At 47.7% G+C, this 288358-nt stretch overlaps 4 protein-coding genes across 6 annotated transcripts; 1 reads left to right on the forward strand and 3 right to left on the reverse strand.

The window, feature by feature from the left end:
- Window positions 1-16635: 16635 nt before the first annotated feature.
- Window positions 16636-70311, reverse strand: CDK7 (cyclin dependent kinase 7). The gene is made up of 12 exons (XM_075342436.1): window positions 70148-70311; window positions 67148-67207; window positions 64934-64967; window positions 60963-61030; window positions 48124-48192; window positions 27863-27973; window positions 27359-27477; window positions 25775-25874; window positions 25597-25683; window positions 24203-24352; window positions 23104-23251; window positions 16636-17269 (listed from the first exon to the last, which is right to left on the reverse strand). The coding sequence occupies exons 1-12, from the start codon at window positions 70229-70231 to the stop codon at window positions 17241-17243; spliced, it is 1059 nt and encodes a 352-aa protein (XP_075198551.1). The 5' UTR covers window positions 70232-70311; the 3' UTR covers window positions 16636-17240.
- Window positions 70312-82496: 12185 nt separating this feature from the next.
- On the reverse strand, window positions 82497-105561 carry KGD4 (alpha-ketoglutarate dehydrogenase subunit 4). 2 transcript variants are annotated; one of them, XM_075325852.1, is made up of 4 exons: window positions 105467-105561; window positions 103660-103723; window positions 86441-86649; window positions 82497-82751 (listed from the first exon to the last, which is right to left on the reverse strand). In XM_075325852.1, exons 1-4 carry the CDS (start codon window positions 105503-105505, stop codon window positions 82734-82736), a joined length of 330 nt encoding a protein of 109 aa, XP_075181967.1. In that variant the 5' UTR covers window positions 105506-105561; the 3' UTR covers window positions 82497-82733. The 2 variants fall into 2 exon arrangements, with proteins under 2 accessions (XP_075181967.1, XP_075181959.1); XM_075325844.1 differs by lacking the exon at window positions 105467-105561 and adding an exon at window positions 103965-104036.
- Window positions 105562-112571: 7010 nt separating this feature from the next.
- Window positions 112572-171626, reverse strand: CENPH (centromere protein H). Its single transcript, XM_075325862.1, has 9 exons — window positions 171333-171626; window positions 168622-168677; window positions 155407-155467; window positions 153201-153272; window positions 128524-128580; window positions 128210-128273; window positions 127148-127199; window positions 126726-126886; window positions 112572-112796 (listed from the first exon to the last, which is right to left on the reverse strand). Exons 1-9 carry the CDS (start codon window positions 171488-171490, stop codon window positions 112704-112706), a joined length of 774 nt encoding a protein of 257 aa, XP_075181977.1. The 5' UTR covers window positions 171491-171626; the 3' UTR covers window positions 112572-112703.
- Window positions 171612-231362, forward strand: LOC142254680 (uncharacterized). Of its 2 annotated transcripts, XM_075325875.1 has the most exons (6): window positions 171612-171721; window positions 174205-174307; window positions 210538-210689; window positions 219091-219259; window positions 227503-227638; window positions 230741-231362. In XM_075325875.1, exons 2-6 carry the CDS (start codon window positions 174301-174303, stop codon window positions 231021-231023), a joined length of 747 nt encoding a protein of 248 aa, XP_075181990.1. In that variant the 5' UTR covers window positions 171612-171721; window positions 174205-174300; the 3' UTR covers window positions 231024-231362. The 2 variants fall into 2 exon arrangements, 1 of the variants encoding a protein (XP_075181990.1); XR_012727302.1 differs by lacking the exons at window positions 210538-210689; window positions 219091-219259; window positions 227503-227638; window positions 230741-231362 and adding an exon at window positions 189067-189865.
- Window positions 231363-288358: the final 56996 nt, after the last annotated feature.

The raw sequence follows: 288358 nt of genomic DNA on the forward strand, positions 1-288358 counted from the left end.
TCTGGTCACCGGAGCCCCCTCCGGGTCTCCAGAGCCACCCCCCCTCCCCCGCATTCATTCTGCTCTTTCTGCCGCATGTGACACGTCACATGCGGCAGAAAGGTGTCCCCAGGTCCCCCCAGGTCACCCCCCATCACCCCCCCCCCAGCCCCCCAGCCCCCGAGCCCCCGGTCATACGTTACCTGTCTGGTGATCCGTCCCGCGATCACGCCGCCTCCTTCTTGAATGCTGACGGCGCATGCGCAGACAGCGGCTGTCAGCTGGATTACTCCCCCGGTCCACAGTGGAGCAGCCTGTGCATCAGCGACGTCAGTCTTGCAGGGACGCTGACGTCGCTGATGCACAGGCTGCTCCACTGTGGACCGGGGGAGAGTGAGTGCAGTAATCAGCAGTCTCTCCATGTGAGGAGTGTGGTCCTCACATGGAGAGACTGCTGTTCCAGAAAATGGGGGGTACGTTCTGTGAGCGTGCCCCTCATATTCTGGAATGAGGTTACTGCAGGTCACTCTGCCCTAAGTTGGACCGGGGCAGTGTGAGTGCAGTATTCTCAGATTACTGCACCCACACTGCTCATGGAGAGCTTGCTCTTCCAGAAAATGGGGGATACGTTCCCTGAACGTGCCCCCCATATTCTAGAAGATCCAGAGTCGGCGTGGGACCTCACGGATTACAGCGGATTACAGCGACCGTAATTTCTTTATTTTCAATAAATTGGGGAAAGAGGAATGTTTCGGGGAGTTTTTTTTTCAAATAAATTTTTTTTTGTCTTTTTTTTTTTGTCTATTACTTGACTGGGTTAGTGATGTCGGGTATCTGTTTAGATGCCGTGACATCACTAACCCCAGGGCTTGATGCCAGGTGACATTACAGCTGGTATCAACCCCATATATTACCCCGTCTGCCACCGCACCAGGGCGCGGGATGAGCTGGGGCGAAGCGCCAGGATTGGCGCATCTAATGGATGCGCCACTTCTGGGGCGGCTGCGGCCTGCTATTTTTAGGCTGGGAAGAGTCCAATAACCATGGCTCTTCCCACCCTGAGAATACCAGACCCCAGCTGTCCGCTTCACCTTGGCTGGTGATCTAATTTGGGGGGGACCCCACGTTTTTTTTTTTTTAAAAAAAACGCCTGGGGAGCCCTCCAAATTGATCACCAGACAAGGTGAAGCTGTCAGCTGTGGTTTGCAGGCTACAGCTGTCTGCTTTACCCTAGCTGGCTATCAAAAATGGGGGGGACCCCACGTCGTTTATTTTAATTATTATTTTTTTGGGGGGCTAAATACAAGGCTAGGCACCCTTTAGTGCCACATGAAAGGCACTAAAGGGCGCCAGCTTAGAATATGCAGGGGGTGGGACGTTATATATGTTTGACATGTATCCATTCATCCATTGTAGCATTTTAGGCTGTGCGCCCACAATCGGGATTTGCAGCGTTTTGGGCGCAGAGTGTTTTCCCTGCGTCCATAACGCTGCATTGTGCAGTAGAAGCACAGTGGAAGGATTTTTAGAAATCCCATGCCCAATGTGCTTGCCCAATGTGCTTCTTTTCTCCGCCACATAAACTGACCTGTGGCGCAGCTTCCCGAGCCTCAGCATGTCAATTTATGCTGCGGAGATGAGTGTTCTCTGCAGGTAGCATAGAGCTCCACAGCGGCCTGAACCCAAATCGTGGGCATGGGCAGCTGCGTTCTCCCGTGCACAACACTCACATCTCTGCAGGAGGCTGACACTGTGTACTAGACGCCGTGTCGCTGGCTCATGGCCACATAGCCTAAAAGTGAGACATTGGTTGCTACAGCAACATTTTTGTGAAGTACCTGTGGATTCAAAATGCTTATTATACTCCTGAATAAAATCCAGTTTCCAAAATGGGGTCACTTGTGGGGGTTTCTAATGTATAGGTACCCAAGGGGCCCTGCAAATGTGACATGGTGCCCGCAATTTATTTCAACTTTTCCAGAATTCAAATGGTGCTGCTTCCATTCCAAGCCCTCCCATTTATCCAAACAGAGGTTTTTGGCCACATGTGGGGTATCCCTGTGCTCATAAGACATTGGATAACAACCTGTTGGGTCCACGGTTTGTTGTTGTCTCTTGACAAAGTGAGAAATTTGATGCTGAAGCAACATTTTTGTGAAAAAAATGAAAATTTTCAATATGGCAACCTAAGCTTATCAAATTCTGTGAAGTATTCGTGGATTCATACTGCTCACTATACACCTAGATAAAAGCCTTGAGGTGTCTTGTTTCCAGAATGGAGTCACTTGTGGGGGACCTCCACTGTTTAGGCACCTCAGGGGCTCTCCAAATGCAACCTGGCGTCCGCTATTGATTCCAGCCAATTTTGCAGTCAAATGGCACTCCTTCCCTTCCGAGCCCTGCCATGCGCCCAAACAGTTGATTTCCACCACATATAAGGTATCGCCAAACTCAGGAGAAATTGCACAATAAATGTTATGCTGAATTTTTTCCTTTTAATCTTGTAAAAAAAAAAGCTACCTGGTTGAAATAACAATTTTGTGGTAAATTTTTTTTTTTTTTTTTTCATGGCTCAACGTTATAAAATTCTGTGAAGCACCTGGGGGTTCAGGGTACTCACCAAACATCTAGATAAATTCCTTGAGGGGCCTAGTTTCCAAAATGGGGTCACTTGTGTGGGGTTTCTGCTGTTTAGGTACCTTAGGGGTCCTCCAAATGTGACATGGTGCCCGCAATCTTTTTCAGCCAAATTTCCTTTCCAAAATTCAAATATTGCTCCTTTCGTTCCAAGCCCTCCCATTTGTCCAAACAAAGGTTTCAGACCACATGTGAGGTATCACCGCGCTCATAAAAAAGTGGGTAACAAACCTTGAGGTCAAATTTTTGGAATTACCTCTTGAAAAAGTGAGAAAATTGATGCTAAAGCAACATTTTTGAGAAAATTATTAAAATTTTCAATATGACAACGTAACGTTAAGAAAATCTGTGAAGTACCTGTGGATCTAAAATGCTCACTATACCCCTAGATAGAAGCCTTGAGGGGTCTAGTTTCCAAAATGGTGTCACTTGTGAGGGGTTTCTTCTGTTTAGGTACCTTAGCGGACCTGTAAATGCAACATGGTGCTCGCAATCTATTTCAGCCAAATTTGCTTTCCAAAATTCAAATATTGCTCCTTCTGTTCCGAGCCCTCCCATTTGTCCAAACAGAGGTTTCTGACCACATGTGGGGTATCGGCGCACTCATAAGAAAGTGGGGAACAAGTTTTGGGGTCCATTTTGTTGTGTTAGTTCTTCTAAAAGTGAATAAATTTGGGTTAGAGCAACATTTTTAGGTAAAATTTAATTTTTGCTTTTTTTCATTCTACATTGCTTTTGTTCATGTGAAGCACCTGAAGGGTTAATAAACTTCTTGAATGTGGTTTTGAGTACTTTGGGGGGTGCAGTTTTTATAATGGTGTCACTTTTGGGTATTTTCTGTCATCTAGGCCTATTGAAGTCACATCAAATGTGATGTGGTCCCTAAAAAAATGGTTTTGTAAATTTTGATGTAAAAATGAGAAATCGCTGATAAACTTTGAACCCCTCTAACTTCCTAACAAAAAAAAATTTTGTTTCCAAAATTGTGCTGATGTAAAGTAGACATGTGGGAAATGTTATTTATTAACTATTTTGTGTCACAGAAATCTCTGGTTTAACGGTATAAAAATTCAAAAGTTGAAAATTGCTAAATTTTCAAAATTTTTGCCAATATTCAATTTTTTTCTTCAATAAACGCAAAAAATATTGTCCTAAATTTGGTACTAACATGAAGTCCAATATGTGACGAAAAAACAATCTCAGAATCACCGGGATCCGTTGAAGCGTTCCAGAGTTATAACCTCATGAAGTGACACTGGTCAGAATTGCAAAATTTGGTCTGGTCATTAAGGTGAAAATTAGCTCCGTCACTAAGGGGTTAAACCTCATAGGAGGAAGCAGTAAACTGTTTGTGTTATACATCCACTTGGACCCTCCACCTGGTGGACCTGGTTCGGAGTGTCTTCCCCTAGCCTTTACTGACTGGACCCTGTGGGGCTGGACCGTCTAGAGGCGAAGATTTGGGCCTTTTGAGAAATAAGCCCGGGAGACCCATGTGATTTTCTTGTTTTTTACAATTACTAGAATCTTGTCCCTGATCTGAACACTTTGCTCACCTACCGGGAATGCTGATTGGGGTCAATGCCTAGAATAATAGCCTGTTATGATGTTTACTTTTCTTTAGATGATAAAGTTTTAGCGGGAGCATATAGTTAGTGCGCTTTATAATGATATATCATATTGTATTAGAGGCGGGGGGTAAGGAACGGACTCGCTGCCGTTCTTGGCTTCCTCTAACCCCCCTTAGTGCAAATGGCAATCCATTGCCATGGAAATTTTGCACCACTTAATACTAGGGTTCCTTACCCACCTTTTAGGTCCTTTGACCTAAACCTTGCTCTTTCTTTTCTCTGTCTTTCTTTCTTCTCTATCCTTCCCTCTCACCTGACTGGACCAGCCCCCAGATACCACATCATGCTTCCAGCTGACCTGCATTATGGATAGTGTCACGTTTTGCTCCTTCAACGTTAAAGGTTTGAATGTCCCTGAAAAAAGAAAACAGATAGCATATTCCTGTCATAAGCAACGGGTGGCCATCTTGATGCTTCAGGAAACTCACTTTAGGTCAGATGCAATTCCTAAGTGTTCCTCGGCTTACTACCCGATTTGGCACCATAGCTCGAATCCTGATGCTAAGTCTAAGGGGGTTTCCGTGGCATTTCATAGGTCCTTCATACCAGAGGTGTTAGACTTCTGTATCGACCCCAAGGGAAGATATATTTTCTTAAAGCTTTCTTGGAAAACCAATATCTTTGTTATTGCTAACATGTACTTTCCTAACCAGGGGCAGGACAGATTCTGTGCAGATGAGAGGAAAATTCTGGAAGATTTTGCGGACTCCTCTCCGGTGATATTAGGAGGCGATTTTAATCTACCAATGAACCCGGCCCTCGATGTGTCCTCGGGTAAGTCGTCCTATCCGGCCTCAGTCATACAAAGGGTCAAAAAGCACATGCATGGTCTGAGATTGGTGGACATATGGAGGATTCTTCATCCGGACACCAAAGATTACAGCTTCTATTCCTCGGTCCATTCTGTCTATAGCAGAATTGACTCCTTCCACATTTCTCATGCCCTCCTAGACATGACAGTAGAAGCGACCATAGGTAATATAATATGGTCAGACCACGCTCCCATTTACTTATCGATTCAGTTAGGGCCTCGTGTCAAATCAAATTTCACCTGGCGACTGAATGAAAACCTATTACAGGATCAGTTATGCAAAGCGGACCTTACCCAGTCAATTCATAACTTTATTAGAGATCATGAATGTGATACCACTTCTCCTGCAATCCAGTGGGAATCACTGAAATGTGTATGAAGGGGCATTTTGATCTCACATGGTACCCGCCTGAAAAGAAGGGAATTTTGTTTACTTACCGTAAATTCCTTTTCTTCTAGCTCCAATTGGGAGACCCAGACAATTGTTTAGCTATGCCTCCGGAGGCCACACAAAGTATTACACTAAAAGTGTAAAGCCCCTCCCCTTCTGCCTATACACCCCCCGTGCTCACGGGCTCCTCAGTTTTGGTGCAAAAGCAAGAAGGAGGAAAAAATTATAATTGGTTTAAAGTAAATTCAATCCGAAGGAATATCGGAGAACTGAAACCATTCAACATGAACAACATGTGTACACAAAAAACAGGGGCGGGTGCTGGGTCTCCCAATTGGAGCTAGAAGAAAAGGAATTTACGGTAAGTAAACAAAATTCCCTTCTTTGTCGCTCCATTGGGAGACCCAGACAATTGGGACGTCCAAAAGCAGTCCCTGGGTGGGTAAATAATACCTCATAATAGAGCCGCAACCGGCTCCGTCCTACAGGTGGGCAACCGCCGCCTGAATGACTCGCCTACCTAGGCTGGCATCTGCCGAAGCATAGGTATGCACCTGATAGTGTTTCGTGAAAGTGTGCAGGCTCGACCAGGTAGCCGCCTGACACACCTGCTGAGCCGTAGCCTGGTGCCGCAAAGCCCAGGACGCTCCCACGGCCCTGGTAGAATGGGCCTTCAGCCCTGAGGGAACCGGAAGCCCGGAGGAACGATAAGCCTCGAGAATTGGTTCCTTGATCCACCGAGCCAGGGTTGATTTGGAAGCTTGTGTCCCTTTACGCTGGCCAGCGACAAGGACAAAGAGTGCATCCGAGCGGCGCAGGGGCGCCGTACGAGAAATGTAGAATCTGAGTGCTCTCACCAGATCTAACAAGTGCAAATCCTTTTCACATTGGTGAACTGGATGAGGACAAAAAGAGGGTAAGGAGATATCCTGATTGAGATGAAAGGGGGATACCACCTTAGGGAGAAAGTCCGGAACCGGACGCAGAACCACCTTGTCCTGGTGAAACACCAGGAAGGGGGCTTTGCATGACAGCGCTGCTAGCTCAGACACTCTCCGAAGCGAAGTGACTGCTACTAGGAAAACCACCTTCTGCGAAAGGCGTGAGAGAGAAATATCCCTCATTGGCTCGAACGGTGGTTTCTGAAGAACCATCAGTACCCTGTTCAGATCCCAGGGTTCTAACGGACGCTTGTAAGGAGGTACGATGTGACAAACCCCCTGCAGGAACGTGCGTACCTGTGGAAGTCTGGCTAGGCGCTTCTGAAAAAAGACAGAGAGCGCAGAGACTTGTCCCTTAAGGGAGCCTAGTGACAAACCCTTTTCTAATCCGGATTGAAGGAAGGACAGAAAAGTGGGCAAGGTAAACGGCCAGGGAAAAACACCCTGAGCAGAGCACCACGACAGGAATATTTTCCACGTCCTGTGGTAGATCTTGGCGGACGTTGATTTCCTAGCCTGTCTCATGGTGGCAATGACCTCTTGAGATAATCCTGAAGACGCTAGGATCCAGGACTCAATGGCCATACAGTCAGGTTCAGGGCCGCAGAATTCAGATGGAAAAACGGCCCTTGAGACAGCAAGTCTGGTCGGTCTGGTAGTGCCCACGGTTGGCCGACCGTGAGATGCCACAGATCCGGGTACCACGACCTCCTCGGCCAGTCTGGAGCGACGAGGATGGCGCGGCGGCAGTCGGCCCTGATCTTGCGTAACACTCTGGGCAACAGTGCCAGAGGAGGGAACACATAAGGGAGTTGAAACTGCGACCAATCCTGAACTAAGGCGTCTGCCGCCAGAGCTCTGTGATCTTGAGACCGTGCCATGAACGTCGGGACCTTGTTGTTGTGCCGGGACGCCATTAGGTCGACGTCCGGCATGCCCCAGCGGCGACAGATCTCCTGAAACACGTCCGGGTGAAGGGACCATTCCCCTGCGTCCATGCCCTGGCGACTGAGAAAGTCTGCTTCCCAGTTTTCTACGCCCGGGATGTGAACTGCGGATATGGTGGAGGCTGTGGCTTCCACCCACAGCAGAATCCGCCGAACTTCCTGGAAGGCTTGCCGACTGCGTGTCCCGCCTTGGTGGTTGATGTATGCCACCGCTGTGGAGTTGTCCGACTGAATTCGGATCTGTTTGCCTTCCAGCCACGGCTGAAACGCCTTTAGGGCAAGATACACTGCCCTTATCTCCAGAATATTGATCTGAAGGGAAGACTCTGTCTGAGTCCAAGTCCCCTGAGCCCTGTGGTGGAGAAAGACCGCTCCCCACCCTGACAGGCTCGCGTCCGTCGTGACCACAGCCCAGGATGGGGGCAGGAAGGATTTCCCCTTCGACAGAGAAGTGGGAAGAAGCCACCACTGAAGGGAAGCTTTGGCTGCCCGAGAAAGGGAGACGTTCCTGTCGAGGGACGTCGACTTCCTGTCCCATTTGCGGAGAATGTCCCATTGAAGTGGGCGCAGATGAAACTGCGCAAAAGGAACTGCCTCCATTGCTGCCACCATCTTCCCTAGGAAGTGCATGAGGCGCCTCAGGGGGTGTGACTGACCATGAAGGAGAGACTGCACCCCTGGCTGTAGTGAACGCTGTTTGTTCAGCGGAAGCTTCACTATCGCTGAGAGAGTATGAAACTCCATGCCAAGATATGTCAGTGATTGGGCCGGTGTCAGATTTGACTTTGGAAAATTGATGATCCACCCGAAACTCTGGAGAGTTTCCAGAGCAATGTTCAGGCTGTGTTGGCATGCCCCTTGAGAGGGTGCCTTGACAAGGAGATCGTCTAAGTAGGGGATCACCGAGTCTAACTGAGAGTGTAGGATTGCCACCACTGTTGCCATGACCTTGGTGAAGACCCGTGGGGCTGTCGCCAGGCCAAAAGGTAGTGCTACGAACTGAAGGTGTTCGTCCCCTATGGTGAAGCGCAGGAAGCGCTGATGCTCTGGCGCAATCGGTACGTGGAGATAAGCATCTTTGATGTCTATTGATGCCAGGAAATCTCCTTGGGACATTGAGGCGATGACGGAGCGGAGCGATTCCATCCGGAACCGCCTGGTTTTCACATGCTTGTTGAGCAGCTTTAGGTCCAGAACGGGACAGAAGGATCCGTCCTTTTTTGGCACCACGAACAAGTTGGAGTAAAAACCGTGACCCCGTTGCTGAAGAGGAACCGGGATCACCACTCCTTCCGCCTTCAGGGTGCCCACCGCCTGCGTAAGAGCCTCGGCTCTGTCGGGGGGTGGAGATGTTCTGAAGAAACGAGTCGGAGGACGAGAGTTGAACTCTATCCTGTAACCGTGAGATAGAATGTCTCTCACTCATCGGTCTTTTACTTGTGGCAGCCAGGCGTCGCAAAAGCGGGAGAGCCTGCCACCGACCGAGGATGCGGTTTGAGGAGGCCGAAAGTCATGAGGAGGCCGCTTTGGGAGCGGTGCCTCCGGCGGTCTTTTTAGGACGTGACTTAGACCGCCATGCATCGGAGTTCCTCTGATCTTTCTGAGGCCTTTTGGACGAGGAAAATTGAGATCTGCCCGCGGTCCGAAAGGACCGAAACCTCGATTGTACTTTCCGTGGTTGAGGTCCGTTTGGTTTGGACTGGGGTAAGGATGAATCCTTTCCCTTGGATTGTTTAATGATTTCATCCAATCGCTCACCAAACAAGCGGTCGCCAGCCAATGGCAAACCGGTTAAGAACTTTTTGGAAGCAGAGTCTGCCTTCCATTCACGTAGCCACATGGCCCTGCGGAGTACCACCGAGTTGGCAGATGCCACCGCCGTACGGCTCGCAGAGTCCAGGATAGCATTAATGGCGTAGGACGCAAACGCCGACGCCTGATTGGTTAAGGACACCACTTGCGGGACAGATGTACGTGTTACTGCATGAATCTGCGCCTGACAAGCTGAGATAGCTTGGAGTGCCCATAAGGCAGCGAATGCTGGAGCAAAAGACGCGCCTATAGCTTCATAGATGGATTTCAACCATAGTTCCATCAGTCTGTCAGTGGCATCTTTGAGTGAAGCCCCATCTTCCACTGCAACTATGGATCTAGCCGCCAGTCTGGAGATTGGAGGATCCACCTTAGGACACTGAGTCCAGCCCTTGACAACCTCGGGGGGGAAGGGATAACGTGTGTCCTTAAGGCGCTTGGAAAAACGCTTGTCTGGACAGTCTCGGTTTTTCTGGATTGCGTCTCTGAAGTCAGAGTGATCCAGAAACATATTTAATGTACGCTTTGGAAACCTGAAACGGAATTTCTCCTGAGAAGCAGACTCCTCAATTGGAGGAGCTGGGGGAGAAATATCCAACACCTGATTGATGGTCGCTATAAGGTCATTCACTACTGCGTCACCTTCAGGTGTATCTAGGTTGAGAGCGGCTTCAGGATCAGAATCCTGATCTGATACCTCCGCTTCATCCTCCAGAGAGTCCCCCTGCTGGGACCCTGAACAGTGTGATGAAGTGGAGGGAATTTCCCAGCGACCCCGCTTGGGCGGCCTGGGACTGCAGTCCGTGTCAGAGACCTCACCCTGGGACCTATGGTTTACCCCCGGGGCACTTTGCCGTTCCAATTGAGGGGGACCAGGGGTCAAGGATTGGATAGAGCCCGGGGCCTGAATCACCGGTCTGGACTGCAAAGCTTCCAGTATTTAGCAGACCATTTATCCATAGTCTCAGACAGTTTGTCAGCAAAGGCTGCAAACTCCGTCCCTGTCACCTGGACAGTGGTAGCAGGTGGATCCACCTGGGCCACCTGTAGCAGAGGCTCCGGCTGAGTAAGTGCTACAGGGGCCGAGCATTGCACACAATGAGGGTCAGTGGAACCTGCCGGTAGTACAGCTGTACATGAGGTACAGGTTGCAAAATACGCCTGTGCTGTGGCACCCTTGCTTTTTGCAGATGACATGTTGTCTCCTCTGAGAACAACCAGGAGGGTATATAGCCAAGAATCAACAGAGCGACCGTACAGTGCAATGTATAGCCTATAAGCCTATATATATATATATATACACTTCGGTACTCAGTGGGGCCAGCACCACAGGTGCTGCTTACCGACCGCTCAGAGCGGTTGTGTGGTCACCAAATTCCCTGCCTGGGTCTCCCTGTTGTCTCTCCTCTCCAGCGTCTGAATCGCTGACAGGAATGGCTGCCGGCGTTCTGTGAGGAGGAGGAGACCGTGGGCGTGCCCAAGAAAAGTGCGGGAACCCAGTGCCCCACTGTACTGAGTGAGGAGGGAGGAGGATACTAATGTATGCTCCAACCCTCCGCTGACGATCCGTGCAGCGTCCCGCCCCTCCCCTGACTGGCAGGCCTGTGGGCGGGAATAAACGACACTAGGCCGCAGAAGCCGGGGACTAAAGTTATAAGCGAGGCCGGCAATAAGCGCGGCCGCGCGTAGTCCCCCGGCGCACTAACACCTCCAGCAGTGCTGGAAAGTGTCTGGCACAAGCGCCCCATGTCCGGCGCACTAACACACCCAGCCGAGCTGGAAAGTGTCTGGCCCAAGCGCTCCATGTCCGGCGCACTAACACACCCAGCAGTGCTGGAAAGTGACTGGCACAAGCGCCCCATGTCCGGCGCACTAACACACCCAGCCGAGCTGGAAAGTGTCTGGCACAAGCGCTCCATGTCCGGCGCACTAACACACCCAGCAGAGCTGGAAAGTGTCTGGCACAAGCGCTCCATGTCTGGCGCACTAACACACCCAGCAGAGCTGGAAAGTGTCTGGCACAAGCGCTCCATGCCCGGCGCACTAACACACCCAGCAGTGCTGTAATGTGTATGGCACCAACGCTCCATGCACGGTCCCCACGGGGACACAGAGTACCTCATAGTAGCAGGGCCTTGTCCCTGACGATACCCAGCTCCTATCCAGCAGATTCCCAGGGGCTGCGGAGGGAGCACGGTCCCAGTGCCTGGAGACCGATCCAGGTCCCACTTCACCCAGAGCCCATTAAGGGATGGGGAAGGAAAACAGCATGTGGCTCCTGCCTGTGTACCCGCAATGGGTACCTCAACCTTAACAACACCGCCGACAAAGTGGGGTGAGAAGGGAGCATGCTGGGGGCCCTGTTATGGGCCCTCTTTTCTTCCATCCGACCTAGTCAGCAGCTGCTGCTGACCAAGCTGTGGAGCTATGCGTGGATGTCTGCCTCCTTCGCACAAAGCATAAAAACTGAGGAGCCCGTGAGCACGGGGGGTGTATAGGCAGAAGGGGAGGGGCTTTACACTTTTAGTGTAATACTTTGTGTGGCCTCCGGAGGCATAGCTAAACAATTGTCTGGGTCTCCCAATGGAGCGACAAAGAAAAGAAAGAGCCATTGAAATAACGCAGATATCTAACCAGATTGCCTCACTAGAAAGCAAACACAAACGGGACTCATCTCCTACAACCTACGCACAACTCTCTACAACCAGACATAAATTACTAGAGGTATTAGACCAGAAATCCAGGGGCTTAAGAGAACGTCTCAAAAGCCGCTTTTATCAACTGGGAAATAGAAGTGGGAAGCTTCTTGCAAGGGCCCTCCATCCCCGCTCCATGAATACTTACATCCCTTTCATAAAATACCCAGGAAGTGATGGTCATGTGCATAGCAACCAGGACATTTTAGCAGGCTTCCGCACATACTACAAGGCGCTTTATGATATTAGGGGACAATCGGGACACATAGCGACATATGGGACTCAAGATGATGTTAAAGCTTACCTGAAATCCCATAATCTCCCTTCCATCTCAAATGATACCTTACTGGAGCTGGAAGAGGACTTCTCCCTGGAGGAGGTCAATGTGGTAGTCTCAGATTTGAAGTCAGGGAAAAGCCCAGGTCCAGACGGGTTCTCAGCGGGTTTCTATAAACAATTTTCAGAACTTCTAAATCCTCTGTTCTTATCGGTCTGTAGATATATATCTGCAGGGGGTGCGTTCCCTCCCCAGGCGTTGATGGCCCACATCACAGTTATACCAAAACCAGGGAAGGACGCATCTCTTTGCTGCAACTATAGACCGATCTCGCTCATAAATCTAGATATCAAGCTTTATTCTAAAATGATATCAAATAGGTTACGAGACCTTCTTCCCAGACTGGTAAATCCAGACCAGGTGGGTTTCGTGCCCAGAAGAGAAGCCAGGGACAACACCCTGAGGACCATCTCCCTGATTGACGGCGCAAGACGTCACAGGATCCCCATGTGCATCCTGTCGGTAGATGCAGAGAAGGCGTTTGACAGGGTGCACTGGGGTTTCATGTTTCAGGTCCTTAAAAACATAGGGTTGGGAGAGCACATGATGAACAGAGTTACAGCACTCTACTCTTCGCCCACAGCACAAATCAAAATAAATGGCTCCCTCTCAGATTCCTTTACAATATGTAATGGAACAAGACAAGGGTGCCCCCTTTCCCCATTATTATATATTCTGACCATGGAACATCTGGCGGTGGCATTGAGGAGCAATATATCAATTAAAGGGGTTACATTTCACAAACAGGACCATAAATTAGCTTTATTCGCAGATGATCTGCTCCTGTACGTTACCTCTCCACTCATTAGTCTACCCAACATAATGGCTGAATTGCGGAGGTTCGGATCTCTGAGTAATTTTAAAATAAATTCTCATAAATCCGAAATACTGAATATATCTCTTCCTCCAATGCTGGTGACTCAGCTCAAAGCCTCTCTCCCCTTCAAATGGCAGGTGGATTCATTGACATACCTAGGAATTAAACTGACGGCAGATCCCCTTGACCTCTTTAAATCAAATCACCGCCACATTTCCAGGAAGTTAGAACTAGACCTCAATACCTGGAACAAACTCCAGCTTTCATGGTTTGGGAGGATAAATGCGATCAAAATGGACCTGTTACCGAAGCTGCTTTATTACTTCCAAACCATCCCCTTAGTATTGCCGGCCTCTTTTTTCTCACGTCTGAAATCTAGCATAACCAAATTTGCCTGGGCACATAAACGCCCACGTATTTCCCACAAAATATTGAGTAGATCAAGGGATATGGGAGGAACTGGACTCCCTAATCTCCTTTTGTATAGCTACGCCTCTTTAGGGACGTGCGTTCTGGATCTATTTAACTCAGGTGAAACGAAAAGATGGGTGGAAGCCGAAAGTGCGCAATCTGATGTTGATCCGAAGGTAGTTATTTGGACCAGAGCACCACCCAGCTCCAGCTCTATCACAGTACCCTTTATCACAAAGCAATTGCGGAATTTTATGTCCCGAGGTAATAAATATCTTGACTTGTCCTCCATTCCAGGCCCATTGACACCGGTCCATAGTAATTCAGATTTTCAGGCGGGTTTCCATAGATCAACATTCCTCCATAAAAGGAAGAGTGACCATCCTATTATTCGTGACTTTATCTCAGACACAGGTATTACACCCCTAGATAATTACTCTTCAGATATCAACAAATCTCAAGATATGTGGTTCTTCTTCGAACAGCTGAAAAGTTTTATAGTGTCTATGGCTAGGAGGGTAGACATCTATAGGGCACTCACACCCTTTGAGGCCCTTTGCCTAGAGAAGGATCCTCCAGGCCATACCATTTCGACCTTGTATGACTTGTTTCTCAGATGCAGAGGTGCGAGGGACGGCTTGCCTGGGTACTTTGGGAAATGGGAGAGAGAGTGGGGGAGGTCATTCTCGGCTGAGGAGCGGACCAAAATCCTTCTCTTTATTGGTAAAACTTCGCTGAATGTGATATCACAGGAAAGGTGCTACAAGATCCTATCTAGGTGGTATAGGTGTCCTGTGAGTATCCATGCTGCCTTTCCATCAGCCTCTGATGTGTGCTGGAGATGCCAAAAGGAGAGGGGAACCCTCACTCATATCTGGTGGTCATGTCCCCCGGTGAGATCATTCTGGGAGAGCATTTTCCAGTTACTCAATAAACTCTCCTTGAGGCAGATCCAGCTCACAAAAGAGTTAGCTCTCCTGTCCCTCGGGAATGTTTCTGCTTCAGGGTTTAGGAAAGGTTTATTAAGACATTTTTTAACAGCTGCCAGAAACCTAATTCCAAGATATTGGAAGCAAACTAGAATCCCATCACGGGATGAATTCATAGCAGAGTGCAACGAGATCTTCAGGATGGAGACCTTGATAGGTCAGACACTCGGCAACAAGGACAAAGTTGATGCTACGTGGGCCCCGTGGATCATGTTCAGGGACTCACCGGATATGGGTCTATGGATTGACGGGGGGGCAGGTATGTAGGTAATTTTCCATTCTCTTATTTCTGTACCTAGAAGGTTAGCCTTGAAAATGTGGTTTTGATGTAGGAGGGCGCGTCCACTCGGGTGGGAACTCTTTGTACCCTTCCCCTTTCATCTTATTTTCCCACGTTTCTGTTGTCTTTACTGTCTCTAAATTCTTCTTCCACCTCCTCTTCTTTATCTCTTTTTTTTCAACTTGTTCTTCCTATTTCAAACACATACGAATTGTACTTGTTATTTTTGGTCGCCAGTGGCACAGGTGTAGTCAAAGAACTGTTGTGTTTTTAGCAGCTAGCTTGGATATATACCCTCAGCCTGCACGCTGTGCAATTGTTTGATTATCTTCTTCTATTCTAATAAACTTTGATTTGAACAAAAGTAATAATAAAAATTTTTTTACACCACACACTTAATTTTCTCAGCGGTGCATAGATCTTCTCGCCCAGGACTCGCACTTCCAAGAACTATGGCCGCTAACGTTCAAGTACAGATGGCTCAGTGCGCATGTGTAAAGAGGCATTTAAATGATAGCCGATGGGTAAACGTTTACCGATCAGAAGTCGTATTGTGTCGCCCATCTGCCGTTGTAAACAGACCCTTACATTGTAGGTCAGCCGCACTACAAAATACCCAAACAGCAATACACTGTTGTCACAGCATGTCATGACTTATTAGTAAACTGGTGATCAAGTTTACACACAGTAACAGGAGGGGATAAATACATTTCCCAGTCTACCAGATACACAGTAGTGATCTTGTCACCTAAGGCTACTTTCACACTTCAGTCGTTTCAAATCCGTCGTTTTTTAGCTGTCAACGGACGCAACGGATGTGTTTTTTTCACAGGATAACATTCACAGGAATCCTGTCAAATAACGGATCTATCGCGTCCGTTACATCCGTTGTGTCCGTTTTACGATGGATCCATCATGATCCGTTTGTTTTTGGGACAGCCCAATGGGAGTGCTAGACATTTTGGTGACCTATCACTGTGTTTTCATAGCCATCTGTGACAGTTTTCAGAGAAAGGGGCAGAATAAATGTTGTTATAGCTAAAATTGTGTGTGGAATTATTCATATCACGCCTATCTGGAGCCTTGCAATGTGATTGTGTACATACTGGGCATGCTCAGTAGCAAATAACAGAATCCAGCACTGGATTCCATCGTGCGACAGATTACGGTGGAATCCTGCACCATCGACAACCATTATACCTCTTGACGGATTGTGACGGAATCCTGCGCAGTGCGATTTTTTTCCCACGCTCCAAAAAACGTTACAATGTCGGTTCCTTCCGCCCAAGACAAAACAATCACTGATCTCGGGGAGACCAGCCAGAGAAAACACTGCCGGCAGAAAGCGAAGGCGCTCAAGACAGTGAAATCCTAAGTACATTGCCCCCTGGGAAATATACAAATCAAAAAAGTCCGTGGAGCCTCTGTTAGGAGTCTCAACACAGAAACCAGCCAGATATCCCTCCGGGAAGGACCCAGCCAAGGGGTGGCTCTTTTTAGGAGACCACCATAACAAGTGGCCCTTTTGGTCAATATCCAACTTTTTGACAAGTTTAAAGATATAACAAGGGAAATACCAAGGCCAGGTATCCATCCACAGACAGCTGTTTCGGGGTATTGCCCCCTTCCCGGAGGGATATCTGGCTGGTTTCTCTGTTGAGACTCCTAACAGAGGCCCCACGGACTTCTTTGGTTCATTCCGCCCGACAGTCAGTCAGTCAGTCATTCCACGATTGATCCATCGCATGGTGGATATGCAACGCAATGCCATCAGTCACAATCCATCGTTAATACGAGTCTATGGAGGGGGAAAAAATCTGAATCCAGCAAAATATTTAGGATACCGTATGTTCTCAAGGCAACAGATTGTGACTGATGCAAAAAGACTGAAGTGTGAAAGTAGCCTAATATAAAACAAAATTTTACACTTCTGTGAAATAATTCGAGCAGGAAACCCAGCATTTGTACATTTAATCTACACAAAAAAAACATCTGAGATCAGTTACTGTTGGGGTAAATAAAGCAACGAGCGTCACGCTCTTCTGTAAGGAGGTGAGGAGGATCTTTCCTTTTGTAGACAGTTGGCACCGGATTGTCAGGATGAAGTAACGGACTATCCTCCTCCTTTGTACAGGTCACACTTTAGATTGCAATCTGAGAGTGAAGTAATACCCGAGGAATGGAGAAGATGACCTGTTTTTTGTGTGTATTTTCTATTTAGTTTCTTTACACTAGGACTTCTGCTGCATTTCCAGGGTTATAGGTCTTACCAAAGGGAAGATTTATTAATAGATTATTACAGTAAACCACATCTCTAATAACCAGATTCATAACTTGGGGAAAACAAATTAAATATATAAATATAATTATTGGGGGGGTTGAGTAGAGATGTTCATACAGGGCAGCTAAAGTTAAAATATATATATATTGTTACCATAAACAGTAGGAAAAACTATTATACATTATATTACAGAGTCGATGTTCACGTCCCGTATAGGTCGTCATGTCCAAAGATGATGTTTGTAATAGCAGCATTTATTTTCGGTATTATCGGTACGTCTTCAAAAGTTCAACTTTTTCACAATGTCCTCTGAAAGAAGAAGGGGTTGGGGGGGGGGGGGGGGGAGAAAATGGTCAACACAATAGAAATATCAAATCATGAAATTAAAAAAGGCATGAAAAAAAATAGAATCAGAATATAATACACAGAAGCCACATGGTATACTTTTTGTCAGTGGGTGACATATGCCAGTGTACACGCTTAGTGTATGTAAACTTCTGGGTGTCAACCATATGCCACTATCTAAAAAGACACATCTGCATGTTTTTCTCACTATATGACATGAAATCAGAATAAACCTTTGCCATTTTAGGTCAATTAGAAACCAAAATTATTTATATTTGCCAAATGCCAGAATAATGAGAGTGACAATGTTTTAAGGCATTTTTATTACTTTCTGAAAAGTCAAAAGTTCAAACACTAAGAGTACTATGCCTTTAAGCAATATGGGACAGCCCATATGATGATGTCATGTCTTTGGAAACTTCTGATAGGTTGATTGGCAACATCTGAGCTAATTAGAGACACACCTGTGGATGTATTTTTGTGCACACCTGAAACACACTGCTTCTTTGTGTAGCATCATGGGAAAGTCAAAAGAAATCAGCCAAGATCTCAGGAAGAGAATTGTGGACTTGCACAAGTCTGGTTCATCCTTGGGTGCAATTTCCAGATACCTGAAAATGCCTTGTTCATCTGTACAAACAAGATGGGAATGTCCAGCCATCATACCACTCAGGAAGGAGACCGTTTCTGTGTACCAGAGATGAACGTGCTTTGGTCAGACATGTGGATATCAACCAAAGACAAAACGCAAAAGACCTTGTGAAGATGTTGGTGGAAGCTGGTAAGGTTGTCATTATCCACAGTGAAACTAGTACTGTATCAACATGGGCTGAAAAACCACGATCAGGAAAAAGCCATTACTCCAAAAGAAACATAAAAAAGCCAGATTAATGTTTGCCAATGCACACAGGAACAAAACCATCAATTATTGGAGCCATCCTGTGGTGATGAAACTAAAATGGAACTGTTTGGCCATAATAACCATCGTTATGTTTGGAGGAAAAAGGGGAGAAGCTAAAAAGGTCAAGAACACCATTCCTACTGTGAAACACGGGGGTGGCAGCATCATGGTGTGGGGTTGTTTTGCAGTAGGAGGGACTGGTGCACTTCACATAATAGATGGCATCATAAGGAAAAAAGTGGAAATACTGGGAAAAAAAAAAAAAAAATTCCTCAAGACATCAGCCATGAACTTAGTTTGAGCGGAAATGAGTCTTCCAAATGGACAATGACCTGAAGCATACTGCCAAACTGGTTACAAAGTGGCTTAAGGATAACATTGATGGCTACTCCATAACATTAACTAAGCCTTAATCTCAATCCTACTGAAAATTTATGGGCAAAGCTGAAAAGGCCGGTGCAAGCAAGGCGACCAACAGACATGGCTCAGTTACACCAGTTCTGTAAGGGAGAATAGGCCCAAATTCCTACCAACTATTATGAGAATCATATGGAAGGATATTGAAAACATTTAACCCAAGTCATACAAAGTAAAAGCAAATGGTACCAAATACAAATGAAATGGACGTAAACTTTTGCAGAAAGTAATAAAATTGCCTTAAAACATTCTCTCTCATTATTCTGGGATTTGGCAAATATAAATAATTTTGGTTCCTAATTGACCTAAAACGGGAAAGGTTTATTCTGATTTCATGTCAGACAGTGAGAAAAACATGCAGATGTGTCTTTATAGATGGTGTATGTAAACTTCAGGTTTCAACGGTATATTGATTTCTTGCACCCTGATTAACAGGATCGACGTAAAAAAAAAAATTAAAAAAAAAAAAAAAAAGGTAATAGATTGCTAGAAATGCAGAATGCTTTATTTTTATTGTGGTTTTAGAGGAAACAAATAAAAAAAAGAAAAAACGAAAAAAAGGACAAAAATGTCTTGTGCTGCTGTTGATTGCAGTTTTTGCCATCTGACCTTAACCTTACAGGAGAAGAAGTTTAGTGGTAAATGTCATTATCACATTCTGGATTGAACAGTCACATAGCAGTAAGTATAATTCTACTGTATTATATGTGTAATATTCTGTACTTTCAGAACAAAGGAAAACAAAAACACAACACAATGCTCAACATAAGTGGTAATACACTGTGTGTAATCAGATGCTGTATCATTCACATTACAATTCAGAATCAAATGCTGGATAGAGATATTTTCTGGAACATTGGGTGCATTAGCAAAAATTTATTTCACAGTACAGAAAAATGATTGAGAATGAGTTTGTAGATGATAATTATACATTTAGCCTGAGCAGTAAGTAACTAAGCAGAGTCAGAGAAGTCAGATATTAAAATTTTTATTTAAAACCACCACACACCACTTTGCTCCCTTTTCTACCACTTTTTATTCTTATCACTTATGTGTCACCTTTTATGCCTGAATGCATCCATACCAGTCTTGAGGGTCATGCTGGAGTCAGAGGCATCTTATGCATTAAAAAGGTGTACGCTTCTTCATGAAATCCGGCGGGTCAAAGTGCTGTGATCCTTACCAGAAATCTCACTAAGATTTATGGCGTATAATACACCACAGCTCGTCATGAAATACAAGAGAAGGCGTCACCACTCCCTGTCTCTCCCGGCTTCGCTAGCGGGGTTGGTGAAAAGTAGTTTGATAAACAAAAGTCGCAACACTTACTCCCAGGTTTCTGCTACAAAAGCTTTGATGAATCAGCGTCCAAGACCTTCTTGGTCAAAAGGGAACCTGTCCGGTGCAAAATGCATCCAGAACCAAGAGCAGTTCTGTGTACATAATGATAATCCCTGCCTAACTGTCCCTGTCTACACTAGCATAAAGAGATCTCTAAAGATCCTTTATGATATGCTAATGAGTGCAGGGACTAATCACAAGGTAATTAGTTCCTGCGCTCATTCTGCCCTCTTAGCATGTAAGCACACCCATAGGGCCATGCCAACATGCTATTAAATGCCCACTGCCCAACGACCTCATTGGCAGTGGCACACGTACCAGTGTCCATTGCACTGCTTCAGAATGCTGGGCATAGGGTCAGTGCGCATGATTAGAAGTCACTGGCACTTCCAGTCACGTGCACTACACAAGCTTGAAGCCAGGACGCATACACCCGGCTTCATAGCAAGCATGTCCAGGGATCATCACACTGAGCCAAAATACAGTGTCTGCCTCAGTGGCAGCAGAGAGGTGAGCGCGATCATGCCCCTGTATTCATTAGCATGTTACCACGCCCACAGGGGTGTGGTTACATGCTTAGGGGGCCGACTAGCCAAGGGAAGTAACGCCCTAGCGACTAGTCGCTGGCCTCATTAACATATGATAAAAGATTGTTAGAAATACTTTTTCTAAAGATCTCTTTATCTATGCTACTAGATACAGAGACAGTTAGGCAGGGATTAAAAATATACACTCAGAACTGCTCGTAGCTCTGAGTGCATATTGCACCTGACAGGTTACCTTTAAGATTTTCTAGTTATGGAGTTATGGACCTGGGCTTGGGCAGTGTACACACTTTAGTATACGTTTTTGCATTTATTATATAAAATATCCAATAATATGCAAGCTTTAGGCAAGTGTAGAAAAAAATGCTGCAAAGTAAAAATGTTTTAGAAAATATTAATGGGTGACCACACCAAATATTTGTTTGATTAAGATTTCCCTTTTTTTATTCACTTGGTATTTTGTTAAGTGATAAATAGGGCTGAGCAGATCCAGACTCTAAAAGTCCAGATCCGCGCGGTTTCAAAGATGCCCGGATGCACGATCCAGATCCGGCACTGGGAAAATTGATTGAAAAAAATAAAAAAAACACAAGAGTTAAGTGAGTTTCTTACTTACGGAGACTTGGTGTCATAGCGGCAAACTGCTTCTGGTTCGCGCATTCAATTCCTGTACTGCGCAGCTTTTCGTGCTTTCCCCGCCCACCAGCCGTCCTGTCATCTGTGATTAGTTGCAGTCAGACGCACCCCCAGCCTGTGACAGCGTCTGCCTGCAGACATTGCTCATCGCGCTCAGTTATAAGCTACACTCACAGCCGGCGGTCATTCTCTATGGCTGCTAGCTGTGAGATGTAGCAGAGCTGGATGAGTCGTCGTGGGACCTTTTGTGGATTACGCCAGACCTGCAGGGTCTTGAGGGTTAATAAAGTGGTGAAGGAGGGTGTGTGTTTTTATTTTTTTTTTCAAATAAAGGATTTTTCTCTGTGGTTGTGTTTATTTACTGTCACTTATAGATTGATGCAGGTGTCTCAGACTCCTATGCCATCACTAATCTACGGCGTAGTAGCAGATGTGTGCTGTTATTACCCCGATTGCCACTGCACCAGGGCAATCGAGAAGAGCCAGTAAAGCACCAAAATTGTCACATCTAATAGATGCAGCAATACGGGGCGGTTGCGAGCTGAGAATACTAGCCCCGAGCCGGCTTTATCTTGGCTGGGGATCAAAATTAGGGGGGGACCGCATGTCTTTTTTTAATTTAAAATAAAAAAACCCAAAAAAAACGAAAAAACAAAAACACATGTGGTTTTTCTTAGACCGAAGCCACACTTGCGAGGGACTCACACTAGTCTGACATCGCATAACCCACACAGCCGCACACTCTTCTGACAGGAGTGTGCATGTATTTCTAGGTGTTCTCATGTTCAGAGAGTGCAGGCCATGCCAGGTGATGGGATGCCAGACTTGTACGAGTTTGACATCACATCACTGGCAGAGCTGCACACTCTTCTGACAGGAGCGGGCCGCATGTGTTTCTCTCTACATGCACACTCACCATACTGAGCCGCAGACACTTGCACTGCTTTCCCGGCCCCACCGGCCGTCCTGGCGCCTGTAATTGGTTGCAGTAAGCTGACGCGCTGCCACTCAGGGTGGGGGCGCGTCTAAGTGCAACAAATTACACGCGCCTGTGGGCGTGGAAAACAGTGAATATTGAATTGTCAGCTCCGGAAGGAGTTTGCCACCATGACACAGCCTGGGTGAGTATATACCGCGCGCGCTCCTATCCCTTCCACCAACGTTTTTAATCTCCGGATTCTGGTCCCCATTGGTTTATATGGGCACCGGATTCCGGATCTATTAGCAGTACTATTTTTTTTTTTAAGCAATTATTTTCACACATACCTAAATTGTTTGCTCAGTAATATGTATAAACTGACACCTTTTTCTACTTTTATTATTGGACTGTAAAGGGTGCATTTCATAAGATTATGGATTCAAAGGGGCTAGCCCTCTTTTGGACAGTATTTTTCGGTTTATATGACGCACCGGATTATAAGACGCAACCCAAATTTAAAGGGAAAAAAAAAAAATTGAGGTCCGTCTTACAATTTGGACTTGTCTTACCGGGTGCGGGTGGCAGCAGTGGTGGTGAAGTGTTACAGGAGGCAGGGGCGGTGGTGGAGTAGGGTGATGCTGCAGAGGGTGTCCCAGATGCTTGCTGCAGGCAACTTCCAGAGAAACTGTCAGCAGTGCAGGCTTCGAAGAAATGGTGCCCAGAGTCGGCACGTGCACAGATGGAGCTCTCAGTCCAAGATCTCATCTGCGCATGCGCCACCTCCGGGTGCCATTTTCCTTAAGTCCACTGCCGCGAGATCAATGGGCTTGAGCCGGAGCACGTGCAGATGAGATCTTCAGCCGAGAGCTCTATCTACACATGCACCAACTCCGGGCACCATTATTTGAAGTCCACACCGCTGACATTTTCAGGACGACGCCTACGGCACACAGCCATATCACGGTGTGGGCTGTGGTTGGTACCCACACTACTCTTTTCTAAGTTTAGAAAACAAAACCTGTAGCAGTCAGTGACCTACTTTGTTCTGAGCCTTCCACCCGTTTCCTTTTTATGCCTAAGGTAAGGTTTTGCTGTTCTTTCAGTGCTTCCACAGAACAGTTGGGCCTTGGTAATAGGTGTCCAGGGGTTGGTGCCGGTCTGTTGCTAAAATACTTTTTCCGCAATGCCTAAAGCAATGGAGAAAAAAAAACAAAATAAAAAATAAATGATATTACCAAACTAATAGTGGTCAAGATATATATCAGCAAAGCTAAATTGAGAAAACACCAATAAACAACCCCCCCCAAAAAAAAAAACACAAAACAAAAAACTCGAGAGTTATTGACCCCCCATTCTTACGGTCTACTGGTAGACTTTATAGCAAGTGCTGATGAGAGTAGATATCGCACTTCCACCTTTTCCTTGCTGAAATGTAGTTATTTGGGGAATCCAGTCAAGGACCCAAACACATTAGATAAAAACTAACCAGACATGGATTTTGGCGTAATGGGGACCTCCCAAATAGATCTTGTTGGAAACAAAGATCAGTCAGTTGGCATTAAATCGCCTGCTGTTCGGTGGATACACGCGCCGTACTAATCCTCCAGAATGTGTTCCTCTGCCATATTTTATGTTCCAGTTGCATTGTGTGGAGTGAATGATTTCATAAAGGACAACTTTTTCTCAATCTGAGCGTTTGCCCCCCATTAAATCAAAATTACTCCCCTCCAGCCACAGCTCTGACTTCCTCTTGATGTTCGATTCGTCTGAAGGCAAAGAGGAGGAAGCCGGTGGTGATAGTGTTGTATGATGCAACAAGCTCGTGTGAGCCCCGGAGAGCGTGTGCCGATACTGGCAGAATAAGTGATTTTGTTTTCATGGGGGCAAACACTCAGATTGATAAAAAGTTGTCCTTTATGAAATCGCTTGAAAAGGGATTGTCCAAGAAGTGGACAACCCCTTTTAAACCTAGAACACGCAACCATAGAAATCTACCATACAAAACAAGTAACCTAGCAGGCCTGCGAGGCCCCAGGTATGTGTTCTAATGGTTAATCTAGGAACTATGCACAAACCTCAATTTCTTAAAAACATAAATAAAAAAAAAAAAAAAAAAAAAAAAGAAGGGAGCAACGTACTTGTGAAGCCGTGAATCTTGAACAAGGACTGAAAGTGAATAAACCCTGTAGAAGCTCAAGGAGATCGTCCCCTGCTGCGCTGAATATGAGTTGGAGCGGGGTCCCAGGAAAGCTTTTAAATGTCACGTAATCTGGTAAACTGGACATTCCCTGAAAGGCAAAGACAAATGGCACTCATCAGCAATATTATCTTATTATAAATTGCAATCTACCTACCACCATCCCTGGACTGATTAGAGGTCGAGCTCCACTCATGCTCTATGAGACTGCTGGAGATCGCCAAGTGCGGCACTCCGCTTTCTCCAGCAGTAAAATAGACAAGGAGTGAAGCGAGTGCACACGTTTGTCCTATGTGCCATCCAATTGGGGCTCTGTTGAAACTCAACTCAAATCAAACTCCCAAAGACCAGCAGGTCATCACTTATAGCATACATAGGTGATAGTTTGCCAACCTGGTACAAAGTCTTTAAAAGGAGCACAGGCACTCTGTACTATTGTACGGCACTGCATTATAGACAATGCTTCATGGGAAGGTTTTCATTTTTTTTGACAGATTCTGTAGCCATCTAGCTTTAAAAAGGAAGAATATCTAACATTTTGCTCATAACGTAAAGAGCATCATTAGGGTTTGTGCCCACGATCAGGACTCACTGGGTCCTGACCTGCAGGGCCGCGAGCCTCCGCCGCAGGAGACTGCAGCTGCTCGCACCCAAGATCAGGGTTCAGTGCGCTGCGGTCTCTCTCGCTCGTGTTCTCCCTACAGAGGACGCATGCAAATCTGCAGCAAACAATTGACATGCTGCGATCTGGAAAGACGCACAACAGGTCAGTGTTTGCTGTGGAAAAAACAAGCACAGCGGGCACAGGATTTCTAGAAATCCAACCACTATGCTTGTACTGTACAACGCAGCGTTTTGGTAGCAGTTGCAAACACTGATCGTGGGCACGCACCATAGGATGACATTACCCGGCGAGTTTAGCAAAGACACCTGTCTGACGACCAAAGTTTGCAAGGTGTCGCTGCTACATCACAGCACCATACAAGTGAACAGAGTGGCACTGTGACCCTAAGTGCGCTGCATCCACAACTAGCAAGTCATTCAACAGTGGCAGATTTTTTACAATTTGCTTGTTGCAGTACCCCTGGGTGGAGGGGGTGCTTGCAATGAGACCCCATTCACTAGTATTTCACTGCAATGTAGCAGCAACACCTACTGAACTTTGATTGTTAGGTGTTGCAGCCAAACTCACCGTGCAGCCCCAGTCGCAGGAGGAACATGGAACATTTGAAAGTGCGCAAGGCTCAACAACTTATACAACCATCATACAAGGTCTGCATTTGTTGGCCATCTGTAACTCCGAGCACATCCAGTCCAGATATTCATGATACTCACAGGCCACTGCTCCTCTGTTGGGGTGCCCAAAGTCTCAAATATTCTTGTAAGTTGATCGAGATCTGAATCCCCAGGTAGAAATGGGACCTATATTAAATAGGTACTTAGTTATAAAATGACAAAAAGCAACCTTTCCATTTTTGGTCTCATTAACATCAACCCAAATTCTATAACTTACCCTTAGCAAGAGTTCTGCTAGAATACAACCCACTGCCCACATGTCCACGCCCACGCCATACATCCTAGCGCCAAAGAGTAACTCAGGTGACCGGTACCACCTAGGAAGAAAGAGGACACTCAGATATTTCAGCAGGCTTAAGTTAATGAATTTTGCACATAGGAAAGCCTTTAACTGGCCAGGATCCACATCACTCTCTTAAAAAGGTGGTTGTCCCATGTTCTCAAAAATATTTCCAGAATCCGCCCTTTCCTCAATTCTCAATCTACAAAAATGCCAGTGCATGCCCTCATAATCTCCCGCCTCGATTACTGCAACATCCTCCTCTGCGGCCTCTCTGCTAACACTCGCCTCGCTCCAGTACATCCTTAATTCTGCTGCCCAACTGATCCACCTCTCTCCTCAATACCACCCCACTTCTCTCTGCAAATCCCTCCATTGGCTCCCAATCTTCCACCGTATCCAATTCAAACTACTAACACTGACTTACAAAACTGTCCGTAATCTGTCTCCTCCATATATCTCTGAACTAATCTCCCACTACACTCCAAAACGCCACCTCCGGTCCTCCCAAGATCTCCTCCTTTCCTCCTCTCTCATTCGCTCCTCATGCAACCGACTCCAAGCTTTCTCCCGAGCAGCCCCAGTCTTCTGGAACTCGCTGCCTCAACACATCAGACTTTCTTCTACACTTGCAAGCTTCAAACGGAACTTGAAAACTCATCTCTTCAGAAATGCCTATAATCTACAATGACCTCACCGCCCCACCACCGTGCAGAGCTGCCGCCCCACCACCGTGCAGAGCTGCCGCCCCACCACCGTGCAGAGCTGCCGCCCCACCACCATGCAGAGCTGCCGCCCAACTTACACCCCACCTGTCTCTTTCCCAAAATCCTATAGAATGTAAGCCTGCAAGGGCAGGGCCCTCTTCCCTCTGTACTAGTCTGAGTATTGTAAATTGTATATGTATTCTGTATGTTACCCCTTCTCATGTACAGTATTATGGAATCAATGGTGCTCTATAAATAACAACAACAACAAAGTGCTATTAAAAACATGAACGTTTGCAATTTAGCTATTGTCTCAAATGCAAGAGTTTTTAATTTTACTGATTATTGCCTAGGTTAATGGCCCCCTGCAGTCTTGGCGTGGTTACCTAGGCAGAGAGTGTGGGGTAGGAGCAGCCGCCATGCTTTTCAGTCTGCTTGCATGGCTCTGACTCTGGCTGTATTGCGGGAATCGAGCAGCCTCCGTGTGTCACCCAGGCTGAAGTGGCAAAAACTGCCTCTTGCCAGCAACCTGGAAGAGGCAAGAAGTTCGGGCAACGCCGATGGTCTGAACCTTGATTCCTCAGGGGCGCACTGCACTTGCCCCTTCCTTTTGCGAAGCAGGAAGAATGAAGATTTATATAGGGACAACACCTCTGAAGCTCCGCTGCTGTTGACCTTCGCCTATGTTCACACAATCTTTTTGCAAAAGATTTGAGGAATTTTAAGTTTTGGAGTGTTTCAGCTCCTTAAACTCTGTGTTCACCAAGTCTCATCGTGCTCCAGTCTTGTAAAATAATACAACCACGTCACATACCTCGTTACCACTTGATGAGTGTAAATTCTGTTGGGACTCCCAAATGATTTAGCCAGACCAAAATCAGCCAGTTTAAGGACCCCGTTCTCATCTAGCAGCAAATTATTTGGCTTTAAATCCTGCAAAAGACAAATTGGATGTCACAAATATGATACTGTCCCTGTCTGGTATCACACGTAACGCACATCACCGACATGATTCACCATGATAAGATCTGAAGCCCATCTCCACCTCACATAAGACGGCCATGGCCACATTACAGTGGTAACACTGTGCACTATATTCTACACTCCTTTTGAATCCACGCCTTGTTTTGGCTCAAAAAAAAATAAAAAAATACACCCAAAAATTTTTTATGAAAAGGGATTCCAACCTAAAAGTAAAGCCTTGCCTTTTGTGGCCTTCACATGCATATTAGTGGAACTGCATTTTGGTCCCCGCATCATCAGCTCCAGTGGGCTTACAGCAGGATCGCACAGGTCGCAGTCATACAGAATCGCTCACCCTATGCAGGATCCACAGATGGTGCAAGTACTCCAGTCCTTGCAGAGTCATCAGCATGTAGGATTTAATATGTGCCGGCGTTAAGACCAAGCTCGTATCCCTTATAATTGCCTGGAGAGAGAATGACACCTTAGGATATATTACATCTGGTAATTACAAAAAAGGGAATTTTGTTTACTTACCGTAAATTCCTTTTCTTCTAGCTCCTATTGAGAGACCCAGACAATTGGGTGTATAGCTTCTGCCTCCGGAGGCCACACAAAGTATTACACTTTTAAAAAAAGTGTAACCCATCCCCCCTGCCTATACACCCTCCCGTGGATCACGGGCTCCTCAGTTTTGGTGCAAAAGCAGGAAGGAGAAAACTTATAAATTGGTCTAGGACAAATTCAATCCGAAGGATGTTCGGAGAACTGAAGACCATGAACCATAAGAACAAATCAACATCAACAACATGTGTACACAAAAGAACAACCAGCCCGAAGGGCACAGGGGTGGGTGCTGGGTCTCCCAATAGGAGCTAGAAGAAAAGGAATTTACGGTAAACAAAATTCGCTTTTTCTTTGTCGCTCCATTGGGAGACCCAGACAATTGGGACGTCCAAGAGCAGTCCCTGGGTGGGTAAAAGAATACCTCAATAAAAAGGAGCCGAAAACGGCCCCCTCTTACAGGTGGGCAACCGCCGCCTGGAGGACTCGCTTACCTAGACTGGCGTCTGCCGAAGCATAGGCATGCACTTGATAGTGCTTCGTGAAAGTGTGCAGACTAGACCACGTAGCTGCCTGACACACCTGCTGAGCCGTCGCCCGGTGCCGCAAAGCACAGGACGCACCTACGGCTCTGGTAGAATGGGCTTTCAACCCTGAAGGAAATGGAAGCCCAGAAGAACGGTAGGCCTCGAGAATCTATTCCTTGATCCACCGAGCCAAGGTTGACTTGGAGGCCTGAGAGCCCTTACGCTGGCCAGCGACAAGGACAGAGCGCGTCTGAACGGCGCAGGGGCGCCGTGCGAGACACGTAGAACCGGAGTGCTCTCACTAGATCCAAAGAGTGCAAATCCTTTTCACACTGGTGAATTGGATTAGGGCAAAAGGAAGGCAAGGAGATATCCTGATTTAGATGAAAAGGGGATACCACCTTAGGGAGAAATTCCGGGACAGGACGCAGAACCACCTTATCCTGGTGAAAAACCAGGAAGGGGGCTTTGGATGACAGCGCTGCAAGCTCAGACACTCTCCGAAGTGATGTGACCGCCACCAGGAAGGCCACCTTCTGAGAAAGACGGGAGAGAGAGACATCCCGCAGCGGCTCAAAAGGCGGCTTTTGAAGAGCCATCAGAACCCTGTTAAGATCCCAAGGTTCCAACGGACGTTTGTAAAGTGGGACCATGTGGCAAACCCCCTGCAGGAACGTGCGGACCTGCGGAAGCCTGGCTAGACGCTTTTGAAAAAACACGGAGAGCGCCGACACTTGGCCCTTGAGAGAGCCGAGGGACAAACCCTTGTCCATTCCAGATTGTAGGAATGAAAGAAATGTGGGTAAAGCAAACGGCCATGGAGGAAAACCGTTATCAGAGCACCAGGATAAGAAGATTTGCCAAGACCTGTAATAGATCTTGGCGGACGTTGGCTTCCTGGCTTGTCTCATGGTGGCAATGACATCCTGAGATAACCCTGAAGACGCTAGGAGCCAGGACTCAATGGCCACACAGTCAGGTTGAGGGCCACAGAATTCAGATGGAAAAACGGCCCTTGTGACAGCAAGTCTGGGCGGTCTGGAAGTGCCCACGGTTGACCCACCATGAGATGCCACAGATCCGGATACCACGACCGCCTCGGCCAGTCTGGAGCGACGAGAATGGCGCGACGGCAGTCGGACCGGATCTTGCGTAGTACCCTGGGCAGCATTGCCAGAGGTGGAAACACGTATGGCAGTCGAAACTGCGACCAATCCTGGACCAAGGCGTCCGCTGCCAGAGCTCTGTGATCCTGAGACCGAGCCATGAAGGCCGGGACCTTGTTGTGTCGTGACGCCATGAGATCGACGTCCGGCGTTCCCCAGCGGCGACAGATCTCTCGAAACATGTCTGGGTGAAGAGACCATTCCCCCGCGTCCATGCCCTGACGACTGAGAAAATCTGCTTCCCAGTTTTCCACGCCCGGGATGTGAACTGCGGAGATGGTGGAGCCTGTGACTTCCACCCACTGCAGAATCCGCCCGACTTCCTGGAAGGCTTGACGACTGCGAGTGCCGCCTTGGTGGTTGATGTAGGCGACGGCAGTGGCGTTGTCCGACTGGATTCGGATCTGCCTGCCCTCCAGCCACCGATGGAAAGCCAATAGGGCTAGATATACTGCCCTTATCTCCAGAATATTGATCTGAAGGGACGATTCTATTGGAGTCCAGGTTCCTTGAGCCCTGTGGTGGAGAAAAACCGCTCCCCAACCTGACAGGCTCGCGTCAGTGGTGACCACGGCCCAGGTTGGGGGAAGGAAGGATTTTCCCCGAGACAGAGATGTGGGTAGGAGCCACCAGTGAAGTGATGTTTTGGTTGCAAGTGAAAGAGAGATGTTCTTTTCGAGGGAAGCCGAACTCTTGTCCCATTTGCGAAGAATGTCCCATTGGAGTGGCCGTAGATGGAATTGCGCGAACGGCACTGCCTCCATAGCTGCAACCATCTTCCCCAGGAAGTGCATGAGGCGCCTTAAGGGGTGTGACTGACTCCGAAGAAGTGACTGCACCCCCACCTGCAGAGAAAGCTGTTTGTCCCGCGGTAGCTTGACTAACGCTGGAAGGGTATGAAACTCCATCCCGAGGTAAGTCAGTGATTGGGTCGGCGTCAACTTGGATTTCGGGAAATTGATGATCCACCCGAACTGCTGGAGAGTCGCCAGAGTGACGGTAAGACTTCGTTGACACGCCACCCGAGAAGGGGCCCTGACTAGGAGATCGTCCAAGTATGGGATCACCGAGTGGCCCTGAGAGTGCAGGACCGCCACGACGGATGCCATGACTTTGGTGAAGACCCGTGGGGCTGTCGCCAGGCCGAAGGGCAATGCGACGAACTGGAGGTGTTCGTCCCCGATGGCGAAACGCAGGAAACGTTGATGTTCGGGTGCGATCGGCACATGGAGATAAGCATCCTTGATGTCGATCGATGCTAGGAAGTCTCCTTGTGACATCGAGGCGATGACCGAGCGGAGAGATTCCATCCGAAACAGTCTGGTTCTCACATGTCTGTTGAGCAGCTTGAGGTCCAGAACGGGACGGAATGACCCGTCCTTTTTTCGCACTACGAACAAGTTGGAGTAAAATCCGCGACCACGTTCCTGAAGGGGAACGGGAATCACAACTCCTTCCATCTTTAGAGCGTCCACCGCCTGAAAAAGTGCGTCGGCCTGTGCGGGGGGTGGGGAGGTTCTGAAAAAACGAGCCGTAGGTCGAGAGCTGAACTCTAGCCTGTAACCATGAGACAATGTCTCTCACCCATCGGTCTTGAACGTGTGGCCACCAGGCGTCGCCAAAGCGGGAGAGCCTGCCACCGACCGAGGATGTGGCTAGATGAGGCCGAGAGTCATGAGGAGGCCGTCTTGGAGGCAGTGCCTCCTGCGGCCTTTTGGGGGCGTGACTTGGACCACCACGCATAAGAGTTCCTCTGGCCTTTCTCCGGCCGGTTGGACGAAGAGGATTGGGGCTTGGCCGAGGGACAAAAGGACCGAAACCTGGATTGGATTTTTCTCTGCTGAGGTTTCTTAGGTTTGGACTGGGGTAAGGAGGAGTCCTTTCCCGAGGATTCCTTAATAATCTCATCCAACCGTTCGCCAAACAAACGTTCGCCAGAAAAAGGCAAACCAGTTAAGAACCTTTTGGAAGCAGAGTCTGCTTTCCATTCGCGCAGCCACATGGCCCTGCGGACTTCCACGGAGTTAGAGGATGCCACAGCCGTACGGCTAGCAGAGTCCAGGACGGCGTTCGACGAAAATGCTGATGCCTGAGAGGTCAAGGAAGACACATGTGGAGCAGAATTCCGCGTGACAGCAGTGATCTCAGTCAGACATGCAGAGATTGCTTGGAGAGCCCACACAGCCGCAAAGGCCGGGGCAAAAGACGCGCCCGTGGCCTCATAAATAGACTTCACCAAGAGCTCTGTCTGTCAGTGGCATCCTTCAGGGATGAGCCATCGGCAACAGACACAACGGACCTAGCAGCCAATCTAGAGACTGGAGGATCAACCTTGGGTGAGTGTGCCCAGCCCTTAACGACTTCAGGTGGAAAGGGATAACGCGTGTCAGAGTGCCTTTTAGCAAAACGCTTGTCCAGGACCGCTCTGGGCTTCTGGACAGCGTCCCTGAAGTTAGAGTGATCAAAGAACGTATTGCGCGTACGTTTGGGGAATCTAAATTGGTGTTTCTCCTGCTGAGAAGCCGACTCCTCTACAGGTGGAGGCGGGGGAGAGAGATCCAACACCTGGTTGATGGACGAAATAAGATCATTTACTAAGGCGTCCCCCTCAGGGGTATCAAGGTTGAGGGCGAAGTCAGGGTCAGAGCCCTGAGCTCCCACGTCCGCCTCGTCATCCTGAGAGTCCTCAAGCTGAGATCCAGAGCAGCGTGAGGAGGCTGGGGAAGAGTCCCAGCGAGGCCGCTTAGCCGGTCTGGGACTGCGATCCGGGCAGGAGTCCTCCGCCTGGGACCTAGGGGCTATCCTGGGAGCGCGCTGCGGCGCGGACCGAGAAGGCCCTGGAGGAGACAAACTAACAGGGGCCAGGGCCTGTGAAGAGCCCGGTCTGGACTGCAATGCTTCAAGGAGCTTAGATGACCATTTGTCCATAGACTGTGCAATGGATTGAGAAAGTGAGAGTTTCTCCGCGAAAGAGTCCAATGACGGTGCCTCTGTCCCTGCAGCCTGCTCAGGAGGAGCTACATGAGCCGAGGGGCCCACAAGTGCCCTAGGCTCTGGCTGAGCAAGAGTCGAGCATTGATCACAGTGAGGGTAGGTGGATCCTGCAGGCGACATAGCCCCACAAGAGGTACAGGCCGCGAAAAAAATCTGTGCCTTTGTAGCTTTGCTCCTTGTGGACGACATGCTGTAAGTAATAAGTGTCCCTTAGGAGAGCGACCACTGAGGGTATATGGGAATATATCTATCTATATATATATATATATATATATATATATATATATATAGATATATATATATATAGATATATATATATATAGAGGAGTGGAGCCATGAGCGGCGCCGGCAAAGACGGGAATCTGGAGGCCCTATAGTGGTCAATGAGAGGGGAGGGGAGACATGCAAAAATTCTCCAGCCCTCTGTCGGTAATCCCGCCCTTACCCCTGACAAGCAGGCCCGGGGGCGGGATTTTTCGCGACTAGGCCGCGATGAAGCCGGGGACTAAATTTAAGGCCGTGCCCGACAAGCAGGCACGGCCGGCAGGGAAGTCCGATGAAAAAACAACGGACGGCGCTACTGGGGAGAAAGGCGACCTCTCTCCCCGTACCGTCCCCCCGATGGGGACACAGTACCTTGAAGGTGCAGGGCCCGGTCCCTGGGGATGAAACCGCTCCGGTCCAGCAGGTTCCACCAGGGGCTGCGGATGGAGCACGGTCTCAGCAGGTGAATGACCGGTGAGGCTCCCACTTCTCCCAGAGCCGCATAAGGGATGGTGAAGGAGACGGCATGTGGCTCCAGCCTTTGTACCCGCAATGGGTACCTCAACCTTAACAACACCGCCGACATAGTGGGGTGAGAAGGGAGCATGCCGGGGACCCCATAGGGGGACCTCTTTTCTTCCATCCGTCATACTATGTATGAGAAATCTTTTTTTTTTTTTTTCTATGAGTGGATGTGTGCCTCCTTCCACACAAAGCATAAAACTGAGGAGCCCGTGATCCACGGGAGGGTGTATAGGCAGAGGGGAGGGGTTACCCTTTTTTAAAAGTGTAATACTTTGTGTGGCCTCCGGAGGCAGAAGCTATACACCCAATTGTCTGGGTCTCCCAATGGAGCGACAAAGATACTGGATGGCATTTTCCACAGTGACCTGTACTACTGTGAAAATAGCTTTAAAAAGATTTCCAGTCTGAGAGTTATTACCCACCATCCAGAAGTTAAATCTCTGCTGGCCCCACTATTTGGAGGCACATCAAGCTCCAGAATGGATGACTGTTCCTCCCCATTCTCCGCTAGATGCAAGACCAGAGCTAGGGGAACCCAGTGCAGCAGTGGGTTGTGCTTGCACCGCGCTGCTCTTTAAAGGGGGCTTTACACGCTACGATATCGTTAATGTTTTATCGTCGGGGTCACATTGTGAGTGATAGCACATCCGGCGTCATTAACGATATCGCAGTGTGTGACACTGACCAGCGACCTTAAGCGACCTCAAAAATGGTGAAAATCGTTCACCACGGAGAGGTCGTCCCAAAACCAAAAATCGGCAATGATTGATTATCGATGTTGTTCGTCGCTCCTGCGGCAGCACACATCGCTGTGTGCGACACCGCAGGAGCGAGGAACCTCACCTTACCTGCGGCCGGCCGCAATGAGGAAGGAAGGAGGTGGGCGGGATGTTACGTCCCGCTCATCTCCGCCCCTCCGCTTTGATTGGCCGGCCGCTTAGTGACGTCACGGTGATGCCGAACATCCCTCCCCCTTGAGGGAGGGGTTGTTCGGCAGTCACAGCGACGACGCCGACCAGGTAACTGCGTGTGACGCTGCCGTAGCGATAATGTTCGCTGCGGCAGTGATCACACAATATCGCATGCACGACGGGGGCGGGTGCTTTTGCGTACGAGATCGCTAGCAATTGCTAGCAATATTGTAGCGTGTAAAGCCCGCTTAAGTCTATGGCATTGACAAACAGTCATGTACCACCGACTCTAAATAGAGCAGCAGGGAGCATCCAATTAGTGGGACCCACAAATCTACAAGTCACAGAAGAAGGGAATTTTGTTACTTACCGTAAATTCCTTTTCTTCTAGCTCCAATTGGGAGACCCAGACGATTGGGTGTATAGCTACTGCCTCCGGAGGCCACACAAAGCATTACACTAAAAAGTGTAAGGCCCCTCCCCTTCTGGCTATACACCCCCCGTGGGATCACGGGCTGCTCAGTTTTAGTGCTAAAGCAAGAAGGAGGAAAGCCAATAACTGGTTTAAACAAATTCAATCCGAAGTAACATCGGAGAACTGAAACCGTTCAACATGAACAACATGTGTACCCGAAAAAAACAAAAATCCCGAAGGAAACAGGGCGGGTGCTGGGTCTCCCAATTGGAGCTAGAAGAAAAGGAATTTACGGTAAGTAACAAAATTCCCTTCTTCTTCGGCGCTCCATTGGGAGACCCAGACGATTGGGACGTCCAAAAGCAGTCCCTGGGTGGGTAAATTAATACCTCAAGTTAGAGCTGCAAAACAGCCCTCCCCTACGAGGAGGCAACCGCCGCCTGCAGGACTCTTCTACCTAGGCTGGCGTCCGCCGAAGCGTAGGTATGCACCTGATAATGTTTGGTGAAAGTGTGCAGACTCGACCAGGTAGCTGCCTGGCACACCTGTTGAGCCGTAGCCTGGTGTCGTAATGCCCAGGACGCACCCACGGCTCTGGTAGAATGGGCCTTCAGCCCTGATGGAACCGGAAGCCCAGCAGAACGGTAGGCTTCAAGAATTGGTTCCTTGATCCATCGAGCCAGGGTGGATTTGGAAGCCTGCGATCCTTTGCGCTTACCAGCGACAAGGACAAAGAGTGCATCCGAGCGGCGCAGGGGCGCCGTGCGGGAAATGTAGATTCTGAGTGCTCTCACGAGATCCAACAAATGCAAATCCTTTTCATACCGATGAACTGGATGAGGACAAAAGGAAGGTAAGGAGATATCCTGATTGAGATGAAAAGAGGATACCACCTTAGGGAGAAACTCCTGAATCGGGCGCAGCACTACCTTGTCCTGGTGAAAAACCAGGAAGGGAGCTTTGGATGACAGCGCTGCCAGCTCGGATACCCTCCGAAGAGACGTGACCGCTACCAGAAAGGCCACTTTCTGTGAGGTCGAGAAAGTGAAACATCCCTCAGAGGCTCGAAGGGCGGCTTCTGGAGAGCAACTAGTACCCTGTTCAGATCCCATGGATCTAACGGCCGTTTGTACGGAGGGACGATGTGACAAACCCCCTGCAGGAACGTGCGTACCTGAGGAAGTCGTGCTAGACGCTTTTGAAAAAATACCGATAGCGCTGAGACTTGCCCTTTAAGGGAGCCGAGCGATAAGCCTTTTTCCAAACCAGATTGCAGGAAGGAAAGAAAAGTAGGCAATGCAAATGGCCAGGGGGACACTCCCTGTGCCGAGCACCAGGATAAGAAAATCTTCCACGTTCTGTGGTAGATCTTAGCAGACGTGGGCTTCCTAGCCTGTCTCATGGTGGCCACGACCCCTTGAGATAATCCTGAAGATGCTAGTATCCAGGACTCAATGGCCACACAGTCAGGTTCAGGGCCGTAGAATTCAGATGGAAAAACGGCCCTTGTGACAGTAAGTCTGGCCGGTCTGGTAGCGCCCACGGTTGGCCGACCGTGTGATGCCACAGATCCGGATACCACGACCTCCTCGGCCAGTCTGGGGCGACGAGCAGGACGCGGCGGCAATCGGACCTGATCTTGCGTAGCACTCTGGGCAAGAGTGCCAGAGGGGGAAACACATAGGGCAGCTGGAACTGCGACCAATCTTGCACTAAGGCGTCTGCCGCCAGAGCTCTGTGATCGCGAGACCGTGCCATGAAAGTTGGGACCTTGTTGTTGTGCCGGGACGCCATTAGGTCGACGTCCGGCCTTCCCCAGCGGCGACAGATTTCCTGAAACACGTCCGGGTGAAGGGACCATTCCCCTGCGTCCATACCCTGGCGACTGAGGAAGGCCGCTTCCCAGTTTTCTACGCCGGGGATGTGAACTGCGGATATGGTGGAGGCCGTGGCTTCCACCCACATCAGAATCCGCCGGACTTCCTGGAAGGCTTGCCGACTGCGTGTCCCGCCTTGGTGGTTGATGTATGCCACCGCTGTGGAGTTGTCCGACTGAATTCGGATCTGCTTTCCTTCCAGCCACTGCTGGAAGGCTTGTAGGGCAAGATACACTGCCCTGATTTCCAGAACATTGATCTGAAGGGTGGACTCCTGCTGAGTCCACGTACCCTGAGCCCTGTGGTGGAGAAAAACTGCTCCCCACCCTGACAGACTCGCGTCTGTCGTGACCACCGCCCAGGATGGGGGTAGGAAGGACCTTCCTTGTGATAATGAGGTGGGAAGAAGCCACCATTGAAGAGAGTCCTTGGCCGTCTGGGAAAGGGAGACTTTCCTGTCTAAGGACGTCGACTTCCCGTCCCATTGGCGGAGAATGTCCCATTGAAGTGGGCGCAGATGAAACTGCGCAAACGGGACCGCCTCCATTGCTGCCACTATCTTCCCCAGGAAGTGCATGAGGCGTCTTAAGGGGTGCGACTGGCCTTGAAGGAGAGAGTGCACCCCTGTCTGTAGTGAACTCCAAGTAAGGGATCACCGAGTGTCCCTGAGAATGCAAGACTGCTACCACTGCTGCCATGACCTTGGTGAAAACCCGTGGGGCTGTCGCCAGACCAAATGGCAGGGCTACGAACTGAAGGTGTTCGTCTCCTATAACGAAGCGTAGAAAACGCTGGTGCTCTGGAGCAATCGGCACGTGGAGATAAGCATCCTTGATGTCTATTGATGCTAGGAAATCTCCTTGAGACATCGAGGCAATGACGGAGCGGAGAGATTCCATCCTGAACCGCCTGGTTTTCACGTGCTTGTTGAGCAGTTTTAGGTCCAGAACAGGACGGAAAGAGCCGTCCTTTTTTGGCACCACAAACAGATTGGAGTAAAAACCTTGACCTCGTTCCTGAAGAGGAACAGGGATCACCACTCCTTCTGCCCTTAGAGAGCACACCGCCTGCAGAAGAGCATCGGCTCGGTCGGGATGTGGGGAAGTTCTGAAGAACCGAGGCGGAGGACGAGAACTGAACTCTATCCGGTACCCGTGAGACAAAATGTCTGTTACCCACCGGTCTTTGACCTGTGGCAGCCAAATGCCGCAAAAGCGGGAGAGCCTGCCACCGACCGAGGATGCGGAGAGAGGAGGCCGAAAGTCATGAGGCAGCCGGCTTGGAAGCGGTTCCTCCGGCTGCTTTCTTTGGGCGTGAGTGAGTCCGCCAGGAATCTGAGCTCCTCTGCTCCTTCTGAGTCCTTTTGGACGAGGAGAATTGGGCCCTGCCCGAACCTCGAAAGGACCGAAACCTCGACTGTCCCCTCCACTGTTGAGGTTTGCTTGATCTGGGCTGGGGTAAGGAAGAGTCCTTACCCTTGGACTGTTTAATGATTTCCGCCAATTGCTCACCAAACAGTCTGTCTTGAGATAATGGCAAACTGGTTAAGCATTTTTTGGAAGCAGAATCTGCTTTCCATTCCTTTAACCATAAGGCTCTGCGTAAAACCACAGAGTTGGCGGACGCCATTGATGTACGGCTGGTAGAGTCCAAGACCGCATTGATAGCGTAAGTCGCAAACGCAGACATTTGCGAGGTCAAGGACGCCACTTGCGGCACTGATGGACGTATGACAGAGTCCACCTGCGCCAGACCAGCTGAAATAGCTTGGAGTGCCCACACGGCTGCGAATGCTGGAGCAAACGACGCGCCGATAGCTTCATAGACAGATTTCAACCAAAGGTCCATCTGTCTGTCATTGGCATCTTTAAGTGAAGCCCCATCTTCCACTGCAACTATGGATCTAGCCGCAAGCCTGGAGATTGGGGGGTCCACCTTTGGACACTGGGTCCAGCGTTTGATCACGTCAGGGGGAAAGGGATAACGTGTATCCTTAAGACGTTTGGAGAAACGCTTATCTGGATAAGCATGGTGTTTCTGGACTGCTTCTCTGAAGTCAGCGTGGTCCAGAAAAGAGCTCAATTTACGTTTGGGATACCTGAAATGGAATTTCTCCTGCTGTGCTGCTGCCTCCTCCGCTGGAGGAGAAATATCCAGCAGTTTATTGATGGCCGCTATAAGATCATTCACCATGGCGTCACCATCAGGGGTATCCAGGTTGAGAGCAGTCTCAGGATTAGACTCCTGATCACCTAGCTCTGTCTCATCATACAGAGAATCCTCTCGCTGAGACCCTGACCAGCGTGATGACGCCGAGGGTCTCTCCCAGCGAGCTCGCTTAGGCTGCCTGGGACTGTCGTCCGAGTCAGAGCCTTCAACCTGTGATGCCTGGGACCCCCCTTGGAGCACGGATTAGTTCCAACTGAGGGGGACCGGGGAACATTGAATCAGCAGTGCCCATGGTCTGAGTGACCGGCCTGGACTGCAAAGTTTCTAGAATTTTTGTCATAGTCACAGACATCTTATCAGCAAAAACTGCAAACTCTGTCCCCGTCACCGGGGCAGGGTTCACAGGCGTCTCTGCCTGGGCCACTACTAGCATAGACTCCGGCTGACGAAGTGGCACAGGGACCGAACATTGCACACAATGGGGGTCAGTGGAACCTGCCGGTAGATCAGCCCCACATGCGGTACAGGCAGCATATAAAGCCTGTGCCTTGGCACCCTTGCTTTTTGCGGATGACATGCTGTTGTCTCCTCAGAGCAATATAGGGGTATAAGCCAAGAAGCGACCGTACAGTGCAATATATAGGTACAGACAAAAGTACACAAAACAACACTGTGGCACTAGTGGGGTCAGCACCTAGGTGCTGCTTACCGCCCGCTTAACAGCGGGTGTGTGGTCGCCAGAATCCCCTGTCTGGGTCTCCCAGGGCTATGTCCGTTCTCCAGCTCAGACTGCGTGCAGGAATGGCTGCCGGCGTCCTGTGAAGAGGGGCGGGCCGTGGGCGTGCTGCAGACAAAGAGCGGGAAACTGGCGTCCCACTGTGCCCAGTGAGAGGGCTGGAGTATGTAAATAAGACTCCAGCCCTCGGCGCTGACTATTGTACAGCGTCTCTCCCCTTCCCTGACTGACAGGGCTGGGGGCGGGAACGAAACGTAACTAGGCCGCAGAAGCCGGGGACTAGATTTATAAGCGCTGCCGTCGTAAAAGCACGGTCGGCGCGAAGTCCCCGGCGCACCACAAGTCGCAGCCACGCCGCAGTCTCCGTGGCGGCCGGCGCGGTAGTTCCCCACACATAAACTCACTCAGCTAAGCTGCAGTGAGTATAACCCAAGCGCGCAGCGCTACTGTCCCCGGCGCACTAGAACACCCAGCAACGCTGGAGTGTGTCTGTGTCTGTCTGTACGGGGACACAGAGTACCTGAATGTTGCAGGGCCTTGTCCCTGACGGTACCCAGCTCCGTATCCAGCAGGATCTCCGGGTCTGTGGATGGAGCCCGGCCTCAGAGTCTGGAGGCCGGTAAGATCCCACTTCACCAGAGCCCTCAGGGGGATGGGGAAGGAAAAACAGCATGTGGGCTCCAGCCTCCGTACCCGCAATGGGTACCTCAACCTTAACAAACACCGCCAACAAGAGTGGGGTGAGAAGGGAGCATGCTGGGGGCCCTTTGCATGGGCCCTCTTTTCTTCCATCCGATATAGTCAGCAGCTACTGCTGACTAAACAGTGGAGCTATGCGTGGATGTCTGACCTCCTTCGCACAAAGCTTGAAAACTGAGCAGCCCGTGATCCCACGGGGGGTGTATAGCCAGAAGGGGAGGGGCCTTACACTTTTTAGTGTAATGCTTTGTGTGGCCTCCGGAGGCAGTAGCTATACACCCAATCGTTTGGGTCTCCCAATGGAGCGCCGAAGAAAGGATAACTTGCTAGCACTGGAAAACCCTAACAAAGGTGAGTTCAGAGAGATCCGAGTGTATTACATAGGATGAAAAAAAAAAAAAAAAAAAAAAAAAAAAGACCATGGTCCATCTAGTTCAGCCTTCCTCCACCAGTTATACATTTTAATTCATGCTGCCCTGATCTGATGTCCAGTCTGGGTCTGTGACAGCTGGTCTTCACTTCTGTGCCCATATCTAGTGCTTCTTAGGTCCTAAGTCAACATGGGGCATAGTAAGCTGCCAAAAATTCTGGTGATTGGGGGAAAAAAAAAAATAATAAAAAAAAAAAAAAATGGCTGCCACTGGAGGGCTTGACGCCAGACCACAGCAACATAAATTGCATAGCTCATCTTTACAATACATTCTTGGACCAATCCATTTGTGTGTGACCAATGGGACCTCCAACTATGGTACACCGGCTCGGGTATGTTACATAGGTTGAAAAGAAGGGAATTTTGTTTACTTACCGTAAATTCCTTTTCTTCTAGCTCCTATTGGGAGACCCAGACAATTGGGTGTATAGCTTCTGCCTCCGGAGGCCACACAAAGTATTACACTTAAAGGTGTAAAGCCCCTCCCCTTCTGCCTATACACCCCCCGTGCCTCACGGGCACCTCAGTTTTGGTGCAAAAGCAGGAAGGAGGAAACATATAAATTGGTCTAAGGTAAATTCAATCCGAAGGATGTTCAGAGAACTGAAAACCATGAACCCAGAACAGTTCAACATGAACAACATGTGTACACAAAAGAACAACAGCCCGAAGGGAACAGGGGCGGGTGCTGGGTCTCCCAATAGGAGCGAGAAGAAAAGGAATTTACGGTAAGTAAACAAAATTCCCTTCTTTGTCGCTCCATTGGGAGACCCAGACAATTGGGACGTCCAAAAGCAGTCCCTGGGTGGGTAAAAGAATACCTCGGTAATAGAGCCGTAACACGGCCCCTTCCTACAGGTGGGCAACCGCCTCCTGAAGGACTCGCCTACCTAGGCTGGCATCTGCCGAAGCGTAGGTATGCACCTGATAGTGTTTCGTGAAAATGTGCAGACTCGACCAGGTAGCCGCCTGACACACCTGCTGAGCCGTAGCCTGGTGCCGCAATGCCCAGGACGCACCCACGGCTCTGGTAGAATGGGCTTTCAGCTCTGACGGAACCGGAAGCCCAGAAGAACGGTAGGCTTCAAGAATTGGTTCCTTGATCCACCGAGCCAAGGTTGACTTGGAAGCCTGCGACCCTTTACGCTGGCCAGCGACAAGGACAAAGAGCGCATCCGAGCGGTGCAGGGGCGCCGTACGGGAAATGTAGAGTCTGAGTGCTCTCACAAGATCTAACAAGTGCAAATCCTTTTCACATTGGTGAACTGGATGAGGGCAAAAAGAAGGTAAGGAGATATCCTGATTGAGATGAAAATGGGATACCACCTTAGGGAGAAAATCCGGAACCGGACGCAGAACCACCTTGTCCTGGTGAAACACCAGGGAGGGGGCCTTGCATGACAGTGCAGCTAGCTCAGACACTCTCCGAGGTGACGTGACTGCCACTAGGAAGACCACCTTCTGCGAGAGACGTGATAGAGAAATATCTCTCATTAGCTCGAAAGGTGGTTTCTGAAGAGCCGTTAGCACCCTGTTCAGATCCCAGGGTTCTAGCGGACGCTTGTAAGGAGGGACTATGTGGCAAACCCCCTGCAGGAACGTGCGTACCTGCGGGAGCCTGGCTAGACGCTTTTGAAAAAACACAGAGAGCGCCGATACTTGTCCCTTAAGAGAGCAGAGAGACAAACCCTTTTCCATTCCGGATTGAAGGAAGGACAGAAAAGTGGGCAAGGCAAATGGCCAGGGAGAAAACCCCCGATCAGAGCACCAGGATAAGAAGATCCTCCACGTCCTGTGGTAGATCTTGGCTGACGTTGGTTTCCTGGCCTGTCTCATAGTGGCAATGACCTCTTGAGATAACCCTGAAGCCGCTAGGATCCAGGACTCAATGGCCACACAGTCACGTTGAGGGCCGCAGAATTCAGATGGAAAAATGGCCCTTGAGACAGCAAGTCTGGTCGGTCTGGTAGTGCCCACGGTTGGCCCACCGTGAGATGCCACAGATCCGGGTACCACGACCTCCTCGGCCAGTCTGGAGCGACGAGGATGGCGCGGCGGCAGTCGGACCTGATCTTGCGTAACACTCTGGGCAGCATTGCCAGAGGAGGAAACACATAAGGTAGTCGAAACTGCGACCAATCCTGAACTAATGCGTCCGCCGCCAGAGCTCTGTGATCTTGAGACCGTGCCATGAATGCCGGGACTTTGTTGTTGTGCCGAGACGCCATGAGATCGACGTCCGGCGTTCCCCAGCGGCAACAGATCTCTTGAAACACGTCCGGGTGAAGAGACCATTCCCCTGCGTCCATGCCCTGGCGACTGAGAAAGTCTGCTTCCCAGTTTTCTACGCCCGGGATGTGAACTGCGGAGATGGTGGAGGCTGTGGCTTCCACCCACAGCAGAATCCGCCGAACTTCCTGGAAGGCTTGCCGACTGCGTGTGCCGCCTTGGTGATGGATATATGCCACCGCCGTGGCGTTGTCCGACTGAATTCGGATCTGCCTGCCTTCCAGCCACGGCTGGAACGCCTTTAGGGCTAGATACACTGCCCTTATCTCCAGAACATTGATCTGAAGAGAGGACTCTGGCTGAGTCCAGGTACCCTGGGCCCTGTGGTGGAGAAAGACCGCTCCCCACCCTGACAGACTCGCGTCCGTCGTGACCACAGCCCAGGATGGGGGCAGGAATGATTTCCCCTTCGACAGAGAAGTGGGAAGAAGCCACCACTGAAGAGAGGCCTTGGCTGCCCGCGAGAGGGAGACGTTCCTGTCGAGGGACATCGACTTTCTGTCCCATTTGCGGAGAATGTCCCATTGAAGTGGACGCAGATGAAACTGCGCAAAAGGAACTGCCTCCATTGCTGCCACCATCTTCCCTAGGAAGTGCATGAGGCGCCTCAAGGGGTGCGACTGGGCTCGAAGGAGAGATTGCACCCCTGTTTGTAGTGAACGCTGTTTGTCCAGCGGAAGCTTCACTATCGCTGAGAGAGTATGAAACTCCATGCCGAGATATGTCAGTGATTGGGCCGGTGACAATTTTGACTTTGGGAAATTGATGATCCACCCGAATCTCTGGAGAGTCTCCAGAGCAATGTTCAGGCTGTGTTGGCATGCCGCCCGAGAGGGGACCTTGACAAGCAGATCGTCTAAGTAAGGGATCACCGAGTGTCCCTGAGAGTGTAGGACTGCTACCACTGTTGCCATGACCTTGGTGAAGACCCGTGGGGCTGTCGCCAGGCCGAAAGGCAGTGCCACGAACTGAAGGTGTTCGTCCTCGATGGCGAAGCGCAGGAAGCGCTGATGCTCTGGTGCAATCGGCACGTGGAGATAAGCATCCCTGATGTCGATTGATGCTAGGAAGTCTCCTTGGGACATTGAGGCGATGACGGAGCGGAGAGATTCCATCCGGAACCGCCTGGTTTTCACGTGTCTGTTGAGCAGTTTTAGGTCCAGAACGGGACGGAAAGATCAGTCCTTTTTTGGCACCACAAACAAGTTGGAGTAAAAACCGTGACCCCATTGCTGAAGGGGGACAGGGATCACCACTCCTTCTGCCTTCAGAGTGCTCACCGCCTGAAGAAGAGCATCGGCTCGCTCGGGGGGCGGAGATGTTCTGAAGAAACGAGTCGGGGGACGAGAGCTGAACTCTATCCTGTAACCGTGAGACAGAATGTCTCTCACCCATCGGTCTTGGACATGTGGCAACCAGGCGTCGCAAAAGCGGGAGAGCCTGCCACCGACCGAGGATGCGGTTTGGTGAGGCCGAAAGTCATGAGGAGGCCGCTTTAGGAGCGGTTCCTCCGGCGGTCTTCTTAGGACGTGACTTAGACCGCCATGAATCGGAGTTCCTCTGACCCTTCTGTGGCCTGTTGGACGAGGAGAATTGAGATCTGGCTGAGGGCCGAAAGGACCGAAACCTCGATTGTACCTTCCTTTGTGGAGGTCTGTTTGGTTTGGACTGGGGTAAGGATGAGTCCTTTCCCTTGGATTGTTTAATGATTTCATCCAGTCGCTCGCCAAACAGGCGGTCGCCAGAAAATGGCAACCCGGTTAAGAACTTTTTGGAAGCAGCGTCTGCCTTCCATTCACGTAGCCACATGGCCCTGCGGACTGCCACCGAATTGGCGGATGCTACCGCCGTACGGCTCGCAGAGTCCAGGACAGCATTCATGGCGTAGGACGCAAACGCCGACGCCTGAGAGGTTAAGGACACTACTTGCGGAGTAGAGGCACGTGTGACTGCATTAATCTCAGACTGACAAGCTGAGATAGCTTGGAGTGCCCATACGGCTGCGAATGCCGGAGCAAAGGACGCGCCAATAGCTTCATAGATGGATTTCATCAGGAGCTCTATCTGCCTGTCAGTGGCATCCTTGAGTGATGCACCATCTGCCACTGCAACTATGGATCTAGCCGCCAGTCTAGAGCCTGGAGGATCCACCTTGGGACACTGAGCCCAACCCTTGACTACGTCAGGGGGGAAGGGATAACGAGTGTCATTAAGGCGCTTAGTAAAGCGCTTATCTGGAAAAGCTCGGTGTTTCTGGACTGTATCCCTGAAGTCGGAGTGATCAAGAAACCCACTCCGTGGACGTTTGGGGAACCTAAAATGGAATTTCTCCTGTTGAGAAGCTGACTCCTCAATCGGAGGAGCTGGAGGAGAAAGATCCAACACCTGATTGATGGACGCTATAAGGTCGTTTACTATGGCGTCCCCTTCAGGTGTATCAAGGTTGAGAGCGGTGTCAGGATCAGAGCCCTGATCTGCCCCCTCCGCTTCATCCTCCAGAGAGTCCTCATGCTGAGACCCTGAGCAGTGTGATGAAGTCGAGGGAATTTCCCAGCGAGCCCGCTTAGTCGGTCTGGGACTGCGGTCCGTGTCAGAGTCCTCACCGTGGGACCTATGAGTCGCCCCAGGAGCACTTTGCTGCTCCAACCGAGGGGGGCCTGGGGTCAATGATTCAACTGTGCCCGGGGCCAGTGTTACCGGTCTGGACTGCAAAGCTTCTAGTATTTTAGCAGACCATTTATCCATAGACTCAGACAGTTTGTCAGCGAATACTGCAAACTCTGTCCCTGTCACCTGGACAGTGGCAGCAGGTGGTTCCACCTGGGCCGGGGGTTCCACCAGTGGCAGAGGCTCCGGCTGAGTGAGTGTCACAGGGGCCGAACATTGCACACAATGAGGGTAGGTGGAACCTGCAGGTAGCATCCGCACATGAGGTACAGGTTGCAAAGTAAGCCTGTGCCTTGGCACCCTTGCTTTTTGCGGACGACATGCTGTTGTCTCCCCTTAGAGCAATCAGTGAGGGTATATAGCCAAAAGCAAATAGTGCAGCCGTATAGAGTAAATGTATACAAAATAAGTATATAAATATACACTTCGGCACCCAGGGGGCCAGCACCTAGTAACAGGTGCGGCTTACCGACCGCCTGCAGCGGTTGTGTGACCACCAGATTCCCTGCCCGGGCCTCCCAGAGCTGTGGAGCTCGGTGTTGTCTCCCCTCTGAAATTCTCCAGCGTCTGAAGTGCTGACAGGAATGGCTGCCAGCGTTCTGAGAGGAGGAGGGAGCCGTGGGCGTGCCTCAGAAAGTGCGGGAATCTGGTGCCCCACGGTGCTCAGTGAGGGGGGAGGAGGATACAAAGTATGCTCCAGCCCTCAGCGCTGACGTCCAGTGCAGCGTCCCGCCCTTACCCCTGACTGGCAGGCCCGGGGGCGGGAGTATGCGGTACTAGGCCGCAAAAGCCGGGGACTAAAGTAATAAGCGCGGCCGGCAAACAAGCGCGGTCAGCGCGGTAGTCCCGGCGCACTAACACACCCAGCAGCTGCTGCAGCGTCCATAACACAGGCGCTCTATGCGCCGTCCCCAAGGGGACACAGAGTACCTCAGAGTAGCAGGGCCTTGTCCCTGAAGATACCCGGCTTCTGTCCAGCAGATTCCCCCAGGGGCTGTGGAGGGAGCACGGTCCCAGTGCCTGGTGACCGATTAGGATCCCACTTCACCCAGAGCCCCTAAGGGATGGGGAAGGAAAACAGCATGTGGGCTCCAGCCTCTGTACCCGCAATGGGTACCTCAACCTTAACAGCACCGCCGACCAGAGTGGGGTGAGAAGGGAGCATGCTGGGGGCCCTGTTATGGGCCCTCTTTTCTTCCATCCGATATAGTCAGCAGCTGCTGCTGACTAAATTGTGGAGCTTGCGTGCATGTGTGCCTCCTTCAACACAAAGCATAAAAACAGAGGAGCCCGTGATGCACGGGGGGGGTGTATAGGCAGAGGGGAGGGGTTACACTTTTTAAAGTGTAATACTTTGTGTGGCCTCCGGAGGCAGAAGCTATACACCCAATTGTCTGGGTCTCCCAATGGAGCGACAAAGAAAAGACCTAAGTCAATCTGATGTGCACTGATGAGCTTCATACAATAGAGCAAAGAGGACCTTTGGTTTGTCGTTTGTCATAGACCATTTTATGATTAGATCTCCACCTATCTTGCAAGGATAAGTGTGTCTACACTGAGTAGAATAAACTTTCAGCTTTAAGATAAAGTATGAGGTCTAAGGGGTGCTTCACACACAGCGAGATCGCTAGTGAGATCGCTAGTGAGTCACGGTTTTTGTGACGCACCAGTGACCTCATTAGCGATCTCGCTGTGGGTGACACTGAGCAGTGATCTGGCCCCTGCTGTGAGAGCACTGCTCGTTACACACCGTGCTGGTTCATTTTTTGGATGTTGCTCTCCCACTGTGAAGCACACATCGCTGTGTTTGACAGCGAGAGAGCAATGATCTGAATGTGCAGGGAGCAGGGAGCCGGCTTCTTGCAGCCTGCGGTAAGCTGTAACCAAGGTAAATATTGGGTAACCAAGCTTAGCCCTTTGCTTGGTTACCAGATATTTACCTTGGTTATAAGTGTCCGCCGCTCTCAGGCTGCCAGTGCCGGCTCCCTGCACACGTAGCCGGAGTACACATCGGGTAAATAAGCAAAGCGGTTTGCTTATTAACCTGATGTGTACTCTGGCTAGAAGTGCAGGGAGCCAGCGCTAAGCGGTGTGCGATGGTAACCAAGGTAAATATCGGGTAACCAAGCGAAGTTCTTTGCTTGGTTACCCGATATTTACCTTAGTTACCAAGCACAGCATCGCTTCCACGCGTCGCTGCTGGCTGGGGGCTGGTCACTGGTGAGATCTGCCTGATTGACAGCTCACCAGCGACCATGTAGCGACGCACAAGCGATCCTGACCAGGTCAGATCGCTGGTGGGATCGCTGGAGCGTCGCTAAAGTGTGACTGTACCCTAATAAGCTGGTTAGAGAATCCCAAGCTGCCAATTCCGGCTTCTTACCTCTAGGTCGGTTTCCATGAAGTCAAACACGAGACTTATGTTTGATTTGTGGCCGAATGCATCCAAAAGCTAGAACAAAAGAGATTTACTAAGCAGTTTCCTATGGATTACTTACAACTTCTGCATAATGTAATAGATACAATACCCGATACTGTATATAGGATAACAAATGCTTACAGATATGTATGTTTTCCTGGTTTACATGGAGAATGTTGACAGCTGTATAATCAGATACAAATGAAGCAATGAGTCCTGGCACACACATGACGTGTATAAAGTGTAACGCATCTGTGCTGGGTATGTACACGGAGAGCACAAATGGTTCAGTACAAACAGTTTGGAACCTACAAAAACGTGCACAAAGAGCTATAAAAGGTTAGGTTGTTTAACTGGTCTACTACGGAAAATCAAACTACCGATTTAAAGCCATATAGAGAATGGATTTGTAATGTCGGAAAATATTGTGACATTACGTTTATTATGGTGATGGTATAACTATGTGAGGTCTACCCTCAGTTGCTCTGTACCACCTGTTTTCTGTGTAATAGAAATGATCTGATAAAAAAAAAAAAAAAAAAAAAAATGGACAATAGAAAAAAAAACCCCAAAAACAACCACAGTAAAATCTCAAAAATTGGTCTCCTACTTTTTAATCATATTTTCCAATACTTTTTCTATTCTCAATGAAGTTTTACCTTTTATTAATTCAAAATATAAAAATAGCAACAAAAAGGAATAAATATCCTTCAAAAATTAAACATTACTTACAACAAAGAAGGGCTGCAGGTGTCCATTGTCCAGGCCAAAAAAGAGAATTTTGTTTACTTACCGTAAATTCTTTTTCTTATAGTTCCGTCATGGGAGACCCAAACCATGGGTGTATGCTACTGCCCCCGGAGGACACACAAAGTTACTACACTCAAAAACGTGTAGCTCCTCCCTCCTAGCATATACACCCCCTGCTAGCCAGATCTAGCCAGTTTAGTGCAAAAGCTGAAGGAGGACATCCACCCACAAGAAGAGACAGAGTAAAATCCGGAGGAACCGGAACCTCAGTCTACAACAATAACAGCCGGTGAAGACACACGGAACAAGAAACCTGCCAATAGGCAATAGGGAGGGTGCTGGGTCTCCCATGACGGAACTATAAGAAAAAGAATTTATGGTAAGTAAACAAAATTCTCTTTTTCTTTATCGTTCCTTATGGGAGACCCAAACCATGGGACGTTCAAAAGCAGTCCATGGGTGGGAATAAACAGACAATTGAGAAGCAGGCAAACCTAACTTCACAAATGGGCGACAGACGCTGGAAAAATGCGTCTGCCGAGCCCACGTCTGCCAGAGCATGAGCATGCCTTGGGTAGTGCTTCGAAAAAGTATGCAGACTAATTCGAGCTGCAGACTGACAGACCTACTGAGCCGTAACCTGGTGCCTGAAGCCCAAGAAAAAAAGGCGCCGACAGGTCTGACCAAATGTGCTCTGATCCCCAGTGGGGAAGGCACTTGAGTACACTTGTAAGTCTCAGAAATGGCTGACCTAAGCCAACGATCAGGGTCGGCTTAGATGCCGAGAGACCGCTACGCTGACGAACAGTCAGCACCAGAGAGGTGCACCGTCTAATAACGGCGGTGCGAGACACGTAGATCCGGAGCGCCCGCACCAGATCTAGGATATGCAACGCTTCCTCAAGCGATGAACAGGAGCTGGACAAAAGGAAGGCAGGAAAATTGCCCCGGATAAGGTGGAAGCAGTAACCGCCTTAGGGAAAAAGTCCGGAGTCGGATGAAGACCACCTTGTCTTGATGCAAAAGACCAAAAAAGGGGGTGACTCCGAGGGAGCGCAGCCAGAACTCTCTGGCGGGAAATTATAGCCACTAGAAAAACTACTTTCTGTGAAAGACACAACAAAGAAACCTCCCGAAGACGGCGCAAAGGGGGGTTTCCGGGAACCGTGAGGACCGGATTAAGGTCCGAGGTCTCCATAGGCCGCCGGAAGGCGGAATGATGTGAGATGCGCCCTTAAAGGAGCGCACCGGAGCCAGCCGGACGATACGCCGCTGGCACATACTGACAGAGCCGAGACCTGTCCCTTAATGAGGGATAGTCCTAGCTGTAGACCGGACTGTGGAAGGGACAGGAGGGTCGGCAAGGCCAAAAAAGGTCAAAGGACACTTTGGAGCTCGAGTCAAAGTGGAGATGACTTCAGGAAGGATATCAGAAGTCGCTAAGACCCAGGACTCAAGAGCTACGCCGTCAATCTGAGAATCCAGAATTCTGACGACGAAAAAACTGACCTCTTGAGAAAAGGTCTGAACGGTCCGAAAGATGCGAAGGCAACCCAACGGACAGAAGGAGCAGGTCAGAGTACGAAGCCTGCTTAGGTCAGTCTGGAAGAATGACCCGACGGCCCCCTTTACCGATCTTGCACAGGACAAGAGGTAGAGGGTGAAATTCGTAAAGAGACAAAGCTGGGATCAAACATGAACCAGTGTGTCTACCGCAAAACCTGAGGATTGTGGACCACGGTAGGACAGCTGAAATAGCCTGCCTCGTAGTTTTCACATCTAGGATGTGGACTGCGGATACGGTGGACTAGGAGTCCCTTGTCCACTGAAGGATGTTGAGCCGCCATGATTGCCAGGCGGCTGAGTGTCCCGCCCTGGAAGCTGGTGTAGGAAAACGCTATCACGTTGTCCGACTGGACTCGAATGTGCCTAGCCGCCCACAGATGGTGAAGGCTTAGAGAGCAAGAAATACAGCCCTGAATTCCAGCACATTGATCCAGAGGGCTGATTCGGACAGAGTCCAAGCGCCCTGCGCTCCACGATGGAGATATACCGCTCCCAAGGCGGATAGGCTATCCTGGTGAGGATTACCCAGAACGGGCCAGAAAAGGAGCGCCCCTGAGACAGAGTGGCCGAAGCCACCACTGAAACGAGCCCCAGGTCTGTGGCGAAGCCACCACCCCGTGGGAGGAGTGAGTTCGCTTGTACAGCGGAAAACATCCGGTCTCAGAGGACGCAGGAAAAACTGGGCAAGGAACCGCTTCCATTGACGCCCTGAGAACCTCTGGTTCGAAGACAGAGTGGACTTGGACAGAAGACAAGCCACCCGATAGGTCAGAGTGGCGAGAGTGAGCGAAGCACTCTGCTAAGAGCCAGCACTGGATGAAACCCCGACAAGAAGGCCGTCCAGGGCTAAAAATAACTGCCAACCCCTAGGGGGGCAGGACCCTGATCACAGCTGCCCCAATGAGAATACTCGAGGGGCCTTGGCTAACCCCAAGGGAAGAACCACGATTGGACCACTCCGATTGTCAAAACGTAGTCAACGCTGGTGTGAAACTGCGATTGACTCCTGCCGATAGGCATCTCTGATGCCGATGGTTGCTAGGGAATCGCCTTGGGGTCTTGATTGATCCGGTGAAAAAAAACACACGGAACAAAACCAAGACTCAATGTGAAAACGCCACACCTGGCTATGCTTGAAAAGCTAAAGATCCAGGTCGGAAGGCACCGCCCTCTTCGGGGACTAGGAATAGATTTAAGCAAAAATCTCAGAACCGTTCCCAGACGGGAACCGGTACAATTACTCCATCGGCCTGCCAGAAATGCCACGGCCTGTGAGAAGGCGGCGGCCTTGGAGCAGGGAGGAGATGACAGAGAAAATCTGTTTGGCGGGTGGACAGAAGTCCATCCTGTAGCCAAGGGAGATATAATCTCGCCCCCACTGAACGGAGACGTGTTAGAACCCTACGTCGCCACGTGGAGAGAGCCTGCCACCGACCGAGGAGGTTGTTGGCGTGGCTAAATAGCTCGGAGGAAGCTGACTCAGTGACAGCATCTCCTGCGGCCTTCTGAAGACGCAGCTTCGAGCTATTTGGTTCTATGAACCTAGGCTGAGCTAGAGGACGACCAGATGGAGGAACGGAAACCACCGAAACCTCAACTGATTCCTGTCCTGGACAGGTTCCCTGATTTAGGTTTGTGGCAAGGAAGAATACTCCCCGCCAAGAGCTTCCTTAATTTCACTCAGTTGGTTCCGAGGAAACTGGTCCCACCAAGGGGGAGCCCAGCAGGGAACCTCCATAGAGGCATCTGCCTTCGAAATCCGAAGCCACAGGAGCTTGCGGATAGCGAGGAAGGTAGCCCAGATCACCGCCGTGCGGCGTCCAGCATGGCAGATCTGGTATAGGATGAAAGAACTGAGTCTGGAAGTTCAGGCAACCGTTTTGGCATAGAGTCCCTGTGAGAGAATGCATCTCCTCCAGAGAAGGTACAAAAAAAACCGCACTGCTGTAAGCTGAGGAGAACGAAGCTCCTGCCGTCCCCATACCGAACTTGGCCCAAAGGACAACCGGGCGGACCGCAGAACCGTAAGTGAGGAGCCATCAGCCACTGACATAACGGCCCGGGCTGAGCCACCGAAGGTGAATGAGCCCACTACTTGACCACCATTGGTGGACAGGGGAAATCCAGTCCTCAGAAGCACGCTTCATGGGAAGCGACTGTCAGAGCGGACCCTGGGCTTGGTCACAGGGGCCTGAAAACTGGAGAGGTTAAGGAACACACGTTGTGTTCACCTAGCGCGGATTGAGGTCCAGTACAAAATTATTGTACTGTGGGATCCATATAGAGGTGCCGTCAGCCACTGATACAACTATCCGGGCTGAAGTCCAGATACCGGAGTGGCTACCCTTGGCGAATGAGTACACTCCTAGACCACCTCAGATGGGAGGGGGAGACAGGCAGCAGAACTCCGCTGTGGGGTCTGCAGGATAGGCTGTGGGCTTGGACGCGGCGGGCTGAAAACTGGAGTGGTTAAAGAACACACTCCTCGTCATGTTAAAGGCATAGTGATGCATTTCTGCCAGCGGGGAACACTTCCCTGATCAGGCGGATGGAGGTCCAGTACAAGAATAATGGACGATCCAATCATTCGCATCTGCGTCACCAACGGACGGATCAATGTGCATCAAGTAGCGTCCGAGCCCGTGGTAGAGACATCCTCCTCGTCCAGCGAGTCAGCTCGTAATCGGAGCTGCGGGACGGGGAGGACAGGGTCCCAGAAGGAGAGTCCCTTGTGAGCTTTGCTGAGCGAAGCAGAAAACCGCCCTGAGAAGGGGGCTGCATGCTCAGCAGATGCCGGGACAGCCGACCCCTGGAATAGGATTCCCACGGGGGTCAGCCACCGAAACCGGGCTGGAGGGACCATGAATGAGCTCCCATGTTATGAGCTCGGTAAGGCCGTACGAGACTACCTGCAGTGGATAATAAAAAACAGCCTGCAGTCTCGCTCTGTGACATGCTGCAGAGGCGGGGGCTCTGTCTAGAATGGCTAGAATACCCAAGACAGAGGTTCAGCCTGGGGAGAATCCCGGCTGAGGCATCTTGCCACTATCCACCACATAAGAACCGTTACAGTGTGTCGGTTCAGGCAATATGAGCTTACATGCAGAACATGTAGTGTACAGCCTTGGAGCTTTGCTCCTAGTGTGAGACATGCTGCTGAGGAGGAGATTCTATGATAAAGAATTAACTCCTTCAGAATGCCCTGAGAGTGAATAAAAGTGCACAACCAGAGGTTGTGACTTATCAGGCCACTATATGAGTGCCCTCCGGATTCCAGGCCTGGACCCCCAGCCAGATATTCACTCCCTCTGCCAGCGCCGACCAGAGTACTGAGACGCTGAGAAAATGGCGCCAGAGTGAGGGGGGGGGGGGGGGGCGGGGGTTACCCCAGGAGCGGGAATCAGAGGGCGAAGGAGATGTACAGGGGAGGGAATCATCTCCTCAAAAAGGAGCGTCCTCCCCTGTGCAGAGCGGCCGGCGGGCGGCTCTGCAGTGTCCCCCTGCATGACTGACATGCAGGGGAACGAAAACGAAACTAGGCCGCGGCTGAAGCCGGGGCCTAGAGTTATACATGCGGCCGAGAATCAGGCATCATCGGCGCGGTTCCCAGTAAGAAACCGTGGAACCGGCCGGAAACACAGTAAAAGCAGCATTATCAAGCATCACTGTCCCCCACAATAAAAAGTGCCCCACATTGCAGAAGGACCCTCTGAATAACGTCTCTATACTTAGCTTTGAGACGCAGGGCCCAGTCCCTGGTGGGGTGGGGGTCCAGTGCTCCTTCCAGCAGGGTCCTGCACAAGGGCTGCGGATGGAGGCCGGTCTCCTGCAAGGCAGTGAGAACCGTGTTGGCTCCAACTTCAAGCCAGAGCCACTAAGGGATGGTGAAGGAGCGCGGCATGAAGGGCTCCTGCCCTGAAGTCAACCTTAACAGCACCGCCGCCAGGGGGGTGAGAAGGGACATGCCGGGAGTCCAGTGGACCCGCTTTTCTTCCAAATCTTTAGAAAAAATGAAAAATCAAAAGAGAATGCATGTGTGTGTGTGATCCTCCTGACACAAAGCAAGAAACTGGCTAGATCTGGCTAGCAGGGGGTGTATATGCTAGGAGGGAGGAGCTACACGTTTTTGAGTGTAGTAACTGTGTGTCCTCCGGGGGCAGTAGCATACACCCATGGTTTGGGTCTCCCATAAGGAACGATAAAGAAAACTAGTACTCCAGCAGGATACAACCAAGCCCCCCCTAAGTGGAAGCATCACAGGTGCAGGAGGAGCAAATCACACACTTCCAAACATGGAGGGGGCAATTGCTGAATGGTAAACCACACACAGATTGCTTGCATAGAGCGCTGTTCACAAATGCACAGTCACAAGCCCGCAGCCTATTAGGTGACGCCCATACTATTAGATCAGCTGGGATTGCCAAGCCGTACTCCATCGGTGCACCATACAGGGACAGGAACTCTAATTACAAGGCCTAACAGAAGGGGCCTGGCTGCATCCTGTACAAAAACATACGATGTTTTAGTTGGTTTTATGGCCAGAATACGGAAGCCTACAACCCTCAATATCCTACAAAAATTAAGCATTACTTACAACAAAGAAGGGCTGCAGTTGTACATGTTTAATTTTTGGAGCATATTTATTCCTCTTTGTTGCTATTTTTATATTTAGTGTAGGTACCTACAAGCATAAAAGGTCCCATGACAAGGGTTGTAGGCAGAGGCGCATCTAGGGGGGGCCTGGCGGAGCATCTGCCCCGGGCGCAGTGTCAGGGGGGGGGGGGCGTTGTCGGGCCGACTGATGCAGCACCGAGTCTTCCTAGTGGCTAGGGATGGCGTCAGCAACTTTCAGCAAGGGCGGTGATGTATGTTGCGGCCCCCGGGCTGAGTTCCAGGGCCCGCAGCGCTCATGCCTGCATCCACACTTCCCTGGCTGATGGCTCTTACATTCTCACCTGAATGCAGCCTTCTCTGAGGTCTGCAGAGCCCAAGTTCATCTGTGGGCGAAGCCAACACGCAGCGTGCACTGCATCCAATAGAAAAAGGTAGATGTTAGAATGTACGGGCTTCTTCAAAGTATGAGTTGTCATGAAGCTGGTCACGCCCACTAACCTGGAAGGAGCCCGTACATTCTAGGCTCAACGCACAGATGAAGACACTGTCAAACAGGAGCCGAAGCATCAACTTCACGCTGAGCTGTATGTCCTGTCCCCTCCCACCCAGGACTATATACCTCCAGAACTGTATTAACCCCACCCAGTGCTATATAACCCCAGAACTGTCTATTCACCCTACCCCAGTGCTATATACCCCTCAGAACAGTCTGTCCCCCCACCCCAATGCTGTATACCCCCCAGAGCTGTATACCTCCACTCCAGTATACCACCCAGAGCTGTATATCCCCAAACCAGTGCTATATACCCCCAGAGCTGTACGTCCCGCACCCCAGTGCTGTATACCACCTCAGATCTGAATGTCCCCCATTGCTGTATGTCCCCAGCCTCTCCTGTGATATATATCTACAGCAGTGTCACTGTGCTCTGTGTGTGGCCATGTCTGTTAGTGATGGCCACCAAACAGTGCGGCACAGCCACATGCCGAGGAGGAGCTGGATGGAGACAAGTGGGGGAGGTGAGTGAGGCTGCTGCTGGCTTCCCCATATTAATAATAATATCTGTAATGTGTCTGTGTGTGCATGTATCGCAAGATCAGGTCACAGTCGCATGACACTCGGCTCACGCTGGCAGTAGAGCCCGAGTCGAGGATCATTAGCTTATCACATCCGTTGCACTCGCATTGGATGCCATACGCTAATGTGACTCCAGCCTGTATTTGTGATACTGACTAATTCTCATCGTTAGGCCTCAGTCCCACTTGCGCATTGCTTCCCATGCGAGAGCATCAGATGTGATATGCTAATGACACTCGACTCAGGCTCTGCTGCGAGCGTGAGCCGAGTGTCATGCGACTGTGATCCAATCTTGCGATCAGATCACAGCTTTGGACAAGAGAAAACGGAGGGAGTAATTCTACCCCTTCTCCATGGACTGTCTCTGCGTACATTGTACTGCACTGTGATGACATACAATTGCAGTGCGATGTTTCACACGCTTCCGAAGATCTGTATAGGTGTGTGAGCCGAGACTCTCAGACACTCGCAGCATGCTGCAATTCTTTTTTCATGCCAATATATCATGAAAAATCAATCGCAGATGGACACTGCCCCATCATTTTACACTGGTGAGAGTGCAATTCGAGGCTTTTGTTCCCCCATCTGAAAGCAGCATAATGTAGAGACAGACCATGATTCCAGCGACGTGTCACTTACTGAGCTGTTTGCTGTCATTTTGATAAATCAATGTTTTCTCTGCTGCAGATCTAGCAGTTATACAGACCTCATGAATATGCTGGACTACCTGGCAGCAAGCCAAGTAGTCCTCTAATGATAAAATCACTGTTTAAATCAGCAGTAGATTATCAAAACTACACTAAGCAGCACAGTAAGTGACATCGCTAGAATCAAAATCTCTGCCCCCTACGTTATGCTGCTCTCAGATTAGGTGTTAATCTTTTTGATTATGTATTTCTGTACGGATGAGGGTTTTGAAGCAGTGTTTCTAATCTTATGGGGTTATATGGATGTACTTCTGTGCTGCTGGTGATTCGGTTGATGAATTTCTGTACTGCTGGTGGTTGTGATGCTGTGTTTCTGTACTGTTGGGTGTTACAATTATGTATTTCTGTACCTCTGGTGGTTCTGGTGCTGTTACTAGTTCTGATCTTATACACAAGTAACAATACATAAATTGTGAGATTGGACAACACCTTTACTAAAGGCTGCTTTACACGGTACGACCGACTGTGCAATTTCACAATCGATCGTACCCGCCCCCGTCCTTTTTGCGTCACGGGCAAATCGCTGCCCGTGTCGCACAAAGTCAGTAACCCGCGTCACACATACTTACCTCTCGTGCGACCTCGCTGTGGGCGGCGAACGTCCACTTCCTGGAGTGGGAGGGACGTTCGGCGTCACACGGCCGCCGGCCAATGGAAGCGGAGATGAGCGGGACGTAAACATCCCGCCCACCTCCTTCCTTCACATAGCCGGCCGCGTGACGCAGGTGAGCTGCTGTTCATCGTTCCCGGGGTGTCACACGGAGCGGCGTGTGCTACCCTGGAAACGATGAACAACTAAATTAAACGATATTATGGAACCTAGCGAGCAGTACACGACTCACGATTTGTGAGCGATACTGCGTCGCTAGGAGGTGTCACACAGGCCGGCATCGCCAGCGATGCTGGATGTGCGTCACAAAAACCGTGACCCCGACGATCTATCGCACGATAGATTGTCTGGTGTAAAGCAGCCTTAAGAATTGGGCTACAATGCTTAACTGTATAAGTAACGTCTTGTCCAGGTTTGAGATGAAAGTTTCCAGTCTCTCTAGGTGACTACAGGCTTCTGAATTCTCACAGCGCTTGCACACTTTTAGGATTCTCCGGTGCCAGTGACAAGAGTGGACGGTCATATGAGCACAAGCATGACATTTTTATATTTCTGGCCACATTCTCACTAGAGGTGTCGGCCTTAATTCATTTTTATTGAGCGAGGCCATACATGTCTAGTCGGCACGTGACCACAAATTGAATTCTTGCCCCAGGTGCCGGAAAGCCTAGATACACCTCTGGTTTTAGGAGTCACCTAACAGGCTGCGGGCTTGTGACTGTGCATGTGTGAACAGTGCTCTATGCGAGCCATGAGTGTGCAGTTTTACCATCCAGCAATCGCCCCCTCCATGTTTGGAAGTGTGTGTGTGATTTGCTCCTCCTGTACCTGTGATGCCTCCACCTAGTGGGGGTTTACTGTATCCTGGTAGAGTATTAGTTTTTGGCTTGGGCAATGTACACACTGCAGCCCTTCTTTGTTGTAAGTAATATTTAATTTTTGGAGGATATTTATTCCTCTTTGTTGCCATTATATTTTGAATAAAAAGGTAAAACGTCATTGAGAATAGAAAAAATATTGGAAAAATCGTGGGTGGCCAATTTTTATCAGATTTTACTATGTTTTTTTTTTATTGTCAATTAAATTTTTTTTTACCTTTTTATTCTTTGTACACTTTTATCAGATCATTTCTATTAAACAGAAAAGAGGTGGTAATGCTTTTATTAATTCAGGGTTTTTTTGTGCACACCTATATGAATCATATATATAAATCCACAAAAGGTAGACGACATCTAGGTAATGGAACACTGGCTCCATTTTCGTAGGAGCTAAACTGGTGACACTGACATTTTGGCCGGTCACCCATCTGTATGAACACAAGGCAAGCGTAAACTAATAAAACAACAACTGCCTAAAGGCGCCAGCAGCTCCAGCACCAATGCATTGGTGGTCGCACCCTGGCAGTCTTGCTTTACACTAACCACCATAACTCCTAGGATATGAGCAAAGACCGGCAGGTGACCATAGTGCATCAATGCTGGAAAAGGAGAGGATTAAAGGGAACCAAACATCAGCATTTTCCTACATAAGGTGCATCCAGTGCAGTACTGGCACTATCAGGCACATTGTGTACATACCATCAGGGGGCAGCTCGGGTGTTTAGGCAGCGAAATTTAACTTTATAAAGTTTGAAAATTCGTGCACTTTTTGATTGACGTGTGCACCTCTCTGCTAATGTCCGGGCGTGTTATGCACTTGTATCCCCGCCCCCCACCCCGCCGCCTGTTCCTCCCTCTCTGGTGGTTTGCAAATTTCTCTCTTCAGAAACATGGCGCCGGAGTTGGCGCCTGCACATAACGCTTATCTCCGGCGCCATGTTTCTGAAGCCCACAGTACTTAGTATTTTGCAGGAGAGGGCGGCGCATGCACCCTTGCTTCTTCAGATCCCGTTGTGACCGCGGGAGCGCGCGTGGTCACAACAGGACTGCAGAACAGCTGATGGGAGGACGCGATCACCTCCTCCTCCTCATTCATTATTCTCCTCCTCCAAACATACCTGCGGGACAGTGAGAAGAATCCTACTGTCGGCTTTTTCCTGTCGCGTCCCGGTGTCCTAGGCGGCTGCTGTGCTGGCACGGTGTCGTAGCGTCCTCCCATCAGCTGTTCTGCAGTCCTGTTGTGACCACGCGCGCTCCCACGGTCACAGCGGGATCTGAAGAAGCGAGGGCGCATGCGCCGCCCTCTCCTACAAAATACCAAGTACTGCGGGCTTCAGAAACATGGCGCCGGAGATAAGCGCTATGCGCAGGTGCCAACTCCGGTGCCATGTTTCTGAAGAGAGAAATTTGCAAACAACCAGAGAGAGGGAGGAACAGGGGGCGGCGGGGATACATGTGCATAACCCGCCCGGACATTAGGAGAGAGGTGCACACGTCAATCAAAAAGTGTACGAATTTTCAAACTTTATAAAGTTGGATTTCACTAACTAAACACCCGAGATGCCCCCTGATGGTATGTACACAATGTGCATGATAGTGCCAGTACTGCACTGGATGCACCTTATACACGAAAATCCTGATGTTTGGTTCCCTTTAATGTGAGAAAACCGCCCCCCACCACCAGCTGCTCCATTTCCAACAAACTCCTGGTGGTCTCTGCTTCCTCTGCAGTGATGGCGTTTCTGGAGCAGGAATATATACGAGAAGGGGACCGAGAGGCATCATTGGGGTTAAGTAATGCACCTGTTAGTATTTTAACCCATTTGAGCCTTTACATTTAAGTAGACAACACTTTGTTTTATTATTTAATTCTGACAACCCCATTAACAGTTTCTCTCTTAAAAGTATAACTGTCATTTTAGTTTGTTTCATAAATCCATAGTGCATGAGAAAATAAGGAACTCTGTAATATCAGTATAGTATCAGAAATCTGCTTCTTTCTCTGCCGGAATTGATCAGTCATTATCAAATTTCTCAGGTAAAATCTGTATTCAGTGAAGACTTTCCCATTACCGAGATAGGAGATGGCAGTTGGTGCTGATGAGATTCTATGATAACAAGAGGAGGGGCGGAGCTCTGCCGCTAGCTCCTCCCTCCATAGAATCTCATCAGCACCAACTGCCATCTCCTATCTCAGTAATGGGAAGTCTTCACTGAACACTGATTTTACCTCACAATTGAGAATTTGGATCAATTCTGGCAGAGAGAAAAATATATAACACAGTTCCTGATTTTCATGAGTATTATTGATGAAATAAAAAGTAAAACAGTTACACTTTAACCTTCGGTTAGTGGTGCAAAAATGCTTGTTCCATTATTGGTGTGGGGAGGGGGGGGGGGGTGTTGCTCAGACATGTAGAGGAGGGAGGAGTGCTCGACCTAGGAAGCTACTGAAACAGGGTTTCCTACCATCCACGCTTGTGAAAATATGAGAAAAACTCGCTTAGGTCCCACATTGCTAAATTAAAGGCCAACTGTGGACGAGATGGCCATTTGTATAGCGGGAATATACGCACTGCCGGAAAACACTGCACTATACTTACACCTATAATGTTCGGGTGACTTAACTCCTGTAGAAGTTTGATCTCTCTTAATGCAGTCCTGTTTATACCTGTAACAAAAAAATAAAAAATAAATAAAATAAAAAAGTATATATAATATATATATGCATTAGTAAAGTAACGATGGTTTTGTACAAATCCTATAGAGAAACAACCACAAACAAAATGGAATACAAAAAAAAAAAAGCCATCTTTAGTGTAGTATTAGTTACATGATTAAAACCAATTAAAAATACTGAGAATCGTCAAGTATACTGTCCATACGTAGTAATAAACTACTCTAAGAAGGAAGTGCGGCTTATTACCATGGCTGAACTGTATAAACTTGAAAAATCTTTAGATTTTTTTTAAAATGGGCAAAAAAAATATTAAAAAAACAAAAAAAAAAAAAAAACCACAGACACACACACACCTCTTTAAAAGGGAATCTGTCACAGTTCTTTTTTTTCCTCTTCCTCCCCCCCCCCCCCGTGATTCCAGTGATACCACCTACTGGGTGATAGAGTTTTGAGAGAGAGCGAGAAAAAAAAAAAAAAATCCCCGATTTATATGCTGCCGATTTACCAAGTCGCTGAATGTGGAGCTGCTTATAACCCGCCCTCACCACTGATTATCAGCTTTCAGCCTATGCACAGTGCACACACCCAAGGCTGCCAATTACCGGTGGGGCTCTGGTTGGACACCATAGCAGCAAACCAGGCAGTTTTCTGATAGAAACAAGGATTTGATTAAAACAAACAAAAAAAAAAAAAAACACAAACAAATACACACTAAAACCAGCCAAGTAAGTGACATAACGGCATATTGATGTGGCACAGAGACTGATTCCAGCGCTCAGATTAGGCAGATAAACTTGTAGACAGATTTCTTCTAAGTAGTTGAGAAATAACTTTTTACTGAATTGATCAGGTTGATCTCACCCTTATGACAATTAAGGCTTCCAAAACTGAAAAAGCCATAAACCCAACATCTGATACTGATGTGTTTTCATACAAGCTATGCATGGAATAACTGTACTGTGTCCTACGGAAACCATTGTACAAGATGGATGTCTGCAAACAGTAACCAGACAGAAACCATCAATAACCCAAAACTAAACACCTCCTGTAACCAGGTCAGAGAAGGTAAACAGCCGGCGGTCAGGGAGCAGTCAGTGTGCGGTGTCCCTGCTGCTCGGAGAGGGAGGTCAGTGACCAGGACATTCCCAGACCGCTCCTCAGGAGCCACAGAAAAGATTATAAGAAAGCGGCCACCGCAGGAGGGAGCGAGAAGAGAGGAGAGCACATCATCTGCACGTGACGAGGACGGGGAAAGGAGCAGATCATGCAAATCAACACCAGATTTTATATAGGAATTTTCTAAAAGAAAATAAAATGCAAATTCTATATTAACCCCTTCACAACCGGACGATTTTTCGCCATTCTTCCAAGAGACGTAAATTTTTTTTATTTTTCGGTCAATATGGTCATGTGAGGGCTCTTTGTTTGCGGAACGCGCTGTACTTTTAAACAAAACCATAAGTTTTACCATATAGTATACTGGAAAATATTATAAAATATTTTATTCATGGTGTTCACTATATGGTAAAACTAATGTGCCAGTATGATGCCTGAAGGAAGTGCGAGTTCCTAAACACCAAAAACATGAATAGGTTTACTTTTATCTAAGGGGTTAAAAAAAAAGTTTGTCCGAAAAAAGTGGTGTGTGTTTTACGCCATATTTCTCCCCCCCCCCCCCCCCAAAAAAAATAAAAAATTGTAATTATGAAATATTACAGATCAGCACAAAACAGCTGTGCACATACCCAGTGCGCTAACATCCAATATCCTCCACACGTTCTGCTTAGACATGCGAGTGGACTTTTTTTTTTTCTAAATCATCTAGTTTTAGGCCAGTTTTTAGTGACCTTCCTGGAGTCAGCTCATCCCATGGCCACAGCTGGTCATAGGAAGCCACCTAGTGGTCAAGACCTGGCACTACAACACGCCAGAAAACGCTCTGCTGTTTAACTCCTTGTTAATAGGACCGCCGAGAATACAGTAAATGGAGCAGAGGTGCACATTATCTGCCAGCGCACCAGATTTCTTGAGCATTTTCTGGCATCTTTCAGAATTTTAAAGTAAAATTAACAATGAAGAACCTGCTAGCAGATTTTCAACAAAAATGCTGGTAAAATACTGAGACGCACAGGAGTCACTATGCTTGCTTGGTGCCTGGAAAACTGTAGCATTGAAAAGATGTGCAAAGGCAGAATACATGAACAGCAAGTCTGTGTTATGTAAAAATGCATATGTTCTTTCTTTTGATAGGTTCTTTGATGACCTGTAATTGTAGGTGCACATAACCCGAAAACTGCCATGTGAGAAGAAGAAAAAAAAAAAAAAAACCACCCCACAGTATTAACCAGCTGACATAGGGTTAGTCTGCAGGTTAAACAGTGTTCTGAACCTGCCCAGCACTTTAAGCCCCGCTACCAGGAAGCTGCACAGACAATGAGGTTTTTAACCCAGATAGTGGCATTTCAATATAGGTTCCCGGTATAGAGATTACCTTGCCGTGGTTATCGGGCTCACATGCATTGGCCAATACATAAGCTTAATATCTCTTCTTTTCAAATATTCCTATAGCGGTAATACAGTACCAGAGTTCCCTTATTCATTGTTGGCATTTTAGTGTGCAGCTGTATGTTTTGTAGTTATATAAAAACAAAAGAAAAAAAGGCCACATCTGTAATGACCCAAGCTATAAAACGGTACCAAATGGGGAAAAAAAAAAATAAAAAAATATATATTATGATATTTGATCAAAGACGCCTATAAAAACAAAAATATGGTATCACTAAAAATGTCACCTTTCTCTTGCAAAGAATGCGGCCCCCCAAATTCCTTCTTGTAGCCCATGTATATACCCAGTAGAGTTCGAGGCCCCTGCTTTAGATCATAAGCTTTAGGCAAAAGTTTTTCCTTTGTGCTAATGGTAGGATTAATAATTAAGCAAACTCTTTATGTTGTTCAGATCAGGCTATTGTTTGCATGTTTAGGAGACTATATTCTGGATATAATATTGTGACCTATGCAGTGATACTGAACCATAGTGTCACATAGTGCTGTAAGCCGGGTACAAGTGCAGGGGGTAAGGTGCTACATAGGGACCTTCAAACATGAAGTGGCTAAATGAGGCCTAGACTTGTAGATTATTATTATTATTATTATTGTTTATTTATAGAGCACCATTAATTCCATGGCGCTGTACATGAGGGGGTTACATACAGAATACATATACAAGTTACAATAGACAGACTATCACAGAGGGAAGAGGGCCCTGCCCTTGCGGGCTTACATCCTAAAGGATTTTGGGGAGGAGACAGTAGGTGGGGTGTTGGTGGGGCGGCAGCTCCGCACGGTGGTGGGGCGGCAGCTCCGCACGGTGGTGGGGCGGCAGCTCCGCACGGTGGTGGGGCGGCAGCTCCGCACGGTGGTGGGGCGGCAGCTCCGCACGGTGGTGGGGCGGCAGCTCCGCACGGTGGTGGGGCGGCAGCTCCGCACGGTGGTGGGGCGGCAGCTCCGCACGGTGGTGGGGCGGCAGCTCCGCACGGTGGTGGGGCGGCAGCTCCGCACGGTGGTGGGGCAGTGAGGTCATTGTAGATTATAGGCATTTCTGAACAGATGAGTTTTCAGGGTCCGTTTGAAGTTTGCAAGTGTAGTAGATAGTCTGACGTGTTGAGGCAGCGAGTTCCAGGAGACTGGGGATGCTCGGGAGAAGTCTTGGAGTCGGTTGCATGAGGAGCGAATGAGAGAGGAGGAGAGAAGGAGATCTTGGGAGGACCGGAGATTACGTTTTGGAGTGTAGCGAGAGATTAGTTCAGAGATATATGGAGGAGACAGATCTGCTACTTAACTGAAATATACAAACTCTATGCAATATGTTGCCACGATATAAAACATTTAACTCACCATCATTGGCTTCTGCTCTGTGACCCAGCTTAATCTTTAAAAAAAGTAAAACAGAACAGAGTTAATATAATATAAAACCACCACTTTATGGGGAAATCTAGAGAATATATTTGGCTGCTTTCACACCTCCGGTTTCTGCAATGCGGCACAATCCGGCACTTTGCAGGAAAATCGCAACCGTTTTTTTTTTGCTGCCGGTTGCGTTTTTCCTGCATAGACTTTAATTAGTGCCGCATGGCCTTGCGTTCCATTCGGTTTTTGCCGCATGCGGCAGATTTAGCCGATGCGTCGGCTGGATGGAACGTTGCCTGGCACGTTTTTTTGTGCGGCAAAAAAAACAGCATAGCGCCGCACCCGGCCGATGCGGCGCATTTTTCAATGCATGCCTATGGCGGCCGGATGCGGCAAAAACCGCATCCGGCCGCCACATGCGTTTTTTGCCACTGCGCATGCTCAGTAGCATGCCGCAAGCGTCAAAAACCGGACGGGCCGCATGGGAAAAACTTATGCAAAGGATGCAGTGTTTTCACCGCATCCGTTGCATAGCTTGCACAGCCGGATTGAGCCGCACAGCTCAAGCCGGATGTGTGAAAGCAGCCTTACTAGTTGGGTCTGTGCATGAGAAGTGGAGCTGCGAGTGTCAGTGACTCCCGGGGAAGAAATAATGAAAATCTGTTAAAAGGATCCTGGAAACTTTCGGTGTATTCTGTCCTGGTTATTGCATGTGGATGTGTAAGAGGAATGTAGGAATTCCAGTGTACTGTGCAGTCTGTGCAATCGTCTTGCCTTTTCTATTTGTACATTAATTCTTATGCTGGGTTAAGAAGTGTCAACCTCGAATGTTCAAACAACGGTTGATAAATGCGAGCAAAAATCAAAGTTTATACAGGCCGACCGCAGTACCATGGGCACAGGACGATGGTTTTAACAATTGTTCTGTGCATGAAAAATATTGTTCTCAACAGCACATCCTGTTTACAAGGCAATGTGCTGCCGAGAACAATTATGAAGCCAGCTTGAAAAATAAATAAAATTGTTGCACCTGACAATCAAGTGTTTTGCTTGTTTGTTGGGTGATTGACAGCCTGTTTAGACTGCCTGATACCCAGGAATGAGCGTTCCCAGAGACACTTCTTCCCCAATTATCAGCAAGCCCAAAAGCAGCATTACATTGGGAAGATATCAAAAAGTAGGCGGCAGATTGACAGGAATATGACTGCAAGATAAAAATACATAATTTTGTCTGTTAGCATGGAAAATGTATGAGGATCACAGTCATAGCAGCTGAATAATAATAGAAATAAAACAATAATATTATTGTTTTATTTCTATAGCGCCAACATATTCCGCAGCGCTTTACAATTCAGAGGGGACATGTACAGACAATATGAGACAATACAAAATAACAAAATTAAGATACCCTCTTCCATTTGTCAAGCGCCGTGGAATAAATGGCGCTATAATAATAAATAATAATACCAAGAGGAGTGAGGGCCCTGCTCGTAAGCTTACATTCCATGAGGATATAGGGGAGTGACAAAAGGTGAATGGGGGGGGGGGGGGGGAGCTTGTCATATATGGACCAGCCATCGATTTAATAGGGTATTCAAAACCAGCTGCATGAACCTGTCATCGGCCAGAATTTATACAGGTACAGGGGACAAGAATTGGAAGTAAATTTTATGAAGGGCAGAAAGGGACTAGATTAGATCAGGGCAGTGAGGTGATAGGCTAGTCTAAAGAAGTGCGTTTTTAGGGCCCGCTTAAAGGTGTGGATGTTGGGAATTAATCGGATTGCTCTTGGTAGTGTGTTCCAGAGCATAGGCGCAGGACATTTGTATTTTAAGGGTTTTTACAGGAATAGAGTTCATCAGCCAGTGCAAAGCTAAAATAATAAAAGGAGCTAAAACTGTGACATCACGACTGCAGCACACAGCACCGCTGCAGCCAATCACTGAGCTTAACGACCTGTGCCATCTACATCAGCAGAGCGAGTGAGATCAATGATTGGCTGAAGCAGTGATAAGCGCTGTATCCATGACATCATCAATGCAGCCAGTAAACGGAAAGGAAGCACCGGAAAGGTTGTTTTTTTTAAAATAATTTTTACCTGGGGCCGTCAGAAAGGCTGAAGATCTCCATTCTTATTTTAAATACAATGTATCAATAAAAATTATGTATAAATGAGAACAAATCATACAGAGTATAGCATACCTTTTTAATAGCCACTATTTTATCTGTGTTCTTATCCCTCGCTTTATAGACTGTAGCAAACTAGAAATAGACAAAGAAAGAGATAGGTGAATGAATACACTGCATCTTGTGAAAACACGTTACATACAGACGTGACGCCTCAGCAGCTCCAAAGGAACGTTACATCAGACACGAGCAAGTACAGAGCAGCACAATACAGTGATGCTGAGAAAATCCCCGGTATTTCAGGTCATCCATAGCCTCATAACAGAGAAAACACCCACATATGTACTGGATGGAACATACACTTTCACTGTGGCTGGCTCACATTGTGCAGATACCAGATCACTAAATGTCAATATGTTGATTAGGTTTACTCTTCAAATTAAAAAGGGACCTGCACTTCACAGCAAAGATTCACTGTTAAGGCCACGTCTCACTAAGCAACATCGCTAGCAACATCGCTGCTGAGGCACGACTTTTGTGACGTAGCAGCGATGTTGCTGTGTGTGACATCCAGCAACAACCTGGCCCCTGCTGTGAGGTCGCTGGTTGTTGCTGAATGTCCTGGACCATTTTTTAGTCGTTGCTCTCCCGCTGTGAAGCACAGATCGCTGTGTGTGACAGCGACAGAGCAACAACTGAATGTGCAGTGAGCAGGAGCCGGCTTCTGCGGACGCTGGTAACCAATGTAAATATCGGGTAACCAATAAGCCCTTACCTTGGTTACCCGATATTTACCTTCGTTACCAGCGTCCGACGCTCTCACGCGGCGGGTGCTGGCTCCCTGCTCCCTGCACACATAGCCAGACTACACATCGAATAATTAACCCGAAGTGTACTCTGGCTAGGCGTGCAGGGAGCCAGCGCTAAGCGGTGTGCGCTGGAAACCTAGGTAAATATCGGGTTGGTTACCCGATATTTACCTTAGTTACCAAGTGCAGCATCGCTTCCACTCGTCACTGCTGTCTGGGGGCTGGTCACTGGTGAGATCTGCCTGTGTGACAGCTCACCAGCAACCTGTGTAGCGACGCTCCAGCGATCCCTGCCAGGTCAGGTTGCTGGTGGGATCGCTGGAGTGTCGCTTAGTGTGACGGTACCTTAACAGACAATGAGCAGGTGTTGATGATTTAAAGGGAACCTGTCAGGTGCAATATGCACCCAGAGCCACAAGCAGTTCTGGGTGCATATTGCTATTCCCTGCCTACATACTGTATACACTAGCATAGATAAAGGGATCATTAGAAAAAGTATTTCTAAAGATCTTTTACCGTATGCTAATGAGACCAGCAACTAGTCCTCTGGGCGTTAGTTTCTCGGCCAGTTGCCCCCATTAGCATGTTACTATGCCCCTGTGGGCATGCTAACATGCTAATGAATCCGCAGCGTCACAGGATGATCTCACTCACCTCTACGCTGCCTGACGGGGAATTTCGGCTCAGTGCGCATGACCTCGGAGTTTGGGTCATGTGCACTATTTAAGTTTGAAGCCAGGACACATACACCCGGCTTCATAGTGCGCATGACCCAAACTCCGGGATCATGGGCACTGAGCCGAAATCCCCCGTCGGGCGGCGATGGTGGCAGAGAGGTGAGTGCGATCATCCTGTGACGCTGCGTATTCATTAGCATCATAGCATGCCCACAGGGGCGTACTAACATGCTAATGACAGGGGAACTAACACCCAAGGGACTAGTCCCCGCACTCATTAGCATACGATATATAAGATCTTTAAAATACTTTTTCTAAAGATCTCTTTATCTATGCTAGTGTATATAGGGACAGTTAGTCAGGGATTAGCAATATGTACCCAGAACTGCTCGTGGTTCTGGGTGCATATTGCACCTGACAGGTTCCCTCTAAGAAGCGCCATTCCCCTGCATCATAACTTGAGTTATGCCAAAAGGAAGAGCATCGTGGAATAGTCAGTCCTGGGGACCAGTTTGGCTTGCAGACCATTCTCAGAAGAAGGCAGTGTTCACTGGAGGCTCATACAGGAAGGATATAGTCTTCAGTGGGCACATGGTGCTAGCAGTAGCCCTATGAAGTAACGCAGAGAGCTTCACTACTCCAGCCAGAAAGAAACATCTATCAGGACACATGCCGGCCTCAGTTGGTGAATGGCTGTGTGTGCTGGGAGCAGTCCTGGTGAATATGGCAGACACTGCAGAAGCAGTAAGGCTATGTGCCCACGTGTGTGTATTGCATGCAGTTATGCTGCATATTGCACTGCAGCGTAACCACATGCGTCCTGTGTCCCCAGCATAATCTATGAAGATTCTGCATAATCCATGCCCATGTTGCGTTTTAGAACGCAGCGATTTGCATGCTGCCAAAACACTGCATTCTAAAAAGCATCATGTCACTTCTTTCGTGCGCTTTGCACTCTGTCCATTCTGTCTATAGGGAAAGGCAGCATCCAGAGCGCACGAATTCTGCAGTCACCAAAGTTTCAGAAAGGAGTTTTTCAGCCGCGCTCTGAAGCGCACATGCAGTGTTTTTTTAATGTAAATTATAGTCTGAATTATCACATTCAGTATCCCTGTGAATATCTGATCTCCCCTCAGTGGTCGTAGAAACAGAACGAAACCAATGGAACTTTAAAGTTTATTTACAAAATTGTGATTTTTTTTTTTATTTTTTACTTTAGCTATAATAATAATATGTTTAGTGTGAGTGTAGTCGCTGTGGTCCCAAGAATCATCCTGAGGGGTGATCACAGTGAGGGCTATGTCCACAACACAATGGCGGAGTTTTATGTCTTTTTCATCTCATTTCCTGGCCAGTGTATGGTGAAGGCGTCAGGAGCACATCTCCCACAGATCAGCCTCATACTGAGGATGTCACAAGAGGGAAAAACCAAAGCACAAACTATAACACTGGCTGCACAAAGGGTAACCATAGCAACCAGTCCCCAGAGAGGTAACCATTACCTGACACTGAGGGACAATACCAGCCACTCTGTCAGCAAAGGGAGAACTACAGATACCAGCACAGCAGGGCCCACATATAACACTCACCTGCCCCTCCCCTAAGAACTCCAGCTTCTCGTACTGCTTGGCCCGGGAGCGGACCTCTATGCCTCCAGCCCCGGGACCCTCCATTATCCCTGCTCTCCTTCACCTGCCAGACAACACCGGCATTTAACTCTAGCCCCGCCCACCACTCTACTTCCGGCCGCAGCTGCAGCACCGCCCAGACGTTCTATACAGCGAAACACTAGAGGTCACACGAGCGGCGCCATGTTTGCGGCTATAACTGTGTGACATTCTACATAGAGAACACAGGGCACGCGGTCCCACAACGGAGGACTCTTTGTCAGCACAAGCTTTGCTCTAGCGGTGACGTCATTGGTTCTAATAGCTGCTGCTAGTTCTCACATCCGGTTGGTGAGCCGCGTGCTTGACCACATGGTGCTGCTGGTGTCTCTATGGTTACAAACGTCTGCGTTCTGTAACAAGTGGCCATTACGTGTGTGTCCGTCTCCAGCGCATGCGCGGCGTTATAAGTTTATTCCTTCACCGTTCACGATGATCACGTCTTCGGTTGTGCACATACACCGGGGATATTGCGTCCACAGAAACCTATCCACACAGTGGAAAACAAATCTTCAGTGGGAACTGCAACCGATCTGCAACATAAACTGAATTCACCAAGGTCGATTTCATTCTGCTCTGAAGTTTAAAAGCTACAGAAACGTCATTTTATGCTGCTGACCGGTCGTAAATATTCTTCTTTGAGTTTTAATGGGTTCTCTGGGCGTGTGACATTGAGGGACTATCACCTTGTGAAGAACTGATGAGCAAGCACTACCATGTGCGGGCACTACCATGAGCGGGCACGGGCACCATGAGCGGGCACTACCATGAGCGGGCACTACCATGAGCGGGCACGGGCACCATGAGCGGGCACTACCATGTGCGGGCACTACCATGAGCGGGCACGGGCACCATGAGCGGGCACTACCATGTGCGGGCACTACCATGAGCGGGCACGGGCACCATGAGCGGGCACTACCATGAGCGGGCACTACCATGAGCGGGCACGGGCACCATGAGCGGGCACTACCATGAGCGGGCACGGGCACCATGAGCGGGCACTACCATGTGCGGGCACTACCATGAGCGGGCACGGGCACCATGAGCGGGCACTACCATGAGCGGGCACTACCATGTGCGGGCACTACCATGAGTGAACACTGCGATGTGCGACCACTACCATGAACGAATAGTGCCATGAGCGAGCACTACCAAGAACGAATGATGCGTGAACGTCACCACGTGCGAGCACTATGAGCAAGGACTACCATGAGGGAGCACTACCATGTATGAATACTACCATGCGCGAGCAATACCATGAGCGTACACTACCATGTGCGGGCACTACCATGAGCAAATGCTACCATGCGCAAGCGCTTCCGTGATTGAGCACTACCGTGCACGAGCACTACCATAAGCAAACACTTCCAAGAGCAAGCACTACCATGAGCAAACGCTACCATGAGTGAGTGTGGTGCCCCTGAGGCTTTGGTCGCCACAGGGTACTGCACCTCAATTAAGGTGTACTATCCAATCCATCTTAGGCCTGCGACACACATCCGTGCCGCCGGCACGTGTTTGTCATTTTTTGCACGTACCGGCGGCACGGAGACATGTTAAGCAATGCTACCCTATTGTAGCAGGCACACACACGTAAAACCACACGGAACGTGTGTCCGTGTGCGTTTGTACGTGTGTGCGTTTTTCAAAGCGCTGACATGTCAGTGTTTTCTCCCGCAGCACCGGTGTCACACGGCCCGCACCCATACCACACGGGTGTAGTGTGGATGCGGTCCCGTGTGACACGCGCTGGAGAAAACACACGTGTCAGTGGAAAATAACCCAAACTCACTTTCTCCAGCCCTCCTGTCTCTGCCGCTGCTGCCTCTTGCTGCCGACCGCCGCTCATTATTCTCATTGAACATTCACTTCACTGCCTGGCAGCAGCAGCAGTGGGGAAACGGGAGGGCTGGTGACCGAGGATCAGCTCCACGGACAGCAGCGCGGAAAGCAGGAAGGACCAGGTGAGTATGTTAATTACCGGTTCTACGTGTGCTATCGCGGATAGCACACGTAGAACACACGTGTCCCGCACGTACCAGAGACACGTACTTACCTGCACGCAACCCGCAGGGGAAATACGTGTCTCTTGGCACGTGCGTGATTTTCACGTGAATGTGGCAGAGGCCTTAGGTAAGGGGGTGTTAATCACCAGTGTTCCATATTCAGACACTACATACAGTTCAGGAGCCTTCCCACAGTGTGGGATGGCTCAGGGTAGGCAGGGGGTTGGCCATCACGATACATTGGACTTCCTGTCACTGAAGCCAGCCACCGGGGAGGAGGATGGGGGTGTCCACTTGGGATAGATATAGGTCCACTTCGGGTAGATATAGGCACAACACACTCTCATCAGTTCGTCAGGACGATAGTTCTGACGACACTGCTGAATTCTTGGAATTTTGAATAGGCCCTGGGCCTGGAGCAGGAGCTCGGCCGGGGTAATTAAAAGCGAAGAGGAACATCCTAGACCAGGGATATTCTCCTTCTCTCTCTCTCTTCAAACTCCGGTGATGACCCCTTTTCTTGCCTGGGAATGACCGGAGCCCACAATGGCAGAAACCAGGTCTTGGGTGCAGCTTTGTACTAGTGAGTAAAAGAACCTGGAACCGCAGTTGCCAACTCAGACTCTGATTAGCGACGCCTCCATGGGACCACCATCCCACTGATGTCCACCCGGGTCCCGCTCCGCCTGTGGGGAGCGACACCATCCCAGCTGCCATAACACCTGCCCCGGTGAGGAACCCTACAGCGGCGGCTACTCTTTGGCCGCACACCACAGGTGTTATCACAACAAACTTTCCCCAATCACCCCGCTTTCCCCACCATTTACTGCACGCCTCCGGGCAACGGAACCGGGCAAGGCCACCCGTGACAACGCCTGACTCAATGCAAAAAGGCCCGGCAACGAGTAGGTTAACCACCTGCCCCATAGGGCGCTGCATGAGCACTACCAAGAGTGAGCAATACCATGATCAAACGCTACCATGAGTGAACACTACCAACCTTTATTTTCAGGTCTTTTTGAGCAGCATCTGTTCCAAAAGATGTATGGAAAAAAATAAATGTTTATATTGGTACTAGTTTAGGGTAGACATGATCACTTCTTATTGCATTTTAATACGTAGCTGTGGTGACCAAAACTGCACTTCTAAGGTTTTAATTTTTTTTTTTTTTTAAACGCTTTTTTTTCACTTTTTTCTGTATTTGTTAGTCCCCTTAGGAGACTTGAACCTGTGATCTTCTGAGAAAATAGGGGGGAAGCCAGCACTGCTTATGAGTGGGATGCAATTATGACGAGATAAAAAGTGTATCATTCACAAATTCATTCCTACTGTATCAATTCAATGAGATTTTTAGCAAATAATTGATCAATGATTTGAGCCCCCCTGCCCCGTCACGGCAAATCTCTATAAGGGGGGTCCCTACACTACAGTATATAATATACATGTGTACCATGTGGTCTCGTGTGATGTGCAGGACCATATAGGAACACCACCTACCTGAGAAGTGTCAGAACCGCTCCCATGCTGCAAGGGCTGACAACTGCGAGTACAGAGGCAGTTCAGGTGCCTGCCACTAGCACAATGTCTGAACTAGCCCCCACAGTGTCAGACCTGCAGACATGGATGAAGGGCGGAACAGCCCCAGGCAGGTGGTGCTTAAGTATTAATGCCTGTGGAACAGGGGGCGGTGGCTGTGTGTGAACAGGCACCAACATGCATTTTGATGGCGACAGGAGGAATTTGCAAACCACACTGGGCGTGCACGGCATAGTGGTGGTCAACCACTTGACCAGTAAACGAGAAAATAGCCACCTGCCTGGGGCTGTTCCGCCCTTCATCCATGTCTGCAGGTCTGACACTGTGGGGGCTAGTCCAGACATTGTGCTAGTGGCAGGCACCTGGACTGCCTCTCTACTCGCAGTTGTCAGCCCTTGCAGCATGGGAGCGGTTCTGACACTTCTCAGGTAGGTGGTGTTCCTATATGGTCCTGCACATCACACGAGACCACATGGTACATATGTATATTATATACTGTAGTGTAGGGACCCCCCTTATAGAGATTTGCCGTGACGGGGCAGGGGGGCTCAAATCATTGATCAATCATTTGCTAAAAATCTCATTGAATTGATACAGTAGGAATGAATTTGTGAATGTTACACTTTTTATCTCATCATAATTGCATCCCACTCATAAGCAGTGCTGGCTTCCCCCCCATTTTCTTGTGATCTTCTGAGCACTTGTACTAAAGCATAAATCACGATTTCCTATGAACACCAGTTAGAAGTCGACATTCACAGCAGCACAGTTATCACAGACATTGGGGTCTTCTGTATACCTGCAGCCATCTTGGCATCCCATCGGCACCCTGCGATCGAGTCATATGGGCGCCAATGTGCGGTTAGGACAGCGCATCACCGATGCGTGCACTGTAAACGTCACTATTGGAGATTGAAGGGGCCCTGACAGCGACACATGCTGCTCGATCTATGGGCAGCATGGATCAGACACTACTGCACGATTTCAGCCATGTATGTTTACCTCTGATATGCTGCGCCCACAGCATATTTAAGTGTAACTATTAGTGATGAGCACGCACTACCATGCTCAGTACTCATGAAGAGCAGTTGGACGCTCAGACGGGCTTGACTCATGTACCGAGTATAACGAAAGTCTAAGGGCCGCTTTACACGCTGCAACATAGCTAGCAATTGCTAGCGATGTCGAGCGCGATATCGGCCGTACGACGGGGGCGGGTGCTATGTAGTGATCGCTGCCGTAGCGAACATTATCGGTAGGGCAGCGTCACATGCACATACCTGTTCTGCGACGTCGCTGTGACTGACGAACAATCCCTCCCTCAAGGGGGAGGTGCGTTCGGTGTCACAGCGACGTCACTAAGCGGCCGGCCAATAGAAGCGGAAAGAAGGAGATGAGCGGGACAAAACATCCCGCCCACCTCCTTCCTTCCTCATTGCGGGCGGACGCAGGTAAGGTGAGGTTCCTCGTTCCTGTGGTGTCACACATAGCGATGTGTGCTGCTGCAGGAACGATGAACAACATCGTACCTGCAGCTGCAACAACGATAATTGGGAATGGACCCCCATGTCACCGATTAGCGATTTTGAACGTTTTCGCAACAACTCAAAATCGCTCATAGGTGTCACACATAACATTGCTAACGTGGCCTGATAAGCGTCACAAATTCCGTAACCCCAACGGCATCGCTTTAGCGATGTCGTAGCGTGTAAAGCGACCCTAAGGGTAACTCAAGCATTTTTCCAAAAATGCTCAAGTTTCCCATCAACTTCCAATATAGTCAGCTACTTGAGTTGCACCCATCCGAGAATCCAACTGCTCATTATGAGTACTGAGCACCAGAAAATGGTAGTTCCCACTCATTAACCAGGATGAGGGACAAACAGTCATAGCTGAAGTTGTTGGTACCCTTGAAATTGTTCTAGAAAATGCGAGTCTTGATCGTGTGCACATACCCTTAAGGCCACTTTACACCCAGAGATAAATCTTTGGCAGATCTGTGGTTACAGTGAAATCATGGACATATTGTTCAATTTGTACACAGCCACAAACCTGGCACTGATTGTCCACAATTTCACTACAACCACAGATCTGCCGCAGATTTATCTCTGTGTGTAAAGTGGCCTTTAGGTTGAGAATGGCCATGCTTATTTGGCCCTTTCCAGCCTAACAATAGCAGCCCACAGCCGTCCCCATCCATTAGATGCGCCAATTTTGGTGCTGAACCCGGCTCTTCCCGTTGCCCTGCTGTGGTGGCAAACTGGGTAATACTTGTGGGGTTGATGCCAGCTCTAGCTGGCATCAAGCCCTGGTATTAGTAATGGGTGGCATCTAGCAGACACCACCATTCCTAATCCAGTAGTTGAAAGTAGAATAAAGTTTATTTGAACAAAACCCCCAACTCCAGCCCTCGTTCACCAATTTTTTTTAAAATACAGCAAAAGCCCAGGTCAACACAGCACCCTCAGCAGTGTGTGTGCGAGTGTGGCAGTAATGTCACAGGTTAATCAGAGTTCACAATGAACTCAGATAACATCCTGACGACACCCCCGTGACATCTGCGATACAGGGGGTGTTGCGGCAGTAATGGCACGTGAAGTGACAGCCGCTACACCCGCAGTAGCTCGGGTGTCGTCAGGATGTCATCTTAGTTCCTACTCCGATGACATCCTGACCTCACTGCACACACTGCTGGATACTCACCTGTCCCCAGTGATGCTGTGCCCGGCACGGATATCTCCGGCGCTGCTGCTGCTTCCAGCTCCTCAGAGCAGTACATATTCAATGAGTATAATGTGTGGGGTCGGAAGCAAGTGGCAGCAGTGCCGAAGACAGCAATGCTGGAGACCGATGAGGATAGAAATTTTACTTCAGAGACATGTGTTTTCTTCGGTACGTGTCACACTGATATCACAAGCACCACATTAGTGTGTGGTATGTGTGACACCCGTGCTGCCGGAGAAAAACGGATATGTCTCAGTGTGTGCATGTGTGACGCCCCTGGACTATTCAGGGCGTCACAGGGAACTGCACCACTCTTTATCCTTAAGTGCAGGGCCCGCCCTCCTTGGTTCCCGAGTCCAAATTCATGGTTCCGCCTCTATCAGCATAACATCCTAATCATCCAGACACCACAGCTGCTAGGCACACCAATGGGCAGGTTCCAGCTGGGAAAGGAACCGACCACCTATGAGTCAGACAGGATTGTGGGAGGAGTCAGTTAGACAGTTGGGAGTAATGGTTAATGTGGGAAGACCTAGAGAAAAGGAGCTCCCTGAGGATAGTCTGGCTAGGTCACAGACAGTGGCCTGGGCCCGAGGAGACGGAGACCCAGTCGTGAGGGACTGGAGGACAGGGCAGGATGGGTCAAGAGGACCATCGACCATCATATCCACAGTAACCGGTCTGGGGCCGAGCACACAGCGGGGGACAGGCCCCTAGATCGGGAAGTACAGTCATGGCCAAAAGTTTTGAGAATGCTACAAATATTAATTTTTACAAAGTCTACTGCTTAAGTTTTTCTAATGGCAATTTGCATATACTCCAGAATGTCATAAAGAGTGATCAGCTGAACAGCAATTACTTGCAAAGTCAATATTGGCTAAGAAAATGAACTTTAACCCCCAAAACACATTTCAACATCATTGCATTCCTGCCTTAAAAGGAGCAGCAAACATTGTTTTAGTGATTGTTCCATTAACACAGGTGTGGGTGTTGATGAGGACGGGGCTGGCGATCAATCAGTCATGATTAAGTAAGAATGACACCACTGGACACTTTAAAAGGAGGCTGGTGCTTGGTATCATTGATTCTCTTCAGTTAAACATAGTTATCTCTAAAGAAACACGTGCAGCCATCATTGCTCTGCACAAAAATGGCCTAACAGGGAAGAGTATCGCAGCTACAAAGATTGCACCTCAGTCAACAATCTATCGCATCATCAAGAACTTCAAGGAGAGAGCTTCCATTGTTGCCAAAAAGGCTCCAGGGTTCCTAAGAAGGACCAGCAAACGCCAGGACCGTATCTTAAAACTGTTTCAGCTGCCTTTTCCAGCATGATGGAGCACCTTGGCATAAAGCAAAGGTGATCACTAAATGGCTCATGGAACAAAACATAGAGATTTTGGGTCCATGGCCTGGAAACTCCCCAGATCTTAATCCCATTGAGAACTTGTGGGCAATCATCAAGAGACGGGTGGACAAACAAAAACCAACAAATTCTGGCAAAATGCAAGTATTGCTTATGCAAGAATGGACAGCTATCAGTCAGGATTTGGTCCAGAAGTTGATTGAGAGCATGCCAGGGAGAATTGCAGAGGTCCTGAAGAAGAAGGGTCAACGGTGCAAATATTGACTTGCTGCATTAAAGGGAACATGTCATCAGAAATTTGGCTTTCAACCTAAATGTTTCCCGATCTGCAGCTCCTGGGCTGCATTCTAGCAAGATTTCTATACTTTTTGTGCCCCCTTTTAAACCAAAATAAATACTTTATAAAGTTGTACCTTTTGGTATGAAAATCTTGTAAATTCTCCATGGGGCGGGCTCTCTGGTGTCAGTTGCTGTCCCTTACGCCGTCCCCCCACGCTCCAAATCATCCCTCAGGACGACGCCCACTGCGCCCGAGGTCCCGTGCACGCCAGGACACCTGGTGACGTGGTCGCAGGCACGAGAGTATGGGCGGCGCTGTGATTGCATCGCAAGTACCCGCCCATACTCTCGTGGCCGCGCTCTCCCCTCTGTACGTCGTTCAGATCCTTTCCGCTTCTCCTGTGCTGTGCTGCTCCGCTCCTCCCATCTATTCCTGCTGCAGGGTACGATGATAAGGAGGTGACGTCCTGGTCATTTGGCCCACGCAGAACGCTGGAGGAAGAGGGGAAAGTGCGGTCACGAGGTTATGGGGCGGGCACTTGCTGATGACACTGACAGCACCACCCATAACCTCGTGCCTGTGCAAAACGTCACCAGCGGTCACACGTGCACGCAGTGCACAGTCCCGCTACAGTCGCACAGCGCATGCGCAGGACCTCGTGCGCCAGGGGTGGCGTCCTGAGGTTTGAAATTCAGCGTTCTGGGGCGGCGTAAATCTGCAGGAGGACAGTAACGGACACCAGGCAGCCCGCCCCCATGGATAATTTACGAAATTTACATACGAAAAGGTACAACTTTATAAAGTGTTTATTTGGTATAAAAGGGGCCAGAAAAACTAGAGGAACCTTGCTAGAATGCAGGCCAGGAGTTGCAGAGGGGGAAACTTAGGTTTATAGCTAAAGTTCTGATGACAGGTTCCTTTAACTCATTCTAATTGTCAATATAACCTTTTGGTACTAATAATATGATTGCAATTATATTTCTGTATGTGATGTAAACATCAGACAAACAATTAAAAACCAGAGGCAACAGATCATGTGAAAATATAATTTTGGTGTCATTCTCAAAACTTTTGGCCATGACTGTAGCTTCCAGCAGCCCGGTAATTGACCTACAGAGAAATATGTAACTTAAAGTGTTATTTCCACACAGCCCTAATAAATCGACAGCATCAGCACACCGCGGAGGATAGGGCGTCCCAAGCCAGCAGCCCACTGAAATCCTACGTGCCCGCTGTTGAGGGCAAGGTTCCTAAATATACAGAGGAACGGGACCTGGACGGCTCCAGGCCTATGGTCGCAATAGACAGTAAACAAATTGTGCATGGAGGCAGGCTACAGGCCACTAGGCGGAACCAGGAGTGAGGGCTTGTGGGACTGAGCTGTTCCAGGGGACAGCGGGACCCGGAGTATTGTTTACTAAGTTGCCTGTGTGAACTCATTGACTATTGGACTGTAACTGGTTGCCTGAGTGAGTAACCTGCATTCCCCTTTCCGACCCTCCTGCCTGCCCTGCGGCCCACACAGTGCTCCCCAGCATCATCCTCCCAAGTCCTGGGGCCTCCCTACCTGCGGAGGGAATCACCACCAGGCTGCCGCAACACCATCAGCCCAGGCACTCCCATACGGCAGCGGCAGTATTTCTTATTACCGCACACCGCAGGTGGCGTCACAAAATATCTCCCCTGTAAATAACCCTTTTTTTTCATCAAGTGTCTGCCGAGCAGTCCGACTGCTGCTAGGGCGTCACACGGTCTATGTGAAAATACGGACGTGGGAGGAACACACTAGACTGAAATGGGTACATGTGGCATCAGTGTTAAACAGATGTCACACATACCTGAAACATGGACGTCTGAAACCGACCTAAGGCTGTGTGCCCACAATAAGAGTTCAGATAGTTTTGGACGCAGTGTTTTCGCTGCATCCAAAACGTTGCATTGTACAGTGCAAGCATAGAGGATGGGATTTCTAGAAATCCCATGTCCACTGTTCTTGTTTTTCCAACAGTGTAAATTGACATGCAGTGCGGCTTCCCAAGCCTCAGAATGTCAATTTACTGTTGCGGAGCCACAAGTGTTCTCTGCAGGGAAAACAGAGAGAGACCGCAGCGGGCCGAACCCTGATCGTGGGCAACTGTGGTCTCCTGCAGAGAGCACTCACAGCCTCGCAGGAGAGGACATGCTGCGCCCAGCATGTCCGGATCATGGCCACGTACCCTTACATGTATGAGGACGCTGCACCACTAGTTCTACACAAGTAGAAACAGAAACTCCAATCAGTTACTGATGAAGATTGCACAGCGCCTGTCATACAATTATAAGGAAATAGATCACAGTGCAGCCTCCTGACTGCTCTCTTCAAATATATTAGCTATTTATTTATGAGAGTAAAGAAAATTAATCACACTGTCCACACAGCGAGCAGAGAGGAGATTGGAGTCTTATTGCTCATGGATCACGGGATTGATTTTCCTTCATCTCCCCCCCCCACGACCATCCTATACTTTGACAGCTCTGGCTTTATGAAGCAAGAAAACAGTGGAGATAGATGGGAGACCAGCAGATGAGAAGGTGCACTTTTGAACGGTTTGGCCACGCCATGGGTGCACTGAGTGCCTGTAAATTATTTGAACAGTAATTGTCCGCTGACAGAGCCCCTATAAAAAGAGGGGTAAGGGGGTGGGGAGGGTCTCATCCCCTGAATGAGTGTTCAAACCAATTACAGGGGCTCATTGCTCCTATGGCGTGGCCAAACAGTTCAGTGCACCTTCCCACCATTTCCGCCCCACTGAGGGTGAACCGAGCCCCTGCTCTTGGTTTGATCTGTCATTCAGGGGCTTTAATAAGCCGATTCTACAACAGAGTGCACAGTCACTACCATGTTGCAGGCGAGGCAATACAACCAGTTAAGAGATGAAGCACTTGCATGAGCACCATAAACCTAACAGCTGTTCAGTACGAATGCCAGGGGACAAAACACTAGCAATCTAATTCAATGGATAAGTTATCAGTAGAGTTGAGTGGATCAATTTGTGGGACCATCAGCCAGGAAAATGCTCTGTGACTGGTGGACGGGAGTGTAACAGTGTGTCCCTCCCCCGCCTGTGCTCATGGTGTAATAGTCTGTCTCTCCTTGACTGTCCTGTATGTACTACTGGTGGGGGATTGTTTGTTCTTCTCAGCATGGGACTTCTCCAATCCACAACTTGGTAAACAAGAGCCAGGACTTCTAAAGTCCATTCATGTATCAAGTGTCCAGGGGGAGTTGGACTTTTCTGCCCACCTAAGGGGCTGATCCCAGGAGAGAAGAACAATGAGACCCATGTTAGTTCAGTTAGTTGGATCTCGGCTGGAGAAGGACTAGGATATATTGCCGAGGCTGGATCCTGTGTATGGACTGTCACAAATTGGAGATCAGTGGCCACGTGGGATTGCGTTTTGTTGTTCACCCTGTTGGACTCAAGGAACTCATAAGGACCATTGCCATATTTTCCCTGGCGTTGGAATACCGGGAGGCGCCCCTTGATCTTTTGTTTTGTTGTGGACTCCTTGCAGACTTGAAGGATTTATATTTGGTGCTTTATCTTTGTGGTTCTAATAAAGCCCTTTGGATTGTTCCTTGGCCTGGCGTCCCTTACTGCTCTGTCACATACCCAGTCACAGGGAGCCCAGCGAATCTCTCCCCTTCTGGGTTCACAGACACTTCTCTGCTTTGCTGGACAGGTGCGACATGATTTCTGCATCACGTTGGGTAGTCAAATTACGAGCTGGGGACCCCAAAAGATGAGATTAATGATGAACGAGTTTTGAAATACTCAAATTTGTGATACTCGTAACAAGTACCATCTAATACTCGCATTCCGAATAGTGTGTGCAATGCAAGTCAATGGGGGAATACTCGCAATTTAACGAGTAACCTGAATGCCGTACTATTCGTTCGAGTAGCAAATAGTACGGCATTCGGGTTACTCGTTACATTGCGAGTATTCACCATTGACTTGCATTGCACACACTATTCAGAATGAATACGCAAGTATTAGACAGTACTGGTTACGGAGTATCACGAATCCGAGTATTTCGACACTCGCTCATCATCAGAGATCTTCAGGACTCCAGCAAATCAATCCACCCATCTCTAGTCACCAACACTGTGATTCCCCTTTAATGAACTAAAGAATGATTGGCAACAAAGCCATACTTACCATATACCCTCTAGTGCAATTAGCTGCCGGAAAGACAGAACAGATTTAGACATTTGTCTTGGTCATGTTAACATTTGAGGGGCTTGAAGTTGGATATAAACAGGATGGATGTACTAAGCCTCCACCTGCAGATTACAAGGAATTTACAGGACTAAGATTGCAAAACATTTCCATTTAATTTCAGAATTACATTCATACAAAATGTTCTTGTTCACCGTTCAGAGAAAAGCTCTGGTAAATATTTAGTGAATACAGAGGTTAAAGGCTTCCATGTGTCACTTTCCTTCCTTTATTAAATCCTCTAGTTTATACAATTATGCAGAATTACACAGATCCGGGTACGCTCTGTAACAATAGGTAGGTGTATACTGGTAGTGGTCGAGTTTCTGACGGCTCATTCAGGACCTCCGCGCTGAAAAACACAACAGAAAGCAATTGATGACAAGCCAGGTTTATTGCAATCAAACAAGTTTTATCAAGAAGCCCAAATATTTTAATTTTTTATTTTGATTTCTTTAAAAAGAGAACCTTTGTGTCCGTAATGGCGCTGTAATACTGATTACATTGAAACATTTGGTGAAGAAATCCGCTTTGTTATTCTTCTTTAATCACCATTTGAAGTTTTCTGCTCTTATATTTTGGTGCACAGGGGCCGGACTGTACACTGGGTCTTCTCCCTGTCTGTGATTCCCCGGACCCTCCACCTGCCTCAAATCTTAAAATGAGGATAGTTGCAAAATGTTTGCACAACTACACATTGCTTGCAACTTTTCAAACCAATTTAAGTCAGAATTCTGGGTTAAATTGCTTTGAAAAAGTAAAAAAAAAATGCTGAATTGCTTTGATAAAAAAATCGGGGCCAAAGCGTAAGTACTTGACATTTTTTTAATCATTACCAGCCATGAAGAAGCCCTGTTATTTTAGGAGTTCCCCTATGCTGGAAAAGCCCTTCATTTTCCTAATCTTGAGGGGGGTTGGAGGAGATTGAGCAGCATGGATCTTGAATACAGCAAATACAATACTGTGAGGCTGATTCATCAAAGCTCTTGCGCCACAAAACTGGAGTAAAAGCTTTGAAATGGAGGGAGGAGGGAGGAGCTGCGCAATCATTATGCGACTTTGGACATTTTCACACCAGATTGAATCAACTCCACCAAAATGGGCAGAGCTGGGATGTGGCAACACAAACCACAAAACAACGCCAGAGCTGCTATGCCAGTCCCTGACTGAAATAGTATCTCTAGTGTGGCGTACACCGCTCAAAAGATGTGCCACTTACTGACTTGTGCGCCTCCTACTCCAGGAAGCCTTAGGCTATGTTCACACACTGCGTTTTTTACCTGCGTTTTGGGTCCGTTTTGGGTCCGTTTTTGCTGCAGAAATTTCTTGAGAAATTCTTGTAACCTTTCTGCAGACATTCCCCAGCAAAACCTATGGCAAAAAAAATTAGCTGTGCACACACTGCGTTTTTTTCTTAAGAAAATTCTTTCAGTAGATTTTCTTAAGAAAAAGAATGAGCATGTCACTTCTTTTCTGCAGCTAACTGCGTTTTTTGCCATAGATAATTGGCACAATAACGCAGGGAGCAACCAGCGGTAAAAACGCACCAAAAACGGACCGAAAACGCACCGAAAACGCGGCAAAAACGCAGGTGCGTTTTTGGTGCGTTTTTTAACACAGGTGCACTCTTAAGAAATTTCTTAAGAAATTTCTTAAGAAAAATCATTTTTCTAGTGTGAACATAGCCTTACAGTAAGACTGGGGTGCACTATGAATCAGCCCCTGTAAGTTCACTACATTCTGTCCTACCTGCTGTTAAACTTTGAACAGTATTTTTGCCACTGCTTTATCTAATAGCTAACTAGCCTCTTAACCCCTTGGTGACATCTGCCATACATGTATGGCGCATGTTGGTAACAGGAACATGGAACGGGCTTACAGGGGCTGGAGCAGAGCACCGACCACGATTTACAGTGGCATGTTACAGCTTAAAGTCTGACAGCGGCATTAACAGTGCACCGACAAAGGGGTACATTATTCTATGCGCTGCTCAGCATGCCTGTAACTTGATTACGTAGTTCCAATGGGTCATTACAACAGCCGGAGGGGGTCGCTTAAGACCTCAATGATTGTCGTTATCGATCTTCCTTGCAACCAGCCTGTGGCCGGGCTTCAAAAGGAGACTGTGATTTTTGCAATACAAAGCAATACTATGGCACTGCTGTATATAAGGCCAGAGTCACACTTGCGAGTGCCTCGCGTGTAACTCACGCAAGTCTGTCATTGAATCACCCGGCATGGACTCACACTCTCCGGACAGGAGCGTCTCAGCTGCATAGACATACATGAAACCGACCCGCTCCTGTCTGGAGAGTGCGAGTCCGTGCCGGGTGATTCCATGAGAGACTCACGCGAGGCACTCGCAAGTGTAGCTTTGGCCTAACACAACCGATCAGCCCATCGCAAGTTATAGTCCCCCGGGGGCGGTAAGGTACGGTACACACATAGATAGAGATAGATCTATCTCTATCTCTCTCAAGAATGCTACAATTATGTGCCTTTTTTTGGAAGGGTTGGGGGGGGCACTGCACTGCCACAAGAAAAAAAAAAAATGCTTTAAGAGGCAATCAAATTTTTTTGTGCTAGATGAGAAATTATCAATAAAGACGCTGGAAAGAAAGTAAAACCCTCGCATGACTATCAATAGAACAATAAAAAACGTTACGGATCTTGGAAAATGGCAACACCCACCCCCCCCAAAAATGTTATTTTAAAAACCTAGACATATTTGATATTGCTGTATTTATACTGATGAGGAGAAATCACATTGCCAGGTCATTTTTACCACCTAATGTACACCATAAAAACAAATTCCCAAAAACCAAATGTCAGAATTGTGTTATTTTTTTCATCATTTTTCATCACTTCCCCAAAAAAGCATGTCCTCATAGGTTTATGTGGAAGGCGGGGGGGGGGGGGGGGGGGGGGGGGTAGTTTGGGGAGAAAAAAAAAAAAGTGTTATTGACCAGGGAAAAATAGGAGGAAAAAAAACCCAAACAAAAATAGAAATTGGCAGTGTTGTGAAAAGGTTAAAAAGGACAGCACATCATGTTAACAGATCTGCTGTAATGGCAATGTCCTCTTTGAGTGCTATCATATCCATGTGACCAGAAAGGGCGGGGCCTTAGCCAACAGAAACATAATGTTGCTTCCTGGTATCAGCTATGTTGGCTGAGGCCCCGCCCCTTCTGATCATATCAGCACAGGTCCTTCTAGTCAGTTAGTAAAACGATTCTATAATAGAATTAGCATAAATAACAGATAGGGGAAAAACGGACAGGCGGGGGGGGGGGGGGGGGGGGGGTTTATGGGGGGCCGGAATCACCATCCCCCCAGAAGTCAGCTGATCGGCAAAAAGTTACTTATTCTACAAACTTTACTTGCTTGTGGTTCAAAACCTATACATCCGAGCTGACAACTAGAGGTATGTATAGAATCAATCTGATAGTGCCAGTATAGCACTGGCTATAGCTTATATAGGAAAATCCTGGTGATTGGTGCGCTTTAAACTTTGTCTAGTAGCATGAATAAAAAAAAAAAACCAAACGCTAGTTGTACCAATCTGCATGGGGGTCACATTGACCCCCGGTACCAGACAAGGCTTCCAGGCAACCTGACAGTAAACTGCTTCTGCCTAAACCGTGGGCATCATGAATTAGACACTGGCTGTGGTATTGCAGCCGTGAATGTGTGGCGCTTATGAGAAAAAAAAACCCCAAAAAAAAACCCCAAAACATTTTGAAGAACTGGTGGGACCTGTCTTGGAATACTAGTCAGTAGTAGAACCCATTTGGCTTCTCCTTGGCCCGCTCCCTGAGACTGACAGGTCTCTTTCTATGTGTATATAGGGAGAGACTGGATAATCTATAGGGTCTCGGGCAAGGAGAAGCAGTCAGAGACCTGCCCGACTACTCACCCAAGATACTTAGACTTGGATTTATGCTTCTGGTGTCCGGATTGGCACGAATCTCCGGTCAGGGTCACCATAAAGCAGCGCGTCTGTGCTAATAACCTAGGAGAGCTCCCTGGCTGTGCGCTTACTTGTATATAGTCCATCTCTTCAACAGATACAGCTTTTCTCCTGTATTTCTGCGGCAGTGACCTCAGCAGTTCACTTGTGTCTGGGGATCCGTGGACTTTACGGGGAGGCGCAGGATTCGGAGCTCCAGGCGGGTTTTCGCTGGTGGCCTGATGTGCGGTTACTGGAGGAGCAGTGAATGGGTAGATCATAGACTTCAAGGCTTCTTGTACTGGACATAAAAGAAAACCAATGACTACATATGACAAGTGGAGACCTCCCACTATAACATACACATCTCCTGCTGTGATCATGGATGTGACCATATTTGCACTTAGTATCGCCTTTAGCCTTGGTAACAATTCGGCAGAGTCCCATCCCATGTACGCATCTATCAATAGCTGGATGACACAGGATGGTCTCTGTTTATAGGGACAGAGTGATGGAGACCGACACAGCAGGGCAGAGGAACCTATCCTAATAAGTGTATATTCCAATTTTCTTTTTGTGTGTATCCCTATAGTTGTAGCTTATCCCCTTCTCCCCAGGAAATATTACTTTTTCCCTTCCCTTCTTTCAAGAGCCATAACTTTTTAATTTTTTCGTCAATACAGTCATATGAGGGATTTTTTTTTTTTTTGCTGCATGACTTGTACTTTTGAATGACACCAATCATTCTGCCCCATATTGTACTGGAAAACGGGAAAAAAAATGTTCTCATTTTACAGGATCTGGGACTGTATTAAGCTGCTTTCACACATACCGTTTTTGCAGTGCGGCTCAAAAACCTATGCAACGGATGCGGCGAAAAAAAACTGATCTGTTGCATAAGTTTTTCCATGCGGCCCGTCTGTTTGACAGATGCGGCTTGATACTGAACATGCACAGTGCAAAAAAAAAAAAAAAAAAAAAAGTCGGCCGGATGCGGTTTTTGCCGCAGGACGCCGCATCCGGCGTCCATAGGCTTGCATTGTAAATCGCAATTCGTTTTTTTCGCCGCACAAACAAACATGCCAGGCAACGTTCCATCCGGCCGCCGCATCCGGCAAAAAACGGACGCAACGCAAGGCCATGCGGCACAATACGGCGCTAATGCAAGTCTATGCGGAAAAACGCAACCGGCGGCGGCAAAAAAAAAAAAAAAAGTTTGCGTTTTTTCTGCAAAGCGCCATATTGTGCAGCACTGCAAAAACCGGATGTGTGAAAGCAGCTTTAGGGCTTCATTTTGTGCCCTGAGGTGCTGTTTTCACAGATGCCACTTTGGGTAGATATGATGTTTTGAATGCATTTTATTGCAATGTTGCGGCAACTAAAGAACGTAAATTCTGGAATGTTGATTTTATTCTTCATTATGCCGATTTTGACAGATCAGACATTTCTGAACATAGCAATACCAAATATGTGTATTTTTTTTTAATTGTTTTATTTTTAATGGGACAAAAGAGGGTTATTTGACAATGTTTCGGTTGTTTTTTTTTTTAAATTTTTTTTATTTTACTGCATTTCATAGTCCCTTAATGGATCATCTGATTGCTTCTGCTATACATATCATTGTATCAGCATCAGTGCCGCTCTGTGTAGCAAAAATCAGGGTCTCCTATGAATGCCGGCCACAGGCCAGCATTCACATGATGGTCATAGTGACATGTACAGCGGTCATCAGCACCCTGCGATCATGTCACAGGTGTGCCATTGAGCAGGAGTGATGCGTCCCCCACTGCTGGCGGCTCCACCTGTAGCTGTTAAAGGGAATCTGTCACCAGGTTTTTGCTCCCTCATCTGAGAGCAGCATAATGTAGAGACAGAGACCCTGATTCCAGTGATGTGTCACTTACTGAGCTGTTTACTGTAATTTTGATAAAATCAATGTTTTCTCTGCTGCAGATCCAGCAGTTACACAGAGCTCGTGAATATGCTGCCAGCAGGACAAGTAGTCCTGTGATGATAATCTACTGCTTATTAAACAGTGATTTTATATATATAAAAAAAAAAAAAAAAAGTACACTAAGCAGCCCAGTAAGTGACATCGCTGGAATCAGGATCCCTGTCCCTACGTTATGCAGCTCTCAGATTAAATGGCAAAAACCTGGTGACAGATTCCATTTAATTGTACTTGATGGGTGATTATATTAGCAGTCATGTACGGGGAAAGATGCAGAATCTGTGTGCAAGAACACATCAAAGGCAAGGACACGACTTTTATTGTACATGAAGGGAGTCATAGCTCCATAAAGATAAAAAAAAAAAAAAAAGCAAAAAAGAAAACGAACACACTGCACATCCAATAATCCACAGTGATCTCTGCTGCTAACCACTGCTGATAACCACTTTTCAAAAGGGAACGTTAGGTTTTTGAACACAATAATGTAACTATATAAGCCTACTGCCATTTCATGGTGAATTCTTAAAGGGAACATGTCAGGTCCCCAGAACCACAAGCAGTTTAAGGCTGGAAACACATCTATGCGAGTAAAATCGGCCCGAGTTGGCTGAAAAAAACTCGGCTGATTTTAGTTCACATTAGGTCCGAGTGCAACGCAAGTGCGATGCTTTTTCTGAATAAATTAATGATTTTACTAGCGTGTGTAATGCGTATTTTTTACTATGTCATCTGCCATTCAGCTCTGCTACATGGCCGCTGACAGCAGACACAGACAGCCATGTAGCAGAGCTGAATGGCAGATGACAGCAGACACAGACAGAGCCGCACGATCAGAATGAACTCGGGTTAACTTCACCCGACTTCATTGTCATGCTGCAGCTCTCTGTGTCGCGTCCTGATTAGTGGTCACCAGTGAAGGACTCACCGGTGACCGCTAAACTCCTGAGTGACTGACGTTAGCAGCCCTCTCTCATACTCACCGATCCCCGGCGCGGCGCTGCACGGCATTCACACTGCTGCGGCGGCTTTTACTATTTTGAAAAAGCCGGCCGCTCATTAAACAATCTCGTATTCCCTGCTTTACCCGCCCACAGGCACCTATGATTGGTTGCAGTGAGACACGCCCCCACGCTGAGTGACAGGTGTCTCACTGCACCTAATCACAGCAGCCGGTGGCCGTGTCTATACTGTGCAGTGAAATAAATAATTAAATAATTAAAAAACCGGCGTGCGGTCCCCCCCAGTTTCAATACCAGCCAGATAAAGCCATACGGCTGAAGGCTGGTATTCTCAGGATGGGGAGCTCCACGTTATGGGGAGCCCCCCAGCCTAACAATATCAGTCAGCAGCCGCCCAGAATTGCCGCATACATTAGGTGCGACAGTTCTGGGACCGTACCTGGCTCTTCCTGATATGCCCTGGTGCGTTGGCAAATCGGGGTAATAAGGAGTTATTTGCAGCCCATAGCTGCCACTAAATCCTAGATTAATCATGTCAGGCATCTCCCCAAGATACCTTAAATGATTAATCTGTAAGTTAATCCTTTATTAGAAATAAAAAACACTAACAAATTCCCTGGAAGAGCCGGGTACAGTCCCAGAACTGTCGCATATAATGTATGCGGCAATTCTGGGCAGCTGCTGACTGATATTGTTAGGCTGGGGGGCTCCCCATAACGTGGAGCTCCCCATCCTGAGAATACCAGCCTTCAGCCGTATGGCTTTATCTGGCTGGTATTGAAATTGGGGGGGACCGCACGCCGTTTTTTTTAATTATTTAATTATTTATTTCACTGCACAGTATAGACACGCCCACCGGCTGCTGTGATTGGGTGCAGTGAGACACCTGTCACTCAGCGTGGGGGTGTGTCTCACTGCAACCAATCATAGGCGCCTGTGGGCGGGGAAAGCAGGGAATACGAGATTGTTTAATGAGCGGCCGGCTTTTTCAAAATAGTAAAAGCTGCCGCAGCAGTGTGAATGCCGTGCAGCGCTGCGCCGGGGATCGGGGAACGGTGAGTATGAGAGAGGAGGGGAAAATGACCGACAGACTGTGAGAGAGGGACAGAGATAGTGACGGACCGACAGAGAGAGAATAGAGACCGAGAGGGAGAGACCGACTGACAGAGAATAGAGATTGACAGACATTGTGAGACCTCACTCGTTTCCAGTGTTTTAGGAAACATGCGAGAAATGTATTTAGGAAATCGGATGTCACTAGGATGGTGTGACTGCCGTCCCGTGACATCCGATTTTTTACACGCTCCCATAGACTTGCATTGGAGAGACTCGCAGTAGAAACTCGCAAAAAAGCAGCATGCTGCGATTTTTTTCTCAGTCCGATTTGGACTGAGGGAAAAAAAAAAAAAAAAAAAAAAAAAAAAAACGCAAATGCGAGCTGAATCATTCACTAACATGTGTCCGATTCCAATGCGGGTTTTTCTCGCATTGCTCTACTGCGAGAAACTCGAAAGTGAGAAGCAGCCCTAAGGCACATATCTAGAATCCCTGCATCTAGTAGCATAAACAGAAAAATTATTTCTAAGGATCATTTTAGGAGCTGCTAATGAGGCCAGGGACTAGTCGCAGGGGCTTTAGTTTCCTGGCTAGATGGCCCACTCAGCTTGTTAGCACACCCCTGTGGCCGTGATAACCTGCTTTACAATGACCAGCATCATGGCAGTGCGATACAAAGCCGCACATGCTTGTCAGTTCTGCACCCGTCGGCTTTCAGTGTCTGACGCCGGGTGTATGCGTCCCAGCTTTAATGAGGCTCACTGCCCATGATCTGTGGTTTCCCGCACTTCTAATCATGCTCACTGCTCCTCTCTGAAGCCGGGACACATACACCCAACTTCTTAGTAGTGCACATGACCGGAAGTGAAGGCGACTTCAGATCATGAGCAGTGAGCATCTTTGAATCTGGGACAGATACACCCGGCGTTAAAGAAACTGAAAGCCGACGGGTACAAAGCTGTATGCATTCGCAGCTTTGTAACGCGCTGCCATGATGCTGGTCATTGTAAAGCAGGTCATCACACAGGGGAGTGGGCCGACTAGCCAGGGGAACTAATGCTTTTGCAACTAGTCATAACGTTCATTAGCATCTCATAAACAATCTTTAGAAATAGTTTTTCTAAAGATCTCTTTATCTATTCTACTAGATACAGGGACGGTTAGGCAGGAATTAGCAATATGCACCCAGAACTGCTCGTGCGGCTGAGGGCACTGGAACCTAACATGTTCCCTTTCAGGCCTGTGCAAATTTTTGTTCTTTTAAACTCTTCAGTTTTGTCGCAAAACCTGAAGGATATACTGGTACAAGCAAAAACTAATGGGATTGCTGAAGTCTCATGCACAAATTGCTTATTTTTTTGCAGATTTAAATCTGCAGCATGTCAATTCTTGAAGCGTTCTTACTGCAGATTTCTCATATACTAATGAGTGGGAAAAACATTAAAAAAAAAAATATACGCATGCACAAAAACACATAAAAAAATATAAGAAAAACACGTGCTGCATTCTTCCTGCCAACACATTAGTATTTGCAGCTGATATACAGCAATTTCTTCTGCTGCAAATAATGAACAAGAAAACAAACCCTTAATTGGGCTCCTATGTGAACACTTGGGGTGGAACAATATAGAAACTATAGCAATACAACACCAATAGGGTAAACAAACAAAACACCATGCTGTCTGACAGCACCCTGTAATGCTTTCACACATCCGTTTATTTCTGAGCGGCACAATACGGCGCTTCGCAGAAAAAACGCAACCGTTTTTTTGCCGCCAGTTGCGTTTTTTTTCTGCATAGACTTGCATTAGCGCCGTATTGTGCCGCATGGCCTTGCGTTGCATCCGGTTTTTGCCGGATGCGGAATATTTAGCGTATGCGGCGGCCGGAACGTTGCCTGGCATGGTTTTTTGTGCGGCGAAAAAAAACGCATCGTGCGGCGCGATTTACAATGCAAGCCTATGGACGCTGGATGCGGCGTCCTGCAGCAAAAACCGCATCCGGCCGCCGGATGCGGTTTTTTGAACTGCGCATGCTCAGTATCAAGCCGCATCTGTCAAAAAACGGACGGGCCGCCTGGAAAAACTTATGCAACGGATACGGTTTTTTCGCCGCATAGGTTTTTGAGCCGGATTGAGCCGCACTGCAAAAACTGGATGTGTGAAAGCAGCCTAATGATTATCCCTGGGCTACAACCACCACAAATCTCTGCATGTGGAAAGATGGAGAAGACAGGCTTCACAAATCAGACAAGGACACAAACTGCAAAATACAAATACTGAGCCTAATGGGAGAGCGGTGACACCAAGGAGAAAAATAGATGGAGGTCAGACCAGTACAACAGGTCTCCTCCTGGCTAGTGCGGAGGTCATGGTGCTTAGGGGCCAGCTGCGGATCCATACCTTAGGCTGTGTGCACACATTGCGTTTTTTACCGCGGAAACGCTGCGTTTAGAACCGCAGCGTTTTCAGTGGCAAATTGCATGCGTTCCGCTTTCCCAGCAAAGTGTATGAGAAAGCCGAAAAATCAGTGCACACGCTGCGTTTCTAAACGCAACGTTTTGGATGCCAAAAATCGGTGCGGAAGGAAAAGCAGCATGTCACTTATTTTGTGCGGTGTGGCTGCGTTCTCTCCCCCATTAAATCAATGATGTGGGTCAGAACGCAGCTACACCGCAGTGAGCTGCTTTTTTGTTGCGGTCCGCGGGCTTTGTCGGCATACAGAACGCAGGCATTTACCTGGAAGCGAGGTCAAGAGGTTTCCTGTTGACCTCACTTCCTGGCAAAGTCCTGGAAAGCCCCTGGTGTCGCCAAAGTGCCCGCCCCGACCCCCCCTCCCGAAAATCCAACATGGCCGCGCGCACAGTAGCGCACCGGCCGCCCTGCTCCTATGATTTCTGTCGCATGTGCCTTGAGACATGCGACAGAAAAATGCCCCCCAGGCCCTGCCAGGTCACCCCCTATTCCCCCCGGTATTCCCCCTTACCTGTCCGGTCGCAGCGCTGATCCCCCGCGGCCCCCTCCTCCTTCACAGTGCGCGCCGGTCACATGTGCCGAGCAGCTGACAGCCAGCACTGTGTTCAGAAAGCTGTGCTGGCTGCTCGGCACTCTGCAGCTGTGACCCGGGGAGAGTGGGTGCAGATTTTTGGCACCCACTCTCCTCAAATGGAGGGTCTGCCCTCCTAGAAAATGGGGGATACGTTCCCTGAACGTGCCCCCATATTCTAGAAGGTCCAGAGCCGACGTGGGACGTCCAAATGGATTTCTGCGGACCCATTTTTTTCAAATTTTTTGATTAAATTGGAGAACAAGGTAATGATTTGGGGAGTGTTTTTTCTAATAAATTTTTTGTCATTTTTTTTTGCTTTTGTTTACTATCAATTAGTTATGTCTTGTATCTGATAGACGCCGTGACATCACTAATTGCTGGGCTTGATGCCAGGTGACATTACACATCTGGTATCAACCCCATTTATTACCCCGTTTGCCAACGCACCAGGGCGCGGGACGAGTTGGGGCGAAGCGCCAGGATTGGCGCATGTAATGGATGCGCCACTGCTGGGGCGGCTGCGGCCTGCTATTTTTAGGCTGGGAAGAGTCCAATAACCATAGCTTTTCCCACCCTGAGAATACCAGACCCCAGCTGTCAGCTTCACCTTGGCTGGTGATCTAATTTGGGGGGACCCCACGTTATTTTTTTTTTTAATTCTTTATTTATAAATTAAAAAAAAGCCTGGGGAGCCCTCCAAATTGATCACCAGACAAGATGAAGCTGCCAGCTGTGGTTTGCAGGCTACAGCTGTCTGCTTTACCCTGACTGGCTATCAAAAATAGGGGGGACCCCACGCCATTTTTTTTTTTTTTTATGGATAAATACTAAGCTAGGCACCCTTTAGTGCCACATGAAAGGTACTAAAGGTGCCAGCTTAGAATATGCAGGCGGGGGTGGGACGTTATATATATTTGACATCCATTGACGCTTTTTAGGCTGTGTGCCCACAATCAGGGTTTGCAGCGTTATGGGCGCTGAGTGTTTTCCCTGCGTCCATAATGCTGCGTTGTGCACTAGAAGCACAGTGGAAGGATTTTTGGAGATCCCATGCCCACTGTCCTTTTCTCCGCAGCATAAACTGACCGGTGGCGTGGCTTCCCGAGCCTCAGCATGTCAATTTATGCTGCGGAGACGAGAGTGTTCTCTGCAGGTAGAATAGAGCTAAAGTCTACAGCAGCCTGAACCCAAATCGTGGGCATGGGCAGCTGCAGGAAGGCTGACACTGTGTACTAGACGCCGCTGGATCATGGCCACATAGCCTTAGGCCTCTTTCACACGTCAGTGATTCTGGTACGTTTGTGATTTTTTTTTTTTAAACGTACCAGAATCACTGACATACGCAGACCCATTATAATGAATGGGTCTGCTCACACGTCAGTGATTTTTCACTGCACGTGTCTCCGTGCGGCGTACCCGCGTGTGCGCGATTGCCACACGGAGACATGTCCATTTTTTTCTGGCATCACTGATGTCCCACGGACCACGCAGTGGTGTGATCCGTGAGACACGGGCCAGAAAAAAAACGTGCTTTTAAAATAAAAATCATTTTAACTCACCCGGGTCCAGCGATGTCCTCTGCAGCCCGTGCAGCTTGCTGCTTCTGAGCCAGCTCATTATTGTCGCGCATATTCATGATGCACGACACAGCCGACCCGGAAGCAGCTGCTGCGGGGGTCAGCGCCAGCCGGATGCTGCACCGCGGGAGCGATCAGCACCATGGAGAGCGGGAGCGGGTGAGTTGATTACTGAGTGCAATCACGGGCCACGGAGAACGGAGCCCGGATTGCACTTAGACAACCCACGTGTGCCGTGATTCACGGCACATGGAGGGACATGTGCGTGTTTTACACGCCAGTGAAAAACGTCACTGTTTTTCACTGACGTGTGAAACGGGCCTAAAAGTGAGAATATTGTTGCTACAGCAACATTTTGGGTGAAGTAGCTGTGGATTCAAAATGCTTAATATACTCCTGAATAAAATCCTTGAGGGGTGCTGTGAGGTAAATCCGGAGAGATGACGATAAATCATGATATTCAAGTATGTCAGGAAGCCCTCTCCTGGTGTCAACCCCCCTTTCCCCCACACAACTGGTTTAGCAACAAACTCCATGGCCATGTCCTGTGATATGGAAATTAGGTGGCTTTGGGACAATGGACACAGGATGACTCCCTGCCGTCACCCTGTAGTAGGAGCTGCTATCTAATTAGCAAGGCTATGGAAATAGCCAGACAGAACGACTCCAGTAAAAAATGGTTCATATCTCGCAAGCCATATTTCCGATAAATATGGCAACCATAAAAATGGTGTCTCCGCATGTGGACGATGCCGGCACCCCCTTTTTATGGGAACAGGACATTGGGAAATGCCCCAGGCGTGATATCAGCCAATGGGGAACTGGCAGACAGGTCATGAGTCCCCTCGTTCTGTAGCTAAATTCATAACTGTCACAATGAGAGCATTGGCGTCTGCCTACGACGCTCCCAGGCAAAGTTATAGCCAAAATCCCCTTTGCTGGATAATTCTGATCCATGCAGGGGGAGTGGCAGTGCTTCCCTGTGAGGTCACTAAGGTAGGAGGGGACCTGGATCTGCCCAGGTTGATAACCCTACTTCGGCCATTTTCCAGCGTTCTTCTGCTCGGGGGCCTGGTTGGGACAGACCTGTGAGAGAGTTCCTGGAAACCTGGTCTACAGCGCCCCCCTGTGGCCAGACGCAACAAGGTAACTGCTGGAACTGTGTATGCCTGTTTGTAACCCATGCTTTGATTGTAACTGTACTCTGACATATGTATATTCTGTAGATTCCCTATTGTATATATTGTAGTTTCTAGTGTGCTTTAGGCGATTAAATTATATAATTAATCTTGGGCTGTTCTGTTATCTCGATCTTGAATCCCACGTCTGTGTGTTCGGCTAATAGTTACCGTAAATCGGTTGGTGGCAGCGAGTTGTGCCAAGGATTATTGTGGGGAGGCCAGTGAGATTCGGGGAGATTTTATATATTCCGCCCGCGGAGGTCGGGGGAATATATACCTTACTCTCACCGGGGACCCTTCAATAATCGGCATAAGTAGTATAGCGGCCTCCTTGCTTATTGTCGGGCAATTCCATAATTGGCCTGACTATAAGAGGGGCGCTAGGGAGCGCGTCACGTGCTCTGTCTGTCGGTCGGGAGGTATAAAGGAGGGGTGACCCCCCACTTGTTACCCCCCGATTGTGACGTACTGGTAGCCAGCGCGGGGGATTTCTGAGTGACCCCCCCGGTGGTTTGTGACATATTGGTGGCAAGCGGTGGGATCGAGATAATAGTGTGTGTGAGTGTGAGACCCATACTCCCAGACACTAAAGACTGCCTGCAGCAGCTGTGGCTGCTGGGGTCTTCAGACTAGCTCAACACTAGAGTGTCAGAGTGCAGATACTGTAAGGTGTGTGGAGGCATCAGGTGTCAGTTCTGTGTCAGTGACCAAAAGTCTGCAAGAATGGCTGAGAGCACCAGGAGCAAAGCCAAAGGAATGGCCGATGCTCAGGCCAGAGACGATGAGGAGGTTGTCCACGAGTCCTCCAGGAGCTCGACGCCAGAAAACAGCTCTGCAGAGGACATTGCACAACCGGGCACTGCTGGACAAGATGAGGAGCAGCTCGCCCAAGGGTCCTCAACGAGCCAGACGCCAGCCCTCCGCTCTGCAATGGACAGTGAAGCACCAGGCTCCGCAGCGGGCCGCAGATCACCACGTGCCATTCCACCGAGCCTGGGAGGCTCGGATAGCCTTCTTCAAATGGCTATGGCCCTACGCCAGGCTGGAGACCGGGAGGGCTACAAGGAACTCATGGCCGAGCGTGAGCGGCAAGCAGCGCGTGAAGAGCGCCAGGCAGAGCGTAACTACCAGCTGCAGCTAGCTCAGCTCCGGCCCTCCTCAGCCACCCGTGACCTTCCAGACACCAAACTTCCAAAGGTCCGTGTTGAGGACTTCCCAGTGCTGGAGAAGGATGGAGACTTGGACTCTTTCTTGACTGCTTTTGAGCGGACTTGCTTGCAGCACCATCTGAACAAGGACCAGTGGGCCAAATACCTGACCCCCCGTTTAAGGGGTAAGGCCCTGGATATCCTTGGGGACTTGCCTGCTGAGGCAGATCAGGGCTACGACACCATCAAGCGGGCCCTGATCCAACAGTACAACCTCACCCCGGAGTCCTACCGCAAGAAGTTCCGGAGCCTACAGAAGGGACCAAAGGACTCCTGGGCTGACCACCGGCGGGCACTTGCCCGAGCTGCCGACCACTGGACCCAAGGCCTGCAGCTTTCCACCGGACCGGAGATCCTGGACTTGTTCATCACGGAGCAACTCTTGTGGAACTGCCCTGAGGATCTCCGCCAGTTCATCCGAGACCAGAAGCCAAAGGGATCCACGGCTACAGCTGCCCTTGCCGATGACTACACCAACAACCGGGCCCCTGAGGCCAGGAGAGCGGCCACCAGCAGCACCTGGAGAGGGGGTAAGATGAATTCTGCGACTGCCCCACCTGCCCCTAGACTGCAGGGGGTGTCCCCCTCAACTCCCCTCTCCAGGCCCGTGGCAGAACCAAGACGGTGCCACCAGTGCAACCTACCTGGACACTTCAAGGCCATGTGCCCTCAGCGTCCCAAGGCCCCGGCTCCGTCCCCGTCCCAAGGGCCGCCCAAGGTGTATTGTGTGGGTGGGGGTGGTGGTAGGTCCCTGGACAGCTTCCAACCTGTCACCGTCGGCCGGTCTGTGACCATAGGACTGCGAGACAGCGCCTCGGAGGTGACTCTGGTGCGGCCTGACATGGTGTCCCCCCAAGACTTGATCCCTGGAAAAACCCTCGCTGTCTCCGGGATTGGAGGCATTGACCCGGCGCTGCCTGTTGCTGACATTTATGTGGACTGGGGCGCAGGGCGGGGGGTGAGGGAGGTGGGGGTAACTGATCGGATCCCTGCAAACGTGCTACTTGGGACAGATTTGGGGCAGATAACCTCCCAGTTTGGGCCCCAACCAAGGGCTGAACCTTCAGCCCGTACTGACATGCCTCCGGACAATGTTAATGTGTTATCTATGAATGATGTAAGGGAGGAGGGAGTGAACTCTGATACTTCTGCTTGCATAGACACCATAGACACACACTCAGCTGCAGCTGTGACAGGGGAGGGGGTCAGAGAAAGGTGTGACAATGCCTCTACAAGTAACCAGCCTGTGAGCTGGGATCTGTTGCCCTCTGCAGGGATAAGCAGAGAGCAGGGTGCTGCAGGGGGAGGACCAGTGTGTGGGGTGGGGGCTACCACAGCAAATGTGGGGTCCCCAGAGATTTCACAGCGGGGTTCTGTTGCTGCAGGAGGGGAACAGGCAGGTGAGATTGGGGCCGGTCCAGGAGCGGAAGTGCTCCCAGGTAAGATCTCGGTGCATGGTTCCCCCACAACCGGGGTGTCAGGAAGCCAGGTAGGTCTGCCTGAACCGGCGACTTGGTCAGGAACGGAGGAGGAGCAGGCACGACCCACGGTCGCAGCGGCTGTGGCCGCTGTCACCCGCAGTGGGAGTGCTGGAAGCCAAGGGGCCTCCCGGAGGTCCGATAGCTCTTCCCCTTCTGACCAAGTGGCAGCCGAGTCAGGTGGAGGCCAGGACACAGGTCCCGGGGTACTGACTGAAGATGTGACAGTCTCGTCGATTCTGGCCACATCTAGTCAGGGGTTTCAGGCAGCGTTAGAAGCTGACGACAGCCTGAAAGCTCTTAAGGAGCAGGCGGCACAGCCTCCCTCGGACTCGGACCCGGAGCGAGTGGTCTGGGACCAAGGACGGCTGTACCGGGCCACGGTCCAGCAGGGTTCACCGGAGGCGTGGCCCAGGGACCGACAGTTGGTGGTACCCTATCCGTTCCGGACGGAGTTGTTGCGGATCGCACATGAGATTCCGATGGCCGGACACCTAGGGATCGCTAAGACCAAGGCCAGGTTAAACCAGCATTTCTACTGGCCAAAAATGGGGGCCGATGTGGCTGCCTACTGCCGTTTGTGTGAAACCTGTCAGAGAGTGGGGAAGGCGGGGCCACGCCCCAAAGCCCCACTAGTATCTCTGCCAATCATCGATGAGCCTTTCAGGAGGGTGGCTGTGGATCTGGTCGGCCCGCTGGCCATCCCCAGCAGCTCCGGGAAACGCTTCATACTGACGGTAGTGGACTATGCCACCCGGTACCCAGAAGCAGTGGCCTTGTCGTCCATTCGGGCTGACAAGGTGGCCACCGCATTGCTGGAGATTTTCTCCCGAGTGGGTTTTCCCCAGGAAATGCTCACTGACCGGGGGACCCAATTCATGTCCCAGCTGATGGAGACCCTCTGTAAGCAAGTCCAGGTGCGACATCTGGTGGCCAGCCCGTACCATCCACAGACTAATGGCCTGTGCGAGCGGTTCAATGGCACCTTAAAGCAGATGCTTAAGATGTTGGTCGACTCCCATGGGCGTGACTGGGAGCGGTATCTCCCACACCTGTTATTTGCTTACCGGGAGGTTCCACAGGCCTCAACAGGATTCTCACCGTTTGAGCTCCTGTACGGGCGACGTGTGCGGGGCCCCCTGGCTCTGGTGAAAGAGGCTTGGGAAGGGGATTTGGCCACCCCTGGAGTGTCGGTTATCGAGTATGTCATGCGCTTCCGGGACAAAATGCAGGCCTTGACGCAACTGGTACACGACAATATGGCTCAAGCCCAGGCCGATCAGAAGCGTTGGTACGACCAGAACGCTTGTGAGAGGACCTACCAAGTGGGTCAAAAGGTGTGGGTACTGGTCCCCGTACCACAGGACAAGCTTCAGGCAGCCTGGGAAGGCCCATACCTCGTGTACCAGCAGCTCAACCCTGTGACGTACCTGGTCACCCTGGACCCTGCCCGTGGAAGGCGGAAGCCCTTCCATGTGAACATGATGAAGGCACATCATGAGCGGGAGGCATGTGCGCTCCCCGTGTGCAACCTGCCCGAGGAGGGAGAAGCGGAAACCCTCTTGGATATGCTAGCCCAGGTTAGGGCAGGCGGATCCATTGAGGATGTGGAGGTTGGCCACCAGCTCTTGGAGGACCAACGGTCCCAGCTGTGGGCCACCCTACACCCCTTCCGGGGGTTGTTTACCAACCAGCCCGGAAGGACTGACTTGGCTGTCCATCACGTGGACACTGGGGATCATCCCCCGATCCGGCGTTCAGCATATCGGGTCTCCCTGGAGGTGCAGCAACACATGCGCCAGGAGATTGACGAGATGCTGAAGCTGGGGGTGATCCAGGCATCCAACAGCGCTTGGGCCTCGCCTGTAGTCCTCGTCCCTAAGAAGGACCGAACCACTCGGTTCTGCGTGGACTACAGGGGGCTCAATGCGGTCACGGTCGCCGATGCGTACCCAATGCCACGCATCGATGACCTGCTCGATCAGTTGGCCGGGGCTCAGTACCTGACCATCATGGATCTGAGCCGGGGATATTGGCAGATCCCCCTGACTCGCAAGGCCAGGGAACGCTCTGCCTTTATTACCCCATTTGGACTGTACGAGTCCACGGTGATGCCATTCGGGATGAGGAATGCCCCTGCCACTTTCCAGCGGATGGTCAACACCCTGCTCAAGGGACTTGAAGGGTACGCGGCCGCGTACCTGGATGACATTGCCGTCTTCAGTCCCACCTGGGAGGACCACCTAGAGCATCTAGCACAGGTGCTCAGGCGGATCCACCGGGCAGGTTTGACCATCAAGCCGGGAAAGTGTCAGCTGGCCATGAGCGAGGTCCAGTACCTCGGTCACCGGGTAGGTGGGGGAACACTGAAGCCCGAGCCTGAGAAAGTGGAGGCCATCGCATCCTGGCCCACCCCCAGGACCAAGAAGCAGGTGATGTCCTTCTTGGGGACCGCCGGGTACTATAGGAGGTTTGTTCCATGCTATAGTAGCCTGGCAAAGCCCTTGACGGACCTCACCAAGAAGAAGCTGCCCTCTGCAGTCGATTGGACAATGGACTGCGAGACAGCCTTCCGGGCCCTAAAGGACGCCCTGTCCAGCCCGCCCGTGCTACAGGCAGCCGACTTCACGCGGCCGTTTGTAGTACAGACCGACGCCAGTGACTTCGGCCTCGGTGCGGTGCTCAGCCAGGTGGACTCTGCGAGCCAAGAGCACCCAGTCTTGTACCTGAGCAGGAAGCTGTTACCAAGGGAAGTTGCCTATTCCACGATGGAGAAGGAGTGCCTGGCCATAGTGTGGGCCCTGCAGCGTCTGCAACCCTATCTATACGGGCGCCACTTCATCGTGGAGACGGACCACAATCCCCTCAGCTGGTTGCACACCGTCTCTGGGACGAATGGGCGATTGTTGCGATGGAGCCTTGCGCTCCAGCAATACAACTTCACCATTCGCCACAAAAGGGGCCGTGACCACGGTAACGCAGACGGGCTGTCCCGACAAGGAGAGGTCGCGGACGGGCGCACGGGGGAACACCGGAGTGTGCTGCCCCCTAGCGCCCTCAAAAGGGGGGAGGTGTGAGGTAAATCCGGAGAGATGACGATAAATCATGATATTCAAGTATGTCAGGAAGCCCTCTCCTGGTGTCAACCCCCCTTTCCCCCACACAACTGGTTTAGCAACAAACTCCATGGCCATGTCCTGTGATATGGAAATTAGGTGGCTTTGGGACAATGGACACAGGATGACTCCCTGCCGTCACCCTGTAGTAGGAGCTGCTATCTAATTAGCAAGGCTATGGAAATAGCCAGACAGAACGACTCCAGTAAAAAATGGTTCATATCTCGCAAGCCATATTTCCGATAAATATGGCAACCATAAAAATGGTGTCTCCGCATGTGGACGATGCCGGCACCCCCTTTTTATGGGAACAGGACATTGGGAAATGCCCCAGGCGTGATATCAGCCAATGGGGAACTGGCAGACAGGTCATGAGTCCCCTCGTTCTGTAGCTAAATTCATAACTGTCACAATGAGAGCATTGGCGTCTGCCTACGACGCTCCCAGGCAAAGTTATAGCCAAAATCCCCTTTGCTGGATAATTCTGATCCATGCAGGGGGAGTGGCAGTGCTTCCCTGTGAGGTCACTAAGGTAGGAGGGGACCTGGATCTGCCCAGGTTGATAACCCTACTTCGGCCATTTTCCAGCGTTCTTCTGCTCGGGGGCCTGGTTGGGACAGACCTGTGAGAGAGTTCCTGGAAACCTGGTCTACAGCGCCCCCCTGTGGCCAGACGCAACAAGGTAACTGCTGGAACTGTGTATGCCTGTTTGTAACCCATGCTTTGATTGTAACTGTACTCTGACATATGTATATTCTGTAGATTCCCTATTGTATATATTGTAGTTTCTAGTGTGCTTTAGGCGATTAAATTATATAATTAATCTTGGGCTGTTCTGTTATCTCGATCTTGAATCCCACGTCTGTGTGTTCGGCTAATAGTTACCGTAAATCGGTTGGTGGCAGCGAGTTGTGCCAAGGATTATTGTGGGGAGGCCAGTGAGATTCGGGGAGATTTTATATATTCCGCCCGCGGAGGTCGGGGGAATATATACCTTACTCTCACCGGGGACCCTTCAATAATCGGCATAAGTAGTATAGCGGCCTCCTTGCTTATTGTCGGGCAATTCCATAATTGGCCTGACTATAAGAGGGGCGCTAGGGAGCGCGTCACGTGCTCTGTCTGTCGGTCGGGAGGTATAAAGGAGGGGTGACCCCCCACTTGTTACCCCCCGATTGTGACGTACTGGTAGCCAGCGCGGGGGATTTCTGAGTGACCCCCCCGGTGGTTTGTGACAGGTGCAGATTCCAAAATGGGGGTCACTTGTGGGGGTTTTCTGACGTATAGGTACCCAAGGGGCCCTGCTAATGTGACATGGTGCGTGAAGTTTATTTCAACTTTTCCAAAATTCAAATGGTGCTCCTTCCATTCCAAGCCCTCCCATTTATCCAAACAGAATGTGGAGAAGGAAATTACATCACAGGGTTTTTTTTCCAAAGGTCTGTGTTCAACCAACTTTATTAACACTGACAAGTCTTAAAAAAACGCACCTAAAAAAAACGCATGAAAAACGCATGCGTTTGATGCGTTTTTCTCAAAAAGCATCGTTTACAATTCTCCCCTCTGCCAGAGGGTGCGTTTTTTTCCGCGCTGAAAAAAAAAGCAACGTGTGCACATAGCCTTATTGTACAAATTTTTTGTTAAGGAAGGGGGGGGGGGGTTAACTCAGTCCATATTTACACACAATAAAATAAAAAAGTAAATAAACACTTGACAACTGACTGGTGTGACACTCACCATTGGGCTTCGGACTGCTCTTTCTATCGGGGAATCTAATGGTCGGCACATGAGGCTTCACCACCTGTAGGAAATGTGAACAAAGGCCTGATATAATAATATACACTGACAGATCACTAATATGGCACATGAGCAGGCGCCGGCTTTATAAAAGGTAAGTTTTATAAAAAATGCCACAATTACACAGAGCAGTGCCAAGCTACACCATAGGGGACCCGGCCACTCCGCCAGAGGGGACACTAGTCACTCCATAAGGTCACTTGGCTCTTCTAGGAAGAAAAGAATCTCACATAGACATCCCTTACCTTCAGGATCATTGGCTTCCTTGACACGTCAGGTTTTGTAGATACCGGTACTTCCATTCCCTACTCCTCTGCTGTTCCGCCTGGAAATGTACAGATGAACTGATAACTGGGTGTCACATTTCCTCTTATTAATCAGAGGCATCCATGCACAGTCTGTCACCACCTATTGGATTGTGTCAAAAACACACCCAAAACATATGTCCAGGAGGAACAGCAGAGGAACCGACCACGGCAGATATCCAGAGAAAAGTTGCAAAGTGTGGGGGGGTGGGGTGTGTGTGGGGTGTGTAGTGTGTGTGTGTGGGGGGGTGTGTGTGTGGGGTGTGTGTGTGTGTGTACGGGGTGTGTAGTGTGTGTGTACGTACACCATAGAGCGAGGAGCATCTCCACGTTACATTACTCAGCCAGGGGCTCTTGCTGGAGATGTCTACAGCCACAGGAGATCCGGGATCAGGCACTACCATTCAGCAGCAGTCTAGAGATGGAGATGTGGCTTAGGGAAGGTTGTGTAGATGGAAAACCTGTTTTTAATGTAACATTGTTACATAGGAGAGTTGTATGTGGGCAGCACAGTGGCTCAGTGGTTAGCACTGTAGTCTTGCAGCGCTGGGGTCCTGGGTTCTAGTCCCACTAAGGACATCTGCAAGGAATGTGTATGTTCTCCCCGTTTTTGCGTGGGTTTCCTCCGGTTTCCTCCCACATTCCAAAAACATACTCATAGGGAACCTAGATTGTGAGCCCCAATGGGGACAGTGTTGCCAATGTATGTAAAGCGCTGTGGAATCAATAGTGCTATGTAAATGAATAATTATTATTATTGGGGATTCCTTTCTTGTATAGATGTGAGGTGCCAGCCAGGAGAAATCTACTGTTGAAGGCATATTTAGATCAGGCGGTGGGTGCACTGGGGAGTGTTCATGCACTCGCAAGACATTGCTTATACACTGACACGCCCCCTGTGCACTGACTGCCTGATTTGCATATAGATTCATAATAGATTCTTAATGACTGCCACATCAGCTCTATACATAGAGATCTAATCTATAGGGGCACCCGCCTGTACACATATCACCACTCCTATAGGTATAAATGGGGTTGTCCTATATGTAGCGGAGACCCGTACACAGTGGAGCAGTCTGTGCCCTCTCCTGGGGTCAGTCTCATGTATGGAGATCTCAGTGGCAGCAGAATACAGATCCTCCCCACGAGATCCCGTCTCCAAAACACACTGTAGCAGCTGTAGGTTGTACGATATGATTGCACAGACATCGTCCACATCTGATCCTGCACTAGATGTAGAGCGGATGACAGGGCAGACGGCTCCGGTACCGGAGTCACCCTGACCTCCTCTGCCAGGGTCACAGCTCCGGCTCCATAACCTGCACTTAACGAGGCGCACAGCTCCGGAGTAACTCACAGCTGCCTCCACAAGGTGAAAGTCTACCGGCTCCGGTCACCGGGGACGAGGCTGGAACAGGACGTTCCCTGCATAGTTCCCTTACCTGGACGACCCTGCTGGCCGCCGCCATCTTACTCCCCATAGCGGCCCCTAGCGGAACTTCCGCAGCCGGAGGAAGAAGGTGGTGGTGGGATCACGTGACCAGCTGTCACCAGACTGAGGGCTGAATACAGTCATACATGGGAATAATATATATATATATATATATGTGTTTTTTTTATCTATATGTACACATATACGGTAAATGGAGAGTATTTAAAAACTGAGTACACCCGTCACATTTTTGTAAATATTTTATTATTATATTTTTCATTTGACAACACTGAGGATCTGACATTTTCATATAATGTAAAGTAGTCAGTGGGCAGATTGTATATCAGGGTAAATTTGGTGACCTAAATAACTAAACACACAGCCAATAATACAAAGAGAAACCAAGGAAAAAATGGTGAAAAAACATACCCTGCTGTAACTAAATAAAAGCATAGTGCATATAAACATAGGGTACTTAGTAAACACTGTTTTTGATAAAAAAAAAAAGCATAAAGCTATCCCACCAAACGTCAAGGTGTACCCAGTTGGGATAGTACCTACACTCTCTAATATTAACCCCTTCAGCCCCGGGGCACTTTCCGTTTTTGTTTTTTGCTCCCCTTCTTCCGAGAGCCGTAACTTTTTTATTTTTCCGTCAATCTTGCCATATGAGGGCTTGTTTTTTGCGGGACGAGTTGTACTTTTAAATGAAACCATAAGTTTTACCATATGGTGTACTGGAAAGCAGCAAAAAAATTCCAAGTGTGGAAAAATTGCAAAAAAAGTGTGATGGCACAATAGTTTTTGGGATGTTTTATTCACGGTGTTCACTATATGGTATAACTGATGTGTAGGTATGATGCCTGAGGTCGGGGCGAGTTTGTAGACACCAAACATGTATAGATTTATTTGTATCTAAGGGGTTAAAAAAAATTCACAAGTTTGTCCAATAAAAGTGGCGCACGTTTTGCGCCATTTTACGAAACACGTAGCGTTCTTATTTTTTGGGATCTATGGCTCAGTGATGGCTTATTTTTTGCGTCTCGAGCTGATGTTTCTAATGGTAGCATTTTTGCACAGATGCTACGTTTTGATCGCCTGTTATTGCATTTTGCGTAAAACTTGCGGCGACCAAAAAACGTAATTTTGGCGTTTGGAATTTTTTTGCCACTACGCCGTTTACCAATCAGATTTATTGATTTTATAGTTTGATAGATCGGGCATTTCTGAACGCGGCGATACCAAATATGTGTATATTTATTTATTTTTTAACCCTTTAATTTTCAATGGGGGGGAAGGGGGGTGATTTGAACTTTTAGGTTTTTTTTTTTAATTTTTTAAAACTTTTTTTTACTTTTTTATTTTATTTTACTAGTCCCCCTAGGGGGCTATAGCGATCAGCAATCCGATTGCTGATCGCTATCTGCTGATCACAGCTATACCGCTGTAAACAGCAGAAATAGTCACTTTCTTTTTTCCTCTGCTCCGTGCCGAGGAAGAATGAAAGTGAAACTTCATAGCATCAGGCGTCATCACATGACCCTGTGCTACGATGGCAACCACCGAACGTCACGTGATCACTCACGTGACGTCCGGAGGGGGCGGCGGTAAGTAAAAAACATGGCCGCACGCATATAGATCTCGCTGCCAGACTTTGGCAGCGAGATCTAAGGGGTTAATGTTCCGGGTGGAATGCGATTCCACTCGGAACATGTAGGCACACATGTCAGCTGTTGAAAACAGCTGATATGTGTGCCGATCCACGCCGCCTGCCTGCGGGGGCGGGGCTTACCGGGACACGATCCATGACGGAAAGATCCGTCCATGGTCGTGAAGGGGTTAAAACCTTACCATGGGTCTAAGATAGGCCTCAATGTGGCTAAGGGCTGAGAGCGACCGGGTCCCAACAGGACACACACAGTCAGGGGATGCATAGAATGAAATGTCCAGCTCACTGAGAAGGGGGCCACTCCCTATTTGTACTGAATACAAAAAAAACTACATAAAAACAAAAAAGTGAGCGGGAGTATGAGATGGTATACATGGAGCAAATTTTTCCTTGGTTTCTCTTTGTCTTATGGCCAGTGTGAACATGGTCTCACAAGCTCCATGTATACCATCTCATACTCCGGCTCACTTTTTTGTTTTTACACAGCCAATAATGTCTTAACCACTGGCAACAAAAGTGAGTACACTCCTAAGGGAAAATGGTCAATTTGTACCCAAAGTGTCACTATTTTGTGTGGCCATCATTATTTTTAAGCACTGTCTTAACTCTCTTGGGCATGAAGTTCACTAGAGCTTCACAGGAGCCACTGGATGCTCCTCCATCCTCCATGATGACATCACGGAGTTGATGGATGATAGGGATCCTCCTCCACCTCTGTTGCCCAGTTTCCGAATGGAGGGGATCATGCTCTGCTTCAGTATCTCACAGTACATGTTGGCATTCATAGTTCCCTCAATGAACTGTAGGTCCCCACAGCCGGCAGCACTCAGGCAGCCCCAAACCATGACACTCCCACTTCCATGCCTGACTGTAGGGAGGACACATTTGTCGTTGTCCTCTTCACCTGGTTGCTGCCACATACGCTTGACATCATCCGAATCTAAAGTTTACCTTGGTCTCATCAAACCAAAGGACATGTTTCCAGTAAATATATATAAAAGTGTTTGCGAGTTTTCTTGTGCATCAACTTTAGAAGAGGCTTCCTTCTGGGACAACAGCCGTGCAGACCAATATGATACACTGGCAGTGCAACACCCATCCCTGTAACCTCTGCAGCAATGCTGGCAGCACTCGTACGTTAATATTGAAAAGACAAGTCCTGGATGACACTAAGCACATGCACTCAATTTACTTAGTCAGCCATGGTGAGGCCTGTTCTGAGTGGAACCTGTCTTGTTAAACTGCTGTATGGTCTTGGCCATCATACTGCAACTCAGTTTCAGGGTCTTGGCAATCTTCTTACAGCCTACACCATCTTTATGTAGAGCAAGAAATTTTCTTTTTAATTTCCGCAGAGAATTCTTCACCATGAATTGCCATGTTGAACTTCCAGTGACCAGTATGAGGCCTCCTTCACACATCCGTGTTTCCGGTATGTATGACGTACGTTTTCACACGTACATCCATTAAAATCAATGGCTCTGCGCACACGTCCAAATTTTCACACAGACCATGTGTCCGTGTTGAGCATATGTGTGTCCGTGTGCTCCACACGGCGACTTGTCCGTTTTTTTTTCCAGCAGCACGAGTGACACACAGACCGCACACTGTGATCCGTGTAACACATACGAGACAAAACACGTTTTAAAATAAAATTATTTTCTATACTCACCTGCATCCAGAATTGCTCTCACTTGCTTCTGACCCCGCTCATTATGCTCATGCATATTCACTGCACAGAGGACACGGAAGCAGCAGCAGTGCCAGAGACAGCAGGGCCAAGGACAGGTGAGTATACAAGTACATGCTGTCTGTGTGCTATGCGGATGTCACACATATAGCACACACTGAAAGGACATGTAAAGACACGCAGCTACACAAAGGGCAGTGCAAAACTTGTGTTTTGCACAATGTGTGAAAGAGGCGTGTGTGTGTGTGTGTGTAAGCAATAACACCAAATTTAACACACCTCCTCCCCATCCACATCTGAGACCTTCTGACACTGAGTCACATGATAATGGGGAGGGAGAACGTCAAATTGTACTACCCAATTAGCCAATGTCCACTTAGGGGGTGTACTCACTTTTGCTGCCAGCAGTTTAGATATTATATATTTACAGCTCTAGCAAAAATTAAGAAACCACTACAAAATAGTCAGTTTTTCTGAGTTTTCTGTTTATATGTTTGTGTGAAATGTAAATCGTTCTTTTATTCTATTAACTACTGACAACATGTCTCCGAATTTCCAAGCAAAAAAATTTGTATTTATTTTCTGAAAATGAGAAATGGTCAAAATAACAAAAAAAAAAAAATGCATTGCTCAAATAATGCAAAAAAAACCCCCAAGTTCATAATCATTTAGAAACAACAATACTAATAATGTTTTACCTCAGGAAGAGTTCAGAAATCAATATTTTGTGGAATAACCATGATTTTTAATCACAGCTTTCATGGATATTGGCATGTTTTCCACCAGTCTGTCACACTGCTTTTGGGTGACCTTATGTCACTCCTGGTGCAAAAATGTAAGCAATTCTGCTTTGTTTGATGGCTTGTGACTATCCATCTTCCTCTTGATTACATTCCAGAGGTTTTCAATGAGGTTCAGGTCTGGAGATTGGGCTGGCCATGACAGGGTTTTGATGTGGTGGTCCTTTATCCACACATTGATTGACCTAGCTGTGTGGCATGGCACATTGTCCTGCTGGAAAATCCAGTCCTCAGAATTGGGGAACATTGCCTGAGCAAAAGGAAGCAACTGTTTGTCTAGGATAACCTTGTATGCGGCTTGATTCATACGCCTTTTGCAAAGTTTAATCTGCCCAATTCCAGCCTTGCTGACACATCCCCAGATCATCACCGATCCTCCACCAAATGTCACAGTGGGTGCAAGACACTGTGGCTTGTACGCCTCTCCAGGTCTCCATCTAACCATTAGACGACCAGGTGTTGGGCAAAGCTGAAAATTAGACAGAGAAGATTACCCTACTCTAGAAATTGGGCAGATTAAACTTTGCAAAAGTTCAAGCCTCTCAGATTAAGAGGCAAAAACCTGGTGACTAATGATGAGCGAGTTTTGAAATACTCGTATTTGCGATTCTCTTAATGAGTACTGTCTAATATTCGCATATGCATTCCGAATAGTGTGTGCAATGCAAGTCAATGGGGAATACTCGCAATGTAACGAGTAACCCGAATGCCACACTATTCATGAGAGTAGCGAATAGTACGGCATTCGGGTTACTCGTTACATTGCGAGTATTCCCCATTGACTTGCATTGCACACGCTATTTGGAATGCATACGCGAGTATTAGACAGTATCAGTTTGCTCAATGTGAGAGGTTTATGTTCCACAGAAACGTTCACAGATCCTATATTCCATGCATGAACAATGAGTTTGTATTCTTTTGTTAGAAGAAACACACTAAGTCTGGACACGTCCTCATCTTAAGGCTATATGCGCACATTGTATGTTTGTGTTAACCACAAAAATACAGCCTGTGGTCACAGAAATGCAGCCTGGGGCTCAAAAATGCATCCAAAAAAAAAAACACATGCAGTTTTGATGCATATTTGACAAAACATTATTTTTATTCAATGGGTGAAAAATAGTGATGGGCAGACCGGACTATGAAGTCTGCCCCGCACGGGTTCAAAGGCACCCGAGTTCCGGAATTCTCAGGGAATTCCGGGTATTGATCCGTCACTTGGGAAATAAAAATAAAGTAAACATATAGAAAAAAAATAATAAAAACGAGAGTGCTATACTTACCAAGTCTCCGTCGTGGCTGTAACTCCCCTCACGGCCTCGCATTCTTGTTCCAGGTCCACTCATTAGGCTCATGCATATTCACTGCTTCCCTCACTTTTTTAAAAGTATTTAAAAAAAGCCGCATGTGGTTCCTCCTATTTTGATACACAGTTAAGAACAACGCACAGCTGGGGGCTGCAGCCTGTAGCCATAGGCTTCATCTGTGCTGGTATCATAATATGGGGTGACCCTACACCATATATAATTTTTTTTATTTATTTGTACTGTACAATAGACTCGCAGACAGTGCTTGTGATTGGAAGAGTCAGACACACTTTCACTCAGCGTGGGGGCGCGTCTGACTGCAACCAATCACAAACACCAGAGGGCGGGGAAAGCAGTGCATATGCATGAGGCTAAAGGCCGCTTTACACGCTACGACATCGCTCAAGCGATCTCGTTGGGGTCACGGAATTTGTGCCGCACATCCGGCCGCTTTAGCGATGTCGTTGCGTGTGACACCTATGAGCGATTTTGAATCGTCGCAAAAAACATTCAAAATCGCTAATCGGTGACATGCCCCCCCTATTCTCAATTATCGTTGCTGCTGCGTGTACGATGTTCGTTGTTCCTGCGGCAGCACACATCGCTATGTGTGACACCGTAGGAACGAGGAACCTCACCTTTCCTGCGGCCGCCAACAATGCGGAAGGAAGGAGGTGGGCGGGATGTTACGTCCCGCTCATCTCCGCCCCTCCGCTTCTATTGGCCGGCCGCTTAGCGACGTCGCTGTGACGCCGAAAGGAGGTGGTTCGCCAGTCACAGCGACGTCGCTAGGCAGGTAAGTAGTGTGACGGGTCCGGGCGATGATGTACGCCATGGGCAGCGATTTGCCCGTGTCGCACAACCGATGGAGGTGGGTACGCACGCTAGCAATATCGGTAACGATATCGCAGCGTGTAAAGCGGCCTTAATAAGCGGCCCCGAAGGTGAATGAGCAGCCGCAGTTACAGCCGCATCGGAGCCTCAGTAAGTATGAAGCACTTGCTTCATTTTTTTTTATTATTATTTTCTTTAATTTATTTCCCGAGTTGCCAGATCCACATCAATGCCTGGAATTCCCTGAGAATTCTGGGCTCGGCATTTGGGTACGTTTGAAAGTGTTTGCGAATTATCATTTGATCACAGCAAATAGGATTGTGTAGAGTCCTCAAATTGCTTTCCTCTCAATTTTACTCTTCCCAATAGGGTATCAAAAGAGAGACATTTTTTCGCTTCTGACTTACGACTGCCCATAGTAATTCCCTGTTAGGCCAAAATCACACTTGCGATTGACACGTGCGAGTCTCGCATCGGCATCACTTGGCATGGCTGCACACTCTCCGGACTGGAGCTACTCAGCTGCATAGAAATACACGCAGCCGACCCGCTCCTGTCCGGATAATGTGCAGCCGTGTCGGGTGATGCTGATATGAGTGAATTGCAAGTGTGATTCCGGCCTTACTGTAAGTCTTCTCCATCCCCCACTGTGGGGGATGGTTATAATGAGATGGTTAATATATCTGCAGGATGGAGAAACTTGCTACAGATAGACAAATACTGGGTAACTGAGCCGATATCTGGGCTATAGAATAATTAAGTCATTAGTCTAAAAGTAGTACGGAAAGCAAAGAGAATCCATGAGCCATAAGAAATAAAACAAGACATAATAACTTTAATATTGTGTGTTAAAACAAATTAAAAGTGTCACAGAACCCGATACAGGATAAAAACAATGAAGATAAAAACTATTTTGCTAAAATATACTAAATAAAATTGTTAGACCATTAAGAACAGGCTGGGTTCTTGCCCAGTTTGAGCACAATCTCCTTCAGTCTTGGATCTTCTGCCCAGTTAACACCACTGCTGAGAAGCAATCTCTGAAAAAGAGAAGGGGGAAATCAAGTTAGTGAAGATATAATCACCTTTTACAGAATGTTTTTCTTTTAAAATTTAACTTAATATTGACGGCTCAGATAATGAATTGACTGACAGCAATCATAGATCTTGAAAAATAAAAGATAGTCTTTGACAAGTTTCTGATAAACCAATATCCTTAAAGGGAACCTGTCAGGTCCAATATTCGCCCAGAGCCACGAGCAGTTCTGGATGCATATTGCTAATCCCTGTCTAAAGGTGGTGTCACACATAGCGACGACGTCGCTGCTAAGTCACCATTTTCTGTGACGTAGCAGCGATGTCCCGTCGCTGTCGCTGTGTGTGACATCCAGCAACGACCTGGCCCCTGCTGTGAGGTTGCTGCTCATTGCTGAATGTCCAGCTTCATTTTTTGCTCATCGCTCTCCCGCTGCGAAGCACAAATCGCTGCGTGTGACAGCGAGAGAGCGACAAACTGAAGCGAGCAGGGAGCCGGCGTCTGGCAGCTTGCGGTAAGCTGTAACCACGGTAAACATCGGGTAACCAAGCGAAGCCCTTTCCTTGGTTACCCGATATTTACCTTAGTTACTAGTGTCCGCCGCTCTCACGCTGCCAGTGCCGGCTCCCTGCACACGTAGCTGGAGTACACATCGAGTAATTAACCCGATGTGTAGTCTGGCTAGGAGTGCAGGGAGCCAGCACTGGCAGCGTGAGAGCGGCGGACACTAGTAACTAAGGTAAATATCGGGTAACCAAGAGAAGTGCTTTCCTTTGTTACCCGATATTTACCTTAGTTACGCTTCCACGCGTCGCTGCTGGCTGGTCACTGGTGAGATCTGCCTGTTTGACAGCTCACCAGCGACCATGTAACGATGCAGCAGCGATCCTGATAAAGGTCAGATCGCTGGTCGTGATCGCTGCTGCGTCGCTCGCTATGTGTGACACCACCTTAAGTGTCCCTATATACAGTAGTATAGATAAAGAGATCCTTAGAAAAAGTATTTCTAAAGATCTCTTATCTTATGCTAATGAGTGCAGGGATTAGTCCCAAGGGTGTTTCTCCCTTTCGCTAGTCAGCCCACATAGCATGCTAGCATGTCACTGTGGGCGTACTAACATGCTAATGAATACGCAGCGACGCCACACATACCTCACTGTTCGTGGCAACCGGCGAAGGATCGATGCGCTTTGTGCATGATCCAGAGTACCCAAGGCTTCCGATCATCATGCGCACTAAAAGGATGCCGGGTGTAAGCTTCCCGGCTTCAATGAGGTACAGTGCGCATGACCCCAAGTGCTGGGGATCCATCATCCGCTGGACGCCATGAACAGTGAGGTATGTGTGGCGTCACTGCGTATTCATTAGCATGTTAATACACCCACAGGGGCGTGTTAGCATGCTATGTGGGCTGACTTGCTAATGGAACAAAACGCCCTCGGGACTAGTCCCCGCGCTCATTAGCATATAAGAAATGATCTTTAGAAATACTTTTTCTAAAGATCTCTTTATCTATGCTAGTGTATACAGGGATGGTTAGGCAGTAATTACTAATATACACCCAGAACTGCTCATGGTTCTGGGTGCATATTGCACCTGACAGGTTCCCTTTAAGGTACCGCCTGAGTCACAGACACTGCAGCTCAGCGGATCTTGGCTGTTTTCAGAGCTCCAACTCCAGTGGTTGGAGTCCGGTTAGAGATATCCCTACTCAACCATGGCCATAACCATTTAAATAAATATCCCATTGGTGAGCAAAGAGTGTGCGAAACCCATAACAAAATATATTGCATGTTTCACAGAAAAACAATCTTTAAAACCACAGAATGCCATCAAATCTCCATTGATTTTTTTGATATCCTTCTTCAACTCTCTCGCCACCCTCACTCCAAGGTCATTCCCTCCCACATGCTGAATTTTTTTATTCTGTATGTATAAAGCGATATCAGACCCCCATTCACTTGCGTTGTACTGAACATTGTTGCATATTTTACATCTGGAATCTATACTAAAAATTTGCAGCAAATATATTGTGAAATGTGGCAAAATTTTGGCTACTCTAAGGCTATGTGCCCACGCTGCGGATTTACCGCGGATTTTGCCGTGGATTTACCACGGATTTGCCGAAAATCTGCAGCAGCGGCACTTCCAAGCCATTTCAATGGCATTTTGGAAATGCTGTGCCCATGCTGCGGATTTTCCGCAGATTTTGATCCTGAAAAATCTGCAGCATGTCAATTATTGTTGCGGATTTTGTTGCGGATTTTTCCCATGCAAGTCAATGCAAGGTGTAAAATCCGCAGGTCTGTTCCCACAGGCTCTTTTTCCTGCGGATTTGGTGCGGATTTCGCAAACAAATCCGCAGGAAGTGATGTAGGATAGTTCAGGAAGAGGAAGTTTCACCATTTTGTAGTGTAGAGTAGTGGCAGTGTAGTCGTGTTGTGTCCGGACTCTGGATTGCCAGCTAAAAGCAGCTAGTTACAGGCTGCTTGCTTTTAGCTGGCAAAACAGGATCCCAGGTCTTTTTTCACAATTCTTTTTAAAAAAAAAAAAAAAAAAAATGTGCTCCGCTGTATTTTCACTGTCCAGCCCGATGCAAGCAAGCAACTGAGGGCTGTGCTTCTCAGCGGGATAAGGCTGAAGCATTCTCTGCCCCTCCCGCTGAGAAAAACAGTCCTCAGCTGCCCCTGAAAATGGCGGCTCCGTTGTGAAGAGCCATTCTCAGGTGCTGTACCGAGGCTCATCCAGCTGCCCTGATGCATTGGCTGGCTGAGTAATATATTACGGGGTTAATGCCAGTTTTCTGCAAACTGGCACTAAGCCCGAGGTTCATAATGTCATGCCTGTGTAGACACGGCCATTATGAACCTCCGTTTGGTACTAAAGAAAAGAAAACACTTTTTGAAAAATTTTATTTGAAAGAAAAACACACACACATCCCTGATTGCCATCTTTATTACTCCCTGAATCCCCGACGATAATCCATGACAACTCTGAGCCGGGCTCCGATGTGCACCCGGCTGACCCGGGCACAGACGTCAGCCGGTGACAGCAGCCGTCAGTGTATTATTAAATGCTGCACAGCTCTTTTCCGGCAGCTGGGAACGTCTGATATCAGAGCCCTGGTCAGCTGACTTAATTCGCGAGCGCAGGCGGGTCAGCTGACTGCACACCGATCAGCTGATGTGCCGGGCTCCGATGTGCACTCATGTGACCCGGGCACGGACGTCAGCCGGTCCAGCAGCCGGAAGAGAGCTTTGCAGCATCTCGAACACTGACGGCTGCTGGACCGGCTGACGTCCGTGCCCGGGTCACATGAGTGCACATCGGAGCCCGGCACATCAGCTGATCGGTGTGCAGTCAGCTGACCCGCCTGCGCTCGCGAATTAAGTCAGCTGACCAGGGCTCTGATATCAGACGTTCCCAGCTGCCGGAAAAGAGCTGTGCAGCATTTAATAATACACTGACGGCTGCTGTCACCGGCTGACGTCAGTGCCCGGGTCAGCCGGGTGCACATTGGAGCCCGGCTCGGAGTTGTCATGGATTATCGTCGGGAATTCAGGGAGTAATAAAGATGGCAATCAGGGATGTGTGTGTGTTTTCCTTTCAAATAAAATTTTTCAAAAAGTGTTTTCTTTTCTTTAGTACCAAACGGAGGTTCATAATGGCCGTGTCTACACAGGCATGACATTATGAACCTCGGGCTTAGTGCCAGTTTGCAGAAAACTGGCATTAACCCCGTAATATATTACCCAGCCAGCCAATGCATCAGGGCAGCTGGATGAGCCTCGGTACAGCACCTGTGAATGGCGCTTCACAACGAAGCCGCCATTTTCAGGGGCAGCTGAGGACTGTTTTTCTCAGCGGGAGGGGCAGTGAATGCTTCAGCCTTATCCCGCTGAGAAGCACAGCCCTCAGTTGCTTGCTTGCATCGGGCTGGACAGTGAAAATACAGCGGAGCACATTTTTTTTTTTTTTTTAAAAATACCAGTGAAAGGGAACATGGCACCACATTTTTTGGCTGTAAGCTGCGGCCACCACCACTGGGTTATTATATACAGCCTGTTAAAATGCTGTATATAAGAGCACAGTGGTGTTAGCCACAGCTTTTTACAAAAAAAGTGGCGACAGGTTCCCTTTAAACATTTCTGCCCCTTTATTACAAAATGGATAATGGAGAAGAAAGGAAGGTTGGGACAGGAAATGATATAAAGAGCCTTTTTTTTTCCTTCAAAACAGACTAAGCTTTATTCAGAAACACAATAAAGTACAATGGACAAAATCCGCATCAAAATCCGCAACGAAATCCGCGTCAAATCCGCACCTATGCTAAGGTGCGGATTCCGGGGGAAAGCTGCGGATTTTGATGCAGAAAAATCCGCAGGTACATTCTACCGTGGACACATAGCCTAAAAGCTCGTCTTAAAGCCGTACACCCCATTTTGTGTTTTGGAAACTTTTTTTACGCATTCAACAAAAAGGACAGTTTTGCTGAATAGGAGGCATGGCTGGATATAGGACACAAAGCACCTACATTTTGGTGCTCAAAGTAAGCCGACAAAGCTTGTTCACACACCTTTTTTTTGCAGCTGTTTTTTCCCTTGCGCGTTTTTCAAGGGTTAAAAATGCTGCATTTATCAGGAATGTCATTCACTTTGCTGGTACTGTAATCTCATGCACCTGACGCTTGTGGATTTGAGTCATCAAATGATTTTATTAAAATCCGCAGTATGTCAATTCTTTCAATGGTTTTCACCAATTTAAATGAATGAGAAGAAAAATGCAAGCAAAGTCACATCACAAACGTGCAGATTTTATGCTGAACTTTTAATGGCAAAACGTTTTTTGGTGCAGAAAAATCTGCTGCAAAGACGCTCAAGTCCCATGTATTTTTCCTGATCATTTTTTTCCTGGAGACTGCTTGCTCTGAGCGTGATATTTCTCCACCCACTGACTTAAAAACAAGAAAAAAAAAAATAATTTAAAAGTTTGCATTTTAGGTATTGCAGATGGGGGGGGGGCAGTGTTAGGCCGCCGATTGCTCTACTGGTGTCACGTCCCCACCGGAGCCCGCTCCTGCGACTTCTGCTCCGATCGCCAGACGACGCCTTTTTCCCACCATGGATAGTGCTGGTGATGGGAGAGGAGTCGATGCCCGTGGCTGTGCTGAGCACAGGATCCGCTCATCCACTAGGCTGGGTTTCCCTGGAACCTGCAGTACCACTGGCTGACTGTAGGTGGCGTGTGTGTCTTCCAGCTGAAGTTGCCAACATTCACCTGCAGCCAATGGGAAGACACCACACTCTTCTTATTCCCCCTCCTGTCACATGACCACTGCCAGAGATAGTTCTGTACTCCTGGCTCATGTGCTGTTTGTATGTTGATTCCTGTGTGCTGACCTTTGCTTGTTTTTTGACTACCCTCCTGCCTGTCATTTTTGTACCTTGCTGCCAGTTCCGGATTTGACCTCTGCTTTGTCTCCTCACTACGCCCTTGCCTGCCGATTCTGTTCCTGTTTTGCATCTCCTGGTTTTTGACCCTGCCTGACGTCCACGAACTACAGCCTACCACAGGTAGTGATCTCTGGAGCTCTGTGTAATTCCAAATCCCTGTATAGGGGTTAAAGGGTTGCAGAGTTCTTGGGGTCCTGCTTTGTGAGCGGCTTTTCTCTAGACTCCCCTTACAGCCAGTCTGAGTCTGTGGCTCCAATCAGGCATTACATTTGGGCAGCTGATTTGAGTGACAGAGGTAGTGATCTCCCTATGTCAAACTCCTTAAATGCCGCGGTCACTTATATCTGTGGGGCGTAAAGGGTTATTGGAGCCGCTGCAAACACTGACAGCCACTCACGCCCCACTGCCTTGTCTGTGCCAGCACAAGATCAGGCAACAGGAGCTCTGAATCACGATCCTAAGGTGCAGATTCACTGACTTTTTACATCCTAATGGAAAGTAACACTTACATAGGACATGAAAAATCAACACTGACAAGATGTGATTAAAGGGAACAGGTTGGCATCGCTCTACACCAGATCATGTAAAATTGGATAAGCCCCCCCATCTATTATGTCCGTATGCACTAACAGATAGCCATTTTAAACCTTTCACGACCTTGGACGTATATTGCCTTTGATGCGGGCTCGCATGCCGAGCTCGCATCTTAGGGTGCTTTCACATCAGCGTTTTTTCAAATGCAGCACGAACGGGGTGTCTTTGCCGCAAAATCGGATCCTTTACAAATGCAATGGAATTGCGGCAAGATGCGGTAACTTGCGGTTGCGTGCGGCACAAACTGAATCCGGTGTTTTTCGATGTTTTACCGGGTTTCAAAAACGCTACTTGTTGCATTTTTGACCTTGGTCGAAATACTGCCTCTCACCGGATACTTCATATTGCAGCGGTACCTGCAATGTAGTTCAATGAGCACCGGATCCTGCTGTACCAGAAGTTACCGTATTCTGATAGGCAGGATCCTGTTGTCTGTACGGAGCATGCCCAGAAAGTAGTTCTTCCCCCGTGCTTTCTGATACAGCAGAGGTACATCAGTGACAGAAGATAGAAGACCAGGATCATGGAGGGGTGAGCGGGAGTAATAAAGATGGAGTCTCCAAGTGTGTCTGTGTATTTATTTCTAATAAAGTATTTTTTCTTGGAGTGTTTGTTTTTTTTTTTTTAACCCTTTATTGGTGATTCTTAATGGCCGGGTCACACTTGGCCTGACATTAAGAATTTCGGGCTTTATACCAGGTGGTAAAACAAAGCTGGTTTATTACCCAGCCGCTGGAAGAGTTGGATACAGTGCCAGATGATAGCGCTTCTATGAAAGCGCCATTTTCTGGGGAGGGTGTGGACTGCAATTCACACCGGGGGTCCAGAAAGCTTGGACCACCCTGTGCTGCGAATTCCTATCTCCAGCTGCCTAGTTGTACCTGGCTGGACACAAAAATTGGGCGAAGCCCACGTTGTTTATTTTAAAACTATTTCTTGAAATTCATTAAATAATTAGAAAAAGGGCTTCTTTATATTTTTGGTTCCCAGTCGGGTACAAATAGGCACCTGGGGGTTCGGGCAGCCCGTACCTGTCTGCTGTACCTGGCTAGCATCCAAAAATATGGCAAAGCCCAAGTCTTTTTTTTTTTTTTTGGGCAAAACTAAAAAAAAAAAAACAAAAAACAAAAAACAACCTTCCCTGAATTTCCCATCGCCATTGAAGGTAACACCAAGTAATGGGGGCTAGCAACCAGTAGCTGCTTGGGTTACCCTTAGCAATAGAAAATGCAGCGGGAGCCCATGCATTTATTCTTTTACCCCTAACCCTAGGGTTAGGGTTATGTGTTTGGGTTTTTTTTTTTTTTTATTTTTTAATAAACAAAACAAAAAAAAAATCAACATGGGCTTCGCCCATCGAGCACCTGAGCATTTTACTGCTCACTCATCCTTACTCCTGACCACACAGCCAGCAAAACAAGTAATCAGATAAGCTGACTCCAGTGTCGGCCGATTACTTGCTCTGTGTCCCGCTGCATCCATCGCAGCGTGTTCGGGCTGTGAGGTCAGCTGAGTTCGGCCGGCACTGGAGTCCGCTGATCTGAACTCAGTTGACCTGACAGCCCGTACATACTGCGATGGATGCAGCTGGACACAGAGCAAGAAATCGTCCTACGCTGGAGTCAGCTGATCTGATTACTTGTTCTGCTGGCTATGAGGTCAGGAGTTCAGCCGAGTTCAGATCAGCTGACTCCAGTGCCGGCCGAACACAGCCGACCTCACAGCCCGCATACACTGCGATTGATGTAGCGGGACACAAAACAAGTAATCGCCCGGCACTGGAGTCAGCTAATCTGAACTCAGCTAAACTCCTGACCACACAGCCCGCACACAGTCACATGTGATCGGCAGCAGGCAGTGACTGCTGTTAACCTGCATCAAATCGCAGCGTGTGCGAGCTGTGAGATCAGGAGTCAGTTGACTCCCAATCAGTTGACTCCAGTGCCGGCCGATTAAATTCTATGTCCCGCTGCATCCATCGCAGCAGCCATAAAAAGTAGAAGGATCTGGTAAAATAACACTGGCAGTTGCATGCGTTGCACATTCAATCCACAGGATCCGGTTATATGCAGTTTGCGTTTTTTTGCCGACCGGCAAAAAAATGTTGATGTGAAAGCACCCTTACTCTGCACACAACAGCTTATCTGATAACCTGATATGTATCTCAAACAGCAGCGGGTGGATCGCAGATCTGCCCTAGGCTAACCAGTTAAATCCCATGGTCAATCTCTGACAGTGAAATTTAACACACGCAGGTGGCAAGTGTGCCTTTCCCCGCACCCATCACGTCTTCACTGGACACCGATGAGTTGTCATTACCGCTGCGATCAGCTGATGACCCCTGTGCATGATGATCTTTCTAGGAATGCTGGCTGCAAGCCGGTATTCATAGGAGATAGCTCTATACAGAGTAGTGCTAATGCTCTAGCACAAGTGATCGGATGATCGCAACTTTAAGTCTCATGAGGGGACTTCTAAATACAATATAAAGTTTAAAAAAAAGACAAAAAGAACACAAACATTAAAAATATGGAAAAATAAACCAAAAGTTCAAGTCACCCTCTTATGCCCTACTGAAAATAAAATCATAATTTTTTTTTTATAAAAATAAACATATTTGGTATTGCTGCATTCAGAAATGTCCGCTCAAACTATAAAATAAAATTATTCTGATCGGTAAAACAGAACAGTAAACAAAAAAAAAAAAATTACATCCTTTTTTGGCCACCGCAACATTGCAATAAACTTCAATAACAGGCAATCAAAACATTGTATCTACCCTGAAATGAGATCAGTAAAAACGCCAGCTCAGGGCGCAAAAATTAAAATATCAAACAGCCTCAGATCCTGAAATATGAGATTGTTCTAGGTCTCAGAAAATTGCAACATAAGCAAAAATATATATTTCTTTTTTCAAACTTTAAATTTTTTCTCACCATTACAAAAAACAAAACAAAAAAACAAAAACTATACATGTTTGGTATCTACATACTTGCACTGACCTGGGGAATCATACGGTCAGGTCAGTTTTACCATATAGTGAACATGGTACATAAAAAAAAACAAAAACAATTGGGGAATTGCACTTTTATTTTTTTTTAATAACAATTTTACCGTACTTTGATTAGTTTTCCCATTTTCCAGTACACTATAGGGTAAAATGAATGGTGTTAATAAACTGTACAACTCATCCTGCAAAATTTAAAGCTCACATACAACTATATTGTCTAAAAAAAATTAAGTGACGGCTCTTGGGAGAAGGAGAGGAAAGAAAAAAAAAAAAAATTGTAGGTGCAAAAACAGAAAGTTGCTGTCATGGCTCCACTCTGGGGTTCGAACTGTTGATCTCTGGTTGTTGGTCGGTTTGACTCTCGGTTGGGCCACAGCCGGTTTTGTATAGGTCCAGCTACTGAAGGACCACGTCTTTCATTCTTATTCTCGGATTTTCTGTTTCACTTTTATTCAGGTGTGTGCAGTTTCTCACTTGGTTTGCACAATCACATTTTTGGGAGGGGCCATTTATATTCAATACTCCTATGACTCAGTGCTGGCTATATTTCTGGATGGATAGTTGTCTGGAGTCCAAGCTCCGTGGTTGAGACGTTGCTATTCCCTGCAGTTGTGTGAATCCCTTCCCATTTATCTCCTATTTTGTGTCATTTAGGTTTAGGAAGGTTTTCACATACAGTGGAACCTTGGTTAATGAGAACAATCCGTTCTGGGAGTGTGCTTGTTAACCAAGTTACTCGTTCAGCAAAGCAAAAGTTCCCATAGAAAATCACTGCAATGTAGACAATTCGTTCCACAACTTGTTAAATGTCCCATCCTGCTCCCCTATTGTCATTCCACACATGCACAAACACGTACACACACGCTCACCTTACCTTCCATCGCCGGTCTCCTGGGACTTGCTGTTCGCTGGTACGGGCTGTGTATCGGGTTACCATAACGACGAGGGAGGAACTTCTGCTGCCAGAGCGCTGACGTCAAAGGCAGGAGACGCTTGCCTCTGATTGGCCAGTGCGCTGCCTTTGAGTAGCGGTGACAGAGGAAGTTCCTGCTTCGTCGCTATGGTTGCCGATGCACAGCCTATACCGGCGAACTACAGGACCCAGGAGACCGGTGATGGAACTGAAGGTACACATATGTTATATTATATGCTCACCTTACCTTCCGTTCCATCGCCGGCCTCCTGGGTCTTGTAGTTCACCGCGAGGACGTCGCGATGTACCGGCGGACTACAAGAACCATGAGGCCGGCGGTGGAACGGAAGGTAAGGTGAGCATAATACTGTGTGTGCGTGTGTGTTTGTGCGTGCTTGTGTGTGTTTGTGTGGACTGCAAGTGCGGGTTAGAGCGCGGTGGATGTAGAGAACCGGAAGGGTGTTAGGTGAGGATTTTACTCGTACAGCAAAGCTTTCTCGTAAACTGAGTTACAAATTTACAGAAAGCTTTGCTTGTTAGGCTAGTTTCACACTTGCGTTGAACGGTATCCGTTGCATTGCGTTGTGTAACGGATGCAACGGATGTTGATGGATGCAACGGCCGGGCGCTCAGCTGAACGTTCGGCCACTGCGAGCCAAAATAAAGTTTGATTTAAAAAAAAAAAAAAAAAAAAAGCATGCGCAGTGAAATCCAGAGGATTCCGCTGCTCAAAACAACGTTACATGCTGCGTTACTCCCGCTGGGCGGAAGTAACGGAGCGTCGGTCGCCCAGCGGAAGCAACGCAGGTCCTTTTGGTACAATCCGTCAACCATACAAGTCTATGGGAAACAGCGGAATCCGTTAACGGATTCCGCTGTTTTCCAAAAGGGCGGATTGTAACGGAAGGAAAACAACGCAAGTGTGAAAGTACCCTTAAGCGAAATTCTCGTTAACTGGGTTAGTCGTTAAGCGAGGTTCCACTGTATTCTGTTATTCTTTTTGGTTTCTTGCATTTCATCACTGCTGTATGACTGTGTTTGCACGTTCCTAGTCCTGTGTCTCACCCTCTTCCTGTGTGCACTTCATTTACAGTTGTGCATACCCCTGCAGATTTTTTTGCTTTCTTGGCCTTTTTTTCAGATAATATGAATAACACAAAATCTGTTTTCCCACTCATGGTTAGTGGTTGGGTGAAGCCATTTATTGTCAAACTATTGTATTTTCTCTTTTTAAATCATAATAACAACCGAAAACATCCAAATGACCCTGATCAGAAGTTGACACAAATGGGTTTGAATGGCTAATAAAGGTAACATCCTCACCTGTTTGCTTGTAATCAGTGTGTGTGCATAAAAGCTGAGTGAATTTCTGGGATCTAGACAGACTCTTGCATCTTTTATCCAGCCACTGACGTTTCTGGATTGCGATTCATGGGGAAAGCAAAAGAATTGTCAACGGATCTATGGGAAAATATAGTTGAACTGTATAAAACAGGAAAGGGATACAAAAAGATATCCATAGAATTGATAATGCCAGTCAGCAGTGTGCAAACTGTGATTAACAAATGGAAAATTAGGGGCTCTGTAAAAACCAAACCACGATCAGGTAGACCAAAGATTTTGGCCACAGCTGCCAGGAAAATTGTTCAGGATGCAAAGATAAACCCACAAATAACATCAGCTGAAATAAAAGACTCACTGAAAACTGGAGGTGTGGCTGTTTTAAGATGCACAATAAGGAGGCACTTGAAGAAAAATGGGCTGCATGGTCGTGTCACCAGAAGAAAGCCATAACTGCACAAATGCCACAAAGTATCTCACCTACAGTATGCGAAACAGCACAGAGACAAGCCGCTAAACTTCTGGAACAAGGCAATTTGGAGTGAGGAGACCAAAATCGAACTTTTTGGCCACAACCATAAACATTACATTTAGAGAGGTGTCAACAAGGCCTATGATGAAAGGAACACCATTCCTACTGTAAAGCACGGAGGTGGATTGCTGATGATGTGGGGATGTGTGAGCTACAAAGGCGCAAGAATCGTGGTTAAAGTTAAAGGAAAGATGAATGTAGCACGTTATCAGCAAATAATGGAGGCAAATTTGCACTCATCAGCCTGGAAGCTGAGCATGGGACGTACTTGGACGTTCCAACATGAAAACGATCCAAAACACAAGGTCAAGTTGCCCTGTCATTGGCTACAGCAGAACAAAGTGAAGATTCTGGAGTGGCCATCTCAGTCTCCTGACCTGAATATTATTGAGTCACTTTGGAGAGAACTCAAGCATGCAGTTCATGCAAGAAAGCCCAGGAATTTACAGGAACTGGAGGCTTTTTACCAAGAAGAAAATAAAGAGCCTTATCTACAACTACCACAAAAGACTTCAAACTGTCATTGAGGTTAGAGGGGGCAATACACGATATTAAGAACTGGGGTATGTGAACTTTTGATCAAGGTCATTTGGATGTTTTTGGTTGTCATTATGATTTAAAAAAAAAACAAAACAAAAAACAAAAACACCAGTAGTTTGACAATAAATGGCTTCACCAAATCAAACCATTAACCATGAGTGGAAAAAAGATTTTGGGTTATCATTCATATTCTGTGAGAAACTGTCAAGAAAACAAAAAATCTGCTGGGGTATGTAAACTTTTGAACAAAACGGTATGTTTATTGTTGTTTTGGTACTACACTTGGTTTATAGCTTAGTGTGCATTGAAGGACACTCTGGGTCAGCAGTCAACAAGTAGGGATGCCATTACGTGACCTTAGGGTGCCAACCTCCATTGTCAGGCAAGGACAAAAGGTATAGGTGTCACGCTGGGTGTGGGGAGAGACACCCAGCAAGAGGACTCCTGGGAATAAAGGAGGCTGAAACACAAAGAGGGGGGGGTGAGCAGGAGGCTCCTGCGCTCACCCTGACACTGGGGGGCCCTGCGCTTGCCCTCAAACCACAGGTACCTATAAGGCTATGTGCACACTAGAAAAAGGATTTTTCTTAAGAAAATTTCTTGAGTGAAGGATTAGTGCACCTGCGTTAAAAAACGCACCAAAAACGCACCTGCGTTTTTACCGCGATTTGGTGCGCTTTTACCGCTGGTTGCTCCCTGCGTTATTGTGCCATTATCTATAGTAACTAACGCAGTTAACTGCAGAAAAGAAGTGACATGCTCATTCTTTTTCTTAAGAAAATCTACAGAAAGAATTTTCTTAAGAAAAAAACGAAGTGTGCGCACAACTAATTTTTTTGCCATAGGTTTGGCTGGGGAAAGTCTGCAGAAAGGTCACAAGAATTTCTCAAGAAATGTTTGCAGCAAAAACGCAGGTAAAAAACGCAGTGTGTGAACATAGCCTAAGGGTTAGGAGCTGTGGCCCGCCAACGTGCCCCTGTCTCCTAGCCAGACCCTAGGACTAAATGCCACCACCCACCAATCCACGGAGAAAAAAAACCAAACACAAAAATAAACAGAAAAAGGAAAAACAACTTATCTTGAGCGGGAATCTTCAGAATGTACAGCAACAGCATTCTGAAGCCAAATGTACTCCTGAGCAGCAACTTCTCCAAGTGAAGAGTATAATCCGCACTGGAGGAGTAAGAAGCCCCACATTATAAAGGCCCTTAATTACCAGCTGAAGAAAAGGCTCCTCCAACCTGGCAATGGAGCAGAAAAAAACTCTAAATCAAGCCCTTAAAGGGACCGCGTCCATTAACGTCTGGACGATCGCCGGGCCCTTCTGCACCTGGTCCCAGCAGCAGCACCTAAAGGTCCAGACACATCCGTGACACTAGGGTAAGTACTAGCCTGTTTTGGGACCTGTGGACTTCTGGTTTTACTTCTCCCCTGGTCTGCCCATCCCCGTGAGAGTGTTCGTGTTCAATCGTAACAGCGTACAGGTTATAGCTTTAATTCAACAGTTTTTCGAAGCAACATATTACATATGATAAATACATCATGGTTACCTGGAAAATATTCTGAACCACGGTCACTATGTTAGCTTCCTTTTTGATGTATTCATTTATTTCCCTAAATTCAGGATTACCCATTAGAGCAAAGTTATTTTTCTCCTTTTCCTTCAGGTCTCGGAGCTTTGTCATCAGAGTGGTACAGGTCGCTCTAAGGTCTGCAGTGAAAACAAGAAAATAAAAATATCAAATGTGCATAAAGGGGCAGATATTATACCAGGGTAGGAATCACACTAGCAGCAGGGTCGTAATATCAATATCGTAGATCAATGACTGACGATAGTCCCCTAAAGCTGGAAAGAAAAGAATAATACTGAATGGACGTAATCAATGTGTAAACTTCATTGAGAGAATAAGAAAAAAAAAACATTTGACTCAAGAAGCAGCACAAGAAAAAGCTTAGAATGAAAGCATCTTACGCATCCTCCTCTTTCTCACGTCAATCAATTGTTCTTCCAATGTGCAAGTCTCCTTCAGAACAAAAAAAAAATCCATTGATCTCTCCACAAATATAATATCTAGTATTTATAACATACTCATGCGATGTGACATGGCCGCCCATGGGAATGGTGCAGGAAATATGAGAATGGAGTACATTTAAGGGAACCCGTAACGTTGTACATGAAGTCCGATCTGTGGACAGCACTTTGCAGAATGATGTAGAATTGTATAGCTTTAGCGCCAACATATTCCGCAGCGTTATAAAAATGAAATATTTAGACAAAATCCAGTAAAACTTATTTTATTCATTGAAATCCCTGGTGTCTATCCATGAGTACAGTGGGCGGTTTTAAGCAATGGACAGCTATCTCTGCATGCACAGTCACACAGGAAAGACTGTCGATCACCGATTAGGCCCACCCAATGGACTCATTAATACAGACATCAGGGACTTCAATGAATAAACTGCATGTGTTACATTTGCATAGGAAAAGTGTAAGCATATCAATCCGATCAGCCCTGCCGCTCTAACATCTTGCCTACAGATCAGATACCATTTTCAACATCACAGGATCCCTTTAAATTATGTTATATTACTTCAATTACAGATACTCAGAATAGTAAAATTAATTTTCCAAAATCAGCTGCACCACACATAACCTGTTATAGGGGCTCTCTCTCTGAAAGACAACTCTAATACAACGAGATTATTAATGCATTTATTAGCTGATGACTGCGGGTCTAGCTTCTGTAACATGGGAAGCCACTCATAAGACGTACAAGACATGCCTTCTCACTCACAGCAGTCCTCACATGTATTCTATCCTCAGAGATGGAGATCTCAAATCCCCATAGTAAAGCATAACAGTTAAGTTCTTGTTATACAGCCAGTATATTAAAAGGGGATGTCCACTACTTGGACAACTCCTACTCATTGCCCTTGTTCGCACCCACCCTTAATGGCAACATCCCAATACACCATTACACAGGAAGATCGAAAACATTAAGGACAGCTCAGCTACTCCTTATTCATGTCATACCTTCTGTAAGGCTAGTATACGACTGCAAAGACGTCTGCTGTGCTCCATGGTGTCACATATCATCCTAAAAACAAACAATGATGAGATCATTCATCCAGCATTTCCCAAAATACAATCAGGGAGAACAAACTAGGATATTCTGTAAGCAAGGACCATTCATTCTGATCCAATGCTGACACCGCCACCGCATGTGACGTCACTACTGCAATTCACTGAGCAGTGGAGAATGGTTGGGAGAGCTGCCAATTAGTTACATACAGCAGGGACGCAAAAAGTAAAAACCTGGTGGATAAGTGCCGGCCAGGAACACTTACTGTGACTCTGCGCCCCTCTCGAATGCCTTACTCTTCACCACATCGTACATCTGCAGCCTGTGGGAAAGATTAATTGGTAATGAACATGACATTCAAGTGATTAACCCCTTCTACCCCAGCATGTTTTCACCCTCCTGACTGACCAATTTTTCCCATTCTGACCAATGTCACTTCACTATGATGTTATAACTCAATGGATCCTGGTGATTGAGATTTTTATTTTTTTTCGTGACATATTGTACTTCACAATTTAGGATACCATTTTTCTCATTTGTTTGTGAAAATATTGGAAATTTGGCAATTTCCAACTTCGAATTTTTATGCCCCTAAACCAGAGAGTTATGTCACACAAAATCTAATATACAAAGCTGAGTGTGTGTGTGTGTGTGTGTGTGTGTGTGTGTGTGTGTGTGTGTGTGTGTGTGTGTGTGTGTGTGTGTGTGTGTGTGTGTGTGTCCGCTAAAGGAATCCGCACCGTTGCATTTACAATCACGAAATTTTGCACAGACGCCTCATGTGACCCAGGGAGTGTCATAGACTATGTTTTGACAGAAAAATGTAACCCTGTGCTTTACAGTTAGTCTCTAAAATCCTGCCGCCATTAAACTGAGTGGAGGTGGGAGCTATAGGTTATTAATAGCAACTGTCAGTGGTTGCTATAGGAACAAAATAAACTGTTAGTTGAAGCTTATGCGTGAGGTAATGTGAGGTCTTTGGAGAGATGGATAGAGAGACAGGCCGGGGAAAGAGACAGGCCGGGGAAAGAGACAGGCCGGGGAAAGAGACAGGCCGGGGAAAGAGACAGGCCGGGGAAAGAGACAGGCCGGGGAAAGAGACAGGCCGGGGAAAGAGACAGGCCGGGGAAAGAGACAGGCCGGGGAAAGAGACAGGCCGGGGAAAGAGACAGGCCGGGGAAAGAGACAGGCCGGGGAAAGAGACAGGCCGGGGAAAGAGACAGGCCGGGGAAAGAGACAGGCCGGGGAAAGAGACAGGCCGGGGAAAGAGACAGGCCGACACACACAGAGACAGACACAGAGATGGAGACCGATAGACTGATACAAATACAGACAGATAGAAATAGTCAGACAGAGACATAGACACAGACAGACAAGAAAATAGACAGACAGAGAGACAGACAGCGACACACAGACAGACTGGGAGAGAGACAGCTACTATCTCGGGCAATGCCCGGGTACTACAGCTAGTCTAATATATAAAGCTGAGTGTGTGTGTGTGTGTGTGTGTGTGTGTGTGTGTGTGTGTGTGTGTGTGTGTGTGTGTGTGTGTGTGTGTGTGTGTGTGTGTGTGTGTGTGTCCGGGATTGGCATCTGCATCGTCGCAGCTACAGCCACATAATTTTGCACACTCACACGTCTGGACCCCGAGAGCGTCATAGGCTAGGTTGTGGGGTGAAATATTAACCCCGCGCATTCCAATTTACCAATCAATTTTGCCCCTATCTACATAATGGGGGAAAAAGTGAAACAAAAAAATGGATTTTTGTGTACTCACCGTAAAATCGTTTTCTCTTAGCCATCATTGGGGGACACAGGACCATGGGTGTTATGCTGCCTATCCATAGGAGGACACTAAGTAGATGCAAAAGCATAGCTCCTCCTCTGCAGTATACACCCCCTGGCCGGGCCAAGCAAGCTCAGTTTTAGTACACAAGCAGTAGGAGAAAAGGCCAGTAAAAACTTACCTCAACAGAGGAACATGAGGAAAAAAAGCGTCATAACCAAATAAGGTACTGAGAGAACCAAGGCCCAACAGGGCAACAGGGTGGGTGCTGTGTCCCCCAATGATGGCTAAGAGAAAACGATTTTACGGTGAGTACACAAAAATCCGTTTTTCTCTGACGCCTCATTGGGGGACACAGGACCATGGGACGTCCTAAAGCAGTCCATAGGTGGGGAAAAATCAAAACAAGACAACGCAACCCAAGGACTAGGAACCAGTCCCAGACAGCCTGGAGCACCTACTGAGAGAAGGTGCTCTACTGCCGTTTGCAGAATTGTCCTACCCAGATTTGCCTCAGCTGAAACCTGGGTATGGACTCTGTAATGCTTTGAAAACGTATGTAGGCTAGACCAGGTCGCAGCCTTACACACCTGTCACCTGTTCCACTGAAGCCTGATGCCGAATGGCCCACGAAGCGCCAACTGCTCGCGTGGAATGAGCCCGCAGCCCACTAGGAATGGGCTTGAGTTGCAAGCGGTAGACTTCCTGGATCGCAGAGCGAATCCAGCGAGCCAGAGTCGCCTTTGAAGTTGCCTGTCCCTTCTTAGGCCCCTCAGGAATGACGAACAAAGAGTCCATTTTCCTAAAGGGGGCTGTCCTGGATATGTAATATCTGAGAGCTCTGACGAGGTCTAACGAATGCAGAGACCTTTCCACCCTATGAACTAGGTGTGGACAAAAGGAAGGCAGAACAATGTCTTCGTTCAAATGAAACTGGATATGAACCTCCGGAAGGGGACGCAGAACTACCTTGTCCTGGTGAAAAATCAGAAAAGGCTCGCGGCAAGAGAGAGTGCTGCTAGCTCCGAAACCCGTCTGATGGACATAATTGCCACCAGGAATGTTACCTTCCAGGACAGAAAAGCAAGGGAGGATTCCTTGAGAGGTTCAAAGGGGGACCTCTGGAGACCGTCCAGAACGAGATTGAGGTCCCATGGTTCCAGCGGCCGTTTGTACGGGGGAACTAGATGGGAAACGCCCTGGAGGAAGGTCTTGACCTGCGTTTTTTGAGCCAGGCGGCATTGGTAGAAGATTGAGAGCGCTGAGACCTGCCCTTTAAGGGAACTGAGAGCCAACCTGCAGAAAATCGAGAATTCTGGCCAGAGGCAGAGGCTGGACGTTAGTTTCCCTGCACCATCAAAGGAAGATTTTCCACGTACGGCGGTAAATGCGGGATGAAGCAGGCTTTCGGGCGCTGATCATCGTGGAGATAACCGCGGGGGAGAATCCTGCTCTTAATACTCAGGTCTCAATGGCCATGCCGTCAGCTTCAGGGCTCTGGAGTTCTGATGGGAAATGGGCCCTTGTGTCAGCAAGTCTGGGATGTCTGGAAGGCGCCACGGTACGTCTACGAGCATTTGTACTAATTCGGCGTACCAGGCGCGCCTGGGCCAGTCCGGTGCTATCAGTATCACCGGGACTCCCTCTGCCTTGATTTTCCTGATTACCCGCGGCAGCAGAGGTAGGGGTTGAAATATGTAAGGCAGGCGGAAGTGGAGCCAGGAGCAGACTAGAGCATCCGCGCCGATGGACTGCGGATCGCGTGACCTGGCTATGAACGCGGGTACCTTTGCGTTCAACTTTGAGGCCATTAGATCCACATCTGGTGTACCCCAGCGAGTGCAGATGTGTAGGAACACTTCTGGGTGGAGAGACCACTCTCCGGCGGCCAGGCCTTGAGTCTGCTGCCCAGTTCTCTACTCCCGGTATGTGTACCGCTGATATCACTGACCCTGTCGATTCGGCCCAGCTGAGGATCCTGTGGGCCTCGAGATAACTGCCTTGCTGCAGGTGTACCCCTTGGAGATTGATGTAGGCTACAGCTGTCGCATTGGCCGATTGGACTCGAATCTGATGACCCGCTAGCAGAGGGCAAAATGCCCTGAGCGCGAGGAAGATCGCGCAGATTTCCAGGATTTTTATGGGTAGGGAAGACTCCTGGGGCGTCCAACGTCCTTTAGCAGTGTGGTGCCGGTACACTGCTCCCCAGCCTAGGAGGCTGTCGTCCGTGGTCAGGACCAGCCAGTTCGCTGGGAGAAAAGATCTCCCCTTCGATAGGGATGAGGACCGAAGCCACCAGCGGAGTGCATACCTGACTGAAGGCGTCAGGGGAAGATGTCTATCCAGGGAGAAGGGGCTCTTGTCCCAGGCCGCTAGAAGGGCTAGCTGCAGTGGGCGGAGGTGCAGTTGAGCAAAGGTTACTGCTTCCATAGCCGCCACCATCCTGCCGAGCACCTTCATGTTGAATCGATTGGAGCGAGACTGAGGACGTAGAAGGCAGCGTACCGCTTGTTGAAGAGCGATCGCCTTGTACAGGGGGAGATAGATCAAGCCCCGACAGGTGTCCAGGGATATGCCCAGGAAGGTGAAGGATCGTGATGGGATCGGGGATGATTTGTCTAGATTCACTAGCTACCCTAAGCGGGATAGGGTGTCCACAGTGATCTGTACGCTGGTTGAGCAGTCGCGGAAGGAGGGGGCCTTGATGGAGGTCGTCTAAGTAAGGGAGAACGACTACTCCACTGGCGTGAAGAACACTCATGGTGGCCGCCATGACTTTGGTGAAGACCCTTGGTGCAGTGGCACGGCCGAAGGGTAGAGCTACGAATTGAAAATGGGAGTCCTGAACTGCGAAGCGGAGGAACTTTTGGTGATCTGGGGCGATGGGTATGTGCAGGTACGCGTCATTGATGTCTAAGGCGAGGAGTTCCCCTTCGACCATGGATGCAATAATGGACCTTAGGGACTCCATTCTGAATCTCCGTACGTGCACATGTTTGTTCAGGTGTTTGAGGTCCAGGATGGGTCGAACTGACCCATCCTTTTTGGGGACCACAAAAAGGTTGGAATAAAAACCCCTGAACTTCACGTCGTCCGGGACAGGTATTATCACTCCTGCTGTTTGGAGCGAGTGGATTGCTGAGAAAAAAGCTTTGCGTCGTTTGAGTCTTTGGGGGGGGTTTGAGAAAAAGAACCGACTTGGGGGTCGGGTCCGAAATTCTATGTGGTAACCGGAAGACACAAGGTCTCGCACCCATTTGTCGTCTGAGGTGGCAGCCCAGATATGTTGAAAGAGTCGCAGTCGACCTCCTACAATGAGTGTGTCTTCCGGGGCGCCGAAGAAGTCATGAGGGGGGAAAACGTCGTGGCAGAGTCTCCCTAGTCCTGGACTGTTTCGGTCTAGGCTGCCATGACGAAGTGAGTTTCGGGGAGAGCTGAGGAAGGTCGGTCCCTGCGTAGTCCGCGGCTGGTGGCGGGGACAGCACGGGATGTCGACCAACCAAATGAGTTCCGAAAGGAGTGGAACGAGGACTGTGGACGCCTGGTGAAGGACGTCCTGGACTTCAGCTGGGGGAGGGATGTACTCTTTCCTCCCGTGGCGTCAGAAATGAGCTTGTCCAGACGTTCGCCAAACAATCGGTGTGGAAAAAAGGGAAGGTCCGTGAGAGACTTCTTGGAGGCAGAGTCCGCTCGCCATTGTCGGAGCCAGAGAGCTCTATGGTATTTGAGGCGGCAAACGCTGCGCAGGTAAGCGTCCATGGAGGCCTGCATGAGATACTCCGCCGCAGCAGCAATTTGAGCTGTTACCTCTGTGAAGGTATGAGCGAACTGGGATTCCTCAAGTGAAGTGTTAAGGGATTCTGCCCAGACAGAGATCGCCTTTGCGACCCACACTGCGGCAAAGGAGGGCGAGAGGGAGGAACCCGCAGCCTCAAAAGCAGAGCGGGCGAGGTGCTCCACCTGTCTGTCTGTTGGGTCCTTGATGGAGGAACCATCGGGTAAAGAGAGGAGCGACTTTGTGGTAAGGCGGGAGACCGGGGGGGGGGGGGGGGGTCGACCGAGGGCAGATCGGCCCAGCCCTTAGGGGCAGGTGAGGCAAAAAGGGTATCGGGACTCCATGAGTTTTCGGTTACCGAAGCACCCGTCAGGCTTCTCCCTTTGCTTTATGAGGATATCCTGAAACTCTGGGTGATCAGCGAAAACCTTTTGGGGTTTCCTTGCCCTCTTAAAGGAGACCGCATGGTCAGTGGTAGTGGATGGGGGATCCTCCACATGCAGAGTTTGGTTGATTGCTAAAAGGGAGTCTATTGCAGTTTGATCATCTGGGGAGGCTGAAACAAAGGAATCCTCTTGGTATAAACAGCATTCTCCCTCCTCCAGCTCTTCAGAAGCCGTGGAGCGTGTGGGAGAGCCTGCCCTGTGTGCTCCCGAGGGAGAGCCCGCTGGAGACACCTGGCCGTGTGCTCTCTTCCTGATCCCTGCAACCGGTGAAGCATGTGCCCGGATTACCTCAGAAGGATCCTCCATAGGGGTATCCTCAGGCTGCGTTCCGTCCAGGGACCCAGAAGGGTGTGGAGGACGACATTGCATAGCCAGCACCAGGTACTGTGACAGTTTTTCCATGGATTGGGACAGAAACTGTGCCCATTCCGGTGGGCTGGGAGCCCTAGGCTTTGGGCTGACGGTTGCGGCGGTGGTGGCAGGGGGTTCTTGGGGGGCTATAGGGGCACAAGACTCACAGAGAGAAGAGGTATGTTTAAGTGGTAGCTCAGCGTGGCAGGCAGTGCAGGCTGAATAATAGACTATGCGGGCCTTATCACTCTTAGTGCCCTTAGAATTCTGCACGTTCCTAATAGGAGTATGCCAGGAGGGGAAGCAATGCTCATCAGAGCTACAAGTGAAGCAAGCACCTAACCAGAATCAGCTGAGGGGGGGGGGGGGGCCTTAGCGCTAAAAGAGCGCGAAGATGAAGTCAGTGGGGGTCAGAGGGGGGTCCTGTGGGTAGTAAAAAACGGCGGGAAGGGAGCTTCTGATAGTTTTCCTCTCTCTCCCTCCAGTCAGCACACAGCTTGTCACTGGTGGTTATCAGCCGGCTTTTCTGCTAGAGCAAATATACAGAGCAAATAAAGAGCGTGAGTCCCTGAGCCCTGGGCCCTCCCCCTGCCACCGGGAAATTATCTGCAGGACTTTCTGCAAACAGGAGTGACTTCCCCCCTCCTCCAGCCAGCAAGCTAGAGAAAAGTTAACACTATGTGTGCAGGACTGTAAATGTCCTGGGAGCCTTCCCTGCAGCGTCTTTTCTCCTTTTGTCTGGGAAACCAGTCAGGGGGGGATCTCACCTTAAGCGCTGCTTCAGTCCAGGCAGTGAAAATAGTCAGCTTGCTGTGTCCGGTCACACCGGTGCCATATTCAACTCAGAGCCTGCAAAGAGGGGCTGAGGAATTGGTGCCATATTCAACTCAGAGCCTGCAAAGAGGGGCTGAGGAACTGGGCTATAGGGGCACAGGCCTCTACCCTGGGCTTTGGAAAATCGGTGTCTGTGGAACCCGTCGTCCAGCCCAGGATCCAGCGTCGCAGGAGGGGGTACGTGGAGGCGACACTCCATGTTCCCGCCCGTTGATGGTAGTGGGAGATCGGTCCCAAAAGGAAACAGTCGCCCTCAAAAAATAACAAACCTTGAAAGGAAGTGCCTCCTACAGACACTAAGCTAAAACTGAGCTTGCCTGGCCCGGCCAGGGGGTGTATACTGCAGAGGAGGAGCTATGCTTTTGCATCTACTTAGTGTCCTCCTATGGATAGGCAGCATAACACCCATGGTCCTGTGTCCCCCAATGAGGCGTCAGAGAAAGTGTATCCGCACCGTTGCATTTACAATCACAAAATTTTGCACAGACACCTCATGTGACACAGGAAACATCGTAGACTATGTTTTGACAGGAAAATTTAACCCCGCGTTTTACAGTTATGCTCCAAAAAACATGCCTCCAATAAAGTAAATGGATCCTGGAACTACAGGTTATTAGTAGGAGCTGTGATTGGTTGCTATAGGAACAAAAGACATTAATAGTATAAGAAGCTTATATATGAGGTAATAAGATGTCGGTGGCGAGACGGATAGAGAGAGGCGGGGGCAAAAGGCAGAGCGGGGGCAAAAGGCAGAGCGGGGGCAAAAGACAGAGCGGGGGCAAAAGACAGAGCGGGGGCAAAAGACAGACGGAGCACATTACTTGGCCAATTTAGTTATATCTGTGTGGAATATTTGGGGTGTTGAAATATATGTTGTGAAATGCTTCTATTAGCTTAGTTTTTGCCTTTTAATAATTATTTGTTTTGTGGTTTTTGTGTGCAGAATACATTTTTGTTAATACATTCTATGTTAACAGCAGTCATTAACCCGGGCGAAGCCGGGTAGTACAGCTAGTAGCTCATAAATTACATTTATCTACTTTACATCAGCGCAATTTTTGAAACATTTGTTTTTTGTTAGGAAGTTAGAAGGGTTGAAAGTTCATCAGCAAATTCTCATTTATCCAACAAAATTTACAAACTTTTTTTTTTTTTCGGGATCACATCACATTTGAAGTGACAGTAGCATTGTTGACAGAAAATGCCCAAAAGTGACAGAGTTCTAAAAACCGCACCCTTCACACTGCTCAAAACCACATCCAAGAAGTTTATTAACCCTTCAGGTGCTTCACAAAAGCTAAAGCAATGTGGAAGGAAAAAAGAAAAAAAAAAAAAAAAAAAAAAAAAAAAAAAGAAATATTACTTTTCCCCCCCACAAAAAAAATACTGTAGTTCCAAATTTTGCATTTTCACAAGGGTAACAAAAGAAAATGCACCATAAAATTAATTTATTGTGCTATTTCTCCTGAGTACGCCAATTTTGTTTTGCGGCACAGCAGGGCTCGGAAGGTTAGGAGCACCCAATCTGAATTTTGGAGCGCAAAATTGTCTGGAACATGTAGCAGATGACGTTTCATTTGGAGAGCCCCTCAAGTGCTTAAACAGTGGAGCTCCCTCACAATTGACCCCATTTTGGTAACTAGACCCCTCAAGAAATTCATCTAGATGATTGGTGAGCACCTTGAACTCCCGGGGGCTTCACAGAATTTTACAGCATTGAGCTGTGAAAATACATTTTTACGACAAAAATGTTGATTTAACCCCAAATCTTTAATTTTCACAAGAGTAACAGGAGATCATGAACCATACAATTTGTTGTGCAATTTCTCCTGAGTATACAAATACCCCATATGTGGTCAAAAACTACTTTTGAGGCCCGATACAAAGCGAAGAAGAGAAGGACTGCAATATTTGAGTTCAGATTTAGTTGGAATAGTGTAGGCGTGCCATGTCCCACTGACAAAACAATGACAAAACAGTAGATCTCCCCCACAAGTGAACCTATTTTAGAAATGGCACTCTTCAATGAATTCATCCAGGGGTGCAGTGAGCATATTGACACCACATGTATGTCACAAAATGTTATACTATTGGGTGGTGAAGAAAAAATAAATGACATTTTCACCACTAAAATGTTGTTTTAACCTCAGATTTCCAATTTTCACAAAGGAAATAGGCAAGTCTTATACTGTGTTAAACAATTTATCCTGAAAGTGGGAATACCGCACATTTTTTCCAATAGCAGTAATGCAGTGCCAAAATTGCTATATTTCATGTTTACATATTTTAGCTTTTCAGAGGGCTGCTGTACATATTTGTAACTTTGCTGAATTTTCAGTGTGCACCTGTTCACACCTGGTGGATGTGCTATTCAGTCTTTTTATATTAATACACCACATGTGACTGTGCAGTACTGTTTGGCCGCACCGCAGAGCTCAGGAGGTAGGAAGAGAGTAGCGACATTAGTTTTTTGGAGCACAGATTTTCCTAGAATATTTTGCGGACTCCATCTGCAGAGCTCCTAAGAGGCAGACCAAAAGAAACCCTCTCAGGTGACCAAATTTTGGAAATTATACCCCTTTAAATCGGCACTACACCCATAGATGAACTGCCAGTCTCTGGAAAAACACCCATGAAGTCAAACGCAATGAATGTTGGAGAATTAACTATTGCAAATAAGTCCTTGTCGTGCACAGTACGTTGTAATGCCCAGCTCATGCTTCTGGAGACCTGCACCTCATAAATTAAGGAGGCTCTCCTCACTACAACAACGCCAAACATGTGGACGTTAACTGTGGTTCAGACACATTATGGGGATCAGAAGGGAGGGAGCATTTTGGATTTGGGAGAGCAGATTTTGCTTTATTTCGTTTATGAAGTGGGTGGGAGCTATAGCATTTTTTTCCAGAGGCCTTGTGCTGCCAGTAACGTGGAAGCCCCCTATATTTCTGTTAATAGATGAAGGACCTAAGTGAGGACTTAAGTTGAGTTGAATGCTATTTGGTGACAATTTTGGATCAGCTCACATTTATCTGGTGCTCTACGCTCAGCACTTACATTAGGGTTTCCATTTACGTCTCCGAAATATGCGTTTCAGGTAAAGCCCCAGAGAGGTCCATTCACTATAATGAGGCAACAGAGTAAAGGCCCTGTCACACACAGAGATAAATCTGCGGAAGATCTGTGGTTGCAGTGAAATTGTGGACAATCAGTGCCAGGTTTGTGGCTGTGTACAAATGGAACAATATGTCAATGATTTCACTGCAACCACAGATCTGCCAAAGATTTATCTCTGTGTGTGACGGGGCCTTTACTCCGGACTCTGGCTTCTGTTCAGCAGTGTCAGTCTTTTCAAAGTTGAACAAAGCTGTTGATGACTGCACTTTTGTGCACACCTAAAAAGATGAATATAGCAATAAGAGGCTAAAATTTAACTTTTAATTATAATATATTAAAAGCCCAAAGGGGGTACATGTAACCATAAAACTCCCCAGTGATCTGATCACTCAGATAATACTTATCAAAACACAGGGAGTCAGTGATGTATAACAAACAAAACAAAAAAACACAATATACATAAATGATAAATTGAGTAGATTGTAAATTGAGTAGATTGTATCTACCCAAGGGACAGTGGTCCACCTATTAGGGAAGAAAAAACAATCAAACAAACTCAATATACATAAATCAAGAGCTGAATGTTGGTCCTCAGTGGAAAGACCACCACAATCCTAATGCTCAGTATGCAAATAAATGGGAACAATCTCACCCATATTCAGCGGTCTGGGACAACTCAGGATCTCCTCCGTGTGGGTCCTCTTTATATCGTCAGGTTGTGACTGACCCTACACAAACCTAGGAGATTAGCTTAACCTGTTGCCCATAACTTCTGTCCTGACAAGGACAGACCACATCTGGCCCTCTCTATATACCCCTACACCGATCCTATCCACGTCCCGACGCGTTTCTCCCCTGTGTTATTCTGGGAGCGAGGGCTTAGGACCTCTGGCCTCTATCTAAACACCGCAGTCCCCTGATGAGTCTTGTTTGACGAAACGCGTCGGGACGTGGATAGGATCGGTGTAGGGGTATATAGAGAGGGCCAGATGTGGTCTGTCCTTGTCAGGACAGAAGTTATGGGCAACAGGTTAAGCTAATCTCCTAGGTTTGTGTAGGGTCAGTCACAACCTGACGATATAAAGAGGACCCACACGGAGGAGATCCTGAGTTGTCCCAGACCGCTGAATATGGGTGAGATTGTTCCCATTTATTTGCATACTGAGCATTAGGATTGTGGTGGTCTTTCCACTGAGGACCAACATTCAGCTCTTGATTTATGTATATTGAGTTTGTTTGATTGTTTTTTCTTCCCTAATAGGTGGACCACTGTCCCTTGGGTAGATACAATCTACTCAATTTATCATTTATGTATATTGTGTTTTTTTGTTTTGTTTGTTATACATCACTGACTCCCTGTGTTTTGATAAGTATTATCTGAGTGATCAGATCACTGGGGAGTTTTATGGTTACATGTACCCCCTTTGGGCTTTTAATATATTATAATTAAAAGTTAAATTTTAGCCTCTTATTGCTATATTCACTATTTAATTGATAGGTGGCCTCCCTCCAGTTGAGGATTGCTGATATTACACCTAAAAAGATGCTTAAAAAGAAGGGAATTTTGTTTACTTACCGTAAATTCCTTTTCTTCTAGCTCCAATTGGGAGACCCAGACAGTGGGTGTATAGCTACTGCCTCTGGAGGCCGCACAAAGAACTACACTTAAAAGTGTAAGGCCCCTCCCCTTCTGGCTATACACCCTCCCGTAGGAGTACAGATTCCTCAGTTTTAGTACCAAAGCAAGAAGGAGGAAAGCCAATAACAGTTTCAAAAACAAATTCAATCCGATAACTAGATCGGAGAACTTAAGAAACAACGTGAACAACATGTGCACCCGAAAAAACGAAACCCTAAAAACAGATAGGGCGGGTGCTGGGTCTCCCAATTGGAGCTAGAAGAAAAGGAATTTACGGTAAGTAAACAAAATTCCCTTCTTCTTTTTCGCTCCTAATTGGGAGACCCAGACAGTGGGACGTCCAAAAGCAGTCCCTGGGTGGGTAAAAAGATACCACATGAACGGGCTGTCATACAGCCTCTTCCTACAGGTGGGCCACCGCCGCCTGAAGGACCTGTCTACCTAGGCTGGCGTCTGCCGAAGCGTAGGTATGCACTTGATAGTGTTTGGTAAACGTGTGCAGACTCGACCAGGTAGCCGCCTGGCACACTTGCTGAGCCGTAGCCTGATGCCTCAACGCCCAGGACGCACCAACGGCTCTGGTAGAATGGGCCTTCAGTCCAGATGGAATCTGAAGCCCAGCAGAACGGTATGTGTGAAGAATTGGTTCCTTGATCCACCGCGCCAGGGTGGATTTGGAAGCTTGCGATCCCTTATGCTGACCAGCGACTAGGACAAAGAGCGCATCCGAACGGCGTAGAGGCGCCGTGCGAGAAATGTAAATCCTGAGTGCTCTCACCAGGTCCAACAGATGTAAACCCTTTTCAAATTGGTGAACTGGATGCGGACACAAAGATGGCAAAGTGATATCCTGATTGAGATGAAAGGAAGAAACCACCTTGGGAGAAAACTCTGGAATTGGACGCAGTACCACCTTGTCTTGGTGAAATACCAGGAAGGGAGATTTGCAAGATAACGCCGCCAGCTCGGACACTCTTCGAAGAGACGTGACCGCTACAAGAAAAACTACCTTTTGTGAAAGCCGAGAAAGGGGAACCTCTTTCAAAGGCTCGAAAGGCGGCTTTTGAAGAGCAAGGAGAACCTTGTTCAGATCCCAGGGTTCCAATGGCCGTCTGTAAGGAGGAACGATATGACAAACTCCTTGGAGAAACGTGCGTACTTTAGAAAGCTGTGCCAAGCGCTTCTGAAAGAATACGGATAACGCGGAGACTTGACCCTTAAGCGAGCTAAGGGACAAACCTTTTTCCAACCCAGACTGCAGGAAGGAAAGAAAAATTGGCAATGCAAATGGCCAGGGAGAAAACCCTTGAGCCAAGCACCACGCTAAGAATATCTTCCACGTCCTGTGATAGATCTTAGCTGAGGATGGTTTTCTAGCCTGTCTCATTGTGGCAACAACTCCCTGAGATAAACCTGAGGCCGCTAGGATCCAGGACTCAATGGCCACACAGTCAGGTTCAGGGCCGCAGAATTCAGATGGAAAAACGGCCCTTGAGACAGCAGATCTGGACGGTCTGGTAGTGCCCACGGTTGGCCTACCGTGAGATGCCACAGATCCGGGTACCACGACCTTCTTGGCCAATTTGGAGCGACGAGTATGGCTCGCTGGCAGTCGGACTTGATTTTCCGGAGAACTCTGGGTAACAATGCTAGAGGTGGGAACACATAGGGGAGTCGGAATTGCGACCAATCCTGAACCAAGGCGTCTGCCGCCAGCGCTCGGTGATCGTGAGACCGTGCCATGAAAACTGGGACCTTGTTGTTGTGCCGTGACGCCATCAGATCGACGTCCGGCGACCCCCAGCGGCAACAGATCTGTTGAAACACGTCCGGGTGAAGGGACCATTCTCCTGCGTCCATGCCCTGGCGACTGAGAAAGTCTGCTTCCCAGTTTTCCACGCCTGGGATGTGAACTGCAGATATGGTGGACGCTCTGCTTTCCACCCACGTCAAAATCCGCTGGACTTCTTGAAAAGCTTGGCGACTGCGTGTTCCCCCTTGGTGGTTGATGTACGCCACCGCCGTGGAATTGTCCGACTGAATCCGAATCTGCTTGCCTTCCAGCCATTGTTGGAAGGCTCGCAGGGCAAGGTAGATTGCTCTGATTTCCAGAACATTGATCTGCAAGGTGGACTCTTCCTGAGTCCACGTCCCCTGAGCCCTGTGGTGGAGAAACACCGCTCCCCACCCTGATAGGCTCGCATCTGTCGTGACCACTGCCCAGGACGGGGGAAGGAACGACTTTCCCTGTGACAATGAGTTGGGGAGAAGCCACCAACGTAGAGAATCCTTGGCAGTCTGAGAGAGGGAGACAGTCCTGTCGAGGGACGTCGATTTCCCATCCCATTGGCGTAGAATGTCCCATTGTAGAGGGCGCAGATGAAACTGCGCGAACGGGACTGCCTCCATTGCTGCTACCATCTTTCCTAGGAAATGCATGAGGCGCCTCAGTGAGTGCGACTGGCTCTGAAGGAGAGATTGCACTCCGGTCCGTAGCGAGCACTGCTTGTCCAGTGGAAGCCTCACTATCGCTGATAGAGTATGAAACTCCATGCCAAGATAAGTCAGAGATTGGGTCGGGGTTAGATGAGACTTTGGAAAGTTGATAATCCACCCGAAAGTCTGGAGAGTGTCTAGCGCCACCTTCAGACTGTGTTGGCATGCTTCTTGAGAGGATGCCTTTATAAGCAGGTCGTCTAGGTACGGGATGACCGAGTGACCCTGCGAGTGCAGAACAGCTACTACTGCTGCCATGACTTTGGTGAAGACCCGGGGGGCTGTTGCCAGACCGAAGGGTAACGCTACGAACTGTAGGTGCTCGTCGTGTATGACGAAACGTAGGAAACGCTGATGCTCTGGTGCAATCGGCACGTGGAGATACGCATCTTTGATGTCTATTGATGCTAGAAAATCTCCCTGAGACATTGAGGCTATGACGGAGCGTAGGGATTCCATCCGGAACCTCCTGACTTTTACGTGTCTGTTGAGCAACTTCAGATCCAGGACGGGACGATACGATCCGTCCTTTTTTGGGACCACAAACAGATTGGAGTAAAAACCGTGACCCTGTTCCTGAAGAGGGACGGAGGTCACCACTCCTTCCGCCTTTAGAGCGGCCACCGCCTGCAACAGAGCATCGGCTCGGTCTGGTGGTGGAGAAGTTCTGAAGAAACGAGTTGGCGGACGAGAACCGAACTCTATCCTGTACCCGTGAGATAGAATATCTCTCACCCAACGGTCTTTGACATTTGCTAGCCAAATGTCGCCAAAGTGGGACAGCCTCCCACCGACCGCGGGTGTGGGCATCGGAGACCGCAAGTCAGGAGGACGTCGTTTTGGCAACGGTTCCTCCGGCTGGTCTTTTTGGGCGTGACTGAGACCTCCAAGAATTTGAACGTCTCTGGTCCTTTTGAGTCTTTTTTGACGAGGCGAATTGGGACCTGCCCTGTCCTCGAAAGGACCGATAACCCGACTGACCCCTCCTCTGTTGGGGCTTGTTTTGTCTGTGTTGCGGTAAGGAAGAGTCCTTACCCTTGGAGTGTTTGATGATTTCATCCAAACGCTCTCCAAACAATCGGTCACGAGAAAAAGGCAAATTGGTTAAGCACTTCTTGGAATGAGAATCTGCTTTCCAATGTCTCAACCACAGAGCCCTACGCAAAACAACTGAGTTGGCTGACGCCACTGCCGTGCGGCTTGTAGCGTCAAGAACAGCATTAATCGCGTACGACGCGAATGCCGCCATTTGCGAGGTCAATGGTGCTACCTGCGGGGCAAATGCACGTGTGACAGAGTCGACTCGCGCAAGCCCGGCCGTGATAGCTTGGAGTGCCCATACGGCCGCAAAAGAAGGCGCTAATGACGCTCCAATCGCTTCATAGATGGATTTCAGCCAGAGCTCCATCTGCCTGTCAGTGGCATCTTTAAGTGCCGCTCCATCTTCAACAGCAACCAAGGATCTGGCTGCAAGCCTGGAAATTGGAGGATCCACTTTTGGACACTGGGTCCAACCCTTGACCACTTCAGAGGGAAAAGGGTAGCGTGTATCTTTAAGTCGTTTAGGAAAACGCCTTTCAGGATAAGCGTGGGGTTTCTGGATTGCGTCTCTGAAGTCAGCGTGGTCCAGAAAAGTGCTTAATGTACGCTTAGGGTATCTGAAATGGATTCTCTCGTGCTGCGAAGCTGACTCCTCTACAGGAGGAGCTGGTGGGGAAATATTCAACATCTTATTGATGTTAAATATAAGATCATTAACTATTGCGTCACCATCTGGTGTATCTAGATTGAGAGCGGTCCCAGGATCAGAATCCTGATCAGTTAAGTCCGCCTCATCACCCATAGATTCATCCCGCTGGGATCCAGACCATTGAGATGAATGTGAAGGCCCGTCATAACGAGCCCGCTTAGGCTGCCCGGGGCCATCGTCCGAGTCAGAGTCTTCACCCTGAGGTGTAGATGCCCGTCCCGGAGCTAGGAGCTGAGGGGGACCAGGGGGCAATACATGCACAGTGTCCGTGGTCTGAAGTACAGGCCTAGCTCGCAATGTGTCAAGAATTTGTGACATAGTGAGAGACATTCTGTCAGCAAAAGCTGCAAACTCAGTTCCTGTCACCTGGACAGCATTCACAGGTGGTACACCCTGGGACACGTCCAGCAGAGGCCCCGGCTGTGCAAGCGCCGCAGGGGCCGAGCACTGCACACAATGGGGGTCCGTGGAGCCTGCCGGTAGAAAAGTCCCACATGCGGTGCAGGAAGCATACAATGTCTGTGCCTTGGCACCCTTGCGTTTTACGGGCGACATGCTGCTGGCTCTCTGCATGTGAGAGAGTCTATAGCCAAAGGGCGACCAGCGCTATGTAATACCAAGTATTTGTAGCAACAAAATACTAAGAATACTACGAGCACAAGAGGGGGTGAGCCCTGAGGGCTGCTTACCGCCCGCTGAACAGCGGGTAAGAGGCTGCTGAATGCCTTGTCTGGGTCTCCCCGGCTCCCCTCTGCAGCTCAGCGTGTCTGCAAGAATGGCTGCCGGCTACTGTGGAGAGGGGCGGTCCGTGGGAGTTCCCAAACAAAAGTGCGGGAACAGTGTCCCCTCTGTGCTGACTGTGAGGGCTGGAGTATGTAAAAACGACTCCAGCCCTCAGCGCTGATGCCCTGGCCAGCGTCCCGCCCCTCTCCTGACTGGCAGGTCTGTGGGCGGGAACGAACGCAAGCAGGCCGCAAAAGCCGGGGACTCGAGTTATCAGCGCGGCCGCCGTAAAAGCGCGGGCCGCGCTGAAGTCCCCGGCGCACCGCAAGTGCCAGCCGCGCCGCTGTTCGAGCGGCCGGCGCGACCGAGTTCTGGACGTGGGCAGCGTCCCGCCCCTCTCCTGACTGGCAGGTGTGGGGGCGGGAACGAAAGGAAGCAGGCCGCAAAAGCCGGGGACTGTAGTTATCAGCGCGGCCGCCGTAAAAGCGCAGGCCGCGCTGAAGTCCCCGGCGCACTACAAGTGCCAGCCGCGCCGCAGTCCCAGCGGCCGGCGCGTCCTATTCCCATAAATGTGCCTGCTTCAGCAAAGCTGAATGAGGCCATGGCACAGGCGCCGCAGCGCTGATGTCCCCCGGCGCACTACAACACCCAGCATGCTGCGGTGTGAGCGCCAGATACACGGGGACACAGAGTACCTTGAGGATGCAGGGCCATGTCCCTGATGTACTCCGCTCCATCCAGCATCTTCTCCAGGGGCTGTAGATGGAGCACGGTCTCTGTGCCTGGAGACCGGTAAATCCCACTTCACCCAGAGCCCTGTAAAAAGGGATGGGGAAGGAATCAGCATGTGGGCTCCTGCCGCCGTACCCGCAATGGGTACCTCAACCTTACAAACACCTCCGACATAAGTGGGGTGAGAAGGGAGCATGCTGGGGACACTATATGTGTCCTCTTTTCTTCCATCCGACATAGTCAGCAGCTGCTGCTGACTAAAAACAATGGAGCTATGCGTGCGTGTCTGACCTCCTTGCGCACAAAGCTAAAACTGAGGAATCTGTACTCCTACGGGAGGGTGTATAGCCAGAAGGGGAGGGGCCTTACACTTTTAAGTGTAGTTCTTTGTGCGGCCTCCAGAGGCAGTAGCTATACACCCACTGTCTGGGTCTCCCAATTAGGAGCGAAAAAGAAAGATGGACACCACTGGACCATAGGCCAGACAGGAGTTCCATCTGCCTCATTACAATAAATTTTCCATTGGGAGAATTTTAGCTGACTCACGATTTTCAGAGATTTACACGTAATCCTCAGTGTAAGTGCTCAGCGTAGAGCACAGAATAAATGTGAGCAGAGCCGTACTGAGATCTTTGGGAGGCAGAATAAACAAAATCAACAGCAGTTCCACAATTGGCTTTATGTATGTATTTTTTTTTTAACTATATTTTTATTCAAATTTTTTCAATAACATAACACTGGCATAATCGAATTCAGCATTGTAAATTCAATTAAAAAACATTACATTGTCATGTTTGATCATCCCAAATTCCATACCAATTTTTAAAATCAATAACCGTAACATGGCAAGATAAAGCAAAGGAAAGCAGCGACCCCTTAACCCATCATACTTATCATTCCCCCCACTGAACCCTTGTGAACATGGTAATGACATACAATAAAGAAGTCCCACTCAAATCGGTTATTTCCCCCTCTCCTTTTAGTCACCTTTCGGCCTTTCCTCCCCCACCTCCAAGACATCCAATGTATCCTTCAATTTTTCAGTATGATACCAGACTGTCTTTGAAAGGTGACATAATCCTGACTATCTCCTCCCGAGTACAATAGGCCAGTATGAATTTCTTCCATTTGTTAAAGTGCTGTCGTATTCTATCCGCCCTTCTCTCTGCATCCAATCCTTCTATTTCAAGAAGATGCATGAGCTGACCCAAGATCTCTTCAATCGCGGTGACACTAGACTCCAACCAATTTTTTAGTATCGCTCTCTTGGCTGCCAGAAGTATCACATGTATAAGTCTGGGTGGGTTAGTCATCTTCCCTTTGGTATCGTTCCCCTCCTCCCAATGGTGAAAAATAGCGAACCCAGGCGAGAGCCGAACTTCAAGACCCCACACCTTTTGTATACAACTTTTGATCTGTGACCATAATGGACTCAAATGGGGGCAGGACCACAACCCGTGAAGGAGATCAGTTCCACTACTCTTACACTTAGGGCAAAATGTAAGCCTGTCTGGCTTTGTTGCTGATGGGAGATTAAAACCATAAATTGCCTTGTGCATAATTCTAAATTGGGTTTCTCGCCAATTCTCATTTAAAATTGATTTACGAAGAGCATTCCACCCTCCCCTAATTTTTACCCCCATAGACGGGTCCTCAAATTGTTTTTCCCAAGATTTAAATAAACCTTCCGGGTGCTGTCCTATTAATAGATCACGCATGGCTCCATAAGGAAAAGAGATAGATGATGAAGTTATTGAGTTCTTTACCAGACAATCAAAAGAGTTAAATACTACCTCCTGGGTCACATCATGCAACTGAGTCATAATACTATATCTCACTTGGTCATATTGGATTAGCTGGTTAGGCCCCAGGCCATACTGCGCTATAATTTCGTCTCTACTCAACCATCTAGGCTCTGAGGTGTGCAAGAGATGAGTAACAGTCCTTATACCCCTCAACTTCCACTCTTCAAACAGCTTATTGCTTGGTCCCTGCACAAACTCTGGATTCCCCCATATAGGCAAGTATTTGGATATTTTATGGGGAAGTTTTTAGTTTTTCCTCAACGCCTTCCACGCTGCAATCGTGTCTTTAAATAAGGAAGAGTGCTTGATTTTCACTAAGAGATTAGCCTGCCTAGTATGAAGCAATGCCACCAGATCCCAAGGTTGTGCATAGTCTCTCTCAAGCTCCAACGCTGAATAATGCCTAGAGCCTTTAATCCAATCCAATATATATCTAGTCAAACAGGCTATATTGTAACCCCGAATGTTCGGCAAACTCAGACCTCCATGAACCTTAGATGCCATCAACTTCTTAAGCCCTATACGAGGGCGTTTCCCCCTCCAAATGAAGTGTGAAAAAGCTCTATTTAGCTGGACAATATCTTTATGCTTGAGAAGCAGGGGAAGTGTTTGAAAATGATACTTTAATTTTGATATCGACATCATCTTAATTAGGTGGACTCTACCAATTATGTATGTATTTTTTACGTCATACACCATGCGGTATAAGTGATTAGGTTGCTCAGAAGGACAATGCACCATGCCACACAGCTAGGTAAATCAATGTGTGGATGAAAGACCACCACATAAAAACCCTATCATGGCCAGCCCAAACTCCAGACCTGAACCCCATTGAAAACCACTGGAATGTAATCAAGAGGAAGATGGATAGTCACAAGCCATCAAACAAAGAAGAACTGCTTACATTTTTGCACCAGGAGTAGCATAAGGTCACCCAAAAGCAGTGTGAAAGATTGGTGGAAAGCATGCCAAGACCCATGAAAGCTGTGATTAAAAATCATGGTTATTCCACAAAATATTGATTTCTGAACTCTTCCTGAGTTAAAACATTATTAGTATTATTGTTTGTAAATAATTATGAACTTGTTTTCTTTGCATTATTTGCTTGGAAATTCGGAGACATGTTGTCAATAGTTTATAGAGTAAAACAACAATTTACATTTTACTCAAAAATATACCCCTAAAGAGAGAAAAATCTGAAAAAATGACAATTTTGCAGTGGTCTCTTAATTTTTGCCAGAGCTGTATATGCATTTTGTTGTTTTTGCTTTTTTTTATACAAAAAAAATAAATATACATATTGGAATTATTTTTATTATATATATATATATATATATATATATATATATATATATATATATATATATATATATATATATATATATATATATATGTTGTTCTTTATTTTCAGATTTTTTAAAAAAAATATTTACAATTTTTTTTTTCTTTCTCTCCTAATCCCTATGTGGGACATTACCTTTTATTGCACTGGTTACAGGTACAATGTATTGCAATACATTATACTATCAGTGCAGTACTGACTGAAGTCTCTGGGATCATGCTCCTAGCACAATCCCTAAAGCTTTCTGTACCTTGGTGACCCAGAGGTCATCATGACAACCTCAGGTTACCATGGCAACAATCGGGCTCTCATGATCACATCACGGGGGGCACCGATCGGAGGGTAGAGGGAGTGCGAGCCCTCTCCCAGACCCTTAAATACTGCAATCAATATCGATCCCAGCATTTAGGGGGTTAAACAGCCAGAGACGATACGGACTGTCCCTAGCTGTGAGAGCCGGGGCTCGGCTGTTGGGTAAGCCTAATCTCCTGCAGCATTCCTGGATACGTCCAAGGTTGGGAAGTGCCCAGCAACCTGGACGTACCCAGTATGTCCAATGTCGGGAAAGGGTTAAAAGCAAAATAAAAACTACACATTTAACGCCTTCACACCCGGGCAACTTTCCAAGTTTTTTTTATTTTCCCTCCCCTTCTTCCGAGAGCCGTAACGTTTTTTATTTTATGTCAATCTTGACATATGAGGGCTTATTTTTTCAGGACAAGTTCTACTTTTAAATGAAATCATAGGTTATACCATATAGTGTACTGGAAAATGGTAAAAAAAAAAAAAATGCAAATGCAAACAAAAATTGCAAAATAATATTGTTTTTGGGATATTTTATTCATCGTGTTCACTATATGGTACCATTGATGTGTCATTGGGTTGCCTCAGGTCTGTACGAGTTTGTGGACACCAAAAGATGTATACTTTTATCTAAGGGGTTAAATTTTTTTTAGAAGTTTGTCCAAAAAAAAGGGTGCACTTTTTGCGCCATCTTCCGTGATCCGTAGCGGTTTTATTTTTCGGGATCTATGGCTCAGTGACTGCTTATTTTTTGCGTCTTGAGCTGACATTTTTAGGCTGCTTTCACACATCCGGTTTTTCCTGTGCGGAACAATCCGGCACTTTGCAGGAAAAACGCAACTGTTTTTTTTTTGCTGCCGGTTGCGTTTTTCCTGCATAGACTTTAATTAGTGCTGCATTGTGCCGCATGGCCTTGCGTTCCATCCGATTTTTGCCGCATGCGGCAGATTTAGCCGATGTGGCGGCCGGATGGAACGTTGCCTGGCACGTTTTTTTGTGCGGCAAAAAAAAAACGCATCGCGCCGCATCCGGCTGATATGGCGCTTTTCCCTATGCATGCCGGATGCGGCAAAAACCGCATCCGGCCGCCGCATGCGTTTTTTGCCACTGCGCATGCTCAGTAGCATGCCGCAAGCGGCAAAAACCGGACGGGCCGCATGTAAAAAACGTACGCAAAGGATGCGGTGTTTTCACTGCATCCGTTGCATAGGTTTCACAGCCAGATTGAGCCGCACGGCTCAAACCCGGATGTGTGAAAGCAGCCTTAATGGTACCATTTTTGCGCAGGAGCGCCATTTTGATCGCCTGTTATCACATTTTGCGGCGACCAAAAAACAATTTTGGCTTTTAGAATTTTCTTGCCGCTACGCAGTTTACTGATCAGATTAACTGATTTTATATTTTGATAGATCGGGCATTTCTGAACGCGGCGATACTGTGTGTGTGTGTGTGTGTGTGTGTGTGTGTGTGTGTGTGTGTGTGTGTGTGTGTGTGTGTATGTGTATATTTTTTTTTTAACCCTTTAATTTTCAATGTGGGTGATTTGAACTTTGTTTTTTTATTTTTAATACTTTTTTTTTTTTTTTTTTATTTACTAGCCCCCCCAGGGGACTATAATGATCAGCAGTCTGAAAGCAGCTCTCCTCTCACACACGGCAGTCTGGCGGCTGTAAGAGGAACTGACTCATGATAGCTACAGGGGGCATTACATGTCCCTGTGCTACCGTGGCAACCATCGGATCCATGTGATTACGTCACGTGACTACCAATGGAGCCAGGTAAGTGAATGCTTACGGCGGCCCGCTGTTACATCACACTTTGACATCTTCACAGCGCGCTGTAAGGGGTTAACAGGCACGAATGGGTAGTGAATCCACTCGTGTCTGATAGCCGCACATGTCAGCTGTTCAAATCAGCTGACGTGCAACAATCCCTGCCGGTGGCAGCAGGCAGGGATTAACCTGACACGATCCGTGACGTACCCAGTACGTCGTGTCGTGAAGAGGTTAAATGGCATCTGTCTGAGTTTTGACACCTAATCTGAGAGCAGCATAATGTAGGGCCAGAGATCCTGACTCCAGCGAAGTATCACTCACTGGGCTTAGTGTAGTTTTGGTAAAATTATTGATTAATCAGCAGTAGGTTATCATTACAGGACTACTTGGCCTGCTGCCAGGTAGTCCAGCATATTCATGAGCTCTGTATAACCCTGCCCCCAACACGGATTGCTAGCTTTCTGTGTACACTATATATGGGCAGAAAGCTGTCAATCAGTGGTGTGGGCGGATCCACATTCAAGTAACTGCTAAATCTGCAACAGAGAAAATGGTGATTTTATCAAAATGACAGCAAACAGCCCAGTAAGTGACACATTGCTGAAATCAGTGTCTCTGTCTCTATATTATTTCACATAGCATAGTAAAAACCTGCTGACAAATTTACATTAATATGGAAGAAAACAGTTTTTAGGTTGAATTCAAATGGCTATTTATGATAAAGGACTGTGATGCACACACTCAGGCATACATGAGGCTGTAAAGTTTGGGTCAAGAGACGAGTGTCCAGTCCGTGCATCAAGGAATATGCGGACGGCTAAATTTGGTCTTCTACTAATATATTGTATATACAGTACAATATACTGTATATACAATACATACTCTATATGTGTCTATACACATATAGACACATACAGTATTTATGGCAGGACTGGATTTATTACACCTGTCGCAATATTTTGTGTAACATGCGGTTATGATCTTTACCATGTTATCCACCACAAAGGTTTATCTGGCTTTGGTTACAATCTTCCATTAAATTGACACTCACTGCTTAAAGGGAACCTGTCTCCACTTTTTCGGCCTATAAGCTGCGGCCACCACCACCGGGCTCTTATATACAGAATTCTAACATGCTGTATATAAGAGCCCAGGTCGGGGGTATAACATGAAAACACTTTATAATACTTACCTAACGGTCGCGTCGTAGGCCTTATGGGTGTCTCCGCTGTCCGGTGCCAGCATCGCCTCTTTTGGCCATCTTTGTTCTCCTTCTTCTCTAGCCGCGGTGCATGACGGGTCCGACATTATACACACTCGCCGGCGTTCAGGTCCTCTACAGGTGCACTTTGATCTGCTCTGAGCAGGGCAGATGAAAGTATTGTAGTGCGCCTGCACAGGACCGGCGAGTGTGTATGATGTAGCCGCGTCATGCACACAGCCTTCAGAAAGAGGACGAAGCAGGCCGAAAGAGGAGGCGCCGGCACCGGGCAACAGAGACGCCCATATGGCCCACAGCGCGACCGTTAGGTAAGCACTATAAAATGTTTTTTATGTTATACCCCCGGCCTGGGCTCTTATATACAGCATGTTAGAATGCTGTATATAAGAGCCTGGTGGTGGTGGCCGCAGCTTATAGGGCAAAAAAGTTGTGAGAGGTTCCCTTTAAGAAACAATGGCAGATCTGTAGGATATCCCAACACTTTGTGGTTGCTGATGATTAGACTTCTGGGATTCCCACTGCTTTTGAAGTGTAAACCCTTTAAAGTGAATGGACTGGATGCATCTCCCTCCACATTGAGGTGGCCAAGAGTTCCACTGAGCAGGTAAAACTTAAAAGATGATGGTCCCCCCGGCACACCAGCGCTGTGTCCCTTCATTTTAAAAATCAGTGGTGGTCGGGTCACCAGTGAGCAATAGTGATGGAATGTCCCAGCAATATACCATCTCTAATGAGGTAGGAAATGGCCACCTTGGGTAGAACTTCTTATTATTTACCCTAGGTGGTAACCTGACTTCACTCCAGATCAGAATGCAAAGATAGACGGAGCTATGAGAGGACACTTGCCTTCGGAGTAACAGTGATCTGTTATGGTGAGTAACCCTCAGGTCATCAATATCAGTTTTCAAGCTTTCAATCCTGTAAAAAAAAAATTAAAAATTAACACAGGTCAGTTAATATGATTGAACCTGAACTTTGCCATGGGTATTTGTTATTCTGAAACCTTCATGTCAGTCAATGAAACAAAGGCGGAAAATACTTTATTCTGTAAAACTAATATTGTTCTTCATTCTGGCGCGGTCAATACAATTGTGGCCGATCAGAACTTCCTAAAGAAGGGAATGTGTAGTACAAAATAATGTCAGTTCTCAACATTTAAGTATGAATTCAAGTTTTACAAAGGAACCTATATGGCGCCCATGTGCTGTAGTAAAAGGGGTAGGATGGCCATTTGATATACCTAATCTATGTTTACCATGAGATTATGTAAATTACCTGTTGAGAAAGGAAGAGGATGTTAACTCTAGCGCCACCTAATGGAAGAAGCAATCCTCCAAGTTAATAGTGCCCCTTTAACAAGCCTTGCCATATGACTTAGCATAAAAGCCAAACCTTCTCAATTTGCAGACATGGTGTTTCGGGGTATTTCTCCTCGTCAGTGCAAAGCATGAGATCTGATTTGGCTGTATGAGAGACTTCTAAATGGGATCTAAGGGGTAATGTTTCTCCTTGTAGATAGTGGCATGCCTGGTTTGTCTGTGTGAGGAGGCTTATAAATCATGCAATACTCATCTGGGAAATGAAATATGCAAACTGCCTCTTCAGAAATGTCGAAGACTCTACTCAGCTCGATATTGACTTTTAGGATTGCTACTTCCAATAAGTAGCACTAGAGTTCAAGTCCTTTCATTCTCTGAAGAGGCAATTTGCATATTTCCCACAAGAGCACTGCAAGGCTTATAAGCCTCCGCACACAGGCAAGCCAGGCATGTCACACTACACAAGGAAAAATGTTATCCTTTAGATACCCTGAAAATGAGACAGTTTTGTCTGTTCACCAAAAGAGAACAGATGAGTATCAAAATTATCCTCCTAGCAGTCACAAAAGTGAAAAGCTGGGAGAACGATCAAAAAAGCCCAAAACCTTGAAATGTAAATGAAAATATAGGACAGTAAGCTAAACATATCAAAGGTGGGGGGAGGGTTAAGTGGCACTACTCACACATCAGAGGTGAGCTATAGAGATGGTTTTACGACCCCACACACCTACTGGTACCGTGCCATATACCCCCATCCTGCTCATATACCCCCACCCTGCTTATATACCCCCACCCTGCTCATATACCCCCACCCTGCTCATATACCCCCACCCTGCTCATATACCCCCACCCTGCTGTATACCCCATCCTTGTGTATGGCCTGCATCCTGTGGCACACAACAAAATAAACGTTCATACTCGCCTTTCCTCGCTCCATGCAGCATCACTCCTCTTCCAGTCTGTGCCAGCAGCAGCGCCGCTGACCTGTGTGGAGCCGGCCACAATCCCTGCAGCATCGTTCGTTCTCCTGTCTGTGGACACGTGTGCACAGCGATGACGTCATCGCTGTGCGCACCGCTAGTCACCACACACAGCCGCGGCTGGCATACAGGAGGATGAGCGATGCTGAAGGGGTCGTGGCCAGTGAGTATACTTATTCACTGGACCCCACGCTGATGATGCGTGGGGGGCAGTGAATACAGCCGCACATGATCACTCCAGGCTGTAGTTGCCAGGGGTGATCATGTGGGCCGGCTGTTTAGTATGCGCGCATCCCCCGCCCACCTGTCAATGCCAGCTTTAGCGCTGAGAGATGATGGGCGTGCATATGAAATGAGCGGGCCCACGTGGTCACAGCAGGTGCTGCCACAGCCTGCTCGTGCCACTGATGACCCGCGCCACTGCAGCACCCACATTACCCACAGCCATGCCCTACATTCAGACTATAAGACGCACCCCCCACTTTCCCCCAATATTTGGGGGCATAAAAGTGCGAAAGTGCGTCTTATAGTCTGAAAAATACGGTACTCGCTGACAGTGCATGCATGAGGTCAATGGCGCCAATCACCTCCGATGTTGAAGTGCTTACATTGTAAACTTGGAAATGCTAGAAATGTAAGAACTAATACAATTAATAGTCCTTTGTGCTTGCAGTGCCCTTCTACAGATGTATGTTTGTATATTCACGGCTGGTCTGTCCTGTAAGAACACACATTTCTGCAGGGAAAACTTACGTCTGAGTCAGATATTCTGTGGTAAAGATTTCTGGGGGGAAATCATCTGTTGAAATGTCCTCTGAAAAGAAAAAAAAAGAATCAGAAATAAAGTAGCCTTACCATGCAACTACTAAAAACCCCCAAAACCAGTCACCTAGAATAACTGGGATCTTGGAGGCCAAACATCCAAGACAAAAGCTGCGGGGGCAGATCTTTATTTTTTTACCATGCCCATTTGAGCAATTCAAGTAAAGTGTCTTTAACTTTACATTGCAAGCATTTCAGTAGTTATATATTTCTTTGCTATTTTTCCTATACTAAAGTTTTAGTACCTGTCACCAACACAGTTGGGCACAATCTAAGGCCTCCTTCACACATCCGTATTTCTGGTACATGTGACACAGACACATGTAGACCCATTAAAAGCAATAGGTCTGCGTACACCTCCGTGTTTTCACTTCGGACGCGTGTCCGTGTGGTGCACACAGCAACATGTCCGGTTTTTTTTTGTTTTTTTTTTACGGTAGCACTGTTATCACATGGACTGCACACTGATGTGATCCATGTGACATGTACCAGAGAAAACACGTGTGTTTGAAATAAAATGAGTTTCTATACTCACCTGTTTCCAGTGCTGCTGACTTCAGCGCTGCTGTCACTTGCTTCCGGGCCCGCTCATTATGCTCATGAATATTACAAAAACCGGAGAACAGAGAGTAAATGGTGCAAAATTCATTATTAGTACAAAACTGACACCAAGGGTTAAAAACAGACATAAGGTAACAGGTGGCCATGCAAAGGGATAATATATCAGTATGGGTCACAGCACATAAAGGTACTAGTATAGCACGTGGGAATAAGTAAGGAGTACACAAAACAACCTCTTATCTATATAAGGTCAGACAATACCATTAGAAAGGGAGCTCCTACAAAAAACCACGTTAAAGTGCTAGTGTGCCAGATCTAAGTGCCATGTGCGGACCAAAAATAAGGTGACTAATGCATGATCAAGAATTAACCTGCAGAGAATCCCCCCATCATCCTACCTACGTACGTTTCGCAGGCTGTGGAGGCAATACACAACCAGGCTTCTTCAGGGAAGGAGAGGGGTGCAGAGCCTCCTCAGCTCTCCAGTATTTATACTAGTAATGCGGGCACTTCCGCATACCTAATCCCTCCACGTGACCAGTCACCGCGTCTGACAACGTCGTAGTTGAATATGGAATACAATAATGGGTTAACAATATATTAAAGCGTTATATGTAACTTTGTAAGTGCATCAAAAACAGTATACGAGTTCAACGCTGTAGTGTTTCTTTTTCCAAAAGCGGATTCCAAGGACAGGATCACTCAAAGGGATATGTACCTTGCCGAGGCACTTTAAGGCACTTACAATGTTACATATAACGCTTTAATATATTGTTATCCCATTATTGTATTCCATATTTCACTCCAACGCTTTATATACTATGTATGTGTCCCAGGACGCACGCCGCGTTTGCCCCGTCTGGTTGCCGGCATGCTCGCCGTCGCTATGGTGCCCGCGGATGCGTGTGTGCGGTCACCTGACACCGAGCTCTGCCCACACTATGACGTTGGCAGACGCGGTGACGGGTCACGTGGAGGGATTAAGTATGCGGAAGTGCCCGCATTACTAGTATAAATATTGGAAAGCTGATGAGGCTCTGCACCCCTCTCCTTCCCTGAAGAAGCCTGGTTGTGTATTGCCTCCACAGCCTGCGAAACGTACGTAGGTAGGATGATGGGGGGATTCTCTGCAGGTTAATTCTTGATCATGCATTAGTCACCTTATTTTTGGTCCGCACATGGCACTTAGATTTGGCACACTAGCACTTTAACGTGGTTTTTTGTAGGAGCTCCCTCTCTAATGGTATTGTCTGACCTTATATAGATAAGAGGTTGTTTTGTGTACTCCTTACTTATTCCCACGTGCTATACTAGTACCTTTATGTGCTGTGACCCATACTGATATATTATCCCTTTGCATGGCCACCTGTTACCTTATGTCTGTTTTTAACCCTTTGTGTAACTTTTGTACTAATAAATGAATTTTGCACCATTTACTCTCTGTTCTCCAGTTTTTGTAGTATTGTTAGAGTTGGTAGTAATGGTTGCAGCTACACTATTTACCTGCCCATTACTTTAAATATGGTTGTCCATTGGAGGTTTCTGTATTTGCTCATGAATATTCACTGCACCGAGGACCCAGAAACAGCAGCGCCGGGGGACAGGCGAGTAAAAGGTTCCTGCTATCCATGAGCCATCACGGATAGCACACGGAGAACACACGTGTGCCAAAATCACGGCACAAGGATGGCCATACGCACCTTCAACATGGTCCGTGCAAAACGTCAGTGTTTTGCACGGACATGTGAAGGAGGCCTAATAGATATCAAGCCATAGCAGAAGTAGAGTTGATGTAAATCTATTTCTGGGGCCCGCAGAGCAATATGTACTGGTCTGGATGCTTGCACCATCCACAGCCGCTGCAGATGATGCTAGTACAGCTCCCATCTCCGTGCCATCCATTGAGCTTTTACTTCATTTGCAAAAAAAGGGGGTATCCCCTTCCTACAGACATGAATGCTTTTTTTTTTTTTTTTTTTTTTTACATAAAACTACTAACAAAAAAAAAAAAAAAAAAGCAATTCTGGTAGTAAGGCCCTGTGCACACGCTGCAGTTTTTGCCGCGGTTTTCCTGCATGAATTGCTGCAGAAAATGTTCATAACCTTTCTGCAGTCATTCCCCAGCAAATCCTATGGGAAAAAAAAAAATATGTGTGCACACTGCGTTTTTTCCCCCTACAGGTTTTACTGCAGAGTTTCTGTAGCAAAAAGAATGAGCACGTCACTTCTTTTCTGCAGGTACCTACCTGCGTTTTTTGCCATAGATAATGGTAAAAAACCGCAGGGACCAACTCGCAGAAAAAAAACACGGAAAACCGCAGCAAAAACGTGGGTGCGGTTTTACCGCGGCTTTTGCCGCGGGTGCGGTATTCTGCCAGAGGGTGCGGATTTTTCTTAAGAAAAGTCCATAGCCTTAGATCTTTTATTTTTCGTTATAAAATTTACCATATGGGTTTTAATTTAATATATTTTGAAAGATCAATCTTTTAGACCTCATTCATGCATCAGTATTTTTTTATCAATATTTCATCAGTTTTTGCCAAAACCAGGAGCGTCTCCAAAGCACAGAACAGGAGTCAATCTTCAATTATAGTTTTTCTCTGTAAGTTCCATTCTGGCATTGGGAAACACTGATGAAACAATACTGCCATATCAATGAAGCCTTACAAAAGTGGCAATACCCAGATAGGCTGTGTCATGAAAATATAATAAGCAGATATGTTTTCATGGTCTCTGGATCAGGGATGATTTCCCCTCCCCTCCTTCCAGAGCCCTACCAAATTAACAGCCAGGAAACTATTTCCTTGTCAGGAGATTTAACAGGTACCTTTCAATTATCTTACAACACCCCTCCCCAGCTCTTCAAAGACCCCCTGCGTAGCCAGAGACCCTCCAACTACAATCTGTATACACAGGGGCGGAGTACCAGTTTCCTGCAGGAATATAGCTTTGCTGATCAAAAGGCTAGGGCAGCCGTATTGTCTCCATTGGGGGAAGTATTAATATTGCGAGATACATATGTCCCCCAGATATGGCGGGCATACCGCTGATCTCGAAATTCCATAACGCACATCTCACATATGTAAGCTTAATCGTAGGACATACGGAAGAGCCACAAATTAATATCTGTACCCCAGAACATACCAGATCCCCCTTGTGTGGTATCCACCTTCTGCCAAAATCATAATATAAAAAAAATGAAGGTAATATCGTCCACGTGGGATGCCCCCACACGGAGATATGAGGACCATGAGGATTCCATAATTTTGGAAGAGGGAAAAAAAACCCTCCCTTACATGATGTCAGCAGAGGTCGGGGGCTGCGGGTGAGACAGAGGTTAATAAAAGCCAGTGTCTTAGTACACACTGTGTCAATGCCAGAGGATATGCATGCTGTGTATAGAATTGTCCAGTTCCAAGGGGCTGCCTCTCCCCCTATATCTGAGCCATAATCTGTGACCAGGTGTAGTAATTTCATTTTTTTCCTTTTTATTTTATGTAACTGCATACTGTATTTGTATTGTTCCCTTTTGTAAATTCTTGTATATTTTTATAAAAACTACCTTCTATTTTGGATTAAATATATAAAAATGTAATAGTTTCTTTCCTCATGTTCTATATTTTTGAATCCACAACCCGAAGGGCCTTATGCTATCTGTAACGGGTGTCCGAACTTCCTGTACTAAGTTTCGGTGGTGGCAGCAGAATTATTGTTGCGTAGAATTATTGGGGTGCTAGCATTAAGGGTACCGAGGTATATATATATATATATATATATATATATTTATTTCATTAGCGGGAATCAGTGATGTATACATTTACCCTTGCTGTGAGACCGCCAATATTTGGCATTGTTAGCTCAGCAGCCTCATTTACTTATTGTCCGGCAGTTCCGAAATTGACCTGACACTAAGGTGGCGCTAGAGAGTAGTCGTGTTCTTGGCAAATCTGTGAACAGCTGCGGGATATCTGAGTGACTCCCCCGGTGGTTCGTGACAAATTGGTGGCAGCGGTGGGATATAGAGCATTAATGATCTGGTTTGAGCAATCATCCCTTTCACTAAAAACTTGCAAAAGTTTTGAGGATCGAACTCAGTGTTTAAATATACCTGGAACAATACTGTACGTGTAGCAGTTACCCCCTCCCCTCTCTTGTTTTTCTATCCTATCTTTTATTTGGCAAGTGACTGCTAGAATGGCCGCTGCTTATAAGAAGCATGAGAAAGCTGTGCTGATCCAAATGTGTGGGGAGCGAGGCCTCAATGGGTCCAACAAGACCAAAGAGATGCTAATCTGTGCCTTGGTGAAGGATGATCTCAAAGACCAGCACGATGTGGCCCAAGAGAATGGGACCAGTGAAGCACCTTGCCATGGCATGACCTTGCCATGGACCTAGCTCCAGGACGGTCCGCAGAACTGTCTGATTCCGAGGGGTCTGGCAGCAACGCCAGCCCCCGGAGTAGAAGGGACTCTTACTTGCTGATGATTCTGCAGCAACTGGGAGAATGTGACTCTCAAGCGCGGCTACAGTTTGTGCTACAAGAACGCCAAGCAGAGCGCGAGTTTGCTGAGCGCCAGGCTCAGGCTGAAAGAGCTGTGCAAGAACCTGAAAGAGCTGAGGGTCAGGCCCATAGAGACCATGAATTGAAGGTCCTCCAAGCCCAGCAGCAGACACCTTCCCCACTGAACGGTGAATCCAATAATGCCAGCAGCTTCAAACTCCGGCCTGAGCACTTTCCTGTTATAGAAAAGGACGGGGACTTGGACACTTTTCTGAGGGGGTTTGAAAAGACTTGCAGTCAGTACCAGTTGCCCAGTGGGCCCGATACCTAACACCAGGGCTGCGAGGCAAGGCCTTGGAAGTGTTTGCTGCACTTCCTCCAGCAATAGATAGAGACTATGAGGCCATAAAGCATGCCCTAATACAGAAATACCAGCTGACTCCAGAGGTGTACCGCAAAAAATTCCGGACCCTCCAGCGTGGACCTCATGACAGCTACAGTGATGTGGTGGATGGGCTTCGAACCACCTCTGATCAGTGGGTCCAAGGACTGTCCATTACAACCTTTGAGGAGCTAAAGGACCTAATGGTGAAGGACCAACTCCTACATCTTTGTCCTGTGGAGGTTCTACAGTTTGTTATGGACCGAGAGCCAAAGGAGGCCGCGAAAGCAGTCCAGATTGCCGACACGTATGAGGCCAACCGTGCATCAGAGGTGCGAAAGCCTTCCACCGCCAGCGGCAAAGGCGGTAAGATGACCACAACCACCCCTGCCAGCCGACCTCCTGGAAGTTCTGCCCCATCTTCTAGCACCCGGCCTACATCTGATACACGCTGGTGCTTCACCTGTGACCAACCAGTACATATTGGCTTTGCCTGTCCCGAGAGGCAAAGGAGGAGCCCCACACCTGAGGCCCGAGGGCCTAGTGCCAATGTCCTGTTTGTGGTTGAGACGGGTGGTCGAACCCGTGAGAACTGGCAGCCCGTTACCGTGGGCGACACCATCACTGAGGGCCTCAAGGACACTGGTGCAGAACGAACTCTCATCCGCCCTGAATTCGTGTTGCCTGGTGAACTTATCCCGGGGAAGACCCTGACTGTCACTGGGATTGGGGGTGTTCGTCAATCTCTCCCAATGGCCCGAGTTTCTCTGGACTGGGGTGCTGGGAAGGGATGGAAAGATATGGGGGTGTCCCGAGACCTTCCAGCAAATGTTTTATTGGGGACCGATTTGGGGTGGTTGGTGGCACAATACGTCCCTGACAATCTTCCCCAATCTGATAAGTCATGTGATACAAATGTTGTTGATAAGTCATGTGATGCAAGCACCGTTGATAAGTTATGTGATGTAAGCCCTGTTAAGTCATGTGACCCGAATATTGATGATCAGAAGGTGATTATTAATGTTGTGCATGAAAATAAGGTGGATGATTGTGCAGGGAACTTCAACCACGTCACTCTGCGGGGTGATGCTGCTGAGGATTTCCCCAAGGTAGTGAGTGTCCATGCTAAGGTAGATGGAGGCAGGCATGGGGACCATGGGGAATGTGGTCACATGCAGCTTGTCAGTGTCACGACGGACTGTGACATGGCCAGTGGTAGCTGCCCCATAAATAGCATTGACCCTGAGGTATCACAGAGGGATGCGTCTCATGGTACAGAACTCAGCCATGTCACACTGCGGGGTGATGTGGCTGACGATCCCCTCACAGCTGTAAGAATCGTTGCAAAGGGAGATGGAGACAGGCACGGTAGCCATGAGGAAGGAGGCTGTGTGCAGCTTGTCAATGTCACGATGGGCTGTGACATGGCCGGTGGTAGCTGTTACATGATTAGCCCTGATTCTGTGGTACGATATGATGAGAGGAAAATGTTTTCCACGGGTGGACAGGGTGATGGGACAGTCGTATCCATGACCTGCCCGGACGATGGGAAAGTTGTGTTAGCTGCCTGTCAGGGTGATGGAAAAGCAGACCCCATAACCTGTCACGGTAGTGCAAAAGTGTCTCTCACAGCCGGTCGGGATGATGGGAAAGCTGTGCCCATCACTGGTATGGAGGGTGAAAGGGTGGTGCTCACTACCTGTCAGGGGGAGGGGCAGACAGCCCTCCTAACCTGCCAGGGAGATAGGAAAATTGTGCTCCCTACTTGTCAATGTGATGGGGAAGCAGAACCCATAACATGCCAAGGTAGTGAGGATGGTTTTTCCCCAGCTGGCCAGGATGATGGGAAAGTTGTACCCATCGCCTGTCCAGATGATGGGAAAGTTGGATCCACTGTGTCAGAGGGATGGGACAAACGTACCCATCCCCTGTCAGCAGGGCGGGAAAGAATCTCCCACCACCTGTAAAGATGAGGCACCCGTGTTGCCCACAGCTTGGCAGAGTGATCGGAAAGTTGTATCCCAAACCTGTCAGGGTGACAGGAAAGTGTGGTCCTCAGCCAGTCAGGCTGATATGAAGGTGTCTTTATCCCCCGGGGAGACAGCCTATGTATCTGCTGTCACCCTCCAACTGGGTACTCAGAATGCACTGCCTTCTGAGACATCAGCCTGCAACGGGCTAAAGGAACCAATCGCTGACCCAGGACTGGTCCAAGAGGGCTCCTGTAGAGTTGGGGCCTTATCAACACTTCTGGCTACCCTTAGCCAGGGGGTGTGGACTGCCCTGCCAGCAGAGGCCGATCTTGAACTATCGAGTGACCCCACGGAGACTCCTGTCTCCGAGATCAAAACTGAAAGGGTACCGTGGGATCCAGGTAGGTTGGGCCTGGACCTCAGTGCTGCATTCAGCCAGGGCAACTCCCGGAACCCAGAGCACACCCTGTTGGGCCTAAACCAAGCAGGAGACTGCAGAGCTGTGCCTGGAGGAGTACAGAGAGGTCCTGCCTCCATAGCGCAGTCAAGAAGGGGGAGGTGTCATGAAAATATAATAAGCAGATATGTTTTCATGGTCTCTGGATCAGGGGTGATCCCCCCCCCCTCCCTCGAGAGCCCCACCAAATTAACAGCCAGGAAACTATTTCCTTGTCAGGAGATTTAACAGGTACCTTTCAATCATCTTACAACACCCCTCCCCAGCTCTTCAAAGACCCCCTGCGTAGCCAGAGACGCTCCGACTACAATCTGTATACACAGGGGCGGAGTACCAGTTTCCTGCAGGAATATAGCTTTGCTGATCAAAAGGCTAGGGCAGCCGTATTGTCTCCGTTGGGGAAGTATTAATATTGCGAGATACATATGTCCCCCAGATATGGCGGGCATACCGCTGATCTCGAAATTCCATAACGCACATCTCACATATGTAAGCTTAATCGTAGGACATACGGAAGAGCCACAAATTAATATCTGTACCCCAGAACATACCAGATCCCCCTTGTGTGGTATCCACCTTCTGCTAAAATCATAATATAAAAAAATGAATGTAATATCGTCCACGTGGGATGCCCCCACACGGAGATATTAGGACCATGAGGATTCCATAATTTTGGAAGAGGGGAAAACCCCCTCCCTTACATGATGTCAGCAGAGGTGGGGGCTGTGGGTGAGACAGAGGTTAATAAAAGCCAGTGTCTTCGTACACACTGTGTCAATGCCAGAGGATATGCATGCTGTGCATAGGATTGTCCAGTTCCAAGGGGCTGCCTCTCCCCCTATATCTGAGCCATAATCTGTGACCAGGTGTAGTAATCTTTCATTTTTTTCCTTTTTATTTTATGTAACTGCATACTGTATTTGTATTGTTCCCTTTTGTAAATTCTTGTATATTTTTATAAACACTGCCTTCTATTTTGGATTAAATATATAAAATGTAATAGTTTCTTTCCTCATGCGCTATATTTATGAATCCACAACCCAAAGGGCCTTATGCTATCTGTAACGGGTGTCTGAACTTCCTGTACTAAGTTTCGGTGGTGGCAGCAGAATTATTGTTGTGTAGAATTATTGGAGTGCTATCATTAAGGGTACCGAGGTATATATATATATATATATATATATATATATATATATATATTTCATTCGCGGGAATCGGTGATATATACATTTACCCTTGCTGTGAGACCTCCAATATTTGGCATTATTAGCTCAGCAGCCTCATTTACTTATTGTTCGGCAGTTCCAAAATTGACCTGACACTAAGGGGGCGCTAGAGTAGTCGTGTTCTTGGCAAATCCGTGAATAGCTGCGGGATATCTGAGTGACTCCCCCGGCTGTTCATGACAGGCTGGGGTTTTTTTTATTTATTTATTTATTTATTAACGGGGTGAAAAGAGATTCGATTTTGTTTTTTTGTCTTGTTGGGAGACTTGAACCTGTGATTGTTTGTTCTATATACTCTAATACAGAAGTCCCCAACCTTTAGCTCAGGAGCCACATGTGGCTCGCAGGGCCGTGATGTGCGGCTCACGAGTGTCTGCCAGCTTAAGGCCTAAGCATCAGGTTTCACAAACCGATATGAAAGGCAGGTCTCCAGATGAAGACTTTTGCAAGCAGCGCCACACAGAAGATCAAATCTGAATGGGGGGTATAGTGGGAACCCCTGGTTCTTGGTATACTGCCTTGGTATGATTTCTGCTGAAAAGGTTTGACTGCGAGTATACTACAGGTAGGAATTGGGCTTTGGGTGAGAGGTGGGCTGGGAGCTGGATGTGGCTCGAGACCCTCTGTCAGAGCTGAATGGGTCTCAAGGTCAGAAAAGTTGGAGACCATTGCTCTAATTCTCTGTTACTATGATATTCTGATTTGAAGACCATTGGCACCCTCTGATGATCTCGGCACTTGTATGGTTCAGCAGCACCGATTTGAGCAAGCTGACTGCTGCTGCTAAAAAGGCAGATCCTGACTGTGTGACAGTGTCTGATGGTTATTATGCAGGCTCACCTCTGAGCCCACTCTATACAAGGGGACCATATGTAGGACATACAGTACTAACTTAGGAAAGGATTAAATGGATTTTATGGAAAATAAAGCTTGGAGCCTTAACATACGTATGGTTGTCCTGACTTAAGTATTGGTCTGTACATTTGCTAGGTTTACACCTGAATGTTCATTACCTGCGGTGAAGTCCACCGTACTCCTGACATCAGCGCTCTTCACCGAGTTCCATGTCCGCCGTGATATCACCTCAAGTCTCGCGAGCGGCCAGAGGCTGTGACTAGCGGTCACGTCACGGGCCGCCCGCGACAGTTGAGGTGAGATCGCAGCGGTCATTGAACTCAGTGATGAGCACTGACGTCACAAGCTCAGCGGAGTTCATCACCGCAGGTAATGTACCTAGCTAACCTCATGACGTCAGCCCTCGCCATGCCATGCCCTGCAGTGACCTGGCCTGACCGATTGATGTTACCTCAGGTCACTGCACTGCTCCACCAGCCAATGGGGAACATTCTGTTCTTTATTGACTGGGACAGTGAGTATGGATCGTCATGGGACCCCCTTATTGGATTACGCCAGACCCGTTTTTTCTTTTCAATAAATTGGTGAGAGAGGGAATGTGGGGAGTGTTTTTTCAAATAAAAATGTCTTTGTTGTCTATTTTTTCTTTTATTACTGACTGGGTTAGTGATGTCTGGTATCTGATAGACACTGTGACATCACTAATGCCAGGTGACATTACACATGTAGTATCAACCCCATATATTACCCCATTTGCCACCACACGAGGGCAACTGGATGAGCTGGGGCGAAGCGTCAGGATTGCCGCATCTAATAGATGCACCACTACCGGGGCGGCTGGGGAGAATCCAATAACCATGGACCGCCTCCTTCTGGGAATACCAGACCACAGCTGTCCCCTTTACCTTGGCTGGTGAGCCAATTTGAAGGAGGACCCGTTTTTTATTTTAAATGATTTATTTTATTTAATTTAAAATAACAGTGTGGGGTGCCCTCTGTTTTATATTACCAGCTAAGGTGAAGCTGCCAGGTGTGGTCTGCTTCACCTTAGATTACAAAAAATAGGGAGAACCCCACGTCTGTTTTTTAAATTATTTTTTTTTGGCTAAATACAAGGCTAAACACTCTTTAGTGCCATATGAAAGGCACTAAAGGATGGAGGCTACAAAATGCTGGGGAGTGGGACATTATATATGTCTTCCTTATCTATCTATCATCTATCTTTTGACTGTATGTAACCCTCCTTCCGTTTATTTTGTGGTCCGCTAAAAAAAAAAAAAGCCCCAAAAAACCCGTAAGGCACACGGATGGGACACGGACCGTATACGGAACGGATGTCACATGGATGCATCTGTGGAAAAACAGGACCGTTTTTGCAGACCGCAAAAACGGGATGGTTGTGTGAACGTAGCCTTAATGGGGCAGAAGACCATTAATCCCACTGTGACGTATATATACAATGGGGTCATTCCATGTCGTGGACCAATTTTTTTGGTAGCAGTCATGGAAAGTCGCCCTGTGATGGGATTGGAGGGACATCAAAGAGGTTGGCAGCTCGTGCCAGTCTTCAACGCCCAACTGAAAACCAAATACTGACCCCGGTGGATTTATTCAACTTTTGCAATGAGCAACTGCATGGAATCAAGTTTTTTTTTTGTTCCAAAAGAAAAAATTGACGAAATACGGGTAGTTCAAGAGGAAAGGTTCAAAGATGGACATACAATTGCTGGAACAAGAGAAAATCACCAGTTTGTGCCAATTCATGACAAAAAGATTCTCATTTCAAGGGTGTCAAATGACCCATCATCTTTCGTTGCCCATATAGATAGATCGGTCAGATCAGAAATGCCTTTTGTGCCAATTGAAAACCTCCAGCCAGAGCAATACATTGCCTGCATTTACAATAGGAACTGGTGGATTGGAAATATTTCTGAAATTTCAGTCGACGACCATGATGCAGTAATAAATTTTATGCATCCTCATGGACCAGCTAGCTTCTTTCACTGGCCTGTGAGAAATGATACATGCTGGATTCCCGAGCAGTCAATAATTGCAATAATTTCAGCACCAGCTGCAACAGCAATGGGCCGACAATACAGCTTCTCTGAACCCATTATGTTGCAAATTGAGCAACAATTCCAGACCACTTAGACTGAACATTATGGCTTGGGAACCAACAAAAGATACCCAATATTAGGCTTGGGATCCTAGGCAAAGACACCCACCCCTCAGGCTTTGGAACCTGCGATAAAGAGACCGCCCGCGGCTGGCCTTGCACGGCTATCGGCCATGGCTCCTAGGCGATGGGGCTGCCAATTCTCGAAAGACAGCATTATTACAATTCTTAATAGGATTATAATACCAATCCTTAGTGAATTGGTTGTGGTATAACCACCATGGACCAACGCAAGGGTTTGAATAGTGAAGTTACCATTCATTGCGTAATAATAAATAACACCATGTTCAGTAGCATTTTTCTTTTCTTAAACTGAGAGACTCCAAAAAAAACCCAATGATCCTTGTAGAGAAAAATGTGCTCTTTCTAATGATATCAGAATTAATATATTTTAGGGGTACCCTTTTTGAGAAATTTTACCTAAAAATAGGTAAAATTCGTTTTTTTAAGGTTTGTTATATGTGGGTGTGAATATTTCCACAAATACATATGCTTTGACCGTGATATTGCAACAATGCAAAGTCATGTAGATGTTTGGTGTACAGGGCAAAGCACCAGTTACTATTGGTTTTTGGTCTTGAGTTATATATGGGCAAAGTTAGGCATAAATTTTATGCGACACGTTTTACAAGCTACTTTGACACAAAATTGCGGCCGAAATATTGTTTTGTCATAGCCGGTAATAATTTTATCGTGTTTAGCAGCAAAAGTTGAGCTAGTATGCCAAATTTCAGCATCATAGCCAGTATAGAACTCTAATGGCTATGTGCCAAAGTTTGCAAAATCCTCTTAGCTGAAGCCTCAGGCTTGGTGGACCCTCCAGTGAAAGGTCAACCGTGCCCAATGTATTTGATATCTGGCCCTAAAAATTTACAGAACCTCTTTTCAAAACATCCTTATAAATTTTCAGCAAAATCGGAGAAGGTTGAGTGGGGACGATTTTTAAAACTGGTCCACTTGATGTGGAATGACCCAATGGTGTGATGTAGCGGAGACCGCACACATAAGACAATACCTGCTCTAATCCGGTTTTCCAGCTCAAACTTTTGCTGCTTGAGGTTTTCCAGTTTTCTAGAAGGAAAAAAAAAAACAAAACACACAAAGTAACTGATACAGTATTATCTTGTGTTTTTTAGGAGTGGTCTCATGATAAACCCTGTTAGAAGCCAGTCCAGTGGGATCACAGATGGTCACAGGTCCAGCTCTATAACGGATGTGTGCCAGCATGTAGTGGCTGCTGGAGAGAAAACGTGGCCACGGCATATGTGGAGGGACAGTGCGTTACAGCGGATACTTCGAGGCATTCTTCAGAAATAGAAATACACAGATAATTTCTCTACTAAACACAGGTTGTGTAAGTTATTGCAGCCTAGTTCTACTCACATCAAAGGCAGCAATACTAGAGAATCCATGGCATTTTTCTTTAAGTCATGTTTGCTCAGTCCTGGAAAACTCCTTTAAATAATCTTAATTTTAAAGTTCATTTTAAGCCGTAGATCTTGGAATAATAAAAATTTCCACAATTGGAAGTGTTTAAACTAAATTTCCTGTGCTGAGGTAATCTTATATATGTGCCCCTGTTATGTGCTGTGTAATGGCCGTGTCTGACCGTACAGGGACATGGTCTGATCATACCACATCTCCTGTGTTGGGTAGGAAGCAAAAAAGTATGAAGACATTACAACATGGGATCCTAGAGGATTCTTTTTGTGAGGTAAAACATGTTCCTGCCTGTTTTTAAGCAATGTTTTACCTCAAAAAAAGAATAATTTGCAATCCCATATTGTCCTGTCTGTATCCTCTCCTTTGCATCCTCCCCTCCTAGGAGATGTGGTAAGAGCAGACCATATCCCTGTACGGTCAGACAGCCATTACACAGTACACAGCAGGGGCACATATATAAGATTATCTCAGCACAGGAGATGTGGTATGATCAGACCATATCCCTGTACAGTCAGACACAACCATTACACAGTAAATAGCAGGGGCACATATATAAGATTATCTCAGCACAGGAACATTTATCTAAATCACATACAATTGTGGAAATTATTATTATTCCAAGATCTATTGATTAAAATTAACTTTGTTCATGGGAAAACCCCTTTACAACCTTGGATGTAGTTACGTCCTAGGTAGTGTCCCTTATATTGATGCAGACTCACATGCCAAGTCCACATCTTTCCCTGCACAAGTCTGTTTCAGAAGGAGGACAAAGATGGCCGAAAGAAGAGGCCCCGGAGAATGGAGACGCCCATATGGCCCAACTCCACCGCACGACCGTTTAGGTGAGTATTATAAATTAATTTTTATGTTCTCACAGCGGCCTGGACTCTTATATACCTCATGTTAGAATGTTGTATACAAGAGCCCATTGGTGGTGGCCGCAGCTTATAGTCACCACATCTGGTGACAGGTTCCCTTTAACACAGTTCCGAAACTCGTACTGACCTGGAGAATGATATACGAAGGTCAGCTTTACCATATAATGAACATGGTAACTAACCCCCTCAAAACAATTGTGGAATTGCACTTTTTCTTGCAATTTCACAGCACTTGGAATTTACTTCTCGTTTTATAGTACGCTATACGGTAAAATTGATGGTTTCATTTAAAAGTACAACTCGTTCCACAAAAAACACGCCCCTCATATGGTTATGGGAAAAATAAAAAAATGTTAAGGCTCTTCGGAGAAAGGGAGGAATAAATTAAAAATCGCTCCCAGGCGTCCAGCCCCACTCCCCGGCGGCTCCCAGGCGTCCGGCCCCACTCCCCGGCGGCTCCCAGGCGTCCGGCCCCACTCCCCGGCGGCTCCCAGGCGTCCGGCCCCACTCCCCGGCGGCTCCCAGGCGTCCGGCCCCACTCCCCGGCGGCTCCCAGGCGTCCGGCCCCACTCCCCGGCGGCTCCCAGGCGTCCGGCCCCACTCCCCGGCGGCTCCCAGGCGTCCGGCCCCACTCCCCGGCGGCTCCCAGGCGTCCGGCCCCACTCCCCGGCGGCTCCCAGGCGTCCGGCCCCACTTCCCGGCGGCTCCCACGCCTCCGGCCCCACTCCCCGGCGGCTCCCAGGCGTCCGGCCCCACTCCCCGGCGGCTCCCAGGCGTCCGGCCCCACTCCCCGGCGGCTCCCAGGCGTCCGGCCCCACTCCCCGGCGGCTCCCAGGCGTCCGGCCCCAGTTCCCGGCGGCTCCCAGGCGTCCGGCCCCACTCCCCGGCGGCTCCCACGCCTCAGCCCTCCTCCCCGGCGGCTCCCACGCCTCAGCCCTCCTCCCCGGCGGCTTCCAGGCATCAGCTGACGCTGTGTGCGGCTCTGTGCAGGGGTACTTCAGGCAGACACAGACACTGCCGATAAGTGGGGGCGCCCCATTGGCGCATACTGGTGCCTGATCCTGGAGATAGTATAACTTGAGCACCCTTTTAATGGCATCACATGACAGAACACATGGTCAGCGGATGCGGTTTACTCCTTGTTGTGTCCGGTGTTCTCAGCGCCTGTGGTGTGAGCACACAGCGGTCCGGCCACAGCCGCCTCACCACCCTCACACTGCTGCATATGTTCATTCTGGTTGATGTTTTTGCCCTTTTGTCGGGAGATTCCCATTGGACTGACAGACGCACGGTGTGCACACGGACCTGCAGCTTTCTGCCTTCTCCCGCCCCAGGAGCAGCCCTGGCGGGGCAGCTGGGACCTGTAGTTCTCTGCAGCCGCTATCGGGCTCCGCACACTTACTTCAGCAGGTGCAGTGTGCTGGCTGCGGGCTCTGGCTGCCGGTCTGTGCGCCCCATTAGCGCCACTCTCCCGAGCTCCAAACTCTGCGCCTCCAGTGACACTAAAGCGCCGACAGCCATGTCCGCCGGCTCCCCCTGAACAGCCTGTGCCGGCTCCATGCCGCTGCCGCCGCTCGAATCTGGTGCAGGAGAAGGAAACACGTCTATCCGGGGAGATTCAAAACATCCCGCCGAGCGCGACAGTACGGACAGTGCCGGCTGCCGGGGAGGAGCCGAGCGCGAGGAGAGCGGTGACGTCACGTGTGTCTCCGGTCACGTGGGGCGTTTGTTATGATTCCTGGCAAAGAAGGCGGGAGACAACGGAGCACGTGGAGGGCTCGCCCCCTAGCGGTGAGAACCAGGGTGGGGGACTCGGAGTAGGGTTACATCTAGAATGGAGTTGATTTTTTGTGATCCTCATTTTAGCAACTCCATTCTAGACGGCTCCCTAGTGAAGTGACTAGATTAGAGTTGATTTTTTGAGGCCCTCACTGTAGACACTTTTTTTGAGTCCCTCATTTTAGCAACTCTACAGAGTTGATCTTTTGAGGATCTCTCCCTTTAAAAATCAACTCCAATCCAGACAGCTCCTCATGGAAACCACTAGAATGGAGTTGATTTTTTTAGGTCCTCATATATACATACACACACACACACATATATGCAGTACAGTATGTATATATATACACACACACACACATATATGCAGTACAGTATATACATATATATACACACACACACACACACACACACACACACATACATATATATACCCACACACTTATATAACACACACATATATATATATATATATATATATATATATATATATATATATATATATACACATATATACTAGAAGGTGGCCTGATTCTAACGCATCGGGTATTCTAGAATTTACGTATTGTGTAGTTAATGTATGATTTTTGTTTTATATATATATATATATATATATATATATATATATATATAGATGTTGTGTGTAGTTACCAAGTGTTTGTGTAGGGGCTGTAAATGTTCTGGGTGGTGTCTGGGTGTGGGGGTGTGTGAGAGCAGTGCTTGTGTGTTGCGTTGTGTGTGTTGCGTTGTTTGTGAAACTCTGTGTGTCTGCAGCGTTCTGTGTGTGTGGTGCTGTGTGTGTTGCGCAGTTTGTGTGGGTGTGGAGTGTGTGTGTGTGTTTTGGGGGAGGTATGTTTTGTGCACTGTGTGTGTTGCGCGGTATGTGCGTATATGTATGCCGCGGTGTTTGTGTGTTGGGTGTTGTGTGTGTGCGGCGTTGTCTGTGTGTGTGTGGGTGTCTGTGTAGGGTGGTGTTTGTGGTTCCCAGTGTGTGTGTGGTGTGTTGTGCGTGTGGCGGTGTGTGTGTGTTTTGGGGGATGTGTGCACCCCCATCGTGCTCCATCCCCCATGCTGCGCACCCCCCATCGTGCTCCTTCCCCCATGCTGCGCATCCCCATCGTGCTCCATCCCCCATGCTGCGCACCCCCCATCCTGCTCCATCCCCCATGCTGTGCACCCCTCATCATGCTCCATCCCCTAGCTGTACTACCCGGCTTCGCCCGGGTTAATAACTGCTGTTAACAAAATAGAATGTATTAACATTCCCGGGATAGAATGTATAAATAGAATGTATTAACGCCCGGGATAGTAACTGTCTCTCTGTTTCTCTCCCATTCTCTGTCTGCTTCCCCCTCTGTATATATCTCTCTGTCTCTCTCTCTATCTCTTTGTCTGTCTGTCTCTTTCCCTGTCTGTCTCTATCTCTGTCTCTTTCTCCATCTGTCTCAATCTCTTTCCCTGTCTGTGTGTCTGTCTTTCTCTGTCACTTTTCCTGTCTGCCTCTTTCCCTGTCTGTCTCTTTCTCTTTCTCTGTCTCTTTCCCTCTCTTTCCTTGTCTGTCTCTTTCCCTCTCTTTCCCTGTCTGTCTCTTTCCATCTCTTTCCCTGTCTGTCTGTTTCCCTGTGTCTGTCTGTCTGTCTCTTTACCTGTCTGTGTCTGTCTCTTAACCTGTCTCTCTCTTTTCCTGTCTGTCTCTTTCCCTGTCAGAAAACAAGAATGACAGCGTCCACTTGAGTGAAAAATCTTCCTTCTTTTTATTCCATCAGAGTGCAAAAACCAGTGCAACGTTCCCTGTCTGTCTCTTTCCGTCTGTCTCTTTCCCTCTCTTTCCCTGTCTGTCTCTTTCCCTCTTTACCTCTGTCTCTTTCCCTGTGTCTGTCTCTTTGTCTGTCTTTGTCTGTCTCTTACCCTGTCTGTGTCTGTCTCTTAACCTGTCTCTCTCTTTTCTTCTCTTTCCCTGTCAGTCTGTCTCTTTGTCTGTGTCTGTCTCTTTTTGTCCGTCTCTTACCCTGTCTATGTCTGCTTCTTATCCTGTCTGTGTCTGCCTCTTTCCCTGTCTGTGTCTGTCTCTTTCCCTGGCTGCATTGTGACACGCCAACATTCCATATAATGGCGTGGCTGCGCATTCTTCTGAAGTTCTGGCTGCACTGTGGCTCCCAGCTCCATTCGCTTTAATTTAGGCAGGTTTTTTGGTGAATAACTGTAAAGAGCGGGGTTAAAATTTCCCCTCAAAACATAGCCTATGACACTCTTGGGAACACGTTGTACACAATGAAGAGCAGGAAAAACTTTACGCGTTTCGGACAGGCTAATAATTTAAAACCAAAAAGTGTCCTTAGTCATGAGCTTATGACTAAGGAGACTTTTTGGTTTTAAATTATTAGCCTGTCTGAAACGCGTAAAGTTTTTCCTGCTCTTCATTGTGTACAACGTGTTCCCAGACCATGTTTTAACCGGATTCTAATAAAAAGTTTTTTTATATATTTTTATATCAGTGCTGAGCCCACTTTTTTCTATTCACTCTTTGCCACACATACCGGTATGGACTGACCGGCAGGACTCGTGCACTCTGGAGGAAAGCATGGACTTTGATGGCAGGTGAGCTGGATTTTCTTCCCTTTGTTGCACCCCTATTAATGTTAACCTTTTTTCTTTATAACAATTTGGGTTTTTGCAACAGCTTTTTTCAGTTTCATATATCTAATAACTGATGGACTGAGTAATATTTCTGGATTGAAATGAGGTTTAATGTACTGACAGAAAATGTGCAATCCGCATTTAAACAAAATTTGACTGGTGCAAAAGTATGGGCACCCTTATCAATTTCTTGATTTGAACACTCCTAACTACTTTTTACTGACTTACTAAAGCACTAAATTGGTTTTGCAACCTCATTGAGCTTTGAACTTCATAGGCAGGTGTATCCAATCATGAGAAAAGGTATTTAAGGTGGCCACTTGCAAGTTATTCTCCTATTTGAATCTCCTATGAAGAGTGGCATCATGGGCTCCTCAAAACAACTCTCAAATGATCTGAAAACAAAGATTATTCAACATAGTTGTTCAGGGGAAGGATACAAAAAGTTGTCTCAGAGATTTAAACTGTCAGTTTCCACTGTGAGGAACATAGTAAGGAAATGGAAGAACACAGGTACAGTTCTTGTTAAGGCTGCTTTCACACTACGTTTTTGTAACATGCGTCCTGAACGTTTTTTTAACGCAAAAACAGATCCAGTGCAAATGCGTTTTCATTTCAATGCATTTGCAATGGACTCGCATCAACATGCGTTCACATGCGTTTGCGTGCGTTATAGTGAGGATCCAGCGACTTGCAGTATTTTAACATTTTTCAAAAACGCTACTTGTAGCGTTTTTGAGCTGCGTCCAAATACTGCAAATTGTTGGATCCTGACTAAACAGCATGCAAATGCATGTGAACGCTGGCATGCTGATAGACAGGATCCTACTTGCTCTACTGACCATGCCCAGAAACCAGCCTCGGGTGATCAGTCCCTCTCTCTCCCTCCCTCTCTGTCTCTCTCCCTCTCTGTCTCTCCCCCCTCCCTCTCTGTCTCTGTGCAGGGTATGGCGATGGCAGGGGCTTGCACGCCCGGATGGACCAGGGGATTTTTGGTTACTCACAGTTAAATAAATCACACGAGTCTTTTGGTAAACCAAGGTGCTGGTGGCCGGCCACCGCGGCCGGTTGTACTCTGGTCCCCCACCCGAGCTGATGGTCGCTGTCTTCTCCTCTGCACTAGTTGTGGTTGTGTTTTTAGACTTCCCGCTATGGAACACGGAAGTCCACTCCTGGCTTTCTGTGTGCCTGAGGAGCCGTGCCCGTCTGACGCTGACCCGTGGGATCTACAGGCCCTGGCGGTGGCACTATCCCTCTCGGTGGGTGGTTGTCTACTTTTCGGGACTTAGTTTGGGACAGGACCTATAATCCTGCCCTCAATCGGTTAATTAGCTAGGCCATTGGTCCCAGTCCTGGCTTCAGGGTCCGAGTACCCTCTCTGTGCACCTTCGAAGGTACACTCCGAAATGCGCATCGGGCGCATTACCACCGCAGCGATATTTGTCTAGGTAATGTTTATTCGTTGCTGGCTTATCCTGACTAACAGCGGCTTTTTGTATTTGTGCTACTTCCAAACAGTTCTATATGGAAGCGGTCTATTTATGGTACATTGGTACCCTATGTGTTGCACTCTGATTGTCTTATCCCTTTGGGCGGGTATGTGGGGACAGGTGCCTCTGTCGGTTTTTTTTGATCGCATTAATTTGCTGGAGCACTTATTGGATTTAGTCTATCCTTTCAGTGGGAATTTTTTTGACGGTTTTCAGTCTCCACTGTTATGTATCTATGTACCTATTAATGTGTTCGTTTTGCGATTGTGCTGATCTTTGTTACCGACATAGGCACATGTCATAGTACACTGTATGAAAAATTCCCTTGCCCAAGGGGGAATGGATCACCTATGATGTGCAGTCTATGGGTAGGTTTATAGTGATATCACATGTGCCGTTAAATATCCGTGTCTGTGGCCATTCCTTACACAGTTTTGAATATTTCAGTGGCTTCCTTATTTTTGGTATGCCGGCAGTTTTATACTGTGCTCTAGATATTCTACCTCTCTGGGCCTTCAACTCTGTGAATAGTAATGCATGTGTAATTTTTTATATTGATAATTAATGGGCTACTGGACAATTGATGGGATATTGACCGAATTCAAGGGCCATTTTTTGCACTGTTTATCTGGATTCTGCCAGCTACTCTGCATGTACATCTAAATATGCTCTTTACCCCTCGACTGCGGTGATGTAATCCGTTTTGCCTTTCCCTTTTCATCTCTCTGCACTAATTAATAAAAAGCATTTTTTGAACCACACGATCGCCTACTTTTCTTCTGTGTGATATCTAGCCAGGTAGTCCAGGGGCCCCTACCCCTGACTCCGCTGTGAGACTAGAACTCCACTCTCCACTATAACTTCCACTTGTCTGACTGTTCAAACTCCAAACTTCATCTACTGTGTTACCGCCTCTGACACCTCAGGACCCCTAGGTGGACGTTCTCATCCACCTGATCCCGCCCACTGGTGTGTCATTATAATGAGGAGGGTGGCTAGGCTTTAATGGCTGTGTGTTGTACCTAGGTGTGGGTTTTTGGTGGTAACAAGGAGGGTGGACAACTTTTGTGATTACCTGGTTTTGCCAGGGCGTCACAGATCAGGGGGCTGCTAAAGACAGAAAATAAATTGTCAGCGAGATCTGAACAACTTACTGTGGGTCTACTACATGTCAGGACTGTGCTGTAGGTAGTTTCCACAACAACTCAATGTGTGAACACAGCCTGATACAGATCCAACCAGCAGTTACTGTTCACTAGTGTCACACCGAGCTTTATCATTATACTAATGAACATTCATCCCACTTCTAGAACAGTTTTATTAACACAAGTATAACAAGAATTCTAAAAAAAAAAAAAAAAATAAAATAATATTTACAGTTTTATTTTTATAGAGAACCATTGATTCCATGCTGTACATGGGAACTGGTCATACACAAAATACAGATATGAATTACAGTAAATAAACCAATCCTGACAGACTGGTAGAGAGGGGAGCGGACCCTGCCCTCAGGGGTTTACAGTCTACAGGGTAATGGGGAGGAGACAGTAGGTCGGGGATACAAATATATAACAACGAACTTTAGAAATCAATGCGTAGAATTAAGCCATGTTGGACATTGGAGACAATGAAAGAAAAAAATCTTTTGTATCGGAGTCCTCTGCCTTTTAGGTGTAAAAATTGTATTTCTGTATTTACCTTAAAAATCCTCTCTCGTTGACTACATTGGTGGACACAGGAGGTGTGATGTGGATTAGACCACACTGTTCTCTCAGTCTCTAAGGTGGGACGACGGGGGGGGGGAGGGGTAATAACACCCAGTTGCCAGTAGTCGCAAGCTGTATTTGAAAAACAAAGGGAGAAGATTAATAACACACAGAGTTCCCTGTGCGAGTCCCCCCAACATGCAACACTGCCCCCTGCCCAGCAAGCCCCCCGAAAGTGAAGCGTCACCCTCTACCTAGTGCGAGCCCCCCCAACACGCAGCCTCTTCCCCTGCAGGCCCCACCAACATGCAACCTCTCTCCCTGCGAGCCCCCCAACGTACAACACGGCCACCTGCTCAGCACGAACCCCCCCAACGTGCAACTCAGCTCCCTGCTCAGCGCCCTGCAAGTCCCCCCAAAGTGCAGCACCACCCCCTGCCTATTGCTAGCCCCACCCCAACGTGCAGCCTCTCTCTCTGTGAGCCCACCCCAACGTGCAGCCTCTACCCCTGCGAGCCCACCCCAACGTGCAGCCTCTCCCCCTTTGAGCCCACCCCAACGTGCAGCCTCTCCCCCTGCGAGTCCACCCCAAAGTGCAGCCTCTCCCCCCTGCGAGCCCACCCCAACGTGCAGCCTCTCCCTCCTGCGAGCCCACCCCAATGTGCAGCCTCTCCCCCCTGCAAGCCCACCCCAATGTGCAGCCTCTCCCCCTGCGAGCCCACTCCAACGTGCAGGCTCTCCCCCCTGCGAGCCTACCCCAACATGCAGCCTCTCCTCCCTGCGAGCCCACGCCAATGTGCAGCCTGTCCCCCCCTTCGAGCCGCTCCCAACGTGCAGCCTCTCCCCCTGCGAGTCCCCCCAATGTGCAGCCTCTCCCCATGCGAGCCCCCCCCAAACGTGCAGCCTCTCCCCCTGCGAGCCCCCCAACGTGCAGCCTCTCTCCCTGCAAGCTCCCCCCAACGTGCAACACGGCCCCCTGCCCAGTGCGAGCCCACCCAACGTGCAACACGGCACCCTGCCCAGCGCGAGCCCCCCCAACATGCAGCATTGCCACCTGCCTAGTGCGCCCTGCAAGCCCCTCCAAAGTGCAATCGGGTGCCCTGCAAGCCCTCCAAAGGGCAATATGGCGCCCTGCAAGCCCCTCCAAAGTGCAGTGTCGCCCCCTGCCCTGCGAGCCATACCCCCACAACATGCACCAATCTCCCCGTGCCCAGTGCAGGCCCCCACAACACGTACCAATGCCCCCCTGCCCAGTGCGGGCCCCCACAACAGGCACCAATGCCCCCCCTGCCCAGTGCGGGCCCCCACAACAGGCACCAAGGCCCCCCTGCCCAGTGCGGGCCCCCACAACAGGCACCAAGGCCCCCCTGCCCAGTGCGGGGCCCCACAACAGGCACCAATGCCCCCTGCTCAGTGCGGGCCCCCATAACAGGCACCAATGCTCCCCTGCCCAGTGCGGGCCCCCACAACATGCACCAATGCCCCCCTGCCCAGTGCGGGACCCCACAACAGGCACCAATGCCCCCCTGCCCAGTGCGGGCCCCCACAACAGGCACCAATGCCCCCCTGCCCAGTGCGGGCCCCCACAACAGGCACCAATGCTCCCCTGCCAAGTGCGGGCCCCCACAACAGGCACCAATGCTCCCCTGCCCAGTGCGGGCCCCCACAACATGCACCAATGCCCCCCTGCCCAGTGCGGGCCCCCACAACAGGCACCAATGCTCCCCTGCCCAGTGCGGACCCCCACAACAGGCACCAATGCTCCCCTGCCCAGTGCGGGCTCCCACAACACGCACCAATGCCCCCCGTCCCAGTGTGGGCACCCCCAAACGTGCAGCCCCCTGTCCAGTGTGAGCCCCCCCAAATTTGCAGCCCCCTGTCCAGTGTGAGCCCCCTCAAACGTGCAGCCCTTTGAACAATATGAGCCCCCAAACGTGCCGAGTCGTCCCCTGTCCAGTGCAAGTCCCCTTTCCTTATGGAAGCCTACACAGCACTGTGCTGCAGCTTCACTACATTCCCTGTGAACTATACATGACCTGCAGCCCCCAGCAGTGACAGGAGACATTTTTTTCTGCCCCCAAAATCCAGTCTGAGAGGAAAGTTCTCTAACTAATGAGCAAAAATCTGATTTATTCTCCACCTCAGGGTCAGGATCTGTCCGCTCTGGGCAGGAGCCTGAGCACTGCTGCTTCCCGCCCACAGCTCTGCACTGAGGAGGCGCCCTTCCGGTGACGTCTTTCCCTCAAAAAATAAACTCCACTCTAGACGCTACCAAAGAGCTTCTGCTCTGCCCCTGCAGCGCGGCAGCTCAGAAACTCCTAGTGGGCCCCCTCTGAGCCCGGGGCCCAGGACAACCGCCCCCTCTGCCCCCCCTTGGTAGCTACGCTACTGCCTCCTATTAAAAAACAAAACCAGTCACACACTCTACCACTTGTTTGCTCTGATTTGAGGACTCATCTTTATCCTACAACCCCAGTTATTTGACACTTTTATCACTACCCTCCGACAATCACTGCTCCCTCCAACCTCTTTCATCTCTGTAGAAGACTGCCGCACATTTCAAAACAAAGATCCACCAAATTGGGCAAGTATTTACTATTCGACTACAACCCCTATGTATAGCAGAGCATTGCCTTTCCCCTATAACCTTCCTCCCCACCATCAAAGAAGAATACTTACTCATCTTCTCCAAATCACATCTAACCACTTCTTCACTTAACTCCATCCCATCTCCTCCCCAACCTCACCACTATGCTTGTCCCGGTCCTAAATCATCTCTTCAATTTATCATTAAAGCTATTCCAATCTCCAAGATCCTATCCACTATGTAGTAGGTGTATGAACAATATTATCAAATACCTTCAAATGGAAATGTAGTATAGCACTCCTGATTAGCTATGTCTCTTACCTCATGTGCAGGTCATTGCAGCATAGGTATGCACCCTTGGCCATACAGATCCCACCCCCAGGTGGCCCCCTTTGCAGTACATATCCCACCCTTAGGCGGTCCCCATTGAAATACAGATCTCACCTTCCAGGCTGCCCCCATTGCCATACAAATCCCACACCGCGGGCTGACTCCTTTCCTATACAGAACCTACCCCACAGGCTGCCCGCTTTGCCATACAGATCCCATGCTGCAGGCTACCCCCTTTGCCGTACAGATCTCTTATCGTAGGCCGCGCCTTTTTCCATACTCATCCCACCCACAGGCTGCCCCTTTTTCATGTAGATCTCACCCCATGCAGACCCCTTTTCCATACAGATTTACTCCAAGATTGCCCATTTTTCTATACATATCTCACCTTGCATGCTGCCCCCTTAGTCATACAGATCCCACCCCCAAAGGCTGCCCCCTTATTCATACAGATCCCACGGCACAGACTGCCCCCTTTTTTTACAGACCCAATCATGTAGGCTGCCCATTTTACTATACAGATCAAACCCCACACGCTGCCCCCTTGACCATACAGATTCCAAATGCCGGCTGCCCCCTTTGCCATACAGATTTCATCCTGCAGAATTCCCCCTTTGTCATACAGATCCCACCCAGCAGGCTGCCCCCTGTGCCAAACAGGTCCCACCTCGCAGGCTGCCTCCTTTGCCATACAGATCCCACCCTGCAGGCTGCCCCCTTTTCCATAATCATCGCACCCAATGCTGCCCCTTTCCATACTCATCCCAGCCCACAGTCCGCCCCCTTTTCCATGTACATACCACCCCATGCAGCCACCATTTTCCATACAGATTTACTCCCATTCTGCCCCTTTTTCCATACAAATCCAACCACACAGGCTGCCTCCTTATTCATACAGATCCCATCCCGCAGTCTGCCCCCATTTCTATACAGATCCCACCCTACAGGGTGCTCCCTTTGCCATACAGATCCTACATCGCAGACTGCCCGCTGTGCGATGCAGATCGCCTTTACATATTCATCCCATCCCACAGGCTGCCCCCTTTTCCATGCAGATCCCACCCCATGCAGCCCTCTTTTCCATACAGATTTACCCGAAAGATGCCCCTTTTTTCGTACAAATTCCACCTCGCAGGCTGCCCCCTTAATCATACAGATCCCATCCCACAGGCTGCCGAATTTTCTATACTGTTCCAACCCCACAGTCTGTGCCCTTTGCCATGAAGATCCCTCCATACTGCCCCCTCTTCCATGCAGATCCCACCCTATGCGGCCCCCTTTTCTATACAGATCCCCCATACTGCCCCCTTTCCCATGCAGATCCCATCACATGCAGCCCACTTTTCTATACAGACCCCACCTAAGCTGCCCCTTTTTCCATACAGTTCCATACAGTTCCCAAACCACAGCTCCCAGTATCTTCAGCTCAAGGAGTGCTTACCTGCTCCCAGCTCCAGCGACCTCTCCTCCTCAGTGGCTCTCTGCAGAGATGCTGGCAGCGTGATTATGTAAACTCATCATGCTGCCATGACCTTTGCAGCCTGCGCACTCCGCCGCGTGTCGGGTCACGGAGCTGATTGGAGCTCCACTGTACCTGGAAATGACGGAGATACAGAGGTTAATTTGTATTAGACGCTAAAACAAATGAATAATCGACAGCTACCCCAGACCCCCAAAAACAGTAAAATCCAGTTTTCACTTAGTATTTTATTAAAGTAGATATGACACAGGACAATTATCACCAAAATAGAAAAGGCAACTTATGTAATAATCTTTATTTATCAAGTTAGTTTACCAGCTCAAGGTCTATAAATTAATTCTCTGATCTGTCATTTCTGAGATTGGTTATAAACTACTTGTGCCAGCCACTGTGCGTGATGTAGGCAGACTCACACTGTAAGGTGCTGAGCTCCATGACATTGTATGTAGCAGCAGTGTCAGAGCTGGTGGGCAGCAGCAGTACAACTAACAGCGGCAGAGCAGTGGGCAGAACTCTTACAGGTATCCGATTAGGTCTGTGTCGAGGTCAAATAGGAGGAGTAAGTTGGTAGACATGGGGGGCCTTAGTATCAAGCCGCATCAGTCAAAAAACGGACGGGCCGCATGGAAAAACTTATGCAACGGATCAGTTTTTTTCGCCGCATCCGTTGCATAGGTTTTTGAGCCGGATTGTGCCTGATGCAAAAAAACTGATGTGTGAAAGCAGCCTAATATCATAGTATTTTGAAGTCTCCACAAATCATCCAGCAATGATATCCATACTTTATTTTTTTCCAGGATCAGAACCAAATTTTCATAACTTTCCTGCAGTAGCATTGAGTCTCCAACAGGGAGTGATGCAAATTAATTTCCACTATCCAGCAAGACTGTTTTTAGTGTTGTTTTGGAAGAATCTACAAATAAGTGCCATTGGGATGATTCATATCTGATTTCTAATTGGCTCATGAACCTCTCATGCGGTGTTCAGCTTTGCACTCGCTGGGTGTCATTGAAGCATATGACTCTTTTCATATCGCAGATTCTGACAGCTTGCAATCTCTTAGTTGTACAGCCTGTCACGGGCGTCAGCTGTGTATTGCTTCACTGCTTTCCAGTCCAGCAGGAGTTAATTCCTGCTGGTTTGTGAATGGTTGCTAGAAGCTCAGGCTGGTAATGACCATTCACAGCCGCACTCATCCTTATTAGGTTCTAGATTTGGTTGCTTGTTGCCGGATATAACTTAAGTGTTGCTCCTGCATATCGGTCCTTAATGTTGTGATCCAGTTCTTGGTAACCTGTTGTGTGCTGTGGAAATATCCCTATTGTTAGTTTATTTCCTTCCTGGGTTCATATTGTCTCTCCCTTATGTCTGGTTGCTGTGTGCATGAGTTTGGGTTCTTCCCCTGTCTGTTATTTATGTGGTTTGCTTCTCCAGTCCTGGGCACGCTCCTGGAGTGGGGGGGGGGAGAGGGGATGTAGATCAATGCTTTAACTGGAGTTAGGGACACACTGGGGGCCCAGATCTAGCTACCATCAAGCTTACCTCTAGGATAAGGAACAACTTAGGTTCCCTAGTTTGAGGGTCAGCTTAGGGGTCCATCTTCTGTTAGCATGATTCCCCGTGACAGAACCCAGGAATATCACCACAAAAAAACAAACTGCCCTTTTTAGAATAAAATAAATGTGAATGAACTCTCTCTATGCCTGGACCATGAAAACAACGTTCTGGTTGACAGAAGGGGTTTATTCTTGAGTCTTGATCCCAACAGTTCAGAAGCATCTTTGGAAAGGCCCAAATCTCTAACAAGATCGTTTAACTCATTCTAAGAAAACAGTTGAGGCGCCTCATCCATAGAAATGTCTGAGCCAGAATCATCATCTTCTTTCTTCTCTTGTCTTCATCTCCAAGGTGCAATTTGAAGTATATAAAACAAACTTTCTTCATAAAATTACTTATTTTTTTGTTGCCTATTAATAGCATATTAGCACAAATAAAACAAAAACAGTCCGGAGAAATAACACAGCCTCTTCATGGCATTTGGCAACAGTAACATTTGAACACTAACAGAATTGAATTGTACTTTATTGGCACACTCAATTGCACACTAGTTATGATGGAGTTACTGAATGGGACACATCAGAGTTGTTCAGCCTAACTGGTTGTCTTTCGCATTCCCACCACGAGTGTACCCCAACCACAACGTCTACCAAGAACTACCATATTGTTCGGATTATAAGATGGACTTTTCCTCCCAAAAATTTGGGAGTAAATTGAAGGGTGCGTCTTAAAATCCAAATGTAGCTTACTGAGGGGTGGTGGAGAGGGGTCACAGAAGGAAGGGCAATGCTGTGCATTGTGCTGCCGTCTGCGGCGTTGCTCTGTGTGGCAGGTATCCCTACTCTGTGCGGCGGACTGTGAGGCTCTGTGCGGCGGGCAGCAAGGCACGGGTTATTCTGAAGATGGTGGTAAGGGCTTTCAAATAATGGCACCCAGATTTCAAATAATGGCACCCAGAGTCGGCGTGTGCGCAGATGGAGCTCTCGACTCAAGCTCTCATCAGCATATGTGCCGACTCCAGCCACCATTTCTTTGAAGCCCTCACCGCCGACATCTTCAGAATGGCCAGTGCCTCACCACCCGCAGCGAACACCAGCACAGCGCCGTCTGCCCCAGCACAGCGCCGCAGCCCGCAGTGAGTATCTGGGCCCCCCTCTGCACCGCCTGCAGCATCGCCATACTCCTGTTCCGCCCCTGCCTCCTGTGACCCCCGCTCCACCACCGCTGCCGCCCCACCTACCTGGTAATACACCACTGGATTATCAAACGGACCCCATATTTATTTTTTTTATCTCTAAATTTGGGGTGCGTTTTGTAATCTGGGGCATCTTATTAAACAAAAAATACAATAAATAGAATACGACAGAATATGATTGACTCTGTGATTTTGCCCAAATCACCCTCCCCCACACTATCCCTATCACTGTCCCTATTTCAATCCAATTTTCATTTTTTCCTCTTTCTCATCTTCATTTTAGAAATCATTTGTCAATAAGAAGTCTTCAAATCAGGAATAGCTTCCCCCAATTTTTTTGTCCCATTACAATTTCAGCAGCTATACACCCAAAAATAATAATAATATTCTTTTTTTCTACAGCGCCAACATATTCCGCAGCACTTTACAATTCAGGAGGATCATATTTAAACAAGTAGCAGTTATAGAAAATACAATATTTAGAGGGAAAAAGACAACCCTGCTCGTGAGAGCTTACAATCTACAATGAGATGGGGGGGGGCAAGGTACAAGTGCTTATTTACAATTATAATCCAGCCATCTCAAGGAAATGGGGGATACAAAATGGCTGCCTGGACCAGTTGGCCAGAGCCTTGAGATGCATTTGGGTGCAGTGGAGTTTGACGTGAAGTTATATTCTGAGTTATGGATGGACTATACAAATTTAGTTCGGCTAGGTAGTGTGATAGGCCGCCCTAAAAAGATGCGTTTTTAGGGAGCGTCTGAAGCTGAGTAAGTTGTGATTCGTCCTAAATTCTTGGGGTACAGCGTTTTTGAAAATATTTTTCACGTATCCTGCATGCAAAAATCTCTTAGAAAGAGTTGAAAAATCCAATGCAGTTTTTTGGTTGCCAACCTATGCCCTTTGAATGGTTTCCTCGTATATTTATTGTAGACTACAGCTTGGAAACCATTTCTGCCATCTAGTGGTCAGGCTATATTACTACATCTGATCACAATCTACAAATAGCTCCTTATATATCAGGGGTTGGAAACCTTTTTGGTTGAGAGAGCCATGAACGCGAGATATTTTAAAATGTAATTCCGTTAGCGCTATACTCACCGGGGGAGTGGCGGTGGTGGAGCAGCTCAGAAGGTCCCAGGAGGCAGGGTAGTCGATGCTATGGGTACAGAGGAGGGGGTGTCGCGGCTCAAAACGGTCAGTGTGCGGTGGGTCAGCTATACTGCTGTGGGCGGACTCGTGGTGTGTCATGGCGGCGGGTGCCATTGATCTGCTGACGGACTGCTTTAAATCTCCCGCAGTTGATGAGATTGATTTAAGAAAATGGCTGCGGCGCGTGCGCAGATCAATGAAATGGACTTCAAGAAAATGGCCACTGAGTTCTATCTGCGCATGCGCTGCCTCTGCAGCCATTTTCTTGAAGTTAATCTCGTCAACTGAGGGAGATTCAAAGCAGCCTGCTGTCTGCTGGCAGATCAATGGTACCTTCCGCCACAACACCCCACTGCCGCCCCGGTAAGCCATATACGGTTTGTAAGACACACCTCCATTTTCCCCCCAGTTTTGGTAAAAAAAACCCCTGTAAAATATGGTATTTTTATATTAAAGGTTTGTTAGATGCAGCCATCAAAAGAACCACATCTGGCTTGCGAGCCATAGATTCCCGACCCCTGTTATATATCATTGATTTATAAATAAAAAAATCTTTATTTTTATATAGCGCCAACATATTCCGCAGCACTTTACATGCATCAGCAACACTGTCCCCATTGGGGCTCACAATCTAAATCCCAGATTAAATACACAGCAAAAAGTGAGAAGCAGGCCTGTTATCTTGCTTTAATGCAAGTTGGGGGTGCAGCCCTCCTGATACTGAGGCTGAACAATTACATGCTTCTCACTTTTTGCTGTGTATTTAATCTGGGACCCAGCTGACCACTTTACCATTCATATTGAAGTTTTGACATGACACAAGTCAGGTACAGAATATGTTTTTAACTTTAGTAGGTTAGGGACTGTCTCAGATGGGTATACCGTGACGAGGTGAGACAGCTTCTTACCTTTTTGCAAAAATGTATATACTAAGTACCCTGTTATTAAGCACTTGCAATTTTTTTATTTATAGTCAGGGTATTTTTCCTACAATTTTTCTCCTTGTTTTTTTTTCTAATTTATTTAGTGGTTGTAACATGTTTCCTGAGGTTTTCCAAGATAAGTAGATTGGGGTAATCAGGTCTAAAGGGGGCTTTACACGCTACGATATTTTAATCAATATCGTTAGCGATGACAAACAATTAGCCACGCCCATGTTTTTCCATCAACCTTGTTCAATTTGAGTTTTTGTCGTCTAATAAAGTCACATGAAACAATCGCACATAAGTCGTTAATTGTGTATGGTTGTTCAGCATATCGTTTTAGGTTGTTTTTTTAGTGTCACACGTTTTTTTTTGTTTTTTTTGTCAATCCGACCTTCATCTAGTTTATCGTCATTTTAGTACCCATCATCCACCTCTCAACACGCCCTCCCAAATTACACATGTGCGTTCAATTTAACATCATTCGCACATGTTCCAGGCTTGATTGTTTCTATAGCATTAAAAAGCAGTCCGCTGGCTGTGTGTATTGTGTCTTATTGGCATCTTGTGTAAGGTAGGTCATTGGGATTTTATCTTCGAAAACATTATTGTTAATTTTAAGTTTTTGTTTTGTCAGGTTTATGACACATATAATGTGAAATTTTTGTAATATTGCAAACAAATTTTAATTTTTGTTGTTTATATATCTGGAAAATTTATATTAAAAAATGCATTTGATGCATTTACCTAAGGTGCAACATTACTGCTTAAGTTTTTTCTGCTAAGATATGAAGTTCTGCACGTAATATTTTTTTTTAAAGTCTTTACACCTGTTTTGCGTAGGAAACATGGCGTTATCAGGTGAGGATTTCATGCGTGATTTCATTGCGGAGTATCGTCAAAATGAAAAAATGAATGTTTGTGGCGTGTAAAATCCCTATCATACAGTAACAAGCTTTTAAAAAAAGAAGCATATGGCAAGTTTATTTCCATATGTTCCCAATATCATCCTGATGAACAATTCAATGAACGTATTATAAAGAAAAAAATTCAGGCAATTAGAACAGTATTTAAAAAAGAACTAAACAAAGTTGAAGATAGCAAACACTCAGGTGCTGCTGCAGAATCCGTTTATGTACCCAGATTGTGGTACTATGACCTGTTAATGTTCACTAGAGATCAAGAAATGCCCCGACAATCAATGAGTCTCATACCACCACTACCAGTAAATCCTGTTGTTCAGCCGCCTATTGATCTTCCAGAAGAGGTAAGTTTATTGTTCTTTTTGAGTTAGCATACTGTGTTTGTGGCATTATAAAATTTATGTTCAAAATGATTGTATGAATCAAAAAGTTTTTGTGTTTATTTTTTTTAAAAAAACAATACTATTTTAGGGTTGTTTTATCAAAAAATATTTGTTTAAATTCTCCAAAATTTAGAACACTCAAGATAAAAAGACATTTGCAATCATACATGACATAGCCATGATAGCTAAAAGGTGCATCCTAAGACATTGGATAAAGGAGGAGGCCCCATCCACAAGGGAAGTCATTGGCGAACTACATAATCTTCTGAGGTTGGAGAAATTAGAAGCAGAAAGGGACAAAGACAATAAGACTACCAAGTTCTTTGGGAGATGGAAAACCTTTATAGAGTCTCATTTCACACGGGAAGAAATAAATAAGTTGGTGACACCTTTCAGGCATTCGGAGTGGTACCTTCTAAATGAAATCCAGGGTAGTTTGGGAAAATTAAGGTTTAACTAGCGGGGACTCGAGGGAAGGGCGAAGGAGAGACGTCACGGCAACAACAAGGCTCAACATTGATATTGGAAATATTACAGGATGACAAAGGGGTTCAGGGGTTTGTTTTATATGTGTTACGTTTGGATTTTCTAATACTGACTCATTGTATGTCATTGCAAATCGAAAAATGGTTTGGAATACCATGTTGAGGTGTTATCCTTTTCTTTGAAATATTCTGGCAATGAATGTACGGGTTTTTTTGGTTTTTTTTTTGCAATCATACTTCTTTTGCTATGGTTTTGTATAAAATTTTGTAAAATCAATAAAAATTGTTTGGAGAAAAATTCTCCAAAATTTAACAATATTTGATTTAAAAAAAAAAAAAAAATATAACAAACATAAGATCTGTTATTAAACTTGTGGTTCAATTAAGTTTATAATATAAAGACTTTAATTAAAATCACATCTATCAACATTGCAATGACTAATGTTTTTGAATATGAATGACTTAGTCATCTTCGGTATATTTATTAAAATTTATATTTGTACATTAGGAACCTACTATTTATTCTGACTTGGAGGATTCTCTTGAAATATCGGCAAATGAAGAGATATCTTCTGTCTCATTACCAATGCAAACAAGCAGTATTACTGACACACCTGGGCCATCTCAAGTTTTCCGCAGACCACTACAGCAAAGGAAAAGGCATTCATCAGCACTCACAGGTGTTGCCCAGCTAGTAGAAATGTCTAAAAATATTCTAGAAAATGCAAAAAAAGAGCCTGTGAGCGGTTATGCCCAAATGATTGATGACCTTTTCAAAAAAATGTCAGCAGAACAAGTCATGCATGCGCAAAGAATAATGCTTTCTGTAATGCATGCCGGCCAAGAGGGGAGATTAAATGAGAATACCTGTATCTCATTTATCACTCCACTCTCATCTGAGTTTGAAAATGCTGATATAATGCAAGCAAATGTGGAGCCACCTGTTGTTGAAAGTTCTCCAATTGCTACGCATCAAACCACTCGTGTGTCCCGAAAAAAAACACGTAAAACAAATAAATCGCAAAAATCATTAACAAGTGATGATTAAATTTAAAAATATGTTATGCTAATCTTTTTTATGTATCAGTTTATATCCAATGATGTGTATGTAATATCCACTTGATGATTTAATTCCCTAATTATTCTAAAATCTAGTATACTCATTTTTCCTTACTTTTTTTGTCTCATTATACAAAAAAGTTTACATTATTATGCAAATAATTGTTTTTGGATAATTTCATCCAACCAAAAAGTCATGAATGACGCAATGACATTTTTTTTTTTAAAGGTAAAAAGTTTACTTAAAATATTGAACATATATAGAATATAATAAAAAATTGTCATGAATTAAACTTTGTGTCTTAACATTATTGAAATATTTTACTAATACTATCATTAAAGTTTGATTTATTAACAAAAATAAGCAATACATTTTTAATGCTTATGTTCATAAAATAAGTTAAACCTAAAGAAAGCTACACATTGAGTTTTTGTAACAACATTAAATGCTCATTGGCAGCTTCTAATACACGAACTCCAGGTTCAAGGACTTCTTGATATGATGGTCTTTCTGTAGTGAGGATAAACAGAGATGTTTTAAATTTATTTTGGTTAAAAAAAACAAAACATACCTCTTGATCTATTATCCACATCTTCATCAGCAATGATCTAAGATCTGGAGCTTAAGTCCAAGTTGAAGGCTGATTGAGTGCCATTTTCTAAGGATAATGTAAAGCACAATTATGCAAAATAATAATTTACATATTTGTATAATTTAATGACCTTTCTGACAAATGGATCAAATCATTGGCATTTACTATTGGTCACACTGCCTGAGATGGTTGGGCTGGGTGTGTTGTGAGGCGTTTCATTTACATTTGAGGCAAGATGGGTAGCTGCCGCAGAACCATACTTATCATCCTGCTCTTTATTTTCCCTGGCTAATTAATGAACAATTGAAGAATCAGATGTTATAAATATTATGTTTATACATATTCATTTATGCAAACAACAATGCTGAAAACAATATTAAATAATTACCTGCTAATCTATGTAATCGGGTACGTATATTCACAACTCGACTCCATGATCTAAACTTTAAATCTGACCATTTGTTCCTGATTTGAACAATGGTGCGTATTACTCCATATTTTTTTTTTTAAGGCCGCGTTGCACACAGCGTAATACTGCCCTTTTATGCGCCATGGGCCTGTCATATTTTCGAATGCACTCAAAGTCCCATGCATCCAGGCATTCCACCATAAATTCTATTTCGCATTGGCCCCAAATGCTTGCTCTTGAAGAATTCGCCATCTTTAATTTCGCTGAGAGAGTCGACAAATAGTGTCTGAGATATAGACTCAATTAATATACCTGCCGAAATAACACACAAAGGCAAGAGAAAGACTGCAGACACATGCCTTTTTGATGATATTTAAAGATCCGTTTAGTTTTTGGGGTTTTTTTTAAATTAATTTACTTATTTTTTCTTTTTGTTTGTGACAATTTAAAACAATTAAAATTATGCTTAATAATTCCATACAAAAATTATTTGTTTAAATTTTTCATATTTTGTAAATACATGGATTTTGGTAAATTAAAAAAATATTGACAGATTTTTTGATTAAAAAAAACATTATTATTTTAAATATTTTTTTTTAAAAAAAAAAAAAAATATATATATACACCGGTATATATTTTGTGTATTTTGCTCTAGATTCAATATTATAATTTTTTTTTTTAACATTCTATCATGTTTGCTGAAAAATTATTTTATTTGATATTTTTTAAAGTTAATATACAAATAAAAAAAAAAATTAATCTAAGTCATTCTGCGAATGCACAGATCCAGGTCCAATGAAATAATTCAAATAATTTTCTCGATTCAACTTAATTTCATGACGTGCACGCCCACTTAAGGGTAAATGATGAAGGGATTCCAAAGATGTTTGATTCCTGACGCCAATCACCTGGCACTATTTCACCAGTTTGATTATTGATTGTGTCATCAAAGCCTGCTGGTGTGTATTGGTGAACATCCATCTTTCTAAGTAAATTGTGTAACACACAGCAGGCTAGGATTACATGGTCAATTGAATCAAGTTTTAAATTAATCGCAGTGTGAAAAATACGAAAACGGCTAGACAATATCCCAAATGTGTTTTCAACAACATGCCTTGCCCTGGAAAGGCGGTAGTTGAAAATTCAACGAAAAACATTTAAACTCACATGTGGATAGGGTCGTAATAATTTTTTTTTGCAAAGGAAAAGCCTCATCAGCTATAAAAGTAAAGTTCAAATGTCCAATTGTCTGATGATTGGATGGCAAAAATAAAGAATCATTATTTAACCTTCTGCCAAACTCAGTATAATCCAGGGCTCCTCCGTCAGATACACGCCCATTTATGCCTACATCAACGTAAATAAACTCAGAATTTGCATTTACTACAGCAAATAATATAACACTAAAATAACCCTTATAATTATAAAAAAATGATCCACTATTGTGTGGCTGCTGGATGCGCACATGCTTGCCGTCTATTGCGCCGCCACAATTTGGGAATTGCCAACGTTTTTCAAAATCAGATGCAATCGCAAGCCAGTCTGCTTGGTTTTTTGGAAATTGCATATAATCACAAGACAGTCAATGATGGCTTGACAGGTTTCAGGGATGAGGCTGCTTAACAGCGACCGTGATATGCTTGATGAATATTGCAAATCTGTTAAACTTCTTCCTGTAGCAAGAAATTGCAATGTTACACCAAGTCTTTCTTCAACAAAAATTGCTTTTCTCATCACTGTGTCCTCATGTTTGATATATGGTGTTATACGTTGAACCAGGAACTGGAATGTAGCCTCAGACATTCGCAAACTGTGTATTAGGTTGATGTGGCTGTATTGGTCCCTCATTAACAACCACTGTCTTGCCCACATGCGACGGCGTTTGTTTTTTTGCCTTAATTGTGCCTCGATTTCTTCAACTGCTATTGCAGCAGTTGTTAGTAATGTTGCACATACTAATTTGTGTTGTTGTGCATTGAGCATTTTTATAATTGTTTTGAAGGGTTGCTAGAATGAAGTTCTTAAATTTACGGTTATTTTCTCTTCTGTGCATGAAAACAAATAGAAATTAAAAAAAATATTACTTAAAAAGAAAAATTATACATTTCTGTGTAACATGAAAATAACATCCACATGTAACCAAAAAATTACCTTAATTAATGCAGAGCACAACGTTAACCAACGCAGAATCGTAGAGATGATATAGACACCACTCAAGATGGAAGCATTGGCGTCTATCCCACGTCAAAAATCACGCCCTTTATACACAACTTACAACCAATTAAACTGACAAGTTAATTTAAGCAAGCACTGCACGTGTGTAGTGGATTATTGTGACGTTTCCTGAACAAGCATGTCGTTGATGACGCACGCATGTGCGATATTGTTGATGTGTCAAATGCTTCACACTAAACAACTTGCGACGATAATAGGACGAGAAGGAACAATTACAAACGGCCTATGACGATTTTTGACTTTTGAACGAGCTCTCCACGGAGACCGATTTTGAAAAATTTTGCGCTCGTTCACAATCGCACGGACGTTTCACACACAAAGATATTGATCAAAAGGCCGGATATGCGTCAGAAACGACATGACCCTGACGACTTTTTAAAGACGATATCGTAGCGTGTAAAGTCCCCTTTAGTGTGACTTGGTGTGATCAACATAGGGCCATTATCACAAGCCTTTTAAATTTTCTTTTTTATTGTTTTTGGCTTGTCGTAGCAAAATAAGGAATGCTTTCTTAAGGTGATCCTGTTCAATCTGCATACCGTATTTTTTCTTCCACATTTGCATTGTTATATGGTATGGGAAAGTGATCCCTTTTCTCATGAGTAGTGCCCTCCTCTAACAAATATGAAGTGAAATGCACGAAGCGCGAGTGTGGATCCGACAACACTTGTTTCCTGATCTGGAAGATATGATCTGTGAGTCGGGGGTCACGTCGCTCTGCAAGAGAGTTGGCGCTACACGCGGGGATTTGGGTGATGAGTTCCACGGCCGGGGCCGCGGTGGTTTGGTTTTAGATGTTAGTTTGTGACGCCACCCACGGGTTGTGGTGATTGTAGGCACCACCGCTGCGGTGAAGGTATTGGGGGCTCCCGGGAGTGGTGTAATGGCGCAGCTAGGTGTTGACCCCTCCGTGGGTAGGGGGTGTTGTTCCCGGGGCCCGGTAGGCGAGGGCCGGGGTGCAGGGTGAAGTGTTGCAGTGCAGTGCGGTGCCTGATGGCACTGGTGTACTCACTCTGACACAAGACACTGGAGTCTCTGGTAAACCAAACGGAGTGATGAACGAGGCCCGCAGCTGGCTGCAGCTTCTCCCAGAATAGGTTGGTGGTTTCTGCCTTTCTCCTGCACCTCTGTGTGTAAATGTTTGACTTCTATGCCTAGACACCGGTAGTCCGCTCCCAGACTTGCATATGCCGTAGGAGCCCATTTGCCCGCAGACGCTGGCCCTTTGGGTCTCTATGCCTTGGCGGTGGCTTTACCCTGTATGGTTGGGCTGTCATCTTCTAAAGGGACTTGTGTGGGATAGGTCCTTACTCCTTAAGTCCAGTCCGCAATCAGTTGATTCGACTCGGCCCTGTCGTTTCAGGGCTTTGTACTGGGTCTGAGTACCCTGCCTGGTGCGCCGGTATCCAGTTGGCTCCCCGGTTCGGTTCCGGCGGACCAATACCCTGTCCCTTACGGTTCCACCAGTCGTCTTCCCGGTCTCCTGCAGGCGGCCACCACCGTCTGCCTCCTTGCCAATGGCGAGTGGGCTCCGACCCAGCCACCTGGTAGTCTCTTATCAGGGCACGGACACAGGACTGCCCGTGACCTCGACTGCTCTCTCCTTGTCCCTGAACTTGACTCAACTAGCTGTTTTCCCGCCTCCAGGCCCGTGAACTCCTCGGTGGGCGGAGCCAACCGCCTGGCTCCGCTCCCCTGGGGTGGACATCAAACCTGCAGGGTTTTTAGGTTGGCTGATGTCACCTAACCGGGAGGGGGTGTGGTGTTGTGTGTGTGACTACCTGGGACGACCCAACTAGTCCGGGGTGTCACAATAGCAGTTTCTCTGCCAGGAACTGCATCATGTGAGTGCCAGGACAGATGGAAGAATACAATAAGGTTCCTCCATCCATCCGTAATTAGCATACATAACAGCCACATTTTATAAAGTTATTTTTGGGGTCTGGAAGGGGAGTCAGGGCCAAGGTGCACCGTCATAGAAGGCAGCCCAGGAGCTGCAGAAGGGGATTCTTTTAGTTTAATAGGTAAAAATTTAGTAACAGGTTCCCTTTAACATAAAGTACAATGTATCATGGAGAAACAAGCAAAATCACTGGGTTACGTAAAAGCTTTACAAAGCAATAATGACATAGAATGATACATTTCCGATTTCAAGAAGAGATATCTCTGTAAAAGGAACAGTGAGCTCTGAACTCAGGTATAACTCCGAGTAAATACCAGGAAGCAAAAGCAAACAAACGCTACATGAAAGGGATTATAAAGCTGCAGATAAAACTGCTAGGCAACTTTTCTAATGTGTTCTTTTAAAGTGAAGGTGTGTAACTCCCACTCTCGTAGCAACATGAAATAGGAGAGCTCAAACAATGAGCAAAAGGACATCCACAGCACAATGGTGCGGCTGCTAAACAGATAACTTCATGGCTGCACTAAGCTATGGGCACGGTGGACTTAATAATTCGGAAATCTACTTATAAATACTGCATAGTGGTGAAAATCTTATTATGAGAAGATGTACGGAATGAGAACCAGTAGGAGAAAGGTTACTTTCAATGAGGAGCCTATCTACGGTGAGTAATGAATCTGGGTGTTTGCTAAAAATTAAGAAAAGTTTCTTCCATTCTTGATAAATGTATTAGGAAGAATTTTGTTATTGTTGGGTCTTGGTGAGATTCCTGTCAGTATCATTATGTCAATGTACTGATTTTAGAGTCAGCGCTTCACACAATCACATATCCAAGGTGTAATGACGTCTAATTTCCATCTTAAGGGACCTTGTCAGTAAGTTATTAGATTCCAAACATCATGTATGTAAAGGCCCTGTGATGTTGATTATGTTCAAAACTTTGTTTTATAAGTTTATCTGTTACGTAACAAGTTGCACTATATTCACAGGACAGCCATAACAATAAAACTACCTGATATTGTGTAGATCCCTTATGTGCCATTAGCTCGTTCCAGTCATTGCCTAGACTCCACAAAACCTCTAAAGGAATCCTGTGGTATTTGACACCAAGACAGTAGTAGCAGATCCTTTAAGTCCTGTGTGTTCTTTGGTGTAGCTACATAGATTGGACTTGCTTTTCCAGACCATCCCGAAAGTGCATGGGGCTTGGCCCTGCAATTACAGCTCTCCGGAATCTCTCCCTCTTTCCTTGCCCGCCACCATCCTCCTGTCAGTGACTGACAGATCACTCTTCTAAATGACCTAATTCCCACCACAGATTTTGCTCAAATGTCATCATTTCAGGTGCAGAGCAAAAGTCTAGCACCCACAGTCATCTGGACCTTACTGCGCACATGCAATCCTGAGAATTTGCACGAGAAGTCAGGCGCAGAGGTAGGCCTGACAGGTTCACTTTAATTTTTTCCCCCAAAAAATCTTACATTGTATAGAAGAGGTTTGCTAATCACTTTTGTTAGTGCAGCTTTCCTCACAAAAACTTCTGTCCATATAATGGCTGCTGGGGGAGAAGCACTTGACCAGACCTGTTCATCAGTCTACTCCAATTGTAAAATACCTCACATGGGAAAGCTGCTTTTCTCTTGGAGGAGGTTTATGGACAGGTATGGACTATTGATGAGGAAGCAATACCATGCTCGGATGCTCGATACTTGTAATGAGCAGTTGATGAAAAGGCTTGGACACTACCTTGTTTTCTCACAAACCGGGCCAGCACTTCTGTTTGTGGAAATGGATGCAGTTGAATGAGACTAGTCCAGACTAGCGATATATGAGCACTACTATGCTCGGGTGCTCGGTACTGGTATCAAGCAGTTGATGCTCTGATGGTTGCGACTCGAGAACCAAAATCAGTGGGGAACTTGAGTATTTTTCAGGAAGATTTCCTAGGAAAATGCTTGAGTTCCCCGTTGGCTTCCATTATACTTGACTACTCATGTCAAGCCCATCCGAGCATCAACTGCTCTATAGGAGTACCGAGCATTTGAGCATAGTAGTGCTCACTCATCACTAGTCTGGACACATGATCATTCACCTGCAGCCATTTCCACGAACAGTAGTGTTGGCTGGTTTGTGAGGAAACAAGATAGTGTCCAAGCCTTTTAAAGTTTTACATCCTATTTTTGTTGAGATTTTTGTTTTTAAAGCTCGAGGGTGGCTTGGAGCTCTTAAAAGAAGTAATGCACTCCTCCTTGCAATTCAACTCCTATTGGGATCAAGCACAGGCCACCCTGTGATCTGTGCTTACACATGAGAAGATGTCACTACCATTCCACCAGCAGCAGGACCTCTGTGGGTTGAGAATGTTTGCAGTGGTAACTTTAGTACCATGTTATTGCATGTTTTATAATGATGCGCTGCTCAAAGTCACCTACCTGGTGCAGTCAATAACAGGCCGCAGTGGTCTAATGGAATGGCAACATCACCACTTCATGTCCCTCCACAGACTATGAGGCGGTCTTTACTGAATTTAGGTGGTTGCCAATAGGTAAGTTTAACAGAGTTTATTATTTTTTAAACCCGCTGTTCCCTAGACCACCCCTTTAATCCCAATTATTAAAAAAAAAATTATAATAGCAGGTGACAAACACAAGTTTAATTCTTGCGTCATATGGACTCTGTCATAACTGCTTTTTTGTTTAGGACTTTTATTGCCGCAGGACATATGTACAGAGTATTGTTCCACATATAAAGCTACTAATTGACGTGAAATGCCAGACCTCTAATCAGCTCAGTACAAGAAAGACAAACCTAACATCTATGTATTGTTTATTTTACATAAAGTCTTTAAGAATTGTTTTGTCGGGCGTGGTCTGGCCATGGAGGAGTAAGGTTGCTGGTATATTCATCTCTCCTCCTGGGTCTAAAGTTCAGTAATGCCAGAAAAGAGAAGGGGTTCTGCCTCCACTTCGTTCTCCTCGACAGTGATGATGAGAATGGTGAGAAATGTGCAATGATTCCTTTCTTCAGCTTCTTCGTCGGCATCCCACTTTGACCCAGAGAAAATGGCACCAACAGCTCAGCGTGAGTTAGAGATGACATCCTTGACTCCTGCACTTTTGAAATAGAAATATATCTCCAGGCTCCACTTTATCTGCTGGTATGACTACTAGGGCTCATTTTATGGGGATCTCTGCAGGGCAGCAGCATCGTTCCCTGCTCTCCCCACAGATCCATAGTCTGCAGCAGGACTTGTAGATGAGGGATTTTATTACAGCTTCCCCACCAAAATGATTTGGACTCCATTGTGTCCAGAATTAAGCTATACCAGCAGCAAGCTTTTAATGCCGTACTCGAAGAATTGGGGTCTTTTGAGAACAGGCTCTCTGCATCTGAGTTGATATGAGTCCCTTGCAAAAAGAGTCTCTACCTTGGAGAAAGAGGAAAATCCCATTCACAATTACAGTACCGTGCATTGCTCCTAGATGATCTGGAGAATAGAGGCAGATGCAATAATGCGAGACTCAAAGGGATCCCGGAAAGCTGGTCTCATGAGTTTTTACTTGAAAAGGTTCTGGCTATTTTCAAAACCATCACTGACAGGCTCTGAGAGGCAACATATAAGATCATCAGGATCCATAGATTATCCAGACCTAACTCGAGGATTTCCTCAACTCACTGGGATGTGTTATTGACGCACCCACCGCGGTCATGGGGATTACTCATTACCGGGCTGCTGCTTCTTCGGGGATGTCACTGCGGCAGAGCCAGATTCCTTGACCCCGGCGGTGGTCGTTAAATAAATGAGATGGGGGATGATGGTGGTAGTAGTTATAGCTTATTGTGACACCACCTGTGGTACTCGGCCCGAGATAGCCAACGCTGCGGGATGGCGACCTCTGGGGCAGATGGTGACGCAGCTTGGTTGGTATAGCTCTCCACAGGTAGAGCTGGGCCCAAGGCCGGATGGGAGTAGTAGTCTATGATGGCGGGGTGCAGGTGAATAATGGAGCGACAGAGGGATGCAGTCTCAAAGGTTTTTACTCACTGAGGCAGGTTCCAGATTATCACGTCCGGACAATCAAATGCTGCCCTTGGAATGCTGGGGTTCACTGTGATGGGCTCCAGTCTATCCTGGATAGTTTGAAGATCAATACCGGTGCACCCTTCATGTGTTCTTTCCTTGATCATCTTCCTGCGCTGACTACTTGCAGTCCTGTCCCGTGCCTACACACACAGTGCCCTGATCTGGTGTCCGCGGATCCTTCACAAGGGGAGCCTGTCGGCCTGGTCCCTTTGGTCCTATGTGGTCACCTTCCAGCGGATTCGTGTGTGAGTTTGGCCTTTAAAGTGACCAAAGCCTCTGGTTTTACTAGCGGAGTACGTTGGTGCTTCTCCTCTAGTCTAGGGACCAGTCTTCGTTTGGCGGCCAAGTCCTTCCAATCCGATGCTATATGTGGAACGAGTCCATGGGGGTTTGGCCCTATGACCCCTTCAGTCTTGTGCCCGGGCCAAGCTGCACCAGCTCCAGGCCACAGGTCTTCACTCCTCCACTGCTCCTTCCAACTCCTTCTTCCACTACAGACTTCCCTCATTCTACTCCACCCCCAGGTCCATCGTATTACTGGAGGGAGATGACATCACCCAAGGTGGCTATAAATACCCTGATGGCACTACAATCCAATCCTGACCTGGTAGGAGCTGCAAATGAAAGTGTTGTTTGTTTTGTGTGCATACCAGTGGATGACCTCTTCCTTACCCAGGGATGGAATACCACACCTCTGGCTGAGGTGCAGTACCTCTATGGTGACCGAAGCTTCTGGGGCACCACATTATGTCGTTTGCATTATTTTGTTGACAGAGAACAGATCCTGCAAAAGGCCTGGTTTCATGAGTCTGCAAACCTGGATGAGGCCTAAGTGAGGCTGTTCCCAGATATCTCTAGCCACACCCTATCTACACACGTGCTCAAAATTGTTGGTACTCCTCGTTTTATGAAAGAAAAACCCATAATGGTCACAGAAATAACTTGAATCTGACAAGAGTAATAAATAAAAAAAATCTATGAAATTGAACAAATGAAAGTCAGACATTGCTTTTCAACCATGCTTCCACAGAATTTTAAAAAAATAAAACTCATGAAATATGCCTGGACAGAAATGATGGCGCCCTCCTCCTCCTTAACTTAATAATTTGTTGCACAACCTTTTGAGGCAATCACAGCAATCAAACGAGTCCTGTAACTGTCAATGAGACTTTTGCACCTCTCGACAGACATTTTGGCCCACTCCTCAAGAGCAAACTGCTCCAGTTGTTTCGTGTTTGAAGATTGCCTTTTCCAGACAGCATGTTTCAGCTCTTTCCAAAGATGCTCAATAGGATTTAGGTCAGGGCTCATAGAAGGCCACTTCAGAATAGTCCAATCTTTTACCCTTAGCTATTTTGAGTCTTTTTAGCTGTGTGTTTTGGGTCATTATCCTGTTGCAAGACCCATTTCTGGGCTCTTTTTTGTTACCATTCGTATTATCCATCTCTTTGATTTGGCATCAATTTTCCTACTGCGGCCACCTCCAGGGAGGTTGGCTACAGTCCCATGGATCTTAAATTTCTGAATAATATGTGCAACTGTAGTCACAGGAACATCAAGCTGCTTGGAGATGGTCTTATAACCTTTACTTTTAACATGCTTGTCTATAATTTTATTTCTAATCTCTTGAGACAACTCTTTCATTCGCTTCCTCTGGTCCATGTTGAGTGAGGTACACACCATGTCACAGTGAGTATCTATGGGCCAATATACAGGCCCACTGACTGATTACAAGATTGTAGTCACCTGTGATCTTAATTAGTGGACAAACCTTGATTTAACTAATAACTTTTGTCACATTATTTTCAAGGGTACTATCATTTCTGTCCAGGACTGTTTTATGAGTTTTATTTTTTACAAAATTCTGTGGATGCATGGTTGAAAAGCAATGTCTGACTTTTATTTGGTCATATTCAAAGATTTTTTTTATTTATTAATTACTTTTGTCAGATTCAAGTTATTTCTGTGACCATTGTGGGATTTTCTTTCATTAAATGAGGGGTACCAATAATTTTGACCACGTATATATGTGGTGCCTCCTCCAGGGTTTGACCCAATACGCTGGAGATTAAGATCTCATGAAGGTGATTTCCTCCACATCTTTTGGTCTTGCCCAGTTTTACAGCTTTTCTGAACTAAAGTAAAGAGGATAATCTGGTTGGTCACAGGCCACGCATCCAAAATGGTTCCCAATTTGTTCCTTCTTCTGCTTTGTGAGACTTCAGTCCTCCTATAAACACTTTCTACTAAGATTTTTGGTGATGGCTGGCTGAGCATGTATTACTCTGTTATGGAAGATAGCTAGCCCTCCCAGTCTATCCCTTTTGGATTTCCAAAGTCAACGATTTTATGCACATGGAGGACTTAACGTCTTTATACAGCAGATATGAGACTTTTTATACCACCTGGTTCTACTGGATGGAATTTCAGCGCTCTAGTGAATATGGTAGCCTGCTGCTCTCTGACACTTTGAACTGACTGCCTTTCTGGGTCTTGTCTGAATGGTCATCTAGTTTTGATATATTGGTAATCTGCTTCTCTCCTTCCTTCGATTACTTTCTCCTTAACCCTTTCTTCTTGCTTAGCCCCTTTTTGTCTTTCTCTGCTTCTTGTTTCCTTTTTTATACACAAAAAAGAAAAAATTCTCACAAAATTTAATTTCTCACTGTGGAATTACAGTTATATTGCAGTTTTTTTGTTTTTTTATGGAGGACTTTGAGCTCTTCCATGTGTGTCTTTTATATGATTTTACTGTAATGTACTGATCCACTTTGCATTTGTCAAATATGTTATGCTAACTATATCCTGGGTATGTAATTGTTTCCCTTATAAATTAAGAATTTCTTAAAAGGAAATGTTTTGTCCCGCAACGTCTCCCTTCAGCCCTGGAGAGATATGAGAAATGACCAGATAACTTACCTCTGTGGTAGCCACCTTGGCTGGTATATAGAAGAAAATGTACCATAAGGGTAGACACTGTATATACAGTTGGTAACATTTTATTACACTATTCTAATGTATATAGTCCTGACAGTCTCCCATGGAGAGGATGTCAACACAGGATGAAGGCTAGGGCATGTGGAAAGTAAAGCCCCCGTTACACATAGTGATGTCGTTAGCGAGATCACTGAAACGTCACAAGTTTTGTCACGCAATAGCTATATCGCTACGTGTGACACATAGCAGCGACCCCCCCCCCCGCAATATCGCCGATCGTACCTGAACGTCCTGGTTCATTTTTTGATTGTTGGTGTCCCGCTGGGCAGCATGCATTGCTGTGTTTGACACCATAACAATGACAAGCAACCTCTTTGGTGACTCAGAACTCAGCATTCTATTGAGGTCTGAGTCGTCAGAATAGCTGCTGTGTGACAGGTTCCCAACGACCGCCGAGGTCGTTATACGGATTGCCGTATCGTTGCTGCGTCGCTAATTAGATCTGCCTGTTTGACAGCTCACTAGTGACCATGTGGCAATAAAACAGCGATCCTGACCAGGTCGTATCGTTGTTGGGATCACTGGAACGTTGCTACGTGTAAAGGGACCCTAAGGGAGGCTGAGGTGTCCATAAGAATTTATTGAGGGGGATTCAGACACAAGCATGAATGCCTAAACAGTTACAAAGACAACATATGCCCGATTTGACTTAGATTTCAACATGCATTTCTGCAGTCATATTCACATGCAATAGTACTATTTTTCCAGTGTCTTTGTGTCGCGGGCGGAGGAGGGGACGCTGCGCTCACCACGCTCGGGTCTGGCGCTGCTGCTGCTCGGTGGCTCGAGCGGTGGGTCGGATCCAGGGACTCGAGCGGCGCTCCTCGCCAGTGAGTGAAAGGGGATGATCTCTGGGTTTGGGAAGTCAGTCCGTGACGCCACCCACGGTTCGTGGTGATAATAGGACACCACCGCTGCTCTGGACGGGGATCCCGGCAGCGATGACAGGGAGCAGCTGAAGTGTTTCTCTCCCCTCCGTGAGTAGGGGGGTTTGGTGGTCCCGGAGCCCGGTGATGGTGACTGGAGGGTGGATGGCAGGAGTTGGGGAGGTGCAGGGTCGCGGGGGCGGTAGCGCAGTGCCAGGCGGCACGGTGGTACTCACTCAGGCAGTAACGTACACGGAGTCTCTAGTAAAACAAACGGCTGGATGGATGGGTCCCACAGACGGCTGCGGTGGTCACTCCCGGTAGGTTGGCGGTGACTGTCTCTCCCTGCACCTTTGATGTGTTTTCGGCCCCCGATGGCTTCCCACCAGTGACGCGCTCCCCAGTGGTATAGTTGCCAGAGGAGCCCCTTTTGCCCGCAGGCGCTGGCCCTGGGAACTCTAGCTGTGGTGGTAGCTGTATTTCCCTTCACGGTTGAGCGGTTGCCTTTGGTCGGGTCTTTGCTGCTGGGAAACCCCGGAGGTTCCCGTCGCTGACGGATTTGACCGGTTTAACGGCGACTCCAAGCCTGGTCGGGGTCCGTAGGCCCAGCCGAATGGTGCTGGCCTCTCTTCGCTCCCCGGTCCGGTACCAGCGGGCCACCGCCCGTCCCTGGTCCTTGCGGTTGTGCGGCAATCAGCCTCTCCTGCAGACGGTCACCACCGTCTGCCAACCTTGCTGTCAGGTGCCCGGGCCATGTACCCGTACACGGTCAGTCTGCTCCTCTACTACCACTCCTTCACTACTACTGTCCCTCACTCTTCTCTCCTTTTCCCGCCTCCAGGACTGTGAACTCCTCGGCGGGTGGAGCCAACCACCTGGCTCCGCCCCACATGGTGTGGACATCAGCCCCTGGAGGGAGGCAACAAGGATTTGTGTGTGACTTTGATGTTCCTAACCGGGGTGTGGGGTGTGGTGTTGCTGTACCTGTGACGTCCTGGCTTGTCCAGGGCGCCACATTTGCAGCAATAAACAGCATGTACTTATGTCCTGCAGACTTCAGACTTAAAATTGGAGGTTTGAATGGCAATGGCTCCTCAGCCCAATCCGCAATGTCAAGGTCCCTTCTTGCCACACCCTAGACAGGTGGACATGTTTCCCAAACACCAGAGACAAATGCCAGGCTGCTGTCTGTTCTCACTGAACCATTAATGTTGTAATACCAGGATTTATGGTTTAAGAGAGCACAGCTTCACTTCATCTCTCCCAAAATGTTCCCAAAAAGAGGAGATACCTCCCAGACCAATGGGAGACAAATCTCAAGGGTGTCCCAAATCTCCCAGAATATAAGTACTGGCAGAAAAGAAAAAGCTGTGGAGAAATAGCGCAAATAGGGTCTTATCCGGTATACTAAAATGGCGAGTGCAAGTGTGTACACTCACCTGGTGGGGTTGTAAAAGTCACAACTCCTGTAACCACATTGTAGAAGGCAAATAGGAGCAGCCCCGAAGGTAACCAGTATAGAAAAAAAGTAAGAAGAATTGGGTTTTTTTGCCGAACTGTCACCAGGAATCCGATTTTGATTAAATATTCTCTTTGTTCATGCACAGATCAGGTCAACACGTTTAGAGATCGCAGTCTCCTTCATCAGGACATCAGAGAAAATGTCCTGATGAAGGAGACTGCGATCTCTGAAATGTGTTGACCTGAACTGTGCATGAATAAAGAGAATATTTAATCAACATCGGATTCCTGGTGACAGCGCGGCAAAAGAACCCGATTCTTCTTACTTCAGAATCTAAGTATTACAAGAGGTTTATTTTGTGTTGGAGAGGCAGGGACGAAGGCCAGGAAGAGTAGAAAATGGTCATGGAGGGAGGAAGGTCTCGCAGGAGGGCGTAACTATTGACAAAAATGTATAACGTAGCATCAAACTTTGAGCTATTGACCGCATACCAGAGGTAAATTTAGAAAGTATATACAGTGTGTCCACCCATATCCTGTCCACCGTCATTAACTTGAGAACATCGACAGCTATAGGCATAGAAGTGGTGTCTAGGTATAGTAAAGTAGCCATGCACTACGCAATGAAACCACCTATAGTGCCACCTGGTGGAAAACAACGGAGTTAGCATTTTTATATCAAACGGAACGAGATAGGGAAAAAAAGTGAATTACAAAGTTGTAAGGAATCATCAATTAAATACAAATCGACACCTTGCATACAGAAATGCTATGATTAGAACGTGTAAAACTCACAAGGCTGCGGACGTGAAGCGATACCTCATGGAGACATTCCTACAAGTGATTGGGTATGGTGGCTGCGTGGAGTTGCCTCCACGCTCACCTGACCTGACCCAATTGGACTTCTTTCTGTGAGGTCACATCAAACAGCAGGTGTATGCGAACCCTCCACCAACATTGCAGGACCTACGACGACGTATTATAGATGCTTGTGCAAATGTGTCATCTACCATATTGCACAACGTGCAGCAAGATACAGTATGCTGTCCAGAGTCCAGATGTGCATTGCAGCTGACGGTGGCCACTTTGAGCATCAAAGTTAAATGAGCGCCATATGCGTGACCAGCATTCAATGTTTTGGGGGGGTCATGGGTTTCATATCACAAAAGTAGCAGTTATCACTATGATTTTTGGGTTCTTTCCAAATCATTGGAACAGAAAATGACATAGCCACTTTCCTCATATTCAATCAGTCAAGAAGACCATTTGAACAACTTGAGCATATCACATCAGGAGCCCAACATACATTGAAAATGCAGAAATAACAATAAAAATACTTCTCTCAGAAACTTTGTGATAGAGCAAAACTAAACATTTTTAGAATCAGCACATCAAACTCCATAAAACAGACATTACCTTTGCTGATATTTTTTTTTGTGTTGACTAGGGTAATCCAAAAAATACGGAAAGTCTTTTATAAACTGTAGCACTGCATTCACCGTGTGTATTATCATCTGCACTGTGATATCCAATATGTCGGATGTATATCGTGCAACTTACAAAAGCACATTACTGAGCATATACAGTGTGTCCACCCATATCCTGTCCACCGCCATTAACTTGAGAATGGCGGCAGCTATAGGAATAGAAGTGGTGTCTAGGTATAGTAAAGTAGCCATGCGCTACGCAATGAAACCACCTATAGCGCCACCTGGTGGGAAACAACGAAGTTAGCATTTTTATCTTGAAAACGGAACAAGATAGAGAAAAAAAGTGAACTCAAAAATTGTAGGGCATCATCAATTCAATACAAATCGACACCTTGCATACAGAAATGCTATGATATGGAAATCATGACACCCCCCCCTCCAACATTGAATGCTGGTCATGCATATGGCGCTCATTTAACTTTGATGCTCAAACTGGCCACCGTCAGCTGCAATGCACATCTGGACTCTGGACAGCATACTGTATCTTGCTACACATTGTGCAATATGGTAGGTGACATGTTTGCACAAGCATCTGTGATACTTCGTCATAGGTCCTGCAATGTTGGTGGAGGGGTCGCATACACCTGCTGTTTGATGTGACCTCACAGAAAGAAGTCCAATGGGGTCAGGTCAGGTGAGCGTGGAGGCTACTCCACGCAGCCACCATACCCAATGACTTGTAGGAAGGTCTCCATGAGGTATCGCTTCACGTCCGCAGCCTTGTGAGTTTTACACGTTCTAATCATAGCATTTCTGTATGCAAGGTGTTGATTCGTATTGAATTGATGATGCCCTACAATTTTTTAATTCACTTTTTTTCTCTGCCTCGTTCCGTTTTAGAGATAAAAATGCTAACTCCGTTGTTTTCCACCAGGTGGTGCTATTTGAGGTTTCATTGCGTAGCGCGTGGCTACGTTACTATACCTAGACACCACTTCTATGCCTATAGCTGCCGCCGTTCTCAAGTTAATGGCGGTGGACAGGATATGGGTGAACACACTGTATATTTTCTTTTTCTAAAAGTGCTATAAAGTGAATAATGAAAACTAGATACTTAGCAGTTATAACTTAATTTACATGGTGTCTGTCTCAGAATTGGACATTTCGCTAACAATAAAGGGGTACTTTACATGCTGCGACATCGCTAGCAATTGCTATTGCAATATATATATATATAGCAATAGCACCCGCCCCCGTCGTTGTAACGATATGTGGTGATCGCTGCCGTAGCGAACATTATCGCTTCGGCAGCGTCACACGCACATACCTTGTCAGCGACGTCGCTGTGACTGCCGAACAATCCCTCCCTCAAGGGGGAGGTGCGTTCAGCGTCATAGCGACGTCACTGCAGCGTCACTAAGCGGCCGGCCAATAGAAGTGGAGGGGCGGAGATGAGGAAGACGTAACATCCCGCCCACCTTCCTTCCGCATTGCCGGTGGACGCAGGTATGGAGATGTTTGTCGCTCCCGCGGTGTCACACACAGCGATGTGTGCTGCCGCAGGAACAACGAACAACATCATACCGGTGGCAGCATTGATATTAAGGAAATGAACGACGTGTCAATGATCACCATTTTGGAACGATTTTGCGATTGTTGATCGTCGCTCATTAGTGTTACACGCTGCGATGTCGCTACCGGCGCCGGATGTGCGCCACTAACGAAGTGATCCCGACGATATTTCGGTAGCGATATCGCAGCGTGTAAAGTACCCCTAAGGGTGGTTTACACTGGCTCAGCACACCTATCACAACTAGTATTTTTCATAAAGTTCATCCTCTAACCAAAGAAAACCCAGGTAGTCTGATTCTAAATCAACATATCGCATAGTGGTAAAATAGATGTAACTTCTAGAAAGTGGTTTATAAAAACTCAATTGTCCCTTCTGGGATTGACTTAAATACATATTTCACCAGGTCCATACAGTTAGGTCCAGAAATATTTGGACAGTTACACAAGTTTTGTTATTTTAGCTGTTTACAAATACATGTTCAGAAATACAATTATATATATAATATGGGCTAAAAGTGCACACTCCCAGCTGCAATATGAGAGTTTTCACATCCAAATCGGCGAAAGGGTTTAGGAATCATAGCTCTGTAATGCATAGCCTCCTCTTTTTCAAGGGACCAAAAGTAATTGGACAAGGGACTCTAAGGGCTGCAATTAACTCTGAAGGCGTCTCCCTCGTTAACCTGTAATCATTGAAGTAGTTAAAAGGTCTGGGGTTGATTACAGGTGTGTGGTTTTGCATTTGGAAGCTGTTGCTGTGACCAGACAACATGCGGTCTAAGGAACTCTCAATTGAGGTGAAGCAGAACATCCTGAGGCTGAAAAAAAAGAAAAAAATCCATCAGAGAGATAGCAGACATGCTTGGAGTAGCAAAATCAACAGTCGGGTACATTCTGAGAAAAAAGGAATTGACTGGTGAGCTTGGGAACTCAAAAAAGCCTGGGCGTCCACGGATGACAACAGTGGTGGATGATCGCCGCATACTTTCTTTGGTGAAGAAGAACCCGTTCATAACATCAACAGAAGTCCAGAACACTCTCAGTGAAGGAGGTGTATCTGTCTCTAAGTCAACAGTAAAGAGAAGACTCCATGAAAGTAAATACAAAGGGTTCACATCTAGATGCAAACCATTCATCAATTCCAAAAATAGACAGGCCAGAGTTAAATTTGCTGAAAAACACCTCATGAAGCCAGCTCAGTTCTGGAAAAGTATTCTATGGACAGATGAGACCAAGATCAACCTGTACCAGAATGATGGGAAGAAAAAAGTTTGGAGAAGAAAGGGAACGGCACATGATCCAAGGCACACCACATCCTCTGTAAAACATGGTGGAGGCAACGTGATGGCATGGGCATGCATGGCTTTCAATGGCACTGGGTCACTTGTGTTTATTGATGACATAACAGCAGACAAGAGTAGCCGGATGAATTCTGAAGTGTACCGGGATATACTTTCAGCCCAGATTCAGCCAAATGCCGCAAAGTTGATCGGACGGCGCTTCATAGTACAGATGGACAATGACCCCAAGCATACAGCCAAAGCTACCCAGGAGTTCATGAGTGCAAAAAAGTGGAACATTCTGCAATGGCCAAGTCAATCACCAGATCTTAACCCAATTGAGCTTGCATTTCACTTGCTCAAATCCAGACTTAAGACGGAAAGACCCACAAACAAGCAAGACCTGAAGGCTGCGGCTGTAAAGGCCTGGCAAAGCATTAAGAAGGAGGAAACCCAGCGTTTGGTGATGTCCGTGGGTTCCAGACTTAAGGCAGTGATTGCCTCCAAAGGATTCGCAACAAAATATTGAAAATAAAAATATTTTGTTTGGGTTTGGTTTCTTTGTCCAATTACTTTTGACCTCCTAAAATGTGGAGTGTTTGTAAAGAAATGTGTATAATTCCTACAATTTCTATCACATATTTTTGTTCAAACCTTCAAATTAAACGTTACAATCTGCACTTGAATTCTGTTGTAGAGGTTTCATTTCAAATCCAATGTGGTGGCATGCAGAGCCCAACTCGCGAAAATTGTGTCACTGTCCAAATATTTCTGGACCTAACTGTACTTCAGCAGCCCCATCTAAGGCAACCTACAATATATCTTGAGGATGCAGAAGTGATAATTAAAGTGGTGAAAAGACAATATCCAAGAAACAGTGGCAAGCAGGGCTTATTGTTCTGTATGAGTACCCTGATATACACTTATGTATGTATTTTGCTGCTTCATATTATTATTATTAATAATAATAAATTTTATTTATATAGCACCAACATATTGTAGCCCGTTACAATTAGGCAGGGACAGGTATGAGCAATAAAAACAAGCTGCATGATCTGGTCTTCAGCCAGGATCTGTCAAGTGTAATTACTGTGTGCATGGAGGTTGTGGAGATGAATAGGAGGGAACAGATTATGATTAACATTTAAGGCTGCTTTACACACAACAAAATCACTAGCGATCTCATTAGCGATGTGACACGCCCAGATCATTGTTACGATTTGCAGAGATCACTCATAGGTCGTTTTGTAGCGGTCACACGTACACATCTCACAAACGATGCTACATCGTTGAGCGATATATTGTTTGACCAAGGCGGTCGTGTGGATGTTGTTTATCGTTGGCAGGGTGTCAAACGTAGCAATATGTCTGCTGCGTTCCAAACGACGAACAATATTTTGAAACTGAACGACGTGTCAACGATCAACGATTTTCACCCTTTTTGCGATTGTTCAGAGTCGCACGTAGGTGTCACACGCAACGGCGTCGCTAACGATGACAGAAGTGCGTCACGAAAATAGTGACCCCGACGACATATCGTCAGATAAATCGTAGCATGTAAAGCGGCCATTAGAAGGTGCGAACAGTGGAGACTTAGGTTAGAGTTGAGGTGATAGGTCTCTCTAAAGAGTTGTCTTTTTAGAGCAGGCTTAAGTACATGGAGACTAGATATTAGTATGATCCATATGATATTAGTATAATCATTTGGGGTAGTGCGTTCCAGAACACTGGCACAGCACGAGAGAAGTCATAGAGACAGAGGTGTGAGGTTTGGATTATGGACGATGTGAGTCTAACATCAGTTACAGAACGGAGATTGCGGGTAGGGTGATAGACAGGGATGAGGAAGGAGATGTATGGCAGTGCAGAAGAGTGAAGAGCTTTGTGGGTGAGAGAGAGAGGTTTGTATTGTATCCTGTATTGGGTGGACGACTACTGTAATGACTGGCACAAGGTAAAGGCATCGGTGAAGTGGGTGGACAAAAATTTAGACAACTCAAGACTAAATTGCATGTATTTTGCATTTTACTGGTACTGAGTACTGCATTGCCAGGATTTTTAATCCTCTTATACATCCCTTGATATTTTAGTGGGCTCTGCAGAAAGAAATGATATTGGGCATGCTGGTGTTCTGGAGCATTACCATCAGCTAATTGTGAAGCATCTCTCTCTTACCTCTCCTGTGTACAGAAGACTCAAAGAAAATGGAATCCTGACAACTGAGCAGATAGGACTGCTGGAGGTAAATTATGATTTTATACTTAGTTTTTTGTAGAGTAAAGGCCATGTCACACTAAGCAACATCGCTATCAAAATTGCTGCTGAGGCACGACTTGCTAGCGATGTTGCTGTGTGTGACATCCAGCAACAACCTGGCCCCTGCTGTGAGGTCGTTGGTTGTTGCTGAATGTCCTGGACCATTTTTTAGTTGTTGCTCTCCCGCTGTGAAGCACACATCACTGTGTGTGACAGCGACAGAGCAACAACTGAATGTGCAGTGTGCAGGGAGCCGGCTTCTGCGGATGCTGGTAACCAATGTAAATATCGGGTAACCAAGAAGCCCTTTCCTTGGTTACCTGATATTTACCTTCTTTACCAGCGTCCGCTGCTCTCACGCTGCCAGTGCCGGCTCCCTGCTCACATAGCCAGACTACACATCGGGTAATTAACCCGATGTGTGCTCTGGCTAGGAGTGCAGGGAGCCAGCGCTAAGCGGTGTTCGCTGGTAACCAAGGTAAATATCGGGTTGGTTACCCGATATTTACCTTAGTTACCAAGCGCAGCACCGCTTTGCTGCTGGCTGGGGGCTGGTCACTGGTTGCTGGTGAGATCTGCCTGTGTGACAGCTCCCCAGCAACCCGTGTAGCGACGCTCCAGCGATCCCTGCCAGGTCAGGTTGCTGGTGGGATCGCTGGAGCGTCGCTTAGTGTGACGGTACCTTAAGATACAAAGCCACATTGGCCTGGCACTATAATTCTGAATTTAACAATATATATGTGAGACTTTCTTCTTTAGGAACATTAACTCCTTTGCGACACGGCCAATTTTAGTTTTGGCGGGGGGGTTTTCTCCCTTCTTCCCAGAGCCATAACTTTTTTATTTTTTGTCCACAAAACATATGATGGCTTTTTTTTTTTGTAGGACAAGATTAATTGAACTTTTATATATTTTTTTTTACTTTACTGTTTTTTTATAGTCGCCTTAGGGGACTATAACCTGCGATCATCTGATCGCTTGTGCTATATACAGCAATGCCATGACATTGCTGTATATAGCAAAAATCACAGTCTCTTTTGAAGCCCACAGGCAGGGTTTCAAAGGAGCACTGCTATGACAAGCACAGAGGTCTTAAACAGACCCCCTGCTGTTATAGCAACCCATTGGCAACTCGCGATCATGTCACAGGTATGCCGATGGGAGCTTCAAATGTTATGCCTCTATGCTTGTGCGTGTTAAATGGTGCTGTCAGAGTTTGACAGCAGGATTTAACAGGTTAACTATCGCGGGTGGAACTCCGCTCCACCCACCATTATTAGAGGCAAGTCCTGACTGTAATACACAACCATTACCTGCCGAGTATGGAGTGGGCTCACCCCCTGAGTACGCCCCATAGACCCACTTCCAACTTTCGCTGTACATGTAGGGGTTGACAACATTTTTTTTTTGTAGACTTCAGTAGAGTTTCTCATGATTAGTGGAAGTATATATACATTGAATGGTCACTTTATTAGAGATATCCATCTAGTAAGAGGCTGGAGCTGTTTTGGTCTTCAGAACTTCAGGATTGTGGCATATATTCCACTAAGTGCTGAAATTGTTCTTTTAACGGCCATCAGCTCGCTCTCAACCTATAGGAAGTTGACTTGATGGATGAACGCTTTGTAGGAAGATTGATCTTGTGCAAGCCTAGATGGGTCTTCTTCGCCGTTAACTTAATAATATCAAGCCATCAAGTTGCTAGTCTTCCTCTTCACCTTCTTACTTCGATTTTTCCAACCATGATAAAAAAAACAATAGAAGGAACAAGGCGAAGAGGAAGACCAGCAACCCAATGGCTTGATACTATTAATGGCGTAGAAGACCCTCGTGGACCTATCTAGACTGCACAAGGTTGATCTTCCTACAGAGCGTTCATCCATCAAGTCCCCAGTGATCGAGATCGAGCGGATTTCTGTTGAAAGAAAGATATGTAGAACAATACTCTGTTCTCCTATCCTGTCACATTACCCTTGTTTTCTAATATAATATATATATATATATATATATATATATATATATATATATATATATATATATATTGTGAGGTAGCAGCGTTGTTTGGGCAAAAACGTGAGGCAGTGAGGCAGCAGCGTGTTCACACCAACAGTCTATTTATTGTTGCAGCATAAATAGATCCAATTTCCCACAGTCAAAGTCTCTTCCGGATCACAGCCGGTGCATATAGACAAATTCTTTGCATCAAAAAGTCTTGTTACCTTAGGACCCCGATAACCGCAGGGATCTGTGTAAGGTTCTCCTAGGCTCACACTCTTGGCCTGTGTTCACTCCACACAGAGCCAGCCCAGCTCACACAGCATGTGTTAGCTTCACCAAGCCTGGCTCTCAACTGAGACACACCCTGCTGTGCTCTGCATGATTTAAACGAAAATGCCGGACATGAGGATTGCTACAAAACCTGGACTGGGAGGAGGGATCTGTCTCCCTGTTACCCTTTGTGCTATACTCCCAGTAATAGCTATAGCAAACTCAGAGGGTTTCCAGACACATTCTGGGGGACACATAGCGGTCTTCAAATATTACCCCTGTCACTGCCTCACATATCCCCCCCCTCAGTTCAAACGGGCGGGGTTGAACTTTTGCCAACATACAGGGACCTCTGGACAGGGCATCCGCATTGCCCTGCAACCTACCAGCCCAGTGTTCCACAGAAAAGTGAAAGTTCTGCAAGGAGAGAAACCACCTGGTGACTCTAGCATTTCTCTCCTTAGCATTCCTCATCCAGACCAAAGGGGAGTGGTCCGTCACCAGGCGAAAGTGTCGCCCCAGCAGGTAGTAGCGTAGGGATTCCAGAGCCCATTTTATGGCCAGGCACTCCTTCTCCACTATGCTATAGTTCTTCTCTGCCGGGGTGAGTTTTCTACTCAAATAGGTGACCGGGTGCTCTTCTCCAAATACCTCCTGGGACAGAACTGCACCCAGACCCACCTCAGAGGCATCTGCCTGTACTATAAACTCCTTTTGAAAGTCAGGGTTGGCAAGGACAGGCTGACCACATAGGACTACCTTTAGCGCCTGAAAGGCTTCCTCTGCTTGTGTAGACCAGTGGACCATGACCGACTTCTTCCCTTTTAAGAGATCGGTCAAAGGCGCCGACCTTCCAGCAAAATTGGGTATGAATCGTCGGTAATACCCCATTATACCCAGAAAGGCTCTTACCTGTTTTGTGGTAAGGGGACGAGGCCAGTTTTGAATGGCTTCGATTTTGTTTACTTGTGGCTTGATAACCCCTTGGCCTATCACATACCCCAAGTAACGGGCTTCTTTGAGACCCATAGCACATTTGCTTGGATTCGCCGTCAGACCAGCAGTTCTGAGCGAATCCACTACCGCTTGTACCTGAGATAAGTGGATGCTCCAGTCACTGCTATAGATGATGATGTCATCCAAATATGCAGAGGCATATGGTTGATGGGGTTCTAACACTATGTCCATTAATCTCTGAAACGTGGCCGGAGCCCCATGTAAACCAAATGGCAAGACGACATAGTGATAGGGCCCCCCTGGCGTGACAAAAGCGGTCTTTTCTTTTGCCGCCTCTGTCAGCGGCACCTGCCAGTAACCTTTAGTGAGATCGAGAGTCGTGAAGTACTGGGCCCGTCCCAGTCTCTCTATCAGCTCGTCGACCCTGGGCATGGGATACATATCAAATTTCGAAACCTCATTTAACTTTCGGAAGTCATTACAGAATCTTAAAGAACCGTCTGGTTTCGGGATCAGCACAATGGGACTGGCCCATTCGCTCGTGGATTTTTCAATAACCCCTAGTTGGAGCATCTTTTTTAACTCCTCCACAATGGCTTGCCTATGAGCCTTTGGTACCCGGTATGGCCTCAGGCGTACCCTTACTTGAGGCTCGGTTGTTCGGCCTGGTAGGCTTGAGAACACATCCGTATTCCGCTGCACTAACCTCCGAGACTCCCGTCTCTGCTGTTTTGAGAGAGAATCCCCTATCCTCACTCCTAATTCATCATCAGGGGACTCCTCCTTTGTTGTTGTCAAAGCACCTGAAAAGGTTAGGTCCAACGTTACGTCAGCCACCATACATTCCCTGTCTTTCCACGCCTTCAGCAGGTTTACATGGTAGATTTGCTCTGGTTTTCTTCTACCTGGCTGATACACCTTATAGTTTACTTCCCCCACTTTCTCCCGGATCTCATAGGGACCTTGCCATTTGGCTAAGAACTTACTTTCTGCAGTAGGTATTAGGACTAAGACACGATTTAAAAGACCTGATGGAGGCCTTTCTATTATATTGAGTACTTTGGGCTGCCTGAGCATCCAGCAAATGCTCTTTAACAATGGGCATTATTGCCGTGATACGATCCTGCATACCCATAACGTATTCCACTGTGCTTTTGTGAGGGGTGGGCTCCTGTTCCCAAGTTTCCTTAACTATATCCAGCAGTCCCCGCGGATGTCTGCCATACAGCAACTCAAATGGCGAGAACCCGGTGGAAGATTGTGGGACCTCGCGGATAGCGAACATTAAATAGGGCAATAACATGTCCCAATCTTTCCCCTCTTTGGAGACCACCTTCTTCAACATAGCCTTCAGAGTTTTATTAAAACGTTCCACTAGACCATCAGTCTGGGGATGGTACACTGACGTGCGTAGCTGCTTGATCTGGAGGAGTTTGCACAGTTCCTTTGTAATTTTAGACATAAAGGGAGTGCCCTGATCGGTCAGGATTTCTTTGGGTAACCCCACGCGACAGAACATAGCAATCAACTCCCGAGCAATAAGCCTCGCCGAGGTGTGACGTAGTGGAATGGCCTCCGGATAACGTGTCGCGTAATCCATCACTACCAGGATGTGCTGGTGACCACGGGCTGATTTTACAATGGGTCCGATCAGATCCATAGCAATCCGCTCAAAAGGCACCTCTATAATGGGTAAAGGCATCAGAGGACTACGGAAACGGTGCGTTGGTGCGGTCAACTGACAAACTGGGCAGGACTCACAGAACCTCTTGATTTCTGTGCCGACCCCTGGCCAGTAAAACCGCTGAAACATGCGTTCCCGCGTTTTCTCTTCACCTAGGTGCCCACTCATTAGGTGGTTATGAGCCAATTCCAAGGTCTGACGGCGGTACGGCTGAGGGACCACCAACTGTTCCACTATTTCCCCCCGGATTGTATCAACCCGATAGAGCAACTCTCGCTTTAGAGCCATGTAGGGAGTTTCCAGCCTGGCACCAGGCCGCTGGGGTACCCCATCAATTACCTGTACATTTCCACGTCCAGGAGCCAATGTGGGGTCCCGGAGCTGTGCGGTTCCGAAATTATCTGGAGACACGTTCAACTCCGGGATTGCCTCGGGTGGCTCAACCTCTCCTGCCATTACCTCTAGGGGGAACCTGGCAGGGTTACACTCTGTCCCTATACTGGTGACCCCTACGGCAGGTATCCCTGAGTCGGGATCGTCCGGCTCAGGGCCTGGTTCAATCATACACCTTGGAGGGCTAGGTCGCCTCCCACATAATGTCCAGAACAGGGGCAAGTCTCTTCCCAAAATAACAGCATATGGAAGTCTTTTCATCACCCCCACTTCATGTTGAACCTCTCCACACGAGGTAGCAATGGTGACCCTTTCCATAGGGTATTCACGTAGGTCTCCATGAATACAAAGTACCCCTACTTTATGTCCCGTAGGGTTTTTCCCGGAGACCAAGGAGGCATGTACAAGAGTCACTACACTTCCTGAGTCCAACAAAGCCTCTGCTGTATAGCCATTAACACGTACTTTGCAGAGATGGGGCTCCTCCCCCATAGTAACAGTGCTTGCGGTACAAACAGTATGGGCATACATTGACACCCGGCGAGCGTAACGGCAGTCCATGGGTTCTGATTTGAGTGGGCACTGTGCCATCACATGCCCGAGCTGATGGCACCGCCAGCACATAACAGCAGAGGTGTCCCTGTTTCGGGTGTCTGACTTTGGGGAACCGGGACTCCGGCTAACCTTAGTCTGGGGTTTACTCTCTGCCAGGGCTGAAGACGGGACAGCACATGAGGGGGGACGGGAGTCTTTTACCAACTGTGAAGGGGGCGTATCCCTACGGAGTGCCCGCCGTGAAGCAGAGTCCCGGACCAACTCCTGGGTAGCTGTGTAGCGTTCCACCAAATTCACTAGCTGGTCTAGGGTACCGGGGTCCCCCTGTCCCACCCACCGTTGAATGGGGGCTGGCAAAGTCAGCACAAACCGTTCAATCACCACCCGCTCAATCATCTGTCCGGGGTTCAAGGTCTCCGGCTGCAGCCATTTTTTTACAAGGTCCAGTAAGACATGGGCCTGTGAGCGTGCAGGTTTTCCCTCCTCAAAGGACCACTGGTTCACTCGTTGGGCCCGGAGATAAGTGTTAACCCCCATTCATGCAAGGATCTCACCTTTCAGTATGCCATAGTCCTTGGCATCCTCCGTGCTGAGATCCAGGTACGCTTTTTGGGGTTCACCTACCAAGAACGGGGCCACGACATCAGTCCAACGATCGGTAGACAATTTCTCTTGCTCAGCGGTCCTCTCAAACACGGAGAGAAAGGCTTCTGGGTCGTCCTCTGCACTCATCTTCGTAAGTGCCGCCCTTACTCTGTCCTGGGCCGCAGGAAGGACTGGATGACCTGGAGTTACCGCTGGGAGCGCTTCTCGCAGAGCAGAAAGCTGTTTAGTCAACAAGCTGTTTGTCTCCTGTTGCTGAGCTAACACCCGCTGGTGCTGAGCATTAGCCTGTTGCTGTTGTGCACTGGTTTGTGCAAAAACCTGCTGTAGTTGAGCAGTAGACTGGGCCAGCTGCTTTACAAGATCCTCCATAGTGGCTGCTGAGGTAAACTGTAACTTTGCAGGCTTGATCATAAGCATGTGAAAACTGGGTTGTTGCCCCTAGCAACCAGGCTGCAACGCCTGCAGGCTTCGTGGACCCGCCGATCCACCGCAAACAGTCAGTAGAATTTTTTTTTTTTTTTCCGGGTAAGTACCTCTTAGGCCATTGCCCTTAGCAACCAGGCTGCCATGCCCGCATTCTCCACCATAATGTGAGGTAGCAGCGTTGTTTGGGCAAAAACGTGAGGCAGTGAGGCAGCAGCGTGTTCACACCAACAGTCTATTTATTGTTGCAGCATAAATAGATCCAATTTCCCACAGTCAAAGTCTCTTCCGGATCACAGCCGGTGCATATAGACAAATTCTTTGCATCAAAAAGTCTTGTTACCTTAGGACCCCGATAACCGCAGGGATCTGTGTAATGTTCTCCTAGGCTCACACTCTTGGCCTGTGTTCACTCCACACAGAGCCAGCCCAGCTCACACAGCATGTGTTAGCTTCACCAAGCCTGGCTCTCAACTGAGACACACCCTGCTGTGCTCTGCATGATTTAAACGAAAATGCCGGACATGAGGATTGCTACAAAACCTGGACTGGGAGGAGGGATCTGTCTCCCTGTTACCCTTTGTGCTATACTCCCAGTAATAGCTATAGCAAACTCAGAGGGTTTCCAGACACATTCTGGGGGACACATAGCGGTCTTCAAATATTACCCCTGTCACTGCCTCACAATATATATATATATATAATTCCTTGCTTTAAAAAATTAAAAATAATATGTTCTACATATACAGCTACTAATTGATGTGAAATGCTAGACCTGCAATCACCTCAGTACAAGACAAACCTGACATCTATGTAGAATTTTATATTACAGAAAACCTTTGAATGACTCATTCGAAGTCACTCATTGGTCTTAATTTTCCCATACTAATGTAGATTTACAGTACATGGTTCAGTTTCAATGTACAACTCGATTACTTCACTTTATGCTGCCCTCCGGGGTCATGTGTCTGATTTCCATAGCAAGAAACAACAATAGTTAAAGAGAATCTGTCACCAGGTTTTTGCCACCTAATATGAGCAGCATAACGTAGGGGCAGAGATCCTGATTCCAGCGATGTGTCACTTACTGGGCTGCTTAGTGTAGTTTTGATAAAATCACTGTTTAATAAGCAGTAGATTATCATTAGAGGACTACTTGGCGTGCTGCAGGTAGTCCAGCATATTCATAACTGCAGAGAAAACATTGATTTTATCAAAATTACATCAAACAGATAAGTAAGTGACACATCACTGGAATCAGGGTCTCTGTCTTTACATTATGCTCCTCTCAGATGGGGGAGAAAAATACCTGGTGACAGATTCACTTTAAAGAACACAGATCTGTAATAATTACATCTAGTGTAGGAAGGTTAAAGACAACAGATTACATCCCACAACTGGTATAAGAAGTCACATCACTACATAACCATTTATAGTTATTTTACAACTTTCAATCCAATCCAATACTTTACCTTACCTGTCTCTGTGTTACTAAATAAAGCTCGAGGAATCTTCAGATCGGAAAGTTGCCAGATTTCTTGATGTGCTGAAAAGCAAAGACCATCACATGTTCACAACCTTCTGTGCTGTACTTCATGAGACCGGTCACCATCACTTGGCACAAGTTTTACAGAAGGCCATAAATAACAAAACACCTATGTTACCTGAAGGTAAGAAAACTTTAATTGCCTCATCTTAAACTACTTTGAAAATTTCCTCTGATGCTGTCATCTGAGCTAGCGTTAGGGGTCTATGACCTGTTGCTATACATTCCGCCCAATAAAGGGGCTGCCAGGCCTGTCTCCCCTCTGCCAACCATCCTATCACCTATTACCTTTCTGAATTCACAGACAGTACAAAGAGCAGAAAGTAGCTTTTACCCAACAACTGTGATGATCCTTTGTGTTTGATGGGTAGCAACATAAGACACTTCCTTGCACCTATTGTCTGGTTAGAAGTCATTACAGATCTTGGGTTGGTGGAAAGAGGCAGCAAAAAGATAACATCCAGCAGGGTGCCGTCTAATCCAAGGCAAGTCCTGGTGGTGTTTAAAGGGCTTGTCTAGTTTAGAAACCCATTTCTTATATCCAGGGCAGCTGCCAGGGCATTACAACCATGACTGGTGTATGGGGCCCTGTGAAGAAGGAGGCCTGGCCGGGTATGGGGTAATTACTTAACTTTATTAAGCCCCAGACCGTCCGGGTCTCCCTCTTCAGCGTACCCAGTCACGGCCGCAGCAGAGGGGCCCGGCACTTTCGCCTCATCTACTATACATGGTGAAGGGGCAGAGCAGGCAAATTAGCCATGTGCTGGACTGGAGGCATGGACGGAAAAGGGGGCTTTACACGCTACGATATCGTTAATGTTTTGTCGTCGGGGTCAAGTTGTTAGTGACGCACATCCGGCGTCATTAACGATATCGCAGCGTGTGACACTGACCAGCGATCTTAAGCGACCTCAAAAATGGTGAAAATCGTTCACCATGGAGAGGTCGTCCCAAACTCAAAAATCGGTAAGGGTTGTTTTATCCAGGTGGTTCATCGCTCATGCGGCAGCACACATCGCTATGTGTTACACCGCAGGAGCGATGAACGTCTCCTTACCTGCCGCCGGCCACAATGAGGAAGGAAGGAGGTGGGCGGGATGTTACATCCTGCTCATCTCCGCCCCTCCGCTTTGATTGGCCAGCCGCTTAGTGACGTTGCGGTGACATCGCTGCGATGCCAAACGTCCCTCCCCCTTTAAGGAGAGATTGTTCGGCAGTCACAGCGCCGCCGCCGACCAGGTAAGTATGTGTGACGCTGCTGTAGCGATAATATTCGCTACGGCAGCGATCACAAACTATCGCATGCACGACGGGGGCGGGTACTTACACGCTCGCTATCGCTACAAATTGCTAGCGATATCGCTACCGTGTAAAGCCCCCCTTTAGGCAGGGAGTGGCGGGGGATATCTTTTAAGGGTTAATACAAGAATCCTTGTTCCTCATCTCTTGGTCGAGGTGTGAGAGTGTTTACAAAGAGCAAGTCTTGCTTCGGAGCACCCTGCCTGTCTTCTATCTTCTGCATCCGGCTTGTAATTGCATTATTTATGTAAGATCATTTTCAAACATTCTTTGCCCCTAAATCTCTTTGACATAAATACAAACAAATGGAAATTGATGGTTGCATGTTGCTTTTTGACCCACCATAGAAACCCCTAGGTTTTGGCATTCTAAAGACCGCTTTACACGCAACGACATCGCTAACGAGATGTCGTTTGGGTCACGGATTTCGTGACGCACATCCAGCCTCGTTAGCGACGTAATTGCGTGTGAAACATACGAGCGACCGCTAACGAGCAAAAATACTCACCACATCGTTGATCGTTGACACGCCGTTCCTTTCCCAAATATCGTTGCTGAATTTGGACGCAGGTTGTTTGTCGTTCCTGAGGCAGCACACATCGCTATGTGTGACACCCCAGGAACGACGAACAACACCATACCTGCGTTCTCCGGCAACGAGGTGGGCGTGTCTTTCATGCTGCTGCTCACTGCCCCTCCGTTTCTATTGGACGCCTGCCGTATGACATCGCTGTGATGCCGCACGAACCACCCCCTTAAAAAAAGAGGCTGTTCGCCATCCACAGCGACATCATTGGGTAGGTAAGTATGTGTGATGAGTACTAGTGAGTTTTTCCGCCACGGGCAGCGATTTGCCCGTGACGCAAAAACGACGGGGGCGGGTCTAAAGCCACCTTTAGAGATAAAAATTGTTTAAAAGATTTTGTTATAACATAAGGTCATACACATTAGATAAGTGTCGACAAAACCCCCGTCCAGTGGAATGGGCATCTCCTGACCATATCATCAATGGAAGATATCAAGGCAAAAAAGGATCAGGCATCTATGATTTCAACATGCCTGATCTTTTGCACCTGTAGAAGAAAAGCCACTACCAGAGGAGCAAGCAAATGCCTAATTCCCCCCTGACCATTAAATATACATACACACATCCCAAGAGTGCATAGAGGGGGACTGGAAGTATACAGTGCTGGCCAAAAGTATTGGCACCCCTGCAATTCTGTCAGATAATACTCAGTTTCTTCTTGAAAATGATTGCAATCACAAATTACTTGGTATTATTATCTTCATTTAATTTGTCTTCAATGAAAAACAAAAAAAAATTGTCATAAAGCCAAATTGGATATAATTCCACACCAAACATAAAAAAGGAGGTGGACAAAAGTATTGGCACTGTTTGAAAAATCATGTTATGCTTCTCTAATTTGTGTAATTAACAGCACCTGTAACTTACCTGTGGCACCTAACAGGTGTTGGCAATAACTAAATCACACTTGCAGCCAGTTGACATGGATTAAAGGTGACTCAACCTCTGTCCTGTGTCCTTGTGTGTACCACATTGAGCATGGAGAAAAGAAAGAAGACCAAAGAACTGCCTGAGGACTTGAGAATCCAAATTGTGAGGAAGCATGAGCAATCTCAAGGCTACAAGTCCATCTCCAAAGACCTGAAAGTTCCTGTGTCTACGGTGCACAAATTCATCAAGAAGTTTAAAGGAGGTTTAGCACTGTGGCTAACCTCCCTAGATGTGGACGGAAAAGAAAAATTGACGAGAGATTTCAACGCAAGATTTTGCGGATGGTGGATAAAGAACCTCAGCTAACATCCAAACAAGTTCAAGCTGCCCTGCAGTCCGAGGGTACAACAGTGTCAACCCGTACTATCCATCGGCGTCTGAATGAAAAGGGACTGTATGGTAGGATACCCAGGAAGACCCGACTTTTTACCCCGAGACATAAAAAAGCCAGGCTGGAGTTTGCCAAAACTTACCTGAGAAAGCCTAAAATGTTTTGGAAGAATGTTCTCTGGTAAGATGAGAAAAAAGTGGAACTTTTTGGGGAAAGCCATCAACATAGAGTTTACAGGGAAAAAAAAGAGGCATTCAAAGAAAAGAACACGGTCCCTACAGTCAAACATGGTGGAGGATCCCTCATGTTTTGGGGTTGCTTTGCTGCCTCTGGCACTGGACTGCTTGACCGTGTGCATGGCATTATGAAGTCTGAAGACTACCAACAAATTTTGCAGCATAATGTAGGGCCCAGTGTGAGAAAGCTGGGTCTCCCTCAGAGGTCATGGGTCTTCCAGCAGGACAACGACTCAAAACACACTTCAAAAAACACTAGAAAATGGTTTGATAGAAAGCACTGGAGACTACTAAAGTGGCCAGCAATGAGTCCAGACCTGAATCCCATAGAATACCTGTGGAGAGATCTCAAAATGGCAGTTTGGAGAAGGCACCCTTCAAATCTCAGGGACCTGGAGCAGTTTGCCAAAAAAGAATGGTCTAAAATTCCAGCAGAGCATTGTAAGAAACTCATTGATGGTTACCGGAAGCGGTTGTTTGCAGTTATTTTAGCTAAAGGTTGTGCAACCAAGTATTAAGGCCCTGTCACAAACAGAGATAAATCTGTGTCAGATCTGTGTCAGATCTGTGGTTGCAGTGAAATTGTGGACAATCAGTGCCAGGTTTGTGGCTGTGTACAAATGGAACAATATGTCCATGATTTCACTGCAACCACAGATCTGCCAAAGATTTATCTCTGTGTGTGACGGGGCCTTTAGGCTAAAGCCTGTTTTATACGTTACGATTAAGCATACGATATCGTATGCGATCGTAACTGCCTCCATCGTATGTGCGGCGGCACGTTCAATTTGTTGAACGTGTTGCACAAACGATTATTTACCGTCACACGTACTTACCCGTCCATACGACCTCGTTGTGGGCGGCGTACATCCACTTCCTGGAGTGGGAGGGACGTTCGGCGTCACAGCGACGTCATGCGGCAGCTGGCCAATAGAAGCGGAGGGGCGGAGATGAGCGGGACGTAAACATCCCGCCCACCTCCTTCCTTCCGCATAGCCGGCCGGGAGCCGCAGGATGCAGGTAAGATCTGTTCATCGTTCCTGGGGTGTCATACACTGCGATGTGTGCTACCCCGGGTACGATGAACAACCTGACGTTCAATTTTTAGGAATTGAATGACGTGCATGTGTCGCGGGCGGGGATCGGGATCGGGCGGGATCCCTAACTGATCTGCCTGGTTTTTCCCGCCTCCAGGGCTGTGAACTCCTCGGTGGGCGAAGCCAACCGCCTGGCCCACCCCCTGGTGTGGACATCAGCCCCTGGAGGAAGGCAACAAGGATTTTAGGTTAGCCTTGGTGTACCTACAGGGAATGTGGGGTGCATGTGATGTTGTGACCTGTGACCCCTGGCTTGCCCAGGGCGTCACATTCCCCCTTAGCAAAAAGCAGACCGTCCTCGGGCTGCCCGTCCAACACCGGTTTTATTTTCCTTTTGTTTTTTTTTTCTGTGAAAAGATAGAAAAACGGTAACATATTTACAAGTTATGACATCATCCCACATCGGGAGGCTCGGTACTTAAACGTTTCAAATGGTGTACGGTTACGGTTTCCGCTCTCTCCCACCCAAGCAACCTGGCCCTGATGCTGCCCCTAGAAAACAGGCAGAACCCCTTGACCTCAGTCCAGCACAAGTTACCCGAGCGGGATCTGTCCTTCCCCTCCAGAGGGTAGCCACCGGTTCCTGCGGTGGCTGGGCCCCAGCCGGCTCTACTGTGGGCCCTCCCTGCAACCTGCCTCTCCGGAGGCGGCAACTGCGGAAACGGTAACGGTAGCACAACTTATTTACATGCCACTTAACGTTTGTGGTTGTCCTGCAAGTTCACGGGCTTGTCCATGAGCAGTTCCTCATGCAAACACTTTTCAAACGGTCCCCACGGGGACAACGGTGCCGGCAACGGCCGGTTCTCTCAATCACGGTTGAATCAGGTGAACTTCACGGTTTTATTTTACTTATCATCACTTTAAACTTGTAAACAGGCTTTGGTCCCAATGGGGACGGTGCAACGGTACTCCGCTGCCATTACTCATACTCTTCGGCATCACCTGAGGGAGGGGGCGCAGCGCTCACACGGGACTCCTGGCTGCCCCTTAGCTTAGCGTCCAGCGCGAACCTCCCCCTCTCCCCACAGTGCCGGGTGTACTGCACAATGTCGCCCGGCATCAGGTTACGGCCGGGATGCTCCTCAGGCAGGTGGGCATTCACATCCCGCCGGACTATAAACACTTCGGCCTCCAGTCCCGGTTCATATATAAACCCATAGCCCCGGCGGACATCAAACCGCCTCACCTGCCCTTCGTACAGCGGGCCCCGGACACAGAACGTTGCCTGACGGAGGCTCTCTTTTTCTCTGATTGCTCGGGCCACCAGCTCCGCCTTCTTCTTCTCTCTCTCACCGATCTCCAGGCCCAGCGGTACCGGCTCCCTGTCCCAATACGGCGCTGCTGCGAGCTCCGGCGCACGGGTCGGGCCCCGCGGGACATTCTGGACGCTGCCCACTGTCAGGGATCTGGGCGGCGGGTCCCGCGGCGTCTTGGCCTTGGACCCCGCCTTGCAGCGGCAACCCGGCGCAACCTCAGAGACGAGATGTGGGGGCTGGGCACAGGGGCTTTCCGCAGCTGGGCCTCCGGCTCGGAACGGGTCATCAGCTCCGGCTCGGGGGACTTCTCAGGGGCTGCCTCCGGTGCAGACTTCGGGACCTTCCATGGCAGCACCTCCGACTTGCTACGGGCTCCGGCTACAGGTCGGCCCGCCGGGGCGGGCATGCTGGGTATCGCTACCGGTTGCGGTGGCAGCGGGCCTAGTGGCGGGGTCACAGCTTCCGAGACGGGTGGCGAGGGAGGCAACAGAGCGAGAGGGCTTGGACCGGGTCCCGCAGCTGCGATGACCGGCCCTTCAAGGGCATCGGGGCGTGGGTCACTCACCCTCCCTTCCTCAGCTTCCTCCTCGCGTCTCCGCACGGTCGCGATCACGTCCGCCATGTCGGCCTCCCACTCCTCCATGAGGAGCTGCATCTTGACCTGCAGCCTCTGGTAGAGCTGCACGGTCCGGATCTTCACCCACGCCGCGGTTCCAGGCGCGGGGGCCACGGTGCTGCGGGACGGCATGAACATGTTGCTGGCGGCCTCTCCCAGGAACAAGATGTCTGCAGAGTCCTGGCGTCCCTGCCTTTATAGCTGCGTTCACATGCAGCCAGCCGCCATCGCGTCCCCCTTAGCCTCTTTCCGGCCCCTCCTCTATCGGGGCGGGGTTTTGGCCTTCGCGCCTCTGCTACTCGAGAAGACGCTCGAGCGGGAACTCTTCGCGCCAAAGATGGCGGCTTCTGAAATTTTTCGGCCGGACACCTCCGGCGGCAACAAGGCGCACCTCTACCAGATGGCAGAGCGGTAAGATCCTGTTCGTGACGCCAAGTTGTCGCGGGTGGGGAGGAGGGTGTCAGCACTGCGCTCACCCCACTGCTCGGGTCCGGCTGCTGCTGCTCTGTGGTGGCTCGAGCGGTGGGCCGGATCCCGGGGGTCTCGAGCGGCGCTCCTCGCCCGTGAGTGAAAGGGGGTTTGGGTGTGGGGATTGTTTGTTGTCCGTGACGCCACCCACGGTTGTGGTGATTGAGTGTACACCACCGCTGCTCTGGCTGGGGATCCCGGGAGTGATGGTGTGGAGCAGCCAGTTGTTGTGTTGCCCCTCCGTGGGTAGGGGTTGGCGATCCCAAAGCCCAGTGATGGGGTTGGATGGTGGACAGGCGGGTATGGGGCCTGTGGAGGTGCAGGGGCGCAGGGACGGCGCTGTGCCGCACGGCACGGAGGTACTCACTCAGCCAGTAAACACGACACAGTTCTCGGTAAACAAACGGCTGGTTGGACGGGTCCCTCGGATGGTTCACGGTGCTGCGGTTCCCTGCAGTTAGCGGTGACGGTCTCTTCCCTGCACCTATGTAAAGTCCTTTTTGGTAGCGATGGGTTCCCACCGGTTACCCACTCCTCGGCTTCAAGCTGGGCCGAAGGAGCTCTACTCTTGCCCGCAGGCGCTGGCCCTGGGAAACTGGTGCCCTGGCGGTGGCGGTGTCTCCCCTTCACGGTCGGACTGTTGCCTTCAATCGGGACTTGATTGTTGGGAGACAGACGTCCCCTTCACTGACAGATTTGGCAAATTATGGCGACTCCTAGCCTTGCCGGGGTCCGAAAGGCCCCTGCCCTGGTGCTGACTGTTTTTCGTATACTGCTCCAGACCGCCGGGTCACCACCCGTCCGCGGTCCTTCCAGCAACCTCCAAACAGTCCCCCTGCAGACTATCACCGCTGTCTGCTGACCTTGCTGTCACAGTCCGGGGCACACACCCGGACTCACTTCAGGCTTTCTTATCTGTTTCTTTTCTGTCACCACTCTTACTGTCCTCCTTTACCACTTCATTGTTTACTCCTTCACTTCCCTAACTGATCTGCCTGGTTTTTCCCGCCTCCAGGGCTGTGAACTCCTCAGTGGGCGGAGCCAACCGCCTGGCCCACCCCCTGGTGTGGACATCAGCCCCTGGAGGAAGGCAACAAGGATTTTAGGTTAGCCTTGGTGTACCTACAGGGAATGTGGGGTGCATGTGATGTTGTGACCTGTGACCCCTGGCTTGCCCAGGGCATCACACATGTTTAACCGTTCAATCGCACGTAGCGTGTAAAGCGGGCTTTAGGGTGCCAATACTTTTGTCTGGTCCATTTTTGGAGTTGTGTGAAATGATCAATGATTTGATTTTTGTTTCATTCTCTTTTGTGTTTTTTCATTGCCAGCAAAATAAATGAAGATAATAATACCAAAGAATTTGTGATTGCAATCATTTTCAAGACGAAACTGAGTATTATCTGACAGAATTGCAGGGGTGCCAATACTTTTGGCCAGCACTGTAGCTATTGGAGGAGTAACAATTATTTGTATAGTTATAGTGGCTGAAAGGCGTCTGTACTGTATGGTAATAAACTTTTCTCTTTCACTTTTTCTCCTAAGTTTCAACTATTTCACAACATAAACACGTCTTAAGTGAAGCCATTATGCTACATAAGGAATATGACAAGAAACTCAGAGATGAAAATATTCAGCTCAGGAGGAAAATTCAAAGGATGCAAAGCAACTACATGACCAAGTGCGTGACCAAACTATACATCAATAATGTCACTGTAACACTGCAATATAGGGCTCCAAATCTCAGCCGAGTGTGCAGTCAATAAATGTTGTAACTGAATCTTGTATATCAAATGTAACCTACTTCTATTACATCTCTTTAAGGCTATGTGCGCACTAGGCCGTTTTACCCGCGGATTTACCCGCGGATTTGCTGCAGAAATTTCTTGAGAAATGTCTGCAATCTTTGTGCAGACATTTCCCAGCAAATCCTATGAGAAAAAAAAATAGCTGTGTGCACGCTGCGGATTTTTCTCAAGAAATTTCCTTGAGAAGATTTTCTTGAGAAAATTTCTTGAGAAAATGAGCATGTCAATTCTTTTCCGCAGGTACCTGCGGATTTCTGCAGTACAGCCTGCAAAATCCGCAGGGAACAACCTGCGGGAAAATCGCGGCAAATTCGCGGCTAATCCGCATGCGGATTTACCGCGGTTTTGGTGCGGATTTTTTCCGGAGGTCCGGAAATCTTCCACTCCCAGAAGTTTCTAAAGAAATTTTCTTGAGAAACTTCACATTTCTAGTGCGCACAAAGCCTAAAGTAGGAAAACCAAAAGCAATTCTGTGTGGTTTGGGAAGGAAGGGTCCAGGTTTTCATTTGTCCTGTAACAGACTCCTATTAGTCGGAGCAACAGAATATAACTTTTCCACAGGAGGCATAGCCAGGGTGTCAGGAGTGTGTCACAGCCTGATGTGATCTCAGGAGGATCTGGGATCATAAGGTCACAACGTATTGTTGATCGCAGATCTGTTTTAGTGCCCACTTGTTGTTTATCTTGAGTCTGAGCGTATTTAATTCCATCCGGTACTGAAGGGCTTAAGGTTCATTTTTATCCTGCAGTGATCTAACCAGGTAGTTGTAACCTCAGCTGCAGCCACTGTCTTCTGCTATAAATATCTGCTCCTCACTCCTCCCTATGCCAGCTATAGCTTATACTTATGCTGTCCACTTTGAAAGAGCTCTCGTCTCTGGAGAAACTGAGGTGTCGCTTCTGTTGCAGCTGAGAAGTTTCTGCTAGGGAAGCTGTGGAGTGTTATTTGTTGTGTCTTTCCTCACCTGTTTGTCTTACCTACCTTGTGTTGTCGAATTGCAGTTGGGAGTCTCACTGGCCCTCACTAGTCAGGGTACGTTCAGGGCCAGTAAATGCCTATGAACGTGACTGCGCTTTGAGGGGGAAGGACCAGCCAAGAGACGTTACGGAGTGCACGGATCAGCCTCATGTGAGTGTTAGGAGGTGACCGCGCTCCCCTCTTCATAGCACCAGTGTCTACCATTGCATTGCTACTCTGGTGTTCCCTATGTGTTGCGCTGCTCAGCCGGGAGTCCTCTCGTACCTGGCATGACATTTGCAGTCACATGATGAAACAGACCTTTAGGTTCATTGATTTCAATTAATTCTTCCAGTGATCTTCAAATCATTGTGGATCTATTTAGATCAATAGGGGTTTGTGTAAACTGGATTAAAAGTTGTGCTGGGTTTGGTATCCCTGAATTGTAATAATGAGCCTTCAGTCTGATTCATATTAAAAGACACTTCAAAGAATAAGCAGACATGTTTTTTCCTACTGTTCCCTGTAGACAGAATAATTTTTTGAATTGCTTGTGGTATTTCTCTAGCTGAGGCTTCTGTTGTATCACATAGTGCCCACAACAATAAACCAGTGACCATATACAAGTATTACCATGCCACACTGTATCATACTCTTATAGAGTTAGTCTCTGTAGCTAATAGGGTGGCCTTGGTAAGACTTTACCCCTTGATAAAGATAATATGCCCTAATGGGGTATATGGTAAAAGGGGATGTCCAGATTGGAAGACCATTTAGGATGTAAACTAAAGTTAGTAACAAAGGTGTCCTCTAGATCTGGCTCTTGGCACAGATGGCTTCTTCTTACATTACCTATCCTGGACTAATCCTTTTAAAAGAGTTTTCCTGGAAAAACATTTATCACCTGCCATAGGTATTAAATGGCTGATCACTGCATCCCTATCAGCTACTACAATGGAAGAAACAGGGAGCTCGGGAACCCGGGTTCAAGTGATCAGTGGGGTCTGCAGTGATCAGATATTTATCACCATTCCTCATGTCCATTTTCTGAATATCCCTTTAAACATTTATTCAAAATTACAAAAAAATGTCTGACAGCACTCCATGTGAACAGGTGCGTACCTCTTCATGATATATAATAGAAAAAAAAAGAGTTACAACCGCACACTGAAATGCCCAAGGTTTCAACTACCAAAAAAGATCTAAGAAAAATGTGAGATCTTTTGCATATCAAAATGGCCATTTTCATACCTGCCCAGTAGCCATGTCACGGCAACCTCGTTATTTTTTCGCCTTTTTGTATTTCATATGCAGTCATGCCCATTTGACTGACTTTGCACCCAAACCCCTCCCCCCCCTTCCCTATAAGCCACATGTGATTTTATTCTTTAGTAGCTGGTCTATCCTTGCCAAAATATGTAGTTTTTTTTTTTTTTTTTAATCCAGTCAGAGGCAAAAAGGAAGAGTAGGTCACAGTATAATGAGGTTGCCGTGACGTGGCTATGGGGCAGGTATGGAAACGGCCATTTTAATATGCAAAACTTCTTACATTTTTATTTGATTTTTTTTGGTATTTCAAAGCTTTGGCATTTCAGTGTGCGGCTGCAACATTTTTTTTCTATTCAAAAGTACAGATATGTAGGTCTGGATCCCAAAAACATAGTAGCTAAATGTCTATACCCTGAGAGACCAAGCAGGAAATATTTTTTAACACAAACCTTATAAATCTACTTACTGTATAGTGGTTGGTATTTCGCCAGAGTGGATATGGCTGGTTCAATATAAGAAAATAACACTTTCTTCACAATACAGCACGTTTTAAGGGTTGTGAGAACGGATTAGCTTTCATCTGTAGGTTCATGAGTCTGCCTTTTAATATATTAGTGAGACAGAAATTAGACATTCATATGACCCCTATCACTAACCCACATATTAGATAAGCTAAACTAACATGTCACCAGCTGCATTGTATATTGTTATTTGTATTACAATTGTCTGCATATTCGTGCACTTACAGGCTGCAAGAACTGGAGGAGAATATAACTATCGCTAAATGGGAACGTGATCTGGCCATAAAAGAGAAGAACATTCTGCACAATGAAAATGAAGCTCTGCAAAACCTCAATACTGAACTTCAAGCTCTGGTCAGGAAATTGGAGGAAACCGTCCTCCGTTCTGACCTAAGAGACCTAAGGACTTACCATTCCAACGTAAAAGATCTTGGGTTCAGTGTGGACTACCTGAAAGAGAAATCTAAAAGGTTTTATCCTGAGACTCACTTAGGTCTTGTGTACAGGTGAATACTAGTTAGTATACTGCAGCATTTTCAGGAACCTAGCCAAGGTTATCTACCTCTACCGAGTGAGGCTGTTTTTATGGATGTCTTAAAGTAGATTATGTTTAATGGCTTAAAATGCAGTAAATCAACCATTTTTATATAAATTAATATATATACATTTTAGATTTAAATTTATATGCCTAAAATATTACAATTCTAGTTAAGTTCTCTTTAATAAATTACCCCAAAACAGACTACTGGTCAAAGAGTAGGTACGAGTGGACCAATGGAAGTTCAGCTGAACTTCATTTGAAGTCAATGATTGGTAGTTCGGGTCTCAGCCAACATGTAGCCAATCATAAACAGATCACTTCTGGGGGAGGGTGGGCAGGGTTTTTCCATTTATTTTTTTTTTCTTTGAGGGGCGGCGGTCCACACTACATCCGATCACAGTGAGAGCTGTTCAAACAGTGCAAGCGTCTCACATTGGGCTGAGCACCGATTGTACCCGTGCATAGTGATGCTTACACGAGTGGTTTGTATAAGTAAAAGCACCCAAACTCCGAACCAACTTTTTTTGGTAAGGTCTGAATTCGGTACGGACACCGAACTCCAGACCTTGGGTTTGCTCATCTCTACCAAAGATCCATTAATGTCTGCATAGCAAACAGGTTTCCCTACCAAGAAAAAGAGTCCTGTCTTATAAACGTATTGTGTCATCAAGGAAAAAAAATAACTATTGTTTAAATCAAGTTTTCATATTTTTTTTAGAATGTTTCTTTTAAGAGTTTCTACATCACCATCTATATTATAAAAATAAGAGAAATTCTGCAACGTTCACACTCTCTTATAAAACTAATACTAGACTGACGCTTTCTGTTCTGTACAGATGACTTTCAGCAGTCTCATTATCATCACAGACATGAATACAATGATAGGTAACACCTCTAAACATAGTAGATAACACAGCACTCACCAGTCCCAATAGGTGGTGTTAATGCTTCACATAAAGGGGAAAAGGAAAGTTCAGCTCACTGATCAGCTGTTCACCGACTCCTGCTAGGATCCCATGCACGGATAGGTAGGGCTGCCTTGCAGATCCACATATAAAAGAGAAAAATCCAGCGCAGTTCCTCAGGATGAATTAAAATCCAATTTATTGGTAACAACTAGGGATGATCGAATACTTCGATTATCCGGCTTCGCAAATATTTTCCGAATACCTTGCCGCTATTCAACTATTCGTGAATATTCGATGCGCAATGTAAGTCTATGGGAAACCCAAATAACAACTATTCGGAACTATTCGGGCTTCCCATAGTCTTACATTGCGCATCGAATAGTCGAATAGCGGCGAGGTATTCGGAAAATATTTGCGAAGCCAGATAATGGAAGTATTTGATCATCCCTAGTAACAACTTTTAAAAGGTATAAATCTCTGGTACACAGCAAATGTAAATGACCACACAGTATAACATGGGACTCCGCGTTTCGATGTGCTGTCTATTCATGTTCAACATGAATGAGACAACACGTCGAAACGCGTAGTCCCATGTTATACTATGTGGTCATTTACATTTGCTGTTTACTGGAGATTTATACCTTTTAAAAGTTGTTACCAATAAATTGGATTTTAATTCATCCTGAGGAACTGCGCTGGATTTTTCTTTTATATGTGCTAATGCTTCCTCTCCCTTGGCAATGATTTTTGCCCAGATGGGCATGCACAGATAATTCTTCTATAGAAGTCAATGTGTAAGAGTCAGTTTATTGCTGGCTGTATCCATCTGGTTGCTGAATGAAGATTTCTGATTTCTTTTAATATAGATCATAATATTGAAAATACGTATAAGGCCTCCAACACACATCCGTTAAAAACACGCACGTGCCGCGAGACACGTATTTTCCCTGCGTGTTACGTGGCTAAGTACGTGTCTCGGGTACGTGCGGTCCACATGTGTTCTCAGTGTGCTATCCGCGATAGCACACGGAGAACCGGTAATTTGCATACTCACGTGGTCCGCGCTGCTGTCCAGGGTTCTGATCTTCGGCTCCAGCCCCACCCACTCCCCGCTGACGCTGCTTCCGGCCGAGCGGAGATTAGCGCCCGTGACAGCTCGCCCACCTCCTTGACACGCTCATAATGAGCGGCGGCCGGCAGGAACATTTTGCAGTGGAAGAATCTGCAGGGCTGGTGGAGGTGAGTATGTGTTTTTTTTATTTTTAAATTAATGACACGTGTTCTCCGGCGCGTGTCACACGGAACCACATCCACACTACATCCGTGTGGTACGGGTGCCGACCGTGTGACACCCGTGCTGCCGGAGAATATGTGGACATGTCAGCGTGAGAAAATCACGGACGCACGTAAGTACGGAACGGACACACGTTCCATTCCAAAATGCTTACGTGTGTCCAAACAATAATGAAAACATAGGTTCTCGTGTCTACGTGCTGCCGGTACGTGAAAAAAACTGCCAAACACGTACCGGCGGCACGGATGTGTGTCCGAGGCCTAAGAAAAACATTGTTAAAAATTACATTTAACATAAAGTCTAATTTAAAAAATAGGTAATTTTCATTTGTAACTGAAATTCATTACTTCAGAACTGGCCCTTTTGTAACTGATCAATATGTCTACATTATTGAATATACTTTTTTTTTAAAACCCCCTGCTATTTTCTCCTGATAAGTTTGCATATTTCATCTTTGGATTTTGTCACTTCGGATTTACATGTCCATTGTTAATGTATGTGAGAGGGTTTTTTAAAATGACATTTAATTTGAACACACTGCTTAAAGAGTCTAAATAAACAAAAAAAAAAGATAATATTCACCTCATTTATCCTCTGCTGCTTCTGTGCCAAAGCTTTCCTGGTCCCTCAGTTCCCTCTGTTCAACGGGGTCCAGCGAAGACACGGTGTATCAATACGTGACAACGGCAATCAATCACTGACTGCAGTGGTCACTTGACATCCCCCATCAGGAGAGGAAGCAAGGATGAGGAGCATGGGCACTCCGGACTGGAACCATAAAGCAGCCCTGGCACACAAACCTCACCGGCCCACATACTATAACACCCCTCAGCCCTGATCAGTGAATCTTGCATTTATATTGTCATGCCCCTCACCACTCACTTCAAGGAGTTATTTGAAGAGTGTGAATGGCGGCATTGCGGAATATCGATCACAGCTCCATCTACATGGTGCTCTTCAAAGCTACATTTCTCAGGATTGTGGGTGTCCCAGTAGTCAGATCCACAGTGAATGGAACAATATCCCTATCCAGAAGATAGGGCATAGCTTCCAAACTTGGGATAACCCATTGAAACAGGTTTGTCAAGATTTATGTTTGAGGTATGGGAAGCGTCACGCTCATCTAGGAATCTGTATAAGCTGATAATTTATTTTAATTCCTTAAAAACTACAACACGTTTTGGCCCTTAGCAAGTCTTCATCAGATAAAAATATATATATATTTTTTTTAAATCTTTATACTTGACCCTAGGCTAACCCTGATCTGAGCCTAAGGTAGGGAGCAGATGGGATGAGCACTTTGTCAACCCCACTAGGCACTAAAGGACACACAGGGATAACAAAAAAAGGATAACAACAAACAACTTATTTTTAGTTGTCTCAGGGAGAGAAGCTGCAACAACCACCAAGATTCCTGATATATGCAAGCCGCCTGCTTATACTGAAGACTTGATAAAGATGAATCAAATATCACCAGCACCAACTGACAGGAAGTGAAGGTATATAAAGACAACTTAGGGTACTGATGAACAGCAACTGACATGCTGAACAATGCCACAGGGTCCAAAAGAGAAACGGGATGAAAACCAAGCAGGAATGCTAGAAGATAAGGGTGCAGTTAGTACAGACAAATGCTGTGACCTTCTATAGCCGGACACCACAGGACTGTCACACCCATGACACACCCGTGACTGTACCTATGATTCAATTGCAAGTTTGGATTGCAGTTGCATGACACTTGGCTCACGCTTGCAGCAGATCGGAAGTTGTGTCATTAGCATATCGCATCTGATGCTCTTGTTCATACGCATACTCATATGGATAATGAAAATTACATTCAGCAATCAAAAAGGATGGATGTCCAGCAACATCAACATCCAGAAAGTTAAAAATAAAATCAACCATTTATTACAAAATGATTAATAATCATATCAAGTGGTGAGTATAATCTCTGTGGTCATTTACGCATTCCAAACATGCTATATATTACCATTGTCAATCTTCTTTGGCTACCCCATTGATTTTTTACATGCTGTTTAGGTCCTAGTGGGGATACCTCTGTTTCTTCTTTCAGCTACTGTTATACTTTTATAAACTTAGGTTATGACAGTGCCCTTATTTGTAATGTTATAATGATATAATAAATATATATTATTTATATTCATACTGTTTGGGTGCATTTTTCATGTTTCCTACTATGTATGGCCCTACCAAACTCATTTTCTCCTCTATATGTATCAACATCCAGAAAGTTAAAAATAAAATCAACCATTTATTACAAAATGATTAAAAACATATCAAGTGGTGAGTATAATCTCTGTGGTCATTTACGCGTTCCAAACATGAGGTTCTTAGTCATAACATACAACAGGGAACAAACTATGAGATTAAATAGTCTCAGAGCAGGAAATGAAGAAAAGAAAAAAAAAAGGGGGAAGGGGAATCAAAAACAAATGTGTCATGAATATAAACATATACCGTATTTTTCGCTTTATAAGACGCACTTTTCCTCCCCAAATTTTGGGAGGAAAATGGGGGGTGCGTCTTATAAAGCGGTAGCGGGGGGGGGGGGGGGTCCTGTCTGAGGCGATCGGGCGGGTGCCTGTGGCTGCATGCAAGCGCCCGGGTACCTGTACTTGCATGCAGCGGCAGCCGGGTACCCGTGGCTGTGTACGGGCGGCAGCGGGTGCTGTGTGGGGTCGGCAGCCAGGTACCTGTGCTTGCATGCGGTGGCAGACGGGTACCCATGGCTGTGTGCAGGCGGCAGCCGGGTGCTGTGTGCGAGCGGCAGTCGGGTGCCCGTGCAGGTACTCGGCTGCCGCCCTCACACAGTCACCCATCTGCCGCCCGCACACAGCCATGGGTACCCGGCTGCCACCGCACGCAAGCACAGGTACCCGGCGGCTTGTACGCGGGGTGGGCGGGCAGCCTGCTGGCTGCCACTCTGTGCATGCGGGGCGGGCGGCTGTGCAGCTTACCAGTTGTCCGCGGTCCCACTTTCAAATGATGGCGCCGGTGGAGCTCTTGGATGAGAGCTCCATCTGCGCACGCGCTGCTCCGGGAGTCAGCGCGTGCGCAGATGGAGCCCTTGGATGAGAGCTCCATCTGCGCATGCGTCGCTCCGGGCGCCATTACTTGAATCGGGACCGCGGACACACTCCACCACTGAGCCGTCGCCGCCGCTCCCACTACTGAGCCGCCGCTGCCACCACTGAACCGGGACCGCGGACACACGCCACCACTGAGCAGTCCCTGCCGCTGCCACCACTGAGCAGTTGCCGCCGCTCCCACCACTGAGCCGCCGCCGCCGCTGCCACCACTGAACCGGGACCGCGGACACACGCCACCACTGAGCAGTCCCTGCCGCTGCCACCACTGAGCAGTCCCTGCCGCTGCCACCACTGAGCAGTTGCCGCCGCCGCTGCCACCACTGAACCGGGACCGCGGACACTCACTGCACCGGCCTGCTGCACGGCTCACACGCCACGGCTGCTGCCGCCACCACGGACCCCACGGATCCTGCCACCGCGGACGCCACCGCGCCTGCAACCACGGCACCTGCAACCACGGACCCCGCTGCCACTGACCTGCCGCGCCTGCCAGCACAACCTGTGCCTCCTGTGACCCCGCTTCACCACCACTGCTGCCCCCCTCCGGTAAGAGAACACCGGAGTATAAGACGGACCCCATTTTTCTTTTTTTTACCTTTTTTATGTCTAAGTTTGGGGTGCGTCTTATATTCCGGTGCGTCTTATAAAGCGAAAAATACGGTACATTTCCATGCCTCCTCTGGATCATCCAGATATTCATTGATGAACTTCAAATGGGCCTGGAAATGTGCTGGAGGGAGCAATGAGACCTTGCATGCCCTGCAAGAATTCAATCCATGATGGTGTAGTGTGTTACTAATGGTGATCTTTGAGACTGTGGTCCCAGCTCAAGTCAGGTCATTGACCAGGTCCTCCCATGTAGTTCTAGGCTGATTGCTGACCTTTCTCAGAATTATCCTTACCCCAAGAGGCGCAATCTTGCATGGAGCCCCAGACCGAGTATGATTGACATTCATCATATGAAAATAAAACACAAATACAGTGCCTACAAGTAGTATTCAACCCCCTGCAGATTTAGCAGGTTTGATAAGATGCAAATAAGTTAGAGCCTGCAAACTTCAAACAAGAGCAGGATTTATGCACAGATGCATAAATCTTACAAACCAACAAGTTATGTTGCTCAGTTAAATTTTAATAAATTTTCAACATAAAAGTGTGGGTCAATTATTATTCAACCCCTAGGTTTAATATTTTGTGGAATAACCCTTGTTTGCAATTACAGCTAATAATCGTCTTTTATAAGACCTGATCAGGCCGCCACAGGTCTCTGGAGTTATCTTGGCCCACTCCTCCATGCAGATCTTCTCCAAGTTATCTAGGTTCTTTGGGTGTCTCATGTGGACTTTAATCTTGAGCTCCTTCCACAAGTTTTCAATTGGGTTAAGGTCACTGCAACACCTTGATTTTTTCCCTCTTGAACCAGGCCTTGGTTTTCTTGGCTGTGTGCTTTGGGTCGTTGTCTTGTTGGAAGATGAAATGACGACCCATCTTAAGATCCTTGATGGAGGAGCGGAGGTTCTTGGCCAAAATCTCCAGGTAGGCCGTGCTATCCATCTTCCCATGGATGCGGACCAGATGGCCAGGCCCCTTGGCTGAGAAACAGCCCCACAGCATGATGCTGCTGCCACCACCATGCTTGACTGTAGGGATGGAATTCTTGGGGTCGTATGCAGTGCCATCCAGTCTCCAAACGTCCCATGTGTGGTTGGCACCAAAGATCTCGATCTTGGTCTCATCAGACCAGAGAACCTTGAACCAGTCTGCCTCAGAGTCCTCCAAGTGATCATGAGCAAACTGTAGATGAGCCTTGACATGATGCTTTGAAAGTAAAAGGTACCTTACGGGCTCGTCTGGAACGGAGACCATTGCGGTGGAGTACGTTACTTATGGTATTGACTGAAACCAATGTCCCCACTGCCATGAGATCTTCCCGGAGCTCCTTCCTTGTTGTCCTTGAGTTAGCCTTGGCTCTTCGGACAAGTCTGGCCTCGGCACGGGTGGAAACTTTCAAAGGCTGTCCAGGCCGTGGAAGGCTAACAGTAGTTCCATAAGCCTTCCACTTCCGGATGATGCTCCCAACAGTGGAGACAGGTAGGCCCAACTCCTTGGAAAGGGTTTTGTACCCCTTGCCAGCCTCGTGACCCTCCACGATCTTGTCTCTGATGGCCTTGGAATGCTCATTTGTCTTTCCCATGTTGACCAAGTATGAGTGCTGTTCACAAGTTTGGGGAGGGTCTTAATTAGTCAGAAAAGGCTGGAAAAAGAGATAATTAATCCAAACATGTGAAGTTCATCATTCTTTGTGCCTGAAATACTTCTTAATACTTTAGGGGAACCAAACAGAATTCTGGTGGTTTGAGGGGTTGAATAATAAATGACCCTCTGAATAAACTTTTCACAATTAAAAAAAAAAAAAAAAAAAAAAGAAATAACATTCTTTTTTGCTGCAGTGCATTTCACACTTCCAGGCTGATCTACAGTCCAAATGTCACAATGCCAAGTTAATTCCGAATGTGTAAACCTGCTAAATCTGCAGGGGGTTGAATACTACTTGTAGGCACTGTATGTGTTCATTATAATCTCAAAATAACAAAATAAAATTATAATAATTAACATATTATCAATAATAATTTGTTGTTTATAAAAAAAAACCATAATGTGTCCTGTAGCCCACTCCAGCCTTGTGCAGGTCCACAATTGTGTCCCTGGTGTACTTAAACAGCTCTTTGGTCTTGGCCATGGTGGAAAGGTTGGAGTGTGATTGATTGTGTGGACAGGTGTCTTTTATACAGGCAACGAGTGCTAACAAGAGCAATTAATAAAAGGTAATGAATGCAGAGTAGGAGGGCTTACCAGGTCTGTGAGAGCCAGAATTCTTGCTGGTTGGTAGGTGAATAAAACACAAACTAATTATACAAAAATCATACAATTTTGGATTCTGTCACAGTTGAAGTGTGCCTACAATAAAAATTACAGACATCTCTATTCTTTGTAGGCAAAAAATATCAAAAAGGGTGGCGGTCCAGCTGCATCAACATCCAGGAAATTAAACAATATAATCAAATATTTATTAGAAAAGAATTACAAACCATATCTAATGGTAAGTATAATCCCTGTGGTCATTTATGCGTTTCGAACACCAGGTGCACAGGCACTTTTGAGTCCGAATAGAGTATGATACTTGCCATATATACTGTGTGCAGAATTTTTAGGCAAGTTGCATTTTAGAGGATTTTTTTATTATTATTGATCAACAACTATGTTCTCAATCAACCCAAAAGACTAAAATAAATAAATATCAAAGCTTAATATTTTTGGAAGTTGGAGTGGTTTTTTTTGTTAGATTTGGCTATCTTAGGAGGATATCCGTTTGTGCAGGTAACTATTACTGTGCAGAATTATTAGTCAACTTAATAAAAAACAAATATATTCCCATCTCACTTGTTTATTTTCACCAGGTAAATCAATATAACTGCACAAAATTTAGAAATAAACATTTCTGACATTCAAAAACAACCCCCCCCAAAAATTAGTGACCAATATAGCCACCTTTCTTTATGATGAGACTCAACAGCCTACTATCCATAGATTCTGTCAGTTGCTTGATCTGTTTACGATCAACATTGCGTGCAGCAGCCACCAAAGCCTCCCAGACATTGTTCCGAGAGGTGTACTGTTGTTCCTCCCTGTAGATCTTAGATTTTATGAGGGACCACAGGTTGTCAATGGGGTTAAGATCAGGTGACCAAGGGGGCCATGTCATTATTTTTTCATCTTTTAGACCTTTACTGGCCAGCCACGCTGTGGAGTAGTTGGATGCATGTGATGAAGCATTGTCCTGCAGGAAAATCATGTTTTTTTTTAACGATACTGACTTCTTCCTGTACCACTGCTTGAAGAAGTTGTCTTCCAGAAACTGGCAGTAGGTCTGGGAGTTGAGCTTCACTCCATCCTCAACCCGAAAAGGTCCCACAAGTTCATCTTTGATGATACCAGCCCATACCAGTATCCCACCTCCACCTTGCTGGCATCTGAGTCGGAGTGGAGCTCTCTGCCCTTTACTGATCCAGCTTCTGGCCTATACATCTGGCCCATCAAGAGTCACTCTCATTTCATCAGTCCATAACACCTTTGAAAAATCAGTCTAAAGATCTTGACGTTTTAGCTTATGTTTCTTGTTCAAAGGTAGTCGTTTTTCAGCCTTTTTTATCTTGGTCATGTCCCGGAGTATGGCACACTTTGTGCTTTTTGATACTCCAGTAACGTTACAGCTCTGACATATGGCCAAACTGGTGGCAAATGATATCTTGGCAACTTCACGCTTGATTTTCCTCAATTCATGGGCAGCGACCCTGTTGGCTATTGAAACGCTTAATTGTTCGGTGATCACGCTTCAAACGTTTGGCAATATCAAGACTGCGGCATCCCTCTGCAAGACATCTCACAATTTTGGACTTTTCAGAGCTCATCAAATCTCTCTTCTGACCCATTTTTCCAAAGGAAAGGAAGTTGCCTAGTAAGTATGCACACCTTTATATAGGGTGTTGATGTCATTCCACCACACCCCTCCTCATTACAGAGATGCACATCACCTGATTTACTTAATTGGTAGTTGGCTCTAAATCCTATACAGCTTGGAGTAGGACAACGTGTATACAAATTATCATGAGATCAAAATACTCATTTGTCTAATAATTCTGCACACAGTGTATAATTTCCTTTCCAATTTTTCTCTATGAATCCAACATATGTTATATTGATGCATGAATTTGTATATTACAATTGAATGTATAGTGTCACTGGCAGACCTGGAACATAACTCATTAATAGAGTTGAGCGCGGTTCTCGGTTCGCGGTTCTCCAGTTCGCGGTTCGAGTGATTTTATGGGGTGTTCTAGATCGAACTAGAACTCGAGCTTTTTGCTAAAGCTCGATAGTTCTAGTTACGTTCGAGAATGGTTCTAGCAGCAAAAAGCAGGGCTTTTTACAGCTACAGTGTGGACGAGCCATCCCTGGCAGCCTGCCAGAAGCTGGTAACCAAGATAAACATCGGGTATCCAAGCAAAGCGCTTTGGTTAGTAACCCGATGTTTATCCTAGTTACGTGCAGGAAGCCCACACTTCCCCGCTCAGCTCACTCCGCCCCCTCCTGCACGCGGCATGTACACACACACACACACACACACACACACACACTCACCTGTCCCCAGCCAAGCAGTCCACGACACTGACGTCCTCATCGCCACATGACCCCGCTAGGCTCCACCCACTTCGCACTCCGCCGCCAGCACACATGGCTCCGCCCACCTGTCACTCTGCACACAAGGTCCCGCTAGGCTCCGCGCCACCTGTCACTCTGCACATATGGTCCCGCTAGGCTCCGCCCACCTGGCACTCTGCACACATTGTCCTGCTAGGCTCCACCCACCTGGCACTCTGCACACATGGTCCCGCTAAGCTCCGCCCACCTGGCACTTTGCACACATTGTCCCGCTAGGCTCCGCCCACCTGTCACTCTGCACACATGGTCCCGCTAGGCTCCACCCACCTGACACTCTGCACACATTACCCCACTAAGCTCCACCCACCTGTCACTGCACACATGGTCCCGCTAGGCTCCGCCCACCTGTCACTCTGCACACATTACCCCACTAGGCTCCTCCCACCTGTCACTCTGCACACATGGTCCCGCTAGGCTCCGCCCACCTTTCACTCTGCACACATGGTCCCGGTATGCTCCGCCCACCTGGCACTCTGCACACATTGCCCCGCTAGGCTCCGCCCACCTGGCACTCTGCACACATGGTCCCGCTCGGCTTACGTACGGTGATGAAGTCCCGACCTCAGCGGTGTCACTGTCCTCCATGGCCGCCGCTTGTCACATCATCTTCTCTCGCTTCCGACCCGAGACTGACTAGCGGTGACGTCACGGGCCGCTCGCGATACTTGGCTGTGAAGGCAGCGGTCATTGAACTCAGTGACAGGTGCTGTCAGCAGTGCAGGAGATCAGCGCAGGTAATGTACCTCGCTGACAGCAGCACTTGTCATCCCCTGCAGTGACCTGGGCTGACCCATTGATGTTAGCTCAGGTCACTGCACTGCTCTCCCAGCCAATGGGGAACATCCTGCTCTTCATTGACTGGGACAGTGTGGATCGTCATGGCAACCCCTTGGATTACACCAGACCTGGATTTGTTTTTCTTTCTAATAAATTGGTTAAAGAGGGAATGTATTGGGGAGTGTTTTTTCAAATAAAAATGTGTTTGTCGTCTATTTTTTTTATTACTGACTGGGTTGGTGATGTCGGGTTTCTGATAGACGCCTGACCTCACAAACCCCAGGGCTTGATGCCAGGTGACATTACACATCTGGTATTAACCCCATATATTACCCCGTTTGCCACCGCACCAGGGCACGGGATGAGCTGGGGCGAAGCACCAGGATTGGCACATCTAATGGATGCGCCACTTCTGGGGCGGCTGCAGCCTGCTATTTTTAGGCTGGGGAGAGTCCAATAACCATGGACCTCCCTAGTCTTAGAATATCAGACCCCAGCTGTCTGCTTTACCTTGGCTGGTGATCCAATTTTGGGGGGACCCCTACGTGTTTTTTTTTTAAATTATTTATTTAATTTAAAATAACAGCGTGGGGTGCCCTCAGTTTTGGATTACCAGCCAAGGTGAGGTTGCCAGCTGTGGTCTGCAGGCTGCAGCCGTCTGCTTTACCCTAGCTGGCTACAAAAATAGGGGGAACCCTACGTCATATTTTTTTTCATTTTTTTGGCTAAATACAAAGCTAAGCACCCCTTAGTGCCACATGAAAGGCACCAAAGGGTGCAAAATTACAAAATGCAGGAGAGTGGGACATTATGTGTCTTTATGCCATTATAATGACAGAAAAGACTGATATGAAGTGCACAAGCACAGGAAAATCACCAGCGCGCTCTACGCTGTGAAAAGCAGTAGAAAATGGCATTGGAGTGAACATGTGACCGCCTCATGTAGGATGAAGCTATGGATCCTGGGTAAATTTATGGATTTACCCTCCTTCAGTTTTTTTGCAGTACACAAAAAAAACGGAAGGCATACGGATGGCAAACAGATGACATACGGACCGTCTATGGAACGGAAACGGATGCCACACGGATGCACCTGTGAAAAAAAATGGACTGTTTTTTGCAGACCGCAAAAATGGATCGGTCGTGTTAATGTAGCCTTATTCTGATCTGCCATTTATAAACAGCAGGCAGAAATAAGTGAATAACGCCCTCCAGCGTCAGAAAATCTCCGGGGTTTCAGGGCTAGCTGAGACCCTGGAGATCATGATTCAGGACGGTTTTTCCAGCCCCGCTCACGTGATCACAGGTATACACCGTACACCGATGATCACGTTACAGTAAATGACAGCGCCGGTAAAAAATTATTTATCTCCCATCTGGCATGAACAAACATGATAAATCTCCTACCCGGTCCCCTCCGGTCCCCCGGTGTCGCCAAAGTGCCCCCCCTGATGCCCTCCCAGAAATCCAAGATGGCCGCGCGCACAGCAGCGCGCCGGCCGCATTCACCCTACTCCTCTGATTTCTGTCGCATGTGCCATGTACCAAACTCCTCCCCAGGCCCTGCCAGGTCACCCCCTATAACCCCACCGGTGTTCCCCGGTGTCCCACGGTATCTGTGCAGCGTTGATCCCCCCACGGCCCTCTCCTTCACAATAGACGCTGCCGCATGCACAGAGCGGCTGTCAGCTCAGCTTCCTGTGTTCAGACACAGTGAGTGGTGGTTATGCATCTGTAAGCTAAATGGGCGGCACGGTGGCTCAGTGGTTAGCACTGCAGTCTTGCAGCGCTGAGGTCCTGGGTTCAATTCTCACCATGGGCACCATCTGCAAGGAGTTTGTATGTTCTCCCCGTGTTTGCGTGGGTTTCCGCCGGGTACTCTGGTTTCCTCCCACACTCCAAAGACATACAGCGCTATGGAATTAATAAATTATTATTATTACTGCAATGCCCTGCTCATGAGGTAAGGAACATAATTGATCAGGAGAGCTATATACTACATTTCCAAATGGAGGTATTTGCTTTTATAGTTTCCCTGCTGAACGACTACCAAACATGAGAGTCCGTTATACGCCACAAGAAAACACATCTAAATAGCGAGCTCTGTTGTTAAGTATTCATTCAGCTGGATAACTGGACTTAAAGGGGTATTCCATCTCCAAGATCCTATCCCCAATATATAGTAGGTGGAATAGCAATAATATCAGCAAATACCAATATTTGGAAATGTAGAATAGTTCTCCTGATTAGGTATGCCCTTACCTCATGAGCAGGGCATTGCAGCTTTGGTAGCAACCATTACGACATGGACTCTGCTGCTGTGGACCCGGGGAGAGTGAGTGCAGATTCATTGCACCCACACTCCTCACATGAAGGGTCCGCACTCCTAGAAAATGGGGGATACGTTCCCTGAGTGTCTCCCCCCATATTCTAGACGGTCCAGAGTCGTCGTGGGACCCCTTTATTTTTTTTCTTACAATAAATTGGTGAGAGGGGGAATGTTTTGGGGACTGTTTTTTCAAATAAATTTCTTTTGTCGATTTTTTTTTTGTTAGTACTGACAGTTTATAATGTTGGGTATCTAATAGACGCTATGACATCACAAACTGCTGGGCTTGATCTCAGGTGACTTTACAGCTAGTATCAACCCGATTTATTACCCCGTTTGCCACTGCACCAGGGCACAGGATGAGCTGGGGTGAAGCGCCAGGATTGGCGCATCTAGTGGATGCGCCACGTCTGGGGTGCCTGCGGCCTGCTATTTTTAGTTTGTGAAGGCCCAATAACTATGGACCTTCCCACCCTGAGAATACCAGACCACAGCTGTCCGCTTTACCTTGGCTGGTGATCCAATTTGGGGGGGACCCTACTTTTTTTGTGTAATTATTAATATTTATAAAATAATTATAAAAAAAGAGCCTGGGGGGACCTCCACATTGGATCCCCAACCACGGTAAAGCTGCCAGCTGTGGTTTTCAGGCTACAGCCATCTGCTTTACCCTAGCTGGCTATCAAAAATGGGGGGACCCAACATCATTTTTTTTTTAACTATTTTTTAAATAGAAAAAATTAATGGGCTTCCCTGTATTTTGATTGCCAACCAAGGTAACGGCAGGCAGATGGGGGTGGCAACCCATAGCTGTCTGCTTTATCTGCGCTGCGAATCAAAAATACCGCGGAGCGCTACGTCATTTTTTTAAAGATTTATTTTTACAGCACTGTGATGTCCAGCAATCAAAATACAGGGAAGCCCATTTTGTTTTTAGTTATTTAAATAAATAATTAAAAAAAATATATATGGGCTCCCGCTGCATTTTTTGTATTGCTAGCTAAGGGTAATCCAAGCAGCTACTGGCTGCTAACCCCCACTGCTTGGTGTTACCTTCACTGGCAATGGAAAATCCAGGGAAGCATTTTTTATTTTTTTTGCCAAAAAACTACAAAAAAAGGACGTGAGCTTCGCCATATTTTTGTATGCTAGCCAGGTACAGCAGGCAGGTGCTGGAAGAGTTGGATACAGCGCCAGAAGATGGCGCTTCTATGAAAGTGCCATTTTCTGAGGCGGCTGCAGACTGCAATTCGCAGCAGTGGGGCCCAGAAAGCTCAGGCCAACCTGTGCTGCGGATTCCAATCCCCAGCTGCCTAGTTGTACCTGGCTGGACACAAAAATGGGGCGAAGCTTACGTCATTTGTTTTCTAATTATTTCATGAAATTTATGAAATAATAAAAAAAGGGCTTCCCTTTATTTTTGGTTCCCAGCCGGGTACAAATAGGCAACTGGGGGTTGGGGGCAGCCGTACCTGCCTGCTGTACCTGGCTAGCATACAAAAATATGGCGAAGCCCACATAATTTTTTCAGGGGGCAAAAACTTCTGCATACAGTCCTGGATGGAGTATCCTGAGCCTTGTAGTTCTGCAGCTGCTGTCTGTCTGTATGGAGAAGAGCAGACAGCAGCTGCAGAACTATAAGGCTCAGCATACTCCATCCAGGACTGTATGCAGAAGTTTTTTGCCCACCAAAAAAATGACGTGGCCTTTGCCATATTTTTGTATGCTAGCCAGGTACAGCAGGCAGCCACGGGCTGCCTCCAACCCCCAGTTGCCTATTTGTACCCGGCTGGGAACCAAAAATATAGGGAAGCCCGTTTTTTTTAATTATTTCACTTATTTCATGAAATAATTAAAAAACAAATGACGTGGGCTTCGCCCATTTTTGTGTCCAGCCAGGTACAACTAGGCGGCTGGGGATTGGAATCCGCAGCACAGGTTAGCCCGAGGCTTCTGGGCGCCTCTGCTGTGAATTTCAGTCCGCAGCCGCCCCAGAAAATGGCGCTCTCATAGAAGCACCATCATCTGGCGCTGTATCCAACTCTTCCAACAACCCTGGAGCCGGGTGGCTTGTTGGGTAATCATGAGTTAATACTGGCTTTGTTTTACTAGCCAGTATTAAGCCAGAGATTCTTAATGTCAGGCACGTTTGACCCGGCCATTAAGAATCTCCAATAAAGGGTTAAAAAAAAAGACACCTCACAGAGAAAAAATACTTTAATAGAAATAAATACACAGACACATTAGAGACTCCATCTTTATTACCCCCTGTCAGCCCTCCACGATCCATGGTCTTCTGTCTTCCTCGTTCAACAAATGTGTCACGCTCCCCGGGTCCCCTGCGCTGCCCTCCGGCTCACCTGTCACACTCCCCGGCTCTCCTGCCTCGCTTCCCGGTTCCTTGGTCCGGTCACCGCCGCTCCCCGCTCTCCTGTCTCCATTGCCAGCGCGTCCCCGGCGTCCTGGCCCCCGCTCCCGGCGCCCGTCGGCTTCTCAGCCCAGCCCCAGGCCGTCCCTGCTGCTTCCTCCTCGCAGCTTCCTGCTCTGGCTTCTGGCACTCGGGCAGCGCACATGCGCATTAGGGCGCGCGCGCGGTCATTGACCCTTTCTTAAAGGGCCAGCGTCCATTAACAGGAAATGATGCAAACAGGTACAGGGTATAAAGGGGTTTAATGTCCAAGGGGGCGGGACCTGATCTTCGTGTTTTCCAAGCTAGGAGTCAGGTCTCCTGGTGTTGCTTTGCCATACTCACGTATCTCTCTTCTAGAGCTGATCCTGCCTCGCCATCCGGTCCTGCTGAATCCCGAACCCCGCCCGCTGTTCATCTACCATCTGACAGTCCGCACCATCTCGGATCCCTGCGGTGACCCGTCGTCTCGCTCCAAAGGTTCCGGACCCCGCCTGACATCATCTCGGCTTCCGAACCTGAGCTGCGTCACCCGGACTACCATCAGTGACTCCGTGGTCCCAGGGACTTCTCCGTTATCCTCTTATGCACGGACTGTTCAGCTGCCTATAGTGCTTCAGCTACCGGACTCCTTACCACCATCTTGGAGTTCGGCCCAGTGGATCCACCTCCTGGGTCTGCCCGTCCGCCTGGCCCTGACAGTAAGATCAGGCCATGGATCCCGCTGCAGCACTAGCGGCCTTGCAAGAGGAACTCCAACGCCAGCGTGAAGTCCAGACCCGCATGCTGAACTTTATGACTTCCGTGGACGCCCGCCTGACCACGCTACAAGCCTCGGTCCCATCTTCTGCGTCCCAGGTCTCCACTAGTCAATCCACGGCTCCCGCACCCGTGGCAGTCTCTTCGGATGCTTCCAGACTCCGTTTGGCTTCACCACCTCGTTATGCCGGAGATCCCAAGACCTGCAGGGGCTTCATAAACCAATGTTCCCTTCATTTTACCCAGCTGCCACATTTGTTTGCCTCCGACCAAGCCAAGGTCGCCTTCATAATGTCTCACCTAGAGGGCGAGGCACTGGCATGGATGAACCCCTTGTGGGAGAAGGAGGACCCTATGACCAAGGATCTTCAAGAGTTCCTGCAGGCCTTTCGCAGCACCTTTGACGAGCCGGGACGCGCCTCTGCGTCTGCTTCATCCCTTCTCCGGTTACGTCAAGGAACACTGACGGTGGGTCAATACGCCATCCGTTTCCGTACTTTGGCGTCAGAACTCGGGTGGAATAACGAGGCCCTAACAGCCGCCTTCTGGGAAGGACTCTCGGGTCGCATCAAAGATGAGCTGGCAGGTCGCGACGTGCCGTCCACTCTGGATGCCCTGATTACCCTAGCGACTCGAGTGGACATTCGTTTTCAGGAGCGATCCAAAGAGCTGTCTCGTGAGAGACGTCCGGTACGGCATTCCTCCCCTCCGCAGAAGCCCTCCGTATTACAGTCATCAACAGCTGGGAATCCCGTCCATGAGCCCATGCAGATCGACCGAGTACGACAGTCTGAACAACGTCGAGCAGAGCGGCTCGCCAAAGGTCTCTGCTTTTACTGCGGAGAGGGCACACACCTCCTACGCTCCTGTCCTGAGAGGCCGGGAAACGCCAAAGCCTAGGGTTGGTAGGAGAGGCCACCCTAGGTGCTGGGACTCTCTCAGACCCGGTTATGTGGACTGTGCAAGTGACAACGGGAGAGACGCGGTTCACGGCTGAGGCGTACCTCGATTCCGGAGCAGCAGGCAATTTCATCCAGCAGGCCACGGTGGACAAGTACCAGGTGCCTGTTACTCCACTCGCCAAGCCCCTGGTGATTGCCTCTGTGGATGGGAGACCCCTCTCTGACACCATCTCCTGGATCACCAGGCCGGTCGAACTGCGTATCGGTGCCCTACACACCGAGAACATCGCTCTCTACGTCCTTCCACACATGTCCCATCAAATCCTGCTGGGACTTCCCTGGTTGCGGACACACGAACCATCAGTCAGCTGGGGCACTGGCGAAATCACCCGATGGGGCTCTTCGTGCCATGAGAAGTGTCTGAAGTCCATACAACCCATCCGACGACCTCCGGTTCCAGAGAACCTACCGGGACTGCCCTCGGCCTATTGGTCCTTCGCAGACGTTTTTGACAAAAAGGAATCTGAGGTACTTCCGCCGCATCGTCCTTACAATTGCGCCATCGACCTGCTCCCAGGAACAACACCACCTCGAGGACGGATATATCCGTTGTCTCCAGCCGAAACAAGGGCCATGTCTGCCTACATCACAGAGAGCCTGGCAAGGGGATTCATTCGGAGGTCCTCCTCTCCTGCGGGAGCAGGCTTCTTCTTCGTCAAGAAGAAAGAAGGCGACTTACGCCCATGCATTGATTACCGGGGATTGAATCAAATCACCGTAAAAAACAAGTACCCTCTGCCGCTCATCCCCGAATTGTTTGACCGACTTAGAGGAGCTCGTGTGTTCACCAAGCTGGATCTTCGGGGTGCTTACAATCTGGTACGCATCCGCTCTGGGGACGAATGGAAGACCGCGTTCAACACTCGCGATGGGCACTATGAATACTGCGTGATGCCCTTCGGCCTGTGTAACGCACCAGCAGTCTTCCAAGAATTGGTGAACGACATTTTCCGGGACCTTCTTTACGTCTGTGTAGTAGTGTATCTGGATGACATCCTTGTCTTCTCTCCGGACCTCCAGACCCACAGAGAGAACGTACAGCTGGTTCTACAAAGACTGAGAGAGAATCGTCTCTACGCCAAGTACGAGAAGTGTGTCTTTGAGCAGTCTTCTCTCCCCTTCCTGGGGTACATCATCTCTGATACCGGACTGCAGATGGATCCAAAGAAGGTCTCCTCCATCCTCAACTGGCCTCCTCCTTCTGGACTGAAGGCAATCCAACGTTTCCTGGGATTCGCCAACTACTACCGCCAGTTTATCCCTCACTTCTCTGCCCTGACTGCTCCTCTCTCTGCTTTGACCAAAAAGGAGGCTAATCCAAAGGACTGGTCACCTGCGGCCGACGCCGCGTTTGACTCTCTGAAGCGGGCATTTGCCTCCTCTCCTGTACTCCACCGTCCGGAGTTAAACCGCCAGTTCACCTTGGAGGTGGATGCCTCCTCCTCGGGAGCCGGAGCAGTGCTCATGCAGAAGTCCTCCTCCGGGAAGATGGTGACCTGCGGATTCTTCTCCAAGAGCTTCTCAGCGCCTGAACGCAACTACACCATCGGTGACCGAGAGCTATTGGCGGTCAAACTGGCTCTGGAAGAATGGCGCTACCTTCTGGAAGGAGCAGTGTATCCCGCGATTATTTATACGGACCACAAGAACCTGGAATACCTGCGGTCCGCTCAACGACTGAACCCACGGCAAGCCAGGTGGTCCTTATTCTTTGCCAGGTTTGATTTCCAGCTACATTTCCGACCCGCGGACAAGAATGTACGCGCTGATGCCTTGTCTAGGTCTTTCATGCCCATGGAGCAGGAGGAGGAGACTACCCAACCCATCATCTCTCCTAGCAAAATCATTCCGGTGGCTCCTGTCACCCTGGCCCAGATACCGCCCGGGAAGACCTATGTCTCTGAGACTGACAGGCAAAAAGTGTTACACTGGGGTCATGCCTCGAAAACAGCCGGTCATGCTGGCCAGAAGAGAACATGGGGTGCGATTGTACGTCATTACTGGTGGCCATCCCTTCGCACGGACGTCGCTGCTTTTGTCTCTGCCTGCTCCTCTTGTGCCAGGAACAAGACGCCCAAACACCTGCCATATGGCCGTCTTCTGCCTCTGCCGATACCCTCAGTTCCGTGGCAACACATAGCGATGGACTTTATTACGGACTTGCCATTGTCCTCTGGACACACAGTCATATGGGTCGTGGTGGATCGGTTCTCTAAAATGGCTCATTTCGTCCCTATGGCTGGACTGCCCTCTGCTCAGGAACTCGCGGAAGCCTATATACAGCACATCTTCCGCTTGCATGGCTTTCCATCACACATCGTGTCCGACAGAGGAACTCAGTTCACCTCCCGCTTCTGGAGGGCGCTCTGCAAACATCTGGGAGTGACTCTGGACTTTTCCTCTGCCTACCATCCTCAGTCTAATGGCCAAGTGGAGAGGGTCAATCAAATCTTGACCTCCTTCTTACGTCACTATGTCAACGCCCATCACGACTGGTCCACGCTTCTTCCTTGGGCTGAATTCTCCCATAACCACCACATCAGTGAGTCGTCCTCCAGCTCTCCCTTCCATGTTGTTTACGGACTTCAACCCTCCGTCCCATTGCCTATATCCCCTTCTTCGGATGTCCCTGCTGCTGATACTGTAGCCCGTGACTTCGCTACCATTTGGGACTCTGTCAAGGCGTCCCTTGGGCGTGCTTCCCTGCGGATGAAGAGACACGCAGACAAGAGACGTCTGGACCCTCCGTGTTTCTCTCCTGGAGACCTAGTCTGGCTTGCTTCCAAGTACGTCCGATTGAAGATACCATCCTACAAGCTGGGTCCTCGCTACATCGGGCCGTTTAAAGTCCTCAACAAGATCAATGAGGTCTCCTACAAGCTACAGCTCCCGGCCACGATGAGGATACCCAATTCCTTCCACGTCTCCCTGCTCAAGCCGGTTGTACTTGGTCCCTTCTCCGCTGCTGCTAGTTCGGCTCCTCCTCCTATTGCCGATGACGACATCTATGCGGTAAGGGATATCGTGGCCATGAAGACCGTACGAGGTCGACAGTTCTTCCTGGTGGACTGGGCTGGGTATGGTCCTGAGGATAGGTCCTGGGAGCCTCGGGAGAATGTGGGCACTCCGCTGATCCGTGCCTTCCTGTCCCGGTTGCGGGGAGGGGGGCGTGGGGGGGGGGTACTGTCACGCTCCCCGGGTCCCCTGCGCTGCCCTCCGGCTCACCTGTCACACTCCCCGGCTCTCCTGCCTCGCTTCCCGGTTCCTTGGTCCGGTCACCGCCGCTCCCCGCTCTCCTGCCTCCATTGCCAGCGCGTCCCCGGCGTCCTGGCCCCCGCTCCCGGCGCCCGTCGGCTTCTCAGCCCCAGGCCGTCCCTGCTGCTTCCTCCTCGCAGCTTCCTGCTCTGGCTTCTGGCACTCGGGCAGCGCGCATGCGCATTAAGGCGCGCGGTCATTGACCCTTTCTTAAAGGGCCAGCGTCCATTAACAGGAAATGATGCAAACAGGTACAGGGTATAAAGGGGTTTAATGTCCAAGGGGGCGGGACCTGATCTTCGTGTTTTCCAAGTTAGGAGTCAGGTCTCCTGGTGTTGCTTTGCCATACTCACGTATCTCTCTTCTAGAGCTGATCCTGCCTCGCCATCCGGTCCTGCTGAATCCCGAACCCCGCACGCTGTTCATCTACCATCTGACAGTCCGCACCATCTCGGATCCCTGCGGTGACCCGTCGTCTCGCTCCAAAGGTTCCGGACCCCGCCTGACATCATCTCGGCTTCCGAACCTGAGCTGCGTCACCCGGACTACCATCAGTGACTCCGTGGTCCCAGGGACTTCTCCGTTATCCTCTTATGCACGGACTGTTCAGCTGCCTATAGTGCTTCAGCTACCGGACTCCTTACCACCATCTTGGAGTTCGGCCCAGTGGATCCACCTCCTGGGTCTGCCTGTCCACCTGGCCCTGACAAAATGCAGCTCTGCTACATCACTGCTGCATGGGGGAAGACGCTGCTTCCCGTGCAGCCTTCACTCCGTGAAGGCTGCACGGGAAGCAGCGTGCAGCCTTCACTCCGTGAGAGATCAGTGCTGCTAGCGGTAACAGCGGTAACGCTGACAGACGCGTTACCATAGCAACAGGGCTCCGATCATGTGATTCCCGGAGCCGCGGTTAGCGGTGATGTCACCGCTAACGGCGTTGCTATGGCAACAGTGATCTCCGTTAATGAACGGCTGTGTCAGCCGGTCCCTAACGGAACGGGGAGTCGACCGTGTGCTAGAGCATGTCGCCGGTACACGGCGATACACAAATGTGCACCGTGTACCGGAGAGTGCAATGACAGGTCCTACATGACGCATCATAGTCATGTGACCAGTCTGTAGCCAATGAGATAATAGCCATGTGACTGGTCACATGGCTATTTTGACGTCACGATAGGTCCTGCATCACTGCTGGCAGTGCTGGTTACTGGGAGGATTCAGCGATCATCGGATGGAATAGCGGCAGGAGACAGAGTGCAGGAGGGATCGCGGGGACCGGTAAGTGTTATGGCAATGTTTATTAACTGTATGTGTACATTTATAATGTGTTTTTATGTGTTTGTGATTGCCTCCCATCATATCCTATTGGTTCGAGTTCGGTTCGTCGAAATGAACTCGAACGAGACCTCCGTTCGACGAACCGAACTCGAGCCGAACCACGGCTGGTTCGCTCATCTCTACTCATTAATGTAACTTTTATGTGGCATGCTTATGCACTGGTGGACCTTAATTTATGTATACATAAGGATTACATTATGATCTTGTGCAATATGGGATTATATTAAGAAGAACCTGATTACCACCTTCCCAATTCTTGTGTTTATGATCCTCTGATTTTTTTTTTTTTTTACATAAAAATATATTTGGTGTTTTTCTGAGTATTTGGTTTCTGCTAAGGAGATCTTTGTAGTTTATGCAATTTATTCCCAGACATTTACATGTAGAGGCCCATTGTTTCTTGAAAAGAATATTAGATGATGGCATACATTTTGTATCCAAAAGAGGGACCAGTTTGAGAAATTTAATTTCTCCATCTGATCATACAAAAACATCTGACTAAAGTGAAAAACACTGGTTATCTACTATGGGATCTTACAGATAAAACCAAAGACTGTGCTCTTATATGCGGCATTCCAAAAATATTGTTTCCTCCTACAAGATTACCATATGTTTCAGTTTGTAAGACACACCGGATTATAATCAAGTGGTGTCAGGGGTGGCGGGTCACAGGAGGCAGGGGCTGTAGTGGAGCAGAGCAATGCAGTGGGTGTCCCAGAAACTGTTGGTGGTGCAGGCTTCAAAGAAATGGTGCCAAGAATTGGCACGTTAACAGATTGCACTATTGGCTCAATGACAAGCCGATATTTCATCTGAGCACGCTCCACCTCCTGGTGCCATTTTCCTTAAGTCCGCTGCTGGGAGATCAATGAGCCAGAGGCAGCGCGTGCGCTAATGAAATCAAGAGCTTCATCTGCGCATGCGCCAACTCCGGGTGCCATTATTTGAAGACCTCACTGTCTGCAGCACAGCAGTCCTAGCACAGCACCTGCAGCATAGCCCTTTCCACCCCTCAGTAAGCTACATTTGTATTATAAGACGCACCCCTCATTTTCCTCCTAAAATTTGTTGAGGAAAAAGTGTCTTATAACACAGGTCTATAAAAAAAATATTTTTTTTTTTAAATCATTGCAGGTGACTTTGTATTTGTCTGAATCATCTTTTTGTCCTGATTTCAAAAATGTATGTAATTTTTCTGCAGCACGTATAGTTTCCATGGAGCAGCATCATTATTATAAGGTATAGGAAATATACTGGCGACATTAAGAAAACAGTAATCTACATATCAGAAAAGAATGTTTCACCTTACAAAACAGATTTTATTGAACCAAAATAATTTCACATGCAAAATACAAACCAAATTATGAGCAGAAATTAAAAGTGCTTGACATTAGACTGTTGTTGATACGATTTTTCAGGGTTGTCCCTATATAACATCCAACAGTAATCTACCATCATTGAGTCATTCCAAAAACCCTGGTAGCGGTGTTCCATTACTTTAATGTCCTGGTGAAACCGCTCGCCTTGTTCATCGCTTAAATCCCCAAGATTTTGAGGGAAGAGATCTAAGTGTGAATGCAAAAAGTGCATTTTCAGAGACATGTGACATCCAAGACACTGATCTGAATTTAGCAGTTCCTCAACACCTTCAACGTATTCTGGAGTTTTATTTTTTTCCTAAGAAGTTTTCACAGATTCGCTTCAAGCTTTTCCAAGATTTCAATTCCTTATCATTTAGAGTTCCTTCAAACACATCATCTCTCATAAGCTCTCTGATCTGAGGACCAGCAAATCTCCCTTCCTTCAGTTTTGCTGGTGAAATACTGGAGAACTTCTCTGAAATGTACTGTAACTCTTGTGAATTTGTCTTTGCCATGGCTTTCACAAAGTTTTGAATCAATCCCAACTTTATAAGTAGTGGAGGAAGAAAGATTTTTGTTGGAGCAACTAAAGGATTATGCTGAACATTGTCTCTACCTGGAGCATAGATGTTTCTCTGTCCCAAATCACGACGAACATAATGCTCTACTGTATTTCTTCTGTCCCATAAACACAAGAAGCAACAATATTTTGTGAAATCTCCTTGCATTCCCATTAGCAGACCAATCACTTTCAAATCTCCACAAATATTCTATTGATGATGCTTATATTGTATAGCATCAATGGTTTCATATTTCCATTGTGAAGCAAGACGGCTTTCAAACTTCTCTGGGATAAGTCAAACAATCGCCAATCTGCAACAAAATATTCTTGATTCAGTTCTTCAAATAGGCCATTCACATTGTTACAGTACACCATTGGCCTATCAACTGTGAAAAATTGGTTAAAGTGTTATTTCTGTTTCGGTAATAACATACTTTGACATCATCATGAAGAAGATTCTTCTGTTTCAACCTAAATGCAAGAAGTTCAGCTTTATCTTGACAATGAGAGGTCTCTGATAAGATCATTTAATTCATGTTGAGTAAGGCATTCTGGCTGCTCCATCAGGTACATACTCATCTTGACTTGAGGTCTCCATGTCTTCGCCAGTAGCTTCAGCTCTATAGTCTTCATATTCTCCCTCTCCTCTTCCCTCTGTACTAGTCTGTCTATTGAAACTTGTATATGTATTCTGTATGTAACCCCCTTCTCATGTACAGCACCATGGAATCAATGGTGCTCTATAAATAATAATAATAATAATTTTTAATTCTACATCATTTTCATCCAATCCAGACAACAGTGGTACAGGATAACTGAAGTGAGCACTAATATAAATTAAGAGTGCAAGCCAAAAAATACATAGTACATAAAGATAAGGCTGCACATCAAAGTTAGATAATAGTATAATGCTATAAGCATACCGAAAAACATTGAAGCATACAGTGAAAAATGCCACTTGCTAACTTGAAAGTGTGAATGATGAAATGCATACCTGCCATGAATATTAGGAAAAAGGAGATATTTAGCAATCACATTGATCAATGTAACTGAGCCCCAAAACCTCGTCAAAGTATATCTCTATAATTGGGGTCCCTAGCTTTATGACCCTAACTGTGTGTCATCTCATTGCAATTAAAAACTGCTGTGTGTGGAGAGGGGTAACCAAGGACTTTCTTATATAGGAGATGGAAAAAACATGGCCGAAAGGGGCGGAGCTGTGTTTACATTCAGAAAAAAACTTCATAATACTAAATAGGATAACTGAAGTGAGCACTAATATATATTATGAGTGCAAGCCAAAAAATACATAGTACATAAGGATAAGGCTGCACATCAAAGTTAGATAATAGTATAATGCTATAAGCATACCGAAAAACATTGAAGCATACAATGAAAATTGTTTTCTGAATGTGAACACAGCTCCGCCCCTTTCGGCCATGTTTTTTCCATCTCCTATATAAGAAAGTCCTTGGTTACCCCTCTCCACACACAGCAGTTTTTAATTGCAATGAGATGACACACAGTTAGGGTCATAAAGCTAGGGACCCCAATATAGAGATATACCCTGACGAGGTTGTGGGGCTCAGTTACATTGATCAATGTGATTGCTAAATATCTCCTTTTTCCTAATATTCATGACAGGTATGCATTTCATCATTCACACTTTCAAGTTAGCAAGTGGCATTTTTCATTGTATGCTTCAATGTTTTTCGGTATGCTTATAGCATTATACTATTATCTAACTTTAATGTGCAGCCTTATCCTTATATAACAGTGGTACAGGAACTGGCAAGGGTACCATCATGTGGAACTGGCCTGATCGCAGATTCAAGTTCAGGGTAATTAATCTTAATGCTTGTTCTTTGTAGAAAAGCCCTTCAGTTTGACAAAAACAAAAGTAGCAGTTATCACTATGATTTTTGGGTTCTTTCCAAATCATTGGAACAGCAAATGGCATAGCCACTTTCCTCATATTCAATCAGTCAAGAAGACCATTTGAACAACTTGAGCATATCACATCAGGAGCCCAACATACATTGAAAATGCAGAAATAACAATAAAAATACTTCTCTCAGAAACTTTGTGATAGAGCAAAACTAAACATTTTTAGAATCAGCACATCAAACTCCATAAAACAGACATTACCTTTGCTGATATTTTTTTTTGTGTTGACTAGGGTAATCCAAAAAATACGGAAAGTCTTTTATAAACTGTAGCACTGCATTCACCGTGTGTATTATCATCTGCACTGTGATATCCAATATGTCGGATGTACAGTCAGGCCCAGAAATATTTGGACAGTGACACAAGTTTTGTTATTTTAGCTGTTTACAAAAACATGTTCAGAAATACAATTATATATATAATATAGGCTGAAAGTGCACACTCCCAGCTGCAATATGAGAGTTTTCACATCCAAATCGGAGAAAGGGTTTAGGACTCATAGCTCTGTAATGCATAGCCTCCTCTTTTTCAAGGGACCAAAAGTAATTGGACAAGGGACTCTAAGGGCTGCAATTAACTCTGAAGGCGTCTCCCTCGTTAACCTGTAATCAATGAAGTAGTTAAAAGGTCTGGGGTTGATTACAGGTGTGTGGTTTTGCATTTGGAAGCTGTTGCTGTGACCAGACAACATGCGGTCTAAGGAACTCTCAATTGAGGTGAAGCAGAACATCCTGAGGCTGAAAAAAAAGAAAAAATCCATCAGAGAGATAGCAGACATGCTTGGAGTAGCAAAATCAACAGTCGGGTACATTCTGAGAAAAAAGGAATTGACTGGTGAGCTTGAGTACTCAAAAAGGCCTGGGCGTCCACGGATGACAACAGTGGTGGATGATCGCCGCATACTTTCTTTGGTGAAGAAGAACCCGTTCACAACATCAACTTAAGTCCAGAACACTCTCAGTGAAGTAGGTGTATCTGTCTCTAAGTCAACAGTAAAGAGAAGACTCCATGAAAGTAAATACAAAGGGTTCACATCTAGATGCAAACCATTCATCAATTCCAAAAATAGACAGGCCAGAGTTAAATTTGCTGAAAAACATCTCATGAAGCCAGCTCAGTTCTGGAAAAGTATTCTATGGACAGATGAGACCAAGATCAACCTGTACCAGAATGATGGGAAGAAAAAAGTTTGGAGAAGAAAGGGAACGGCCCATGATCCAAGGCACACCACATCCTCTGTAAAAGATGGTGGAGCACGTGATGGCATGGGCATGCATGGCTTTCAATGGCACTGGGTCACTTGTGTTTATTGATGACATAACAGCAGACAAGAGTAGCCGGATGAATTCTGAAGTGTACCGGGATATACTTTCAGCCCAAATTCAGCCAAATGCCGCAAAGTTGATCGGACAGCGCTTCATAGTACAGATGGACAATGACCCCAAGCATACAGCCAAAGCTACCCAGGAGTTCATGAGTGCAAAAAAGTGGAACATTCTGCAATGGCCAAATCAATCACCAGATCTTAACCCAATTGAGCATGCATTTCACTTGCTCAAATCCAGACTTAAGACGGAAAGACCCACAAACAAGCAAGACCTGAAGGCTGCGGCTGTAAAGGCCTGGCAAAGCATTAAGAAGGAGGAAACCCAGCGTTTGGTGATGTCCATGGGTTCCAGACTTAAAGCAGTGATTGCTTCCAAAGGATTCGCAACAAAATATTGAAAATAAAAATATTTTGTTTGGGTTTGGTTTATTTGTCCAATTACTTTTTACCTCCTAAAATGTGGAGTGTTTGTAAAGAAATGTGTACAATTCCTACAATTTCTATCAGATATTTTTGTTCAAACCTTCAAATTAAACGTTACAATCTGCACTTGAATTCTGTTGTAGAGGTTTCATTTCAAATCCAATGTGGTGGCATGCAGAGCCCAACTCGCGAAAATTGTGTCACTGTCCAAATATTTCTGGACCTAACTGTATATCGTGCAACTTACAAAAGCACATTACTGAGCATATACAGTGTGTCCACCCATATCCTGTCCACCGCCATTAACTTGAGAACGGCGGCAGCTATAGGAATAGAAGTGTTGTTCAGGTATAGTAAAGTAGCCATGCACTACGCAATGAAACCACCTATTGCGCCACCTGGTGAAAAACAATGAAGTTAGCATTTTTATCTTGAAAATGGAACGAGATAGAGAAAAAAAGTGAACTCAAAAATTGTAGGGCATCATCAATTCAATACAAATCGACACCTTGCATACAGAAATGCTATGATATGGAAATCATGACCCCCCCCCCCAAAACATTGAATGCTGGTCATGCATATGGCGCTCATTTAACTTTGATGCTCAAAGTGGCCACCGTCAGCTGCAATGCACATCTGGACTCTGGACAGCATACTGTATCTTGCGACACATTGTGCAATATGGTAGGTGACACGTTTGCACAAGCATCTGTGATACTTCGTCATAGGTCCTGCAATGTTGGTGGAGGGGTCGCATACACCTGCTGTTTGTTGTGACCTCACAGAAAGAAGTCCAATGGGGTCAGGTCAGGTGAGCGTGGAGACTACTCCACGCAGCCACCATACCCAATGACTTGTAGGAAGGTCTCCATGAGGTATCGCTTCACGTCCGCAGCCTTGTGAGTTTTACACGTTCTAATCATAGCATTTCTGTATGCAAGGTGTCGATTCGTATTGAATTGATGATGCCCTACAACTTTGTAATTCACTCTATTTCTCTATACCGTTCCGTTTTCGAGATAAAAATGCTAACTCCGTTGTTGTCCACCAGGTGGCACAATAGGTGGTTTCATTACGTAGCGCGTGGCTACTTTACTATACCTAGACATTACGTCTATGCCTATAGCTGCCGCCGTTCTGAAGTTAATGGCGGTGGACAGGATATGGGTGGACACACTATATTCAGTGACTGATGAGCTCTATATACAGTGACTGATGAGCTCTATATACAGTGACTGATGAGCTCTATATACAGTGACTAATGAGCTCTATATACAGTGACTGATGAGCTCTATATACAGTGACTGATGAGCTCTATATACAGTGACTGATGAGCTCTATATACAGTGACTGATGAGTTCTATATGAGGTGACTGGTGAGCAGGGGCTGGCTGGCACAATTTAGCCAGGGGGCAATCGCAAAGCAGTGGCCCTCAAGTTGCGGCAGCCCACCATTGGACTGTACATCTCTGGCCGCTACTTTAAAGCAGCAGTGGTAAGAGGCTTTATGAACAGGCTGGTATATATATATGGGAACAGAGCCTAGCTTACTGCGTACAAAAATACTGCAACAGAACCAAGATGACTGCATACAGTAGATACGGGAACTGAAGTGAGCTTATTGGAGCAGAGCCGAGATATGGGAGTAGAACCAAGCTTACTACAGAGATATTGGAGCAGAATAGAGCTTACTACACAGATATGGCAGCAGAACCAAGCTTAATGCAGAAATAAGGGAGCAGAACCGAGCTTATGGCAGAAATAAGGGAGCAGAACCGAGCTTACTACAGAGATATGGGAGCAGAACAGAGCTTACTACAGAGATATGGGAGCAGAACAGAGCTTACAACAGAGATATGGTACCAGAACCGAGCTTACTACAGAGATATGGGAGCAGAACCAAGCTTACTATAGTAATATAGGAACAGAACCTAGCTTACAACAGAGATATGGGAGCAGAACCGAGCGTACTACAGAGATATGGGAGCAGAACCAAGTTTACTATAGTAATATAGGAACAGAACCTAGCTTACAACAGAGATATGGGAACAGAACTGAGCTTACTACAGAGATATGGGAGCAAAACCGAGCTTACTACAGAGATATGGGAACAGGACCGAGCTTAGTGTATCAATACAGGAACACAATCGTACTTAGTCAGTCTTCTATATAGAAACAGCAACAGAACCAAGCCTTCTACATACATACAGAACAGAACAATCTTACTGCATACACATAGTACCAGAACTAAGCTTACTACTTAAATATGGTACCATAACTGAGCTTACTATATAGATATGGGAGCAAAACCATGCTTACTACATAGATACAGTACCATAATCCAGCTAACTACTTGTTGCTTCTCCTATATTTTCAATGTTAAACACGTACAGCAAACTAATGGCACATAGACTGTACACTGATGCCATCCGTGTGCTGTACGTATTTTTCACGGCCCATAGACTTTTATTGACCATGGTCATCTGTGCTGCAGGAAAAAAAACAGACATCTCTATGTGGATCACATGGACAAATGGTCTGTGTAAATACTTGGACTTCTTCAGAAGAATGCGCAGCCACGCCCTTATATGGAATGTTGGCATGTCACAATGCAGCCAGGGAAAGAGACAGACCCAGACAGGGAAAGAGGCAGACACAAAGAGACAGACACAGACAAAGAGATAGACTGACAGGGAAAGAGACAGACACAGACAAAGAGACAGAGACAGACACAGGGAAAGAGACAGACAGGGAAAGAAAGGGAAAGAGACAGACCGGGTAAGAGACAGACAAAGACAGGTAAAGAGACGGACAAAGAGACAGACACAGGGAAAGAGACAGACAGGGAAAGTGACAGAGATAGACAGACAGGGAAAGAGATTGAGACAGACGAAGAAAGAGACAGAGACAGTCAGAGACAGACAGGGAAAGAGACAGACAGAAAAAGAGATAGAGAGAGAGAGAGACAGAGATATATACAGAGGGGGGAGACAGACAGAGAATGGGAGAGAAACAGAGAGACAGTTACTTTCCCGGGCGTTAATACATTCTATTTATACATTGTATCCCGGGAATGTTAATACATTCCATTTTGTTAACAACAGTTATTAACCCGGGCGAAGCCGGGTAGTACAGCTAGTGTGTGTATGTATGTATGTATGTATGTATATATACACACTAGTTGTACTACCCGGCTTCGCCCGGGTTAATAACTGTTGTTAATAAAATAGCATTAATTAACATTCCCGGGATAGAATGTATTAACGCCCGGGATAGTAACTGTCTCTCTGTTTCTCTCCCATTCTCTGTCTTCCCCCCTCTGTATATATCTCTGTCTCTGTCCAGTACAGACCAAAAGTTTTATATATATATATATATATATATATATATATACATATATATATTAGATATCCTCTTTAATATATTTATATATATATATACATTACAGACCAAACAGACTTGTTTGGGCTAAAGAACACAAGCAATGGACTTTAGACCAGTGGAAATCTGTGCTTTGGTCTGATGAGTCCAAATTTGGATATTTGGATCTTTGGATCCAACCACCGTGTCTTTGTAGAAAAGGTGAACGGATGGACTCTACATGCCTGGTTCCCACCGTGAAGCATGGAGGAGGAGGTGTGATGGTGTGGGGGTGCTTTGCTGCTGACACTGTTGGGGATTTATTCAAAATTGAAGGCATACTGAACCAGCATGGCTACCACAGCATCTTGCAGTGGCATGCTATTCCATCCGGTTTGTTTAGTTGGACCATAATTTATTTTTCAACAGGACATTGACCCCAAACACACCTCCAGGCTGTGTAAGGGCTATTTGACTAAGAAAGAGAGTGATGGGGTGCTACGCCAGATGACCTGGTCTTCAGTCACCAGACCTGAACCCAATCGAGATGGTTTGGGGTGAGCTGGACCGCAGAGTGAAGGCAAAATGGCCAACAAGTGCTAAGCATCTCTGGGAACTCCTTCAAGACTGTTGGAAGACCATTTCCGGTGACTACCTCTTGAAGCTCATCAAGAGAATGCCAAAAGTGTGCAAAGTAGTAATGAAAGCAAAAGGTGGCTACTTTGAAGAACCTAGACTATAAGACATATTTTCAGTTGTTTCACACTTTTTTAAGTATTTCATTCCACATGTTTTAATTCATACTTTTGATGCCTTCAATGTGAATCTACAATTTTTAGAGTCATGAAAATAAAGAAAACTCTTTGAATGAGGAGGTGTGTTCAAACTTTTGGCATGGATCCCCGAGCCGAAGCATGTCAATTTATTGCTGCAGATACGCGAGTGTTTTCCGCAGGAAGAACAGAGACTGCAGCGGCCTGAACCCTGACTGTGGGCACAGGCAGCTGCAGTCCATTCAGAGAGCACTCGCGACCCCACAGGAGAGGACACGCTGCCTCTAGGACGCAGCATGTCTGGATCGTGGGCGCATACCCTTATAGTGTTGTGGTGTATGTGTATATCTTATCTTTAAGGGGGTGTGCCCACCATCAGACTTGCTCACAGTCTGGATGCAATGTACTTTCTCTAGCGGAGACGCGCTGTCCGTTTATACGATCAAGGTAACTGACACAGGATTTTCACTATATTCTCCCGCTCAGAGCACTAGCATCTCTTAGAATAAATTCACAAGCTGCAGCTCAGAAACTCGCACCACAGGTCAATTTATGGAGAGTCTAAAAGAATCCCAGGGGGCCAGAGATTTCTATAAATCCATCCACTGTGCTGGTACCGTACAACACAGCATTTTGGACGCAGCGAAAACACTCAGTACAAAACGCTGCTGACATTGATCTTGGGCACGGACCCTAAGGGCTCGTTCACATATGTGTTAGGGACTTTCATTTGTTTTTCTGTGTTTATGAAAAGACAAGTGAAATTAACTCCTTCCTGCACATGTCCATGTTTCTGGTACGTGTTATATCCGTTTTTTTACCACATATACTCATTATATCCTATGGTGCTGCTCGCAAGTCCAAGTATTTACACAGACCATTTGTCCATGTGATCCACATAGAGATGTCTGTTTTTTTTCCTGCAGCACAGATGACCATGGTCAATAAAAGTCTATGGGCCGTGAAAAATACGTACAGCACACGGATGGCATCAGTGTACAGTCTATGTGCCATTAGTTTGCTGTACGTGTTTAACATTGAAAATATAGGAGAAGCAACAAGTAGTTAGCTGGATTATGGTACTGTATCTATGTAGTAAGCATGGTTTTGCTCCCATATCTATATAGTAAGCTCAGTTATGGTACCATATTTAAGTAGTAAGCTTAGTTCTGGTACTATGTGTATGCAGTAAGATTGTTCTGTTCTGTATGTATGTAGAAGGCTTGGTTCTGTTGCTGTTTCTATATAGAAGACTGACTAAGTACGATTGTGTTCCTGTATTGATACACTAAGCTCGGTCCTGTTCCCATATCTCTGTAGTAAGCTCGGTTTTGCTCCCATATCTCTGTAGTAAGCTCAGTTCTGTTCCCATATCTCTGTTGTAAGCTAGGTTCTGTTCCTATATTACTATAGTAAACTTGGTTCTGCTCCCATATCTCTGTAGTACGCTCGGTTCTGCTCCCATATCTCTGTTGTAAGCTAGGTTCTGTTCCTATATTACTATAGTAAGCTTGGTTCTGCTCCCATATCTCTGTAGTAAGCTCGGTTCTGGTACCATATCTCTGTTGTAAGCTCTGTTCTGCTCCCATATCTCTGTAGTAAGCTCTGTTCTGCTCCCATATCTCTGTAGTAAGCTCGGTTCTGCTCCCTTATTTCTGCCATAAGCTCGGTTCTGCTCCCTTATTTCTGCATTAAGCTTGGTTCTGCTGCCATATCTGTGTAGTAAGCTCTATTCTGCTCCAATATCTCTGTAGTAAGCTTGGTTCTACTCCCATATCTCGGCTCTGCTCCAATAAGCTCACTTCAGTTCCCGTATCTACTGTATGCAGTCATCTTGGTTCTGTTGCAGTATTTTTGTACGCAGTAAGCTAGGCTCTGTTCCCATATATATATACCAGCCTGTTCATAAAGCCTCTTACCACTGCTGCTTTAAAGTAGCGGCCAGAGATGTACAGTCCAATGGTGGGCTGCCGCAACTTGAGGGCCACTGCTTTGCGATTGCCCCCTGGCTAAATTGTGCCAGCCAGCCCCTGCTCACCAGTCACCTCATATAGAACTCATCAGTCACTGTATATAGAGCTCATCAGTCACTGTATATAGAGCTCATCAGTCACTGTATATAGAGCTCATCAGTCACTGTATATAGAGCTCATTAGTCACTGTATATAGAGCTCATCAGTCACTGTATATAGAGCTCATCAGTCACTGTATATAGAGCTCATCAGTCACTGAATATAGTGTGTCCACCCATATCCTGTCCACCGCCATTAACTTCAGAACGGCGGCAGCTATAGGCATAGACGTATTTCTGAAGTTCTGGCTGCACTGTGGCTCCCAGCTCCATTCGCTTTAATGGAGGCAGGTTGTTTGGTGAATAACTGTAAAGCGCGGGGTTAAAATTTCCCCTCAAAACATAGCCTATGGCGCTCTCGGGGTCCAGAAGTGTGAGTGTGCAAAATTTTGTGGCTGTAGCTGCGACGGTGTAGATGCTGTCGCGGGCGGGGAGGAGGGTGTCAGCACTGCGCTCACCCCACTGCTCGGGTCCAGCTGTTGCTGCTCTGTGGTGGCTCGAGCGGTGGGCCGGATCCCGGGGGTCTTGAGCGGCACTCCTCGCCCGTGAGTGAAAGGGGTATTTGGGTGTGGGGATTGTTTATTGTCCGTGACGCCACCCACAGTTGTGGTGATCTGTTGACACCACCGCTGCTCTGTATGGGGATCCCGGGAGTGATGGTATGGAGCAGCTAGATGTTAGTCCTCCCCTCCGTGGGTAGGGGGTTGGTTGTCCCGGGGCCCAGTGATGAGGTGGGAGATGCAGGGCCTGGTGGGCGCAGGGACGCGGGGGCAGCGCTGTGCCTTGCGGCACTGTGGTACTCACTCAGCCTGAGACGGTGACACAGTTCTCGGTAAAACACACGGCTGGAAAGACGGTTCCCACGGACGGCTGCACTTGCTTTTCCCCAGTAGTTGACGGTCCCTTTGTCCTGCACCTAAGATGATGTTGGTTGCGATGGGTTCCCACCGGTAACCCGCTCCCCGGCTTGGATATGGGCCGGAGGAGCCCTACTTTGCCCGCAGGCGCTGGCCCTGAGAAACTGGTGCCCTGGCGGTGGCGGTGTCTCTCCGTTACGGTTGGACTGTTGCCTTCAATCGGAACTTAGTTGTTGGGAGACAGACGTCCCCTTCACTGACGGATTTGGCAAATTATGGCGACTCCTAGCCTTGCCGGGATCCGAAAGGCCCCTGCCCTGGTGCTGACTGTTCTTCGTATACTGCTCCAGACCACCGGGTCACCACCCGTCCGCGGTCCTTCCAGCAACCTCCGAGCAGTCCCCCTGCGGACTATCACCGCCGTCTGCTGACCTTGCTGTCACTGTCCGGGGCACACACCCGGACCAACTTCAGGCTTTACAAACTGTCACTACTCTTACTTTCCTCCTTTACCACTTCACTTCCTTCTACTTTCACTGCCCTAGCTGGACTCCACTCTAGCCCTCAGCTAGACTTCAACTGCCTGGTTTTCCCGCCTCCAGGGCTGTGAACTCCTCGGTGGGTGGAGCCAACCGCCTGGCCCACCCCCTGGTGTGGACATCAGCCCCTGGAGGAAGGCAACAAGGAATTTTGGTTAGCCTTGGTGTTCCTAACTGGGGTGTAGGGTGTGGTGGTGTTATGACCTGTGACCCCTGGCTTGCCCAGGGCGTCACAATGCCAATCCCGGACATACACACATACATACACACATTCAGCTTTATATATTAGATATATATATATACACACATATACATACACAGTACAGACCAAAAGTTTGGACACATCTCATTCAAAGAGTTTTCTTTATTTTCAGGACTCTAAAAATTGTAGATTCACATTGAAGGCATCAAAACTATGAATTAACACATGTGGAATGAAATACTGAACAAAAAAGTGTGAATCAACTGAAAATATGTCTTCTATTCTAGGTTCTTCAAAGTAGCCACCTTTTGCATTGATTACTGCTTTGCACACTCTTGGCATTCTCTTGATGATCTTCAAGAGGTAGTCACCGGAAATGGTTTTAATTTCATAGGTGTGCCCTGTCAGGTTTAATAAGTGGGATTTCTTGCATTATAAATGGGGTTGGGACCATCAGTTGTGTTGTGCAGAAGTCCGGTGGATACACAGCTGATAGTCCTACTGAATAGACTGTTAAAATTTGTATTATGGCAAGAAAAAAGCAGCTAAGTAAAAAAAAAACGAGTGGCCATCATTACTTTAAGAAATGAAGGTCAGTCAGTCTGAAAAATTGGGAAACTTTGAAAGTGTCCCCAAGTGCAGTGGCAAAAACCATCACACGCTACAAAGAAACTGGCTCACATGAGGACCGCCCCAGGAAAGGAAGACCAAGAGTCACCTCTGCTGAGGAGGCTAAGTTTATCCGAGTCACCAGCCTCAGAAATCGCAGGATAACAGCAGCTCAGATTAGAGACCATGTCAATGCCACACAGAGTTCTAGCAGCAGACACATCTCTAGAACAACTGTTAAAAGGAGACTTTGTTCAGCAGGCCTTCATGGTAAAATAGCTGCTAGGAAACCACTGCTACGGTCAGGCAACAAGCAGAAGAGACTTGTTTGGGCTAAAGAACACAAGGAATGGACATTAGACCAGTGGAAATCTGTGCTTTGGTCTGATGAGTCCAAATTTGAGATCTTTGGATCCAACCACCGTGTCTTTGTGTGATGCAGAAAAGGTGAAAGGATGGACTCTACATGCCTGGTTTCCACCGTGAAGCATGGAGGAGGAGGTGTGATGGTGTGGGGGTGCTTTGCTGGTGACACTGTTGGGGATTTATTCAAAATTGAAGGCATACTGAACCAGCATGGCTACCACAGCATCTTGCAGTGGCATGCTATTCCATCCGGTTTGCGTTTAGTTGGACCATCATTTATTTTTCAGCAGGACATTGACCCCAAACACACCTCCAGGCTGTGTAAGGGCTATTTGACTAAGAAGGAGAGTGATGGGGTTCTACGCCAGATGACCTGGGCTCCACAGTCACCAGACCTGAACCCAATTGAGATGGTTTGGGGTGAGCTGGACTGCAGAGTGAAGGCAAAAGGGCCAACAAGTTCTAAGCATCTCTGGGAACTCCTTCAAGACTGTTGGAAAACCATTTCTGGTGCCTACCTCTTGAAGCTCATCAAGAGAATGCCAAGAGTGTGCAAAGCAGTAATCAAAGCAAAAGGTGGCTACGTTGAAGAACCTAGAATATAAGACATATTTTCAGTTGTTTCACACTTTTTTGTTAAGCATTTCATTCTACATGTGTTCATTCATAGTTTTGATGCTTTCAATGTGAATCTACAATTTTCAGTCATGAAAATAAAGAAAACTCTTTGAATGAGAAGGTGTGTCCAAACTTTTGTTCTGTACCATATATATATTAATCTAGAGACTGCTGGCATCATATACAGTGGGTACGGAAGGTATTCTTTTTTAATAAATTTACAAAACAGTTTTTTTTCTGTCAAGATGGGGTGTAGAGTGTACATTAATGAGAAAAAAAAAGAACTTTTTTAAATTTACCAAATGGCTGCAATGAAACAAAGAGTGAACAATTTAAAGGGGTCTGAATACTTTCCGTACCCACTGTACATTATATAGAGGCTGGGAGCTACATATAGTGTATACACAGCACTATACTGTACGCACACATCCACACTATATACATATAGTATATACAGACGTAATACGGGCTGTAGCGTGCTTCTGTATATACAGTATGGTGCTGTGTATGAGCCGAGAGACAGACACACGCAGATTATACTCACGAGCCGCGAACAGCTCCGACACTGAAGACACAAGGTTCAGATGGAGTCCTTGCGCTCGGGGGATCCTTTCTCCTCGCGGTGATATCCTTCATCTTCTAGGACGGTCCTGTCTGTACTGCGCTTCGCAGCCTCTTTAGCGCATGCACAGTACAAACTTCACAAAAATTGACAGAGAAACAGAGGGCGGCCGGCAGCGTCAGACGTCACTGATGAGGTCACACCCCAGGTAGAATAGGGAGGTAATAAATTTATTGTTAGCGCCTTTCTGAAGTGTATATATATTATAAATACACGGCTCCGCTACAGGCCCATAGATGCACAAGGCTCCGCTACAGGCCCATAGATGCACACGGCTCAGCTACAGGCCCACAGACGCACACAGCTACGCTCCATGCCCACAGACGCACACGACTCCGCTCCATGCGCACAGATGCAAACGGCTCCGCTCCATGCCCACAGACGCACATGGCTCCACTCCATGCCCACAGACGCAGACGGCTCTGCCACATGCCTACAGACGCACACGCCTCTGCTCCATGCGCACAGATGCAAACGGCTCTGCTCCATGCCCAGAGACGCACACGACTCTGCTCCATGCCCACAGTTGCGCACGGCTCTGCTCCATGCCCACAGCCGCGCTTGGCTCTGCTCCATGCCCACAGCCGCGCTTGGCTCTGCTCCATGCGCACAGACGCACACGGCTCCGCTCCATGCCCACAGACGCACACGGCTCCACTCCATGCGCACACGGCTCCGCTCCATTACCACAGATGCACACGGCTCTACTTGATTCAAATATAGACGCACACGGCTCCGCTTCATGCCCACAGACGCACACGGCTCTGCTCCATGCACACAGACGCACACGGCTCCGCTCCATGCCCACAGACGCATAAGGCTCTGCTTCATTCAAATATAGAACACACTGCTCTGCTCCATACCCAAAGACGCACACGGTTCTGCTCCATGCCCACAGATGCACACGGCTCTGCTCCATGACCGCACATGGCTCCGCTCCATGGCCACAGACACACACGGCTCCGCTGCATGGCCACAGACGCACACGGCTCCGCTCCATGCCCACAGAAGCACAAGGCTCTGCTTCATTCAAATATAGAACACACGGCTCTGCTGCATACCCACAGACGCACACGGCTCTGCTCCATGCCCACAGACGCACACGGCTCCGCTCCATATCCCACAGACACACACTGCTCTGCTCCATGCCCACAGAAGCACAAGGCTCTGCTCTATGCCCACAGACATACACAGCTCTGCTCCATGCCCACAGACGCACATGGCTCTCCTTCATTCAAATATAGACACACACGGCTCTGCTCCACGCCCACAGACGCACACGGCTCTGCTTCATTCAAATATAGACGCACACGGCTCCGTTCCATGCCCACAGACACACACGGCTCCGCTCCATGCCTACAGACACACACGGCTCCGCTCCATGCCCACAGAAGCACAAGGCTCCGCTCCATTCAAATATAGAACACAAGGATCTGCTCCATACCAACAGACGCACACGGCTCTGCTCCATGCCTACAGACACACACTGCTCTGTTCCATGCCCACAGACACACACGGCTCCGCTCCATGCCTACAGACACACACTGCTCTGCTCCATGCCCACAGAAGCACAAGGCTCTGCTCTATGCCCACAGACATACACAGCTCTGCTCCATGCCCACAGACGCACATGGCTCTCCTTCATTCAAATATAGACACACACGGCTCTGCTCCACGCCCACAGACGCACACGGCTCTGCTTCATTCAAATATAGACGCACACGGCTCCGTTCCATGCCCACAGACACACACGGCTCCGCTCCATGCCTACAGACACACACGACTCTGCTCCATGCCCACAGATGCACACGGCTCTGCTCCATGCCCACAGCCGCGCTTGGCTCTGCTCCATGCCCACAGCCGCGCTTGGCTCTGCTCCATGCCCACAGACGCACACGGCTCCGCTCCATGCCCACAGACGCACACGGCTCCGCTCCATGCCCACAGACGCACACGGCTCTACTTGATTCAAATATAGACGCACACGGCTCCGCTTCATGCCCACAGACGCACACGGCTCTGCTCCATGCACACAGACGCACACGGCTCCGCTCCATGCCCACAGACGCATAAGGCTCTGCTTCATTCAAATATAGAACACACTGCTCTGCTCCATACCCAAAGACGCACACGGTTCTGCTCCATGCCCACAGATGCACACGGCTCTGCTCCATGACCGCACATGGCTCCACTCCATGGCCACAGACACACACGGCTCCGCTCCATGGCCACAGACGCACACGGCTCCGCTCCATGCCCACAGAATCACAAGGCTCTGCTTCATTCAAATATAGAACACACGGCTCTGCTGCATACCCACAGACGCACACGGCTCTGCTCCATGCCCACAGACGCACACGGCTCCGCTCCATATCCCACAGACACACACTGCTCTGCTCCATGCCCACAGAAGCACAAGGCTCTGCTCTATGCCCACAGACATACACAGCTCTGCTCCATGCCCACAGAAGCACATGGCTCTCCTTCATTCAAATATAGACACACACGGCTCTGCTCCACGCCCACAGACGCACACGGCTCTGCTTCATTCAAATATAGACGCACACGGCTCCGTTCCATGCCCACAGACACACACGGCTCCGCTCCATGCCTACAGACACACACGGCTCCGCTCCATGCCCACAGAAGCACAAGGCTCCGCTCCATTCAAATATAGAACACAAGGATCTGCTCCATACCAACAGACGCACACGGCTCTGCTCCATGCCCACAGACACACACGGCTCCGCTCCATGCCCACAGAAGCACAAGGCTCTGCTTCATTCAAATATAGAACACACGGCTCTGCTCCATACCCACAGACGCACACGGCTGTGCTCCATGCCCACAGAGGCACACGGCTCCGTTCCATATCCCACAGACACACACTGCTCTGCTCCATGCCCACAAAAGCACAAGGCTCTGCTCTATGCCCACAGACATGCACGGCTCTGCTCCATGCCCACAGACGCACATGGCTCTCCTTCATTCAAATATAGACACACACGGCTCTGCTCCATGCCCACAGATGCACACGGCTCTGCTTCATTCAAATATAGACGCACACGGCTCCGCTCCATGCCCACAGGCACACACGGCTCCGCTCCATGCCCACAGACGCACACGGCTCTGCTTCATTCAAATATAGACGCACACGGCTCCGCTCCATGCCCACAGACACACACGGCTCCGCTCCATGCCCACAGAAGCACAAGGCTCTGCTTTATTCAAATATAGAACACCCGGCTCTGCTCCATACCCACAGATGTACACGGCTCTGCTACATGCCCACAGACGCACACGGCTCCACTCCATGCCCACAGACGCACACGGATCCGCTCCATGCCCACAGACGCACACGGCTCTGCTTCATTCAAATATAGAACACACGGCTCTGCTCCATGCCCACAGACACACACGGCTCCGCTCCATGCCCACAGACACACACGGCTCTGCTTCATTCAAATATAGACGCACACGGCTCTGCTCCATGCCCACAGACGCACACGGCTCTGCTTCATTCAAATATAGACGCACACGGCTCTGCTCCATGCCCACAGACACACACGGCTCCGCTCCATGCCCACAGAAGCACAAGGCTCTGCTTTATTCAAATATAGAACACACGGCTCTGCTCCATACCCACAGATGCACACGGCTCTGCTACATGCCCACAGACGCACACGGCTCCACTCCATGCCCACAGACGCACACGGATCCGCTCCATGCCCACAGATGCACACGGCTCTGCTTCATTCAAATATAGATGCACATGGCTCTGCTCCATGCCCACAGATGCACACGGCTCTGATTCATTCAAATATAGATGCACACGGCTCCGCTCCATGCCCACAGACACACACGGCTCCGCTCCATGCCCACAGAAGCACAAGGCTCTGCTTCATTCAAATATAGAACACACGGTTATGCTCCATACCTATAGACGCACATGGGTCTGCTCCATGCCCACAGACGCACACGGCTCCGCACCATACCCACAGACACACACTGCTCTGCTCCATGTCCACAGAAGCACAAGGCTCCGCTCTATGCCCACAGACATACACGGCTCTGCTCCATGCCCACAGACGCACATGGCCATCCTTCATTCAAATATAGACACACACGGCTCTGCTCCATACCCACAGACACACACCTCTCTGCTTCGTGCCCACAGATGCACACGGCTCCGCTCTATACCCACAGATGCACACGGCTCTGCTTCATTCAAATATAGACACACACAGCTCTACTACATGCACATATACAAACACATAGCCCTACTGCATGCATCTACATACACAGCTCTAATTTATGCACCTATTAACAAACACAACTCTGTTAAATACTGCACATATACACACACAGCTCTACAACAGGCACATTTCCTTACACACACTATATATTACCACATCTTGTAGTTCCTGATGAGAGCAGGAGAGGAGCCGCTGGGAGCTGCACAGTGGCTGCAGCAGCGACAGGACCTGCCATGTCATCGGTCATGTGATAAAGCACATGACCTGAAAGGTCCTGGATTTACTCACTTCATCTGCTGCCTCAGCTCCAACAGCCTCCGTTCATCTCCCGGGTATCTTCCTCCCCTGCTCTGCACCAATGACATAGATTAGTGAAGAGCAGCAGGGGGGAGGGTAGCATTCGGTGAGCGGACGGTAATCCCTCCTGGCTTCTGGGCCCCATACACCAGTAAGGGCAGTAATGCCCTGATGGTGGCCCTGACATGACATTATAACACACATGGCGTGCGGCCGTGTCTTTACTATAATGCGGCCGGCTGACACTGTCATTGCCTGTAGAAGAGTCAGTGAGGCCCCGCGGCATCACAGCGCGGCCACGTGTGTGTTATAATGACATTATGCAGCAGGCGGCCGGCCCTGTACAGCAGTTGGGATAGCGGCTGGAGGGCAATTGCCCGCCTGCCACCCAGGCCTGCCCGCCCCTGCTGATGAGCACTATATGCATTGACTGATGAGCACTATATATGTGACACCCTGGCAAAACCAGGTAGTCACACATTAGGCTCCCGCATTACACCATCCCTCACCTAGGTTACATACAGCCGACCTGAAACCCTAGCCACCCCCCTCAGGGCAAGACAGGCACACCAGTGGGCGGGACCAGGCGGTTAGGAAACGCCCACCTAGGGGTCTGGAGAGCCTGGGGCGGGAAAATAGAGAGTGCTGTTCAAGTTCAAGTTGGGAGTGGAGGTCCCAAGCTGACAGGCGCCAGGGTTGGAGCCCTGGTACCTTGGCTAGGTGGCATACGGTGGTCTCCGTCGGCAGGCGACGGGAAGACTGCAGCCGGAGATCTGAGGCGGACTGGGACACGGTTGGAGCCAGCCAGTACCGACACCAGAGACCCGACCCGTAAACCGTGCACAGAGGGGGTACTCACACCCTGAAGCCAGGACCGAAACCAAAGGCCTAGCTAATCAACCGATTGAGGGCAGGATTTTAGGTCCTGTCCCAACCTAAGTCCCGAAAAGTAGACAACCACCCACAGAAAGGGATAGAGCCACCGACAGGGCCTGTAGATCCCACGGGTCAGCGTCAGATGGGCACGGCTCCTCAGAAACACAAAAGGCCGGGAGCGGACTCCCGTGTTCCATACCGGGAAGTCCAAACAAACAACACACTAATGCAGAGGAAAAGACGGCGACCACCAGCCTGGGTGGGGGACCAGAGTACAACCGGCCACGGCGGCCGGCCACCAGCACCTTGGTTTACCAAAAGACTCGTGTGATTCATTTAATTGTGAGTAACCAAACACTCCCTGGGACGTCCGGGCGCGCAAGCCCCTGCCATCGCCATACCCTGCACAGAGACACTGGGTCCCGGGGCAACCATCCCTACCCACGGAGGGGTTAACATCCAGCTGCCACTACATCTCCCCCGGGTGTCACATAACAGCAGTGGTGGTATCCACCTTCACCACATACCGTGGTTGGCGTCACAAACTGAATACGACCAAGCCCGTACAACTACGTCCCCCTTTTCATTTGGCGTGTGCATGTGACCCCCGGGTCCGGAGGATCTCTCGAGCCACACAGCGGGTCCGGATCCGAGCAGCCCGGCTGATACAGGCTTGGGGGCGGCACACACCAAAAACTGGCAGGATTGTAACCCATCCACCTACCTGGTGGAAGTGTGCCTTGATTTGGACAGTCAGCAGATCCGTTGAAATATTTCCAGAAGTCGCCAATTTGCTGCCATTTTTAGGCGCGAAAAACAACAGCCCAGCGTATTCTTCCCCGAGAAAGGGCACGAAGCTGAAGCCCTGCCCCCTGGGAACGAGGCCGGAAGGAAACAACACACTGAGGCCGAAAGTGAAACTGACCTGCCGTACAAGGGAGTGCTGGCAAATGACCAATTTGGAGAGGCGGGAAGATATCCGCACCTAATCCGGATGGCAGCGGCGCCTGCGGACGTGGCGGCTCTCACTCCGGTCGCACGGGTGGCAGAGACTGCAGATCCGGCAGTGACAATGTCTGCTCCGGCAGTCCGCCCGGCCGTGACAGAGGCAGCACCCGGCCCAGAAAACCTTACGGCTGCGGGGTCGGAGTCGGAGGAGACAGACGACAGTAACTCCGGTACCAGCAACCCGACAGCAGAGTATATCCCGCGGAGCAGTGGAAACGGGTGCAGAATGGCTTTGTCGTCCCGGGCGTACCATATGCTGGAGGTATTCGAGATGGAGGCAGAGTCCACCTCTGAGGATGAGGAGCTGTCTGCGGTTGATGGTATAATCATACCCATTTGCCGGCACTGTGGTCTGCCAGGGCACTTCGCTAGTGCGTGCCCCGGAGGTGACCGGCCTTAAAGGGACCGGAACCCGCAGCAAGTTTCACGTTACAAGTTAACTGTTAAAACTCGGCCACCCCTGTTGAACGTCCCCATGTTCCCGGAGGAGGCCATCTGCACAGCAGGTGGGGGGGTGGCAGGGCAGTTGAAAGAGTTAAATGACACAGCGCTCTGTTTTCGTTGAATGTCTTCACCCCTGCAAGTTGAAAGTGAAGAGGCCATCAGGGGTCGGAGCCCCTGGTGGAGGACGGAGCCATGACCGGAGGAGCAGTCGTACCCGCACCGTCGGCAGCTGAAGACGGAGTCTTTTGGACAGTGTCGTCGTGAGTGAAGGTGGCATTGGGGACCTGTGCTGTCCGGTGGTGGTCTGTGGGAAAGCTGCAGGAGGAAACTGTCCCTGCAGCAGTATTTTAACATTTGTAAATAGTCCCTGAGCACCTTTCTCACCCTGCTGCAGTTCTCTGGAGTGGCTGATTCGATGAAGGGCCTGCAGTAGAGTAGGCCGAGGCCCAGTCACCATTGAGACCGCTGACTACTCTCCAGACCAAGGGTCCTGGACTGGGGGCCCGTGATCAAAGGCTGCCGGGTAAGGAACTTTTTACCCGGCCTGTAAGGGCAACACCTGGACCTGTCTTGGACTTGGGCAAGGGGTGCACACCATTGCTTAGTGGTGGCACCAGGGGGCAGGTTGTTTTAGGTGGGGGTGAGGTGAGAAGGACCCGATCCGTCCTGTCCCGGTTGAAATGTGCAACGTTTAAGTAAAGTACCTCCCGTAAGGGAAGAAAATCAATGTATCACTGTTAGTATATTTGTAAACTGTTCCTTTTTCTATTTTTAGTTCCTGTTCAATGCTGGTGGTTGGACAGCCCGCGGACGGTCTGTATTAAACCAAGGGGGATTGTGACGCCCTGGCAAAACCAGGTAGTCACACATTAGGCCCCCGCATTACACCATCCCTCACCTAGGTTACATACAGCCGACCTGAAACCCTAGCCACCCCCCTCAGGGCAAGACAGGCACACCAGTGGGGGGGACCAGGCGGTTAGGAAACACCCACCTAGGGGTCTGGAGAGCCTGGCGCGGGAAAACAGAGAGTGCTGTTCAAGTTCAAGTTGGGAGTGGAGGTCCCAAGCCGACAGGCGCCAGGGTCGGAGCCCTGGTACCTTGGCTAGGTGGCAGACGGTGGTCTCTGTAAGCAGGTGATGGGAAGACGGCAGCCGGAGATCTGAGGTGGACCGGGACAGGGTTGGAGCCAGCCAGTACCGACACCAGAGACCCAACCTGGAAACCGTGCACAGAGGGGGTACTCGGACCTTGAAGCCAGGACCGGAGCCAACGGCCTAGCTAATCAACCGATTGAGGGCAGGATGTTAGGTCCTGTCCCAACCTAAGTCCCAAAAAGTAGACAACCACCCACAGAGAGGGATAGGGCCACCGCCAGGGCCTGTAGATCCCACTGGTCAGCGTCAGACGGGCACGGCTCCTCAGGTACACAAAAGGCCGGGAGCAGACTCCCGTGTTCCATACCGGGAAGTCCAAACAAACAACACACTAGTGCAGAGGAAAAGACGGCGACCACCAGCCCGGGTGGGGGACCAGAGTACAACCGGCCGCGGCGGCCGGCCACCAGCACCTTGGTTTACCAAAAGACTCGTGTGATTCATTTAATTGTGAGTAACCAAACACCCCCTGGTACGTCCGGGCGCGCAAGCCCCTGCCATCGCCATACCCTGCACAGAGACACTGGGTCCCGGGGCAACCATCCCTACTCATGAAGGGGTTAACATCCAGCTGCTACTACATCTCCCGGGTGTTCCATAACAGCAGCGGTGGTGTCCCACTTCACCACACACCGTGGGTGGCGTCACGAACTGAATACGGCCAAGCCCGTACAACTACGTCTCCCTTTTTATTTGGCGTGTCCGCGTGACCCCCGGGTCCGGAGGATCCCTCGAGCCACACAGCGGGTCCAGATCCGAGAAGCCCGGCTGCTACAGGCATGGGGGCGGCACATATACAGTGACTGATGAGCTCTATATACAGTGACTGATGAGCACTATATGTGGTGACTGGTAAGCACTATATACAGTGACTGATGAGCTCTATATACAGTGACAGATGAGCTCTATATACAGTGACAGATGAGCTGTATATACAGTGACTGAAGAGCACTATATACAGTGACTGATGAGCTCTATATACAGTGACTGATGAGCACTATATACAATGACTAATAAGCTCTATATATGTGCTGCCCGCGTGCCAGCAGCCGAGCTGCTCGGATCCGGGTGCTCGGTGGCTCGAGGGTCTCTGGACCCGGTGGTCGTGCGGCTACTCGAAATGAAGGGGTTATTTACAAGGGAGCTTATTAAGTTCGTGACGCCACCCGTGGTATGTGGTAACTTAAGAGTACCACCGCGGCAGTTGGGAGTTCCCGGGGATGGGGGAATGGGGCAGCCAGATGTTGTGACCCTCCATGGGTAGGGGGTACCCCAGGGCTCGGTGATGGTGGGGGAGTGCCGTTGGGTGCAATGGGGTCACTTGCGTACTCACTCAGTCCATTAAGCTGACACCGACAACTGGATAAACCAAAGTTCTGGATACCGCTGCCGCTGGGGGGAGCTTAGTTCGGATCCTGTCCCTGATGGTGTTGCCTGGTGATCCGTGACCTGCCTCCAGGCACTCAGTTTACTTCTTTGGTGGTCCCGGTAGTAGAAAACTGTCCGGGTCCCGCTCCTCATTATGGCTAAGTGTGGGACCTTGCTCTCAGGGTTCACGCTTGGGATTTTCTGGACCGTTTTGAGTGGAAAGTCATATTCCCCTCGTTGCACCAGTACCCCGATTTTGGAGCGGGTGGGAACGGCTCCTGAAGACTCCGTTCTCCTCAGGTAAATTATCGGGTTGCCTGAAGCTACTCCCCGACCTAGGGCCCACGTACCCTGTCGTGCCTGGGTCCCAGCCTGGTGATGGTGCAAGGCCGCCGGCTGTCCTTGAGAGATCCGTGCCCCTTGCCACAATCCCCTGGGATCGAGAGTCCAGCTCCTCTAGGCCCAGACCACTGTCTGCTACCTAGATTAGTTCCCAGGAGCCCTGCTCCTGACCTCCTCTCACTTCCTCCTCTCTCTACCAACTCTCTTCAACTGACACCCCTGACCTCCCTTTTCCAACCCCCCAGGTGGGCGACTCTATTTCACTCAAGCCGTCCACTGGTGTGTTTGGTGGGTGTGGTGCAGGGTGTACCTAGGGTTTTAATTAGCTGATGAAGGCAACACTATATAGTTAAGGACCCAAAACCAAGAAATAGGTGGATACTGCACGGGAGGGCAGATTGTGCAATACCCTGTGACGACCTGATAGTCCAGGGGCGTCACATATACAGTGACCGATGAGCTCTATATACAGTGACAGATGAGCTCTATATACAGTGACAGATGAGCTGTATATACAGTGACTGAAGAGCACTATATACAGTGACTGATGAGCTCTATATACAGTGACTGATGAGCACTATATACAGTGACTGAAGAGCACTATATACAGTGACTGAAGAGCACTATATACAGTGACTGATGAGCACTATATACAGTGACTGATGAGCACTATATACAGTGACTCATGAGCACTATATACAGTGACTGATGAGCACTATATACAGTGACTGATGAGCACTATATACAGTGAGTCATGAGCACTATATACAGTGACTGATGAGCTCTATATACAGTGACTGATGAGCACTATATACAGTGACTGATGAGCACTATATACAGTGACTGATGAGCACTATATACAGTGACTGATGAGCACTATATACAGTGACTGATGAGCTCTATATACAGTGACTGATGAGCTATATATACAGTGACTGATGAGCTCTATATACAGTGACTGATGAGCACTACGGTATATACTGTGACTGATGAGAACTATATACAGTCACTGATTAGCTCTATATACAATGACTGATGAGCTCTATATACAGTGACAGATGAGCACTATATACAGTGACAGATGAGCTCTATATACAGTGACAGATGAGCACTATATACAGTGACAGATGAGCTCTATATACAGTGACAGATGAGCTCTATATACAGTGAGTGATGAGCACTATATACAGTGACTGATGAGCACTATATACAAATATAGTCACTGATGAGCACTATATACAGTGACTGATGAGCTCTATATACAGTGACTGATGAGCACTATATACAGTGACAGATGAGCACTATATACCGTGACAAATGAGCACTATACTGTGACTGATGAGCACTATATACAGTGACAGATGAGCTCAATATACAGTGACAGATGAGCTCTATATAGTGACTGATGAGCTCTCTATATAGTGACTGATGAGCACTATATACAGTGACAGATGAGCTCTATATACAGTGACAGATGAGCACTATATACAGTGAGTGATCACTATATACAGTGACTGATGAGCACTATATACAAATACAGTCACTGATGAACACTATATACAGTGACTGATGAGCTCTATATATAGTGACAGATGAGCACTATACTGTGACTGATGAGCTCTCTATATAGTGACTGATGAGCACTATATACAGTGACTGATGAGCTCTATAACCAGTGACAGATGAGCACTATACTGTGACTGATGAGCTCTATATACAGTGACAGATGAGCACTATACTGTGACTGATGAGCTCTCTATATAGTGACTGATGAGCATTATATACAAATATAGTCACTGATGAGCTCTATATACAGTGACTGATGAGCACACCGGATTGTATCCACCATCTCTACAGAGATCACATAGGAGCCCTCCCTGGCACACTAATACTGTCACCACGTTATAAACCCCTCCCCTTGGAAAAGTAGATGGCCCTCCCAAGCACCGACGTCATAAACATTCTGCTGACGTCACGTTCGACTCCTTGTGACGTCACAATCGACTCCGAACATATTGATAGGGAAGGTGCGCGCATTAGCAGCCAAACCGCGGAGGAGCTACAGGTAGGTAAGAGGTCGTGGCCGGAGGAGGAGACACAACCAGAGCGGGAACAGAGGAGCTGCACACGGAACGGAAATCTCCCGGGAAATTCCAGGTACAGATATCGTCCACTTATACAGAGGCTCCATCTTGTGGCCACAGTGAGTTATAGCAGCTTCCTGACACCAGGCGTTCAGCGATTTCATGTCTGAAGGTAGGAAAGAAATAAGTGGGGGAAACATAAAAATATAAACTGGGGGAAACATAACAATATGATGTGGGGGAAACTGCTGCCTATAGCAACCGACTACAACTGCCTGACTGTAGGTATAGTACTATAGAAAGTGAAAGCTGTGCTTTCACTTTTTAGTTACTGTGGGCAACAACTATGTTACAACTGAATGGTTTCTTAAAGCTAGTGTGTACAGATATATATGTGATGTGTATATATATATATATATATATATATATATATATATATATATATATATATACTAGGATAAAATAGCCTCTGCTCCCAACAGAGGGCACCAGTTATTCAGAACGTATTCTGGAGCTAGGCCAGGAGTGTAAAGGTTGTGTTTGAGCTGTTGTCTGTTGTATTTTGTGTGAAAGTTACCCAGTCATTTGTAACTTGCTCCCTTTCTTTATGTACTTTGTGTACTGTTTGGGTCTTCCCTTGTGTGTTTGGTAGTGGTGTGCTTTAGATGGATTGTACCCCCTTTTTGTTTGTCCGTTGTGGTGATGTGACTACTATCCCAGTCCATCCCTTGAGTGGTGGGTGTAGAGGGAGTTACACCAGGGCCTGGACAGTAGTCATTGAGACGCTCATGGCTCAGACCTCACTACCATCAAGTGTACTTCAGGGTTGAGTGTCAGCTCAGGGTGTTCCTAGTCTGAAGGCCTGCTTAGGACTCCCCATCCAGTCACTTCCTGGTCCTGGGCATGACACAAATCCCGCTATATACTGCATGATCACCACACAGTCCCCCTATATACAGTATGATCCCCCCACAGCCCGCCTATATGCAATATGAGCCCACACAAATCTACCCTATAGACAGTATGAGCTCACACACAGCTGCCCTAATGTATGAGCCCACACACAGCCCCTATATACAGTATAAGCCCACACAAGCCTCCTTTATACAGAATGAGATTCAAAATAGAAACCTGTAGACCGTATTAGCTCTCACATATTAGCTTCCAGTTCAAGCGGCATCCTCTTGCTGGCTCCTCTAGTCGATGCAGCTGTGAAAATGGCCGTCGGCATCTAACGTCAGAGTGAAGCATGGCACTAACTTCACTGCTATACACTGCACAACGACCTCAGTTGACGGCCGATACTGCAAAGGACAAGTTATCGGCGGGCCCTCTGTATGTTCTGTTTGGAGGCCCACCGAGGGCCTAGGGCCCACAGAAGCATCACCTGCTGTCCTGTCAGGTCAGACCAACTCTGGTCCCCACTGATGGCTAAGTGGCTTCTCTAGTCATATGGTGTCATATTGTAAGGCCCCTTTAACATTGCGTTTTGCCTTCTGTTCAGTGGTCCTGTAGGGTTTTATGTCCGAACTCCCCACAAAATGAGATTCCGGCATATGCACCAACAGGACTATTGACTATAATGCACCTATGGGAGGTGGAAACCAGACGCAGTCTGGACTATTATATTCAATGGTCCTGTTGGCACACGTCTGAATTCCGCTTTGTGAGGGATTTGGGCGTAAGCCCCAATGGGACCACTGAACAGTGGACAAAATGCAATGTGAAAGGGGAATAAGAGTACATTTTCTTTTTTACCTGCATTGACTTAGAAAATGTGATATATATTATATACTAGCTGTACTACCCGGCTTCGCCCGGGTTAATAACTGCTGTTAACAAAATAGAATGTATTAACAAAAATTTTATTCTGCACACAAAACCCACAAAACAGATAGAAATGTAATTATTAAAAGGCAAAAACTGAGCTAATAGAAGCATTTCACAACATATATTTCAACACCACAGATATTCCACACAGATTTAACATCCTATGACCTCACATATACTGAGAATGTCCTTTGTTGCCTATATTAACCAATCAGAGCTCAGATTAATTAACTGTAGCAAAATAGAAGCTAAGCTGTGATTGGTTGCTATTGGCAGCCTGATAAATCTCCAGGCAACAGAAAGCCCTCCCCCTGACCGTATATATTAGCTCACACATACACATATAGACAGGTCATGTGACTGACAGCTGCCGTATTTCCTATGTGGTACATTTGTTGTTCTTGTAGTTTGGCTGCTTATTGATCAGATTTTTATTTGTGAAGGATAATACCAGACTTGTGTGTGTTTAGGGCGATTATGTGGCGAGGTTGGTGTATGTGTGGTGAGATGTGTGCTGAGGGTGGTATATGTACCAGACTTGTGTGTGTTTAGGGCGATTATGTGGTGAGGTTGGTGTATGCGTGGTGAGATGTGTGCTGAGGGTGGTATATGTACCAGACTTGTGTGTGTTTAGGGCGATTATGTGGTGAGGTTGGTGTATGCGTGGTGAGATGTGTGCTGAGGGTGGTATATGTACCAGACTTGTGTGTGTTTAGGGCGATTATGTGGTGAGGTTGGTGTATGTGTGGTGAGATGTGTGCTGAGGGGGGTATATGTGTTCAAGCACGTGGTAGTGTGTGGCGCATTTTGTGTGTGTGTTCATATCCCTGAGTGTGGTGAGTATCCCATGTCGGGGCCCCACCTTAGCAACTGTACGGTATATACTCTTTGGCGCCATCGCTCTCATTCTTTAAGTCCCCCTTGTTCACATCTGGCAGCTGTCAATTTGCCCCCAACACTTTTCGTTTCACTTTTTCCCCATTATGTAGATATGGGCAAAATTGATTGGTAAATTGGAACGCGCGGGGTTAAAATTTCGCCTCACAACATAGCACCCGGCGCTGCCCGGGATAGTAACTGTCTCTCTGTTTCTCTCCCATTCTCTGTCTGTCTCCCCCTCTGTATATATCTCTCTGTGTGTCTCTCTCTGTCACTTTTCCTGTCTGTCACTTTTCCTGTCTGTCACTTTTCCTGTCTGTCACTTTTCCTGTCTGTCACTTTCCCGGTCTGTCACTTTTCCTGTTTGTCACTTTCCCTGTTTGTCACTTTCCCTGTCTGTCACTTTCCCTGTCTGTCACTTTCCCTGTCTGTCACTTTCCCTCTCTTTCCCTGTCTGTTTCTTTCCCTGTCAGTCTGTCTCTTTGTCTGTGTATGTCTCTTTGTGTCTGTCTCTTACCCTGACTATGTCTGTTACTTACCCTGTCTGTGTCTGCCTCTTTCCCTGTCTGTGTCTGCCTCTTTCCCTGGCTGCATTGTGACACGCCAACATTCCATATAAGGGCGTGGCTGCGCATTCTTCTGAAGTTCTGGCTGCACTGTGGCTCCCAGCTCCATTTGCTTTAATGGAGGCAGGTTTTTTGGCGAATAACTGTAAAGAGCGGGGTTAAAATTTCCCCTCAAAACATAGCCTATGACGCTCTCGGGGTCCAGAAGTGTGAGTGTGCAAAATTTTGTGGCTGTAGCTGCGACGGTGCGGATGCCAATCCCAGACATACACACACACACACACACACACACACACACACATTCAGCTTTATATATTAGATATATATATATATATATATATATATATATATGTGTGTATATGCAGGTGTATATATGTGTGACTACATGAATACATGTATAAAGGTATATGTGTGTATAGCTGTATATGTGTATAAGAGTGTTTATTAGTATATAAATAAATGTATGTGTGTATATTACGGTATGTACGTTATATCCAGGGCCGTATTTACCATTAGGCACCCGTGGTCCGGGTTATTATTTTTTACTATTAAATTATTTTTTTTTTACGTCCTCCTCCCCCTCCGTTAGACAGTCTATTAAATCCGCTGTGTTTTCAGAGGGGGGGGGGCAGGGGTGAGAGGCGCACCTCCATCTATCTGTATCTGCGTCTTTGAGACCCGCAACACACATCCGTGTAATTTTTTGTACGTGTGCGGTACGTATTTGCACGTACCGGAGACACGTACACACGGAGACCCATGTTATTCAATGGTAGATGGCACACACACGTAAAATCACACGGAACGTGTGTCCGTGTCGTAAGTATGTGTGTGCGCTTTTCTACACGGACGACATGTCCGTTTTTGGCCGGCAACACGCACGCACGGACCCGCTTTAGTCTATGGGTCCGTGCCTGCACGGACCGCACACGGAGTATGTCCGTGTTCAGCACGTATCGTCCGTGTCCGTTTTTCATTACAAAATTTGAAACACTTGTTACCAATCTATCAGGTCAATTGTAGGCCATTAATTCTGGCGCCAAACATACATTTCCTGTCTCATTTGCACGCCAGACAGCAGCTGGGCACCTGTCCTCTCACTGCAGGAGAACTTTGAGCACAGAGAACAACAGAGGTACTGAGCATGCGCCCAGAATCGATACAGAGAGGCTGATTGGAGAAGTAGAGAGGCATCCAGAGCTGTGGGACACACGTGTTGATGGCTATCATGACAGGTTAATGGTGGAATGAGCATGGATGGCTGTGGCAGAGATAGTCTACCCTAGGAATGGATGGTCTCCATGTACCCCTGGAAAGAAAAATAGATATGGTGAGTACAGATATTTGCATTGCTTCTGTCTTTACCTACATGTGCTCATTCTGTAGGCAGAGTATAAACATATTGGTATAGTTGGTTTGGCATCTATTAATGGGCCTGACTCATTTTGAGATACACTGGAGACTCACAAACAGGAGAGTGTATTTATTTGGCCTTTTGAAGTATTCATTGCAGTTTACTAGTAATGTCAGCATGTGTATGTTGCGGGCGGGGAGGAGGGTGTCAGCACTGCGCTCACTTCTCTGCTCGGGTCCGGTGGCTGCCGCTGCTCAGTGGTGGCTCGAGCTGTGGGCCGGATCCCGGCGGTTCTCGAGCGGCGCTCCTCGCCCGTGAGTGAAAGGGGTGTTTGGGTGTGGGGATTGTTTATTGTCCGTGACGCCACCCACGGTTGTGGTGATTTCACCACCGCTGCTTTGTATGTGGGTCCCAAGATGATGGTGTGTAGCAGCGAGTTGTTGTGTTGCCCCTCCGTGGGTAGGGGTTGGTGATCCCGGGGCCCGGTGATGATGTGGGAGATGCAGGGCCTGGTGGGCGCAGGGACGCGGGGGCAGCGCTGTGCCTTGCGGCACTGTGGTACTCACTCAGCCTGAGACGGTGACACAGTTCTCGGTAAACAAACGGCTGGTTGGTCGGTTCCCACGGACGGCTGCACTTGCTCTCCCAGTAGGTAACGGTGATGTCCCTTTGTCCTGCACCTAATGTTCGTGTGTTGGTAGCGATGGGTTCCCACCGGTAACCCGCTCCCCGGCTTGGATATGGGCCGGAGGAGCCCTACTTTGCCCGCAGACGCTGGCCCCGAGGAACTGGTGCCCTGGCGGTGGCGGTGTTCCTCCTTAATGGTTGGACTGTTGCCTTCAATCGGGACTTGGTTGTTGGGGGATCTACGTCCCCTTCACTGACGGATTTGGCAAATTATGGCGACTCCTAGCCTTGCCGGGGTCCGAGAGGCCCCTGCCCTGGTGCTGACTGTCCTTCGTACACTGCTCCAGACCGCCGGGCCACTACCCGTCCGCGGTCCTTCCAGGAACTTCCAAACGGTCACCCCTCCAGACAGTCACCGCCGTTGCTGACCTTGCTGACCCTGTCCTCAACACAGCTGGACTCACTTCAGGCTTTCTTTCTGTCACCTTTCACCTTCCTTCAGCTCCTCTTACTGTTCTCCTTTACCACTTCACTTTACTTCCTTTCACTTTCAACTCCACACTCTATCTTCCACTTCACTGTTTACTCAAGCTCTCCCTGAGCTAAACTGCCTGGTTCTTCCCGCCTCCAGAGCTGTGAACTCCTCGGTGGGCGGAGCCAACCGCCTGGCCCACCCCCTGGTGTGAACACCAGCTCCTGGAGGAAGGCAACAAGGATTTTGGTAGCTTTGATGTGCCTATCTGGGGTGTAGGGTGTGATGGTGCAATGACCTGTGACCCCTGGCTTGCCCAGGGTGTCACATTCCCCCTTAGCAAAATGCAGACCGTCCGTGGGCTGCCCGTCCAACACCGGTTTTATTTTTCTGAAAAATATAACATGGTAAACAAAAACATATATACATTTTTAATAATTTTTCCCATAACGGGAGGCACATTACTTAAACGTTGCATAACGGTTTACGGTTACGGTTTCCGCTCTCTCCCACCCAAGTAACCTGGCCCTGATGCTGCCCCTAAAACCCAGGCAGCACCCCTTGACCCACAGTCCAGCACACGGTACCCGAGCGGGATCTGTCCTTCCCCTCCAGAGGGTAGCCACCGGTTCCTGTGGTGGCTGGGCCCCAGCCGGCTCTGCTGCGGGCCCTCCCTCCAACCTGCCTCTCCGGAGGCGGCATTGCGGAAACGGTAACGGTAACCAACTTATTTACAAGCCACTTAACGTTTGTGGGTGCCCTGGCGGTGGCGGTGTTCCTCATGCAAAACAACTTTTAAACGGTCCCCACGGGGACAACGGTGCCGACTCCGGCCGGTTCAATCACTTTTTGACAATCAGATGACTTCTTCGGTAATTACTTTCATTATTTTTCAAAACTGTCACACAACTTTTTCAACAAGAACTCTGTAGTGGCCCCAACGGGGGCTGCTGCAGCGGGCATCCGCTGCCCTACTCCGGACTTTCAGCTTCTTCCGAGGGAGGGGGTGCGGGACTCACCCTGCTCTCCTGGCTGCCCCGCAGTTTTACATCCAGGGCAAACCACCCTCTCTCTCCACAATGCCGGGTGTACTGTACCAGATCGCCTGGCATAAGGTTACGGCCGGGATGTTCTTCAGGCAGGTGGGCATTCACATCCCGCCGGGCTACAAACACTTCGGCCTCCAGGCCCGGTTCATAGATAAACCCGTAGCCCCGGCGGACATCAAACCGCCTCACCTGCCCCTCGTACAGCGGTCCCCGGACACGGAATGTTGCTTGCCGGAGGTTTTCCTTTTCTCTAATGGCCCTGGCCACCAGCTCGGCCTTCTTTCTCTCCCGTTCACCGATCTCCAGACCCAACGGTACCGGCTCCCTATCCCAATACAGCGCTGCTACGAGCTCCGGCGCACGGGTCGGGCCCCGCGGGACATTCTGGACGTTGCCCACTGTCAGGAATCTGGGTGGCGTGTCCCGCGGTGTCTTGGCCTTGGGCGCTGCCTTACAGCAACAACCCGGCGCTACCTCAGCCGAGGTGTGGGGGATGGGCATAGGGGCTTTCCGCTGCTGGGCCTTCGGCTCGGAGCGGGTCATCAGCTCCGGCTCGGGAGGTTTTTCATGGGATGTCTCCGGTTCAGCCTTCGGGACCTTCCACGGTAACACCTCCGGTCGACTACTGGCTCCGGCTAC

This window comes from Anomaloglossus baeobatrachus, chromosome 1 (genome assembly GCF_048569485.1).
Source record: "Anomaloglossus baeobatrachus isolate aAnoBae1 chromosome 1, aAnoBae1.hap1, whole genome shotgun sequence".
In the NCBI taxonomy this organism is placed as follows: domain Eukaryota; kingdom Metazoa; phylum Chordata; class Amphibia; order Anura; family Aromobatidae; genus Anomaloglossus; species Anomaloglossus baeobatrachus.

Excerpts from the sequence above, each read along its gene's own strand:
- CDK7 (XM_075342436.1), bottom strand. The coding sequence starts at position 70,231 with ATGGAGGGTCCCGGGGCTGGAGGCATAGAGGTCCGCTCCCGGGCCAAG. Across the intron at positions 25,684-25,774 it reads TAGCAGAACTCTTGCTAAGG|GTCCCATTTCTACCTGGGGA; the intron begins GTAAGTTATAGA and ends TATTTAATATAG. Across the intron at positions 24,353-25,596 it reads CAACAGAGGAGCAGTGGCCT|GGAATGTCCAGTTTACCAGA; the intron begins GTGAGTATCATG and ends TTTGCCTTTCAG.
- KGD4 (XM_075325844.1), bottom strand. The coding sequence starts at position 104,021 with ATGGAAGTACCGGTATCTACAAAACCTGACGTGTCAAGGAAGCCAATG. Across the intron at positions 103,724-103,964 it reads GGAAGCCAATGATCCTGAAG|GTGGTGAAGCCTCATGTGCC; the intron begins GTAAGGGATGTC and ends CATTTCCTACAG. Across the intron at positions 86,650-103,659 it reads GAGCAGTCCGAAGCCCAATG|TACAAGAAGCCTTGAAGTCT; the intron begins GTGAGTGTCACA and ends TTTTATGTCCAG.
- CENPH (XM_075325862.1), bottom strand. The coding sequence starts at position 171,490 with ATGGAGCCGGCACAGGCTGTTCAGGGGGAGCCGGCGGACATGGCTGTC. Across the intron at positions 168,678-171,332 it reads AGCACACTGCACCTGCTGAA|AAAACTGGAAAACCTCAAGC; the intron begins GTAAGTGTGCGG and ends TTTTCCTTCTAG. Across the intron at positions 153,273-155,406 it reads ACAGAATATCTGACTCAGAC|GATTGAAAGCTTGAAAACTG; the intron begins GTAAGTTTTCCC and ends TTTTTTTTACAG.
- LOC142254680 (XM_075325875.1), top strand. Across the intron at positions 210,690-219,090 it reads AGCAGATAGGACTGCTGGAG|CTCGAGGAATCTTCAGATCG; the intron begins GTAAATTATGAT and ends TACTAAATAAAG. Across the intron at positions 227,639-230,740 it reads CAAAGCAACTACATGACCAA|GCTGCAAGAACTGGAGGAGA; the intron begins GTGCGTGACCAA and ends GTGCACTTACAG.